The sequence below is a fragment of the Jaculus jaculus genome, chromosome 7 (genome assembly GCF_020740685.1).
Source record: "Jaculus jaculus isolate mJacJac1 chromosome 7, mJacJac1.mat.Y.cur, whole genome shotgun sequence".
In the NCBI taxonomy this organism is placed as follows: domain Eukaryota; kingdom Metazoa; phylum Chordata; class Mammalia; order Rodentia; family Dipodidae; genus Jaculus; species Jaculus jaculus.
Window position 1 is genome coordinate 80,998,228 of NC_059108.1, and position 288,358 is coordinate 81,286,585.

The window sequence follows — 288,358 nt, forward strand, 5'->3', positions numbered from 1 at the left end:
GTGATTTCCAGGTCAGCCTGAGCTAGAGTGAGACCCTATCTCAAAAAAAAAAAAAAAAAAAAAGGAAAAGAAACAAAAAGACTTTGGCTGAGGTGGTCATAAGCTCTAGGGGAAAACTATTGTTTTTTGTAAGTGAGTATATTATGCCCACCAAATATTAGTGCTACTCTCACTTTTGGGTAGAGAAGCTTCTCTTTTCAGATGGTGGTAACCACTGGAGAAACTCAAAACTCATTAAAGTGCAGAGAAGAAACAGTGGAGTGTTCAGCAGAGATATCTCTATCACACCCTCAAGGGCTCAGGGACTATTGAAGAGGCGGCAGAAGATGGGGAGGAGTGCTTTGTAATACTATCATCCAGACACAAAGTGGCTTTGTGATTCATGATTTCACAGTGTCTGATGACTTCACAGGTCTACACAAGACCTGCATAATAGGAGAAAAAAAAATGTCATCAAAATAGAACAAGAACTAGTTGGAAAGAAGGAATTCAGTGGTGGGGGGACAGAAAAGAGGGGGAAGGGAATGTGGTAGGAGTGAATTATGGTCATAATATATTGTATGGAGGTTGTCAATAATTACAATAAGAAGCCAGGCATGGTGGCACACACCTTTAATCTCAGCACTTGAGAGGCAGAGGTAGGAGGATTGCCATTAGTTCAAGGACATCCTGAGATTACATAGTGAATTCTAGGTCAGCTTGTCTAGAATGAGTGAGACCCTATCTCAAAACAGCAACAACAACAACAACAAAATTAAACAAGCAAGCATACAAACACAAAATGATTCCTGATAAAAACAAGCCTTTCTCAGTACCTACAAACTTTTCATCATTTGGGAAGAAAAGATGGGCAGGGATTGGTGCACCTTCAGACCTAAATGTGCCTGGCACACAGTAAGTGCCCAGAGGCCAGCCCTGGAGAGAGGCAGTGGCCCAAGCGCTGGGTGATTGAGATACACACAGGTCTGCTTCAGGCTTAGTTGGTCTTTTGATGTCACCTGACCCCTTGTCAGAAACTTAAGCCAGGTAGGATTTAAAGAAGTTAAATATTCTCTCTACCTCACCCAGCTCCACTCTCAAGGTGTTCACAAACTCAGAGGCCAGGGACAGGACGGGTAGCCCAATCCGGCCAATGATGTAGCTGCCAGTCTGGGCGTGCAGAGCAGATAGTTTTTAATATCACCCCAGCCCATTAGGTAACACAGCCTACCTTCAACTGGAAGAATTTAAAGCCGCATACCTGGAATGCTCTTATCTACCCTGTATTTCCCACGTTGAGTATAGTTTGTAGATACTTATGAAACTAGACCTTGGTTATGTGTAAACAGAAATTTTTATGAGTCATAATTGGTCTCCAGACAATTATCTTATGAACTTTGGTGGCTCAAAGTTTCCTTTGTTAACAGCCTTAGAGTCTAACCTTCAGCTCACAGAAAGGGTAGATGGATAAATTGGGTTGGGGAAAATATTACTGTCTGACATGCCTCTTAAGCCAGTTCAACTTGATTTTATGGTGTATTTGAACCAGATTGACTTGATTTTTAGTTTATTTTTGATTGGTCAAGAGTGGAAGAGACTTTAAATAGCTGTGTCTTAATTTTCTGAGTTCTTTGACTTGCTACTTGGTTCCTTAAATAGCTGGTGTTAATCTGGCTCTTTCAACTTTCCCCAAGAGTGTTCATCACTGCTCAATAATCGTCAGGGGTCGTGTCTTGGATCCGGCTGCTACAGAAGGAATGGCTGAGAAGGAGCCAATTGGGCCAAATTTATTCAGTGAGGTGAGATTGAAACAGGAGCTACTTCAGCATAAAGCCAAAGTGAAATCAGACACAAAGAAAATGAACAAGGTGTTTATGAAGTTTGTTTCTAAATTTAATATAAACCTGCCACAAGCTGCCTGTCTTTCAGAGTTGACTGGGGGCCAGCTGGCAGCCTCCGGAGCTCCCTGCGCATGGCAAATCTGTTCCAGGGCTGAGCCCGGCTGTCTTTCTCCTTGGCTCAAGTCACCCAAGATGTTTTTTGGTGTAAGTCGTGTTAATAGGACAGCAGCTCATACTGTCAACACTGTGGTGGCAGGTGCTGGCTCCAGTTGTCTGATTTGCTCAGTAAGGCTTTTGAAAGCTGACTTCATGTGCCATCATGCTGAAATCAAGCTTTATTAGGGGCTGCTAAAAAGTCTTGCTACCAGGTTTTTGGTTTTTTTTTTTTTTTTTTAAGATTTTTCTATTTTATTTATTTATTAGAGAGAGAGAGAACAGGCATGCCAGGGCCTCTAGCCACTGCAAACTCCAGATGTGTGTCTGTTTTACGTGAGACCTGGAGAATCGAACGTGGGTCTTTGGGCTTCGCAGGCAAGCGCCTTAATCACTAAGCCATCTCTCTGGCCCTTGCTGCCAGTTTTGAATCCAGTCTAAATTGAGGAAGGCGCCCTCCTTCATTGGGATGGCAGCTAAGAAGCCTGTCACTTGTAGATGGAGCTTTGAGGCCATTGTCTCACTTGCAAGAATGCTGGCAGCCTCGACATTGGTTTCACATTTGTTTCACCAGCCTGTCACTATGAATTTCTTTTCTGCTGGGAAACCCAAGAACATCTTTTGCTGGACTACTCCATTCTCAGCTGATTTCTTCCTGGAGATGTTAGGAATGGTGTGGGGAGGGCAGGTGAGTCAGAGGTCAGGAGGCAGTATGCCTTCCAAGTACTTTGTATACAGCCACCACCTCCCTCCCTGTGATTCAATCCACACTCTCCAGTGACATATACAGCATGTCTTTAACACCCTAGGCTTTGACCCCAAAGAACCTCATCCTGACCAACATCGGAACTTCCTTAGATGGAACTGAGGCGATCGCTGGAACACAGAACTGTCAGTGCTAAAGCTAGGAATCCTGGGTAAACTGAAATAATTGGTCCTATTGCACTGAACTCTTCTGAGGAGAAAAAACAAGGCCTGGAGACTCACTTGTTCAAACTGACACAGTTTTCCCAGGGCTGGCCTTGGGTTAGAACCCAGAACTAAGAGTGCTAGGGTATTTAATGCTCCCTTCAATCTGGGACGTTCTTTGATCCGCAGTACAGTGCAGAACGGGTGCTCACGTTTTCTGTTATGAGCTTTTTCTTTTTCTTTTTTTTTTTTAATTTAAGGGCTATGTTTTCAGACACACTGATTTCTAATTTGCAACGGGTGTCACTCAGGCAATCATGACTTAATGGTGAAATCAGGTCTGTTTGAACAAAATAGTGTGAACCAAAGAGCAAGAGACAGGATTGGGCAAAGATGAAAAGACTGAAGTGGCAAATGGACACAAAGAAATGTGATAGAGGGTGTAAACACCAAAGGGATGGAGGCATTATTTTCCTGTCTTCAGAGGAAATGCATGGGAGAAAGAAAAGCATTCTAGTTCTGACGGGAAGAAAGGTAACCATGGAGACACCACTCTGTGGTGATGACCATGTAATGATGTATCACTGGCATGCATTGGTCGTGTGTTTTTCTAAGGTCTTCAAAAGAGCCCCGCAGTACTCTTTGTCCTTTGAGATTTGAGATTTGCCCTTTTTCCCCGGCCAGTTTTCTGCCCTGGGTACTGAAGTGTTCCTACGGCAGCACACGGTTCCCGGGCTCGTGAGTCGCCATGTGCAGCTGTGTGCGACGCCTTCACTAAGCACTGCGGTCTGCTCACCTAAGGAGGCCCTGGGGTTACGTGCGTGCGGCAACAAGCATGAGGAATGGGACCTGCTGCGGATTGAAGCTATTAAAAATAGGGGTGTAGGAACCCACTGTTTATGGTGCTTTGTCACTTGGTTTCTTTGATTTGGGATGGAATCCAAAGAGGTATGTGGAAAGGGAGTGGCTTCAACAAAATGGAAATGACTAAGGTGTTTTGACACTCCTCATGATGGGTGTTACTCTCGAAATGGAAGTCAGGTATCGACTTTTCTGTTCCACCACACCTTTTCCTGCTGGTGACCAGAAACAGGTCACTTCTTCTTCTGACTAATCCCTAAAACAGCAGGTGAATGGAGGCTGAGGTGACCTACTTCAGCAATTAACACATTGGAGGCAGTAGCTTTTAGGCTTTGGGTAGACCCCTTGATGATGTGTTGACTTCAGGATGGCACTTAAAAGGATGGAGTTGTGAGCCAGGTGTGGTGGCAGATGCTTATAATCCCAACACTTGGGGGGGCTGACAGCAAGAGGATCAGAAGTTCAAGGTCATCCTTCAGCTGTATAGCAAGTTCAAGGCCAACCTGGGACAAAGGACATCTTCTCTCAAAACCGGGTGGTGGCACTGGTGAGATGGTTCAGCCATTAAAGGTGCTTGCTTGCACTGCCTGCCAGCCCTGATTCAGGTTCAGTTCCCCAAGACCCACAATGTAGGGCATGAATCTGGAGTTTGTTTACAGTGGCAAGAGGCCCTGGTGTGCCCATGCTTTTTCTTTCTTCTCAAAAAATAAATAGGGCTGGAGAGATGGCTTAGCGGTTAAGCGCTTGCCTGTGAAGCCTAAAGACCCCGGTTTGAGGCTCGGTTCCCCAGGTCCCATGTTAGCCAGATGCACAAGGGGGCACACGCGTCTGGAGTTCGTTTGCAGAGGCTGGAAGCCCTGGTGCGCCCATTCTCTCTCTCCCCCTCTATCTGTCTTTCTGTCTGTGTCTGTCGCTCTCAAATAAATAAATAAATAAATAAATAAATAAATAATAAGGGCTGGAGAGATGGCTTAGTGGTTAAGACACTTGCCCACAAAGACTAAGGAAACAAGTTCAATTCCTCAGGACTCACGTAAGCCAGATGCACAAGGTGTCACATGTTTCTGGAGTTTGCTGTGACTGGAGGCCCTGGTGCACCCATTCTCTATCTGCCTCTTTCTTTCTGTCTCTCTCAAAAATAAAATAATAATAAAACTGAATCTAGATAGGTAACTACAATTCATAGCATTGGGAGAATAATTATGGTTGGGGTTCCAAGTGTTTTCAAAGATAGTGGGCTCATTCAGGGTGGTATAGCCATAGACCCCAGTGTTTTCAAATGCACTATCTTAATGCCTCCTCCTTATTACAGTATGAAGCAGGGAAAGCATTGACAAGGAGAGTAAGGCCCCAAGGAAGGGGTCTTCCTAAGATCACAGTTGGGTCCACAGCCATGCTAAACACAGTAGGCATAGGAGGAAAGCAACACAGGTGCTCTAGAATTTTAGGACCGGAAAAAGCAGTATTGAGTAAAAAGACGATAGGAATCAGTATGCTGATAAGATGATTTTTTTTTTTCCTTTTGGTCTTTTGGAGGTCAGGTCTTACTCTAGCTCAGGTTGACCTGGAACTCATTCTGTAGTTCCAGGTTGACCTCGAACTCACAGCATTCTTATATCTGTCTTCAGAGTGCTGAAATTAAAGGCATGTGCCACTACACCCATCCTGACTCCTTAAAAAAAAATTTTTTTTTTTAATTTCAGAAAGAGAGAGAAAAAAAACCTGGCACATCAGGGCCTCAGCCACTTCAATCAAACTCCAGATGCTTGTGCCACCTAGTGGGCATGTACATCCTTGTGCTTGCCTCACCTTTGTGCATCTGAATAAAGTGGGATCTGCAGTTTAACATGGATCCTCAGGCATTGCAGGCAAGTTCCTTAATGGCTAAGCCATCTCTCCAGCCCCCTGACTCCTTTTTAATTAATTTTTTTGTTCTATTTATTTGAGAGCAACAAAGAGAGAGAGAAAGAGGCAGAGAGGGAGAGAGAGGGAGAGAGAGAAAGAGAGAATGGGCAGGCCAGGGCTTCCATCCCCTGCAAATGAACTCCAGACGTGTGCACCCCCTTGTGTATCTGGCTAACATGGGTCCTGGGGAATCAAGCCTCGAACTGTAGTCCTTAGGTTTTACAGGCAAGCGCTTAACTGCTAAACCATCTCTCCAGCCCCTGACTCCTTTTTGTAAAAAAAAATATATATTTTTTTATTTATTTGAAAGTGACAGAGAGAAAAAGAGGCAGAGGGAGAGATAGAGAGATAGAGAGAGAGAGAGAAAGAGAGAGAGAGAGAGAGAGAAAATGGGCACACCAGGGCCTCCAGCCACTGCAAATAAACTCCAGACGTGTGCGCCCCCTTGTGCATCTGGCTAACGTGGGTCCTGGGGAATTGAGCCTTGAACCAGGGTCCTTTGGCTTCACAGGCAAGCCCTTAACCGCTAAGCCATCTCTCCAGCCCCCCTTTTTATAACTCTGGCATGTATACAATCCTATAGCTTCCATAAATGAGTTTTTTAAACAACAGAATGGGGATGCAGCTCAGTCACTTGTCTAGTATGTGTGAGACCCTATATTCCATCCTACCACACAGCCAACAGAAAAACAAACCCAACAGAGATGTATTAGCACACTGTGTTGCAGGCAAGGTGTTGGTCCATAGGGCATCCTCCAGAGCCTCTAGGTGACCAACCTGTGGTGCTTCTCAATGTGGTGGCCCAGGTGCTTCCTGGTTTGTGGCAGCAAAACTATCACAGTCATCTTTACATGGCCATCTTCTGTGTGTCTGGGTCTCTCCATGACCTTATCGTTAGGAGGGCTCAAGTCTGATTAGATCAAGGACCACTCTTCTCCAGTGTGATTTGATCTCAGCCATATGCATCTGCACCAGTCCTAATAGGAAATATGATCACATTCTGAAGTATTCTGAGTAAGAACTTCAACTTATCTCCTTGAGAGACATAAGTGAGCTCCTAACACATTTATAAACCCATGCTTTTACTGTTTTAAAGTGTTCTATCCAGCTTTGTACAATTTAATGTGACAATTAAGACATTTCTTAGCAATCACAGTATTGACAGTCCAGAAAATGCTTATAGCTCTCTGAAGGGACATCTACATTCATGAAAGGTCCTGTGGTAGTTTGAATGGATGGCCCTTGTGGTGGTTTGATTCATGTGTCCTCAATAAACTTAGTTGTTCTTAATGCTAGGTTCCCAGCTGATGAAGATTTGGGAATTAGCACCTCCTGGAGGCAGTGTATTTTGGGGGGCAGGGTTATGGGCATTATAGCCAATGTTCCCTTGCCAGTGTTTGGCACACTCTCCCATTGCTATTGTCCATCTTATGTTGGCCAGGGGGTGATGTCCACTCTCTGCCTATGCCATCATTTCCCCCTGCTATTGTGAAGCTTCCTCTTGAGTCTGTAAACCAAAATAAACCTTTTCTCCCACAAGATGCTCTTGGTTGGGTGGCTTTTGCCAGCAATGTAAACCTGACTGCAACAGTAATGTTGGTACCGAGAGTGAGGTTGCTGCTGGACACCAGGCTGATTTGGAATTCACTATGCAGTCTCGGGCTGGCCTTAGACTCATATCTTTCTACCTCTGCCTCCCAAGTGCTGGGATTAAAGGCTTGCGCCACCACGCCTGGCTTTTTAAATTCATTTTGTAAGCTTATATCTTCTCAGTAGTCTTAATATTTAGACTTCACATAATAACTCCAACTCACTTCACAGATAGGACATTTGTAATTTCACTCCTACAAAGGTAAATTTTTTTCTTTGACCCCACAGTGTTGATAGCACATATTAATATGATCAGGGGTTCCCAAGGCACCTTTGGGTATAATGGCTTGCTGGGCTTCTCAGAGCTCAGAACAGCCATTACATGCAAGGTTACAGCTTATTACCTATGTGAATATAAATAAAGGTTAACAAAGGAGAAGCATCTGGGTGAAACCAAGGGAAACCAGGCTCAAGTTTCTCATTGTCCTTCAAAACACTTGCCTTGAGCCAGGCATGATGGCACATGCCTTTGTTTGCTTGTTTTTATTGACAACTTCCATAATTGTAAACAATATCCCATGGTAATTCCCTCCCTCCACCCATTTTCCCCTTTGAAACTCCACTCTCCATCATATCCCCTCCTCCTCTCAATCAGTCTCTCTTTTATTTTGATGTCATCATCTTTTCTTTCTATTATGATGGGCTTGTGTAGGTAGTAGACTGTGAGGTCAGGGATATCCAGACCATTTTCTGTCTGGAGGAGCACATTGTAAGGAGTCCTATCCTTCCTTTGGCTCTTTCATTATTTCTGCCACCTCCTCCTCAATGTACCCTGAGCCTTGGAAGGTGTGATAGAGATGTTTCAGTGGCTGAGCACTCCTCTGTCACTTCTTCTCAGCACCATGGTGTGTTCTGAGTTATCCCAAGGTCACTTCCATATGAAAAGAGAAGATTCTCTAACCAAAAGCGAGAGTAGCATTAATATATGGGTTTGAACACTAAGAGAAGTGCTTACTGGGCAGTTTGGTGAGCATAGTATAGATATTTAGCCAGACACCAGCAGATGTTATACCGCTAGGGCTCATGACTACCCCTGTTGTAGGTTTTTAGTATAGGGATGTATCCTCTCCCATAGAGCAGGTCTCCACCCAAATTAGGGGGCGGTTGGTTTCTCCCATAACAGACATGCCACTATTGCACTGTTGGCTCATTTGGCCTGGCTGGCCAAATATGAGGCTTGCAGTGTCCACTGTTGAGCATATTCACTGGTGATTTCTCTCTCTCCCATTGAACTGAATGCAGCATGGCTTTTTCCAGCTTTTTATCAGCTAGTCTAAATGGAGGAGGTTATCAGCTCAGTTCCAGCAGGATTTTTCAGTGGTCTTGCAGCCCAAGTATGTGGTGTCTTCAGCAATAGGGTCTTATCATCTATTCCTGGTAGGAAGTCAAGGGCTTTGGCAATGGCCTGTAAGGTTTGGGGGGCATCAGGGACTGCCCTGACCAACAACTCACTGGAAGGTATCCCATCCCTGGCATTGAAAACTTTTTAGTAACAATCTATGGCTCTTGAGTGTTCCATTGTCCAAAAAAGTAGGTTTCCATATGACTTATTTCCTTTATTTATTTATTTATTTATTTATTTTCAAGGTAGGGTCTCACTCTAGCCCAGGCTGACCTGGAATTCACTATGTATTCTCAGGGTGGCCTCGAACTCACGGCAATCCTCCTACCTCTGCCTCCCGAGTGCTGGGATTAAAGGCGTGCGCCACCATGCCCAGCTGACTTATTCCCTTTATATCTCCTTTCTAGCTTACTGGCCTATGCTACTTTTACTCCTACTTTTTACTCCTACTCACATAGACATCCAATCATTTGTAGCAAGGATGCACATATGAGAGAGAACATGTGACGTTTGTCTTTCTGGGCCTGGGTTATCTCACCAAGTATAATACTTTCCAGATCTATCCATTTTCTTGCAAATTTCATAACTTCATTTTTCTTTACTGCTGAGTAGAACTCCATTGTATATACGTGCCACATCTTCATTATCCATTCATTTGTTGAGGGACATCTAGGCTGGTTCCATTTCCTAGATATTGTGAATAGAGTGGCAGTAAACATGGTTGAGCAAGCATCTCTAAGGTAGTGAGATGAGTCCTTAGGATATGTGCCTAGGAGTGCTATCGCTGGGTCATATGGCAAATCTATTTTTAGCTATCTCAGGAACCTCCACACTGATATCGGCAATGGCTGCACCAGATTGCATTGTCATCAACAGTGTAGAAGGGTTCCTCTTTTTTTGCATCCTTGCCAGCATTTATGGTCATTTGTTTTCATCATTGTGGTGGTTTGATTCAGGTGTCCCCCATAAACTTGAATGTTCTGAATGCTAGGTTTCCAGCTGATGGAGATTTGGGAATTAACACCTCCAGGGGCAGTGTTATTGTTGGGGGGCAGGCTTATGGGTGTTATAGCCAGTGTCCCATTGCCAGTGTTTGGCACCCTCTCCTGTTGCTATATGTGTATGTTCTTATAGTATGTCCCTATGATCTTTTGAATTTCTCTGGTATCTGTTGTGATGGTGCCTTTTTCATCTCTAATTTTATTATTTTGTGTCTCTTCTCTCTTTTGGTCAGATTTGCTAAAGGTTTATCAATCTTGTTTATCCTTTCAAAGAACCAACTCTTTGTTTTATTGATTCTTTGGATTGATTTTTTTTTGTTTCCATTTCATTAATTTATGCCCTAATCTTTATTCTTTCTTTCCATCTACTGAATTTTGGTTTGCCTTGTTCTTCTTTTTCAAGGCTTTAAGGTGAAGCATTAAGTTGTTTACTTGTGACCTTTCTAATTTCTTAGTATAGGCACTTAAAGCTATAAATTTCCCTCTTAGGACTGCTTTATTGTGTCACAAAGGTTTTGGTATGTTGTGTTCTCATTATCATTTGACTCTATGAATTTTTTTCTTTCTTTCTTGATTTCTTCATTGACCCATTCATCATTTAGTAGTGTATTGTTTCAGCTCCATGATTTTTTTGTATGCTCTATAGCTTTTTGCTATTGATTTATAGTTTGATTCCATTGTGATCAGAGAGAATGCAAGAAATTATTTCAATTTTCCTGTATTTGTTATGATTTGCTTTGTGTCCTAATATATGGTCTATTTTAGAGCATGTCCCATGTGCTGCTGAAAAGAATGTATATTCTGCAGCATTTAGATGAAATGTCCTGTATATATGTTAGGCCCATTTTGTCTATGACCTCATATAATCCAGATGCCTCTCTGTATTTTCTGCCAGAATGACCTGTCAATTGATGAGAGTGGGATGTTGCAGTCACCCATTACAACTGTGTTTGGTTTTATCTGTCACCTTAGTTCTAATAGTGTTTGTTTGATGAAGTTGGGAACCCCATTATAGGTGCATATGTGTTTAGGACTGTAATGTCCTCCTGTTGGTGTGTTCCTTTAATCAATATAAAGTGACCTTCCTTATCTTTCCTAACTAATGTTGGACTGAAATCTACCTTGTCAGATAGTAGAATAGTGACCCCTGCTTGTTTTCTAGGCCCATTTGCTTGAAACAACGTTTTCCACACTTTCACCCTAAGATAGCATCCATCCTTTGTAGAAAGCTCAGTTTCTTGGTCTGCAGAGATCGGAAGGTAAAGCTGAAAGCTCTTGAATGGGGAGGGGTCGAGAGCAAGTCAATCGATCTGGTGGCTCTGATCTGAATTGTTTTGGGGATTTTAGTGGATGGAGGCTGAGCTGGTCAGTCCAGTTCCCAAGCTAGGTGTTGTCTAGGCACTTTGTCAGGTTTCTAGGGAAGTAAGTACTCTTATATTTCTAGGAAAGGGAAGTTCTTTAGGGAAAAAGAAATACAGAAAAGCCAGATTCCTCCTTTAGGCTCAAGTACATTTCTTCCTTTTAGGTACTTTCAATTCACTTTCTGAGGCCCTGGTAACCCTAAACTGCCTCATAATGGCCACGTCTGTGTCCAGAGACAGCATTCCACAGCGCTCCTCCCCTCCTCCTGCTCCTACATTCTTCCCACTCCCTCTACCATGAAGTTCCTTGAGTTTAAAGGAGACAATAGAGATGTCTCCTTTATAGCTGAGCATGCAATTGTCATGTATTCTCAACATTTTTTCCAGTTATCCTCTGCCTACCTCAAAAAGAAACTTCTGTGATTTAGGCTGAGTTTACAAAGCAACATGTCTGTTTAGCCCAGCAGCAGCAGTAGATTCTCCTCTAAGGCCTATGTTCTCCCCAGCCTCCAGGCTTTTGACCAGGTTTCTCATACCAGGCATGATTTTCCTCCTCTGCAGCAGGGCTCAAAGACAATCAGAAAGCAGTTAGCTACTCCTGTGGCTATTGCACCAGCAGACATATTTTGCATCACAGGTCAGTTGTGGAGCTCACAGGAACTACAGCTGGTTTTTGACTGTTGACTTCTCTCCAATAGCCTGCATAGCACTTTCTGGTACTAACTACCAAGGAGAAGGCTTCCAGTTCAGTTCCAACTTGATTTGTCTTGTGAATAAAGGATGTGGTGTGTTCAGCAAGAAATACTGACTCTCTTGTGCTGGTGGGCAACCACGAGCAATGGGAATGGCCTGTATTGTTTTATATCTCAAAGCTCTTTAGTCTCAGAAGCAAGTTACCTACTGGAAAACATTTGGGTTCACAGATAGAGCTCTCACTCTCAAAACGAATGAGTTTATTCTGGAACCAAATCTGTATAATCATGGCCCCAAAACATGGCTTTAGGTTGCCACAAATACCATGTTACAACATGGGAACCAGTTCTTGAAGATTTTGTAATTATGAACAAAACAAAGTCATAAATCAAGATTTTTTTTTTTTTTTAGGGTCTCACTTTAGCCCAGGCTGACCTGGAATTCACTATGTAGTCTCAGGGTGGCCTTGAACTCATAGCAACCCTCCTACCTCTGCCTCCTAAGTGCTGTGATTAAAGACATGTGCCACCACGCCTGGCACTTTTGTTTATTTATTTAATTTACTTATTTGAGGAGAGAGAGAGAGGGAGGGAGAAATATGGGTGTGCCAGGGCCTTATGTCACTGTAAATGAACTCCAAGACACATGTGCTACTTTGTGCATTTGACCTTATGTAGGCACTGGGAAATTGAACCGAGGCTGTCAGCCTTTGCAAAGCAAGCACCATTAGCTGCTGAGCCATCACCCCAGCCTACCAAGGTACTTTTCATCGAGGTAGGGGTCTCACTGTAGTTGAGGCAGCCCTAGAACTCTTTGTAGGCCCAGGAGGGCCTTGAATTCACAGTGATCCTCCTGAAGGAGTTGGCAAGCAGACCCTGGACAGATGGCAGGGCATTTGTCCGTAGACGGCAGATGAACTTGACCCCCAGGCCGCCCCGAGATAACCAGCTGCCCCTCTATCTTAGGCCACCAGAAGCCTCTTGCTGCTGCCTTGCCACCCAGGAAACTAAAATAACTGTTCAGATAGCTTACAGCTCCCATGTCCTCACTTCCCCCTTCCTCACTTTACAGCCAGAATAAATGTCTCTAACCCCCCCCACCCCCCTGGAATCCCAAGGCTAATGAAACCTCCCAGCCACACACCACCCAGTGCACAGTGGTTTCCAGGGTCATGGTGACTTTGGAATCTGAGGTGTCAACCTCTCAGGCCCTGTGCTTGAAATAAGACCTGCTCTTTGCTGTTGAGATTTCCAGCAATTTCTTTCAATTTCGCCTCATAACTTTTTACTTATGCCTCCTATCTCTGCCTCCCAAGTGATGGGATTAAAGGCAAAAGGTCCTTTTCAAATCTACTGGTGGGAATATCAAGTATTATATTATATAGTAGGTGGATTACAGCAAGGCAGGGAAATCTCTGCTTACAAGCTTAGGTGCTATCTGACAACAGTTCTAACTTTAGGTGATGTGAAAGCTAGTGGTCTGATAAATTAATTGCCTGTAAAAGATTTCACTACATAGTTGAAAGGATAGTAGGTCACACAATGGCTGCTGAGGGTTCTGGAGATAGTCCAAAATAATTTGGTTCTGGATTGGCAACATTCCAACTCTCCACAGTTAAGAACTTCTAATCAACAGCCTTGCAGGATCTTTACCATAGGTGTGCTTTTTTTCCTGGAACTACGTTCTCAGTAGAAAGCCTGTTTGGGTTCTCTACACTTTTTTCCTTACGCCAGCCACTTTTCCTGCAGTGCCACTGGCAGACTTTGAACTGCTTTAAAACTACCCTTGCTGGGCGTGGTGGCACACATCTTTAATCCCAGCACTTAGGAGGCAGAGGTAGGAGGATCGTTGTGAGTTCAAGGCAACCCTTAGACTACATAGTGAATTCCAGGTCAGCCTGGACCAGAATGAGACCTTACCTCGAAAAATAAAACAACAAAACAAACAAACAAACAAAATAAAAAAAACCGTTGTTCTGTTCCTTCTGAGACTACTGTACAAAGCAGTCTGTAATTTCTGATCAATGTGCTTGTGTCTCTCTGTATAAAATTTCTGCCCAACTTTCTGTCATTAGAATTTCTTTAGAAAAAGATTTTAAAAATCACATTGTTTAAGAGTATATGTGTGGACATGTGTTAAGTTGTCAACAGAATTTTTTCCATATAGCCTTGTGGAATGAATGAATCTTCCTCCTTCCCTTCCTTTTCTCCCCCTCCTTCCCCTTCCTTCCTTTCCCTCCTGCACTTCCCTCCCTCCCTTGGCAGGTTCTCACTGTAGCCCAGGCTGGCCTTGAACTCACAGTGATTCTCCTGCCTTAGCCCTGCTCCCCCACCCAGTGCAGGGATTATAGGCATGAGCCACCAACACCAGGCTAGAATACTTCTCTATAGTCTCTCAATGAAACAGTGCAGTAGTAAACAACAAAAACCACACTTAAAGGAAGATGGCATCTTTGAATTTATACAACCTGGGATTGCCTTTGTGGTCCTTACTGGAAATGCTCTAGCTTTTTTTTTTCCTTCGAAGTAGGGTCTTTCTCTAGCCCAGTCTGACCTGGAATTCACTATGTAGTCTCAGGGTGCCCTCAAACTCACAGCGATCCTTCCTCTGCCTCCTGAGTGACTAAAAGTGTGCACCACCATGCCAGGCCTGCCCTAGCTTTATGTCACAAGATTTTCCACTTCCTCAAAGTGCAGATACCAGCTAAACAGACTGGTGAAAGTCAAGAAGTATGCAACACATCTGTGTCAGCCAGCCTGTCCTTGACAGCTTATTTCTATGAAACAGGGAAATAAACTGAGGCCCAGCAAGGGTTAGCAAGTTGTTTGTAAAGCATATACAACTGATGCAGAAGACGCAGTGCATGCCCTGACTTCTCAGTCACGAGGGCGGATGGCTCTGGCATGGCAGTCAGGTGGACTGTGGCCAATGGCAGGTCATGTAATTATTAGTCAGACATGAGTCAGCATTTCAACATGACAGTTTTCTGGAGTCTCTAATTCACAGTTTTGTGTCATTTTTAGCTTATTAGTTTGAGAGTTTAGTTTCTTCTCTCATCATGGTAATCTAGTTTTACAATAAGAGGATACAGGGATTTCTCTTCAAAACTGTTATAAAAGGAAACCAGGCATGGTGGCACATACCTGTAATCCCAGCACTCAGGAGGCAGAGGTAGGAGGATCGCCATGAGTTTGAGGCCACCCTGAGACTATATAGTGAATTACAGGTCGGCCTGGGCTAGAATGAGACCTCACCTCAAAAACAAAACAAAACAAAACAACAACAACAAAAACTGCTACAAAAAGGAGCCGGGCCCGGTGGCACATGCCTTTAATCCCAGCACTTGGGACCCTGAGGTAGGAGCATCTCCATGAGTTCAAGGCCAGCCTGGGCTAGAGCAAGACCCTGCCTTGAAAAACCCAGTTACAAAAGACTCTTGGGTTATGCATCTGTTCCATCAAGTGAATGCTATTCTCTATGCTTGCATCAGGAATCCATTGAATGGAGTGTATTTTGAAAGCTCCATTTTTTTTTTTTTCAAGGTAGGGTCTTACTCTAGCCCAAGCTGACTTGGAATTCACTGTATATTCTCACACTGGCCTGGAACTCATGGCGATCCTTCTACCTCTGCTTCCCATGTGCTGGGACTAAAGGCATGTGCCACCAGGCCCAGCTTCCATTTTCTTTTTTGGCTTCTCAGAGCCCCATGGTACTATGCTTATGCCTCTTTTAAACCTTTCTTCTTTCTGTCCTACCTTTCCTTCCCTTCCTTCTCTCTCTCTCCTTATTTTTCCTTCCTTCCTTCTTTTCCTCCCTACTTCCCTCTCTCTCTTTCTGGAAAGGTCTCACTCTAGCCTAGGCTGATAAGCTCACAGGCGGGCCTGGAACTCATGGTAATCCTCCTACCTCAGCCTCTTCTTGAATGCGGAGATTATAGGCATAAGACACCACACCCAACTATAAGTAATTTTTTGAGATAGGGTGGGGTTGAACTCCCTCTGTAGTCAAAGATAACCTTGAACTTTTGATCCTCCTGCCTCTACCTCCCAAATGCTAGGACTAAAGGTGTATATAATCAAGTTTGGTTTTATGTGGTGTGGGGGATCAAACCAGGGCTTTGTGCATGTAAGGTAAACATTCTACCAATGTCATCCCTAGTCCTTAATACATTTTTGTTTTGAAGCAGGATTTTACTTCAGCCCAGGCTAACTCAAGCTCACTGGGATCCCTACCTCAGCCTTCTGAGTGCTGGGATTATAGGCATGAGCCACCACCACACCATTTTATAAAAAGTTACTTAGGTCTGGTCAGATGGCTTCAGTGGTTAAAGGTGCTTGCTTGCAAAGTCTAATGGCATGGGTTCAATTCCCAGTTCTGAAGTAAAGCTGGATGTACAAAGTGGCACATACATCTGGAGTTCATTTGCAGTGGCAAGAGGCCCTGGCATGCCCATTCTCATTCTGTCTCTCTGCTTGTAAATAAATAATAACAAATCTGAAATCACTTGTTTGGTGTTTGCATGTGTGCATGCAGGTGTGCATGTGTCACAGTGAATGTGTGGAGGTTAAGAAGACAACTTTGATGCTGGGTGTGGTGGTGTGCGCCTTTAATCACAGCACTCAGGAGGCAGAGGTAGGAGGATCATTCCGTGAGTTCAAAGCCAGCTGGGGACTACAGAATGAATTCCAGGTCTGGGTTAGAGTGAAACCCTACCTCGGAAAAACCAAACCAAACCAAACCAAAAAATGAAGACAACTTTGGCCATGCCTCCCATTTGAAGTGGATCTTGTTCACTGCTCCGTTTGCGAGTTTCTGGAGAATTCCATCTCCACCTCCCATTCCTACCAGCACCAGTGTGCTGGGGTTACAGAGACCCGCTACAGTTCTCAGCTTTTTACATGGGGTCTGCAGACTGAACTACTGAACTCCAGCTTGAGCTGCAAGGACTTTATCTAGAGCCATCTCCCCAGCATGCCAAAACAATCAGAAGAAAAAAGCCAAAGGCACCATACTTACAGATTTCAAAAGTATTTTACAAAGCCATGGTAATGGCACATTGATCAATGATTTTATATATATATATATATATATATATATATATATATATATATATATATATATATATACACACACACATACATACATACATACACACACACACACACACACACACACACACACAAATATACTCGTGTGTGGTCTCTTACCACTGCATATGAATGTCAGAAGCATGTGCCACTATTTTTGTGTCCAGCTTTACATGGGTAACTTAGAAACTGAACCTGGTCTGTGAGGCTTTGCAAGCAAGCTCCTTTAACTGCTGAGCCATCTACACAGAGCCCAAATGCATATATCTTAATCTTATTAAACTGTAATATTTGTCTAAGCCTGGCTTATTCTACCTTCTAATAGCTCATCCAACCATGAACTAAAGGGCCTAATCAACCAATGAGGTTACATTCCTCATAATTCAAGTGCTTCCCAATAGTGCCACTAACTGGGGACCAACCTTCTACACATGAGCCTTTTAGCATTTCATGTCTTCAACACAACTGGCTTCACACCCTAACAAAACAAATAATTATCTCTGATTATTTCATTACAGTTGCTAATTTATAGAAGTATCAAGCCAATTAACACACAAGTGTATCACAACTGTAGCTCACTGAAATAAAACTGCTATTAAGAACTTTTTGAACAGCCAGGCATGGTGGCGCATGCCTTTAATCCCAGCACTCGGAAGGCAGAGGTAGGAGGATCACAGTGAGTTCGAGGCCATCCTAAGACTACATAGTGAATTCCAGGTCAGCCTAAGCTAACGTGAGATCCTACCTCAAAAAAAAAAAAAAAAAGAACTTTTTGTTATTTTTTGTCTGACCAGGTCTCAAGTAGCCCAGGCTGGCCATCAACTTCCTATCCTCCTGCCACCACCTCTGGAATGCTGGGATGACAGGTGTGTATCGTCAAACTCTATTTAGGCAGTGCTGGGACTGGAACTCAGGGTTTCATGCATGCTAGACAAGCACCCTATCAAGTTACATTTCCAGTTTCCAGAAACTTTTACTAAAATTTTCAGTTTATTTTTACTTATTTACTTGAGAAAGAGGCAGGTCAAGAGATAGGGTACACCAGGGCCTCCAGTCACTGCAAACAAACTCTAGATGCATGCGCCATCTTGGGCATCCAGCTTATGTGGGTCCTAGAGAATAGAATCTGGGTCCTTTGGTTTTGCAGGCAAGTGTCTTAACCAGTAAGCCATCTCTCCAGCCTATTTTAAAATATTTATTTAAGAGAGAGAGAGGTAGATATATAGAGAGAATGAGGAACTTTTCAGTTTTTGACTATTTAGCCTTAAGATTCTTTTTTTTTATTTTTATTTTTCGAGGTAGGGTTTCACTGTTCACTGTAGCCCAGGATGACCTGGAATTCACTATGTAGTCTCAGGGTGGCCTTGAACTCATGGCGATCCTCCTACCTCTACCTCCCAGTGCTAGGATTAAAGGCATGTGCCACCATGCCCTGCAAAATCCCCCCCCCCCAATAGGGTTTCACTGTAGTCCAGGCTGACCTGGAATTCACTATGTAGTCTCAAGGTGGCCTTGAACTCCTGGCAATCCTTCTACCTCTAGTGCTGGGATTTATTTAAAGGCATGTGCCACCACTACTGACTTTTCTTTACCTTTTTAATATACACAAATAAAAATGTATTTATTTATTTGGGAGAGAGACAGACAGAGGGGGGAGAGGGAGAAACAGAATGGGTATGCCAGGGCCTCTAGCCACTGTAGACAAACTCCAGACACATGTGTCACTTTGTGCATCTAACTTTACATGGGTACTGGGAAATTGAACCCAGGCCATCAAGTAAGTGCCTTTAATTGCTGATCCATCTTTCCAGCCCAATAAATTTCCTTTCCATATGGAACTAAATAATTTGTCCTCATAAAAATTACAGAGGGGCTGGAAAGATGGCTTAGCTTAAGGTGCTTGCCTGCAAAGCCTCATGACTTGGGTTTTTTTTTTACTCATGTAAAGCCAGGTGGCACATGTGTCTGGAGTTTGTTTGCAATGGCTGGGGGCCCCAGCATGTCCATTCTCTATCTGTGTCTTTATCTCTCTTAAACAAGCAAACAAACAAAATGTAAAAGATATTTTTAAAACAATTGTAGGATACCCCTCTCCCATTTTACAGGTTCTACTGTATTGGTAGAACTCTTTTAGCTGCAATTTGGAGAAATACAACTGAAACATAACTTCAGCAAGGAATGAGGAAGGCCTCTGGGGACAGCTTCACCCTGATGAAGTCAGGGTTACAGGAGCATGTGATCATCTCCAACATGGGGTTAGAAAGACAGGTTCAAATCTTAGCTGTGAATGTTTTTCTTTCTTTTTTTTTAAAGATATATTTTATTTACTCATTTATTTGAGAGAGAGAGGAAGAGGTAAAGAGAGAGAGTGAGAGAGATAATGAGTGCTCCAGGGCCTCCAGCCACTGCAAACGAACTCCAGATGCATGGGCCTCCTTGTGTGTCTGGCTTACGTGGGTCCTGGGGAATCGAACCATGGTCCTTTGGTTTTGCAGGCAAATGCCTTAACCACTATGCCATCTTCTCCAGCCCTGTTTTTTTTTTTTTTTTTTTGAGGTAGGTCTTGCTTTAGCCCAGGCTGACCTGGGATTCGCTCTGTAGTCTCAGGGTGGCCTAATACTTGTGGCAATTCTACTTGTCCCTCCCAAGTGCTGGGGATTAAAGGTGTGCGCCACCATGTCTGGCAATACTTTTTTTTTAAAAAAGTAGGATAATAATAACTTAGTATTAAGTTAGATGAGAGATGCACTTTAAAAAGCTTGCATGATACTGTCTAACTCAAAGTTCCTAATTACAGGGCACTAGAAATAATATGTATGTAACTATCAATAGTCATATGTCATTTTTAGCCGAAACAATTCAGCTCATTATGCCACTAAATGATGAGCAGAAATCTTATGTCAACTAAATAAAACAATGAAAATGGATCAAACAAAAAATCCAGGAATTGAACAAATTTTATCAATTTTATCAGTTGAGCATTTTCCCTGGTAAAGGAGCAGGTTTCTAAGTTTAAATCCATCCCACACCAGAGCAACTCAAAAGACAAGAGTCTCTTTCTGAGAAAGCAGACTGAAAGCATGAGGCTAGATGACACTGACGTGCACTGTGGTACTGCGTGCACCAAAGAATGTACCCAGTGCTGCGTGAGCACAGGGGAGAAAGCTGTGAAATGTGTGTGGCGTGAGAGATGGTGCAAGTGTTAAGGAACTGCCAAAGGGAAGTGACAGTGGGACCATGACTCAGAGGACGGCAGTACAGCAGCAAGAACAGGGCATTTCGAGAGATTTGCACTCAAGTCCCAGAGACTTGAAAACAACTCTGAAACAATACAAAGACGGTTCCATGGCTCCCCTGAGGACAAAGGCAAGTCACAAAGGGATCTGTGAGACTACCTAGTCATCTTTTCTGGATAAAATTATTCAAAATGCAAGAAAGTTAAAGAAAATTAGCTTTATTTCCATAATTTAGAAAAATTGATTACAGCATTAGAATTTTTCAACTGTCTTCCATCCTGATATTTGACAAGAGTATTTACATATAACCTAATAAAATAGAGTACGTTACATTGCTCCTGCTTGGATCAGAATGATTTTCTCAGTTCTGAACATGCCTCTGTCACTTCGGTGTATAATTTCTAAAAGGGAAATGCTTCATTTTGACACAGAGCCTGCTTCACACACGTCACACTATGGTGGAAGGAAGACCAAAGATCATGAACAGAGCCACACACACTTTTCAACCAACATGACTTTATCATTAGACCCCGCCCACCCCATATTAAAATATAATCTGTGTTAAAAAAGCATTTGTAACCATTGAGGTTCTAAATTTGACATTCATATAATCTTATCGTTAATCCAAATACAATATAGATATGAATCTATGTTTATTCTCAATATATTTTTTACAAATAAAATGAACAAAATTGCTAGAACAGAGGCAACAGAAAATCCATTTGAGAAATAGTAAATCTATGCCATTATTCCATAAGCATAACTTTCTTTTTTTGTGAACTCAACAGATAATCACTCAAAAGATTGTGACAAGTCATGATAAATAAGAGAGCAAATCTTATGTCACACTGCAGGGCTGAGGCTAATCTGTACCATTTTATGTTGTATATTTCTAGACCATGTTTCCCAAATAGCTTTTCAATCATTAATTATCATTATTTTTGTTTTATTTTCTTGGGGCTGGAAAGATTGCTTAGTGGTTAAGGCACTTGCCTGCAAAGCTTAAGGACCCAGGTTCAACTTCCCAGTACCCACATAAGCCAGGTACACAAGGTAGTGCATGTGTCTGGAGCTCATTTGTCTTGGCTATAGGCCCTGGTGCACCCATTCTCTCTCTCTCTCTCAAAAATAATAATAATAAAAGGACGACAAGTATTTTATTTTCTTGAGACAAAGTCTCACTATGCACCCTTGGCTAGGCTAGAACTCTCTGTAGACTAAGCTGGCCTCAAACTTGTGGTTGTCCTTCTGCCTCCCAAGTGCTAGGGTTATAGGTTTGTACCACTATGCCTGGATCTAATCACTCGTGTAGCTTGAGAAATCCAAGAAAGCTTGATACTGCCAGAATAAGGCAGAAATTTCCATTAGCAACTAGAATCCATGAAAAGTGCAGATAATTCATACTACGGTGAAATCTACACTGGTCACAGAGTTAAGTATATCATAAGAATAGAAAGGAACCCATTTCATTTTCAAATGTTCAGTCAATTCAGTTCTTTAGTACTTTCTTTAAATTCCTGGTTAAGATTTCTGATAGCTCTATGGCCTTATTAAGTGCATGTGGGAAGGGGGTGGAAAAATGTGACAAAAACTTCCAAAAAATATTTGTTTTAACTTTGCAAATGACAGCAATCAACTAGATCTCCAAGGACACTTGTGTCTAAATTTCACCTTTGTCCCCAAAGAGAAAGAAATAATCAAGTATTATATTAAGGTGCTTATTGTTGCAAAGAAACAGTGTCAGAGAAAATTAGTCTTTAATTGGATGCTTGAGCTCTTTGCAGGGCTCTTAGTCTGCTTAGATGGTGATGGCTTGACTTTGACACTTTCCTGATTGCCCTTAACTGCAGCCTCAAGGCGGGCTTTCAGAGTTGGAGAAGAAGCCATTACACTTTTGAAAACCGATGAATGCTGAGGTCCAATCTGCATGAGATTTTGCAAAGCAAAGTCGTGTAGTCTTCTCATAATGGAGGTTGCTGATCCCAGAGCATTCTCATCCAGAAGGAAGGAAATGAGAATAGGCAGAAGACAGGCCACCAGCTGAGGGCCTGTGATGAGTAAGCAAAGGATGAAGGTTCAAGGACATGTTTATTCAAGACAGCAAAAGCACTTGATTTGCACACACTCTCCCCTTCTACTCTCCTCTCTTCTCTCAAAGTAAGACTAATATCAGTATCTGGGATTAACACAATACCTGCCTTTCTTTCTTTTTTTAAAGAAATTATTGGCTGGCGTGGTGCATGCTTTTAATCCCAGCACTTGGGAGGCTGAGGAGGTAGAAGAATTGCTGTGAGTTCAAAGCCACCCTGAGACTATATAGCGAATTCCAGGTCAGCCTGGGCAAGAGTGAGACCCTACCTTGAAAAAACAAACAACAAAAAAATTTGCGTGTGTGCACGCGTATGTGTGGAGGTCAGCAGTTTATGGTGTCTGTGCTCTACCTTCTTGGAGACAGGGTCCCCTGCAGCCTGCAAATGGTCAGACCAGCTGGTCTACAAGCCTCAGATACTCCTTCCTGGCTCTACCACCCCTTGTTGAAGGTGCCCTGGGATCACAGATGCATGGAGCTTTTGCATCTGGCTTTATACTCTTCCCCACTTGGGAACTGAACCCAGACCAGTAGGCTTTGCAAGCAGGCACCTTTTAATTGCTGAGCCATCTCCCTAATCCTTTTTTTAAACACTTGAACACTTATTTAACTTTCTGTGCTTGCTTATTACAATATTAATCCCCCCACAGACTGATAGGAACCAGCTGGGATACTTGCTCTACATCAAGTCTCCACACGGTAGGCTGGCTCAGTGTACAGTGATGGTCACACCTACAGAGCCACTGCTGAGGTGGGAGGCTCAGAGCTGGCAGTCAGTTCCCTGGGGCAGGATGGTCCTTATGTGCTTATCCTAATCTTCTTTGTTCAAAAAAATATTTTTACTGGAGCTGGAGAGATGGCTTAGCAGTTAAGGCACTTGCTGGCAAAAGCCAAAGGACCCAGGTTTGATTCCTCAGTACCCACATAAAGACAGATGCACCAGGTGGCACATGCATCTGGCGTTTGTTCACAGTGGCCTGTCCTCTCTCTTAAATAAGCAAGCATTTTTGCTTACTGTGTGTGTGTGTATATGTGTGTGCTCGCACATGGGTGTACTAGGGTCTCTTGATGCTGGTGCCATTTTTTGCATCTGACTTTTATGTGGTTGTTGGGAACTGAATTTGGGCCCAAAGGCTTTGCAAGCAAGTGCCTTTAAGTGCTGTGCCATCTCCCTAGTCATTCTTTAAAAAGTATTTATTTGCACATGTGTTTTGTATGTATGGCCATGTCAAGGTCTCATGCTGCTGCAAATGAACAGCAGATGCTAACACCAGTTTTAAAAATTTTAGCCATCTCTATATATTTATTAGTTATGGACATACTCAGCATGTAAACAGCACATGTTGGTACCATCCTTATCTTCATCCCTACCTCCCCTCCAAAGGGACCCTTCTCAGTGGGGATGTCAGTTATTCCCACGGGGACTGTGGGTCATGCACTGTGGGGGTAGTCACCAGTTACGGGGAAGAGGCAATGTCTCTGTGTGCAATGTCCCAACTTGAGCCTCTAGCAATCTTCCCGACCCCTTTACTGCAAAATTCCCTGAGCCATGTTGGGTTCATTTTAGGTCCACTTCAGTGACGGGCTCTTAGGAGCCTCTGTGTGTCTGGTTTGGTAGGAGCGGAGTGTCCTCAGGTCTGTCTCCCTCGCCCTGTGCTGGTGTCAGGTTCACCAAGAGAGCGGCCCTCTTGCTCTAGCAGCACTTTTGCAGTTAGCTTTATGCTGGGTGCTGGGAAATTGGTTTTGGAAGAAAATGTCCTTAACCTCTGAGCCATCTCCCCAGCCCCACTTTTTGTCTTTTTGAAGACAGAGTCTTACTTAACGTGTGGCCCAGGCTGGCTTCAAACACATGGTGATTTTTCTGCCTCAGCCTTCAGAGTGCTGGCATTACAGGAGTGTGCCGCCGTGCCTGTCTCTCTTTTCTTTTTTCTTTTCTTTTTTTGGTTTTTGGAGGTAGGGTCTCCCTTTAGCCCCAGACTGACCTGGAATTCACGACATTGCTCCAATTCTCCTACCTCTGTCTCCTGAGTGCTGGATTAAAGGCGTGTGCTATGTTTTCTAATTTTTTTGTTTGTTTTTTGGTTTTTCAAGGTAGGGTCTCACTCTAGCCCAGGCTGACCTGGAATTCACTCTGCAGTCTCAGGATGGCCTTGAACTCAGTGATCCTCCTACCTCTGCCTCTGGAGTACTGGGAATAAAGGCGTGTGCCACCATGCCTGGCTTTTGTTTTGAGGTTGGGTTTCGCTCTAGCCCAAGCTGAGCTGGAATTCACCATTAAGTCTCGGGCTGGCTTCAAGCTCGAGCTTACAGTGATCCTCTTACCTCTGCCTTCTGAGTGCTGGGATTAAGAGTTTAGTTTTTTTTTTTTGAGACGAGGTCTTGCTATGCTTCCCAGGCTGGCTGCGTATAGCTCAGGACATTGTGCTGCCTCAGCCTTCCAAGTGAGTGAGACTTGGCGTGCACCAGTGTGCCACCCAACACTGGCCTCACAAGGATGTGAGGTACAGATGTAAGGGACTAGCTGGTGCTTTTACAACTAAAATCACGCTGAAATGCTACCTCTGGAGGGACTCTGAGACAGTATAAGTTTAGGCCAACACTTACGATGTTGTTCTTCGGCAATGGTAACCAGTGCTTCTAAAACCTTTATGCTTTCTTGAAAGATATGCAGCTCATTAGTATCTTCAGGTTTTCTCTTGTCTATTTCCTGCAGTTTTTCCACAACAGAAGATGCTAAAGAGTAAATGTACGGGTAGGAAACAGCTGGATTTGGATACTGAAAAATGGAATGTAGGAGCTGATAGGTCTTGATTTGTATCTAATCAGGCAAGAGACAAGAGTAAACTGTAAATTAAAAGGCAACAAACAAACAACCCTGAAAACTGCAGTTAAAGTAGCAAAAGTATTTAAATTTATTTCCCGTTCATTTCCAATTCTGGAAGTACCAACATGTGGTAGCTGTTAGCCGTGGTTATAATGGTTGAAAGTGGGACAGAGGAATGAACACGAGGACACTGGGGAAGATAACTGAGTGTCAAACTAAATTTTCCTTCTCACTCGTTTTCTCCCTCATGTCCCTCTCTTATAATGAACAAAAATAGCAAAATCAAAAATCCACAAACAACAAAAGGATAAAATATGAACAATACAGAAAATGTTTTCTGGGCTGGAAAGATGGTTTAGCTGTTAAGGCACTTTCTGCAAAGCCAAAGAACTCAGTTTGATTGCCCAGGACCCACGTGCCCAAGGTAGCGCATGTGTCTGGAGTTTGTTCACGATGGCTAGAAGCCCTGGTGTGCCTATTCTATCTGCCTCTTTCTCTCATTCTCTCTCTTTCAAATAAATAAATAATAATAAATATTTTTTTAAAAAAGAGAAGAAAATGTTTTTCACAAAAATTCTCCACATCTGATTTCAACTGTCACAGTCTGAAGGTTTTTAAGGAACCATGTCTAGCCTACAATAAATCTGTGGTGTCACCACATACCAGAGTCACCACTTTGCCTGCCACATAAAACCCAAGCAATGGCAGATGACAAATGGGACAGAAGGACAAAAGAAAATAACTACACACCATATACATAAAACTATCTCTTATTAATTGTGAGAATATTGGTTTTTTAATTTTTTTTTTTGAGGTAAGGTCTCACTCTAGCCCAGGCTAACTAGGAATTTACTCTGTAGTTCCAGGCTGGCCTCGAACTTACAGTGATCCTCTTATCACTGCCTCCCAACTGCTGGGATTAGAGGCACGTGTCACTTTGCCTAGCTTGAGTATTTTGATTATTTTTGAGACATGTATTCTACTCTGTATCCCAGGTTGTCTTGAACTCATTATGTAGCCTAAGATGATCTTGAACTTGTATTTATGTACTTATGTGTGTGTTTGTATTCACACAAGCATACACCAGGGTCTCTTGCTGCTGCAAATGAATGCAATTCAAGCTCTATACAGGTGCTGGGGAATTGAACCTGGGTTGTTAGGCTTTGCAAGCATATGCCTCTAACTGTTGAGCAATCTCACCAGTCCCATGATTCTGAACATCTGATACTCCTGTCTCTACCTCCTGAGCTGAGATTATAGGCCTGTACCACCATATCCACTTTATGTGGTGTGGGGCACTCTACTGAGCTATGTATGTCCACAGCCCCTTAACACTTCTTGTTGGAGCAAACAAACATCACAGAGATAAGTTTTGTGATGGTCCAAATATATTTCTACTACAAGTATCTCTCTGCTAAAAGACACTTACCCCAGGATCTTTTATCTGAAGGGCAGTCTTAAATTTCTCAATGCAGCGCTTCTGAAGGCATGGGATGGTAGTCACTTCTGGACCCGTAGACAAAATAAATACTGTGATGGCAGTAAGCAGGCTGACTTCATCACGTTCTTGATGTGTTCCATCAACTAAAGAGAAACAGTCTATTAGAATGGATCATATTTACTGCTTTACATGTTTGAAGCTGACTTCTGTTCAGTTAGCAACATTTTTTCCCTGTATACAACAGATACGGATAATACTAAATGACAGGGGATATATAGCTCAGTGGTAGAGCGAGTACTTGCCTAGTATATGCAAGGCTCTGGGTTAGTCCCCTTGTGTGTGTATAAAGCCCTGAGAAATACGTACGATGTGTGTTGTTACACTTGCACATGTAAGTCTATCTTGAATTTCTCATTTTTAAATTGGGAGTAACAGTGCTCATGTGATTGGGTTATGAGGATTAAATGAGTTAACCTATGTAAAGCACTTAGACTTCATACATGCTACACATAGTTCTCAACATGTATCAAGCTACTTTTTTACTTATTCATTATGTTATTTTTTTGTTTTGGTGACAGAAACTGACTATGTAGCCCTTTGAACTTCTAGCCAAAGAACCCTCCTGTCTCATTTTTCTTGAGTAACTAGGCCATCAGGTCCTGGGGAACCAAACCTGTGTACTTTGGCTTTGCAGGCAAATGCCTTAACCGCTAAGCCATCCCTTCAACCCCCACCCCCACCAGTTTTTGGCACACTCTCTTGTTCCTGTTGTCCACCTGATATTGGCAAGGAGGTGATGTTCTCTATTCTCTGTTCATGCCATCATGGAGCTTCCCCTGAAGTCTGTTAGCCAAAATAAACTTTTTCCCTCACAAACTGCTCTTGGCTGGGTGATTTCTGCCAGTAATGTGAACCTGACTGCAGCAACAGGTAATAAAGTGAACATGATAGCACTGTTCTAAAAACTTGGAACATATTAAATATTTAACCTTCAAATAGGACCAGATGGTAGGTACTCTTATTTCTTCCTTTTTATGTACAAGAAACATAAATTTTATCATTTCCCCAACACATATAAAATTAGTAAGGCAGAGAGTTTGATCCCAGACAGTATACTGTTAACTGAGGCCACACTGTTTCCTGTACAGCAAAGTTACTCTTGGTTGTGGCAACTTGAAGCTGCGGTGCCCTCAGCTAGTTTAGGAAAAATGTCGATTTCACTTCATTAAGATCAACCCCTCCTGGGTTCCTGATCCCATTGTTTACTGCCTGTTTTTTTTTTTTTTTTTTTTTTTTTTTGAGGCAGGGTCTCGCTCTAGCCCGGCCTGACCTGGAATTCATTATGGAGTTTCAGACTGGCCTAGGACAACAATTCTCCTACTTTGGCTTCCTAAGTGCTGGGATTAAAGACATGCACCACCACACCTGGCCCAAATATCTTAACAGTAACCTCATGAGAGACTTGAGCTGCAACCACCAGGCTAGTTCTGGCTCTCAGAAACTGTCAGATAACAAATGTTTTCTGTTCAAAACCACTAAGTTTTGGGGTTTTCTTTTTGTTAGTTTTATTTTTTTGGAGATAAATTCTCATGCCTCACGTAGCTCAGTTTGGCTTCAAACAAGCTATGTGGCCAAGTGACCTTGTACTTCCGGTAACTCTTGCCTCTACCTCATCAGTACCAGGATCAGAGACATGTGCCACCAGGCCCAGCTGGGGAAGGGGATTTATTACACAGAAAACAGTTCACCTGTCATGTTCAGCTCTTCTATCTAAGTCCTGACCTGGTACAAAATGACAAGTTACCAAAACTATCTCTGTGTGAGAGAGAGCTGAAGAGGTGACCTCCTCACAATATTCCACAAAAAACTAGGACTCCATCCTTAAGTTCTCGTCCTCTTTCTTGGCAAAAGATTAATACTTTAAAATGTGCTGCAAAGTTTCTTTTTTTCTATTTAGATTTGCATGCTGCTTTCTTCATAATTGTAAATGTAGACAATTCTCCACCTTTCCCTCTTGTACAAACTTACATGAAGTCTTTCTTATCTTGGAAAATCAAATATGCCTGGATAGTTGTAATATCAGCATTTGGGAGGCTTAGGCAGGACAATGTGAGTTCAAGGTAATCCTGGCCCACCTACATACACAGTGAGACCTAGCCTCAGAAAAACAAACTTATACATTCCCTGACCCTACTCTTTTCCTCCTGCTACTTCTCTTCTCGCCACCAAGAGCCCATCTGTAACCTTCCCTCTTCCTTATCTCTCATTTGTACTTCAACACTCCCTGCTCCTCTCCCCGCATTAAAACTCTTTTCAGCCAGGGGCGGTGGCACATGCTTTTAATCCCAGCACTCAGGAGGCAGAGGTAGGAGGATCACCATGAGTTCAAGGCCACCCTGAGACAACAGTGAATTCTAGGTCAGCTTGGGCTAGAGTGATACTCTACCTTGAAAACAAGCAAAACAAAAACCACCACCACCAACAAAACCCTTTTCTTTGGCTTCTGTAAATGCAATATTTTTTAAATTTCTTCTTATCTGAATTTTTGGCTCTCTCCCTGTTCCATAAGCCCAAATTGGGTAAACTGTACTATTTATAACTAGGACAAGGAGGTAAGGATAAGGTATAATATATCTAAAGACTTTACAATCATTATAACCAACTTTTCTTTTCTTTTTTTTTTTTGGAGGTAGGGTTTCACTTTAGCCCAGGCTGACCTGGAATTCACTATGTAGTCTCAAGGTGGCCTTGAACTCATGGTGATACTCCTATCTCTGCCTCCCAAGAATGCTGGGATTAAAGGCATGACCCACCAGATATGACACATTTAAAAAAAATAAAAATGGCCTCTAGATTTTATTTCCAAAGAAAGAGAGAGAGAGGGAGAGAGAGGGAGAGAGGGAGGGAGGGAGGGAAGGAGGAGGAAGGGAGGGGAGGGGAGGGGCAAAGATTGGGTCTACCAGGGCTTCTAGCTGATGCAAATAAACCCCAGATGCATGTGCCTCTTTGTGCATCTGGGTTTAAGTGGGTACAGGGAGAATCAAACCAGCTTTGCAGGCAAGTGCCTAAACCGCTGAGCAATCTCTCTGGCTGGAATTTTTTTTTTTTTCTAAAATAGTGTCTCTAGCCTAGGTTGATTTGGAACTCATTCTGTAGTCCCAGGCTGACCTTGAACTCACAGCAATCTTCTTACTTCTACCTCCCAAGTGCTGGGCCAAACTTTCTTTTATTTTTTCTTTTTTGGCTTTTTGAGGCAGGGTCTCACTCTAGCTCAGGCTGACCTGGTATTCATGATGTATTCCCAGGGTGGCCTAGAACTCATGGTGATCCTCCTACCTTTCTCCTGAGTGCTGGGATTAAAGGTATGCGCCACCATGCCCAGATCTTTTTGTTTTTAATGAGGTAGGGCCTCATTCTAGCTCAGGCTGACTTGGAACTCACTCTGTAGTCCCAGACTAGCTCCGAACACACAATCCTACCTCAGCCTCCCAAGTGCTGGGACTAGTAGTGTGTGCCACCATACCCAGCTACTCCCACATTTTAAACAAGGAACACAGAGCCTTAAGTACCTGGATTCCAGCAGTCAAGAACTGTTGCTAAAGCACTTTGGAGAAGGACAGTCCAAGCAGCACGGCTCTTTTCTGCTCGGGCCATGGGGGAGGATAATATTCCTTTCAGAGCCTGCAGAGAAGCTGCAACTGTTGGAGATAACTGGCCTTCAGGTAATCTCACAGCAGTTTCTCGGAGGACTCCAATTGTGAGATACAATATAGTGGGGAGAATTGAGATGCTTCCTGCAAGACAAAACACACCCTGTTTCCTTAAGTCATTACTGAGTAAGACAGTGCCAGAGGTCCTAGTATTTACGATTCTTTTTCAGGGCACAGGGTGAAAGATGAATGACTGAGCATGCGCAAGGCCCCAGGTTCAATCATAAGCACCAACTCCTCCTTTCCAAACACACACACAAGAGGGGGGAAAGCCCCTTTCTCCACCTCCTCTCTCAAATAAACAATATTTTTTTAAAATCAACAAAACAAAAATATTTAAAGATTCTTTTTCCAAGTGTGTGTGTGTGTGAGAGAGAGAGAGAGAGAGTGTGTGTAGGCAGGTAGGCAGGTGAGTGCCACAGCTCATGTGTGGAAAGTGGAGGACAACCTCAGGTGTTGGTTCTAGCTTTCCACCTTACTTAAAGCAGGAACTCTTGTTCACTGCTGCGTGTACATGGCTCATGAGTTTGGGTGATTCTCCATTCTTCGCCTCTCACTCTGTCATAGAAGGGCTGGGATAATAGTTACTTGTTGCTGTGTCCATCTTTACGTGGGTTCTGGGGATGTAAACTCAGGCTGTTGGGCTTGAACACTGAACAGCAAGCACTCTTGCCCATTGAGGCATCTGCTTATCTTGTTGGCTTTACTTAAGATTTCTTTTTCAGCTGGGTGTGGTGGCACACACCTTTAATCGCAGGCAGAGGTAGGAGGATCACCATGAGTTCGAGGCCATCCTCGAACTCCAAGTCAGCCTGGGCTAGAGTGAGACCCTACCTCAAAATTTTTTTTTCTTTTTTTCTTTCTTTTTTATTTTTTATTTCAGAGAGAGAGAGAGAGAGAGAGGGTGGGAAGGACAGAATTGGCCTCAGCCATTGCAATAGAAATCCAGATGCTTGTGCCACCTAGTGGGCTTGTACGACCTTGTGCTTGCCTCACCTTTGTGCAGCTGACATATGGGATCTGGAGAGTTGAACATGGGTCCTCACGCTTCACAGACAAGTGACTTAACCGCTAAGCCATCTCTCTAGCCCTGTTTCTTTCTTTTTAAATTTTATTTATTTATTTGCAAGCAGAGAGAGAGAGATAGAAAGAAAATATGAATCAAGGGGCACGCCAAGGCCTCTAGCCACTGAAAACAACCTCCAAATGCATGCACCACCTTGTGCATCTGGCTTCACATGGGCACTGGGGAATCGAACTCAGGACATTAGGTTTTGTAGGCCATTTCTCCAGCTCAAGATTTTCTTTCTTTCTTACCTTTGTTTGTTTGTTTGTTTTTGGGTTTTCAAGGTAGGGTCTTGCTCTTTACACCAGGTGACCTGGAAAACACTATGTAGTCTCAGGCTAGCCTCAAACTCATGGCAATCCTCCTAGATCAGCCTCCTGAGTGCTAGGATGAAAGGCATGTGCCACCATGCCTGGTTCAATTAAAGTTCATGTCTGTAATCTCAGCACTCAGGAGGCTAAGGTAGAAGGAGCACCGTGAGTTCAAGGCCAAGATGGGCTACAGAGTCACTTCCAGGTCAGTCTGGGCTACAGTAAGACCCTTCCTCAAAAATATTTTTTTAAAGGTTGGATCAATTTTTAAAAACTTATTTTATTTATTTGAGAGACAGAGAGAAAGAGGCAGACATACAGAGAGAATGGGTGTGCCAAGGCCTTTAGCCACTGCAAAAGAACTCCAGATTCATGTGCCACCTTGTGCATCTGGTCCTGGGGAATCAAACCTTGGTCCTTTGGCTTTGTAGGCAAATGCCTTAACTGCTAAGCCATCTCTCCAGCCCTGGATCAAATTAAAAAAAAATTTTTTTTGTTTTATCTTTATTTATTTGAAAATGAGAGGGAGAGAGAGAGAGAGAATAGGCGTGCTAGGGCTTCTAGCCACTGCAACTCCAGACACATGCGCCCCCTTATGCATCTGGCTAACATGGGTCCTGGGGAATTGAGCCTTGAACTGGGGTCCTTAGGCTTCACAGGCAAGCGCTTAACCACTAAGCCATCTCTTCATCCCCAAATTCTGATGGTTATAATTGGAAATGTTAAATTGTATTACTGTCATTCTAGTTATTTATTTATTTAAAGCAGAGTTAGAATTTTTCTAAGGACATTTTATTATTTATTTATTTGCACATGTTAGTGTGTGTGGACACTCCAAGGTATCTTACCACTGCAAATGAATGCCTATCCAACTTTATGTGAGTGCTGCGGAATTGAACCTGGTTGGTAGACTTTCCAAACAAGAACCTTGAATTACTAAACTTCCGTCCCAGCCCCTCAATAAGGATATATTAATACAGACTTTAAGCCTGAAGGTTGAGACAGAGTCACTCACAAAAAGGTGAGACATACCCCTGATCATGGATGTGAACTTCTCCAAAAGGAGGTGCAACTTTTGCTATCATATTTGTTTTGTTTCTTTGCTTTCTTTCTGTTTTTGGACAGAATCTCAGGCTCTGACTCCTGATGCTACTGCCTCAGACTCAAGAGTACTGGGATCCCAGGCATCATGCCCCACTCTATCCAGTCCCATTTTCACTTTCTATGTTATATAATGCAGTGGCACTAAGTTTATTCACAAGATATATAAACATCACTACTATTCATTTGAATTATTATTATTTTTTGGGGGGGGGATGTGATTTTTTGAGCACAAAGCCTTTTTGGTGGAGGATATGCACAGAAGGAATCAGGAAAATGTGGTGAATTCAGCAGAGCCTAAAAGCCAAGAATCCATCGGGCAGGATCTCTTATCACCAAGTCAGGAAGTATCTGTCCATAGGATAGTGTATGGAGAAAATGCTAGAAGGGTCTGGGGAGAGAACTCAGTGGATAAAGTGAAGTCAAAATATGTGGTGGTTTGATTCAGGTGTCCCCCATAAACTTAGGTGTTCTGAATGCTAGGTTCCCAGCTGATGGATATTTGGGAATTAATGCCTCCTGGAGGGAGTATATTGTTGGGGGCGGGCTCATGGGCTTTATAGCCAGTTTCCCCATGCCAGTGTTTGGCACACCCTCCTGTTGCTGTGGTCTACCTTATGTTGGCCAGGGAGTGATGTCCACCCTCTGCTCATGCCATCGTTTTCCCCTGCCATCGTGGAGCTTCCCCTCAAGCCTGTAAGCCAAAATAAATCTCTTTTTCCCAGAAGCTACTCTTGTTGGGTGATTTCTACCAGCAATGCGAACCGGACTGCAACAGAATATGATGAGAGCTTGATCCCCAGACCTCACATAAGAAGCTGGAAGCTGTGGCAGGGTTCTGCAGTCCTGACCACTGACAGGAAGATGGGAAGTAAAGACAGGAGAACCTCCTAGAATGCTGTGGCAAACACAACAAATACAACAGAACTGAGAACCCAGAGAGAGAAATCTTGCTTCAAATGAGGTAAAGGGTGAGGGCTAAGTGAAAGTTGTCCTCTGACCTCTACATATGGCCATGGCACAGGTGTGCCCACACTCATAAACACACACACTTAAAAAAAATGTGTCCAAAAGCCAAAAGTTACCACTATTCAACTTAAAATGTCATGTTGGGATGTAACTCAGTGGCACAGCACATGTCTAGCATGCTGCTAGGCCTTGGGTTCAATGTCCTAGGAAAAAAGTCTGAGCCTTTGGTCCGAGCACCAAGAAGGCTGAGGTAGGATCAACAAGAGGCCAACCTGGAGTTACACAGTGAATCCCATGCCAGCCGAGGCTAGAGTGAGCCCCTAACCTAGAAAAGACACAGACATAAAAACAGCACCACGGAGGCACAAGCTGCCTGTGATAGCTGCTATCCTGTACCTTACCTCTGTCACATTTTCTGTTACAATGGAACACTACCCTTAGAGGGTTAGAAAGCAATACTCAAGTGTTTGGGTTCATATTCACTCCACTGTGTACCAGAGCCATTTCTCTTTTGGGCCAAACACGTACCTTCAGGAGAGCACAGGGCAGGAAGCTCAGCAAGGATAGCCAAGGCAGCTGAAACCAGTCTAGTCCCATCCTCGGACAGGCTCTGTGGGCTGGCATCTTTCACTCCTGGGCTACCCGTCAGTTCAGGGTTCAGCTCCGGGAGTTGCCTAACTAGGATGCACACACACAGTTCCAGCGCTGCCAAGACCAAAGACTTCCCTGGCACAAGTCCTCCTGTGTCCTTCCCTTCACCAAACTCCGGCAAGGTTTCCTTTTCAGCAGCCCCATCATCAACTACAAGACAGAAAGAATAGTGCTTGCTTTGCTTAAAGTAGATGGTGATTTAATTCATTTCTGGCACAGGTAATACATTTAGAGGTTAAAGTCTTGTGTGGGAATGGCTGAGGAAGAAAGCAGTTATGCAGGTAAAAGCTGTCTTTGGTTTGTGGCCGTACCACCCTGAGCGTGCTCAAAGAGATGGGATGGAAGACACTACTTTTACCATTACTTTAAAAAAAATTACTTATTTGCATGTGTTGTGTGTGTGTGTGTATGTTTGTGCACGTGTGCATGGCAGAGTCTCTCTGCAACTGAACACCAGATGCTTGTGACCCATTATGTGTCTGGCTTTAAGTGGATGTTTAAGAATTGAAACTGGCCAGGCATGGTGGTACATGGCTTTAATTCCAGCACTCAGGAGGCAGAGGTAGGAGGACCACTGTGAGTTTGAGGCCAGCCTGAGACTACATAGTGAACTGCAGGTCAGCCTGTGCTAGAGTGAAACCCTCAAAACCTTGAAAAAAAAAAAAAATTGAAACTGGGCTGGCAAGCTTTGCCAACAAGCACCTTCAATCACTAAACAATCTTTCTCAGCCCCTATTATGACTTTGGATTGCAATGACTTATAAAAATTCATATAATCCTGTTAGCCTTAAAATATGGCCTGCTTCACCTCTCTTTGCCCTTGAGAACATGAATTTGACAGGTGGAGGTAAACTGTCACCTTAGGTACTGGGTAGTTACTGGGCATGAAAGAAAGAATCTAGGAAGCTGCCAAACCTCCCCTGCCTACCTCTGGGCCCATTTAGAGTGGCAATGAATCCTTGAGCTTTAAGCTAATAGCTATACATGCAATTTGGAAGCTCGCCAGTAGTTCATGTCATGTACACTAGTAAACACAGTTAAACCACACTCTAGCAGAAGAATGGATTACTCCTTCCTCCTGCCAAAGTTTTTTTAAAAAATATTTTAATTATTTTACTTGACAGAGAAAGGGGGGGGGGGAGAGAATGGGCATGCCAGAGCCTCCAGCCACTGCAAACGGAACTCCAGAACTCCAGACGCATGTGACCCCTTGTGCATCTGACTTAAGTGGGTCCTGGGGAATTGAACCTGGGTCCTTTGACTTTGTAGACAAATGCTTTAACCATTAAGTCATCCCTCCAGGCCCCACCAAAGTTTTTTAAAACTTTGCAGGGGCTGGGGAGATGGCTAAACAGTTAATGGCACTTGCTTGCAAAGACTACCTGTCTTGGTTCAATTACAAGCCACCCATGTGAGCCACACACACACACAATTTTACAAATGTCTGGTGTCTGTTTGCAGTGGCAAGAGGCTCTGGTATACCCACCCCACCACACACATGCAAGTAACTTTAAAAAACTTCATTTGTTCCAGGTATGGTGTGCCTTTAATCCCAGCACTTGGGAGGCAGAGGTAGGAGGATCGCTGTGAGTTCAAGGCCACCCTGGGACTACAGAATGAATTCCAGGTCAGCCTAAGCTAGAGTGAGACCCTACCTCGAAAAACCAAAACAAACAAACAAATCCTTCATTTTCCCAAAGCATAGCAGTAGCTTAGCTACTGACAATACAAACTAATACGAGAAAGAGAGAAAGGAAAGCCATGCCTAGTAGTGTTCCATGTGCTCTATATACAATAAAAGTATTACTACATACTACTTTACAAACAGCGATGCAGGACTGGGAATGCAGTTCAGTGATTCCACTGTACATTGCTTGTCCAGTGTACACAAGGCCCTAGGTTTAATTTGATCACCAGAACTGGGCTGGTTGGGTGGGGAGATGCTGGCAGTGTTTGGCATGAAGGGTTAGCACCTACCTTCTGCACTTCGTCTTTTCTCCTTCACGTGCTCTTGAGCTGCACAGATGACCTGCCTTACCACGTCAAGAGAAGCCAGCTGAATGGAAGGCGATTCCCGGGTCAAAATTACTCGGTGTAGTACATTCAGCAACTCAATGCCCAAGTCCTATCACAGAAACACACAGTGGGTACTATGCTGGAAATCGTGTACTCTTTTTACTTTTTGTAAAAATAACAATGTCTCATTGTGCCAGTACAATAAAGTTATATAACTAACAACGCCCCCCCCCCCTTTTGTTGAGACTGTCTCACAAAGATTGGCTGGCTTTGAATTTGATATATAGCCAAGGATGACTTTGAACTCCTGATCTTCCTGCCTCCATCTCCCAAGTGCTGGGATTACAGGTGTGAACACCACACTTGGCTTATAACAACACTTTAGATCAATGGCAGGATTTACTCAGTTGGTTTCAAAGATGAAAGAGCAACCAGAGCGATAAAGAGATGGGAAAATGGAACTGTGACTCCCAGTTTTTTTTTTGGAATTCACTACGTAGTCTGAGGGTGGCCTTGAACTCACAATGATCCTCTTTGCCTTTGCCTCCTGAGTTCTGGGATTAAAGATGTGCCACAGTAGAAGGATCACTACAAGATCGAGGCCAGCCTGAGACTACATAGTGAATTCCAGGTCAGTGTGGGCCAGAGTGAGACCATACCTCGAAAAACCGAACCAAACCAAATGAAAGGTTGCATGAGCATGAGCTTTTGTCATGTCATCTTACACCAAAATGAACCTTCTGAAATCCTGCCATCAATTATACTCTTTCGGGGAAATGGAATGGAAACACAGATGACTGTCAAGACTGGGGTTCACAGAAACAGTGAGAAGGAATGAATGCCACACTAATGGTTACTGTGAGGACAGTGCAGTACATAACCTTCCCATCCCTGCAGAAAGTGGCAGTCAAAGGACGGGCTGCTCTTGGGTCATCACAAATGCTGATAGCAGCCTACTTCCAAGGCCTGGCTGGTGCAGTTGTTTTGTTCTCCCTTTACTACTTTGCTCAGTGTCTGGTCACTGAAGCAACCTCAACATGCTAGAGCCCACCAGGATACAGGAAATCACCTGGTCACTGCCAATTTGAGATCTGGGCCAAGGAATCTCGAGAAGGGCCTGCAGTGCGTGTAAACAAGCAGTAATGCTTTCCATGGTTGCGTCGGAGTGTAGCGAACACAGAAACTCCACGCTGATTCCTACAAAAAGCAAAAAGTGGGGTCTTCCTTGAGGCTTTAGTGCACAATGGATAAATAGTCTTTTAATATACAAATTAACAGCAAAAAAGGTAGTTTAAGTACAGTGAACTTTCAAGTTTTATTTTTATAATTTTTGGTAAAGAAAAGATTTATTGAGAAAAAGATAGTGGAAAATTCTCCAAGTGTTAGGCCAAGTATGCTTAGGATGTCAACTGACATCCAAGGAAGAGAAAGAAAGAAAAGAAAGGGAAAGTTACAGTTTTGATTAGAACTCAGAAAAGTGGGCAGGCTCCACAAGGGTCTACGAGCAGTAGACTAATTTTGAGTTGTGTGTGTTTTTTTTTTTTTTTTTGTTTTTTTAATGCGTGAGAGAGAATACGAATTGCTGTGCCAGGGCCTCCAGCCACTGTAAATGAACTCTAGACATGTGTGCCACCTTATGCGTATGTGCGACCTTGCATGCTTGTGTCACCTTGGGCTTATGTGGGACCCGGAGAGTCGAATATGGGTAATTAGGCTTCATAGGCAAGTGCCTTAACCACTAAGCCATCTCTCCAGCCCCCTCCCTTTTTTTTCCAAATGGCAGAATTTCACATTAGCCCAGACCAACCTGAAACTCTACAGCTCAGACTGGCCTTGAACTCATGGTGACCCTCATACTTCAGTCTTGGATGAAAAGCATGCACTTCAGCCGGGCATGGTGGTGCACACCTTTAATCCCAGCACTTGGGAGGCAGAGGTAGGAAGACTGCTCTGAGTTCAAGGCCACCCTGAGACTACAGAGTGATTTACAGATCAGCCTGAGCTAGAGTGAGACTCTCCCTCAAAAAAACAAAAACAAAAACAAACAAAAAAGCATGCACTGCCACACCGGGCTCTGCAGTCTATTTATTTGTGTATGTGTCAGTGTACGGCGGCCAGAGAGGACAACTTCAAGGTGTGTGTATTGCACCTTTGAGACAGGGTCTCTCAACACTGCAAATTAACATCAAGACCATCTTCCTTTTTTTTTTTTTTTTTGTTCATTATTTATTTATTTATTTGAGAGCGACAGACATTGAGAAAGACAGAGGGAGAGAGAGAGAACGGGCACACCGGGGTTCCAGCCACTGCAAACGAACTCCAGACGTGTGCGCCCCCTTGTGCATCTGGCTAACGTGGGACCTGGGGAACCGAGCCTCGAACCGGGGTCCTTAGGCTTCACAGGCAAGCGCTTAACCACTAAGCCATCTCTCCAGCCCCCATCTTCCTTTTTCATAGGCCCCAAAACTTTTTTCAAATTTTAAAAACGTTTTGGGGTTGGAGAGATGGCTTAGTGGTTAAGGTACTTGCCTGCAAAGCCTAATGACCCATGTTCAACTCCCCAGATCCTATGAAAGCCAGATGCACAAGGTGAAACATGCGCAAGGTCACACATGCACATGAGGCGGTACACACGTTTGAAGTTCGATTACAGTGGCTGGAGGACATGGCATGCCAATATTCTCTCACTCTCATTAAAAAAAAAAAAAAAAAAAAAAAAAAAAAAGAGGCTAGTCTGTTGAGCTTGCCTCAAAAAACCTCCCAAAAAACAAAAGAACACCTCAGCCCAGGCTGACCTGGACTCATTTGTAGTGCAGGGTGGCCTCAAACTCATGGTGATCTTCCTACAGTAGCCTATTATATCAGTGCTGAAATTAAAATCATGAGCCACTACGCCGGCAAAAATTTAAAAAAATTATTTGCACTGTTGGGGATCAAATCTAATGCCTTGTATGTGTTAAGTGAGTTCCTAGCTCTTTCAGCCATGCCTGTGTACCCTCATCCCAGCTGTAAAAAATGCTGCCCAGATACACGTGATCTTTGAAGGCGCTAGAGCATGCAAAGGGGAGAAAATCCGCTGAAAGGAAAACTACGGAACTATGGAAGTCATCGTCCATGCTGGTGTAAGACTTTTCAGTGACGTAGCTATTTTGGGGTTACTGTGGCTTCTGTAAGTAAGCCCTAGCAGAACTTGAGAAGAACTGTTACTTTGGTCTGTTGCTATCCTATCTCAGGCAAAAGACATATTTCATCAGGTAAAATAATGTAACAATCAAAAATCTTCATCAGGGCTGGATGGCTTGGTGGTTAAGCACATGCCTGTGAAGCCTAAGGACCCTGGTCCGAGGCTTGATTCCCCAGGACCTACGTTAGCCAGATGCACAAGGGGTCGCATGCATCTGGAGTTCGTTTGCAGTGGCTGGAGGCCCTGGCACACCCATTCTCTCTCTCTATATATATCTGCTTCTTTATCTCTCTGCCTGTCACTTTCAAATAAATAAATAAAAATAAAAATTTTTTTAAAAATATTAAAAAACTCTTAATCATTTGCCTTTATAACTATCATCTTTCATTTTACTCAGGAAGTTCTTCAGTAAGGCTTGGTGGGGGCATGCCTTTAATCCCAGCACTTGGGAGGCAGAGGTAGGAGGATCGCTTTGAGTTCAAGGCCACCCTGAGACTACATAGTGAATTCCAGTTCAGCCTGGGCTACAATGAGACCCTACATTGAAAAATCAAAAATAAATAAGTAAATTATTTTTTAAATTTTATTTATTTATATGAGAGAAAATTAGGGAGGGGGGAAAGAAAGAGAGAGAGAGAGAGAGAGAGAGAGAGAGAGAGAGAGAGAGAGAGAGGGAGGGAGAGGGGGAGAGGGAGGGAGGGACAGAGAGAGAGAGGGAGGGAGAGAGAGAGAGAATGGGTGCACCAGTGCCTCCAGCCACTGCAAATGAACTCCAGATGTATGTGCCCCCTTATTCATCTGGCTTATGTGGGTCCTGGGGAGTTGAATCTGGGTCCTTTGGCTTTGTAGGCAAGCACCTTAACTGCTAAGCCTTCAGCCCAGGAAGTTTTTTATTAGTAATGTTAAAGGGTGTGGTGGTTTGATTCAGGTGTCCCCATAAACTTGGGTGTTCTGGATGCTAGATTCCCAGCTGATGGAAGATAAGGGAATTAGCACCACCTGGAGGCAGTGTATTGTTGGGGGTGGGCTTATGCATATTATAGCCAGTTTCCTCTTGCCAGTGTTGGGCACACTCTCCTGTTTCAGTTGTCTACCTGATATTGCCCAGGAGGTGATGTCCACCCTCTGCTCATGCTGTCATTTTTCCTTCCATCATGGAGTTTCCCCTCAAGTCTATAAGCCAACATAAACCTCTTTTTTTTCCCACAAGCTGTTCTTGGTCAAGGGTTTTCTGAGTGCAGTGTGAACCTGACTGCAACAAAGGGTATTTGCTTGCAAAGCCTGCTGGCCTGGGTTTGATTTCCCAGTAACCACACAAAGCCAGATGTGCAAAGTGGGACATGCATCTGGAATTCGTTTGCGATGGCAAGAGACCCTGGCACACCCATTCTCTCTTCCTTCTCTCCCTCCCTTTCTCTTTTTCCCCCTTCTCTCTCTGCTTCCAAATAAGTAAATAAATAAATAATGAACTTATAGTTTGTTTCCTCAGAATTAGGTTACACACCACCCACTTTCATTTACTCTAGAAACGTAATGTATTGTCTTAGATGGACAACCCCCTCGCCCCCCAAAAAAGAGAGCAATGTTCTGCTGGGGAGATGGTTCCTTTGGTAAGAGTGCTTGCTGCACAAACCTGAGGACACGAGTCTGACTCCTGCTCCCATGTGAATGCTGCCTGGGCACAGCAGCCTGCCCCTATTCCCAGGCCTGGGAGGCAGAGATCCCGGGGGCAAGCCAGACAGCTGCTGAACATGCATACACGCTGGTAAGCACACACATACACATACACATGCAAAAGACCCTGTATGAGTGAAGTTCTGGTAGTGTAAGAGCAGTAGCATGAGTGAGGCCCTGGGTTTCAACCCCAGTAGCATTAACAAAAACCAAACAAATGAAAGAAAAAAGCTAAGTGGCTCATATCTGTAATCTTAGCACTAGGTTACTTTGTGAGTTCAGGGTTACAACAAACCCTGTCTTACAAAAAAAAAAAAAAAATCCAGCTGTGGTGGGTCACACCTTTAATTCCAGCACTTAGGAGGCCAGGTAGAAGGATTGTTATGAGTTTTAGGCTAGCCTGAACTAGAGTGAGTTCCAGGTGAGCCTGGGCTAGAATGAGACCCTGTCTTTAAAAAAAAAAAAAGACTGGGAGACTGGCTCAGTGGCTAGTGTATGTCTAGCATGCACAAAGGCCCAAGTGCAAGCACTGCATAAGCTGGCACACACCTGTAATCTCAGTCCACTGGAGAGGGAAAAAGGATCAAAGTCAAGATGATCATCCTCACCTACACTGCAAGTTTGAGGGCAGCCTGGGCTACAAGAGACCTTGTCTCAACAATAACATCATCAAAAAAGAGGTAGGAGGATCACAGTGAGTTTGAGGCCACCCTAAGACTACAAGTGAATTGTAGGTCAGCTTGGACCAAAATGAGACCTTACCTCAGAAAAACAAAACCAAAAAAAGGGTAGTGGTGGTTGAAAGGATGTGGTGGTTTGATTCAGGTGTCCCCCATAAACTGAGGCATTCTGAATGCTAGGTTTCCAGCTGATGGAGATTTGGGAATTAATGCCTCCTGGAGGGAGTGTGTTGCTGGGGGCAAGCTTATGGGTGTTACAGCCAGTTTCCCCTTGCCAGTGTTTGGCACACGCTCCTGTTGCTATTGTCCACCTTATGTTGGCCAGGGGGTGATGCCCACCCTCTGCTCATGCCATTGTTTTCCCTTGCCATCATGTAGCTTCCCCTCGAGCCTGTAAGCCAAAATAAATCTTTTTCCCACAAGCTGCGCAATGTGAACCTGACTACAACAGTAAAGTGGTACTGAGGAGTGGGGTTGCTGCTAGACACCTGACTGTGTGGCTTTGGCCTTTTGGAGCTGATTTTCAAGAGGAATGTGCAAGGATTTGAAACCTTGGCCTAAGAGGTGCCTTGCAGTGCTGTAAGTACAGCTTGATGGTTATTCTGGTCAGAGTTGAAAGACCTGAATGCACTAAGAACTATGGACTGTGAGGTTTGCCTTATAAAGGTGAGAAAGGCTTTGCTTGGATTGGGCTAGCAGTTTGTGTGAGAAGCTTGCTGTTATGCCCATGTCCTGGTAACTTGTGCAGGGTTGCTTGGTGTAGAAATGGACTGGTGTGAGCAGAGGGATATGACACAGAAAGAAAAATCTTTGGGGCTGGAGGGATGGCTTAGCCATTAAGGTGTTTTCCTGCAAAGCCAAAGGACACAGGTTTGATTCCCCAGGACCCATGTTACTCAGCTGCACAAGGGGACACACGTTTCTGGAGTTCATTTGCAATGGCTGGAGGCCCTGGCGCGCCAGTTCTCTCTCTTCCTCCCTCTTTCTATGTCAAATAAATAAATAAATAAAGTAAAATATAAAAAAAAAGAAAAATCTTTGGGTGAACTGTTGCCCGTTCAGCTGCAATTGAGAGATTACAACATTTGAGACTGGGCTAGCTGACCTGCACTGGGACAACAGGAAGAATGTAGACTCTCGAAGAGGCCTGAGTGCTCAAGGAGTGTTGTGTTCTTCAAAGTCTGCTTTTTATATATATATAAAATTTTATTAATTAGTTTTGTATTCAGCAAATACAGGCAGTTTGGTACCATTATTAGGCTCATCCATGACCTACCCCCTCCCCATTAGCCCCTCCTTGTTGAGGTATGTGGGTCATGCATTGTGGAGTTAGCCCACAGTTATGGGTAAGACAAATGTCTCTGTATATCATGACCCAACATGTGGCTCTGACATTCTTTCCGCTCCACCTGGATTAACAAATTGGAACCCTACCTGGTATTGTGGAGTATAAGAAATGCAGGGAAGAGAGGGTCATTGAGTTTGCAACACAGTCTTGTGTTTTGGAAATGGCTGTGGGCAGTATGAAGCATGTTTCCTGGCATGGAGACCCCTTGGGGCCATGAGGATGAACCCTGGATTACAGTGGAGACTCAGTGGAGATGACAGGACCACGAGACGGCTACTAAGGGAAGCTGTCGGTCCCGATGAAGTTTTCCAGGACTGTGAGTAGCCTAGGTGGAGGGGCGGAATTGGAATGCCAGAGACTTACTGCTGGTTAGAGTTATCAGGCTAGGAGATTTGTCACTAATTAGAGTTGCTGGACTTGGAGCTACAGAGTTTGGTGTTTGACCTATTTAAAATCATGTATTGCTTGAGTATTTCTTTGTTATGCCCAATGCCATCTTTTGCAGTGTGAATGTTTATTCTGTGCCATTATGGGTTTTTTGGTATTATGGCTCAGTTAAAAGACCTTGTATTAATTTTCAAGAATGTAAAAAAGTCAGCTGGAGACTAGAGAAATGGCTTAGTGGTTAAAGTGCTTGCCTTGCCTGAGAAATATAAAGGATCCAGGTTTGATTCCCCAGGACCCACATAAGTGAGATGCATAAGATGGCACATATGTCTGAAGTTCATTTGCACTAGCTAGAGGCTCTGGCATTCCCATTCTCTCCCCCACCCTAATAAATATTTTTAAAAGTAAATATAAATATAATGAATATAAATATATATATAACAAACACACACACATATACATATATGTACACACACACACATTTTTTTTGACGTCTACCTAATCTTTTTTTTTTAATTTTTATTAACATTTTCCATGATTATAAAAAAATATCCCATGGTAACCCCCCCACTTTCCCCTTTGAAATTCCATTCTCCATCATATTACCTCCCCATCTTAATCATTGTACTTACATATATACAATATCAACCTATTAAGAACCCTCCTCCCTTCCTTTCTCTTCCCTTTATATCTCCTTTTTAACTTACTGGCCTCTGCCACTAAGTATTTTCCTTCTCTCACACACACATTTTTTAAGCCAGCTGGGTGTAATGGTGCAGGCCTTTAATCCCAGCACTTGGGAGGCAGAGGTAGGAGGATCACTGTGAGTTTGAGGCCAGCCTGAGACTACATGGTGAATTCCAGTTTAGCCTGGGCTAGACTGAGACAATACTTCGGGGGGGAGGGGGGGAGAATGTAAAAAAAGTCCTGAATTAAAAAAAAAAAAGTTTGGGAACTTCTGACCTTACTAAATGTATGTTGATTTTTGTATTTTCGATACCAAATTTGTACTGAACTCTATTGTGAAATACAGAGGTGTCAACACTGTACAACTTGAAGGAGGAGTCAATAAACAATTGAAAAAGAAAAAAAGACCTTGGATTATGGGGATATCTGAACATCATTAAGGTTGATAACAACTATCGGAACTTTAAAGTTGGATTAATGCATTTCATTTTATTTTTTTTTAATTTTTTTATTTTTATTTATTTATTTGAGAATAAAAGAGAAAGAGGCAGAGAGAGAAAGAGAATGGGCATACCAGGGCCTCCAGCCACTGCAAACAAACTCCAGATGCATGCGCCCCCTTGTGCATCTGGCTAACGTGGGTCCTGGGGAATCGAGCCTCGAACCGGGTCCTCAGGCTTCACAGGCAAGTGCTTAACCGCTAAGCCATCTCTCCAGCCCCATGCATTTCATTTTAAATCATGTATGGTTATCAGTTTATGGGGAACAGAGGTGAAATGTGGTGGTTTGATTCAGGTGTCCCCCATAAACTTAGGTGTTCTGAATGCTAGGTTCCCAGCTGATGGGGATTTGGGAATTAATGCCTCCTTGAGGGAGTGTATTGTGGGAGTGGGCATATGGGTGATATAGCCAGTTTCCCCTTGCCAGTGTCTGGCATACTCTTCTGTTGCTATTGTCCACCTTATGTTGGCCAGGGGGTGATGTCCACCTTCTGCTCATGCCATTGTTTCCCCCTGCCATCATGGAGCTTCCCCTTGAGCCTGTAAGCCAAAATAAATCTCTTTTTCCCCCCTAAGCTGCTCTTTCTTGGGTGATTTCTACCAGCAATGCAAACCTGACTGCAACAGGCTATATGCTATAAATCTAAGAAATAACAGCATTCCAAGCTTGTCCTCTGATCTCCACACACATGCACATATACATGTGAAAAAACTAAAGTTATGGGTTGGAGAGATCGCTTAGTGGTTAAGGGCTTGCCTGTGAAGCCTAAGGACCCCGGTTCGAGGCTCGAATCCCCAGGACGCACGTTAGCCAGATGCACAAGGGGGCGCATGCATCTGGAGTTTGTTTGCAGTGGCTGGAGGCCCTGGTACGCCCATTCTCTTTCTCTCTCTGCCTCTTTCTCTCTCTTTCATTCTCAAATTCTCAAATTTCAAAATCTCAAAATTTCATTCTCAAATTCTCTCTCCCTTTCTCTCTGTTGCTCTCAAATAACTAACTAAAACAAAAAAAAAAAATTTTTAAAGTTCTGTTGGGTTTTGGTGGTTTATATTTTTAATCCTAGCACTCAGGAAGTAGAGGTAGGATTGTTGTGAGTTTGAAGCCACTTTGGACTATGGAAGGAGTTCCACGTCAGCCAGGGCTTGAGTGAGACCTTGCCTCAAAAAAACAAAAGGTTCTTGGAAAGCTCAAATATGGATTAAACTTCATGAATTTTAAAAACATGTTAACCTTTGACTTTTATTATTTTTTGTTGTTGTTGTTTTGAGGTAGGGTCTCACTCTAGCTCAGGCTGACTTGGAGTTCACTATGTAGTCTCAGGGTGGTCTGAAACTTACAGTGATCCTCCTACCTCTGCCTCTGGTGTGTTGGGACTAAAGATGTGTGCCAACACATCTGGCTAATCTTTGGCTTTTAATATTTGCTTGTATTCTTTCTTGAAAGTTGCAGTTGTTGGCAACAATATTTGTAACACCTCAGCATATCCTGTTTTTTTGCATATACTGAGAAATATAGGAATTTTAGTTTTAAAATTTTAATTTAAAACTGTGTGGTAAGAAGGGTATGACTGCTTACAACACAATACTCCAGACACAAAATGGCCTGGATATCCATGACTTCGCAGTGCCTGATACTGCCTTCACTAGACCTTCATAATAGGAGGAATAGATGATGACATCAAAATAAGAGACTAATTGAGAGGGGAGGTGACATGATTGAGTATGAATTTGTAAGGGGGAAGGTGGGGGCAGGGAGGGAATTATCATGATTTATTGTCTATAATTATGAAAGCTGTCAATAAACCACACAGACACTTAGTGTGGTGACACATAGTCACTAGTACTTCTGGGGCAGGAGGACTATGAGTTTCAGGCTTGAGATAAAGATCCTATCTTAAGTTAATAACTCACTCCCATCTCCAATAAGCCTAACACAAATTACTGGAAAGAAAAGAACTAAGCTTGCCCTGTAATTTCTATTATTTATTCAACTTGATACTGAAGCACATTTGTTATAAGATCTAGTCTTGCTATAAAAAAGTTTTATGAAATATGCACATTTATTCAATTCCATTAAAGTTACCACTAACGTGGCAAAGAATGACGTTAAAAGCACCAATGAGATAAATATTAAGGTACAACTCAAGGATAACCCCTACAGCGTGACAATCTTGAAAGCTCTCTTACTGACCTAAAATCAGATGGAATCTGTCAGTGTAGACATCCTCGGGGGACTTCACCAGGGCCCCAGCTGATGAGTCCTGACACATGGAAGTCGGTGTGACTGGCCTTGAGAGATTAGCCACTTCTTCATCTGGGTCAGCAACAACAAAGCCTGTGCTTGTAAGCCACAGAGCTGCAGCATGGAGGATGAGCGCCCAGGAGCTGTGATAATGCACTTTTGCATTTTCGCTCGTCTCTGCTGTGTAGAAAGCACCACCTGCCAATGACGGGAATGGGAAGCAATTACCTCCCAGTACATTTCTCTTTCTGCTGTGACAGGATAAAGTTCATTTAAAGTTCATTTCCAGTCAGTTCCAAGGCAAGTACTTTCTGATTTTATCAGCACAGATTCAATTCTCCCGCATCCATGTAAATCCAGGTGCAAAACTGGTGCATGAGTCTGGCATTCATTTGCAATAGCAAGAGACCCTTGTTCGCATCACCTGTGTGTGCACATGCACACACACAAATAATTTTTCCAAAGTTTTTAAAAAGTCAATTAGTAAAGGGCAAAAATAAAGTTTCTACTAGGTAAAGGTTATGATAAGGATGTTTATAGAAGAAGCAACTTAAACAGCCATAAACTCAAAAAAGAAATTAAAGAAATAAAAATTTTAAAATACTGTTTATGGGCTGGAGGATTGCTCAGTGGTTACGGTGTTTGCCTGTAAAGCCCCCAAGAACCCAGGTTCAGTTCCTCAGTGCTTATGTAAGCCAGAGGCACAGGGTGGCGCATGCATGTGGAGCTCACTTATAGCGGCTAGAGGCCCTGGTGCGCCCACTCTCTATCGCTAGCCACCTCTTTTTGTCTCTCCCCCAAATAAATAAACAAAAAAATTAAAAAATACCATTTATACCTGTCAGATTAGCACAAATTCAATGACTTTGGTACTACTTCTGATATCTACCCTAAAGCAACTCTTGGATGCTTATCCCGTGAATGAAGACTGTTCTGGGAAAAATGGTTTGGACAGACGTTATAAAACTAAAGCAGAAGTTCTGGAATATAAGCTACTGTCACTCTAGTCATACCCAATTCCTTTATTTCCTTACCTTCAACTGGAAGTTGGGAAGCAAACTCTGAAGGCAAAGTTAGGAGAGCAAAATCCTGAAGTGCAGCAAGCCAGAGCCTGCTCAGTGTGCCCACATCTGTGCGGACCAAGTCAAGGAGGCCTGCTGATGTACGAGACCCACTTCTGACACTGTCTTCTGAACAGGGGGTAGTCTTCGAAGTTTGTTTGTGGTTTTTATGTCTTTGTACAGCAATTATATAGACCTGTTAAAAGTTAATTTGAAAGTAAGACAATCTTGCATGTGATGCAAAGGTATATTTTTATTTTCTTGAAAAGAAATTTACCTTGGAGCATGTTGAACTTGAAATGTACTGTGACATCAAAGATGACATGTATGTATAACCACACACACAAAACTGGGATAGAAAGACAAAAACTGTTCATCTCTGGGCTGGAGAGATGGCTCAGCGGTTATAGTGCTTGCCAGCAAAGCCTAAGGACCCAGGTTAGATTCCCCAGTACCCGTATAAGCCAGACACGCAAGGTGGCACAGACATCTGGAGATTGTTTGCCATGGCTAGAGGCCCTGACATGCTTCTCTTTGCTTCTCTCTCAAATAAATAAATAAAAATATAAGCCAGGCGTGGTGGTATACACATTTAATCCCAGCACTTGGGAGGCAGAGATAGGAGGATCACTGTGAGTTCAAGGCCACCCTGAGAATACAGTGTGAATTCTAGGTCAGCCTGGGCTAGAGTGAGACCCTACCTCGAAAAACCAGCTGCACTGAAGATAGCAAATACCTGGAAAATATGCTGCCACCCTGCACTTGAGCAACCAAGATGGCTGTAGTCAGTCATAGCACTCTTCATTATGACCTAACAATCTTCTCACCATATGGCAACAGATGTTGTTTCTGAAATGAACTAAGTCATATTGAAAATGTGCTCACTTGATGCTCTGCCACTGAGCCTGGCATGCCTCTCCATGAGCACCAACCTGGCTGCCATACCAAAGCATGTGCTCACACATAACAGTATGCCTGCTCATCTCTGGCCCAGAGCTACATGTCTGTGTGACAGACAGACAGACACAAACATATGTACACACACCACTAAATCACTACAAAACCTTTACATTAATATATTTAAAGAATGTTAAAAGTTGGGGCTGGGGAGATGGCTCAGTGGTTAAGCTTGCTTGCAAAGCCTATGGGTCTGAGCTTGATTCTCCAGTGCCCATGTAAAGCCAGACACACAGTGGTACATGGTGCTTGCTTGCCAGGACATGCAAATAATAAAAAGAATGTTAAAGTATTAAATATAGTACTTAACATGCACTATCACTTTATATAGAATTCTAAAAATTTTAACAAAAAAATCTGTGAAATATATAAGTTGTAAAGTAATCTAGGTAGAAAACTGACCAAAGCTGATTTATAATTTCTATACAACACGGTATAAATATCCAAATGCTTTACTATAATGATGTGTTTGAGCCCATGCTCTTTCTTCAGACTTTTTACTCCCCCCCCCACCCCAGGTAGAGGCTCACTCTAGCCCAGGCTGATGTGGAACTTAGTTTGTAATCCCAGGCTGGCCTTGAACTCATGGCGATCCTCCTACTTCTGCCTCCCAAGTGCTGGGATTAAAGGCGTGCACCACCACATGTAGCTTTCCTCAGACTTCTTTTTTTTTTTAATGCTGATTTCACAAACTGTAAATATGTGAAAAGCCAATGAACTTTTATTTAAGAGATTTCCCATGTGCTTCCTTCATTGTCCATCATGGTCACCTTAGTTCTGCTGAAGCTCTGATCCTTGCAAAAACTGATCCAGTTGAGCAATTAATTGGACATATACCATTATTTCCTCAGACTTCTTATATGGATATGTTGAACAAGTATTCTATTACTTTCCTAAAATCCAGTGAGTGTGAATTCCTAATACATCTGGTTTTAAGAGTTTTAGATAAGGGATTCAAGATAAGGCTCAAGATTTAAAAGAATACCAGGTGGGCAGTGAGTTGTCTGTAAAATACATTATAGGATTGCTGCTTTCTTCTTCTTCCTTCTTCCTTCTTTCTACCTCCTTCTTTCTCCTCCTCCTTCCTCCTGGTAGGGTCTTGCTCTAGCCCAGGCTGCCCTGGAGTTTACTCTGTAGTCTCAGGCTGCCTCAAAATCACAGCCATCCTCCAACCTCTGCCTTCTGAGTGCTGGGATTTAAGGCATGCATCACCACTTTGTGTGTGTGTGTGTGTGTGAGGGAGAGAATTGGTGCGCCAAGGCCTCCAGCCACTGCAATCGAACTCCAGATGCTTGTGTCACCATGTGTGCATGTGTGGCCTTTGTGCTTGCATCATCTTGTAAGTTTGGCTTACGTGGGATCTGGGAAGTCGAACATGGGTTCTTACGCTTCGCAGGCAAGAGCCTTGACTGCTAAGCTGTCTCTCTAGCCCAAACCACTGCTTTCTCTTTCAAGTTATGCTTTAAAAATCATAGACAAGTGGATTCAGAACTACTAGGCAGAACTACTTCCTAATGAAGATTTGCTAACTTAAAAAATGTCAAAATAGAAATTTTGAGCCTGGCATGGTGGCACATACTTTTAATCCCAGCACTCAGCAAGCAGAGGCAGGAGGATCCCAGTGAGTTCAAAGTCACCCTGAGACTACACAGTGAATTCCAGGTTAGCTTAGGCTAGAGTGAGACCCTACCTAGAAAAAAGCAAAACAACAACAAAATAGAAATTTTGCAACATGCAGGTTTAAAATAGCTCAAAGAGTTGAGCAGAATGCCCATAATCTCAGCCCTTGGGAGTTAGATGGAAGGATTACTATAATATTAAGACTAGCCAGGGATATATAAGCAGACTTTATCAAAAACAAGCACAAACAAGGCTGGGGAGATGGCTCAGAGGTTAAAGATGTTTGCCTGCAAATCCTGATGGCCTGGGTTTGATTCCTCAGTACCCACATAAAGCCAGATGCAGAGTATCTGACATTTGCACTGCTGTGCAAATTCACTGTCTCTCTGCTTGCAAAGAAAAATATTTTTTTAAAAAGCTATATATGGGGGACTTGTGAGATGGCTCAGCAGTTAAAAGCATTTGCTTGCAAATGCCTGATAGTCTGGGTTTGATTCCCCAGTATCCACATAAAGCCATATGCACAAAGCAGTGCATGCATCTGGAGTCCATCATTTCACTTTCTAAGAGGCCCTGGCACACCCACACTTTCTCTCCTCTTACAAATAAATTAAAACTTTAGGGCTTAGTGGTTAGGGGATTTGCCTGCAGAGTCAAAGGACCCGGGTTCGATTCCCCAGGACCCACATTAGCCAGATGCACAATGTGGCGCTTGAATCTGGAGTTTGTTTGCAGTAGCTAGAGGCCCTGGTGTACCCATTCTCTCTGTCTCCCCCCTCCCGCCTCTTTCTCTCTCAAATAAATAAAAACATTAAAAAAAGAAAAAAATATATACATGTAAAACACTGGAATCCAGGTATGGTGGTGCATACCTTTAATCCCAGCACTTGGAAGCCAGAGGTTGGAGGATCCCCATGAGTTCAAGGCCACCCTGAGACTACATTGTGAATTTCAGGTCAGCCTGGGCTAGAGTGAGACCCTACCTTGAAAAACCAAAATAAAATAAAACACCAAAAACAATGGGCTGGGGAAATGCTCAGCAATTAAAGGTACTTGCTTGCAAAACCTGATGGCCTGGGTTCAATGTCCCAGTACCTAGGTATAGCCAGATGTAAAGTGGTGCATGTGTCTGAAGTTTGTTTGCAATGCAAACAGGCCCTTGAGAGCCTACTTCTTCTCTGGGTCTAAATAAATAATGTTTAAAAAGTTGAAGACATTTATTAATAAAAAGCAAACAGTGCTGGAGATATGCCTCAGCAGTTAAGGTGCTTGCCTTAAAAGCCTAAGGACCAGGTTTAATTCCCTAGTACCCATTTATAGTTGGATATATAGGTGGCACATGTGTCTGTAGTTTGTTTGTAGTGGCTTGAGGCCCTGGAATGCCTATTCTCTCTCCCAATCTTTCCCTCTCTTTCAAATAAATAAAATAAACAAATACAAAAAACTATAAACACATTTGGGCTGGAGAGATGGCTTAGCGATTAAGCACTTGCCTGTGACGCCTAAGGACCCCGGTTCGAGGCTTAATTCCCCAGGACCCACATTAGCCAGGTGCACAAGGGGGCGCATGTGTCTGGAGTTTGTTTGCAGTGGCTGGAAGCCCTAGCATGCCCATTCTTTCTCTCTCTGCCTCTTTCTCTCTCTGTTGCTCTCAAATAAATAAATAAAATAAACAAAAAAAATTTAAAAGAAACCTATAAACATTAGGCATGGTGGTGCACATCTTTAATTCCAGCACTTGGGAAGCAGGGTTAGGAGGATTACTGTGAGTATGAGGCTAGTCTGGGACTACCCAGGGAGTTCCAGGTCAGCCTGGGCTAGAGTGAAATCTTACCTTGAAAATACAAACAAGCCAGGCGTGGTGGTGCACACCTTTAATTCCAGCACTCGGGAGGCAGAGGCAGGAGGATCACTGTGAGTTCAAGGCCACCCTGAGACTACATAGTAAATTCCAGGTCAGCCTGGGCTAGAGTGAGACACTGCCTTGAAAACCTTGAAAAACCAAAACAAACACAGGAAAAAAAAAAAACCCCAAAACAAAACCACCCCTCACCTAAAAAGCAAAACTCTAATGAAAGCAACTTTTAAAAAACATATGGTTAGTTCTCTTAGTTGCAATCTGAGCCTATATGCTTATCTGTATATGTATATAATTTTTGAGATAGGGTGTCATGTATCCCAGGCTGGCATTGATGACCTTGAGCTTTTAAAAAAACTTTATTATTTATTTATTTGAGAGAGAAAGAAAGAGGCAGAGAGAGGGAAAGAATGGGCACGGCAAGGTCTTCAGTCTCTGCAGATGAACTCCAGACCCATGCGCCACCTTGTGCATCTGGCTAATGTGGGTCCTGGGGAATTGAACGTGGGCCCTTTGGCTTTGCAGGCAAACGCCTTAACTGCTAAGCCATCTCTCTCGCTCTGACCTTGAACTTTTGATCTCTTGCTTCCATTTCCTCAATACTGTGCTAGGATTATGGGCTTGTGCTACCATGTCTGTTTTTTGTAGTGCTGGGGACTGAACACAGGGCTTTGTGAATGCTAGGAAAACACTCCACCAACTGAGCTATATCTCCAGCCCTGAACTTTGTACTTTCATTAAAATGACTCATGTAAGGTCTGGGGAGATGGCTCAGAGGTTAAAGGGGTTTGCTTGTAAAGCCTGTTGGCACAGGTTAAATTCCCCAGACCCACATCATGCCAGATGTAAAAAGTAGACCACGTGTTTGGTATTAATTTGCAGTGGCAAGAGACACTGGTACGCCTATAGGCCTATACACATGTGCAAATTGAACACAATGATACATATATATAGCAGGACTGGTCATGTTTAGTAATGATGGAGTGATGGATATATGTGAATTCATTATACAGTCATAATTTATGTATGTGTGTGTGATTTGGACACGTGTGTACTACAGGCCTGAGAAGTCAGAGGATTTTAGTGGTAGTCCTCTGCATTTCCACCTCATTTCAGGGAGGGAGTCTTGCTCTGGATTCTGGCTCTGCTGTAGTTCTTTGCAGTGTTCACCACAAGCTTCTTGCAAGTTCTCCTGTCTCCACCTTTCATCTCACCATCAGTGTCAGCTTGCTGGGAATTACAGAAGCCTACTAGGGCTTCCAGCTTGTTATGTGGGGTCTGGGAATGAAACTTGGATACTCTAGCTTGAGTAGTAAGCACTTTATCCACTGAGCCCTCCCTCTCCCCAACCCCTCTTCTACTTTACATGCTGTGGTACTTTGAATGGATGTCCCCAACAGATTTGAGAGTTTTATTCAAGCTTGTAAGTTATTAGATTTCTAGCTAACTGGCTGGAGGAGGTGTCACTGTGGGAGGATCCTATGGTCCAGCCCTAAAATGTGTTTCGGGGTGGATCTGGATTTCCAGCCTAAGGTATGCAGAGAACAGTTGGGGTTCCTGGAGTGTACTTGCTGCTGGTGGTATTATTTCTCTCTCCGGGGACCTGTGAAAGGGGACCAGCTTCTTCTGCCACCATGGAACTTCTAAATCTGTATGCAGGGTTGAAAGTTCATCCCAGCAATGTGAAGCTGACTACAACACATGCTTAAACATTTCCATCATGAACTAAAGAATTTAACTTTTGGCTTAGAGATGGCTTAGTGGTTAAGGCACTTGCCTGTGAAGCCTAAGGACCCAGGTTTGATTCCCCAGAACCCACTTAAGCCAGATGCACATAGTGCCACATGCATCTGAAGTTTGTCTGTAATAGTTAAAGGCCCTGGTGCACACATTCTCTTTCTCTCTCATAAATAAATAAAACTAAAATGTTAAAAAAAAAAACAAAACAACAACTAAAAAGGGGCTGGAGAGATGGCTCAGCTATTAAGTGTTAAGTCTTAGGCACTTACCTGAGAAGCCTAATACCTGCCTGGGTTCAATTCCCCATTACCCACATAAAGCCCAATGCACAAAGTGGTACATGCATCTGAAGTTATTTGCAGTGGCTAAAGGCCCTTCTGACAAGCCCATTTTCTCTCTGTATCTCTTTTTTTTCTCCATGTAAATAAGTAAAATATTTAACTTTCTTTCTTTTTTCTTCTTTTTGGTTTTTTGAGGTAGGGTTTCACTCTAGCACAGGCTGACCTGGAATTCACTCTGTATTCTCAGGGTGGTCTCAAACTTATGGCAATCCTCCTATTCTGCCTCCTAAGTGCTGGGATTAAAGGTGTGTGCCACCACACACAGCTAAGATTTCTTTATTCTATAAAAATGACTGCTACTAAAACCAACAAGCAAACAGGCCTTGAGATACCTCCCAAGCCTGGAACTAGAGTGTGTTCTAGGTCAGCCCGAGGTAGACTGAGACCCTACCTCAAAAATAAATAAGTAAATAAATAAATAAATAAAATAAAAGGGCTGGAGAGATGGCTTAGCAGTTAAGGGGCTTGCCTGCCAAGCCTACAGCCTCATGTTCAATTTCTCTTCAGATCCCACGTTAAGCTAGATGCACAAAGGTGAGGCAAGTACAAGGTCGCACATGCACACTAGGTGGCACAAGCATCTGGAGTTTGATTTCAATGACTGAGGCCCTGGAGCACCAATTCTCTCTCTCTCTTTCTCTAAAGGAAATAAAAAATAAAAAGCAGCTCCCACCTCCCCCCAAAAGAGAAAGTCCCAAAACGGCTGGATGTGGTGGTGCATTCTTTTAATCCCAGGTCTTGGTCACCCTGAGACCACATAGTGAATTCCAGGCCAGCTTGGGTTAGAGCGAGCCCCTACCTTGAGAAACCAAAAATACCTTGTTGTTAAAGAGCATTAATATATTAAAATGCAAGCCAATGCATATATCAAAGAACTGATTTCAATAAGTTGATTTTTCAAGCCAGGCTTGGTGGCTCATGCCTTTGATTCCAGCCCTGGGGAGACTGAGGACAGAGAATTGATGTGTTTGGACTACGGCGAGTTCCAGGTTGGCCTGGGCAGGGTGAGGAGATGATAAAGAGCTTCTTGCATAAGCATGAATACTTGAGTTCACATTCCCAGAACCCACATAAAGCCAGATATGGTATCTCTGTTTGAAATCCTAGTATACCAGAGGTTAGATGGGAGGCAGAGACAGGAGAATTTTCTAGAAACTCACAGGTCAGCCAACGAGTGACTGCACCAGTGAACAACCAGAGATTGCCTCAAAACAAGGTGGAAGATGAGGACTGATACCCAGGTTGTCCCTGACTGCCACAAGTATGACATGATGCATAGGTACAACCCCCCCCACACACCCAAAACCAAATAAACAAAAAACATAAAGACTGGGGTACAGTCCAAGGTCCTGGTTCATGCCCCATTTCAACAGAAAAAAGAAAAAAACACAAGACTGTCTAAGTTTAGCTTATAGCCTAGAGTGTTTATTAGCAACTTCACAAATCCCATTATAAACTTAAAAGTACCAACCTCTGCCCAGGCTTTTAGCACAGCTAAAATCTCCATAGTAGAAGCACTTTCACTGTATAAGTGACTCAGAGCTTCTTTTCCAGCCTGTATTTTTGTAAGTGAGGAAACAAGCAGCTGATGAACTCTCCGGAGATCACTAAGATCACTTACAACTCCACTCGCTATCCAGGCACTGCAAACCTGGTGTCAAGAAAACCAAAAGATTTAAAAATTATAATTTTTTCTGGGTGAATTCAGCAGAGCCCACCCACATCTCAGAAACAATTTTGCTATCAAGAAACCCAACAAAGCTGGAAAGAAGTGACTGGAGTACTGAGTAACATCTCGATCACACCTTCCAAGGCTCAGGGTCTAATGTGGAACAGGTGGTGGAAAAAATGTAAGAGCCAAAGGAAGGGTAGGACTCCTTACAATGTGCTCCCTCCAGATATAAAATGGCCTGGATATCCATGACCTCATAGTGCCTGACACTACCTACACAAGACTATCATAAGAGGAGGGAAAGATCATGACATCAAAATAAAAGAGAGACTGATTGAGATGGGGAGGGGATATGATGGAGAATGGAATTTCAAAGGGGAAAGTGGTGGTGGGGAGGGAGGGTATTACCATGGGATATTTTTTATAATCGTGGAAAATGTTAATAAAAATTGAGGAAAAAAAAAAAAAAAGAAAAGAAACCCAACAGAGCCGGGTGTGTGGTAGAGCATGCCTTTATTCCCAGCCCTTGGGAGGCAGAGGTAGGAGGATCACCATGAGTTCGAGGCCACCCTGAGACTCCATAGTGAATTCCAGGTCAGACTGAGCTAAAGTGAGACCCTACCTCAAAACAACAAACAAGGGGGGGGGGTGGTAAACCCAGTAGAGGAGCTGGAGAGATGGCTTAGTGATGAAGGTACTTGCCTGCGAAGCCTAAGGACAGAGGTTTGATTCTCTAGTACCCACATAAGCCAGATGTACGAAGTAGCACATGTGTCTGGAGTTCTTCGCAATGGCTAGAGGCCTTGGAGCACCCATTCTTTCTCTCTCTCTCAAATAAACAAGTATTTTTTTTTTTTAAAGAAACCTAATAGAGGGGCTAGAGAGATGGCTTAGTGGTTAAAGGCACTTGCTTGCACATCCTATCACCTGGGCTCAGTTCCCTAGCATCCATGGAAAGCCTAATGCAAAAAGTGGTACAAAAGCAGGGCACAGAGGCACATGCCTCTAGGTCTAGCACTCAGGAGGTTGAGGTAGGTGGACTGATGTGATACCGCCTGGGGCTACAGAGTGAGTTCCAGGTCAGCCTGGGCTAGAGTGATATCCTGCCTAGAAAAAAAGTTAAAGTGGTACAAACATTAAAATTCACTTTCAGTGGCAAGAGACCCTGGTATGTGTGCCCACATATACATGTGTAAATAAAAAATATATTTAAAAAATTTCAGGTGTTAAATAACTTCGTGTGAATAGATACATACATAGAGGAAATTCAACAGAATGCAGGTGATATGAAATCAACCATAAATGTCTTTATTAACATCTTAATGAGTATTTCAACTCACTAAAAATTATTATCTATTTGATCCAGGTTAGCCTGAACTAGAGTGAGACCCTACCTCAGAAAGCAAACAAACAAAAATTATTATCTATTTGAGAGAGATAATAGAGAGAAAGGGTGTGCCAGGGCCTCCTGCCACTGCAAATGAACTCTAGACACATGTGCCATCTTGTGCATTTGGCTTTATGTGGGTACTGGAGCATAGAACTTGGGTTGGCAGGCTTTACAAGCAACAGCCTTAAACTTCGAAGCCATCTTTCCAGACCCTTATTTTAAAAATGTTTTTACTTTATTTTATTCTTTTTGTTTTGTTTTGTTTTGTTTCTTTGCTTGTTTTTGAGGTAGGGTCTCACTCTGCCCCAGGCTAACCTGGAATTCACTATGTAATCTCAGGGTGGCCTTGAACTCATGGTGATCCTCCTACCTCTGCCTCCTGAGTGCTGGGATTAAAGGCCTGCGCCACCACACCCAGCTATTTTTTATATTTATTCATTTGCAAGAAAAGAGAGAAAGGGGAGGGAAGAGAGTCTTGTCATTGCATAGGCACTCTAGACACATGCACCACTTGGTGCATCTGACTTCATGAAGGTACTGGGGAATCGAACCCAGGCTATCAGGCTTTGCAAGCACGCAAGTACCTTTAACCACTGAACCATCTCTCCAGCCCTACTTTTAATTTTTTGGTTTTTTGAAGTAGGGTATTGCTCTAGCCCAGATTGACTTGGAATTTACTATGTTGTCTCGGATGGTCTTTTCACAGTGATCCTCCTACCTTTGCCTCCCAAGTGTTGGGATTAAAGGTGTGTGCCACTACACCTGGCCCTACTTTTATTTTTTTAAGTATTTATATTTATTTATTAGATAGATAGATAGAGAATGGGCACACCACTGAGAACAAACTCCAGAGGCATGGGTGGCTTTGTACATCTGGCTTTCTGTGGGTGCTGGTGAGGGAGAAATCCCTTGCTTCGTGGGAATTGTACAGTCAAGAAACTTAGAAGTTTTTTACCTGACAAGCTTTGGCAGTGATATCAGGTGGTGTCTCTGAAGTGAAGGCTGGTCTAAGTGCTGCTCCTACCTGACAAGAAATGATATGACATATCAAACATTAATAAGAACGTATTATTTAAAAATTTAATTATTTTTACTTATTTATTCAATAGATACACACAGGGAGAGGGAGAATGAGAATGGACATGCCAGGGCCTTTGCCACTGTAGACAAATACCAAAGCCAGGCGTGGTGGCACACGCCTTTAATCCCAGCACTCAGGAGACAAGAGGTAGGACAATGGTCATGAGTTGGAGGCTACCATGAGACTAAATAGTAAATTCCAGGTCAGCCTGGGCTAGAGTGAGATCCTACCTCAAAAAACCAAAAAAGGGGGCTGGGGAAATGGTTTAGCAGTAAAGGTGTTTGCCTGCTAAGACTAAGGACTCTGGTTCGATTCCCCAGGAGTCAAGTAAGCCAGATGCACAAGGGGGCACATGTGTCTGGAGTTCAATTTCAGTGGCTAGAGGCTCTGGCGTGCCCACTCTCTCTCTCTATCTGCCTCTTTCTTTCTCTCTTAAAACAAAACAAAACAAAAAACTCCACACACATGTGCCACTTTGTGTATTTGGCTTTTACACAGATATTGGGGGAATTGAACCCAGGCTATCAGACTTTGCAAACAAACACCTTTAACTACTGAGCCATCTGTTCAGCACCTAGAACACATTTTTAATGTTGTTTAAAAATATTTTCCAGGTCAGCCTGGCCTAGAGTGATACCTTATCATTTTTTAAGATTTTATTATTAGTTTTGTACTCAGTGAATACAGTCAAGTTGGTACCATTGTTAGCCTCCTCCCTGACCACCCCCCTTCTGCAGGGACCCTCCTTGTTGTGGAATATGGGTTGTGCATCTTAAAAAAACGAGAGAGATTGATTGATTGATTGGCTGGGGGGATGTAGCTCAGTTGGTTGGTTACAGTGCTTGCCTAACATACACAAATCTCTAGGTTTTATCTCTGGCACTTAACCTGAGTGTGGTGGAGTCTGCATGTAATGCCAACACTCAGGAGGTGGAGGTAGGAGGATCAGGAGTTCCAGGTCATCCTCATCTACATGGCAAGTTTAAGACCAGCCTAGATCACAATGAGACCTTGTCTCAAAAAAAGAATTATTCATTAATAATAGGTTATTTTTGCCTGTCCTCTATCTCCACTATCTTTTTCTCTGAGGCAAGGTCTCATGGACCAGGCAGGTCGGAACTCATGGTGTTCTTTGTATATTCAAGGGTTGCAGTTACAGGCATGAAATACGCCTGGCTCCCCTCCCCCTTTAAAAGATACTGGGTAGTCTAGGGTACTTGGGAGGCTGAGGTAGGAAGAGCACCAAGAGCCTAGGACTTCAGTCCCAGCCTAACACAAATAGGGAAACATATGTAAAAAATTCCATCCTGGGCAGGGTGTGGGGGTCATGCCTTTAATCTCAGCACTCAGGAGGAAGAGGTAGGAGAATGATTGAGTTTGAAGCCATGCTGAGACCACACAGTTAGCCTGGGCTAGAGTGAGAATCTAACTCAAAAAACCACGAATAAATAAAAAACAAAATGGTAAACTTTTATGTTGGAGAGATGGCTCAGTGGTTAAGGCACTTGCCAGCAAAACCCTAACAACCTGGGTTCCATTCCCCTGTTCCCACATAAAGCCAGATGCCTAAGATGGCACATGCATCTGGAATTTTCAGTCACTGGATGTCCCAGCATGCCCATTCTCTCTGTTTCCCTTCTGTTTCTCGTTTTCTCTTTCAATGTAAATAAATAAATAAATTAAAAAAAAAAAAAAAGATACTGGCATCCCACTCTTGTCTTTTGGGGAATCATCTCTTCCCACCTTTCAGTGCATGGAGTTGTATTGGCAGTAAGAGCACTGCTAGGCTTCAGGGACCTACACTGGTCACGTTTTAACATTTTCTTTTCTCCCCCCCCTTTTTTTTCCCAGGGTAGGATCTCACTCTAGCTCAGGCTGACCTCGAACTCACTATGTAGTCTCAGGGTGGCCTCGAACTCACGGCAATCCTCCTACCTCTGCCTCCTGAGTGCTGGGATTAAAGGCATGTGACACTATGCCTGGAAACATTTTCATATTTTCTAAAATTTTTATTTATTTATTTGAGACACAAAGAGAAAGAGAGACAGAGAGAATGTGCCAGGGCCTCCAGCTGCTCCAATACCACACATATGCGCCACCTTTTGCATCTGGCTTATGTGGCTTCCGGAGAATCAAACCTGGGTCCTTTGGCTTTGCAGACAAATGCCTTCACTGCTAAGCCATCTCTCCAGCCATGAGGCAATTCTACCCCTTCCTTTTGCTTTCCCCTTAACCATACACTGGCTTTATGTGCTGGGAATAAGTGAAGGAGATTGGTAACCCACTGGTGAACTTCTCTAGAGGGGCTCCGTACCTGAAGGCAACCAGAAGCTGACACTCCATCTGGAGACAGCTTTGGCTGAATGGTGCTAGGGGGTTACAAGAAAGGCAACGATCCCTTATCCTAATTAACCAATGGACTAGCTAAACAGAATCAGCTAGAAAGCTATAAAACCAGCAATAGAAACCTGCATTGATTCTGAAATTTGGGGGGGGGGGGAGGAAGCTCTATATAATATTCTATTCTAGTGGTAATAAAGATAAGACATGCATGCTGGGCGTGGTGGCACACACCTTTAATCACAGCGCTTGGGAGGCAAAGGTAGGAGGAGCACTGTGAGTTCAAGGCCACCCTGAGAAAAAAGGTAAGACATGCATGCAGCCCAGAGTATTTACGTTACTTACTCAGACATTTTGCAAAGATTTTTACTACTAACGACCTAGAGTCCTACAAAATGGGGCTTACTATAAAAACTGAAACACTTGTTAGAGCTGGGCGGGGTGGGGCATGCTTTCAATCCCAGCACACAGGAAGCAGAGGACCAGGTCAGTCTGGGCTACCTTGAAAAAAAAACAAACACAAAAATCCTTAACACCTGTTTTATGTGCTATTTTGGCATTATTGAAGCTTTATCAAATACAAGCCATTAGATGCATTCTACAAGTGTGTGCATTTTCTACCTACTGGTGATATATTAGAAGAGACAGCCGTTAGTAATTAAGAGGTAATATGACAGTTTCATAGGCTTTGTATTTTTTTTTTTTTGTTTGCTTAATTATAAATGCTTACATTGGCTTGATACTGTTCCAGAATCACATGGCCTGGAAATTCTGGTTCTGGGATTTTTGCAAATTGTCGAATAACAACTAACAGTGTCTCAAGGCCAGAAAGACGGAGCTGGTCACTGTGGTCCGTGGCAGCCATAAAAGCCATGCGAATTAAGTCCGCAAGATGTAGCACCAAAAAGTCATCTGTAAGATTAAAAAAAACAAAAAACCTTATCACAAATAAGAATATGTTGAAACTAAGATTTACAGTAAGCAATGATTTTTTTTCCTTTTATTTCCCAGGTTAGATTTTCTTTTAGATACTTTTGTTTGCTTTCCCATATGGCTACATAATGTTAAATGCAGACTTTAAGGAGGGCTAGGGAGAGACAGTTCAGCCTGTCAGGCTGGGTTTAATTTCTGAGCACCTTCATATAGCCAAAATGTAAAGTGAGGGCTGGAGAGATGGCTAAGCAAGTTAAGACACATGCCTGCAAAGCCAAAGGACCCAGAATAAGTTCCCCAAGACCCACATTAAGCCAGATGTACAAGGTGGTGTGTATGTCTGGAGTTTGTTTGCAGTGGCTGAAGGTCCTGGAACACCCATTTTCTCTCTCTGCCTCTTTCTTTGTCTCTTAAAACAAATAAAAATAAATAAATACAAATAAAAAAGGAAAATAGCACATGTCTAGCACAATGACAAGAAACACAAACATACACATACCCTCACATGTGCAAATAAATAAAAATTTCTCTATATGTGTGTACATATATATGTGTGTATACACATACACACGCACACACTTTAGGGCTAAGTTTAGTGCATACTCAAATATAAAAAACATATGAAACTTCTGGGCATGGTGGTACACACCTTTAATCCCAGCACTGGAAAGGCAGAGGTAGGGGGATCGCTGTGAGTTTAAGGCCACCCTGAGACTACATAGTGAATTCCAGGTCACCTGGGGCTAAAGCAAGACCCTAACTCGAAAAACCAAGAAAAAAAGTGTCAAAGAAAGAATGCTAATCGTCTCCTCAATAAACATTTTGTCCAGGTGTTCTAAGTACATTTGATGGCATGTAGCAGACCTTGGACTTTGAGGCATTAGGCAGTAATTTATTCTCTGTCCATTTCATGTTAAGAGACTCAATGTTCCTTTTATTTATCTTGTTTTTCCCAAGATGGGGTCTCACTGTAGCCCAGGCGAACCTGGAACTCACTCTGTAGTTCCAGGTTGTTAAAAAAGTTCCACCCTAGAGCTAGGGAGACAGCTCACAACTGTTAAAGTGCTTGCTTGCTTGCAAAGCCTGCTGGTCTGGATTCAATTCTGCAGTACCCACGTAAAGCTAGATGCACAAAGTGGTAAATGTACCCCGAGTTTGTTTGTGGTAGCAAGAAGCACTAGCATGCTTATTTTCTAGCAAATAAATAAAAATCTTTTAAAGAAGTCCTACCCAGCTTAGGCTACAGGATGAGTTCCAGAATAACACACAAAAGACAAAAACAAAAATAAAGTTCAGGCTGGGAAAAATAATTTATGTATGTATGTATGTATGTATATGCATGCTTCAAGGCTGGTTGGGGTGGTACATGATTTTAATCACAGCACTTGAGAGGCAGAGGTAGGAGGATCACTGTGAGTTTGAGGTCACCCTGAGACTAGCTAGGTCAGTACAGAACAGGTCAACCTGGGCTAGAGCGCAATCTTACTCAAAAAACAAAAACAATGGTGAAGGAGATAGACACAGAGAACAACCAACCCTAACAAATCAGATATCCAGAGACACAGAGGCTCCTAAGATCTCAACACTGAAGCAGACCCAAAATGAACCCAACATGGCTCAGAGAAATTTGTGGAAGAGGGGGCAGAAAGAATGTCAGAGCCACACCTTGGGTCATGATATGCAGAGACATTTCCTCCTACCCATGATGGCTAACCCCACAATGCATGATCCATATTCTCTAATGAAGAGGGTCCCTGTGGAGGGGGAAGGACATGGAGGAGGGTAACAATGGTATCATTATTCACTGACTACAAAAACTAAAAAAAACAAAAAACAAAAAAATAAACTTCAGAAAATAATTTTTGTGAACTAGTTATTGCACACACAATTACCAAGGACATGATTATTCCTTTTTTCTTTTTGAGGTAGGGTTTCACCCTATCCCAGGCTGACCTGGAACTCACTTACGTAGTCTCAGGGCGGCCTTGAACTCACGGCAATCCTCCTGCCGTGGTCTCCCGAGTGATGGGACTAAAGGTGATGCCACCATGCCAGGCACCTTAGTTTTTTTTAAATTTATTTCAAAAAAATTTTTATTAACAACTTCCATGATTATAAACAATATCCCATGGTAATGCCCTCCCTCTCTCCACTTTCCCCTTTGAAACTCCATTCTCCCTCCCTCATATTCCCAACCCCTCTCAATCAGTCTCTCTCTTATTTTGATGTCATGATCTTTTCCTCCTCTTACAATGGTCTTGTGTAGGCAGTGTCAGGCACTGTGAGGTGATGGATATCCAGGTCATTTTGTGTCTGGGGGGAGCACGTTGTAAGGAGTCCTACCCTTCCTTTGGCTCTTACATTCTTTCAGACCCCTATTCTACAATAGACCCTGAGGCCTTGGAAGGTGTGAATAGAGACTTAGTTTTATTTTTAAGATTAAAACTATAAGCCAGAAGTGGGTGGAGAGACAGCTCAGAGGATAAAAGCACTTGCCACTTAAACACGAAGGCCTAAGGGAGCCTGAGTGAGATCCCCCAGCGCCCCTGTGAATAGCTGGGTATGGCCACACATGCCTGTCATCCCAGTCCTGTGGCGAGTGGAGACCTGAGAAGAGCTGGGGCTCAGAAACACAAGCAATGGAATCAGTGAGACTGTCTCAAGGAGCACTGGAGGGGGACACTCAATGTTCTCCTCTGGTCTGCATGGGGCAACTGTATGTGCATACAACCCCCACACAATATCCCATAAGTACTATAAGCACATACACAAAAATAAATAAAAACATGAAAAAACATTAAGCAGATGTACTCTAGTTCTATCATTTGGTATTTTCAGTTCTATGCCACTTACTTCTTGAATCACTTTTTTTCATTTCCTGTGCTAAAGCAACGTCAAAATGTGCACTGTGTGCATTCTCACACTGATTAATTATCCTACAGACACACTCAGCAGCAAAGACTCGTGTGGTCCACCGGGGATTGGTGAAAGGATGGGACCTTTCATCACTTCTGTTAGTCAGAACTGAGGCATCATCGCCCCGATCTCCCTCCTCCTCTTGCATTGTGTCCACACAAGCTGTGAAATCTTTTATCAAGAGAAAACACAAGTAATTATGATTAACTGCAAGATATGCTTATAAAGGAAACAAAAATTTACTTCAAATGCAATTGATCATACACATTTATTTATTATTATTATTTTTTTTTGGTAGAGTTTCATTCTAGTCCAGGGTGACCTGGAATTCACTATGTAGTCTCAGGGTATCCATAAATTCATGGTGATCCTCCTACTTCTGCCTCTTGAGTGCTGGTATTAAAGGCATGCACCACCATGCCAGGCTGATCATACACATTATTTTTTGTTTGAGAGTGACAGAGAGAGAGAGAATGGGCACATCAGGGCCTCCAGCCACTGCAAACAAACTCCAGATGCATGTGCAACCTTGTGTACCTTGGGTACTAGGGAACTAAGCCTTGAACCGGGGTCCTTAGGCTTTACAGGCAAGCACTTAACTGCTAAGCCATTTCTCCAGCCCTGATCATACACATTTATATCGAGTAGTTGGGTCTAATAAGCATAGATAGATAACAAATAGCATTAGGTCAAAATGACAAAGTTGTTGAGCTACATTTAAAGTAAGCCCAAATGTAACACCAAATATTGGGATAATTGTCAATACCTTGCATGTTGATAGCTATACTTAAGGAAGCTCAAAATTATTAACAAGGCATATGGATTTGGTATACTGGTTTATTTTTAAAAAGACTTGTTTTGGGCTGGAGAGATGGATTAGAGGTTGAGGCGCTTGCCTGTGAAGCTTAAGGAATCATTTTAGACTTGTCAGATCCCATATAAACCAGACATGCAAGGGCACAAGGTCACAATTATGCACAAGGTGGCACACATGTCTGGAGTTCAATTGCAATTCCCTCCCTCCCTCCTTCCCCCTTGCATTAAAAAAAAAAAAAAAAAAAGGCCAGTCTGTTGGGCTTGCCTCAAAAACAAAAACAAAACTGGTAGGCAAGGTGGTAAAAATCTTTAATCCCAGCACTTGGAGGCAGAGGTAGGAGGATCTCTGTGAGTTTGAGGCCACCTTGAGACTACAAAGTGAATTCCAGGTCAGCCTGGGCTAGAGTGAGACCCTACCTCAAACAAAACAAAACAAAAAAGAACAAGCATTTGTTTTAACACTGACTGGATTTGTTTCAAGCCTTAACTAGATTTGAGATGGTCCCTGAACCCACTGAAAAAAGTCTGAAAAATCGTTTTTTAGAAGACCCATTGTTGTCATTATAGTCAGTCTCAACACAGCAGCATCCACTGATTAGGAAATTATTTCTTCTTAACTGAAAGACTAAATATTGTAAGGTAAACTGCCCTGTTATACTTAAACTAGCTTGTATGTCAACATTTTAAAAATATTTATTTCTTTGAGAGACACAGAAAGAAAAAAGCTGACTATCTGTAAGTATGGGTGCACCAGGGCCTCCAGATGCATGTGCCACCTAGAGTATCTGGCTTTAGATGGGTACTGGGGAATTGAACCCAGGCCATCAGGCTTTGCAAGTAAGCTCCTTCAACTGCTGAGCCATCTCTCCAGCCTCAACATTTATTTTTGTGAATGTTAAAATAGAAAATAACTCACTAAATATATATAGTGTATACACACACACACACACACACACACACACACACACACACACACACATGTATGTATATATAAATATAAACTGGGGCTGGAGAGATGGCTTAGCAGTTAAGGTGCTTGCCTGTGAAGCCTAAGGACCCAGGTCCAACTGCCCAGGACCCACATAAGCCAGATGCACAAGGTAGTACATGAGCACAAGGTGGTATATATGTCTGGTGTTCAATTGCAGTGGATAAGGCCCTGGTATACCAAATCTTTCTGTCTTTCTCTCATAAATAAAAAAGACAAGCAAGTTTGATTCACCGGTACCCATGTAAAACCAGATGCACAAAGTGATGCTCTCGAAGCTGCAAAGGAATGCCAGAGGGAAACACACACACACATATTATATAATATATATATTTATAATATATATCTGGGTAAGGTATTATGCCTATGATACCAGCACTTGGGAGGTAGCCTTGGCTATATAATGAGTTCAAAGCCAGACTGTTCTACATGAGATCCTGTCTAAAGAATAAAGAAGTAAGCCAGGTGTGGTGGCACATGTCTTTAATCCCAGCACCTGGGAGGCAGAGGAAGGAGGATTGCTGTGAGTTTGAGGCCATCCATAGACTACATAGTGAGTTCCAGGTCAGCCTGGGCTATAGTGAGACCCTACCTCAAAAAGCCAAAAGAAGAAAAAAAAAAAAAAAAAAGAATAAAGAAGCAAAGAAATTGAAAATAAAATCAGCCTGTCTATGCACACATAAGGCCCCACCCTGTGTTGCAGACTGAACCCAGGGCCTGGCACATGTGAGGCAATATCCCCAACTTGATAAATGCTTTCTTTTAAGGGAGAAGTCCTCAGTAAATCTTAGGGAGCAGACAGTGGGAGGTAGGAGAGAACACTGAAGAAGGAAATCAAGCAGGGCCTGTGGTTCAAAGAGCAGGTGTAGGCCACTGGGAGTGTCAGGGGAGACAGACTGCAACATATAATTCTAGGAATTTCATGGCACTTTTTAACATATTTATTTATTTATTTGGGGGAGGGGAGGCAGATAGAGATAAAGAGAGAATGGGCATGCCTGGACCTCTAGTCACTGCAAACAAACTCCAAACGCATTGCCCCCTTGTGCATCTGGCTTACATGGGACCTGGGGAATTGAACCAGGGTCCTTAGTCTTCGCAGTCAAATGTCTTAATCACTAAGCCATTTCATCAGCCCTAATATTTATTTTTATTTATTTATTTTTTTTGTTTTTTGGGGCAGGGTCTCACTCTAGTTCAGGCTGACCAGGAATTCACTATGTAGTCTTAGGGTGGCCTCGAACTCACAGTGATCCTCCTACCTCTGCCTCCCGAGTGCTGGGATTAAAGGTGTATACTACCACATCTGGCTCCTAATTTTTATTTTTTATTATTGACAACTTCCATGATTATAGACAATAAACCATGATAATTTTCTCCCTCTCACTTTCCCCTTCACAACTCCTCTTCATTATATCCCCTCCCCTTCTCAATCAGTCCCTTTTTTTGTGTGTGTGTTTTTTGTTTTTTCGAGGTAGGGTCTCACTCTGATCCAGGCTGACCTGGAATTAACTCTGTCATCTCAGGGTGGCCTTGAACTCATGGCAATCCTCCTACCTCTGCCTCCCGAGTGCTGGGATTAAAGGCGTGTGCCACCACGCCCGGCTCCTTTTTTATTTTGATGTCATCATCTTTTCCTACTATTATGATGAAAAAATATATATATTTATTTGATTTTTCAAGGTAGGATCTCTAGCCCAAGCTGACCTGGAATTCACTAGATATTATCTATGAAATTAATGGTACTTTTTATAGCTCACAAACTCTGCTTTTTAATTTGTTTGATACAGGAGAGCTGGGTATGGTGGTGCACACCTGTCACCTTAGCATTTGGGAGGTGGAGGCAGAAGCCTGAGTTTTCAGGATCATCCTGAACTACATAGCCAGTTCAAAACCAGGTTGGGTTACATGAAGCCTTTTCTCAAAAAACCAATTGCCAGGCATGGTAGTGCATGCCTTTAATCCCAGCACTCAGGAGGCATAGGTAGGAACATTGCTGTGTGTTTGAGGCCAGCATGGGACTACAAAGTGAGTTCCAGGTCAGCCTGGGCTGAAGTGAGACCCTACTTCAAAAAAACAAAAATGGGGGGGGGGGAATAACATGCTTTATTGCCTTTAAGTATGGAAGTTGTCAATAATAACAGTAAGCCGGGCATGGTTGTGCATGCCTTTAATCCCAGCACTTGGAGGCAGAGGTAGGAGGATCACTATGAGTTCGAGGTCACCCTGAGACTACATAGTGAATTCCAGGTCAGCCTGGACCAAAGTGAAACCCTACATTGAAAAACTAAAACACACACACACACACACACACACACACACACACACGCACACACATAAATAAATAAGACCAAAATATCAAACAAAACAAACTTCCAGAAGAATTATTTAATACAAAAGAGGAAAAAAAACAGCCCAAGTATTAAAATTAACATTGTTCTTATTAAAAAGAATTCTAGGGGCTGGAGGGATGGCTTAGGGTTCAGGTGTTCACCTGCAAAGCCAAAGGATCCTGGTTCGATTCTCCAGGACCCATGTAAGCCAGATGCATAAGGGGGCACATGCATCTGGAGTTCATTTGCAGTGGCTGGAGGCCCTGGTGTGCCCATTCTCTCTCTCTCTCTCAAATACATAAATAAATATATTTAAAAAGAATTCTAGGATCCTAGAGGCAGAATCTTCATTTGAGATAGCAAAAGCCACATTTATAATTCAAATAGACAGACGGATGAATCTCAGTGGCAAACAATCTACAAGTTTTTACTTCCAAATCTGCTACTGTACCTTGAGATCAGCAGCACTTACCAGCTGACGCAGCCAGCACATCCTTACAGAGCTTTAACCAAAGAGAGAGCTTTCCCACAGCCATAGATGTAATCATATGACTTAAAGTCTCTCTGATATCATGGCATAAGCTCTGATCTGTCTCTCTGTCTAGTAAGGCCAGCAATGCCCCCTCTAGGCCCACTTCTCTGATGTTCACACCTGCAAGAGGAAAACTGATGTCAATCTTAGATCATATTGAAAACAAGACTGCCACGAGACAAACACATTCATGGCCACTAAATAGTGCATACTCATATGTGAAAGGACTAGCTGGAATATTGTACCTTAATATACTGACCTAAAAAATATTTTCATTATTTATTTGCAAGCAAGGACAGAAGGAGAGACAGACAGACAGACAAATACATATGCCATGGCCTCTTGCCACTGCAACCAAACTACAGATGCATGTGCCACTCTGTACATCTGGCTTCTGGCTTCATGTAGGTACTGTGGAATCAAACCTAGTCTGCCAGGCCTTGCAAATAAGTGATCTTAACTGCCTTTCCAGTTCAACCCGCTGATCTTAATTTACAGTTGGACCCTGGGATTAATTACACTACATAGCTATTTTTATTTATTTATTTATTTGAGAGACAGAGGGGAAGAAGTAGGGAGAGAGAGGGGGACAGAGAGAGAGAAAGAGAGAGAGGGAGAGAATGGGCACACCAGGACCTCTAGCCACTGCAAATGAACTCCAGATGCATGAGCCCCCTTGTGCAACTAGCTTACATGGGTCCTGGGGAATCGAACCTGGGTCCTTTGGCTTTGTAGGCAAGCACTTTAACCACTAAGCCATCTCTCCAGCCCCATAGCTATAGTTTTTATGTAATGTTATTTAAATAACTCCTTTTAGAAATATTTTTATTGGGCTGGAGAGATGGTTTAGCGGTTAAAGTGCTTGCCTGCAAAGCCTAAGGGCCCAGATTCAATTCTCGAGGTCCCACATAAGCCAAATGCACAAGGTGATGCATGCATCTGGAGTTTGTTTGCAGTGGCTAGAGGCCCTGGTATGCCCATTCTTTTTCTCTCTCTGTCTCAAATAACTAAATAAAAATTTAAACTTTTATTTATTTATTAGAGGGAGAGATAAGAGGCAGCTAGAAAGAGCAATTGTATGTATGTATAAAAAAACTAGTAAGTTTAAAAATAATTACATTGATGAGATGAAGTGGTCTAAATTTTTTTCACATTAAGAGTTCAGACTAAATAGAAAACCACCACCATAGGGTGCAAAGATGGCTTAGCGGTTAAGGCATTTGCCTGCAAAGCCAAAGGACTTTGGTTCAATTCCCCAGGACCCACATAAGTCAGATGCACAAAATGGCACATGTGTCTGGAGTTTGTGTGCACTGACTGGAGACCCTGGCATGCCCATTCTCTCTCTCTCATATAAATACATTAAATTAAAAAAAAAAACCCACCTCATGGAAAACAGTGCTTAATTACCTCAACTAAAGGTCTCATAGTAGCCCAGGCTGACCTGGAACTCACTCTGTGGTCCCAGACTTGCCTTGAACTCATAGCAATCCTCCTACCTATGCCTCCCAAGTGCTGGGATTCAAGTTGTGCACCGCCATGCCTGGTGCAATATTCTTACTGCAAAAGTAATGAAGTATCTCAAAGGAGCAATTCTGTCTTAATCTAGCATACACTTCTTTTAGCTCTGAAAATGTAAAAACCCAAGACTTCTTTTAAAGATCAAAAGGGGTATAAGGCTGGGTGTAGTGGCACACACTTTAAATCCCAGCACTGAGGAGGCCAAGGTAGGAGGATGTTATGAGTTCGAGACCAGCCTGGTACTACAGACTAAGTTTTAGGTTAGCTTTGGCTAGAGGGAGATGGGTGAGATGGGGAAGGAGGTGGTAGGAATATTTCATATTACTACACTAATTAATGCAAGCAATGATTGGACCCTAGATGTGGGTGAGGGCAAAGGGGCAGGTCATGAAACGTTTTTGAAATAATGGGAGAAATTTGTCTCAGGACTGTAAACTTCATGATGCTAAAAATCACTGTTGATTTTCTTAGGTGTGAGAATGGAGGAAAGTTTATTTTTGTGAAATGCACACTGAAGTTTTGTTTTTTCAAAGTAGGGTCTCACTCTGACCTGGAACTCACTATGTAGTCTCAGGATGGCCTCAAACTCACAGCAATCCTCCTACCTCTACCTCCCGAGTGCTGGGATTAAAGGCATGTACCAAAGCCAAACCAAAGTATTTAGGAATGAACTGGAGGTCTGTAGCCTGCTTTGAAATTACTTACCACCTATCATCCACCCATCCATCTGCCTATCTTTAGTAATTGTCATAAAGATATTAACTAAGGTTTATGTGTTCATTGCATGGGTCTTTCAACTTTGTTGCGAGTTTGGAAATTATAAAATTTTTAAAAAGCAATGCCCAATTCTATGTTTTTAAAAATGAAAGCTATGAGGCTGGAGAGATGGCTTATCAGTTAAGGTGTTTGCCTGCAAAGCCAAAGGACCCAGGTTTGATTCCCCAGGACCCATATAAGCCAGGTACATGTGTCTGGCCTTAGTTTGTAGTGGTGGGAGGCCCTGATGTGTCCAATTCTCCCTCTCCCTCTTTCTTTCTCCCTCGAATAACTAAATACAAAAAATATGCTAAAAAAATGAAAGCTATGTTACCAGCCCTAGACTATTTTATCAGTTGAGTCATATAGATTATTAGCCCAAGTCAGCACAGAAGCTTTTCTTTTTTGGAGGCAGGGTCATATTCTAGCTCAGGCTGATGTGAAATTAGTCTCAGGCTGGCCTTAAACTCACAGTGATCCTCCTAACAGTTTCCTGAGTACTGGGATTAAAGGCATATAGCACCACACCCGGCAGAGGTGGTAGGGGGAGAGGGAGTGAAAGAGACTAGGTACACCAGGGCCTCCAACTACTGAAACAAACTCCTGTTGCATGTGCCACTTCATGCATCTAGCTTTATGTGGGTATGGGAGAACTAAATTCAGGTTGTTAGACTTTCTGAGCAAGCAGTGAAAGGCCCAAGAATTCAGAAGCCCAGAAATACTATCACACTCCAAAGGGAGCTTAAGCGGGCCCCTGCATACCTCAAACTCCAGGCTTTACTCTCTGTTGGAAGCAAGTAAAGAATCCCTCTTCTCATTATATCAGAGCCCGCTCCTAATATAAAACTAGGTAAAAAGGGCATGAGATAGCCCTCAAGGATGGGAAATGAGTAATGAAGTGAACCACTTATTTGGTTTCTGTAAATAGCCTGCACCATAAGCCTTAATAGCCCACACTGTAAGCCTTAGTAGCTCGCACCATAAGCTGTAGCAGCCTGCCTCAGACCACCAAGGTCATAGGAGGCTGATACCACACTCTGCTACTCCCACCCAAGGACCTGCACAAATGCTGACCACCAAGGTCATAAGAGAATGATTGGTCCATGAGGGGCTTGAACAAATTAAACTAATTGGCTTAGAAACTATGGGGTGGCACAAACTGACTGGCTCACACCCTGCGGGCTACTGATATTAAAAAAATGATTGGTCTAATGCACAGGCTTTGTTAGAAACCCTATAAAAACTGTCCTGTTCCTGCATTCGATGCTCTGCATTCCTCTACCCCTGTGCGGTGTACGACTGTGGGCCCCAGAGCGCTTGGAATAAAATCCTCTTGCAGTTTGCATCAAGACCGCTTCTCGTGAGTGATTTGGGGTGTCGCCATATCCAGGCAGAGCGTGGGGTCCCCCTCCTGGGGTTCCTTCAGCAGCAAAGAAGCTTTAATGCACTGATAAAACATTCTAGGGCTAGAGAGATGGCTTGGTGGTTAAGGCACTTGCCTGCAAAGCCTAATAACCTGGGTTCAATTCCTCAGTAACCATGTAAAGCCAGATGCACAAAGTGGCACATGCATCTAGAGTTTGTTTTCAGTACTTAGAGGCTGTGGCATGTCCATTTTCTCTCTGTCTGTCTTCTCTGTCTCTGCTTGCAAATAAATTATGGATTGGAAAGCTTTGGCTTGGTGACTTTATCAAAGCATGGTAGTACTTTGGAAGTTTTATACTTACAAATATATTACTTTATTATTTATAGTTTTTTAACTTTACATGCAAATCCAAGCTAATCATATCAGATTTAAGATGAAGTGATTTGGGTCAGGGATTTGGCTCATTGTGTACTTGAGATTATGGGTTCAATTGCCAGCACTATCAAGAAACAAAATAAAATAAAATGGATACAAAAACAGGGATGGTGGCACATGCCTGTAATCCTAGCAGCTGGGAGGTGGAGGAAGGAGAATCAGAACTTCGTGGTCATACTCAGCCACACAAGAGTTTAAGGTCAGCCTGGGCTACAGACTCTCCCTCAAAAGTAAATACCTGGAGGCTGGATAGATGGCCAAGTGCAAAGCCAATGGACCCAGGTTAGATTCCTCAGCAACCATGTAATCCAGATGCACAAGGTGGTGCATGCGTGTGGAGTTTATTTGCAGCAGCTGGAGCCCTGGTGCACCCATCCTCCCTCTATTTCTCTCTCAAATAAACAAACAGAACATTAACAAAAAATAGGGCTGGAGAGATGGCATAGAAGTTAAGGCGCTTGCCTGCAAAGCCAAAGGACTCAGGTTTGATTCCCCAGGACCCACCTAAGCCAGATACATCTGGAGTTTGTTTGCAGCAGATGGAGGCCCTGGTGCACCCATTCTCTGTCTCTATCTTCTATCTGCCTCTCTCTTAAATGAATAAATAAATAAATAGGTCAGTGTGGTGATGCACCCCTTTAATTTCAGCAGTTGGGAGGCAGAGGTAGGAGGATCACCATGAGTTTGAGGCCACCCTGAGATGCCATAATGAATTCCAGGTCAGCCTGGGCTAGAGTGAAACCCTACTTGGAAAAACTTACTAACTAAATAAATAGCCAGGCGTGGTGGCATATGCCTTTAATTCTAGCACTTGGGCAGATGAGGCAGAGGATTGCTGTGAGTCCGAGGCCAGCCTAAGACTAATTCCAGGTCTATTTAGAGCAAGACCCTACCTCAAAACAACAAGAACAACAACAAAATAAAAAAAAAAAAAAACAAGCAGGCAATGAAATAAACAGGAAATATAGTTAAAAAAATCTTACAAAGAAATATTTAAACTCAGCTCTAAAACGTAAAAGGAACAGAAAAATTCCTTAACTTAATAGCAGAACTCACACACACACACACACACACACACACACACACACACACACACACTTTTAGGACTCATTCATGTTTTATTAAAATGTTATTACTTTTCTTACTGTTAGTGTGTGTAATGTGATGAGTACATACATGTTCATGTATGTGAAGCCACACACATGCCACAATGCATGTGGAGGTCAGAGGACAATTTTCAGGTCTCAGCCCTTGTCTCCCATCTCATTTGAGGCACAGCCTCGAATTGTTCACCAGACTGGCTGTTTAGTGAGCTTTTGAGAAGTTCTCATTTCCATCTCCCTTCTGGATGAGGGCATATTGGGTTTATAAAAGTCTGCCACAGTTCAAGTCTGTAGGTCTGGACTCAGGTATTCACGCTTGTGTGTTCTTTACCCACTAAGCCAACTCCCCAGCCTCTAAAATATTATTTTGAAGGAAAGAAAGCATGCATGATAAATTATTTACAGGCTAAGTCCAATTTCAGGTAGCTCCTATGAGAAAAATTTGCTGGAAACCAAGTTTAGTACCAAAAAGAGAGTTGCAAAGATACAAGATGCATAAACGCCATACAGAGCCTGGAGAGATGGCTCAGCTGTTACAGGTGCTTGCTTGCAAAGCCTACTGGCCTGGGTTTGATTCTCCACTATCCACGTAAAGACAGATGCACAAAGTGGTGTATACACCTTGAGCTTGTTTCCAGTGGCAAGAGGCCTGGCACACCCATACTCACCCTCTCTCTTTCAAATAAATGTTTAGAAAAGTAAAATAAAATACAAGCTATGTAGAAAACTACTATTATGTTTATTAATTAAGAAATATAATTTAGAGGCTGAAGAGATGGTTCAATGGTTAAAGGTGCTTGCTTGGAAAAGCCTGCAGGCCCAAGTTCAATTCCCCAGCAACCTACATAAAGTTGAATGGGCATTAGTTTGCAGATGCAAAAGATCCTGGTGCATCCATAAACAAACACACCTGTGTCCTCTCTCTCACATACATGCACATTCACAAATACAAAGAAATAATAAAAATTTAAAATACATACAATTGAAACAGCAAAAAAAAAAAAAAAATGTAGGTTGGCAGAATTGGAGGATCACTGTGAAGTTGAGGCCAGCCTGGGACTACAGAGAGTTCCACAACAGTCTGGGCTAAAACAGCAACAAAAACCCCATGGGCTGTGAAACACAGACCATTAGCACGGATTCCCACATCTCTAGTTGAGTAGGTCATGGATGGGACTAGTAATCTGCATTTCTAGCAAGTTCTCAGATGAGGTAGATGTTGCTGGTTGAGGGGTTCAGTTTGAGAACCATTGCTCTCAATCACTAATATCATCAGATAAAATGATCACTGTTATTTCTTTTTAAAATATTTAATTTTTTCTAAGAGAGAAAGAGGGACGGAGGGAGGGAGGGAGAGAGAGACAAAGAGAGGAGAGAATAGGCACAACCAGGGCCTCTAGCAGCTGCAAATGAACTCTAGACACATGTGCTACTTTGTGCATCTGGCTTACATGGGTCCTGGGGAATTGAACTGAGGTCCTTTGGCTTTGCATGCAAATGCCTTAACAGCTATGCCATCTCTACAGCCCTGTTACTTCTTTTTTTCTAAAAATATTTTATTTACTTATTTCCATGCGGGGGGGGGGGGAGAAAAGGAGGGAAAGGCAGCTATAATATAAATCTCAATAGATTTGGGAACAGGTTTACCTAAGGGAAATGATAAATGGAAAGAGGGAGGAAAGGAGGGAGAGAGGCAGGGGAAAGAATAGGCAGGCCAGGACCCTTAGCTGCTACAATCGAACTCTAGGCACATGTGCCACTTTGTGCATCTGCCTTACATGGGCACTGCGGAATCAAGCCTGTGTCCTTAGGCTTTGCAGGCAAACACCTTCACTGCTGAGCCATCCCTCCAGCCCCAATAACTATTATTTCTTGCAGCAGACTTAAGATTTACTTTGCATTAACTTTTAAACATTTAGAAAACTTAGGCACATATGGAAAATTCAGTATCAAAACAATCCCTTGAGCAGAACATAATGCTGGCCAAAGGACTTACCCAGAGTCCATTCTCCTCTGTAGTCCTTGGCCAGCGTGACAGCGTGCTCAGAGACTTCAGCTGCTCCCCTCTGCACGAGCTGACGCAGACATGCGAGAACTGCTCTTCTCAACAACAAGTAGGGACTGCAGAGATTCACCTGAAAGATATCGTTTGGAGAATGAAACTAAAATTCTTGGTGGCACATAGGAGGTCTACTAAGACTTTTACTAGACCTCTCCTGATTCTATTCAGTCCATCCATAGACAGGAGAAGTGATCAAAAACAGTGACACTTATTCCAACCATTCAAGTACATACTTACAATTGTATAACTGCAAAACAGCATAAAGAACAATATGTGTAAATTATGTACTATTTGTACCCAAGTCAAAGCAAGGCTTTGGCAGTGTTAGAAGACAAGAGAATTTGAATAAAAGCAGTTTTGGGAGAGAAACGCAGCACAACATAAAGATTTATACATTTGTGCTCATGAGACTCTAAAGCTTTACCACCTCGAAGAAATGTAAGCCAAGAGCGATTTTTGGCAGTGTAGCTCACTGCTTAAACTAGGGATTCTGGAGTCAAATAGCATGCTCACTTTGAGTCTGAAACTCCCCATAACTTATTAGCTATGTGACCTTAGGCAAATTATTTAACCTCTCTGTTTTCCTCCTCATAACATTATGAACCCATTTCATAGGGTTGCTGTAAAGTTAATATGTAAAGTGCTTACCACAGAACCTGGTCAACAATAATAATCTATTGTTAGTTACTATTAGTGTTGTTCCTAATAATAATATTTTATTCAGATGGTATATGGCATAAAAATGCATTTTCAAATAAATGAAATTTACTCCAAAAACATTCACTAAAATGTTCTCTAGAGACATAGAACATAAAAATTTACATACACACACACACACACACACACACACACACACACACATATATGATATATGTCATGTACAGACACAGCCACAATGTAAATCTCAATAGGTTTGGGCACAAGTTTACCTAAGGCAAATGATAAGTTTGGTGATACACCTCACATGATCCACTTTGGGTAAGAAGTCTCTGGATGTAAATTCCTAAATGTTATTTTTATCTTCAGAGTCAATATCTTGCCATGTAGCTCAGGGCAGTGTGGGACTTCCCACAGACCAGGCTGGCCTTGAACCTAGCCTCCTGAGTGCTAGGATTACAGGCACACAATCTCCATGTCTAGTTCTATGATACAACTTCTTACTCAGTGATTTCATAAGTGATAATAAATTTAGAGATGTCAAATTTATTTTCTCCTAATCAGGGGACTAAAGACCAACCTGGTATGGCCTATAACAATTGATATATTCTTTCTGTTGGTGGTGGTGCTGGGATTGAGCCCAAAAGCTCAGACATGGTAATGACCATGTAGTTTTTGCTGCTAGTGGTGCCAAGGACTGAACTCCAACACAAGAAGTAATTTTCAAAGTAAAAATGGAGAAGTAACAGCATGATTATAATAGAGATCGTATGGTGATTTGGTATATACGGGAAGGTCAGAAATGAGAAATGTAAGTTGGTTGTAAAGAACAGAGGCTAAATTCTAAGAAAAGAGAGATAGGTGGTAGCAGGGGCGACTCCATGTGTAAGAAGAAAGGCATGCAGAGAGAGCTGAATGTTAGGTCACCAGCGAAACACAAGGTATGATCTGCTCTGTAAGAATATCTTACACCCTCAAGTTTAAATTCAAACCTAGGTGGAGAACAATTCCATTCACAGAAGTCTCATGGTCATGTTATTCCAGTCATGTTTAGGAACTTTTGTTGTTAGAAGCTAGTATGCATGGTAACAGAGAAGTTAAAATATGAAAAGAGTAATAGGTTTATTCATGCCCAAGATTACTATTATATTTAATATCAATGGTTAAAAACAGCATTCTACATGATAATTTTAAAGAACAATTAATGAGTCTATTAATTATTTTAATTGGAGTTTTACAGGCATATAACACAAGGCAGGTGCAGCATTGATTCAGGCTTATCAATTTTTAAAAGAGCATGCTCAGTCTTTCTGCTTGCAAACAAATGAGTAAAAATGAAAACACAAAATTCAGCATGCTCAGAAGTAGTGCTGTTTGGAGGCTATCACACAAAGCGAAATGGAAGGTATACTACCTCCAGGTCATCACCAGCATTTCAACTGGAAAAGGAAGAGTGGCTTAAGGCAAATAGACAAAGCAAGCAAAAAGCAGAGGCTAAACCAAACTAACCAACTCTTTTCTGAAATGAATATATTAAATCAAAACAATGCAAATTTCAGTGCAAGGAGTGAGTGCGCCAGCTGGAGGTTAGGAAGGTTTCGTTCACACTAGGATTAATGATCATGTGACATGCTATGCATACTGGACTTGCATGAATGGTTACAGATGCAGAGGAAAACAAGAACATCTACAACCAAAATGACACAAAGAAACAGCACTGCAAATCTCAAAGAGAATTAGCAAACAAGGGTGAGGGACCTACCAACACAGAATTATCCAACAAGATCCCCTGCACAAAAACAAATGACAGCCCAGTCATGACAAAACCCAAGGATAAACACCAGGCTGACTACAACAGCAGTCAGCTAAGTGGAGAACATAAATGCCGGCAGTTATCACCCAATCAGCTTAGCTTCGGTCTAAAAATGTGGCCTAACTGATAAAACATAAACTGAATTGAGATCTTGAAAATCACCAAGGGTTCCAAAATGTAAAGATATAAAACACAGAGTAATTATAAAAGGTACAACTGAGTAACTGGGTTTTAAATTTGAATGTCTAGTTAAATCTCAGAATTAAAATCTGATGGAGCTGTCTGGGACAGGAGGAATTAGGACTGTGCTCAGATGAACAGATGGCCAGCTAGACACAGCTTATCTCACTGCAAGAATAGGTTTTTTAAATCATTTTTTTCAGTTTTTAAAAAAAATTATTTGTAATCCCAGCACTCAGGAGGCAGAAGTAGGAGGATCAATGAGAGTTCAAGGCCACGCTGAGCTAAAGTGAGACCCTACCTCGAAAAACCAAAAAAAAAAAAAATTTTTTTGCACTTGCATGAGTGAGCAAGTAAGAGAATGAATAAATGGATGAATAAATGAATGAATGAATGGGCATGCCAGGGCCTTTTGCCACTGCAAATCAACTCTAGATGCATGTGCCCCTTTGTACATCTGGCTTTAGAACTAAACCTGGAAGCAAGCACCTTTAACCACTGAGTCATGTCTCCAGCCCCATTTTTTTCCTTTAATTATTTTTGAAGACAAACACTAAAACCTAGGGCAGCTAAACAAGGCCAAGCTCAAATGGACATTAACAGCATGCACTCAGAAGGAAGCCTGTAGAGTCAGATTCTTGTTTAATGATGAAATAGATTTTCTTGCTTGGAAAAATAGTGAACTCAACATAAATAAGGTGTGTGGTTCTTAGGGCAGCCTTCAACTGTTCACTATATCAGAAAGTGAGCAATCACACAAGGGGCTTTACCCTTATGCTTTCTCATGGGCAGGAGCTCTTTATGCCTGCTTTGCTTTCCTTCTCTTAATCTAGTAAAATCTCTCTACAACTGTTTCAGGTGTGAATTTTTGGGGGAGGGAGTCTGGGGAAGTAGGGAGGATGTTCAGCTTGATCAGATGTTATTATTTATCATGAATTAGTCTTAGTCTTCATTTCCTTCTCCACTCCCCCAGGTAGGGTCTCTAGTCCAGGCTAACCTGGAATTCACTATGTAGACTCAGGGTGGCCTCCCAAGTGCCAGTGCTGGGATTAAAGATGTGTACCACCACAACTGGATCCTCAGTCAATTTTAACAAGTGAATTCACACATTAGTTAGGGAAGTTTTTAATATGTTATTTTTATTTATTTGAGAAAGAGGGAGAGAGAGAGAATGGGTACAATAGGGTCTCTAGCCACTGCAAACGAACTCCAGATGTATGTGCTACCTTGTGCATCTGGCTTACACATGGGTCCTGGGGAATTGAACCTGGGTCCTTTGGCTTTGCAGATAAGTACCTTAAGTGCTAAGCCATTTCTCCAGCCTGCTTATGGAGGTTTTTTTTAAAACTTAAATTAAAAAAAAATTTAAATATTTATCTGTGAGAGAAAGAGGCAGAGAGAGACGGGGGGGGGGTAGGGAGGGGGAGAGAGAGAGAGAGAGTGAGAGAGAGAGAATGGGTGCACCAGGGCCTCTAGCCCCTTGTGCATCTGGCTTATGTGGGTCCTGGAATCGAACTGGGATCCTTTGGCTTTGCAGGCAAATGCCTTAATAACTAAGCTATCTCTCCAGCCCAAATTTTAAAAAATTTAAGGCAAAGGAGTGTTGAGATAAAGGTAGAAAAGCCCCAAAGTTCCAGGGAAAGCATGCTTAAGATTTTGGCTAGCATCCAAAGAAGAGAAAGGAAGGGGGAAAAAAAGGACCAGTTATGATTCTTTTTTTTTTTGGTTTTTCAAGGTAGGGTTTCACTCTAGCTCAGGCTGACCTGGAATTCCCCATGTATTCTCAGGATGGCCTCGAACTCATGGTGATTCTCCTACCTCTGCCTCCCGAGTGCTGGGATTAAAGGTGTGTGCCACTATGCCCACCTCCCAGTTATGATTTTTGAGTTAAAACACAGAAAGTGGGCAGCACTCACAAGGATCTGTGAGTACCTGCCTAAGGATAAACTTTGAATGGCTCCTCATTAGTGAAAACTTTCTATACAATGCAAGATGAAAATAATGGCATGTCTGCTATATTTGAGTGGAAAGTAAAAGTCAGACCAACTTGCAATACAATGGAAAAGCTTTTAACAACTGGGTTTGGCAAATTCTTCAAATGACTACTCCCAGGGGAACATGTCCTTAAGTGGTGATGGCCATCTTCCTGTGCTTTTCTCCCTGCCACACGAATGGCCCACATCTAAACAATGAAGTAGCAGAAACTCTTGTCAGGAAAGTCACATCTTCTGTTTAAAGCTTGTATAACTTTCCTTACCTATAATTAACATGGTGAATTGTTGTAAGACAATAAAAGTAACCACCATCACTACTACTTTAGTGTGTGCTACACGTGTGATTACATGTAGTACCTGTGTATTCCACATGTCTGATAGATGAAGTGGTGAAGTTGGACGAGGTTACAAGGCTTCTTGACAACCAAACAGGTAGGAGATGAGAGTGTGAATGTGATCTGGCCAAATATTTACAGAGGCTGCAAAATAATGAAAGGATGACAAGGCGAGGAGTGTAGAAACCTAGAGACTAGGTTTGGAATGAGCCGTCACTGCCATCATGTGTTTCCTTTGACTTCATATAGTTTTAAAAGCATGTACTTATTTATATGTGCCTGTGTGTGCATGTATAGTGTACCGGGGTTTAACACTGCACATGAACACAAGATATATGTGCCACTTTGATGCATAAATTAATTTGGGCCTTCAGGTTTTGTAAGCAAATGCTTTTAATTGTTGAGCCACTTCCTAAGGCCCCTCATATTATCTTTTTTTTTTTTTTTTGGTTTTTCGAGGTAGGGTCTCACTCTAGCCTAGGCTGACCTGGAATTCACTATGGAGTCTCAGGGTGGCCTCGAACTCATGGCAACCCTCCTACCTCTGCCTCCTGAGTGCTGGGATTAAAGGCGTGCACCTATTATCTTTTTATTAAGACAAATTTACTCACTCTTTCCCTCGTTATGTATGAGTAGAGATATGCATGTGTAGGTCAGAGAACAATTTTTAAAGGTCCTGAACTTCCACCTTGCTTCTGTAGGTGTACTAGGATTATAGAAGTCCACCTGTTTCCAGCTTTTGCATGGGGTCCGGGGATTTGAACTCAGGTACTCAGTTGTATGGCAAGAACTTCGTTCATTTATTTATTTATTTTGGTTTTCTGGGGTAGGGTCTCACTCTAGCCCAGGCTGATCTAGAATTCACGATATAGTCTCAGGGTGGCCTTCAATTCAGTGATCCTCCTACCTCTGCCTCCCAAGTGCTGTGATTGAAGGCGTGCAATACCACCCCTGGCTATGGCAAAATGTTTATCCACTAAGCTATTTCCAGTCTAAAACTTGTTTTAAAGATGCAAACATCATTCTACAAAAGCAAAAATAAGGCTGAGCTCAGTGGTTAAGGCGCTTGACTGCAAAGCCTAACGACCTGGGTTCAATTCCCCAGTACCTACATAAAGCCAGATGTATACATCTTGAATTCATTTGCAGTGGTTGGAGGCCCTGGTATGCCCCATTCTCTGTCTGTCTCTCTCTGCTTGCAAATAAATATATGTTTTTTTAAGATAGGGTTGGAGAGATGGCTTTAGATAAGGTGTTTGCCTACGAACCTTAAAGACCTAGGTTTGATTCTCCAGAACTCACATAAGCCAGATGCACAAGGTGGCACACATGTCTGAAGTTTGTCTGCAGTGGCTGCAAGTCCTGGCGCACCTGTTCTCTCCCTCCCTCCTCTCCTTTCTCTCTGCCTCATTCTCTCCCTCTAAATAATTAAATATATTTTAAAAGAAGATAACCTATGTGACACACTCTTAGATGGGAGGTTCTTTCTAGCTCTGAACTGCAGTATACTTTGCCTCAAGTGTGACAATAAAGGACTATCTAAAGAAAAGCTTCTCAGGGCTGGGGAGATGGCTCAGTGATAAAAGGGACTTGCTTGCAAAGCCTACTGGCCTGGACTCAATTCTCTAGTACCCACGTAATGCTGGATGCACGTGGCACATGCATGTGTAATCTCAATACACCAGGAGAATCTGAAGCACACGGGCCAGCCACTGTGATATTTGTTTGCATTCTGGCAGTTAGTTTGCAATAGAAAGAGACCCGATTTCAGGGACGGTGGAGCCCAGACACTGCAAAGCTGTCCTCTGATGTAGCATGGGCAACCATACACACACATACAGGAAATAAATAAAATCTCAAGTAATGTGTGATGGTTTCATGTAATCTGTCCTACCCAGCCTCTTGTATTTGTGACTAAGCCTGATGCTTAGTGCCTAGATGGTAGAGCCTTTAGAAGGTGGAGTTTTACTTGGGGGTGAGTTCTTTGGGGGTGGGACTTGAAAGCTAGCTCACTCTTGCCTCTGTCCTTGCTGCTGTGACAAGAGAGACCCCTGCTGCCTGCTCTGCCATGTTCTCCCTGCCATGATGAAATGCCCCCTTAAAACTATGAGCTAAAATAACCCTTTTCCTCCCACCAGCTGCTTCTGGTCGCATGTTTTGATCCAACAATGAGAAGGTAGCTGCTGTGACAATGCTTCTCAACTGCCATGTTACTAAGAGGTGTATGGTATAAACTACCAGAGAGGAGGCAGAGAGAGGAGAAGCAATGGCATCATGTTATAAACTCAAATACAACTCAACTCAACTTTAAGGCAAGCCCAGGTAGAAACTAGCACTGCTCAAAGAAAATCTTATGAACAATGATTTTATGAACCACTTCAGAACTTTTGGTGGACTGTCTACCTTTTATATTTGTCAGATACTTCATAAGGTCCCAGGTACTGAGGCATGTGTTGCTAAAACATTAAGGAGAAGTGCTACTTCTCCATCTAAGACAGAAAGACATATATTTCTTTTTAAAAAGGTCAGAAAAGAGGAACAGAAAAAAAAAAGACAGGGTCCACATAAATATTTGCATGTCCTATAGCACTTACACAGTAACTGGTACATTACAAACACCTAATACATTTACTAACTGGAATAATTATTCCAAAATTTAAGTTTAATACTAATGGAAAAGAAAGTATCCATGTGAGAGGTTAAGAAGTAAACATACAAAAGTTGTCCTACTTCCAAAACCATTATGGATATAACTTAATTTTGTACAGTTTAAAAAATAAGTTGGTACAAGTCTATGTTTAAAATGAAAGCAACTAGGAAGTCACTTACAAGCTGATACTCACACAGAGGCAGCTCACCAGGCCAGATAAGTTGACATGCTGCGGAGCAAACATATGAAGCTGCTGAAGGCAGGAGATGGCCTGAGCTTGGACAAGGCAGTCTGGGTTATCCTGCATCACTGCACAACCCAACAGACAGGACGTCCTTAAGGTAGAAACTGAAGTATTGTTACCTAAAGCAAAAGGCCAAAAGCTTTTAATAACTGGACTATATAAAAATCAATGGTCTTGGGCTGGAGAGATGGCTTAGCGGTTAAGCGCTTGCCTGTGAAGCCTAAGGACCCCGGTTTGAGGCTCGGTTCCCCAGGACCCACGTTAGCCAGATGCACAAGGGGGCGCACGCGTCTGGAGTTCGTCTGCAGTAGGTGGAAGCTGCGGCATGCCCATTCTCTCTCTCTCCCTCTTTCTCTCTCTGTCACTCTCAAATAAATAAGAATGAACAACAACAACAACAAAATCAACAGTCTTTAAATACACATCAAAGTTTCCAGTTTTAAACTTAGGGTTACCTGTGGAGTAAAATTTCTAATACAAAAATAGGATATGGGCTGGGAGCAGAGCTCATTGCTTAGCCCTTAGTGAGACCCTGAATACAAATCCTGCTTGCACACACATCACAGAGGAAGGGAGGAAGGATAATTGAGAAGATAGACTAGCTTTTTTTCAGAGTCTTGTTCTAGCCCAGCCTGACCTGGAATTCGCTATGTAGTTTCCGGTTGGCCTTGAACTCACAGCAATCCTCTTATCTTCCTACCTCTGTGTCCTGAGTATTGGAATTCAAAGTGTATACCACTATGCCCAGCTTATACTTATTCTTTTTTAAAAAAGTATTTTATTTATTAATTTGAGAGAGAAAATAAAGGCAGCTAGAAAGAGAGAGAATGGATGTACCAAGGCCTCCAGCCACTGCAAACAAACTACAGATGCATGTGCCACCTTGTACATCTGGTATTATGTGGGTACTGGAGAATCCAACTTGGGTCCTTAGGCTTTGCAGGCAAGTGCCTTAACCACTGAGTAATCTCTCTAACCCAGATTAGCTTATTCTTAACATGTTAAGAATCAAAGAATATTTATAGGTTTTCACAAAATATTCATGAAAAGTAGGATTAGAAATTGCCAGTAAACTTAGCCCTGATAGTATCGCATAAGTTACTTTATATATTAAAATCATTTGTCATGTACTATAAACAGATCTGAGTATCTGAGCTGATTTGTTCTGGGAGAACAGAGTTCTTCATACTAACTTATTTCATTTCATGTCTCTTATCTTAATTATTCAGGGAAGCATCTTGGGGATATATCCTATCTATTTTTTTTTAAGGTAGGGTAACACTCTAGCCCAGGCTGACCTGGAATTCACTATGTAGTCTCAGGGTAGCCTTGAACTTTCAGTGATCCTTCTACCTCTGCCTCCTGAGTGCTGGGATTAAAGGCATGTGCCATCATGCCCAGCTCTTTTTTTGAGACAGGGGTTCTCACACTGTAGCCCAGGATGGCCTTGTGCTCATGGAGATCTGAGTGCTTCACCCTGCCAAGTACTAGGATTATAGGTGTGAGACACCATGCTTCACCTACCTCTCTTTAAGGGGTCTTTTTCTACTACTACACATGAGTCTGGCCCACCAGTGTTGGATTTTTTGTTTTGTTGTTTTTTGAGGTAAGATCTCACACTAGCTCAGGCTGATCTGGAATTCACTATGTAGTTTCAGGGTAGTCTTGAACTCATGGCGATCCTACCTCTGCCTCCCAAGTGCTGGGATTAAAGGTGTGCGCCGCTACACCCAGCCAGTGTTGGATTTTCCTGGCACTGCCTTCTATTGTTTAGGTGTGCTGGGATCACAGATGCATGAGCCACTTTCTGTCCAGCTTTTCTGTGGGTTGCTGGGGAACTGAACTCAGGCTGGCAGGCTTTGCAAACAGGTACTTTAACAACTGAGCCATCTCCCCAGCCCCATGACTGACCTATCTTTCTAGATATAGTACTCTTATCTTTTCAAGATAAAAGAAATCACTCTGAATGGTATTTAAGTCTTCATTTAACAAAACATGACTACTATTAAGCAACCATGAATTTATTCTTATATTTTTAATGTAAAACACTAAAAAAGCAGCCTCTATATATACCTTGTAGCTCTGGGCCTAATGTGGTAATAAGGGCATTCAAGCAGCGACCAAGACTCTGGTGAACTTCCGCGTGAGTAGGAGGCACGTTTAACAACAACCTGATGATGAGTGAAAGGGTAGGTTCCACATGCACGTGATAGAGTGCACCAGCAGAATCAATGATCAGTGACAGAGAATGGAGTGCCCAGGTCTGTAAAGTCAGAGAGAAACAATAAGAAATATTACAATAGCATTATGAAACATAAAAAGACGACGAATTGTCCTTTGTTGATACAAGCAAAAAAGTAATAGAAAAGCAAAGATCATCTGCACTGCTGAGAAACAGTGAACCCTAAGAATTTAAGAAAAAAAAGCCCAGTAGTTAGGTATCTATGAAGGTGATGGGAAGGGATTATGACCACAGTACATTGTGTATATATATGGAGCTGTCAACAAAAGTTAAAAATAAATATCTAATATAAAACTAACTCAAAGAAATCATAAAATTTCAAATGATGTATTAGATATAGTTCAACACTAAGAATCCCAAGACAGTCAGGTGTGGTGCTGCATGCCTTTGATCCCAGCACTTAGAAGGCAAAGGTGGTTAGAGCACCATGAGTTTGAGGCCAGCCTGAGACTATAGAGTGGATTCCAGGTCAGCCTGGGCCAGAGTGAGAACCTGCCTTGAAAACACAAACAAGAACAACAAAAAGAAAGAACCCCAGGACAATGGCTGGCAATTGAGCTAACAGCTTGAATAGCATCTAGTTTGTTGGTAAAAAATTTTTTTTGAGGTAGGGTCTCACTCTGGTTCAGGCTAACCCAGCACTCATTCTGTAGTCCCAGGCTGGCCTTGGACTCACAGCGATCTGCCTACCTCTACCTCCCAAGTGCTGGGATTGAAGGTGTATACACCATGCCTGGCTTGTAAACTCTTTATTGCTTATACAAATAATGAAAATGCAAATTTTTAAAACGATTTAATGACATCATGTTATGAAGCAATTTTCTCCAAATACATTCCCTCCTGGCAATCATGAGACTCAGGAGGTAAACAACTCTGAAAAAATGGAAACTTAGGAGGTGACAAGCCCTTCCTCAAGGTTACAGAAGCAGTTAACAATTGCTGGGGAGAGACTCTCTGACAAGCCCAGCTGCCTGCAGGCTGTGTAGAATTCCCCAAAGATGCAGCTTCTGTGGTGGGTGGGCTTGTGATGATGTAGGCCTTTGAGTCATCTAGGCTTCTGTAGGTAACCCCACATCTGTGCTCTGTAAGTAATAACAAAAACTTGGTTCATCAAAAAAAATTTTTTTTAATTTTAATTTCTTTATTTATTTGAGAGAGAGAGAGTAAAAGGCAGAGAGAAAAAGAGAATGGGCACACTGGGGGCCCCAGCCACTGCAAACGAACTCCAGATACATGCACCCCTTGTGCATCTGGCTTACATGGGTCCTGGGGAATTGAATGGAGGTCCTTAGGCTTCCCAGGAAAATGCCTTAATTGATAAGCCATTTCCCCAGCCTGGTTTTTTTTGGGGGGCATTCAAGGTAGGGCCTCACTCTGGCCTAGGCTCAGTTAAGGCACTTGCCTGCAAAACCCAATGACCTGAGTTCACTTTGCCAGTACCCATGTAAAGCCAGATACACAAAATGGTGCATGCATGTGGAGTTTGTTTGCAGTGGCTAGAAGTCCTGGTACACCTATATTCTTTCTCTTGTTCGAACAAACATAAAAATATTAATTAAAAGCAGACTCGGCTGTCATCTGTATGCACCACAGACTCACCCCAGGGCTTTAGTATATCTAAGCATGCACGTCATCACTGAGTGTATTACACCCCTAACCCCAGATGACAGTCAAAGTCATGGAAAGAGTGCTAGGATTAAATGCATACACCACCATGGCCAGCTTCTATTCTCTTTCTCTCTCAAATAAATATTCTTTTTAAAAATCATTTATTTAGGGCTGGAGAGATGGCTTAGCGGTTAAGCACGTGCCTGTGAAGCCTAAGGACCCCGGTTCGAGGCTCGGTTCCCCAGGTCCCATGTTAGCCAGATGCACAAGGGAGCGCACGCGTCTGGAGTTCATTTGCAGAGGCTGGAAGCCCTGGCACGCCCATTTTCTCTCTCTCTCTCTATCTGTCTTTCTCTCTGTGTCTGTCGCTCTCAAATAAATAAATAAAAAATTTAAAAAAAATTAGGAAAAGTTAACTGCATGAGTTACTTTAAAAAAAATAAAAAAAAATCATTTATTTACTTCAGAGAGAGAGAGAAAGAGAAAGAGAGAGAGAAAACACAGGTGAACCAGGGCCTCCAGCCACTGAAAATGAACTCTGGATGCATGTGCCACCTTGTGCATCTGGCTTGTATGGTTCCTGGGGAATTAAACCTGGGTTCTTAAGCTTTGCAGGTACACACCTTTACTGCTAAGCCATCTCTCCAGCCCTGAAATATTTTTTAGGAAAAAGCTATACTGCATGTAGTCCTATGGGATAGAGAGGTCATCAGCAGTGATAACAGTGGACATTTTAGGTACAAGCCTTAAGTTTGGCCAGCCAGGCCAAATGATCCAACAGGTGCAAAAATAGCTATAATAAAACCAACTGCTCTCTCTCTAATTGGACTGGAGACCCGCTCCACAGGAGGGAATACATGGCTGGTACTGAAACCTAGTCAAAAGCCTATGGCAGGGGAGGTTATGAGCCCTAGGAGAGCAACACCAGCTGTTGTCTGGCTAATGCATATATTATGCTCACCAAACTGCCCTATAAGAACCTTTCTTAATGCTTATACCCATATAGTAATGCTACTTTTACTTTTTGTTAAGAAGCTTCTTTGTTTTTCAGATGGCGGTGACCACTGGGATGACCGAAAAGGCACCATAGTGCTGAGAAGTTACAGAGTAGTGTTCAGCAATGAGAAATCTCTATTACACCTTCCAAAGCTCCGGGTCCATTGAGGAAGAGGTGACAGAAAAAATGTAAGAGCCAAAGGAAGGGCAATATTGCTTACAATGCAATCTTCCAGACACAAAATGGCCTGGATATCCGTGACTTCACAGTGCCTAACAGTACCTACACAAGACCCTCATAAAAGGAGGAAAAGATGACATCAAAATAAAAGAGAGACTAATTGAGAAGGGAAGGAGATATGATGGAGGGTGGGTTTGTGAAGCGGAAAGTGGGGCCAGGAAGGAAATTATCATGGCTCACTGTCTGTAGTTATGCCAGTTGTCAATAAAGAAGTTAAAAATATTTTTTAAAAATATGTACAATAGGGCTAGAGAGATGGCTTAGCGGTTAAGCGCTTGCCTGTCTGGCCTAAGGACCCCAGTTCGAGGCTCGATTCCCCAGGACCCATGTTAGCCAGATGCATGAGGGGCGCATGCATCTGGAGTTCCTTTGCAGTGGCTGGAGGTCCTGACATGCCCACTCTCTATCTATCTATCTGCCTCTTTCTCTCTCTGTCGCTCTCAAATAAATAAATAAATAAAAATATGTACGACAGATTTAATATTTTATTTACTAGAGAAAGGAGGGGGTAGGTATAGTGCGCCAGAGCCTGCAGCCACTGCAAACAAACTCCAAATGCATGCACCACTTTGTATATCTGGCCTGTGTGGGTACTGAGAAATTGAACAGGCAAGCATAATTTGATTTTTCACGGTAGGGTCTCACTCCAGCCAAGGCTGACCTAGAATTCACTATGTAGTCTCAGGGTGGCCTCGAACTCATGGCGACCCTCCTACCTCTGCCTCCCGAAGGCTGGGATTAAAGGGGTGCGCCACCATGCCAGACATTGCATCATAACTATTTTATTTATTTATTTATTTATTTGAGAGTGACAGACACAGAGAGAAAGACAGAGGGAGAGAGAGAGAATGGGCGCGCCAGGGCTTCCAGCCTCTGCAAACGAACTCCAGACGCGTGCGCCCCCTTGTGCATCTGGCTAACGTGGGACCTGGGGAACCGAGCCTTGAACCGGGGTCCTTAGGCTTCACAGGCAAGCGCTTAACCGCTAAGCCATCTCTCCAGCCCTGCATCATAACTATTAAGCCATCTCTCCATCCCATAGAACAGACTTTTTAAAAATTTATTTATTTATTTATTTATTTATTTGAGAGCAACAGACAGAGAAAGAGGTGGGGGGGGGGATGGGTGCACGAGGGCCTCCAGTCACTGCAAAGGAAATCCAGATGCGTGCCCCCCATTGTGCATCTGGCTAACATGGGTCCTGGGGAATTGGGCCTCGAACTGCGGTCTTTAGGCTTCACAGGCAAGTGCTTAACTGCTAAGCCATCTCTCCAGCCCTAGAACAAACCTCTTGAGAAGGGACAAGAATCTAACAGAAGCACACAGCACATTTTTGGTTTATTTAAATTTTTATTTATTTATTTAAATATATTTATTTCAGAGAAAGAATGGGCGTGGTAGGGCCTCTAGCCATAGCAAATCAACTCCAGATGCATGTGCCACCATGTGCATCTGGCCTACATGGGTTCTGGGGAATCAAACCTGAGTTTTTAGGTTTTGCAGGCAAATAGCATAAGTCATCTCTCCAACCTTTATTTATATATTTTTATGAGAGATAGATAGAGACAGAGTGAGAGACAGACACAGACAGAGAGAGTGAATGAGTGAGTATGGGTACACCAGGGGCTCCTGCCTCTACAAACGAAATCTAGATGCATGTGCCACTTTGTGCATCTGGCTGTATGTGGGCACTGGGAACTTGAACTTGGACCATCAGGCTTTGTTTAACTGCTCAACCATCTCCCTAGCCCTTGTTATTTTTTTAAATCTTCCAGTACTTGGGATTTAATCCAGGGCCTCACACATGCTAACATTCTACTGCTGGACTATTTTAACTTTTTAAATTTTGCATTTTGAAACAGGGTCTCACTAGTTTACTCAGGCTGGCCCTGAATTCATGGGCCTCCTGCCTCAGCCACCTGAGCAACTGGGTGTTGCCAACAGGCATCAGGCCTAGCTATTTTGATCTTTTTAAATTTTATTTTATTTACAAGGGAAGAGGTACGTGTGTGTGTGTGTGGGGGGGGGGAGGGTGGATAGGTATATCAGGGCTTCTAGCCACTGCAAACAAACTCCAGATGCATGCACCACTTTGTACATCTGGCTTTACGTGGATACTGGGGGAATTAAACCCTGGTCATTAGGCACTACAGGTGACTTAACGGCTGAGCCATCTCTCCAGTCCCCCTTCCCTTTTTTGAGACAGGGTCTTGCTGTGAAGGTCAAGCTGGCCTCATATTTGCTATGTAGCCCAAGCTAGACTCTAGCACATGATCTTTTTTTTTTTTTTTTTTTTTCTTTTTCTTTTTTAGTTTTTCGAGGTAAGGTCTCGCTCCAGTCCAGGCTGACCTGGAATTAATCTCAGGGTGGCCTCGAACTGTTGGTGATCTTCCTACCTCTGCCAACTGAGTGCTGGGATTAAAGGCGTGCGCCACCACTGCCTAGCTCAGCACATGATCTTCTTGTACCCACTTTCTAAGTGCCAAGATTATATGCATAAAACACTATGCCTGGAAAAGTACTATCATTAAAAATGGGTGAAGAGCCAGGCATGATTGTATATACCTGTAATACCTACACTGGGGAGGAGAAATCAGATACCTACACAGGGGAGGAGAAAGCAGAAGGATCAGGAGTTCAAGGCCAGCCTCAACTTCATGAAACTGTCTAAATATTAAGGGCTGAGAGTTGGAGAAATGGCTAAGTGGTTAAGGCACTTGCCTTTAAAGCCTAAGGACTGAGGTTTGATTCCCCAGGACCCATGTAAGCCAGATGCATAAGGTGGTACACGTGTCTGGAGTTCATCTGCAGTGGCTTGAGGCCCTGGCATGCCCATTCTATCTGACCATCCCCCAAATAAACAAATCATATTTAAAAAAATAAGGGCTGGAGAGATGGCTCAGCCTTTAAAGTGCTTGCCTACAAAGCCTAACCAACCCAGGTTTGATTCCCCAGTGCCCATGTAAAGTCAGATACACAAAAAGAAGGGTTTTAAAGGACTACACCCCTTAGATCACCATGAGAATTATGTGTACTAATACATTTAGAAGGATGTCATATGGTGTCTAGAGTCTATTAAGCCCAGATGCTACTGCTATGACAGACTGATATGGTTTTCAAAGACACTGAGTTTGACTTCAGAAACTAGGAGTATTGAGTAGAATGCAAATCTGAATTTTGTTTATTTATTTGAGAGGGGAGGAAGAGAGTATGAATATGGGCATACAAGGGTCTCCAGCCACTCCAGTGAACTCCAATCACACATACCATGTGGGTAGTGGGTAACTGAACCTAGTCCTTTGGCTTTGCTGGCAAGCTTAACTACTAAGCCATCTGTCCAGCCTATGTATCTGAATTCTTAACAAGTCCATCATAGTTAATAACATCTTTGACATTTGATAAGGGGGAAATGGTCTTTACAATTAGTGGTCATTAGTGGTCAGAAAAAGCACAGTGACAGCATCAGCTACAAACCACAAATGTCGAGGAACGAATCAGGCAAAGGACCCACCTGCACGTCAGGGGAGGTACTGTCTTGAGATAGGGTGCAAAGGACTCTGATGCAAGAATCCATGTGTTGAGAAGAACCTGTTCCTCCTAAGTACCGAGGTAGGGATCCCAAAGCCAGTGAATGGCCCGTTCGGGTAACTACATCTCTTGCTGACTTCAATCTGTAATTATGGAAATAAAAGTAAGTGACAAGCATCAAAAAGTCAAACTTCAACAAAAACTTATGTATGTTACTTTGTGGTATAGGTGAAACTTTTTGTAAGAATAGTTACAAAATTCAATATTTACTATGAAGTGATAAAACATTCTGAAATAAACTGTGTACACTATATAAACATATATACACTATATACACATAGGTACATATACACTATATGATATGTATACAGTATGTGACATATACATATACATATGCTACATAAATGTGTATATAAACACACTCTATACATAGTTTATGAGATAGGGATTATTATTACATTACCATTGTTAAATATTTTTATGGGCTGGAGAGATGGCTTAGAGGTTAAGGTGCTTGCCTGCAAAGCTTAAGGACCCATGTTTGACCCTCCAGGTCCCATATAAGCCAGATGCACAAGGCGACGCAAGCATGCAAGGCTGCACACAAGGTGGTGCATGCATCTGGAGTTCGACTGCAGTGGCTGGAAGCCCTGGCACACCAATTCTCTCTCTCTTACTCATAAAAAAAATACAACCGGGCTGGAGAGATGGCTTAGCGGTTAAGTGCTTGCCTGTGAAGCCTAAGGACCCCGGTTCAAGGCTCGGTTCCCCAGGTCCCACGTTAGCCAGATGCACAAGGGGGCGCACGCGTCTGGAGTTCATTTGCAGAGGCTGGAAGCCCTGGCGCGCCCATTCTCTCTCTCTCCCTCTATCTGTCTTTCTCCCTGTGTCTGTCGCTCTCAAATAAATACATAAATAATGAACAAAAAAATATTAAAAAAAAAATACAACCAAGAATATATTTTTTATTTGCAAGGAGTGGTGGGAGATAGAAGCACAAGTACGGGCACACCAGGGACTCTTGCCATTGCAAATGAACTCCAGATGTATGTGCCACTTTGTGCATCTGGCCCTACATGTGTACTGGGGAACTGAATCAGGGCTTTCAACCACTGAGTCATGTCAATAGCCCTAATTTTTTTTTAAATTTTTTATTCAGAGATCTTTAAGTATATTTAAGTGTTGAAGGCCTGTCTTTTTTAATATTTTATTTGTATTTACTAGAGAGAGAGAGAGAGGGAATGAATGAATATGAATTGGCATGCCACAGCCATCAGCCACTGCAAATGAACTCCAGACACAAGTGCCACCTTGTGCATCTGCCTTATGTGGATCCTGGGGAATCAAACCTGGGTCCTTTGTCTTCTTAGGCAAATGCCTTAACAGCTAAACCATTTCTCCAGTCCTGTCCTTTTGTTCTGTTTTGTTTTGAGGCAGGGTTTCACTCTAGCCCAAGCTGACCTAGAACTCATCCTGTAGTCCCACGCTGGCTTTGAACTCACAGCCATCCTCCTACCTCTGCCTCCCAAGTGCTGGGATTAAAGGTGTGCATCACCATGCCTGGCTTCCCCTTGTTTTTTAAACCTTAACGTTCTTAAATTAGTAGAACAGCATTACTGACCATCTATTTAGAATAGCTCAAGAAAACCGGCTGGCAGAATAAAGTACCCTGCTCCAAGCTTCAGCATTGGTAAAGTATGCTTGTTTCCAATCTGCAGCCCACATCTTCCCCATTTCTTTACATACCTTTTACTACCTACATCTACACTGTACATGATCAAATCATCCTACAGGATATTCTACTGATGGGCAGTTATAACATCCATATACCAGTGATGGCTTTTACATTATATGAAGACTAAGGTCAAAGTAGTTCTTTTATGCTTAAGATCAACAGAACAAGAAGGTGCCCCTTTGTTTTCAAGCCCTCATATTGTTAATCTTTCTTTTCTTACTTAAATCTCAGAATTAAGCTCTTAACTAGAACCGATAAACAGCAAACTACATCAACCTTTGACAACAGCCCATGAGTATTTAGAAGTGCACTTACTTGTCAAAGCTGACTTGAGCTAAGCCAGTAGTAAAAACTGCATCATCCACCACTTGGGCTAATCTAGCCCATGCCTCAGCAGCTGCACATCTCAAAAGGGTGTTGGGACTTTCGAGGGCTGCCAGCACTAATGTTAAGACAAGTCGTCTTATTTCTTCTGGACCTATACTTCCCTTGGAGGTAGCTGTGTACTAAAGCACACACACACACACAAACAAAAATTCAATTTATAGCAGTAGCAAATTCTCTTACCTGTTTTGGAATGTATATTCTGGTTAGTTAAGCATACTCATATAATAAAAAAAATCAGAACACAAAAATATACACTGATTATACAAATATTTAATTTTTTTCTATAAAGAATTTTGGAACCTTACCCCAAACATGGCAACCAATTATCACTAAATATAAATGTCCACAGGATGAATGCCTGCTGAAAACTATTATGTTGCACTGAGACAGTATGTCGTCAATGCAGGAGCAAGCTGGACCTAGCCCACAGACCACAGCCCATCAATCCCTGGTCTAGGATACCAGGTATGGTATGTGGCTGCATAGCGCTGAGCCAAGATCAATTCCTAACAATTTTTACATGGAGAAAAAGTAAAAGGAGAAACTTTTTCATTAAGACAACATGACAAGGAAAATAAATGTCTGTTAAAAAAAACCTCATCATATAGCCTACATACTATTTTTTTGCTACTTCTTTTTTTGAGGTGGGGTCTCACTCTAGCATAGGCTGACCTAGAACTCACTCTATAGTCCCAGGCTGGCCTCAAACTCACAGCCATCCACCTATTTCTGCCTCCGAGTGCAATGACTAAAGGCGTGTACCACTATGCCTTTAAAAAATTATTTTATTATTTTTCAATTAAGTAAACTTTTAAGTTGAAAAAAGTAGAATTACCTTCAAGAAACTAGAAATAGCAGAAACAATGTGTAACTGGACTGTCTGCTGACGAGCTCCTTTTGTGTGCTTCATACTGCTCAAAAGTTGTTCCAATACCAGAAGCCTAAAATCAAAGGCAAGAATGTATTTTTTGTTTTGGTCATGGGAATTATGTAAAGGATTTATTTATTTCCTGGGAGAACAAAATCTATAATTTCCATAAATTTATATTATTCAAACTGCCATCTGTATTTTTTTAAAATTTTCAATCATTTTTTTATTAACAACTTCCATGATTATAAACAATATCCCATGGTGATACCCTCCCTCCCCCCACTTTCCCCTTTGAAACTCCATTCTCCATCATATCCCCTCCCCCTCTCAATCAGTCTCTTTTATTTTGATGTCATCATCTTTTCCTCCTATTATGATGGTCTTGTGTAGGTAGTGTCAGGCACTGTGAGGTCATGGATATCCAGGACATTTTGTGTCTGCGGGGAGCATGTTGTAAAAGGCAACGATATTTAAAAGTAGGTAAGATTTGTAAAATAAAAATAGGGACAGAGCTGGAGAAGTGGCTTAGCGGTTAAGCACTTGCCTGTGAAGCCTAAGGACCCCGGTTCAAGGCTCGATTCCCCAGGAACCACGTTAGCCAGATGCACAAGGGAGCGCACGCATCTGGAGTTTGTTTGCAGTGGCCGGAGGCCCTGGCGCGCCCATTCTCTCTATCTGCCTTGCTCTCTCGGTCTCTCTCTCTGTCACTCTCAAATAAATAAAAATGAAAAAAAAAAGTAAAAAAAAATTAAAAAAAAATAGGGACAGCTGTATACCTACTGCTAATGTTTTGTTACATTATGTTATTAGAATTAATAAAATGAGAAGCTATTATTAAATACCTTGAAATACTTTAAGAAAGAAAATTACATTAAAATCAACAGAACAACATTTTGATTAAGGAACATTCAGGACTTGAGAAAGCATTACTTTGTGAAAAAAGTATAAATGCATCACTTAAAAGATTTTATCTGCTGGGCGTAGTGGCACACCCCTTTAATCCCAGCACTTAGAAGGCAGAGGTAGGAGGACCACTGTGAGTTTGAGGCCAGCTGAGGATTTGTAGAGTGAGTTCCAGGTCAGTTTGGGCTACAGTGAGACACTACCTCCGAAATACAAATACACACACACACACACACACACACACACACACACACACACACACAAAAGATTTACCCTGAGGGTTAGGGAAATGGCTCAGTGGTTAAAGATGCTTGTTTGAAAAGCCTGCAGGCCCAGGTTCCATTTCTCAGTACTCAAGTAAAGCCAGATGGACACAGTAAGTAGTGTATGCATCTGGAGTTTGCAGTGGCAGGAGACCCTGTCATACCCATTTTCATTCTCTTTCTCTAATAAACAAATAATTAAAAAGAAATTTTATCTGGGCAAATTCAATTACTTCAGTAATTAAATTGCACCTAGTTTTTTGCCCTACTCTCCCTAACATCTAGTACATTTTTTTTATGAAATATGGATAAAATAACTTTTGTTTTACTTTTTTTATAAACTCTTTTAAAAATATTTTTGTTTAAGCCAGGCATGGTGATGCACACCTTTAATCCCAGCACTTGGGAAGCAGAGGTAGGAGGATCACCATGAGTTCGAGGTCATCCTGAGACTACAGAAAGAATCCCAACGTTGGCCTGGGATAGAGAGACTGACCTTACCTCAAAACACCCCTCCAAATTATTTTTATTTATTTATATGAAAGACAGAGAAAAAGAAAATGGGCATGCCAGGGTCTCTAGCCACTATAAACTAACTCCAGACACATGTACCACCATATGCATCTGGCTAAGGTGGATTCTTAGAAATGAAACCTGGGTCCTTATGCTTTGCAGGCAAGTGCCTTAACCGCTAAACAACCTCTCCTGTCCCATAAAGAACTCTTTAAAAATCCCAGTACCAGCATGGGGCTACCATCCATGATGAGCTTTTGATCAGAGAAACCTACAAGGTTTCCTAAAAGAATGACAGATTTTTGTCAGAGTACTTGATGACCCACCAAAGGTTAGTGGTAAGACCCTATTGCTGAAGACACCAGATGCAGCTGACATGTAAAATGGAACGGCATGGCTGGAAGCCAGGAGAGAGTCAGCGTGTCTAGTGCCAGAAGGTGCTACATGGGCGACTGGGGGAAATGACCAATATCTGTCCAAGCAACTCATTGTCTAACCTATTTAGCAACAAATAACCTGTTGTGATGCCCACACAAGTGCAATAGTGGCACACAGCCATGGTGGGGAACCAACTGCTCTTGATTTGGCTAACTGATCTTCTCAGTGGTATAGGACCCATAGCTGGAGCTGGGAAACAAGTCAGAAGCATATCCAAACATATGCCCACTCTCCAATATCAAGCTACCATCAATCATGGGCTACAAGAGGGCCTACACCTATTAAATTCTCTATAAAAAAGGTAAGGGTTATCTCATTTGTCCTGGTGCTAACTTACTCTCTGTTGGAGAATCTGCTTCTCTTTTTCAAACAGATGCAGATCCTAAGGATAGAGCCACCCCATCATACTTCTAAAGGGCCCCAGCTAAACTAAGGAAAATTGGCAAAACAAGCAAGGGTGCTGTTTTCCTGATGAACCGGATACCAGCACAAGGGGGAAGGAGACCAACACAGAGAAAAATCAACTCCTGCAAATCAGAGAGCCAGAGCCTCAGAGGCCCCCAACACCTCATCACTGAAGCAGACCAAAAATGAACCCAACATGGCTCAGGGAAATTTTGCGGAAGAGGGGGCGGAAAGAATGTCAGAGCCACGTTAGGTCATGACATGCAGAGACATTTATCGTACCAATAACTGTGGGCTAACTCCACAATGCACAACCCATATACCTCCACAAGGAGGGGCCAGTGGGGAGGGGGTAGGTCACGGATAAGCCTAATAATGGTACCAAACTGCCTGTATTTGCTGAATAGAAAACAAACAAACAAAAAAAGAACTCTTTAAAAAAATTAAAAAGAGGGCTGAAGAGATTGCTTAGCGGTTAAGGCACTTGCCTGCAAAGCCAAAGGACCAGGTTCAATTTCCCAGGACCCACATAAGCCAGGTACACAAGGTGGCACATGCATCTGCAGTTCTTTTGCAGTGGCTGGAGGCCCTGGCTTGCCCATTTTCTTACTATCTGCATCTCTTCTCTTTCTCTCAAATAATAAATTAAAAAAAAAATCTTTCTGCTTGCAAATAAAAATTTTTAATTTTTAATTTTAATTTTAACTTATTTATTTGACAGAGGAAGAGGGGGAGAGTGACAGAGACAGAGAGAATGGGTGCACCAGGACCTCCAGCCACTGCAAATGAACTCCAGACATGTGTACCCCCTTGTGCATCTGGTTAATGTGGGTCCTGGGGAATTGAACCTGGGTCCTTTTTCTTTGCAGGCAAATGCCTTAACCACTAAGCCACCCCTCCAGGCCATTTTTTGTAATTTTTTTATTTCATTTATTAGAGAGAGAGCTTGAGAGAAAGAGAATGGGCATGCCAGGGCCTCTAGCCACTGCAAACAGACTCTAGTTGTATGTTTCACCTTGTGCATCTGGCATACATGGGTCCTGGGGAATCGAACCTTTGCCTTTCCAGGTAAGTGCCTTAACCATTAAGCCATCTCTCTAGCCCCTCCCTTTATTCCAGGGTAGGGTCTTGCTCAAGCCCAGGCTAACCTGAAATTCACTATGTGACACATACCTATAATCCCGGCACCTATGATGCTGAAGCAAGAGGATAGCTGAGGGTATGCAGACAGCTCAGGCTAATAGCAAGATTATCTCAAAAACAAGAAGAAAGGAAAAAAAAAAAACCACAAAGAGAACCTCTTTAAACACATTTAGTATTTTAATGTTTAACATTGCAGTGGTTTTTATTTTTTAGAATTCTATGGTCAGAATAGAGAAAGAGTTTAAAAGATAATTTCATCTCATAGGCTAGAGAGATGGTTAAAGGCACTTTCTTGCAAGGACTGGTGTCCCAGGTTAGACTCCCCAGAATCCACATAAAGCCAGATGCACAAAGAAGTACACGCATTTGGAGTTAAGTTTGCAGTGGCAGAAGGCCCTGACACAACCATACTCACTCACTCTTTCTCCCTTAAATAAATAAGTAAGTAAGTAACTTTTCAAAAGAGATTTGATTTCTAGCTACATAAACAATACATTTAAAAAACTCATTTCTGAGCCAGGTATGGTGGTGCACGCCTTTAATCCCAGCACTCGGGAGGCAGAGGTAGGAGAATCACCATGAGTTCCAGGCCACCGTGAGACTATACAGAGTGAATTCCAGGTCAGCATGGACTAGAGAAAAACCCTACCTCAAAAAACCAAAAAGAAAAAACAAAACAAAAACTCATTTCTAACCTTTGAGCAATTGACTAACAAGTTTCTTTTACACTGTTCTGACATGATGCTAATCACAATGACAGCAAAAGGCATTATTTTCTTTGAGGCAGGGTTTCCCTATGTAGCCTAGGCTGAACTTTGACTTGTGATGGTCCTGCCTACGTCTAAGTGCTGAGATTGCAGGCCTATACTACCACACTAGCTAAGTACAGATACTTTAAGACTTGTTCTTGTGCTGGGGAGATAGTTCAGCAGCTAAAGGCATTTGCTGGCATGGATTCAGTTCCCCAGTACTCAACATAAAGCCAGATTCACAAGTGATCCATGTACCTGGAGTTCATTTGCTGTGGCAAGAAGGCCAGGCATGCTGTCCTTCTCACAAGTAAATAAAAATATTTTTAAAAATACTTGTTCTTGGGGCTGAGGGATGGCTTAGTGGTTAAGGTATTTGCTTGCAAAGCCAAAGGACCCAGGTTCAATTCCCCGGGACCCATGTAAGCCAGTTGCACAAGGGGGCACATGCATCTGGAGCTTGTTTGCAGTGGCTGGAGGCCCTGGTGTGCCCATTCTCTCTCTTTTTCCCTCTGTCTCTCTCTCCTTGCCTATTTCTCTCCCTGTGTCTCTCAAATAAATAAATAAAATATTTTTTTAAAAATACTTGTTCTTGCTAGGCATAGTGACGCATGTCTTTAATCCTAGCACTCAGGAGGCAGAGGTAGGAAGATCACCATGAGTTTGAGGCTACTCTGAACCTACATAGTGAATTCTAGGTTAGTGTGGGCTAGAGTGAGACCCTACCTTGAAAAACCAAAAACCAAAAAAGCCTTTTCTTAGCTGGGCAAGGTGGTGCACACATCTTTAATCCCAGCACTTTGGAGGTGGAAGTAGGAGGATTACCATGAGTTTAAGGCCATCCTGAGACTCAAACCAAATCAGCTTGGGTCAGAGCAAGACACTACCTGGAAAAAAAAAAAAAAAAAAAAAAAAGACTTGTTCTTGGCCCTTTTGCGTAAAATGGTGGCTTAGTAGCCACACCAAAGCAGCCTAGGGGGAAAACAAGCAAAATACACTCTTCTACTGAAAAGTGAAGATGTGTAAGGAATTATCAACTTCGGCAGAGCAGTGGAGACCCAGAGCTTCTAGCGGCCACAGAAACAGGCAGAACAGGATCCCACAGTGGCACCAGTTTGTGTGGCCACCAGGCTCTGCCTGAGCCACAGAAGCCAGGTGAAGGGATCTTCCACTCACACCAGCCTCCTGCAAAGTCAAGAAACCTGAAGACAGCAGGGGTCAGCTGAGTGGATCCTGAGGAAGAGGATCACAGGGATCAACTATGCAGACATTTGGGACACTATAAAAAGATCAAGATCAAGATTTCAGGTTATAGTCAAAGGAGAAGAATTTCATCCCAAAGGCATGGTAGGTATTTTCAACAAAATCATAGAAGAAAACTTCCCCAAATTGGGAAAGAGGTGCTAATGCAGGTATAAGAAGACTTGAAGACAGCAACAACAACAAAAAAGACAAAACCTGCAAAGAACCTCTCCTCACCACATTATACTTAAACTAATAAACATGCAAACCAAAGAAAATACACTGAAAGCAGTTAGAAAAATCAAGTCACATAGAAAGACAAGCCCATCAGGATCACAGATTACACAACATAAGCTTTCAAAGCCAGAAGGGCTTCAAATGATGTATTCCACATTCTGAAAGACACCAACCAAGATTACTTTCTCCAGCAAAGCTATCCATCCAAACTGATGGAGAAGTGAGGACATCCACAACAAAAACAGACTAAAGGAGTAGAAGAGCTCTAAAGCGGCCCTATAGAAAGTGACTGAAGGATCCTCTACTCTGCAGAGAAAGCAAAGCACACATAGGAGGAAAAGAGGAAAAAACAAACCACACTCAAATAATAGTCAATATAAGAGAGTAAAGGAAAAACTTGAAGAACTACAAAACAAGAAGATTGGCAAGAATAAATGCACACCTTTCAATAATAACTCAGTATCAATGGCCTCAATGTCCCAACCAAAAGACACAGGTTTGCAGAATGGATTAAAAGGCAGGATCCTTCTATTTGTTGTCTCTGAGAAACTTACCTTTCTATAAAAGATAGACACTATCTTAGGGTGAAAGGATGGAAAATGGTATTTCAAGAAAAACAGGCCTAGAAAATAAGCAGGTGTTGCTATCCTAATATCTGATAGGGTAGACTTCAGACCAACATTAGTGAGCAAAGATTAAAAGAAGGTCATTTTACATTGATTAAAGGAACAATTCAAGAGAAAGACATTACAATTCTAAACATATATGCACCTAACATGGGTGCTCCCAATTTCATCAAACAAACACTATTAGACTTAAGGTCACAGATAACACCAAGCACAATAGTGGGTGGCTTCAATACCCCTCTCTCATAAATTGACAGATCCTCCTGGGAAAAAAAAAAAGAGAGAGAGAGACATCTGGATTAAATGATGTCATAGAACAAATGGACCTAAGTGATATCTACAGAACATTCCATCCAAGTGCTGTAGAATACACATTCTTTTCAGCAGCACACAGAACATTCTCTAAAATTGACCATATATTAGGACACAAAGCAAAATTAAAAAAAAATTATCTGAGGCCAGTAAGTTAAAAAGGAGATATAAAGGGAAAAGAAAGGAAGGGAGGAGGGTACTTAGTAGGTTGGTATTGTGTATATGTAAGTACAATGATTGAGATGGGGAGGCGATATAATGGAGAATGGAATTTCAAAGGGGTAAGTGGGGGGGGGGAGGGTATCACCATGGGACATTTTTTATAATCATGGAAAATGTTAATAAAAATTGGGAAAAAATTGTGAGAGAGAGAAAGAGAGAGGCATATAGAGATAGAGAGAGAGAGAAAGACAGAGAGGGAAAGAACGTGTGAGCTAGGGCCTCCAATCACTGCAAATGAACTCCAGACTCAGATGCCACCTTGTACATATGGCTGACATGGGTCCTGAGGAATAGAACGTGGGTCCTTTGACTTTGCAGGCAAGCTCCTTAACTGCTAAGCCATCTCTCAAGCCCCACAAAGCAAATTTTAACAAATACAAGAAAACTGAAATAATTCCTTGTACTCTATGTGATCACAAGGGAATTAAAGTACAAATCAACAAGAAAAACTATCGAGCATACACAGTCATGGAAATACAACAGTACACTACTGAATGAGGAATGGGTCATTGAAGAAACCAAAAAATTCACAGAATCAAATGATAATGAGAACACAACATACCAAAACCTTTGGGACACACTGAAGGCTGTCCTAAGAGGGAATTGTATAGCTTTATATACCTATATTAAGACATTAGAAAGGTTGCAAGTAAACAACTTAATGCTTAAGACCTTGGAAAAAGAAGAACAAGACAAATCAAAAATCAGTAGATGGGATGAAGTAATAAAAATTAGGACAGTTTCAGGTGTGGTGGTGCACGCCTTTAATACCAGCACTCAGGAGGCAGAGGTAGGAGGACTGCCGAGAGTTCAAGGCCACCCTGAGACTATGTAGTGAATTCCAGGTCTGCCTGGGCTAGAGCAAGACTTTACCTTGAAAAACAACAACAAAAAAAATTAGGACAGAAAACAGTGGACACTGCAAGCTTTAAGTTTGGCCAGTCAGGCCAAATGATCAAATGGGTAGAGGCATATCTTTTGTTGGGGAAACCAACCACTCTATGGGAGGGAATACATGCCTGGCACTGAAAATTTAATCAAAAGCCTATTGTGGAGAAGGCCATCAGCCCTAGGAGTGTAACGCCTGCTCTGGCCTGGCTAAATGCATATGTTATGCTCACCAAACTACCCTGTAAACACTTTTCTTAATGTTAACACCCATATATTAATGCTACTCTCACTTTTCATTAGAGAAGCTTCTCTTTTCAAATGGTGGTGACCTCTGAGATGATTCAAAAGGCACCATAGTGCTGAGAAGATGAGAAGGAGTGTTCAGCACTGAAACATCTCTATCACACCTTCCAAGGCTCAGGGTCCATTGCAGAAGAGGTGGCAGAAAGAATATAAGAGCCAAAGAAAGGGTACAACTGCTTAAAATGCAATCCTTCAGACACAAATTGGCCTTAATATACATGTCCTCATAGTATCTAGCAGTAACTCCACAAGTCCTTCATAATAGGAGGAAAAGATGATGACATCAAAATAAGACTAATTGAGAGACAGAGGGGATATGATGGAGAGTGGATTTGTGAAGGGGAAAGTGGGGAGGAGAAGGAATTTTATTGTTTTTAATTAAGGAAGTTGTCAATTAAAAAAAAGTTAAGAAAACACTTGTTCTTGCCTGGTGTGCTAGTGCACACCTTTAATCCCAGCACTTGGGAGGCCGAGGTAGGAGGACTGCTGTCAGTTCAAGGCTACCCTGAGACTACATAGTGAAATCCAGTTCTGCGTGGGCTAGAGTGAGACTTTACCTCACAAAAAACAAAAACAAAATTTATTTAGAAAAGCACTAGCACAGTATAAAGAAACGAGCCTGACATGCCAGATAGGGCTGGCTTACAGGACATTAGAAATGTAACTTTCATATTCATGTGGCATCTCTCTGGCTCTTTAACAACACCCATGGGAGGGTACTGAGTGACCATGACCTACTTTCTGGTTTTGGGTCCTTAAAAAGAAATTCTCAAATTACTGTCTATTTTTATTCAGTTAGAATCCAAATCAAAAAGTTCTCTAAGACAGTATTAAAGTCACTAAGTTTCAACAAGAAAGGTTGTGAAAAGCATGTACTTTTTCTTTTTACCAGAGTCCTACAAAAGATAACAGAGCTATTTATGAGCATGCTTAATTTATATCATTTGCCCAAAAGGCCATTTCTATTTCATCTATAGCAGTTATTGCTGTATCAGTTCACATTTATTGTACGTGCTACAAAATAGCAAATTCTAATCTCATCCTTAGCTGGGCGTGGTGGCACACACCTTTAATCCCAGCACTTGGGAGGCAGAGGTAGGAGGATTGCCATGAGTTCAAAGCTGCCCTGAGACTACATTGTGAATTCCAGGTCAGCCTGGACTACAGTGAGACCCTACTTCGAAAAACCAAAAACATAAAAAAATTAAGTAAATAAAAAGAAAGAAATCTCATCCTTTCTGAAAATTTTAAGGTTTTTTTTTTTTTTTTTTTGAGGCAGGGTCCCATTTTAACCCAGGCTGACCTCAAACTCACAGTGATCCTCCTTCAGTCAATGTTTGAGGGGTCTTCTTTGAGTATTCCAGACTACTATAATTTTTCTTTTATCTTAAGACTAATTTTCAGTTTTAATAAACACAGGGACCCAAAGGCAGCAAACAAACTTGGGGAAAACATTATCTTTGAAATTGAAGCTAATGAAAATCAGCATTAAAAACTTGATTAACTTTTCTATCCACTAAAAATAAAACTATCTCAAGACAGCTTCACAAATATCTGCATAACAAGATTAAACCAGTTTTTATGTGCTCACTGAACCACCAAGATAAATTCTCTATCTAATTGCTGTTCACTAGGAGACAACTAAAAGTTGCAGCACTACAGCTATCATACAACTCAAATGTATTCCTGTTCAAGCACGGAGGGTCAGGAGGGAACAAAGAGAAAGAGAAGGGAGGGAAGACATGAGTGAATGATGGAGGAGTCCAAGAATTTATAAACTAATCAGAATAGTCCATGGGATAGATGTACTTCCCATTTAGTTTCTCAAATAACAAAAACTATCTCCTAGGAACCGGAGATAGGGCACAGGTATGGCCATTCATACTTGTAATCCGAACACCAAGACTGGAGGATTGTGGGGCTTTGCTGGTCAGTCAGTGTAACTGAAAAAGGGAAACTGGGCTGGAGAGATGGCTTAGCAGTTAAGGCACTTACCTGTAAAGCCAAAGGACCCAGGTTTGATTCCCCAAGATCTATGTAAGCCATATGCATAAGGTGGTGCATGCATCTGGAGTACGTAATGGCTCCCTAACACTTCCTGAAAAAGTGCAAGGAAACCTAACCTATGCTAAAAAAAAAATTAGAGCTGGGCTGGGTGTGTTGGCGGACGCCTTTAATCCCAGCACTTAGGAGGCAGAGGTAGGAGAATCGCTGTGAGGGCAGCCTGAGACTACATAGTGAATTCCATGTCAGCCTGAGCTAGAGTGAGACCCTATTTCAAAAAACAAACAACAAACAAATTAGAGCTGGTGGGCATGTTGGCTCATTCCAATATACTCAGCACCTGGGAAGCAGAGGTAATGCTGGGAGTTCAAGGCCAGCCTGAAACTGCAGAGTGAGTTCCAGGTCAGCCTGGATTAGAGTGAGACCCTACCTCAAAAATAGACAAAAAAATAAAATAAAAAGATAAAGGCAGGCCAGGTGTGACAACATATGACTATAATTCCAGCACTAAGGAGGCTGAGGAAAGAGGATTGTGAATTTGAGGCCAGCCTAAGCTATACAGTGAGACTGTCTCGAAAGAAGAGGCAGGGGAGAAGAAACAACATTAAATGCCTCAAACCACTAGATACTGTTGTAAATAACACTTTACCCACAATAAGCTTGTTATGTAACTGAAGCTACAGATGAAATCAATTTTGACAAAAATAATGTTGATTTATGAGCAATTTTTACAAAGAAAAATAATGATTTTTTTGGTACTTTTTTTTGAGGGAGGGTCTTACTTAGCTCAGGCTGACCAGGAACTAATCCTATAGCTCCAGGCTGGCCTTGAACGCCAAGCAGTCCTCCTATCCTCCTATCTTGGCATGCTTTTAGTCCTTTCCCCTTTCCTTCCTCCATCCCTCCCTGTTTTTCTTTTCTTTTCTTTTCTTTTCTTTTCTCTCTTTCTTGTTTTTTTTTTAAACTATTTTTTTAAATATTTTTTGTTCAATTTTTATTTATTTATTTGAGAGCGACAGACACAGAGAGAAAGACAGATAGAGAGAGAATGGGCGCTCCAGGGCTTCCAGCCTCTGCAAACGAACTCCAGACGCATGCGCCCCCTTGTGCATCTGGCTAACGTGGGACCTGGGGAACCAAGCCTCGAACCGGGGTCCTTAGGCTTCACAGGCAAGCGCCTAACCACTAAGCCATCTCTCCAGCCCTCTCTTTCTTGTATTTTGAGGTAGGGTCTCGCTCTAGATCAGGCTGACCCAGAATTCACTATGTGGTCTCAGGGTGGCCTCAAACTCACAGCAATCCTCCTACCTCTGCCTCCCAAGTGCTGGGATTAAAGTGTGTCCCACCAAGCCTGGTGTAATTTCTATTTATTTATTTGTGGTGTAATTTCTTATTCAATATTGGCTACATGAATAAACACTCTACTATCATCTTCTCATTTATGAGACATCATCTGGTGACATTTCCTCTTATCCATCAGCACTCACAGAACCAAATATGCAATATACTTCAGATTTACCTCTGAGCTTCTCCTACATGAGCACAGACAACTCCAAAGAGCTTGGCTGCAGAGCTAATAATGGACAGTGCTGGTGGGAGGGGCTTAGGTACGGAATCCCCCTCTACATTCTTCTCATAAATAGAGTGAGGGTCATATTCTAGACTTCCACAAGCCATACCATTACCAAGCAGGAGCTAAAAAGGAAATAAAAACAAAACACACAAGGCTTCAAAAAATTACTTCTGAGGACTAGAGCTACCAAGGAGTTACTTTACAATGCCTGTACCTGCTCCTCAATAAATCTATGGTCTGTTTCCTGCAGCAGAGGACTTAGTATCAAGAGATCATCTTGGTGACAAAGGGCCGGAAGTAAGCATGTAGATGCCACCTGTGTATCCACAGCAGTCAAGTCAGCAGCCAACTCTTTGAGGACAGCACAGAAGTTCCCTGTGGATCACAAAGAGAGGAAAATGAGCAGTTTAGTACTAGCAGCTACTGATTAGAGTATGGAATTAAAGAAAAGCCCGGCTGAGCTTTAATCCACATTGGCCAACTTTAATATTTCAGAGCCAAAGACCAGATCTCTCATCTTTGAAAACTGCCCTACAAATAAATGTCTCCACTGACTCGGTCTCAAAAATAAATCAATCAGGCAGCACTGAATGTGATCGATGAAAGCATCCAGAAGCAACTTGAGGCTCTCAGATTTCCACATTAACTAAACCACTTTGCAAGCTTAGGCTGACAATATTACTAAATATTTCACTGAAATACTTCTAAAATGTTAGGCTTCCAATATTTATGAAAGTAATCTCTGAGAGAGACACTGGGCTCATTATGATGGGATTGTATAGTTTTCATAACAAGTCTTCAATTTGGGCATTTCAGAAATTCTGCTTGGTCCATTCTCTTAGATGGTATTCCATGTGACTAGAATCAAGTAGGGTAATGGCAACTGTGTTAGCACATTATATGACGGGTTAGTTAGGTACTTGCATACTGCTAATAGTTGAGATGTCACAGAACATGAAGTCTAAAAAATAAGGATGAAATATTTCTGTATTAAGCCTATTTTAAGACTGTCCTAGAAATAGGACTCATTCCCTTATATATGTGATTTGTCATAAGATAATGTATGCACAGTGTATTTCAAATCACCACATGGGTGGTCTGGGTAGCTACTCCTCATACAACAAAGCTGATTAAAAACTTAATTAAAGAGTGTGTTCTACATTTTCAAATGTTTTATGTACGTAACTCTATTACTGATATCCACTGACCAAATCCCACGAAAGACAGACTGTATATGAAGTTGAATATTTTTGGAAATATGTCATATTTTGCAGATCATCCTCTTCTTGTATGCTTATTTTATCCTTTAGAAGTCAATACAGTGGGTGAGTAATTATAAAATGTTTATGTTGGAAGAATGGCTCAGTGGTAGAGCACTTGTCTAGCATGCACAAGACCTTCAGTTTGATCCCCAGTACTGCAAAAAAAAGTGAATCCATCAGTATTCTGTCCTAATACCTTCATGTTTATAGATTATATGTCCTTTGTTTCCACTGTACCATGACAAATCCAGGAAGTTTTCTTTTTTAATGAAAACAATTTTTAAAATAATTTTTTTCTTATTTATTTGAGAGGGAGAAAGAAGCAGAGAGAGAGAACAAATGAGAATGGGCATGCTAGAACCTCCAGCCACTGTACACGAATTCCAGATGCATGCGCCCCCTCGTGCATCTGGCTTACATGGGTACCAGGGAATTGAACCAGGATCCTCTCTCTGGCTTTGCAGGCAAATGCCTTAACCACTCAGTCATCTCTCCAGCCCCACAAACAATTTTTTATTTGTAAAATGTTTGTAATAATATAAAAATATATCTTATACATGTCCAGTAAAAAATAGTATCTCAGAAGTGGTTGAGTGGATATGGGATAGAGGATAAAAGAAAGTAACAGGAAGGGATTATTATGATCAATGTACATTAAGTATATGTATGAAAATGGTCCATAAAAGATTTAAAAAACAAAAATAATATCTCAAAAAAAGAATGGATAGTGAATTGACATTTCAAAGCATGTGCCTTATATGCTGAGTAACGCTACTATCATTTCAAATAAAACTACATGAGTACATAAGCAGAGGAGTCTAATACTCTCATGCCTTAAACATGCAATAAATTGTGTTTTTTCTTGTTAACAAAACAAAGGGCTGGTGAGATGGCTCAGTAGATAAAGTGTTTGTCTTACAAGCTTGAGTACTGGAGTTTAGATTCCCTGCACCTACATAAAATGCTGAGAGGGTGTGACAGCCCCATTGTAATCCCAATGCTTGGGCGATGGGATCCCGGGGATGCTGGGTAGCTAGACTAGCTAAATCAGCAAGGTATGGCTTCAAGTGGGGATCCTGCCTCAGTGAACAGAGACCAATCATGGAAGAAACCTGGTGTCAATCTCTGAATTTTACACATACACACACAAACACCTACCCACCCACCCACAAAGATGTACACATGATTTAAACACCCTAGTTTCAATCCTCCACAAGTCTAGCAAGGTAATGTACACCCATAGTTTTGACTACTCTGGAGGCTGAGCGGAGGATTGTATCAGGCCAGGAGTTGGAAGTCAGAATGGATACCATACCACAACCCTATCCTAAAAGAAAGGAAAACAGGGAGGCAGAAAGGCAGGAAGAGATTGGCTTTTTAAAAATAGCAAAGCCTGAAAATATACATTCATTGTGGAACACTTCAAATACATCAAAAGGACACACCAGGGGCTCTTGCAGGAGATGCATGTGCCACTTAGTGCAAATGAATTCTAGATGCACTCATCACTTTGTGCATCTGGCTTTTCATGGGTACTTGGGAACATAACCCGGATTGCTAGGCTTTGCAGGTAAGTGTCTTAAATTCTGAGCCATCTCTCCAACCATTATTTTTTTCATATTGAAAAATCCTAAAGAAAAAAATATAAAAAGTTTACTTCTATTGCTATGGTTGTAATGACTTGTTTTTGTTTGTTTGTTTATTTTTCAAGGTAGGGTCTCACTCTAGCTCAGGCTGACCTGGAATTCACTGTGTAGTCTCAGGGTGACCTCGAACTCACAGTGATCCTCCTACCTCTGCCTCCTGAGTGCTGGGATTAAAGGTGTGCACCACCACTGTTTTTCTTAAGTCAGTTTTGTTTTACTTTATTGATGAGAGAGAGAGAGACAAGACAGAGAGAATGGACGCACCAGGGCCTTTAGCCACTGTATGCACTACCTTGTGCATCTGGCTTATGTGGGTCCTGGAGAAATCTAGGTCCTAAGATTTCGCAGGCAAATGCCTGAACCGCTAAGCAATCTCTCCAGCCCCAGTTTTCTTTTTATTTGAGAACACATGATCAGACAGATAACTAAGCTAGGCTGCATCCTAGGTCTCCAGTCACGTGAGACAGGGTTGTACTGTGTAGCTGAGGCTGGCCTGGGATTCACAATCCTCCTGACTCAGCCTCCAGAGTGCTAAAGTTAAATATTTGCACCACCAAACTTGGGCAAGAAGTAGGTTTCTAAAAATCTATACTTTATAGAGTATAAAATAGTGAACCTGTGGATTAAGACTGGGCTCTCTAAGCACATTTGAAACAAGGCATTAAATAAGCATCATACAATTATTTCATTCATTATTTAATGAGAAATTATTGATTTCTGGACACCAAACTAGTCACAAACAACTAAGCATTTTGGACTAAGGCACATACCTTTATAGGCCTCAGGAGGTAGTGAAATCAGTAGTTCATAAAGCCTTTGTCTATAAACTACTGATGGTGTTTTTAAAGGACTTCCATATATTTTCAGTATTGAAGAAAGCCTTAAAACAAAAGAAAAAATATATCTTAAGTGTGTCAATTAAATGAAAATGTACAAAGATGGAACAAGTTCAAATAAGACATAAGTTATCTAGACATGCTGATGAATAGTAGTAGCTAATAAAGGTTTTTAAGACAAGGTGTGATCATATGGCTAAATCGGATAACAGGGCTGGGGATATGCCTCAGTGGGGAGTACCTCCCCAGTATGCAGAAGGCCTGGGCTTGATCCTCAGCACCACCAGAAATAGAGAGGATTACAGTCATCACATGTGGAAGTCATATTCTGCCAATATTTCAATTATACCTCATAAAATGAAACTACTTAGTCAGTTTTTATTTCTAAGGTCACAACTAATACATCTGAAAGCCAAAACTCTTACTGTAAAAGTAACCCCCAAAATTTATATTAGGTATTTGCTCAAAAGTCTATTTAGGTAGAAAACTAGCCAAGGAAACATATCAATAGGAGATACAAATGGCCAGAGGAAACTCAAGCATTTGTTACAACTTCATCTAGGGGGCTCTAGGTTTCACTGTCAAAGAGATGAAAGCCATGCTCCAGTAGGTAACAGGGCACCTTGGAAAAATGACTGGTCCACAGTGATTGTTTGTTAAGTGAATGAGCATTGGTAAAGTGATGCCTTAACACCAGCAGTAAAAGCGAACAGAAGATGAAGAAGAGATGTAAGTAAATGAAAGAACAGAGGAGACAGGAAGTGAATAAAACATCCAGGATGTATGGCTCAGCTTGTATTATATTAAAACAGAATTTGTTTTATGATTTTTAGTGATCCATTTTTTTTTGGGGGGGGGAGTTTCAAGGTAGGGTCTCATGCTAGTCCAGGCTGACTTGGAATTTACTATGTAGTCTCAGGGTGGCCTCGAACTCATGGTGATCCTCCCATCTCTGCCTTCTGAGTGCTGGGATTAAAGGCATGTGCCACCATGCCTGCCTTTTGTTGTTTTGTTTTTTGAGTGTCTCACTCTAGCTCAGGCTTACCTGGAATTCACTATGTGGTCTCAGGGTGGCCTCAAACTCACAGCAATCCTTCTACCTCTGCCTCCCAAGTGCTGGAATTAGATGTGTGCACCACCATGCAGAGTTTTTTTTTTTTTTTTTTTTTTGGACAAAGGTGATTCATTCTTATTTGGTGGTAGCATAACAGATCACAATGTTTTGCAACAGAAGATAAAAAATATGTACAAAGACAGGGCTGGAGAGAGAGCTCAGCAGTTAAAGGTGCTTGCTTAGAAAACCTGATGGCCTGGGTTTAGTTCCCCAGTACACATGTAAAGCTAGATGCAGAAAGTGGGCACGCATGTGGAGTTTGTTTGTAATGGCAAGAGCCCTGGCATGCCCATTCTCTCTCTCTTCTTGCAAGGAAATAAAACTATTAAAAAATGCACAAAGAGCCAAAATATATTGGAAGAGTAGTAAGGTCAAAAAGCTTGTTCTCACAGTAAAACTTGCTATAGGGATGATGTGTTCGCATAGAATAGGCAAACACTAATGGACAAGAAAAAGCACAGAAACTGAACATGCACATGGCACACAGACAAGTACATTCAGATGTGACAGATCATGAGCACATAACGTGTGACTACCTACTGAAGACAATGTAGGTTTTTTAGTAAAGTGTTGGACATGTTGTTTTCCATATTAAAGAAGAAAATGAAAGTGGATCTTGTTTAAGTTTCAACATGTCCTCTAAAAGGCAAGTGCTGAAAATTCAATCCCTGCCTTTCTGATGGTGGTCATGCCATCCAGAATGAGGAAGGCTCAAAAACTTTGGGGCCATGTGAGCCATTGCTGGGGCCACATCCACAAGCCAGGATCAGCCCAGATAGGGGAAGGCTGAGGCACACATCACTGTAAGTCACCCTGGGAAAGCTGGTGTGAGGCATTACCACCTAAGGAAGAACCACAGTTTAGGCCCAACTGTCAATCTGGGGGTTCTGCAGCGATTTCCTCCACAACCAATCAGCAGCTAGTCTTATTAATGTACTTAAGGATATGCCATTATCCGAGGACAACAAATTGCTCTTACAAAACTTTTATCAATGTAAAGGTTGATCTTACTGAGTTAGCAAATCCACAGCACAAGGAAGTGGTGGCAGAAGATGCTGGGTTACTTCCTCCGTGAGGAGATCACCGCAGTGGGAAACAAAGCTTTTAATAGCTAAAAGAGAGCACAGACTTCTGTCAGGACAGTGTAACCAGACATGAAAAAGAGGGCATTCAATTATGACTAAGCTTGACCTTTGTTTTTTGTTTTTTCAAGGTAGGAATTCACTGCAGCCCAGACTGACCTGGAATTCACTATGTAGTCTCAAGGTGGCCTTGAACTCATGGTGATCCTCCTACCTTTGCCTCCCAAGTGCTGGGATTAAAGATGTGTGCCACCATGCTCGGCTAAGGCTTGACATTTTTATTAAGAAAAAAAGTGTCAAAAACAAAGTATCTTGGGCTGGAGAGATAGCTAAGTGGCTAAGGCGTTTGCTTGTGAAGCCAAAGGATCCAGGTTGGATTTCCTAGCCAGAGGCACAAGGCGGCGCAGGTGTCTGGAGTTTGTTTACAGTGGCTGAAGGCCTTGGTGTGTCCATTCTCTCTCTGCCTCTTTCTGTCTCTCAAATAAAAATAAATGAATTTTTTTTTTAAAAATATTAAAAATAAAATAGCTTCTTAAAAAAGATCTTGTGGGGCTGGAGAGGTGCTCAGCACATAAGGCACTTGCCTGCAAATCCTAGTGACCTGGGTTCAATTCCCCAGTATCCACATAAGCCAGATGCACAAAGTGGCACATGCATCTGGAGTTTGTTTATAGCAGGTGGAAGTCCCAGAGCACCATTCTCTCTCTCTTTCTCTGATTCTCTCTAACAAATAAATAAAAAATATATATTAAAAAATCTTCTAAAAATCTTGAAATTCAGGCTGGAGAGATGGCTTAGCGGTTAAGCGCTTGCCTGTGAAGCCTAAGGACCCCGGTTCAAGGCTTGGTTCCCCAGGCTCCACGTTAGCCAGATGCACAAGGGGGCGCACGCGTCTGGAGTTCGTTTGCAGAGGCTGGAAGCCCTGGCGCGCCCATTCTCTCTCTCTTCCTCTATCTGTCTTTCTCTCTGTGTCTGTCGCTCTCAAATAAATAAATAAAATTTAAAAAAAATCTTAAAATTCTTCTAGTAATAAAACGGAAGATTGTAGCAAGATATGGTGGCGTATGCCTTTAGTCCCAGCACTCGGGAGGCAGAGGTAGGAGGATCGCTGTAAGTTCAAGGCTACCCTGAGACTACATAGTGAATTCCAGGAAAGCCTGGGCTAGAGCCTTAAAAAAAAAAAAAAAAAAAAAAAAAAGGAAGATAGTGTTTTCTACTCCTAATTATATTTTTAAAGAATATCCTAGGATTAATATAAGAGAATAAATAAATTAGCACACAATGTTGCTTAGACATGAAAGTCTAAGTTAGTTTATGTCTGATTCAAGAACTGAGGAAAATCCCAGGACAGCAACAAAACGTTGACATTTAGGTATCTTCCCCTTTTTATTTATTTTGGTTTTTCGAGGTAGGGTCTCATTTTAGCCCAGACTGGCTTTGAACTCACAGCATTTCTCCTACATCTGTCTCCCACATGCTGGGATTAAAGGCATATGCCACCACACCTACCTCCACTTTATTTTTTGAGACAAAGTCATTAACTGAACCTGGAGCTTGCTTTTACAAGGGTGCTTGGATTTGAACTCAGGTCCTCGTGCCTGTGTAGTAAATATTTTACTTACTGAGTCACTTCCCCAGCCTCATGAGGTGTGTACAGTATTTGTGGTGTGTGTAAATGTACCATGTGGAAAAGCCAGAGGAAAACATGAGGTGTTCTCTATTGACCTTCTGCCTTAGTTCCCAGGGGCAGTGTCTCACTGAACCTGGAGCTCACTGTTTATTGGTGACACTGGCTGACCAGAAGCCTAATGATCTTCCTTTCTCCACTTCACTCAGTGCTGGGGTTACAAGCGTGTGTGACCATGGCCAGCGTTACATGAGTGCTAGGGATCAAACTCAGGTCCTCGTCCCGCAGCATGCACTCTTACCAGATGGGCCATTTCCCTTACCTTAAATTTTCTTTTTCTGTTTGTCAATCTTGGCAAGTTTCAAAATGGACTATATCTAATGAAATGTGCATTGATTAGCCTGAGAGATTAGAAATCTCATTTGTTTATTACTATACCCTTCAGTTATTACCATGGAACAATTACGTTCTATTCCAAAAACCACCAGCAAGATCCCTGCCCCTTACGCTGAATGAACATACAGACCATGTGCACAGTGTGGGGCAAAGAGAAGACTACAGCCAACCTACCACAGAGAGCCCCCGATCGGCCTTCCAGGGTGACTTGCCACGTAAATGAGTCTCCTCGACTTTTTTCTGTCTCCAGGTCACTAGGGGACACTGGAAAGACGCACTTCCACAACAGCAGAACTCGAGCAAGATGATGACTGACAACCGCAGGACCTGCAATTCATGCAGCTTGTCACTTGGCAAAGAATATAAGAAGTGAGCCTTTAAAATTCCACCGGTAAACAGGAATTTCTCTCGTAATGTAACTGTTTTTATTTATTACTGTAATATTTTGCCTCCACTTATCTTCTGGTTCAAATGAATCTACTATGGAATGAGTTTCTGTCAGAAGGTGTAGGAACATGGAGAAAACAAGCAACAAACAACACACAGCCTGGGCTCTGGTGTCAGCTCTGTTAATACTTACAGCGTCTCTCTGGTGTCAGCTCTTCTTCAATTTTTAAGTTTTGTTTATTTGAGAGAGGGAGAGAAAGAGGCAGAGAGGGAAAATGGGCACAAAGAGCTTCCAGCCACTGCAAACAAACTCCAGAAGCATGTGCCACCTTGTGCATCTGGCTTATGTGGGTCCTGGGGAATCAAACCTGGGTCCTTTGGCTTTGTAGGCAAACACCTTAAGCGATCCCTCCAGCCCTGGTATCAACTTTTCTAATACTTACAGTGTCCCCATTAAAATTCAACTGCTATGTCTAAAATCAATTCAGTACTACCCCACACTACTTGTCAGAACAGCTATCAGATCCAAATGATAGAATGAAGTCTGAGGTACTTGACAAACAAGTGATTTAAATACAACAGAAGGTGTAATTGCCATGGTAACAAATAACACCGTAACCCTAATCTTCAGAGCAACAACTTTTTTTAAAAATTTTTACTTATTTATTTATTTGAGAGTGTCAGACACAGAGGGAAAGACAGATAGAGGGAGAGAGAGAGAATGGGCGCGCCAGGGCTTCCAGCCTCTGCAAACGAACTCCAGACGCGTGCGCCCCCTTGTGCATCTGGCTAACGTGGGACCTGGGGAACTGAGCCTAGAACCGGGGTCCTTAGGCTTCACAGGCAAGCGCTTAACCGCTAAGCCATCTGTCCAGCCCAACAACTTCTTTTAATTTAATTTAATTTAATTTAATTTAATGTTTTTTGGTTTTTCAAGGTAGTGTCTCATTCTAGCCCAGGCTGACCTGGAAGTCACCATGTAGACTCAGGTGGCCTTGAACTTACAGCGATCCTCTTACCTCTGCCTCCCGAGTGCTGGGATTAAAGGCATGTGCCACCATGCCCAGCTACAACTTCCTTTTAGATTTTGGGTACTGAGATTGAATCCATGGTCTTATACAACCTAAACATGTGATCTACCATTGAGCTGCACCCCAGACCCCAAAGTTATCACCTCTGTTGTTGCTGTCATCTGTTTGAGACAAAGTCGCTAGTAATTCTCTTGCCTTAGCCTCCCATGTGCAGGGATTAGAGAGGTACATCAACACATATGGCTCCAAATATTAATATTTTTATTTTATATTTTATTTATTTCTTTGTACACATAGAGACAGAGAGGAGAAAGAGAGAAAGAGAGCATGGGCATACTAGGGCCTCCAACCACTTCAAATAAACTCCAGATGCATGCCCCACTTGGTGCATCTGACAGTATATGGGTACTAGGGAATTGAATCCAGGTTGTTAGGCTTTACAGGCAAGCTCCCTAACCACTAATCAATCTCCCCGGCCCTCCAAATATTAAGTTTAATGCCTTTCTTTTTTCGTTTTTGTCTGAGACCAAGTTTTACTACTACATAGCTTCTGTTTCCATGTGCTAAGATTACAGGTGTAAGCTGCCATGCCTAGCTTCCCAATGTTAACTCCTACTTCCTGGGATTTTGATTTTCTTTTTTGGTGGAGCTGGGATTTGAACCTATGGCTTAACATATGCAAGGCAAGTGTTCTACCACTGAGCAATATTCCTAGCTGGTTTGCTTTTGTTTTTGAAGCAGAGACTTACTTACTCTAGCCCAGGCTGGCCTTGAACTCAAACCATCTTCCTACCTACCATGTCCAATGCAGGGTTAACACTTCTGATAACCTATTCCAGGTCAAAATTCAGATGTAATAAAAAGCACTGTGTGATGATATTATGAATTTTAAAAAACAACAACTAACAAAGATGAAGAATAAAAACCAAAACCCACTGCTTTTCTCTACTAGTAGTTAAGCCATACATAAATAAAACCTAAATCAATGCTTCCTAATCCTTAAAATTCTGCGTCTACCTTACAATTTTCTCTTAAACATACACTCCTTCCCCACCCCCATATCCTGCTGTCTTTCTTATGCAGTACAGCAACAATGTTTTTCAGGACTGCATTGGGCTTTGGGGAGAGACTTGCCTAGGCTAATTCCTGTTCTACCCACTTCATGATAGGCATTTATATCAACTTTGAATGCATTATCATTCAAAACCTTGGCTTATTTCTATAGGAAATGGTAAGCTTAATAACAACATGAAACAGCAACTAAAAGTCAGTAAGTTTTTTGTATTTTTTTATGAGAGAGAGAGAGAGAGAGAGAGAGAGAGAGAGAGAGAGAGAGAGAGAGAGAGAGAGAGAGAGAGAGAGAGAGAGAGAGAGAATTGACAAACCAGGGCCTCCAAGTCATCACAATCCAACTTTTGAAAAAAAATTTGTTTTTATTTATTTGAGAGTGACAGAGGAAGAGGCAGACAGAGAAACAGAGAGAGACTAGGCACACCAGGGCTTACAGCCACTACAAAAAAACTCCAGACGCATGCGCCCCATTGTGCATCTGGCTAACGTGAGTCCTGGGGAATCGAGCCTTGAACCAGGGTCCTTACACGTCACAGGCAAGTGCTTAACCGCTAAGCAATCTCTCCAGCCCCACAATCCAACTTTTGATGCATGCACCATCTTGTACATATGTGTGAGCTTGCATGCTTGCATAACCTTGTGTGTCTGGTTTACATGGGATCTGGAAATCAAACTTGAGTCCTTAGCCTTTGCAGGCAAGTGCCTTAACTGCTAAGCCATTTCTCCAGCCCTCCCCGCCTTTATTTGAGGTTGGATCTCACTCAAGCCCAGAATGACCTGGAACTCACATTGTAGCTCTAGGTTGGCCTCAAACTAACAGGGATTCTCCTACCTCAGCTTCCCAAGTTCTGGGATTAAAGGCGTGCAACACCAAGCCCAGCCAAAAGTCATTATTTTTAAAAATGTGTTTATTTTCCAGGGAGAAATAGTCACAGAGACTGACAAAGAGAAAGAATGGGCATGTCAGGGCCTCCAGCCACTGCAAACGAACTCCAGATGCACGTGCCACCTTCTGCAACTGGCTTATGTGGATCCTGGGGAACTGAACTGGGGTCCTTAGGCTTCACAGGCAAGCGCTTAACAGCTAAGCCATCTATCCAGCCCCTGAAAGTCAGTATTTTTAATGCATACAGTTTACTGAATAGGGGACAGTGTCTTTTGAACTGCTTTTAAGAAGAGCTGGCACTTGCTGCCACTACTTTTTAAAAAAATATTTTACTTATTATTTGCAGAAGGTAGGGGGCAGAGAATGGGAGCACCAGGGCCACCTGCCACTTTGTGTATCCAGATTACATGGGAACTGGGGAATTGAACTTGGGCCACCAGGCTCTGCAAGCAAGCAAACACCTTTAACTACTGAGCCATTTTTCTAGCCCCTCTTTTTTTTGTGTGTGTGGGGACACTTTCAAAGTAGGGTTTCACTCTAGCCCAGGCTGGCCGGGAATTCACTTTGCAGTCTCATGCTGGCCTTGAACTAACAACGATACTCCTACCTTTGCCCCATGCCTGCCATGCCCCTACTTTCTTATTAAAAAAATATTTTATTTTTATTTATTTGTTTGAGAGAAAGAGAGAGAGAGAGAGAGAGAGAGAGAGAGGGAGAATATGAATATGAATGAGAGCACTAGGGCCTCTAGCCACTACAAACAAATGCATGTGCCACCTTGTGCATCTGGCTTACATGGGTCTTGGGGTACTTAAGCTGGTTCTTAGGCTTCATAGGGAGGCACTTTGACTGCTAAACCATTTTTCCAGCCCCAAATATTCTATTTTTAAGATATTTTTATTTATTTGAGAGAGAGAGAAAAGCAGACAGAGGGAATGGGCATGCCAGGCCCTCTAGCCATTGAAAATGAACTCCAGACACATGCACCACCACGTACATCTGGCTTATGTGGGTACTGGGGAAATGAACTTGGAATTCACTATATATTCTCAGAGTGGCCTTGAACTCACAGAGATCCTCCTACCTCTGCCTCTCGAGTGCTGGGGTTAAAGGCATGTGTCACCATGCCCAGTTTAGCCACTACTTTCCTAAGGAAGCAGTACTTAAACAAAAGTAGAAAAAGACTGGGAACGAGAAGGTAATGACTGTGTGGTCACAAGAGGTTTGTGTCTTAGGGCCTAGTATATGTGTTCATTCACAATCATTCTTAGTGCAAGACTTAGTTACACACCAAAATAAAATAGAAGAATCCAGGCATGGAGGTGCACACCTTTAATCTCAGCACTCAGGAGACAGAGGTAGGAGGACCACTGTACCTCTGAGGCCAGCCTGAGACTACTAGAGTGAGCACTAGGTCACCCTGTCTAGAACGACGCTCTACCTCGAGGGGGAAAAGAAAACTGAGAAAGACTGCATACATATTTGCTACTGTGCCTTAAAAAAATTACTGATTCTCTTTTGAGTCTTCATGCTGGTTAAGACTTCTCTCTTCCACCCAGCAACTATGCCAGGGTGGGAAGGGACACTTACCATTTTTTGTTGTTAATTTTTATTTATTTATTTGACAGTGACAGACAGACAAAGAGGCAGATACAGAATGGGAGCGCCAGAGCCTCCAGCCACTGCAATTGAACTCCAGACGCGTGCGCCCCTTGTGCATCTGGCTTACGTGGGTCCTGGGGAATAGAACCTCAAACCGGGGTCCTTAGGCTTCTCAGGCAAGCACTTAACCACTAAGCCATCTCTCCAGCCCTGGGACACTTATTTTTTTACTATCTTTAATTTTTTTAAAAGTGTACACTTTAAAAAAAAATCCCTTTTCAGGTTTTTTTTTTTAATCTAAGATCCATGTTTGTTTATATGGGTGCCCTTCCATCTACTTCATTTTTCCTTCTTCAGCACTTAGTCCTTTCCCTTCCCCTCATCTTTGTGATATCTGAATAAAGTGTGGTGTTTAAAAAATTCATTTTTTTTGTCAGGAGTGGTGGCACACCCCTTTAATCCCAGCACTTGTGAGGCAGAGGTAGGAGGATCACTGTGAGTTCAAGGCCACCCTGAGACTACAAAGTGAATTCCAGGTCTACTAGGTTACAGCAAGACTCTAATTTGAAAAACCAAAAGAGAGAAAAAAATTTATGTGTGTGTGTGTGTGTATACATACATACACACACATACACACACACACACACACACACACACACAATAAATAATATATGTATGCGGTAGTTTGAAGGCATGTCCTCAATAGAGTTCACTAAAGCTTGTAACTTAGACCTTCAGCTGCATGGCTGATCCTAGGGTCTACCCTAAGAAAGGCATGTTTGGGGAATTTCAGCCTAAAACATGCAAAATGCCTGAGTTCTGCCTGACGTTCCTAGAATCTGCTTGATTGTGTTTGTTTTTTTCTCTCTGCTTGGACCTGTAAAAGGGGTCAATTTCTTCCACCATTATGAAATTTTCCCTGGATCTGAAAGCATTGAATAAATTCCCTCTTCCCCTTACCCCCAAATTTATTTATTTGCATATTTTGTGTGCTCCAGGTCTTCTTGCTGCTGCAAACAAATGTGAGATATTTGTGTCACTTCTTGCATTTAGCTTATGTGGACAGATTGGAAATTGGACCTGGGCTGATGGGCTTTGTAAGCAAGTATCTTTAACCACTAAACCTTCTCCAGCCCCTTTTCAAAAAACAGAGTTGGGCTGGAGAGATGGTTCAGTGGTTAAGGTGCTTGCCTGCAAGGCCTAATGACCCAAGTTCTAGTACCCATGTAAAGCCAGAAGCACAAGGTGGCGCCTGCATCTGGAATTTGTTGTTGCAATAGCTGGAGGCCCTCTGTCTCTGCTTTCAAATAAATAAATAAAAATAATTAAAACAAAACATTAAAAACAATAACAACAGAACTAAGTCCCTGGGTATGGTGGTTCATGCCTTTAATCCCACCACTCAGGAGGCAGAGATAGGAAGATCACCATGAGTTCAAGGTCACCATGAGACCACATAATGAATCCTAGGTCAGCCTGGGCTAGAAAAAGACTCTACCTTGAAAGATAAAAGAAAAACTGAAAAACAAAAATCTTACTTAAAATGAGGTAGTATTAATTCCAAGGTTAAACGAAAGACAAGTTTTTTACAACTAATAATAATTCTGTATATTGCAAAGTAAACATACTTCATGAGCCATTCACTGATACGAAAAACTTAGATATGCCTGTAAGCAAATCCAAGTTATTTTATTAGTCTTAGATAACTTTGAATTTTAACAAGAAAGTTTAAGAACTATTGCAGTTCATATTTAAAAAGCGGATTAAAGGTAGTTAACTTAAGTTTCTGTTAATTGGGATGAAGAAAATTACAGTGTGTGAAAGAATGCTGAAAAACAAGAGGTATTAAATTGTAAGGCAAAAATTAATAATATACTCAGCTTTTGGCTCAAAACTATTTTCCATAGGCCCCTTGCCAAACTTAGTAGAAGGAGATGTGAATATAACACCAAAACGTGACAGCAAAGGCAAAGAACGTTAGATTTGTGTTAAGAGGACGAAAGAATCATCTTGAAGGTGCTTCCACTGAGCAAAGCTTAAGATCTAAAAGAGTGATGACTCCAGTTTACAGTGAGACTGAGAAACAGCGTCTGCTGCTGCTGGCACGAGGCGGCAGAAGCTAGGCTGTGTTCAAGATTCGGCATCACCTGTAACCCACAGCTAGGGCTGAAGAAGGCATTCTGCTGCAGGTGTAATGGACGTTGTACTGCTTCACAAGAGATGCTGAAGAGCACTTTTATTCACAAGGGCCTCACATGTGAAATATGCAACGCCTCAGATAAGCCATGCCCATCTACAGCGAAAGCCCTCTTGCTGAGCAACAAACCAATGTAAGTAAGGGTGATGACAAAATACTGGGGGACTGGGTAGATCCCTGCAAAATGGACTGACAGTGGAATCATGTCAAGTGGTTGGGAGGAGCTGTGTTGGCATTCAGGAGTATGGAAAAGATCCGTAGGCCAAGCATGTCACTAGAGAGTTCTTCAAATGCAAGAAGAGATAAACAAATAAAATATTTGGCTTGCCGGGCGTAGTGGTGCATGCTTTTAATCCCAGCACTTGGGAGGCAGAAGTAGGAGGATCACCGAGAATTAGAGGCCACCCTGAGACTACATAGTGAATTCCAGGTCAGCCTGGACTACAGTGAGACCCTACTTCAAAAAACAAAACAAAACAAACAAACAAACAAAGGCCCATTTTATTCACAAAATGAAGAGAGAAAATCAAAACCAAAACATTTCACTCATCTTTGAAAGCTGCCTCCCCCCAGAAAAGAAAGCTGCCTAGCTTTAATTTTAATTTTAATTATTTATTTATTTTTTTGGCTTTTCGAGGTAGGGTCTCCCTCTAGCCCAGGCTGACCTGAAATTAACTATGTGGCCTCAGACTAGCCTCAAACTCATGGCAGTCCTCCTACCTCTGCCTCCCTAGTGCTGGGATTAAAGGAACATACCACCACTCCTGGCTACATTTTATTTTTGTAGACTCAGTTTAGGATCTCATGTATGCTAGGCAAGCACTCTAACACTGAGATATGTCACAAGTTCTAGAATTTTAATATATTCCAAAAGTAAGGGGAGGAATAATCCATGGAATAAAGACTTCAAAGCACAGTAATTAAACATTTATCAAAAAGTTAATTCTCAGGCTGGAGAAAATGCTTAGCGGTTAAAGCGCTTGCCTGCAAAGCCTAAGGAACCATGCTCGACTCTCCAGATCCCATGGAAGACAGAAGCACAAAGGTGAGGCAAGGGCCAGGTGCCCACTAGCTGGCACAAGCATCTGGAGTTCAACTGCAGTGGTTGAGGCCCCACTGCGCCAATTCTCTGTCTCTCTCTCTCTCCAACTCCCTAAAAATAAAATAACTAAATTCTCACTCTCAAGAGGTGGCTCAGCACTTAGTCACTTGATTACAAAGCCTGAGGCCTGGGTTCAATTCCCCAGTACTCACACAAAGCTGGATGTACAAAGTGGTGCATGTATCTGGAGTTAATTTGCAGCATCACGAGGCCTTGGGGCACCAATGCTTTCTCTCTCTTGCAAACAGATAAATGAAGACATTTTTAGAAAGTCATTCTCAGGCCGCAGAGATGGCTTAGCGGTTAAGGTGTTTGCCTACAGAGCCTAAGAACTCTACGTTTGAATCTCTAAGTCCCACGTAGCCAAATGCACAATGATGCAAGCATGCAACGCTGCACATGTGCATAAGGGAGCACATGCTCTGGAGTTTGTTCCTAGTAGCTACAAGCCCTGGCATGCCCATTCTCTCTGCTTCTTTCTCTCCCTCTCTCTCAAAAAAATAAACAGTAATAAAAAGTCATTCTCTACCTTCCAATGAGTTGTTAGCCATGGAGTCCCTGATGTCCCCAAAACATTACAGGCCATTCCTGAGGCCCTTGGTTTCCCACCAGGAATAGATGGTAAGACCCTATTGCTGAAGACTCCACATACTTGGGCTGCAAGGCCACTGAGAAATCCTGCTGGAACTGAGCTGATAACCTCCTCCATGTAGACCAGCTGACAGAAAGCTGGAAGAAGCCATTCTGCATGCAGTTCAATGGGAGAGAGAGAAATAACCAGTGAAGATACTGAACAGAGGACATTGTAAGCCTTATATTTGGCCAGCCAGGCCAAATGAGTCAATGGGTGCAATAGTAGCACGTCTATCATGGTGGAAACCAACTGCCCTCAAATTGAACTGGAGGCCCACTCCATGGGAGGGAATACATCCCTGATACTGAAAACCAGAAACAGGGGTCGTCATGAGCCCTAGGGGTGTCACGTCTGCTGCTATCTGGCTAAATGTGTAACTATGCCCATTAAACTGCTCAGTAAGCACTTCTCTTAATGTTCCTACCTATATATTAATGCTACTCTCACTTTTGGTTGAGAACCTTCTCTTTTCAGAGGGCAGTGACCTTGGAATAACTCAGAAGGTATCATGGTGCTGGGAAGATGTGACCGCAGTGCTCAGCACTGCAGTATCTCTATCACACCTTCCAAGGCTCAGGGTCCATTGTGGAGGTGGCAGAAAGAATGTAAGAGCCAAAGGAAGGGTAGGACTCCTTACATCATGCTCCTCTAGTCACAAAATGACCTGGATATCCATGACCTCACAGTGCCTGACACTACCTACACAAGACCATTGTAATAGGAGGAAAAGATGATGACATCAAAATAAGAGAGACTGATTGAGAAGAGGAGGGGATATGATGGAGAATGGAGTTTCAAAGGGGAAAGCGGGGGGAGGGGAGGGCATTACCATGGGATATTGTTTATAATCATGGAAGTTGTTAATTAAAAAAATACCAGAAAAAGTCATTTTCATCAAGACGTGTAAAAATCTTCTTACTAAGAAAACAAAATCATTTCATAATTATAGAAACCTTCCACAGAAGTATTACCTAACGTCATTAGAGCAGCAATCAGCAACCACCCCGCTTGTGTGCGTTGAATGGACAGGTGACTGTTCTGAGCAGCAGAACACAGCAAGTCCTCTGCCAACATCATAATGATCTGTTAATGTAAAATTCAGTTTATAAATTAGTAGGTAAGTGAGAGTAATTACAATCTCTTGGAAAATTAACTTTTATGTATAACAAATGACACTGATGTATGAATGGAATGTAGACTGCATGATAGAAAATTATAAAAAACTTAAGTTTTAGGGCTAGAGAGATGACTTAGTGGCTAAGGTGCTTGCCTGTGAAGCCTAAGAACCCAGGTTCGATTCGCCAGTATCCATGTAAGCCAGGTGTACAAGGTAGCACATCTGGAGTTTGTTTGCAGTGAATGGAGGCCTTGGTACGACCATTCTCTATCTGCCTTTTTTTCCCTCTCTCTCTTTATTTTTAAATTTTTTTTGTTTCTTGGTTTTTTGAGGTAGGGTCCCACTCTAGTCCAGACTGACCTGGAATTCGCTATGTAGTCTCAGGGTGGCCTCGAACTCATGGCGATCCTCCTACTTCTGCCTCCTGAGTGTTGCGATTAAAGGCGTGCGCCACCACACCCAGCTTGTTTGTACTTTCAAGGTAGGACTTCATTCTAGCCCAGGCTGACCTGGTACTCACTGGGTAGTCTCAGGCTGCTCTCGAATTCACGATGATCCTCCTACCTCTGCCTCCTGAGTACTGGGATTAAAGGCGTGGGCCACCATACCTAGCTGAATGTTCTTTTTTTAAATCTTTCTTCTGTTCCTTTAAAATTCTCTGTACATTAAAACTAAGTTACTTATTCATTATGTTTTACATCATTTGTTTCAAAGTGCTATAGTAAAAAGCACTAAATTCCCCCTGAAAATTCTGTGTGTTGGGCTGGAGAGATGGTCTAACGGTTAAGGTACTTGCCTGCAAAGCCTAAGGACCCAGGTTCTATTCCTCAGTACTTACATAAACCAGATGAATGAGGTGTCACATGAGGCTGGAGTTCATTTCCAGTGGCTCGAGGCCCTGGCACGTCCACTCTATGTATCACTTTCTTTCTCTTAAGTAATTTTTTTCTAGCTCTGTTTTTTTTCTCAATAGCAATACAGTTTTAGAGGAGAATTTCTGAATCATTCTGAACTCATAAGGTTTTTCTATACTTTCTGAGTTGCAATTCACCAAAGTCATTATTATTTTTGAAGTACAAAATAACCCATTTTCCAGTGGAAGCCCTGCAAGTTACCTTCTTGTTATTTAGTGAATTCCTTGCTTTCTGCCATGAGAAGTTATCTCAGGCTTATATTATGCATTTTCTGCTCCAGACCTGAAAACATCTTAATAGAGCCCCAATTCCTATTGGTGGGAAAGGGTATTTTATTTTATTTTTTCGAGGTAGGGTCTCACTCTAGTTCAGACTGACCTGGAATTCACTCTGTAGTCTCAGGGTGGCCTTGAACTCATGGCAATCCTCCTACCTCTGCCTCCCAAGTGCTGGGATTAAAGGTGTGCGCTACCGTGCCCGGCCAGGAAAGGATATTTTAGAGGTATAATCTTAGATCTAGGGTATTCCTTACTACTGATTATCAGAGAGGATCACTGAGTCTTGTTGGAACAACTGTCAATTCTGAGTTCAGTGACAGACTGTCTCAAGGAAATAAGGTAGGAGAGGACACCCAATGCCCTCTTCTGGCCTCAACACACATCAGTACATATCCATGTACCAAACATACTATACCATACAACAAAATAAAATAAAATAATGAGCTCATGGAGAAAATTTTAATTGAAATTTAACAAATGGGCTTTTACTTATCTTTCTTGATTCTACAATTGTAGCTTTTTTTTTTGTCTTAGACAGAAAACTATCGTTCCTAAGAAAATTAATTATTTATCTACTTTTTCTTTCTTTTTTTTCAAGGGACTCTCACTCTAGCCCAGACTGGCCTTGAACTCAGCAGTCCTCCTACCTCTGCCGCCTCCTGGGTTCTGGGATTAGAGGCTTGTACCACCATGCCCAGCTTTTTTTTTTTCTTCTTACTACATGTAAACTAATTCTACAGTAATAGCACCAGTCAATAACTATAAATTTATTAAATGACATTTCAGACTTCCTTCATAGCTCTATTTGTCTATTACAACAGGAATTTCTTTTCCTTTTTAAGATCCGAGTTCTGCTAAAATAGTCCAGGCTGGCCTTAAGCTGAATCATCTCTCCAGCCCCCCCTTTTTTATTGAGGTAGGGTCTTACTGTAGCCCAGGCTGACCCAGAATTCACTGTTATTCTCAGGGTAGCCTAAAACTCACAGCAATCTTCCTACCTCGACCTCCTGAGTGCTATGCTAGGAATAAAGGCTTGTGCCACCACACCTGGCGTTAGTTTTCCTTTTATTTTCTTTTTGGCTTTTTGAGGTAGGCTCTCATTCTAGCTCAGGTGGACCTGAAATTTACTATGTAGTCTCAGGGTGGCCTCCAACTCACGACGTTCCTCCTACCTCTTCCCCCCAAGTGCTGGGATTAAAGGTATTTTTACTTTTAATTAAAAAAATTTTGGTGTGTGTATGTAAAGAATGTGTGTGTTGTACATGTGTGTGTGCATACATGCGCATGCAGATGCACATGCCCTGTGTGATGCATGCATAGGTCAGAAGAAAGTTGGGTGTCTTTCCTCTTTTTGCTCATCTGCTTTTTATGTGGGCGCTGGAGAATCAAATTCAGGTGGTCTCAGGCCCTCATGCTTGAACAGCAAACGCTTCTATCAATCTCCAATAAAGCCCTTATAGGACAATTGTAAAAGGCAAGAGACTGCTGGGCGTGGTGGTGCACGCCTTTAATCCCAGGACTCGGGAGGCAGAGGTAGGAGGATCATCATTAGTTCAAGGCCACCCTGTGACTACGTAGTGAATTCCAGGTCAGCCTCGGCCAGAATTAAACCCTACCTCAATAAAAAAAAAAAAAAAAAAAAAAAACAAGGCAAGAGATTTACATGAGGGCCATGGAAATGGTTTAATAGATAAAACACTTTCCTAAGAACCCATGAGCCGGGCCCTGTGGCAGGCACCTGTAATCTCGGTGCATGTAGAGTGAGGAGAGAAGCAGACAGGAGAATGGCTTGGATGCTCGTGGGCCAAGTAGCCTGCGGAATACGGCAGGGAACAAATGCCTGAAGCTGTCCTCTGACTTCCACACATTTGCCAAGGCACATTTACAAGAACATGTACCTGTGTGTATGCAAGTGCACACATACACACCAGAAAAAAATTAATGTGATATAAGCAGAGAGGCAAGAGTATACAGTAAGACTTTAAAATATGGCAAGGCTAGACAGATACGTAGACTGAGAGCCCTCAGGAACAAATCTTGTCAACATACGTTACTAGTTCTAACAAGGAGCGCACACTGAGCATGGTGGCTCCTGTCAATAATCCCAGCATTGACAAGGCTGAGGAAGGACGACTACCATGCGTTGAAGACCAGCCTGGGCTACGGCGTCTACAAACAAATGCAAACACTGTGTTCCCTTCCCCCTGTACAAGCCCAGGGCCTCATGCATACTAGGTGAGCACTGTATCTCTGAACTGCATCGTAGCCCAGGAAGTTATCCTTGAAAAAAGCATGGACAAATTTTTTGTTTGTTCATTGTTCAAGATAGGGTTTCACTCTAGCTCAGGCTAACCTAGAATTCACTATGTAGTCTCAGGGTGGTCTTGAACTCATGGCGATCCCCCCACCTCTGCCTTCCGAGTGCTCAAACATTTTTAAACACCCTTGGTTTTTCACAGCAACTGCATTGCTTGGATTTAACACTTAAGGCAAAATAAAGGTGACTGTTGATGACAGTTGACCTAATACTTAAGATGTTTTCAGGAAAAACTTGAAACATCATTATAAAAAGAGAATGAAATTACCTTGCCCTTTCCATGAGGAATTCCCAAAGGACAATGCTTTACGGCACCCAGCAAAGCTGCCACAGCGAAACTGAAGCCAGTCACCGCCTCGGGCGAAGACTTCAGCACACTGAGGCGCTCAAGGCAGCGGTCTAGGAGCGGGGTCAGGTAGGCGGGGAGGGCCACAGCAACGCAGTGCAAGCACCAGGCTGCCGCCAGCTGGACGGAGGTGCTGGGGTGCGGAAGTGCCGAAAGGACACCGTCAAGGAGGCCTGGAAAAGCAGAATGAACAAGGTACACAGACATCCATAAGACACTTGAAACAACAGCCATTTGGACATAAAATACTTTTATGAAAAGTCAAATCACAATAAAAAGTGAGATATAATTAATGCTTATTTAGAATCGCTTCTAATACTATCTCATGAAAACTGGCTTCAATTAAGTCAGTACACAAAAGACGACTTTTGCCGGGCATGGTGGCACCTTTAATCCCAACACTCAGGAGGCTGAGATAGGAGGATCTCTATGAGTTCAAGCCAATATGAGGCTACACAGTGAAGTCTTCAGCCTGGGCTAGAGTGAGACCCTACCTCAAAACAAACAAAAATGACAACTTTTATTTCTGAGTCAATGTTTTACATACTTTACTGTGAGATCATATTAATCAGGTACCAGGAACTAACACTTACCAATAAGTAACAAAACCACCTCTGCAAGGCTACACCTTGCCTTATCCTCCCTTCAAACCTCTCTAGCACATTAATTTACATAGCAATAGGATTCTTATCCATATGGCTCTTAGCTGAGAACAAAATGTTAAAATAAAGTTTTCCTATTTTTAAAATATTTATTAGAGATGGGGGGCAGATAGAGAGAAAATGGCCATGCCAGTCTCGAGCCATTGCAAACAAACTCCAGATGCTTGTACCAACTAATGCATCTGGCTTATGTGGGCACTGGGGAATTGAACCTGGTCCTCAGGCTTTGGAAGCAAGTGCTTAGCAATTAAGTGACATCCCATGCAAGCCTGAGGGCCCAAGGGTTCAAATCTCCAGGTCTCATGTAAACAGTGGATGTGGCCATGAATGTCTCTAACCCAGTCCCACAGGAGAGCAGAGACTGGAGAGTCAACAGAATTCCTCAAACATAGTGGGGGAAAAGACAGACTCTGGCTCGAAACAAGAACAGTTAGAAGTGCAATGGAGTGGGATACCCTGTATTCTATTCTGCCTACCACTGGTGAGTAACCCCTACAAGTGTGTGGGGCCCTGCAAGGGCACAAACACACGCATACGCCACACACCACATTACACACACAAATTAATCATATGGATAAACACTGTCTTAAAATGTTGGAAATGGTGGGGCCTGCTTGTAATCCCACTGAGGAGCCCCAGTGCTCATTGGCACCCGGTCTAGCCCAACTGGAGAGCTCCAGGCCAATGTCCTTTGCATGCACGCATGTGCATGTGCACACATACACATACACTAAAAAAAAAAAAAAAAAAACCCACAACATTATAAACTTTCCGTAAGACAACTTTAACCAATCCTCAGTAGAATGGAAATATGTAAGCTCTAGCTTACTTATGTAAAAGAAGTTTCCTTCCTTGAGTACAAGTAAAAACAAAGTTATTGAGATGAGTTATAAACCATAGATTTACCTGTACTGGAATCCTGCAGCAAAGGTGCGGCTGTCGTGCTGAGACTGTATATGAGATTTCCAAGTTCTTGTAAAGCACACACGAGCATATGCTGACTGGCTGCTACATCTGTGGAACTGAGCCGGGTTTCCAAATTACCATCACTCAATATAGCATCTGATAGAAACATAAGAATTTAATTATACATCATCCTTTATCTTATAAAACCATAATGGAGGGGCACTCTTGGTCGGAGAATCTGTTCAATTTTACAGATGGCAGAGAAAATGGAGGAGAACAAAGATCCATCAATAAGACAAAAAGCCAACTGCCCACCATGAGATGTGCCACCTCTACCACATCTTCCAGGGCCCAGGAAAAATTGCAGAGGCAGCTGCAACATAAATACTGCCCCCACTGCTAGCCTGACATCCAGCTCCAGGGTGGTGGTAACACATAGTGATCAATCAAAACCTATCAAGTCAGAAATCCAGAGGCTACCAAAAACTCAACACTAAATCAGACCATCAACAGGCCTTCCATGGCTCAGGAAACATTGTGGAAGAGGGAGCAGAAAAAAAAATTTTTTTTTTAATTAGGTATGCCAGGGCCTCTAGCCATTGCAAATGAACTCCACATACATGTGCCATCTTGTATATCTGGCTTATATGGGTACTGGGAAATTGACCTGGGTCCCTAAGCTTCTCAGGCAAGTGCCCTAACTACCAAGCCATCTCTCCAGCCCCAGAGCAGAAAAATACTTTTTTAATATTCTATTTTTATTTATTGAGAGATGGAGAAAAGCAGGGGGGGGAGAGGGAGGGAGGGAAGGAGAATATGGGCATGCCAGGGCTTCCAGCCACTGCAAACAAACTCCAGATACGTGTACTACCTTGTACATCTGGTTTAAGTGGGTACTGGGGAATCAAACCCAGGTCCTTTGGCTTTGCAGCCAAGTGCCTTAACCGCTAAGCCATCTCTCCAGGCCCCCAGAGCAGAAAAAATTTTAAGAGCCAAAAAGGGGGTAGGAATAGGCAGTCTTCCCAGTATCCCATTGGGACTGAGGCCTTCATGACCCCAGAGTGAATATCATAACCCCACTGAGGAGGGCCCCCAGGGTAGTGGGAGCCAGGAAAGGGGATAAAAGAGTACATATGTGTGTGTGTATGCATGTGCGCATGGAAACACGTGTGTGTATAAATTTAAAAATATTGGAAAGCCGGGCATGGTGGTGCATGCCTTTAATCCCAGCACTCGGGAGGCAGAGGTAGGAGGATCACCACAAGTCTGAGGCCACCCTGAGACTCCACAATGAATTCCAGGTCAGCCTGGGTTAGACTGAGACCCTACCTTGAAAAAAACCAAAAAAAAAAAAAGTGTGTGTGTGTGTGTGTGTGTTGGAGAATATATATATAGGAGAGGAAGCAGAAAGATAGCTCGTCACTAACGTACCTTGACAGCATGAGGACTTGAGTTCAATTCCTTAGAGCCAATGTACACAAATGTGTGGGCTGGGGGGATAGCACATGGGTAAGGTGCTTGCCATAAAGTGTGAGGACCAGGGTTTAGGTCTCCATAATATACAAGAAGCAGAATGTAGTAGCATGTGTCTGTAATCCCAGTGTTCCTACAGCCAGTGTGGTGGCTCAGGAGGCAGTGGTAGAACTGTCATAAGTTCAAGGCCACCCTGAGACTACACAGTGAGTTCCAGGTCAGCCTGAGCTATTTTAAGAACCTGCCTTAAAAAAACAAAAATGAATAAATAAATACATTTTTTAAAATGATGATGGGACTGGAGAGATGGCTTAGTGATTAAGGTGTTTGCCTGCAAAGCCGAAGTATCCAGGTTCTATTCCCCAGGGCCCACATTAGCCAGATGCACAAGGGGGCTCATGCATCTGGAGTTTGTTTGCAGTAGCTGGAAGCCCTGGTGTGCCCATTCTCTCTCTCTCTCTCCTTTTTTTGTCAAATAAATAAATAAATTATTATTTTAAAAAAATGATGATGGCCAAGTATAGTGGCACATGCCTTTAATCCCAATACCAAGGAGACAGAGGTAGGAGGGTCATTGTGAATTTCAAGGCCAGCCTGGGACTCCAGAGTGAATTCTGGGTCAGCCTGGGCTAGAGCAAGACCCCACCTCAAAAAAAAAAAAAAAGGCAAAAAAAAAAAAAAAAAGGTAGGTCATGGCTATACATGCCTGTAATCCCAGAGGGAGAGGAGTAGGAGAGACTAGAGTTGCTGGGGCTCACTGATGGACAGCAGTTCTGGGTTGAGGGAATGACTCTCATCTCAAGGACATGCAAGAATGAGTGATAAGAGAAGGGTACCTCATGCTCCCCTCTGGTCTCCACATCCATGTGCAAGGGGCATGGACATCTGTATGTACACACACACCACACATACACACACAGTCTTAACTTCTATAGCAAGTACAATAGGAATGCTAAAGAACCATTATCCCCAGCCTTCATGACTTTTCGTCATGAATATAGTAATACAGAGGTGGGGGAGCACATACCACTCCCTGCGTTTTGTCTTCAGCACCACATAAACTAAGGCTGATGGTGCACACCTATAATCCCAGTGCTCACAAACTGGAGGCAGGAGAACCCTACGTTCATGGTCATCCTCATTCCATAGCGGGTTCGAGGCTAGCTTGGATCTCAGAACACAACCCCAAGCCCTCAAAATTATACATATACATAGTAACATACAGCTTTTCTAAAGGAATAATTCCTTTAGCATTGTTAAAAGAGATGTCTTAGTAGATCCATACCCACATCTTTCTTTAGCTTCCAGATGGCCTGACAGATGTCCTTTGCAGCAGCGATCTGAGCCTTTTCTCCAAGAAGGCCACCGATAGTAGCTCGAAGAATAAATGAAATGCAACGGCGACAGCAGACAGCATCGATCTGAGTTTGGGTGGCTTTAGGATGTGACTGCGACACAAGGCTTAGGACGTGAGAAAGAAAGACAGCAAAGTTTTTCTCTAGCCAAACTCCTCCTAATGTTGAAACAAATACCACATAAGCCTAAAAAAAGAAAGGAGTTTTATCTTTAAAATTAAATCGTTTCACAGTTGTGAATCAATATGCTCTTTCCCACAAAACATGTAGAATTTCTCCTACAATTATTTTCTCATTTACAGTCACTTGTGAGGCGAATGTGATACCACAACACAAACACTAACAGTCACTGGTCACATAGACAGAAGTGTGACACTGATTTTTGCTTGTCTGTTTAGGGGCAAAAGCAAAGCACATAGTCTTTAGACTCTGGCTTCACTGAAGTTGCCTCTGTTTTAATTTGGTAGATTCTTCACGTTTTTAGTACAGTAGGTTTTGCCAGATAATTTATACAACATGTCCACGGCTTCTCTGAAAACAGGCTTTGAGCTATTTAACTTTCTGAAAGAGAAAACTCAATTCTAACATATGAACTTATTTTAAGAATTAACTATGGTTGCTGGAAATGTGGCTCAGTCGTTAAAGGTACTTGTCTGCAAGGCCATATGACCCAGAAGTTGATTCCCTAGTACCCACATAATATCAGACAATGCATGTATCTGGAATTTGTATGCAGTGATGAAAAGCCTTGGTGTGTCCATTCATTCTCATTCCCCCCCCCCCAGCTCCCTACAAATAAGTAAATAAAATAATTCTTAAAAAAAAAAAAAATTAGCCAGGGGTGGTGGCACATGCCTTTAATCCCAGCACCTGGGAAGCATAGTAGGAGGATTGCCGAGAGTTCAAGGCCACTTGAGACTACAGAGTGAATTCCAGGTCACCCTGGAGTAGAGTGAGATCCTACCTCGAAAAAAAAAAAAAGATTAACTGTCCTCTGACACTGTAACTCCTGAAGAATTCAGTGCCAGAAACCTAAGGAAAGTTCACAATGCTCCTTACAGTTACGCTGGGAAGCTCACATTTTCATGGACTTTACATACATATAAGCAATGAGGATGACTGAATTTTCTAATTTTACTTAAAATTTTATTATTTAAATTCATCATTCATCTTCCTTCACTTCATTTTTGGCTAAACTAAGTGTTCTTTTTTGGTGATACTAGAGATCAAACCAAGAGTTGTGCACCTGCTAGGCAAGTACATTAATTACTAAGCAACATCTCTAGCTTGAAAGTACAAGTTTGCTTTGAATCACAACAACATTTAGAAAAAGAAATGATTCAGGGTGAGAATACAATGATTTTGTATTGCTTTAAGAGGTTAGCTTTAACATTTTTGTTTAGGACCAGAAATGTAAGCAATGAAATAGATTACATGCTCCTCCTACATCTTTATGCAGCACATATAATCATGCAAAATGTTTCTTCTATCCATGCTAAATAATATGTACTAATACTTGAACTGGTACACAAACAGAAGAAGGCATGTTAAACCATAGGACACTAGGCAGGAAAGAATAAATGGTGATGACTTAAAAGAAATAAAACTCTTATATTATTAGGAATTTAAACCACATTGTAGGTGTAAGATCCTCTTATTTGTAACCTAGTTTTCACAAAAGGTCCTAGTCTTCCAAAACTCATTTATAAATGTAAGTGACCTCACACAGTATTGCTCTGGAATCAGATACTAAAACCTTCATTAGGGGCCAGCAGGAATTATATTTAGATACTGATTCTTAACTCCAACCTGAGTAACTCCAACTCGAACATCCCTACTGACTGAACTGGTTCCTTTCAGCATATCTCCACTGGCTCGAAGAAATCCAGAACTCCCACGTAGAAAGCCTGTTCCCAGTAATTCCAAAACTTCCTCCAGAGATACTCTGCGAATGTTTTGCCGAGAAGCTGTTATAAAAAAGCAAAACAAAAGTGTTTCATAGCATAAATTTTAATGCATGATCTTTCCATTTGGGGGGCATGCTTTCTATCTGCAAAAAGCATGCTGACAGAAAACATTTAAAACATCCAAATAAAAGTCAGGCATGATAGCATATGCCTTTAATGCCATCAATTCATAAGTGTGAGGTGGGAAGGTCATTGTGAGTTCAAGGCCAGCCTGGGTCACAGAGTGAGTTCTAGGTAAGTATGGGCTAGAGTAAGATCCTGACTTTAAAAAAAAAAAAAACAAAAAAACAGGTATGTCAAATTTATAGTCTACATGTTAACATTTTAAAAAGTCACACAGTGTTTCAAAGGTCAATCAGAATGAGTCCTAAAAGGGATGGGGATGTACCTCAGTGGTGTAAGGTTAACCTAGCATGTGGAAAGCTATGGGTTCAATCCCCAACCCTGTAGTGTGCATATATGGGGAGTGGGGAGTTCAGTACCATTTCAAGGACATTTTAAAAAATATTTTTATTAGGCTGGGCATGGTGGCACACACCTTGAAGCCTAGCACTCAGGAGGCAGAGGTAGGAGGATTGCCATGAGTTTGGGGTCACCCTGGGACTACACAGTGAATTCCTGGTCAGCCTGAGCTACCTCAAAATATGTATATATATTTGTAAGTAGAGAGAAAAAGAGAGGGGTAGGAGCGGAGGGGTATACCAGTGCCTCCCAACATGCAAATGAACCCCAGGTGCATGTGCTGCTTTGTGCATCTGACATTATATGGGTACTGGGGAAATGAACCTGGGCCATCAGGCTTTGTAAGCAAGAGCCTTTAACTGCTGAGCCATTTCTCCAGCCTTCAAGGACATTTTAAGTCTACATCATTGAAGAACCTGTTCCATGGCTCCCTTTCCTTAAAGAAATTAAAATCTAGCAGCCTTCCAAAATAAAGCAGTCTCCTCTGATCTGTCCATGGCAACAGGTGCCCACACACCCACAAATCTATTCCATAGTCACCTGCGGCAAATGAGTATGCAGATCAACATTTGGGGATATGTTAGTGAATCAAATTTTGTGGCCCATAAATTCTAGGGAGGCAAGACTACACAATAAACACAATAAATGATTAAATATATAGTGCATTAAACATGATTAAAAAATGTGCAGAAGCCTTAAGTTTGGCCAGGCAGGCCAAATGACCCAACAAGGGGCTGGAAGGATGGCTTAGTGGTTAAGGCATTTGCCTGCAAAACCAAATGATCCTGGTTCGACTCTCCAAGACGCATGTAAGCCAGATGTACAAGGGAGCACATGTATCTGGAGTTCGTTTGCAGTGGCTGGAGGCCCTGGTATACCCATTCTCTCTCTCTCTCTCCCTGCTTCTTTCGTTCTCCCCCGCCTCTCAAATAAATAAAAATTTTAAAAAATGACCCAACAGACTTGTTTTCCATATCCAGCTATGGGTCCCGTTCCACTGAGGGGATAAGTTAGCCAAATCAAGAGCAGTTGGTTTCCCACCATGGCTGTGTGCCACTATTGCACTTGTGTGAGCATCACAACAGGTTATTTGCTGCTAAGTAGGTTAGACCATGAGTTGCTTGGACAGATACTGGTCATTTTCCCTCAGTCGCCCATGTAGCACCTTCTGGCACTAGACACACTGACTGTCTGGGGACTGACTCTCTTCTAGCTTCCAGCCATGCCATTCCATTTTACGTGTCAACCACATGAGGTGTCTTCAGCAGTAGGGTCTTACCACTAACCTTTGATGGGTCATCCAGTACCCTGACAGAAATCTGTCTTTCTTTTAGGAAACATAAGCCTGCTCTTCATTATCAATCTACCACCAATCATAGGCTACAAGAGGGCCTATACCTATTAAATTCTCTATAAAAAAGGAAGGGTTATCTCATTTGTTTGGTGCTAATTTACTCTCCATTGGACAATCTGTTTCTCTGTTTCAGACAGATATAGATCCTAAGGAGAGAGCCAAAAGGGCCCTGGCTGAAACTAAGAACAATTGGTGAAAAAAGCAAGGGTGCTGTTTTCTTGGTGAACCGGGTACCAGCACAAGGGGGAAGGAGATCAACACAGAGTAAAATCAACTCCTACCAAATCAGATATCCAGAGACCCAGAGGCCCCCAACACCTCATCACTGAAGCAGACAAAAAATGAACCCAACCTGGCTCAGGGAAATTTTGCAGAAGAGGGGGCGGAAAGAATGTCAGAGCCACATGTTGGGTCATGATATGCAGAGACATTTATCCTACCCATAACTGAGGGCTAACTCCAGAATGCATGACCCATATACCTCAACAAGGAGGGGCCGGGGGGGGGGGACATGGATGAGCCTAACAATGGTACCAAATTGACCATATTCCCTGAGAACAACACTAATTAAAAAAAAAAAAAATGACCCAACAGGTGTAACAGTGGCAAGTCTGTTGTGGGGAAACCAATCATACTCTAATTGGACTGGAGGTCCAGTCCATAGGAGGGAATACATGCCTGGTACTGAAAACCTAGTCAAAAGCCTGCGGCAGGGGAGGTTATGAACCCTAAGGGCGTCACACCTGCTGTTACCTGGCTAAATACATATATTATGCCCAGCAAATTTCCCTGTAAGCACTTTTCTTTTTTTTTTTTTTAAATATTTTTTGTTCATTTTTTATTTATTTATTTGAGAGCGACAGACACAGGGAGAAAGACAGATAGAGGGAGAGAGAGAGAATGGGCGCGCCAGGGCTTCCAGCCTCTGCAAACGAACTCCAGACGCGTGCGCCCCCTTGTGCATCTGGCTAACGTGGGACCTGGGGAACCGAGCCTTGAACCGGGGTCCTTAGCTTCACAGGCAAGCGCTTAACCACTAAGCCATCTCTCCAGCCCGCACTTTTCTTAATGTTCATACCCATATATTAAAGCTACTCTCACTTTTGGTTACAGAAGCTTCTCTTTTCAGATGGTGGTGACAAATGGGATGACCCAAAAGGCACCATGGTGCTGAGAAGTGACAGAGGAGTGCCCAGCACTGAAGTATCTCTATCCCACCTTCCAAGGCTCAGGGTCCACTGTGGAAGAGGTGGCAGAAAGAATAAAAGAGCCCAAGCCAGACATGGTGGTTCACGCCTCTAATCCCAGCACTTGGGAGGCAGAGGTAGGAGGACAGCCATGAGCTAGAGGTCACTCTGAGACTACACAGGGAATTCCAGGTCAGCCTGTTCTATAGTGAAACCCTATTTCAAAAAGCCAAAAAAAAAATCATGTGTGTGTGTGTGTGTGTGTGTCTGTGTACATAAATATAAATATATATAAATATAATAAATAAAAGTACCAAAGTAAGGGTAGGACTGCTTACAATGCAATCTTCTAGACACAAAGTGGCCTCAATATCCATGACCTCTCAGTGCCTAGTACTATCTACATCAAAATAAAAGAGAGACTAATGGGGGGGGAGGGTATGATGGAAAGTGTAGCTGTGAAGGGGCAAGTGGGGGAGGGTAGGGAATCATCATGGTTTATTGTCTATAATTACAGAAGTTGTCAATTAATTTTTTTTTTTTTTTTGGTTTTTCGAGGTAGGGTCTCACTCTAGCTCAGGCTGTCAGGCTGACCTGTAATTCACTATGTAGTCTCGGAGTGGCCTTGAACTCATGGTGATCCTCCTACCTCTGCCTCCTGAGTGCTAGGATTAAAGGCATGCGCCACCACACCTGGCTAAAAAAAATTTAATTTTTTTTTATTTGAGAGAAAAAGGAAGAGAGAGACAGAGAGAGAGAGAGGGGGAGAGAGAGAGAGAGAGAGAGAGAGAATGAATATGAATGGGCACATTAGGGCCACCAGCCACTGGAATGAACTCCAGACACATGTGCCACCTTGTACATCTGGCTTATATGGGTACTGGGGAATCAGGCCTCAAACCAGGATCCTTAGGCTCCATAGACAAGCACTTAACCGCTAAGCCATCTCTCCAGTTTTTAAAAAACTGCAGAAAACAAAACAGGAAACTGGGCATAATGTTGCATGCTTTTAGTTCCAGCACTTGGGAGGATGAGGTAGGATACCAGTGGTTTGGCAGACAGCCTGGGGCTATGGAGTGAGATCCAGCTTTGAACAACAACAGTGAGACTATGGAAAGTGTGGTTCTCAACTGGGTTGCTTGAGCAGGTCATTGAAAGGACCACAGGAGAACAGTGAGTGTGTGGGAAGGGAACTGGAGGGCGTATCCATACTATCCATAGAACAAATTTCTACGCTTTTTCTTTTATGCCAAAAGACCATGAGGAGAGATACTAAGGCCCATCAAGTTCAAGCAGAGAAGTGTGGCTTAACAATCAAGGTAGTCAAGTCAAGGACTAGACAGACCAGAGGATAAAGATGGGAAAGGAACAGAAGGCAACACCTTGTACATCATTATAGTAATGAATGGACCCAAAAAGGTGTCAACAGGAGACTCTGGACAAAGGAATGATACTTTTTCAGTCTGCTACTATGCTGCTATAAACAGTAGAAGGAGCAAAGGCAGAAGGACTCATTAGGATCCATTAGAAGTAATTCATAAATTCAAGCTAGAGGTTCAAGATGGGTCAGGAAAGAGTAAGTGGAATCAGGAGATTTGACATATAGTTAGTTTGAAATTTTTTTTTTTTTTTTTTGGTTTATTGAGGGCAGAGTTTTACTCTAGCTCAGGCTGACCTGGAATTTACTATGTAGTCTCAGGGTGGCCTCAAACTCATGGAGATCCTCCTATCTCTGCCTTCCAAGTGCTAGGCCCGGCCTATAGTTTTTCCTTTTAAAAAAGCCCTCAAGTGGCTGGATACATGGCTCAACAGTTAGGCACTTGCCTGCAAAGCCTAATGGCCTAGGGTTCTATTTTCCCAAAACCTACTTAAAGTCAGATACAATACTTTTAAGATGGTGTAAATAATCTATAATTCATCAAACTTCCATCCAAGAAGCCATTGAAGATTCTTCCTTGTACAATTTATTTCTAAGATCACAAAAAGTTCATTTCCAACCAATATTCATTCTATAAGTATGCCACTAAGAACTTTCCTTTCTCCGAATCTCCATCCAGTGTGTACTGACACTTTCCTTTATTTACACAGGTTACAATCTGTTTGTCATCATTGGTTTTGATGCTAATACTGCCCTGGAACTAGCCCGTGTCTCTTCACAATACTGGTGGTATAAGCTCTTTATTTTTCTGGCACAGGATGTTCCAGGTTTATCTTGAATTGTCTTTGCCCCAGTCACCAAATTAACTATTCTCCAAGGAGCCTTAATTCTGGATGTATTTAAAATTAGCTTGGCTGAATAGATACTGAGTGTGAGAGGATGGGGCGACTTCATTACTTTTGGTTTAAATACCCAGGAGAAGCACACAGGGCTGTAGCTTGGCTTCTGGAGTGCACAAAGCCATGGGTTCACCCACACACCACATAAACTAAGTGTGGGGCTGCATACCCATAATTCTAGTACTAAGGAAGTGGATACAGGAAGATCAGAAGTTCAGGATCATCCTCAGTTACATAGCAAATTGGAGGCCAGCCTGGGCCTAAATAAAATTAGGCTGGAGAGATGGGTCAATGGTTAAGGTATTTGCTTGCAAAGCCTGATGGCTCAGGTTCAACTACCTAGTACCCACATAAAGTCATATGCACAAAGTGGCACATGTGTTTGGAGTTTGTTTGCAGTGGCTAGGGGTCCTGGCATACCAAGTCTCTCCCACCCCCCAACTTGCACCTTGCAAATAAATACCAATATCAAAACAATAAAATAAAATAAGGTAAAATTAAGTCCATTGTAGAAAGACAAATATATACGTGATTTCAACTGATATAAACCATTTTAAATAGTCAAGTTAAAAGAATCAAAGACCAGAAAAGTTAGTTATGGGGGTAAATCTCATAATAAATGTTCTTAATCTAAAAGGGAGGGGGAAGAAGGAGAGGGGAGGGGAAACAAGGGAAGAGGAGTGAGGAAGGAGGAAAGGAAAAGGAAGAGGGAGGGAAAAAGGGAGGGAGAGAAAGTGACCATCACTGGTAAACTTAATGAGAACAGTTTTGGTGGAGTGAATGGAGAAAACCCTATTGGAAGAGTGTGTGAAGGGAGAGGAAATAAGGCCAGTGAGTACCAGCACCTCTGCTAAGGAACTTTGTTGGAAATTAAAGAAGTTTAAAAAGGGGGCTCTTACTGGCTGGGGAAGTAGGGGCACAATATATATTTTTAAGATGGGAAAGCCAGAAGCCTGGTCTTGTAGGGAATAATCCTATAGAGGAAAAACATGATGCAGAAGGAAAAACGGTGACCCAGAACCATGTCAGTGAGCACACAAGAGCAAGACAGCAAAGCGTTAGTGAAAGTAGACAAGTCTTTGCTAATAGTTAAGACGTGATGGGACAATTTACTGAAAAAAGGCCATTAACCAAAACTAAGACTGGGGAGGTGGTTTGAGGCTAGTAGAAAATACAAAAGTACACAGAAACCATAGTTGCCCCAACTGCTAGGAGGGAATTTTCAAAGATTATATAAAACCACAACAATTTATCATAGCATCAAGAACACTTCCTTATTCATTCCTTTTTTATTTTCTTAAGAAAGAAAGAAAGAAAGAAAGAAAGAAAGAAAGAAAGAAAGAAAAGCAGGGCTGGAGAGATGGCTTAGTGGTTAAGCACTTGTCTGTGAAGCCTAAGGACCCCGGTTCTAGGCTTGATTCTCCAGGACCCATGTTAGCCCAGATGCACAAGGGGGCGCACGCGTTTGGAGTTCGTTTGCAACAGCTGGAGGCCCTGGCATACCCATTCTCTCTCTCTAAATGCCTTTCATCTCTATCTCTCTCAAACAAATAAAAATAAATAAATAAATAAAAGAAAAGTGACTTGGTATGTGAGGCCTTTTAAGTTTTACTGGTAAAATCACTTTAAAGCACACATAATGTTTTGGTTATTGAAACCATGATATTAGCTTCCCAAGTTATTAAGTATGTGGTTAATTTTTAGTTACCTACCTTTTTTTTTTTTTTTTTTTTTTTTTTTAAGGTAGTTCCACTCTAGCCCAGGCTGACCTGAAATTCACTATGTAGTCTCAGGGTGGCCTTGAACTCATGGCAATCCTCCTACCTCTATCTCCCGAGTGCTGGGATTAAAGGCGTGCACCACCACACCTGTAGTGTATTTGGTGGAATGTTTGCCTAGCTCGCATGAAGCCCCAGGTTTATCCCCAGCATGACACAAAAATGGACATGCCTGTATTCTTTTATTTTTTTTCCCTCGGAAGCCACTCAGACTGCATTCTCTCCCTCCAACTCTCCCAGGGAAGAGAAGAATGAGCATCAATAGCAATGGGCAGTTGCACAAAATAATCACCAGGGCCAGCTTCAGGAGAGAACACTGTGCCTCCTCCTCGTTGTTTCCGGTGCTCTCCACATCAGAGAAACCTCTCTACTAAGGAACTATAGAAATAATCCCTGAAAGTGTAGTCTTACGCCTGTACTCTAACACATGGGAGCTAAGAGGCAAGAGGGTCAGAAGGTTAAGGTCATCATCTCTGCTACATAATAAGCTCAAGGCCAGCCTAGGATATATGAGAAACTGTTTCAAAAAGAAGGGAGGGAAAATCCATGATATTTTTATTTTTTAGGTTTTTGGTTTTTTGGTTTTTTTGGGTCTCACTCTAGTTCAGGCTGACCTGGAATTCACTATGGAGTCTCAGGGTGGCCTCGAACTTGTGGTGATCCTCCTACTTCTGCCTCCTGAGTGCTGGGATTAAAGGCGTGTACCATCACGCCTGGCTTAGGTCACTTTTTAGTTGCAGAAAAAGTGTAAGTTCAGAAGCAAGAGGAAAGAACTGCCAAGTAAAGCATAGGCTAAAAGTTTGTGGTGGGAATGAAGTTAGCCCTCCCTTCGCTTACCCTTATTTTACTAGTACAAAAGAACAGAGATTTCAGTGCTTCAGTGTTACTCATTTTTTAAGTATTTTTAAATTTATTATTATTATTTATTTATTTGACAGAGAGAGAGAGAGAAAGAAATAGAGAGAAAGAGAGAGAATGAGTGAATATGGGCGCACCAGGGCCTACAGCAACTGCAAATGAACTCCAGACACATGTGCCCCTTGTGCATCTGGCTAACATGGGTCCTGGGGAATCAAACCTGGGTCCTTTGGCTTTGCAGGCAAATGCCTTAACTGCTAAGTCACCCCTCCAGATCTCAATATTACTCATTTTATGATGCAGTTCTGAATCTTGCTTGTTTTCATTCTGTGTGCTATGCTAATTATAGAAGTGAGCAATTACATTTTAGGAGGGTTTGAATAAACATAATTTCTAATTTCAACAACTTTTTTTTTTCTGTTGTTGTTTTTCAAGGTAGGGTCTCATTCTATCCCAGGCTGACCTCAAACTCACTTAATAGTTTCACGCTGACCTCAAACTCACAGTGATCCTCCTACCTCTGCCTCCCAAGTGCTAGGACTAAAGGTGTATAACACCATGCTGGCTCTAATTTCAATTTCATAAGTAGTTTAAAAGTTTACCTCATAAATGCAACTCCCTTAATCTGGTTTGGAATGTGTATTTTCCTCCTCAAAGCACTCCCACTAATAAGAGCATCTTAGGTGAGTTAAAAGAGTAGAAAAACACACTTATAAAAATTTCTCTTAAGAACTGTACAGTTGTAGGTCACCACTAGACAACGAGAAGGTTGTCTCAGTTGTTAATGTTTCTGCAGTGACGGTACTATGTTGTACTCTGTTCTAATTCATCTGTTTGAAGAACATGTTAGAAAAAAGTAGAATCTCCCTCTATATAACAATTATTTTAGGAATAACACATCAAAATTGTGTGGTGGTATACTCCTTTAATCCCAGGACTTAAGATGGGAGGCAGAGGTAGGCAGATCGCTATGAGTTGGAGGCCTGCCTGAGACTACATAAGTCCAGATTAGTATATATTTGTGCATATAGAGTTGAAGAAATGGCACAGTGGTTAAATGTGCTTCCTGAGCAAACATGATTTATATTCTGCTTTTTAAAAGTTAATAGCATGGTATGTATATATGTATATAATATAGTTGTAATGCTACATCTATGCGTTAAAACAACAGAAAAAATTAGAAAAGATGCTTTGAAAATAGTCACAAGATCTCACCTGCTCCTGGATGCTTAGAAATTATAGCTTTGGCCAGTACTGTCCCCAGTAGCTTTGAAACTGAAATCCGCACATCATAATTGGAACCTTCAAAGGACTTAAAACATAGTGTGACCACACTGTCCAGGTCTGTGCTCCACATAAAGACGGCCTCATTCTGAAGTTCAAGAAGACACTACTCCATTGGACAAACACATTAAAGATATGTCAGGTTCACATTTATGCAAGTTATAGAAACTAAAATGGACTATAAAAATTCATAGTATCTATATTTCTAGACAAACAACTATTTATAAAAAAAAATCACAAAGACTGTACTGTGTAAGTACATAAAAAGTGGATAAAAGGCTGGAGAGATGGCTTAGCGGTTAAGTGCTTGCCTGTGAAGCCTAAGGACCCTGGTTCAAGGCTTGATTCCCCAGGAACCACGTTAGTCAGATGCACAAGGGGGCGCATGTGTCTGGAGTTTGTTTGCAGTAGCTGGAAGCCCTGGCGTGCCCATTCTCTCTCTCTCTCTCTCTCTCTATCTGCCTCTTTCTCTCTCTCTATCATTCTTAAACAAATAAATAAAAATGAACAAAAAAATGGGTAGAAGACCCACTTCTCTCAGCAGCTTATGGAAAATACCTTGAGAATAGCCATGTGAAAAATCCCAACATGAAAAGCTTTACTGTACTATCTAATCAGCTACATCAAGGCCGGGACCATAGTCTTACGTAGAAATGTTAGTTCACACATGTACAGAGGGGAAGCACAGAACTACAGAACACACACGTTAAGTGTGTTGAAGGCTGAACTTCCTACCAACTGCCATTTGACAACTACCTGAACCTCAGGGCATCCGTAACCAATCCTATGGACACAAGCTAACATGAGACTGGCTGAGCGCATTACCCAGGCTGCCGTTCTAGGACCATGTGGCTGTTACTAATGCTTTCACAGAGATGAACTAACTGCACTGTCTGTGTACGCAGTTTTAGAAAGATGGCAGCCAGACTAATTTACCTTTGCAGCAGCACAACGAACTGCCATGGACCTATCCGTTAAGCAGGATCTGGCCGCTTTATAAACATCCCTGTGGCATGGCGCTGCAGCAGCTCCGAGGCCATTCAATATATTCTGCAGACTGAGCATAATCTCATATCGACCTTGAGACTGTCAAGAAAAAACCTTAAACAGGGAGAATTCCACTACAAAGAACTACATTAAGCACTGATATTGATTTTACATATGAGAAAAATATTCAGGTTTCTCTGCATACTAAGCAATCTATTTTGACATTAAGAAACATTAACCATACTATTTTCTATTGAAGTAGTATTACCTTTGCATATCCTATATTACATTTCAATACAACATGTCACTGGGTTAATAAGATTAAACAAAATTACAAAGAAATTCTAAGAAAAATAAGAAATTATAAGAAAAATCCTCATTAGCAATTGTTTTGTTATTTCTTGTCCTACATATGGACTTGTGCTTCTTTGAGCAAAACAAACAAATACCATTACACAAATACCAATATACAAACTCTGCATACTGCTAAGCATCCATAAATGAGTGCTATAACTGGAGGTAATAATGGTGTGCTGCCCATTTCTTTACATACAAAACAGAGATCCTCCCTCAAATCACACACAAAAAAAGTATACAACAGAAAAGATGGAGAGACTTCCGGTTAAGATGGCGGTGTAGGTACCACGCCAAAGCAGGCTGGGGGGGGGGGAGACCAAAAAAACTCAGCAAAATACACATTTTACTAAAAAGTGAGGTGTATAGGAAATTGAAGCAGCAGAGGAGAAGTAGGAGTGATCCAGAGCATCCAGAGCCCGCACAGGCCGGCAAAAGCGGCCCCGGCGGCGGCGGCAGCGCACCAGAAAGCCGCCAGACTCCGCGTCAGCCACAAGAAAAGCCAGGTGCGGGAGCTTCCCCTCACACATGCGCTCTCCGCAACTCAGGAAACGTGAAGGGAGAGCGACAGTGAGCAGCGGAGGAGCAGACCTCGAGGTAGAAGAACACGTGGAGCAGCGAGACAACCGGAGCAGCTGCGGCTCCCTCCCCTCCCCCACCGCCTGAGCCCAGCTCCAGCAAACAGAGCAGCGGTTCCGGGACGGCCACGCCAACCTGAGCTGACAGCGGGACCCAAGAAGGAGCAGAGTTCGGCAGCAACATCAGCAGCTCCGGCACCAGTAACAGTGGCCCAAGCAGCAGCAGACCCAGGAGCGGCAACAACAGCCGACCCAGCAGCAAGAGCTTCAGCTGCTGACAGACCCAGTGGGGGAGCTGATCTGCAGGGCCACAGTTGCCAGGCTTGGCTTGCCCAGCAGGAAAAGCCAGTGCCCAGCTCCAGAAATCACAACAGCAGCCCGACGACCCAGGCAGCAACTTGATTGAGACCAAACTTATCCAAGGTAACTGGGTTTGCATCAGGGAAGGGTCTCACGTGGTCACAAGCTGACTTGGATCCCTCAACAGACCAGAAATCTTAACCTCTATGTTGATAGAGGATCTCGTTGTTATAATAACTACTCTGGCATACATACTTGGGGCTGTTTTTGACTGAATGGGTACAGTGTTTAGTTAACTTTTAGAATCTACCTGTATTTTATTCCACTCAGCCTACTTGAATACCCCCATAGCAGGGAAACTCAACCCCTAGGAGCACCTTTGTAGATACTCTCAGAGTCTTAAGAGCCACATCTAACACCTCAAACTCCTACCCTGAAAATATATAACATCAAACCAATTGATACAGCTAAGAATACCCAGATAGCTAGAAAATCCAAGCATTAACTTAAACCAAGATGCAAAAATATATACATTATAAAACAAGAAACACTAAAAAGCAAGACGATATAAATCCACCTAAAAGTATTAATGCATCAGAAATGACCTCCTGTGAGAACGAGTTAGAGGAAATGCCTGAGAAAGATTTCAAAAGAGTGATTGTAAATATGTTCAAAGAAGTCAGAGAATGGGCTGGAGAGATGGCTTAGCGGTTAAGCGCTTGCCTGTGAAGCCTAAGGACCCTGGTTCGAGGCTCGGTTCCCCAGGTCCCACATTAGCCAGATGCACAAGGGGGCACACGCGTCTGGAGTTCGTTTGCAGAGGCTGGAAGCCCTGGCGCTCCCATTCTCTCTATCCCCCTCTATCTGTCTTTCTCTCTGTGTCTGTCGCTCTCAAATAATAAATAAATAAAAAATGGACCAAAAAAATCTTAAAAAAAAAAAAGAAGTCAGAGAACAAATCAAAGGAGTCAAAGAGGAACTTAAAGAGGAAATCAAAGGAATCAAAGAAGATGCAGGACACCAATTTCATGAAATAAAGAAGGCAATACAAGACATAAATAAGGAAATAGAAATAATAAAGAAAAACCAGTCAGAATTACTAGCAATGAAGAACACAGTTAATGAACTAAAAAACTCTGTAGAAAATCTCACCAGTAGAACGGAGGGAGATGACAGAATATCTAAGCTAGAAGACCAGGTGGCAGATCTAATACAGGCCAACAAAGAGAAAGACAAACTTATAGAAAAGTATGAGTGGGAATTTCAAGATATTCGGGACACTATGAAAAGATCAAATATTAGAATCTGGGGCATAGTAGAAGGAGAAGAATTCCACTCCAAAGGCATAGTAGGTGTCTTCAACAAAATCATAGAAGAAAATTTCTCCCAAATTGGGAAAGAGGTGCCAATACAGATACAGGAAGCCTTTAGAACCCCAGCCAGACAAAACCTGGAAAGAACCTCTCCTCGCCACATTATATTCAAACTTCCAAACACACACACCAAAGAAAAAATATTGAAAGCAATTAGAGAGAAGAATCAAGTTACCTACAAAAGCAAGCCCATCAGGATTACAGCAGATTATTCAACACAAACTTTTAAAGCCAGAAGGGCTTGGAGTGATATATTCCAAGTTCTGAAAGATAACAACTGTCAACCAAGGTTACTTTATCCTGCAAAGTTATCCATTCAAATAGACGGAGAAATAAGGATATTCCATGACAAAAGCAGGTTAAAGGAGTATTTGAAGACAAAACCAGCTCTACAGAAAATACTTGATAGAATCCTTCATGCTGAAGAAAAGGAAAAGCACACATACAAGGAACGTAGAAAAAACAAGCAATACTCAAATACTTGTTAAAAGAATACAGGTAGAACTGGAACAAAAACAACAAAAAAAAGGCAAATAAACATACACACCTTTCAATAATATCTCTTAATATCAACGGCCTCAATGCCCCAACAAAAAGACATAGGTTTGCAGACTGGGTTAAAAAGCAGGATCCTACAATTTGTTGTCTCCAAGAAACTCACCTTTCTACAAAGGATAGACAGCATCTGAGGGTGAAAGGTTGGAGATGGTGTTTCAAGCAAATGGGCCTAGAAAAAAAGCAGGGGTTGCTATCCTAATATCAGACAGGGTAGACTTCAGTCCAATGTTAGTCAAGAAAGATAAGGAAGGTCACTTTATATTGATTAAGGGCACACTCCAACAGGAGGACATTACAATCCTAAACATATATGTACCTAACATGGGGGCTCCCAAATTCATCAAACAAACACTATTAGAACTAAGGTCACAGATAACACCAAACACAGTGGTAGTGGGTGACTTTAACACCCCACTCTCATCAATTGACAGACCATCCCAGGAAAAAATAAACAGAGAGGCATCTGGACTAAATGAGGTCATAGAAGGAATGGACCTAACAGATATATACAGGACATTTCATCCAAAGGCTGCAGAATATACATTCTTTTCAGCAGCACATGGAACATTCTCTAAAACAGACCATATATTAGGACACAAAGCAAATCTTAACAAATTCAGGAAAATTGAAATAATTCCTTGCATTCTATCTGACCACAATGGAATTAAACTACAAATCAGTAGCAAGAAAGGCTACAGAGCATACACAAAATCATGGAAACTAGACAATACACTACTAAATGATGAATGGGTCAATGAAGAAATCAAGAAGGAAATCAAAAAACTGATAGAGTCAAATGATAATGAGAACACGACATATCAAAATCTCTGGGACACAATGAAGGCAGTTCTAAGAGGTAAATTTATAGCCTTAAGTGCCTATATTAAGAAATTAGAAAGGTCACAGGTAAACGACCTAATGCTTCACCTTAAAGCCTTGGAAAAAGAAGAACAAGGCAAACCTAAAATCAGTAGACGGGAAGAAATAATAAAGATTAGGGCAGAAATTAATGAAATAGAAACAAAAAGAACAATCCAAAGAATTAATGAAACAAAGAGTTGGTTCTTTGAAAGGATAAACAAGATTGATAAACCCTTAGCAAATCTGACCAAAAGAAAGAGAGAAGAGACACAAATTAATAAAATCAGAGATGAACAAGGCAACATCACAACAGATGCCAGAGAAATTCAAAAAATCATAGGGACATACTATAAAAGCATATACTCCACAAAGTATGAAAATCTGAAAGAAATGGATGATTTCCTTGATTTATATGACCTACCTAAATTAAATCAAAATGAGATTAATCACTTACATAGACCTATAACAAACATGGAGATCCGAACAGTTATCAATAATCTCCCAACTAAAAAAAGCCCAGGCCCAGATGGATTCACTGCTGAATTTCACCAGACCTTTAAGGAAGAGTTAACACCATTGCTTCTTAAGCTTTTCCAGGAAATAGAAAAAGAAGGAATTCTACCAAACTCCTTCTATGAGGCCAGCATCACCCTGATACCAAAACCAGGCAAAGATAGAACAAAAAAAGAAAATTACAGACCAATCTCCCTCATGAACATAGATGCAAAAATTCTCAATAAAATATTGGCAAACAGAATACAAGAGTATATCAAAAAGATCATTCATCCTGACCAAGCAGGCTTTATCCCAGAGATGCAGGGATGGTTCAATATATGCAAATCTATAAATGTAATACATTATATAAATGGGTTGAAGGACAAAAATCACTTGATCATCTCATTGGACGCAGGAAAGAATTTGACAAAATCCAACATCCCTTCATGATAAATGTCCTACAGAGACTGGGAATAGAAGGAACATATCTCAATATAATAAAAGCTATTTACAACAAGCCTACAGCCAACATATTACTAAACGGGGAAAAACTGGAAGCTTTTCCACTAAAATCAGGAATGAGACAAGGGTGTCCACTGTCCCCACTTTTATTTAATATAGTTCTGGAAGTCTTAGCGATAGCAATAAGGCAAGCGACACACATAAAAGGGATACAAATTGGAAAGGAAGAGATCAAGTTATCATCATTTGCAGATGACATGATTCTATACATAAAGGACCCTAAAGACTCTACTAGAAAACTGTTAGAGCTGATCAAAACCTAAAGCCATGTAGCAGGATACAAAATAAATACACAGAAATCAGTACCCTTCATATATGCTAACAACAGACACACAGCGGATGAAATCAGAGAATCACTCCCGTTCACAATTGTATCAAAAAAAATAAAGTACCTTGGAATTAACCTAACCAAGGAAATAAAGAATCTCTACAATAAGAACTTTAAAACACTCAAGCGAGAAATTGCAGAAGACACTAGAAAGTGGAAAAACATCCCCTGTTCCTGGATTGGAAGAATCAATATTGTGAAAATGGCAATCTTACCTAAAGCAATCTACACATTTAATGCAATCCCTATCAAAATTCCAAAAGCATTCTTCATGGAAATAGAAAAAACAATCCAAAAATTCATTTGGAATCACAAAAAACCTCGAATATCTAAAATATTACTGAGCTCAAAAGTAAGGCTGGTGGTATCACCACACCTGATTTTAACCTATATTACAGAGCCATAGTAACAAAAACAGCATGGTACTGGCACAAAAACAGACATGTAGATCAGTGGAACAGAACAGAGGACCCAGATGTAAGCCCAAGTAGCTATAGCCACCTGATATTCGATAAAAATGCCCAAAATACTCATTGGAGAAAAGACAGCCTCTTCAGCAAATGGTGTTGGGAAAACTGGATATATATCTGCAGAAGGATGAAAATAGATTCTTCTCTCTCGCCATGCATAAGAAGTAAGTCCAAATGGATTAAAGACCTAAACATCAGACCTGAAACTCTGAAACTGCTAGAGGAAAAAGTAGGGGAAACCCTTCAACATGTGAATACAACCCCAATTGCTCAGGCAATAAAACCACAGATTAATCACTGGGACCTCATGAAATTACAAAGATTTTGCACTGCAAAGCACACAGTGAAAAAAGCAAAGAGGCAACCTACACAATGGGAAAAAATCTTTGCCAGCTATATATCTGATACAGGATTAATATCTAGGATATACAAAGAACTCAAAAAGTTAAATAATAAGGAATCAAACAAGCCAATCAAAAAATGGGCTATGGAGCTAAATAGAGCATTCTCAAAGGAAGAAATACGAATGGCATATAAGCATCTAAAAAAATGTTCCACGTCACTAGCCATCAGGGAAATGCAGATTAAAACTACATTGAGATACCATCTCACTCCTGTCAGATTGGCCACCATCAGGAATACAAATGATCATAAATGTTGGCGGGGATGTGGAAAAACAGGAACCCTTCTACACTGCTGGTGGGAATGCAATCTGGTCCAGCCATTGTGGAAATCAGTGTGGAGGTTCCTCAAACAGCTAAAGATTGATCTACCATATGACCCAGTTATAGCACTCCTAGGCATATATCCAAAGGACTCATCTCATCTCCTTAGAAATACGTGTTCAACCATGTTTATTGCTGCTCAATTTATAATAGCTGGGAAATGGAACCAGCCTAAATGTCCCTCAACTGATGAGTGGATAATGAAGATGTGGCACATTTATACAATGGAGTTCTACTCAGCAGTAAAGAAAAATGAAGTTATGAAATTTGCAGAAAAATGGATGGACCTGGAAGGGATTATACTAAGTGAGGTAACCCAGGCCCAGAAAGCCAAGCACCACATGTTCTCCCTCATATGTGGATACTAGCTACAGATGACTAGGCTTCTGCATGAGAATGAAAATACTTAGTAGCAGAGGCCAGTAAGTTAAAAAGGAGACATAAAGGGAAGAGAAAGGAAGGGAGGAGGGTACTTAATAGGTTGATATTGTATATATGTAAGTACAATGATTGTGATGGGGAGGTAATATGGTGGAGAATGGAATTTCAAAGGGGAAAGTGTGGGGGGTGGGGAAGGAGGGAATCACCATGGGATTTTTTTAATAGTCATGGAAAACGCTAATAAAAAAAAAAAGAAAAGATGGAGAGTCTGGCATGGTGGTCCATGCCTATAATATACACCTTGCAATTTAGGGCAAAAGGATTGTGAGTTCAAAGCCAACTTAGGCTATAAAGTAAGGCTGCCTCCACTAATCAAAAAATAAAATAAAGAGATAGAATAGTTTTGCCCTCTGGAGTTATATGACTATACAAAATGCTGCTGTATTAAGACTTTTTAAATGTATTTATTTATTAGTTATTATCATTATTTGCAATCAGAGACAGTAAGGATGACTTTTCTAAAAAGGGTTTAGTATATATACTATATATTGGAGATCAAAATGTATTTATTTATTAATTATTATCATTATTTGCAATCAGAGACAGTAAGGATGACTTTTCTAAAAAGGGTTTAGTATATATACTATATATTGTACATCAAATAGATACATTTAATTTTACATATATATACACACAGACATCTTTGTGTGTTTGCAATATACAAAGTTCCGATTAACTCAAACACAAGCAAACAATACTATTATGTTATTCTTAGGTTGAACTTTAGCAACTTACCTCTGCACTCTTCATAGCTTTAAGAATATTCCCCACTGTATCAGTAAAAGTATTTCCCAGTATTCTACCCAACTTCTTGTACAAGGAACCCAGACATACCACAGCAGCACTGAAACAACAAACTTAAATTAGATATTAAGTCATGGATGAAAGAAAGAATATAAACAACTGAAAAATATGTAAAGGAGACTATTATATTTCTACTATTCTGTTGGCTGTACCCTTTCTTTCTTTGGAGTATCTTGTGTAAGACAAATGCATTTAACTGTGATACAATATCATTTAGCTATTTTTTTTCTTAGTTGTGCTTTTGGTATTATCTGAAAATATACCATTGCTTATTCCAAGATTACAAAAATCAGCATATATTTTTCTAAGTTGTAATTTTAACTGTGATATGATCCATTTTAAGTTTTTTGCTTGTTTGTTTTGTTTTGTTTTTTAAGGTAGGGTCTCACTCTGGCCCAGCTGACCTGGAATTCACTATGGAGTCTCAGGGTGGCCTCGAACTCACGTCGATCCTCCTACTTCTGCCTCCTGAGTGCTGGGATTAAAGGTGTGTGCCACACACCCGGCTCATTCTGAGTAAGCTTTAATATACGGTCATTTAGTAGCCCTGATGCCATTTGTTTCTGTCAGGGACTACTGAGTTTTACTTGGAAAGGTTAAAACTATGCAGAATAAAGTATTAAATGCTAAGGCACAATGTCTTAGATAAATATGAAATAATTAAACTTTTTATAACAAGAATTTTATTTTTAAAATATTTTTACATTATTTATTTAAGGAATGGGGGCACATCAGGGCCTCTAGCCACTGCAAGTGAACTCCAGATGCATATGCCCCTTGTGCATCTGGCTTACTTGGGTCCTGGGGAATTGAATCTGTGTCCTTTGGCTTTGCAGACAAGCACCTTTAACTGCTAAGCCATCTCTCCAGCCCTAAAATTTAGATTAATTGAACTATTCATTTAAAATTCTTGTTGTGGGGCTGGAGAGATGGCTTAGCGGTTAAGTGCTTGCCTGCGAAGCCTACGGACCCAGGTTCAAGGCTCGATTCCCCAGGACCCACATTAGCCAGATGCACAAGGGGGCGCACATGTCTGGAGTTCATCTGCAATGGCTGGAGGCCCTGGCACACCCACTCTCTCTCTCACACACACACTCTTTCTCTGTCGCTCTCAAATAAAAAAAAATAAACAAAAACAATTTTTTTAAATTCTTGTTGTGGAGCTGGAGAGATGACTTAGCAGTTAAAGGTGCTGGCTTGCAAAGCCTAATGGCCTGGGTTCAATTCTCAGTACCCACATAAAGCCAGATGCACAGTCACACATGCATCTAGTTTGTTTGCAGTGGCAAGAGGCCCTGGCATGCCCATTCTCTCTTTCTCTCTCTGCTTGCAAATAAATAATGATGATAGTAATAAAATATTTGAGCAGAAGTTTATGGGGGTTTTTGAAAATATTTTTATTTATTTACTTGAAAGAGAAAGAGGAAGATACAGAGTGGGTACAACAGGGCCTCCAGCCACTGCAAGTAAAATTCCAGACATATGTGCCATCTTGTGCACTTGACTTACATGGGTACTAGATAATTGAACCTGAGTCCTTAGGCTTTGCAGGTAAGTGCCTTAATTGCTAAGCTATAATGCTAGCCCCAGACTTTACATGTTAATCAAAGGTAGGCAAAGATGAAAGACATGAAGATAAGAAATAATGTTTTCAAGCCAGGCACAGTGGCACATGCCTTCAGTCCCAGCACTTGGGAGGTAGAGGTAGGAGGATCGCCATGAGTTTGAGGCCACCCTGAGACTAGGTAGTGAATTCCAGGACAGCTTGGACTAGAGCAAGACCCTACCTCAAAAAAAAAAAAAAAAAAGAAAAGAAAGAAAGAATGTTTTCAGGATGCAGAGATGGCTTAGCACTTAAGGCGCTTGCCTGTGAAGCCTAAGGACCCATGTGTGACACTCCAGATCCCACATAAGCCAGACAAAGGCAAGGCAAACACAAAGTCACACATGCCCAGAAGCATCTAGAGTTCAATTTCAGTGGCTGAGGCCCTGGTACACAAATTTTTTCTCACCCTACCTCTCTCTCTCTAAAAATTAAAAAAAAAAAAAAGGAAAAAAAAATAATGGGTTCCCCAAACTTGAAATCTAAACACTTTTAAGAGAACATTGTTACAACCTAAACATTAGATCAATAAAATCTTCATAGATTTATTGCTATAGAACCACAGATTGCCCGCAGACTTCTTAGACATAACAAAAATTGAACCAAATCCTATACACAGAGAAACTTAGGTTACTCTTGGGAGTTTAAAAACACATTTTCCTATTTATCATCAATTTCTACTATTATGAATTAAGAACTAAAAGAATATCCAAAATCTGAAAAATTTTAATGTATTCTTAAATATTCACCTGCTAAAATTTTTGGAAGATGTTTTGACTATCAGATCTAAAATTCACACATCTTACTTATTATCTGATATTCTGTTGTTTTGATTATTACTTATCGTCAGCAGTACTAGGTTGAATTCTGGGCTTTATGCATGCTAGGCAAGCTCTACCCGTGAGCTACATGCCCAGTTCTCATTACTATTATTTCTAGGATCTTCTGCACACTACGTATAAGTTCTGATGCCGAGCTTTATCCTGGCCTCTAACATACACACACACACACACACACACACACACACACACACACACACACACACATATATTTTGGGGGGGGTTGAGGTAGGATGTCACTGTGGTCCAGGCTGACCTGGAATTAACTATGTAGTCTCAGGGTGGCCTTGAACTCTCGGTGATCCTCCTACCTCTGCTGGGATTAAAGACATGTGCCACCACGCCCAGCTTCTAACGTATTTTCAAAAGGTCTTCTCAGTCAGTGGGAAAACATGTTTTTTTTTAAGATTAAAAGATGAGGTAAGACACTCTCCTGCTCCTGTTGTCCACCTTATGTGGGACAGTGAATGATGTCCACCCTCTGCTCATGCCATTGTTTTCCCCAGCCATCATGGAGCTTCCCCTCAAGCCTATAAGCCCAAATAAACCTCTTCCTCCCCACCACCAAAAAAAAAAAAAAAAAAAAAAAAATGATGAGACAAGCCAGGCCTGGCAATGCACACCTATAATCTTAGCATTCAGGAGGCTGAGTTTAGATTGCCTTGACTTCACGGACAGCCTGGTTAGAGTGAGTCTCAGCACAGCCTGAGCTAGAGTGAGACCTAATTCAACCCATCTAACAAAAAGAGTAAAAATCAAAAAAGGAAAGAACCGAATTTTTATTCAATTTCAAAATAATTATCAGGTAGGTTAGGTACTTTATAAAAAGCATGAAACAAGAGAGCAGTATTTTGTGTTGTTATGGTGCACTGTTTAACTTACAGTTTTGTGGGAAGGTAACTTGGAGAATCATCTTTGCTACGAATAAGATCATTACATTTATCGATTGTCTCATAAACAGAGAAAGTATCTCCAACACTATAAAGCACAGCGAGACTCTTAGCAAGGAGCTTGCGAGTAGGAGGCCCCGGGGAGCTGCTCAACAACGACAGGAGCTGATCAGCAAGCGTCTTCTGCTTCTCCTTCACGTCATTCTACAAAGAAAGGTGACACACACAACTCCACATCAACACGTATTATATGAATCCCTCTAACCTCATTTTCCCCTAGAAAAATTCAAACTTGTTTTTCTAATTATGAATTATTAAGTTTATTTAGGGGAAAATCACAAATTGTGGGATTTATTTAACATGTGGGCAGTAGGAAAAATGCCCTCACTGTATATGTTATAAGGTTTACTTAAGAGAAGCTGAAGTCTTTAGAAAAAGACTGGAGCAGAGCTGCAAGCACGTGGAAAGTAGAATCCAGGAGCTTGTGTAGGGACACTTAGGAGGAACCCACATTGAGTTTTCCCATGGAAGAAAGTTATAAAGGCAAATGGTGATGACTTAACGAAGAATAACAGAGGAGCCAGGCATGGTGGCACACACCTTTAATCCCAGCACTAGGGAGGCAGAGGTAGGAGGATTGCCATGAGTACAAGGCCAGCCTGAGAATACGTAGTGAATTCCAGGTCAGCCTGGGCTAGAGCAAGACCCTAGGTTGAAAAACCAAAAGAGAGAGAGAGAGTGAGAGAGAGAAAGGTTACCCCAAACTATAAAGCAGAGGTAAATAGAAAAACCATCCAGACCAAAAAACCAATATTCTGTTACCCGCCCCCATTGGGTGAAAGGGGAACCACTCACGTGTATCCAAGCAGAGATGAGAGGGAATCCAGACAGACAGACAGACAGACAGACAGACAGACAGGCGCACACACACACACACACACAGCTCAAACTTATTTATTTATTTATTTAGAGACACAGGGAGGAGACAGAGACAGACAGATTGGGCATGCCAGGGCCTCTAGCCATTGCAAACGAACTCAAGATGCCCACACCAGTTTGTGTATCTGGTTTACATGGTAGCTGGAGAATTGAACTTGGGACTTTAGGCTTTGCAGCCAAGTGCCTTAACCACTAAGCCACCTGTCCAGCCCTCAAAGTTAATTTGAATGAGAGTTACACAGAAGTTTTGACTGGTCACTGTGCTTATATACTAACAAGTGTTTTGTTGCCTTGTTGCTATTACCAAATAATAACTTCCTGATCAATACCATCCTACTCTTAGTTAACGAAAAAAGGGTTCCATTTCCTCCAAATCTTTCCTATTTAAAAGACAGGACAGGGCTGGGGAGATAGATGGCTTAGCAGTTAAGGCACTTGCCTACAAAGCCAAAGGACCTAGGTTCGATTCCCCAGGACCCACATAAGCCATATGCACAAGGTAGCATATTCATCTGGAGTTCACTTGCAGTGGCTGGAGGCCCTGGTGTGCCCATTCTCTCTTTCTCTCTCTCTCTCTCTCTCTGCTTCTCTCTCTCCAACAAACAAACAAACAAACAAACAAAGTATTTTAAAAGATAATACAAATTTATTTTTTCAAGGTAGGCTAATGTGGAACTCACTCTGTAGTCCCACACTGGTCTCGAACTCACAGCAACCCTCCTACCTCAGCCTCCCAAGTGCTATGATTAAAGGTGTGTGCCACCATGCCCAACCCATTTTTGTACTTTTAAAATTAAGCTTTCTTAGTTATTAAGCCAACCTTCATTATTTATATAGCATAAATAAAGCAATAGCCTAGAATCCACAAGTAGAGTTGACTTTGCAGTGCATTCTAGTTTGTTCTGGTCTTTTCTATATTTGGTACAATGCTCTCTTCACAAGCCCGTGTATCTAGATGCTAATAATGCCTCTTCATTTACTTGTGTGATCTCTGAAAAGTAACACAGAACATTGTCTCAAGGCTGATGACACTGGCTGCTCAAGGAGTCCTAAATCTCCAAGTTAGTATATGTTCATTTAGTGTACACAATTTTGTCTTCACTTACATGTAAGTGTGTGTGGTGCTGGATAAAGAACAACTGAGGCTCCAGGGTAAGTTTTCATAGCACTTGTGTATTAATGGGCCCTGGTGCACCCATTATCCCTCTATCACCCCCCCTCTCAAATAAATAAATATTAAAAATAAAAACAGGGGTGGAGAGATGGCTTAGCGGTTAAGGTGCTTGTCTGTGAAGCCTAAGGACCCATTTTCAACTCTCCAGGTCTCAGGTTAGCCGGATGCACAGTGGTGAGGCAAGCACAAGGTTGCACATGCCCAATAGGTGTCACAAGCATCTGGAGTTCGACTGCAGTGGCTGAGGCCCTGGCACGCCAATCCCACCCCCTCCCTCTCTCTCACTCACTCTCTCTAAAAAAAACAAGATAAATATAAAAATTAATTTAAAATTTCAGTTTGGGAGGGGGCAAAAAGTTTACCATATTTCATTACTAAGTCTTAACAAGGCCTATTTTCTTATTTGAAAATAAATTTTTGCTTCTGTGTGTGCATGGCATATGCACGTGTATGTGCCCTTGAGAATCTTCCATGCTCACCTGCAGCAGGTGTGCTGCCCATGGCAGCTGGGGTAGGAAGTTGGGTGTCCTACTCTATCCTTCTTCTGACCCTTCTTCCTTGAGCCAGAGTCTCTCACTAATCCTGGGGCTTGCCAGGTGTTTTGTGAGCTCCTGTGATTACTGGGTCTATGTTCCCCTACAGGACTGGGGTTCTAGCCATGAGTGGCCAGGCCTAGCTGTTTAACGTGGGTTCTAGAGATTCAAACCCAGGTAGTCCAGGCCCCCTCAAGCCCTCATGCTGGAGCAGCAGGAAGCATACCTGAACCCTGACCCATCTCTCCAGACCAAAGCCTATCTTTCTAAAGCTAACTTAGGCTACTCTAGATAAAGAAAAGCAACCCATGCCAGGCATACTGACACTCCTTTAGTCCCAGCACTTGGGAGGCTGACCAAAGCCAGCCTGGGCTCGTGTTCCAGATTAGCCTAGGCTCATGAGATTGTGCTTGGGGGTTGCAAGGACAGCAAACCAAAGGAACTAGACTTTTTAAACTATCATTATAATTTTACCTACCCGGCTGGTTGCCAGCAAGAACTTCTCCAAGTATCTCAACCACTCAAAAATAAATTCAGCCTTCTGCACTTCACCGAGTTGGTTATATGCGTCTTCGTTCAGCAGCAAGCTATGAGCTAATTCCATTCCTTGCAGCAAATTCTCCTAGCTAATGATGGTTCTTCTCCTTTGTAAACTTCAGTCAGTATACCTGAGAAGAAAAATCTGCAATTCAAAAACAACGCATTTTGAAAAGTAAGTGAAAGGAAGAAAATTCAAGTACTGGAAGTTTCCATTAATAAGTGAAACTGGAGCTAGAGAGGTGGCTCAACTGTTAAAGGATCTAGCTTGCAATGCCTGATGGCCCAGGTTTGATTTCCCCAGTACCCATGTAAAGCAAGATGGAAAATGGCATATGCGTCTGGAGTTTATTTACATCAGCAGGAGGCCCTGGAGCACCCATACTCTCTACACTTTCTCTTTGACTCATTCTCTCTGTCATAAATAAATATTTTTAAAAGTGGGCTTCTTGGTTTCCCACCTAGAATACATGGCAAAACCCTATTGCTGAAGACTCCACGTACTTGGGCTGCAAAGACACTGAGAAATCCTGCTGGAACTGAGCTGAGAACCTCCTCCATGTAGACCAGCTGGAAGAAGCCATTCTACATGCAGTTCAATGGGAGAAAAAAATCATCAGTGAAGATACTCAACAGTGGACACCACAGCAAGCCTTATTTTGCCAGGCAGGCCAAATGAGCCAACGGGTGCAATAGTGGCACATCTATCATGGTGCAAACCAACTGCCCTCTAATTAGACTGGAGGCCCACTCCATGGGAGGGAATACATCCCTGATACTGAAAACTTAAAACAGAGGTAGTCATGAGCCCTAGGGGTGTAACTGTCTGCTGCTGTCTGGCTAAATGTATATACTATGCTGCCCAATAAGCACTTCTCTTAATGTTCATACCCTTATATTAATGTTACTCTCACTTTTGGTAGAGAATCTTTTCTTTTCAGATGGCAGTGACCTTGGGATGACTCAGAAGGTATCATAGTGCTGAAAAGAAGTGACCCCAGTACTGAGTAACATCTCGATCATACCTTCCAAGGCTCAGGGTCTAATGGGGAAGAGGTGGTGGAAAGAATGTAAGAGCCAAAGGAAGGGTAGGACTCCATACAACATGCTCCCTCCAGATATAAAATAGCCTGGATATCCATGACCTCACAGTGCCTGACACTACCTACACAAAACCATCATAAGAAAAGGAAAAGATCATGACATCAAAATAAAAGAGAAGCTGGGCGTGGTGGTGGACGCCTTTAATCCCAGCACTCGGGAGGCAGAGGTAGGAGGATCGCCATGAGTTCGAGGCCACCCTGAGACTACACAGGAAATTCCAGGTCAGCCCGGGCTAGAGTGAAACCCTATCTTGAAAAATAAACAAACAAAAAATAAATTAAATTTAAAAAAGGAGAGACTGAATGAGATGGGGAAGGGATATGATGGAGAATGGAATTTCAAAAGGGCAAGTGTGTGGGGGGGGGAGGGAGGATATTACCATGGGATATTTTTTATAATCATGGAAGATGTTAATAAAAATTTGAAAAAAAAAAAAGTGGGCTAGAGCTGGATGTGGTAGCAAACACCTTTAATCCCAGCACTTGGGAGGCAGAGGTAGGAGGACTGCCTTGAGCTCAAGGCTACTCTGAGACTACATAGTGAATTCCAAGTCAGCCTAGGCTAGAGTGAGACCCTACATCAAAAAAAAAAAAAAAAAAGTGGGCTGAAACTATGGCTTAGCAGTTAAGATGCTTGCCTGAAACCTAAGGACCCATGTTCAACTCTCCAGGTCTCACATAAACCAGACGCATAAGTGAGGCAAGTGCAAGGTTGCACGTGCGCACAAGGTGGCACAAGAGTCTAGAGTTTGATTGCAGTGGCTGGAGGCCCTAGCATGCCAATTCTCTCTCTCTTGCATAATAAAAAGGCCAGTCTGTTGGGTTTACCTCAAAAAAAATTTTTTTAATAATATTCTAAAATTTTTAAAAAGTAAAACTGTTAGGGCTGGAGAGATGACTCACTGGTTAAGGTGCTTGCCTGCAAAGCCTAAGGATGCAGGTTCAATTCCCCAGTACCCATGTAAAGCCAGATGAACAAGGTGGCAAGTTTGTTCACAGTGATTGGAGGCCCTGGGGCTCCCATTCTCTCTATATATGTATCTGCCTCTTTCTCTCTTAAATAAATTAATTAATTAGATTTTAAAAAAAAATGAAACTGTTGGGCTGGAGAGATGGCTTAGCGGTTAAGCACTTGCCTGTGAAGCCTAAGGACCCCGGTTTGAGGTTCAACTCCCCAGGACCCATGTTAGCCAGATGCATAAGAGGGCGCACGCATCTGGAGTTCGTCTGCAGTGGCTGGAGGCCCTGGCGTGCCCATTCTCTGTCTCTCTACCTGCCTCTTTCTGTGTCTGTCACTCTCAAATAAATAAATAAAAATGAACAAAAATATTTTTTAAAAAATGAAACTGTTAAAAAGATATAACTTCCCTGGGTGAGTGTGGGAAAAGTCCCAATAGACATCCCAGTTAAACTGACCCAAAATTCACATTCCTATTCAGTATTTACTTTTAAAAAGAACAGACAGGGGGCTGGAGAAGATGGCTTAGTGGTTAAGGTGTTTGCCTGCAAAGCCAAAGGATCCCAGCTCAATTCCCCAGGACCCACGTAAGCCAGACGCACAAGGAGATACATGCATCTGGAGTTTGTTTGCAGTAGCTGGAGGCCCTGGCATGTCCATTCTTTCTTTTTCTCACTCTCTCTTTCTCTCAAACAAATAAATAAAAATAAAATACATTTTTAAAAAAAGGACAGACAGGCTACACAAGGTGGTATTATTGGCATCCATAGATGTGGTGGTGGTTTGAGTCAGGTGTTCCTCATAAATGTATGTGTGCTGAATGCTTGGTCCTCAGCTGATGGCAATTTAAGGACTAAAGCCTCCTGGAGGCAGTGTATTATTGGGAGTAGGCTTATGGGTGTTATAACCAGCTTCCTCTTGTGTTTGGCACACTCTCCTGCTGCTGTTGTCCACCTGATGCTGGCCAGAAGGTGATGTCCACCCTCTGTTCATGATGTTTCCCCCTGCCATCATGGAGCATCCCCTTAAGGCTATAAGCCAAAATAAACCCTTTCCTTCCACAAAATGCTTTTGGTTGGGTGCTTTGTGCCAGCAACATGAAGGTGATTGCAATAATAGGCAAAACCTTGCTAAGTGGAAGAGATTTTTTACTTAACTTGTGCAAGTTCTAAGGTCAGACTACTTAGTACTAGGTTTTCAGTATTCTTTTTTAAAAAAATATTTTTATTTTTATTTTATTTATTTGACAGAGAAAGAGGGAGAGAGAGAATGGGCGCACCAGGACCGCCAGCCACTGCAAACGAACTCCAGATGCATGGGCCCCCTTGTGCATCTGGCTTACATGGGTCCTGGGGGATCAAACCTGAGCCCTTTGGCTTTGCAGGCAAACATCTTAACCGCTAAGCTGTCCCTCCAGCCTGGTTTTCACTATTCTTTGTATCCTCAATCCCCTTTTACTGAAGTGGGTCACAAATGTCCAAATAGCCAGACCTCCGACTAAAACTCCTACTAGAACTATTAAAGTTTACCATGTCCCTAAGCCTCCACTGTCAATCACCTGGAGACATAAACCAGGAACAGATTTATATAAGCCCCTCAGCACCCATTTTCCAGTCTAACAGGCAGGACTACTAGTAGTCAACTAGTCTTATCTCAGAGTTTTGTGAGCACAGACACATTTCTGCCCTGAGGGCGTGGGAGGGTGTTCTCCAGTAATGGTAGTAACACTGATCCAAAGTGGTCATGACTCAGCTGTAGCAAACCATCAACACAAACAAGACACAGGAGGGTTTTCTGGGGGGGGGGGGAGAGGGTCCTGCTTTATTCTCCAGCATCTCTAGATACACTCTAAAGCCTTTCCAAAGTACACATGCATATAAATTAACACAATTATCAAATGGCAACCCGTATGGATTTATTTACATGCAGAGAGAGAGTGAGAGAGAATGTGCACACCAGGGCCTCTAGCCACGGGGGATGGCTTCCAGATGCATGTGCCACTTTATGCACCTGGCTTTACATGGATACTGGGGAAATTGAACTCAAGTAACCAGGCTTTTCAGGTAAGCACCTTAACCACCACTGACCCATCTTTCCAGTCCCCTGCATGGGAATTTTTTTTTTCTTTTTGGTTTTTCAAGGTAGGGTCTCTCTTTAGCCCATGCTGACCTGAAATTCACTATGTAGTCTCAAGGTGACCTCAAACTCACAGCGATTCTCCTACCTCTGCCTCCTGCGTGCTGGGATTAAAGATGTGCACAACCACGCCTAGCTCTAGCCTATATGGAAATTTTTTAGGAGATATATGCTCAAGTAAAAGTAAAGCATGTTTAAATGGTCAATTCAATCAATCATGAAATCCTGCAAAAATAATAGCAGCATTAAATATATAATATGTATATAATGCAGGGTTAGAGAGATGGCTCAGTAGTTAAGGTACTTGCCTACAAAGCCTAATGGCCAGGGTTCAATTCCTCAATACATATGTAAGTATGGAAGAGAGAATTATACTGCTCTTATATTTTTGTTGTTGCTGTTGTTTGTACTGGCCTTGTTTTGGAGGTTATATCTGTTTCTAGCTCAGGCTAACTTGGAATTCACTATGTAGTCTCAGGGCGGCCTTGAATTCAGAGCAATCCTCCTACCTCTGCCTCCAAAATGCTGGGATTAAAGGTGTGCGCCACTACAACCGGCCTTTTTTTGTTTTTTACTTTTAAAAACATCACAATAGGGCTTGGGAGAGGGGTTAGCTGTTAAGGCACTTGCCTGCAAAGCCAAAGGATCCAGGTTCGAATCCCTAGGACCAACATAAGACACAGGTACAAGGTTGTGCATGTGTTTGGAATCTGTTTGCAGTGTCTACATGTGCTGGCATGCCCAGTAAAACAAAAAGACCACAATAAAACAAAAAAAATTCAAGAAAGAAAAAAAACTGGCTTAAAAAATATTCATGTCATGGCTAGGCGTGGTGGCACATGCCTTTAATCCCAGCACACACAAGGCAGAGGTAGGAGGGTCACTTTGAGTTCAAGGTCAACCTGAGACTACATAGTAAATTCCAGGTTAGCCTGGGCTAGAGCAAAACCCTACCTTGAAAAAAATAACAAAAACATTACACACACACACACACACACGCACATATAAATAAATAAGTAAATAAAATTCAGGGCTGGCAAGATGGCTCAAAAGCCAAAGGCACCTGCCTGCAAAGCCTGACAACCCAGGTTCAATTCCACACATAAAAGCAGATGCAGGGAGGGAGGACTTCCGGTTAAGATGGCGGCGTAGGTACCACGCCAAAGCAGCCTAGGGGGGGAAAAAGACCAAAAAAACTCAGCAAAATACACGCTTTTACTAAAAAGTGAGGTGTATAGGAAATTGAGGCGGCAGCGGAGAAGTAGAAGAGTTATAGAGCAGCCAGAGCCCGCACAGGCGGGAAAAGCGGCTCCAGCGGCTCAGGCAGCTCGGCCAAACGCCGCAGCCGCGGCGCAGCAGAAAACCGCCAGACCAGCTCGAGCTGCAGGAAAAGCCAGGTGCGGGATTTTCCCCTCACACCGCGCTCTCCGCAACTCGGGAAACGTGAGGGGAGAGCAGCAGCGAGCAGCTGAGGAGCAGACCGCGAGGTAGAAGCACACGTGGAACAGCGAGAGAACCAGAGCAGCCGCGGCTCCCTCCCCTCCCCCACCGCCTGAACCCAGCTCCAGCGAACACAGCAGCGGCCCGGGACCCGGCCACGCCAACTTGGGCTGACAGCGGGACCCAAGCAGGAGCAGAGTTCGGCAGCAACTTCAGTGGCTCCAGCACCGGTACCAGCGGCCCCAGCAGCAGCGGACCCAGGAGCGGCAGCGGCGGCAGATCCCGCAGCAGCGGCTTCGGGGGGAGCAGCGGTGGTGGTCACGGCAGCGGCAGCTTCAGCAGCGGTGGTGGCTCCGGTGGTGGCAGCTATGGGAGCAGCAGAGGCAGCAGCAGCGGCTCGGTTTGCCCCGTAGGAAAAGCAAGTGCCCAGCTCCAGAAATCAGAACAGCAGCCCGACGACTCAGGCAGCAACTTGACTGAGACCAAAATCACCCAAGGTAACTGGGATTGCACCAGGGAAGGGTCTCACTTGGTCACAAGCTGACTTGGATCCCTCAACAGACCAGAAATCTAAACCTCTTTGTTGATAGAAGATCTGGTCATTATAATAACTACTCTTGCATACATACTCGGGGCTGTTTTTGACTGAATGTGTACAATGTTTAGTTAAATTTTAGAATCTACCTGTATTTTATTCCACTCAGCCTGCTTGAATACTCCTATAGCAGGGAATCTCAACCGCTAAGAACATGTTTATAGATACTCTGAGAGTCGTAAGAGGCACACCTAATACCTTAAGGTCCTACCCTGAAAATATATTACATCAAATCAATTGATACAGCTAAGAATACACAGCTAGCTAGAAAATCCAAGCATTAACTTAATCCAAGATGCAAAAATATATACATTATAACACAAGAAACACTAAAAAGCAAGATGATATAAATCCACCTAAAAGTATTAATGCATCAGAAATGTCCTCCAGAGAGAAAGAGTTAGAGGAAATGCCTGAGAAAGAGTTCAAAAGAATAATTATAAATATGTTCAAAGAGGTCAAAGAACACATGAAAACAATCAAGGAAGAAATCAAAGAGGAAATCAAAGAGGAAATCAAAGGAATCAAAGAAGAGGCAGGGCACCAATTTCATGAAATAAAGAAGGCAATACAAGACATAAATAGGGAAATAGAAATAATAAAGAAAAACCAGTCAGAATTACTAGCAATGAAGAACACAGTTAATGAAATAAAAAACTCTGTAGAAAATCTCACCAGCAGGATGGATGAGGGAGAGGACAGAATATCTAAGCTAGAAGACAAGGTGGCAGACCTAATGCAGTCCAACAAAGAGAAAGACAAACTTATAGAAAAGTATGAGTGGGAATTTCAAGATATTCGGGACACTATGAAAAGATCCAATATAAGAATTCAGGGCATAGTAGAAGGAGAAGAACTCCACTCCAGAGGCATAGTAGGCATCTTCAACAAAATCATAGAGGAAAATTTCCCCCAAATTGGGAAAGAGGTGCCAATACAGATACAGGAAGACTTTAGAACCCCAGCCAGACAAAACCCAGAAAGAACCTCCCCTCGCCATATTATAATCAAACGTCCAAACACACAAACCAAAGAAAAATTATTGAAAGCAGTTAGAGAGAAAAATCAAGTTACCTACAAAAGCAAGCCCATCAGGATTACAGCAGATTATTCAACACAAACTTTTAAAGCCAGAAGGGCTTGGAGTGATATATTCCAAGTTCTGAAAGATAACAACTGTCAACCAAGGTTACTTTATCCTGCAAAGTTATCCATTCAAACAGATGGAGAAATAAAGACATTCCATGACAAAAGCAGGTTAAAGGAGTATTTGAAGACAAAACCAGCTCTACAGAAAATACTTGATAGAATCCTCCATGCTGAACAAAAGGAAAAGCACACATATAAGGAACCTAGAAAAAACAAGCTATACTCAAATACCAGTTAACAGAAGAGAGCACAGGTAGAACCAATAACACACACACACACACACAAAAATGGCAAACATAAATACACACCTTTCAATAATATCTCTTAATATCAACGGTCTCAATGCTCCAACGAAAAGACATAGATTTGCAGACTGGGTTAAAAAGCAGGATCCTACAATTTGTTGTCTCCAAGAAACTCACTGTTCTACAAAGGATAGACATTATCTTAGGGTGAAAGGTTGGAAGACGGTGTTTCAAGCAAATGGGCCTAGAAAACAAGCAGGGGTTGCTATCCTAATATCAGACAGGGTAGACTTTAGTCCGACGTTAGTCAAGAAAGATAAGGAAGGTCACTTTATATTGATTAAGGGCACACTCCAACAGGAGGACATTACAATCCTAAACATATATGTACCTAACATGGGGGCTCCCAAATTCATCAAACAAACACTATTAGAACTAAGGTCACAGATAACACCAAACACAGTGGTAGTGGGTGACTTTAACACCCCACTCTCATCAATTGACAGACCATCCCAGGAAAAAATAAACAGAGAGGCATCTAGACTAAATGAGGTCATAGAAGGAATGGACCTAACAGATATATACAGGACATTTCATCCAAAGGCTGCAGAATATACATTCTTTTCAGCAGCACATGGAACATTCTCTAAAACAGACCATATATTAGGACACAAAGCAAATCTTAACAAATTCAGGAAAATTGAAATAATTCCTTGCATTCTATCTGACCACAATGGAATTAAACTAAAAATCAGTAGCAAGAAAGGCTATAGAACATACACAAAATCATGGAAACTAGACAATACACTACTAAATGATGAGTGGGTCAATGAAGAAATCAAAAAGGAAATCAAAAAATTTATAGAGTCAAATGATAATGAGAACACAACATACCAAAATCTCTGGGACGCAATGAAGGCAATTCTAAGAGATAAATTTATAGCCTTAAGTGCCTATATTAAGAAATTAGAAAGGTCGCAAGTAAACGACCTAATGCTTCGCCTTAAAGCCTTGGAAAAAGAAGAACAAGGCAAACCAAAAATTAGTAGACGGGAAGAAATAATAAAGATTAGGGCAGAAATTAATGAAATAGAAACAAAAAGAACAATCCAAAGAATTAATGAAACAAAGAGTTGGTTCTTTGAAAGGATAAACAAGATTGATAAACCCTTAGCAAATCTGACCAAAAGAAAGAGAGAAGAGACACAAATTAATATCAGAGATGAACAAGGCAACATCACAACAGATTCCAGAGAAATTCAAAAAATCATAGGGACATACTACAAAAGCATATACTCCACAAAGTATGAAAATCTGAAAGAAATGGATGATTTCCTTGATCTATATGACCTACCTAAATTAAATCAAAATGAGATTAATCACTTAAATAGACCTATAACAAACATGGAGATCCGAACAGTTATCAATAATCTCCCAACTAAAAAAAGCCCAGGCCCAGATGGATTCACTGCGGAATTTTACCAGACTTTTAAGGAAGAGCTAACACCATTGCTTCTTAAGCTTTTCCAGGAAATAGAAAAAGAAGGAATTCTACCAAACTCCTTCTATGAGGCCAGCATCACCCTGATACCAAAACCAGGCAAAGATAGAACAAAAAAAGAAAATTACAGACCAACCTCCCTCATGAACATAGATGCAAAAATTCTCAACAAAATATTGGCAAACAGAATACAAGAGTATATCAAAAAGATCATTCACCCTGACCAAGTAGGCTTTATCCCAGAGATGCAGGGATGGTTCAACATACGCAAATCTATAAATGTAATACATTACATAAACGGGTTGAAGGACAAAAACCACATGATCATCTCATTAGATGCAGAGAAAGCATTTGACAAAATCCAACATCCCTTCATGATAAATGTCCTACAGAGACTGGGAATAGAAGGAACATATCTCAATATAATAAAGGCTATTTATGACAAGCCTACAGCCAACATATTACTAAATGGGGAAAAACTGGAAGCTTTTCCACTAAAATCAGGAACAAGACAAGGGTGTCCACTGTCCTGAATTTTATTTAATATAGTAATGGAAGTCTTAGCCATAGCAATAAGGCAAGAGACACACATAAAAGGGATACAAATTGGAAAGGAAGAAATCAAGTTATCATTATTTGCAGATGACATGATTCTATACATAAAGGACCCTAGAGACTCTACTAGCAAGCTGTTAGAGCTGATCAAAACCTACAGCAATGTAGCAGGATACAAAATAAATACACAGAAATCAGTAGCCTTCATATATGCTAACAACAAACACACAGAGGATGAAATCAGAGAATCACTCCCATTCAAAATTGCATCAAAAAAAATAAAATACCTTGGAATAAACCTAACCAAGGAAGCAAAGAATCTATACAATGAGAACTTTAAAACACTCAAGCGAGAAATTGCAGAAGACACTAGAAAGTGGAGAAACATCCCTTGTTCCTGGATTGGAAGAATCAATATTGTGAAAATGGCAATCTTACCTAAAGCAATCTACACATTTAATGCAATCCCTATCAAAATTCCAAAGGCTTTCTTCATGGAAATAGAAAAAAGAATCCAAAAATTCATTTGGAATCACAAAAAACCTCGAATATCTAAAATAATACTGAGCAACAAAAAAGAGGCTGGTGGTATCACCATACCTGATTTTAACCTATACTACAGAGCCATAGTAACAAAAACAGCATGGTACTGGCACAAAAACAGACATGTAGATCAGTGGAACAGAATAGAGGACCCAGATGTAAGCCCAAGTAGCTATAGCCACCTGATATTCGATAAAAATGCCAAAAATACTCATTGGAGAAGAGACAGCCTCTTCAGCAAATGGTGTTTTGAAAACTGGATAAATATCTGCAGAAGGATGAAAATAGATTCTTCTCTCTCGCCATGCACAAGAATTAAGTCCAAATGGATTAAAGACCTTAACATCAGACCGGAAACTTTGAAACTGCTAGAGGAAAAAGTAGGGGAAACCCTTCAACATATTGGTCTTGGCAAAGACTTTCTGAATACAACCCCAATTGCTCAGGCAATAAAACCACAGATTAACCACTGGGACCTAATGAAATTACAAAGATTTTGCACCACAAAGGACACTGTGAAAAAAGCAAAGAGGCAATCTACAGAATGGGAAAAAATCTTCGCCAGCTATATATCTGATAGAGGATTAATATCTAGGATATACAAAGAACTCAAAAAGTTAAATAATAAGGAATCAAACAAGCCAATCAAAAAATGGGCTATGGAGCTAAATAGAGAGTTCTCAAAGGAAGAAATACGAATGGCATATAAGCATCTAAAAAAATGTTCTCCGTCACTAGTCATCAGGGAAATGCAGATTAAAACCACATTGAGATTCCATCTCACTCCTGTCAGATTGGCCACCATCATGAAAACAAATGATCATAAATGTTGGCGGGGATGTGGAAAAAAAGGAACCCTTCTTCACTGCTGGTGGGAATGCAATCTGGTCCAGCCATTGTGGAAAACAGTGTGCAGGTTCCTAAAACAGCTAGAGATTGATTTACCATATGACCCAGCTATAGCGCTCCTAGGCATATATCCAAAGGACTCATCTCATTTCCTTAGAAGTACATGCTCAACCATGTTTATTGCTGCTCAATTTATAATAGCTGGGAAATGGAACCAGCCTAGATGTCCCTCAACAGATGAGTGGATAATGAAGATGTGGTACATTTATACAATGGAGTTCTACTCAGCGGTAAAGAAAAATGAAGTTATGAAATTTGCAGAAAAATGGATGGACCTGGAAAGTATTATACTAAGTGAGGTAACCCAGGCCCAGAAAGCCAAGCGCCACATGTTCTCTCTCATATGTGGATCCTAGCTACAGATGACTGGGCTTCTGCGTGAGAATGAAAATACTTAGTACCAGAGGCCAGTAAGTTGAAAAAGAGACATAAAGGGTGGAGAAAGGAAGGGAGGAGGATACTTAATAGGTTGATATTGTATATATGTAATTACAATGATTGTAATGGGGAGGTAATATGATGGAGAATGGAATTTCAAACGGGAAAGTGTGGGAGTGGGGAGGGAGGGAATTACCATGGGATATATTTTATAATCATGGAAAATGTTAATAAAAATTAAAAAAAAAAAAAAAAAAAAAAAAAAGCAGATGCACAAAATGGCACGTGTGCACACACACTCTAATAAATAAAATAAAAAGACTACTCAGCATGATGGCACAACCTTGCAGTCCAACTACTTGAGAGGCTGAGGCTAGAAGATCACTTAAGTCCAGAAGTTTAGTTTGGGGCCTGCTTGAGCAACCTAATGAGATTCCTCTCTTTCATGGATGTGGTGGCACATGCCTTTACTCCTGGACTCAGGAGACAGAGATGGGAGGCCAGCCTGAAACTACATAGTGAATTCCAGGTCAGATCCTCATCATTATTGTGCATCTGCAAAGAAAAAAAATTCCTTGTATCTCACCAGTGTCCTCCCTGAAGCCAAAGAACCATTTTCAACCAGCTACTACTACTGACTTCTCAAAGCCATGCTTCCCCCCTGCGTGGTCCCTTGCCATCATCAGTCCTGCCAATCTGCCCAATACTGTGTCTACATGGCACCTAGAGCCACTTAGAAGCAACCAAATAAAAGCCTACTTTAGGTTATTTTCAGAAATGTCATTTTTGCAGGGCATAATGGCACACTCCTTTAATCCCACCACTTGGGAAGCAGATAGGAGGACTGCTGAGTTTGAGGCCAGTCTGGGACTAGAGTGAGTTCCAGGTCAGTCTGGGCTAGAGAGAGACCTTACTTTGAAAAAAAATAAACAAAAATGTCATTAAAAATTATTTACTTGAGAGAGAGGAAGAAGAAGAGAGAGAGAGAATGGGCATGCCAGGGCCGCCAGTCACTGCAAATGAACTACAGATGCATGTGCCACCTTGTGCAACTGGCTTACTTGGGTCCTGGGGAATCAAACTAAGGTCCTTTGGCTTTGTAGGCAAGCACCTTAACCGCTAAACCATCTCCTCAGCCCAAAAATGTCCTTTCTAAGGACAAAGAGCATGCAGGAATGGTGGTACACATCTGTCACTTCACCACTTGGGAAGTGAAGACAGGAGGATCAAAAGTGCAAGGTTATCCTCAGCTACATAAGAGCTCAAGATCAAAGTACCACCAAAACAATACTGTTAAGAAATTCATTTTTACAGAGACAATATGAATGGTAGCTTGTTTTAACAAGCCATTCCCTTTCTTTTCTAATAAAATTGTTTTTAAAAAGCCAGGCGTGGTGGCTCACACCTTTAATCCCAGCACTTGGGAGGCAGAGGTAGAAGAATTGCCATGAGTTCGAAGCCAAATATTCACAATTGAGGACAGAGTTTAGAAATGTTAGAGAAATATTTTTTTTTCAAATTTTTAATGTTTATTGGTGCTTTTTTGTTTGTTTTTTCTGTTTTTCAAGGTAGGGTCTCACTCTGGCTCAGGCTGACCTGGAATTAACTATGTAGTCTCAGGGTGGCCTTGAACTAACAGCGCTCCTCCTACTTCTGGGATTAGTTTAGAGTGCTGGGATTAAAGGCGTGCACCACCATGCCCAGCTATTGTTATTCACAAGATGTTTTGTTTTCATTTGAGGGGGTGGGCAGATACAGAGAATGGGTATGCCAGGGCCTTCAGCCACTGTAAATGAGCTCCAGATACATGTGCCACCTTGTACATCTGGCTTACATGCGTTCTTGGGAATCGAACCTGGGTACTTTGGCTTTGCAGACAAACACCTTAACCGCTAAGCCATTTCTCCAGCCTGGGAAATAATTTTTTAGAAAAAACAGTACACAGAGGTAACAAGCAACTTTTCCCTCAGTTTCTGCTTGTACAAGTGGAAAAAACACCTAAATATACAGAGAAAATTTCTTAAACTACCAGGGAAATCCCATCTTAATCAAATAACCCTTTCTGGAGGTCAACAGGGATGCTGAAGAGACAGTTTTTCTCTTACACAGCAGCAATATTGTGGTGTAAAATGATCTATCAAGAGGCAAAACAGCTAACACAATGTGATAATAAATAATTCAGCAAAAAGCTCAAGCTCATAAGCAGAGCAGAAAGCCATCACAAATGCCCTCCATACATTCCTCATGTAAATTATGCTTACAGGAAGCAGCCTTCTAAACCCTGAACTCAAACGCACCTGAGATCTTCATACACGCACCATCAATGTGAAAACCAAATGTATTTTGTAAACAGATGGTTTTGATGTTCGTCTCACTTTTAGGAAGAGGGATACTCTAATAACTTTTTATTTAACAGAGAAACAGAATGAGTGACTATAGGCACACCAGGGCTACCAGCCACTGCAAACAAACTCCAGATGCATGTGCCACTTTGTGCACCTGGTTTTATGTGGGTACTGAGGAATCAAACCCAGGCATGCTGGGCTTCTTGTAAGTTTTAATACAATCACGAACCCTACACACACGCAAGGAACCTTTACTTTTTTAAGTTCTCTTATATTCAACCCTTATTTCTGTTAAAATTAGAATGCCATTTATTTGCTGAAAGTGAACATATATGACAATATCTTTAAAAATCTAATCACCCTCCCTTTCTTCTCCCTCCTCCCTTCCTTTAGAAGTGTATGTTGCCCTGGCTTGAACTCATGATCCTGCCTCATATGCCTGAACAGTTGCATGCACCACTGTACCTGGCTTAAATTGTTATTTGCTACTCAAAAGCCAGATTTTGTGCCAGCTGTTTTTAACAGATGCTAACATTTACTGACCACTCATTGTGGTCTGGGATATTATGTCTTCCACTTTTGTAAAACTGTCCATGAGGTAACTTTTTTAAAAAATTACTTATTTATCTGAGAGAGAGATGGGGATAGAAAGAGGGGGGATGGGTACACCAGGTCCACCAGCCACTGCAGACCAACCCCAGACGCATGTACTACCACCCCGTGCATCTGGCTTGTGTGGGCACTGGGAATCAGAACATGAGTCCTTTGGCTTTGCCAACACCCCAACTACTAAACCATCTCTCCAGCCCCAAAGGTAACTGTTTTTATTAGCCTTTTTTTGTAGATGAGAAAAAGTTAGAGCTTAACACCTTTCCTGGTTTCACATTTGGAATTACATTTAAGCCATCTCACTGTAGATGTTTTAGTAAGCAGTAACATACTACGCTGCCACTTCCGTCCATTCAAAGCCTCACAAATATCACAAGGCCAGCCGCTTTGGAAAAACTAAGTAGGTACAGATATTGTGAAGATATTAAAGAAGATTAAACTGTTACACTATTTCCCAAGCATAGATCAGGCTTATCAATTATTCCACAAGAATATGAAATTTAAAACTTAAGTTTCTAAAGAGCTGGGCATGGTGGCAAACACCTTTAAGTCCAGCACTTGGAAGGCAGAGGTAGGTGGATTGCCATGAGTTCAAGGCCACCCTGACACTACATAGTGAATCACAGGTCAGCCTGAGCTAGAGTGAAACCCTACCTCGAAAAACCAAAAAATAAAAATTAAAAATTAAAAAATAGTTTTAGTTTATGGGGATGGAGAGATGGCTTAGTGGTTAAGGCACTTGCCTGCAAAGCCACAGAATCCAGATTCAATTCCCCAGGACCCATGTAAGCCAGATGTCCAAGGTGGCATATGCATCTGGAGTTTGTTTGCAGTGGATACTGGTCATGGAATGCCCATTCATGACCATTTTATCCCTCCCTCCCTCTCTCTCTACCTCTTTCTCAAATGATAAATTTTAAAAAATTAGTTCGGTTCTTTGTGAGACAGAATCTTATGTAGCTCAGGCAGGCTGGCTTCTATTTCCCTAAGTAGCTGATGATTACCTTGAACTTCTGACCTTCCTGCCTCTACCTCCTGAGTGCCTAGTTTTGCACCACCATGACAAGTTTTATGGGTTGCTGGGGAGAGAATCCAGGGCCTCACCCATACTAGCAGGCACTCTATCAGCTAAGCTATATCCCCAACCCAAGTGAGGGATTTTTACCTATAAGTTTTCTCGGGCTGTTCAATAAGGTGTATTGGAATGTACATGGCTGCAACACGAAGTATTAAGTCAAATACTGCAAGCACAGTAGCTTTCTAGAGTCTAGACCTAAGCTAGCTGCTCCAAGGAGAAAAAGCAGCACATTCTTGATACAATCATGTACCCCATGTTTTAATAATATGCACATGAGCCAGGCAGGCCTGGCAGCTCACATCTATAATCCTAGCATTCAGTAGGCTGAGGTATGAAGATTGCTGTTAGTTCAAGGCCAATGTAGGCTAGAGTTTGTTCCAGGTCATCTTGGGCTGCAGCAAGACCTTGCCCCAAACAGGTACACACCAATACAAATATTATTTCTATTCCTTTATAACCTAATCTTTTATGTGCCTACGCTAAAACCAGTAATTTTACTGCGTTTTAAAGGTTCCCTAGATACTTTGTAGAATACATGTTTCTCTGGGGTATAACTGACTTCTTTACTATTAACTGCCTATATTTTGTGCATGGATGATACTCTTAGTTACTCAGTCAGTCATCATTTTCATTCCCAAAGTCTTCCACGTTGAAAAATGTAAGCACTGTAAAATACAAAACTACTGTCCACATTGTGTTTCCAAATTGTGGTAACTCTAGTAATGTGTCAAAAGAATAAACATGGGCTGGAGAGATGGCTTAGCAGTTAAGTGCTTGCCTGTGAAGCCTAAGGACCGCAGTTTGAGGCTCAATTCCCCAGGAACCACGTTAACCAGATGCACAAGGGGGCGCACACATCTGGAGTTTGTTTGCAGTGGCTGGAGGCCCTGGAGTGCCCATTCTCTCTCTCTCTCTCTCTCTCTCTCTCTGCCTGTTACTCTCAAATAAACAAACAAACAAACAAACATGGGGTGGGGGCTGGAAATATTACCCAGTGGTTTAACGCACTTGCTTGTAAAGCCTAACAGCCAGGGTTTGATTCCCTAGTACCCACGTAAAGCCAGATGCACAAAGTAGTGCATGATCTGAAGTTCATTTGCAGGTACAAGAGGCCCTGGTATGCCAATTCATTCTCTTCCTCTCCTTCCAAATGAAAAATAAATAAATAAATAAGAAAGAAAGAAAGAAAGACAGACAGACAGACCTTTTTGCTAAACCACAACCCTGTAGCCTCAGCTATTTGGGAAACTGAGGAAGGAGGATTGCTTATCTCAAGAGCTGAAGCCATGCCTGGCAACACAGCAAGACCTTGTCTCAACAGTGAACAGAAAAAAAGAACCATTGTCTAAGATGAACTAGATAAAATGCCATTCTTATAAGATCAATATTGGCCTTACTGGTAATATTGAACCTCAGTCCCTCAGTCAGTCTTCGAAGGTCAAGTATAGTGTGTAAGAAGCTCAATCTGTCCATGGTAGCTCAGAGACCACCAGCTAAGAGTAATAACGTGCCAACATAGTTGATCACTAGAAAAAGAATGAGCAGAAAGCCAACTTTCCAGGGCCAGTGATTTCTGAAGTAATGTTTCCAAGGAGCAAGAGCAGTTCACACTGTGTGTCAACAAGGGCTCCTTTTCCACTGGGAAAGGTGTGAACATCAAAGTGATGTTGGTAAGGTAATGGAAGACATGCACACTGGCTGCTCCTTCAGCCCGTGCTGACAGAAAACGGCAACAGAACTTCCTCCCTGTTCATGATCTACTAAGTGGAGATGGGAACGACGGATTTACTCAGGAAGGGAGAATTCCTCATATTTTCAGTTATTTTAGTATCCTAAAATTGTTCTGAAGAGAGAATGAGAAAATCCTAAAGAGAGTATCTGACAAAAGAAAACAGTTTTTTCTGGTTGTGTTGCTAGTTTTTTCTTCCAAAGGACAAAACAGTAATTCAGAAAATGAAAAATTCATAGTCAGCATTATTCTTGTGCCTGAAGTTTTGTGTGGTTGAAGCTGAACCCTCCTCTTCTGACCCCAGATTCCCTTTTGTGAGTAGGCCTTTGCAAAGTTACAGGTTACAGGACAGGAGCTCCCAAGATGCACAGAGCATTAGCTCATGCTTGAGAGGTTGCTTAGGGAATGCTGGGTCCTACACCAGAAGCCCCACCACAGCCCAACACACATTGTCAACTTATTTAAAACAGGTTTGTTGTTGTTGTTTTTGGTAATTCGGCTGAACACTGCTCAAGCATGAACTTCGTAGATAACAGCCTTATGTCACAATGTCACACATGAAAAGTATGCATGTTCTTGCTGTATGTCAGCATGCATGGCTTCAGTTATACTGTATAGCTTCCAGAATGTTATCTTCTAAGCACAGACGGTTGGTTGGTTGACACCAGCAGATGTTACATGCGCTCAGGGTGACTTGGTGAGTGAAATGTGATGATTATTAATAATGTGCTGGCCTGCCATTGACTGCAAATGAGCAGCACTTGTTGTCATTTACAAGACAAGCAAGTGCTGGTATTTGACTGTGAGCGGTTGTTCCACATCCTGGGCACCAGCGCCTTTTGTGCTGTGTCCAACTAGCAGTCCACTCCTTCAAGTTCACTGTCAGCAGAAAGGTGAAAGGACCCAAACATTGCTTTCTATTTTCTTGTCAATTAATTTTTATGATAAAAGTAAATATAGCCCCTAAATTATTTTTAAGCCCCAGCATGGCTTCTGCTACATCTCTAAAGAAAACAGATCCCCACCCCTGAAAACAAAAAAGAAAAATTATGGGGGTTGGAGAAATGGCTCAGCAGTTAAGGCATTTGCATGCAAAGCCTAACAAGCAGGGTTCAATTCCCCAGTACCCACATAAAGCCAGATACACAAGGTGGTACATGCTTTTGGAGTTTATTTGCAGCAGCTAGAAGCTGGGAACACCTATTTTCATTCTCTCTCTACAGCAAATAAATAAAAATAAAAAATACTTTTAGGCTGGAGAGATAGCTTAGCGGTTAAGCACTTTGCCTATGAAGCCTGAGGACCCCGGTTCGAGACTCAATTCCCCAGGACCCAAGTTAGCCAGATGCACAAGAGGGCGCACGCATCTGGAGTTCATTTACAGTGGCTGGAGGCCTTGGCACACCCATTCTCTATCTGCCTCTTTCTCTCTGTTACTCTCAAATAAATAAATAAAAATAAACAAAAAAATTTTAAAAAATACTTTTTAAAAAAGAAAAATTATGGATGAAGGAAGATCGGTCAGAGAAAAGCAGACAGATTACCACTTTTATGCTTAGGCAAACAGTAAGGTAGTTGGCTTAATTTGTAGAGAAATTGCACAAGTTTTCAAAGGCTTTAATTTCAAAAGGCATTATATGCAAAACATGCTGCAAAAGTCAGTGCTTATCAAGGATTGTGTCCTAAAGACAAAAGAACTGAAAAACATTTTCTTCTCAACAAGAATTTGTTTGTTTGTTTGTTTGTTGTTTTTCAAGGTAGGGTCTCATTCTACTCCAGGCTGACCTGGAATTCACTATGTGTCTCATTCTAGTCCAGGCTGACCTGGAACTCACTATGTAGTCTCAGGGTGGCCTTGAACTCATGGTGACCCTACCTCTGCCTCCCAAGTGCTGGGATTAAAGGCATGCACCACCATGCCCAGCTTCAACAAGAACTTTTTAAAGTTATAACTCAGATGGGGTTTACTGTAAAATCTAGTCATGTTGTAGCACATTTAATAGGCAATGTATAGAGAAGATAACAGAAATAATATGCTTTGAAGAAAGGTAGGCTATTTCTAAAATCAGTCTGTCTCATCAGGTTATAGCCAGGTATATTAAGAAACTGGAAAATCTGGGCTGGAGAGATGGCTTAGCGGTTAAGCGCTCGCCTGTGAAGCCTAAGGACCCCGGTTCCCCAGGTCCCACGTTAGCCAGATGCACAAGGGGGCGCACGCGTCTGGAGTTCGTTTGCAGAGGCTGGAAGCCCTGGCACGCCCATTCTCTCTCTCTCCCCCTCCATCTGTCTTTCTCTCTATTTCTGTCGCTCTCAAATAAATAAATAAATAATGAACAAAAAAAAATTAAAAAAAAAAAAAAAGAAACTGGAAAATCTATTGAAAATGTTTGGAGAGTAGAGCCACTAATTTTAAACTCCACACTCTGGCAATGGACGACAGCACTAATACTAAAAGTATGGCTCCAACTGCCATTTATTTTTAAAATATTTTACTTTTGGGCTGGAGAGATGGCTTAGTGGTTAAGCGCTTGCCTGTGAAGCCTACGGACCCTGGTTCGAGGCTCCATTCCTCAGGACCCACGTTAGCCAGATGCACATGGGGGCGCAAGCGTCTGGAGTTCGTTTTCAGTGGCTAGAGGCCCTGGTGCATCCATTCTCTCTCTCTCTCTGCTTCTTTCTCTCTCTGTTGCTGTCCAATAAATAAAAATTTTAAAAAATATATTTTACTTTTGGGAGGGTAGAGAAAGAGAATGTGCACATCAGGGCCTCCAGCTGCTGCAACGAACTCCAGACACATGCACCACACCACACCACCTTGTGCATCCAGCTTACCTGGGTCCTTTGGCTTTGAAGGCAAGTGCCTTAATTGCTAAGCCATCTCTCACGCTCTCCGTCTACCACTTTTATTAGAGGTACCAATGGTGTGTATAATGTCACTGAAGATATGGCTTCTCTGGTGTCATTAAAAGACACTAATAAGTCAAGAGATTTATACAAAGCAATATACATTAAAGAGATTTTGTCTTTTGTTAGCCTACCTGGTATAATGACTGATGGTGCTCCAGCCATGGAAGGTAAATGTTAGGTCAGGACAAAATAGTCACCAAGGACAACAGAGACACAAGGAAGTGGGTCATGCACATTCCTCAAGGAACCACCCAGCCATTATCCCCTCCATGCCTAACAACACCCCAGGTCTAGGTTTCCTGCCCCTTATCTCCCACCTGGTCACTTCTGGTCTCACACCCTATGGCTAATGTAAAGAACAAACGAGTTCCTTCCCTTCCTCACCTTCCCCCAACTGAAGAGCTTTGCATAGAGCACTATCGGTAATCTCAAAGTTGACTGCTCTGCTCTTGAGAGTCAGTCCTGGCAATTCATGTTTTCCTGAATAAAAGCTTCCATTTTCGCCACAGAGTGGTCTCCATGGTCTTGGTCACTCCTGAACCTTACAGTAAAAATGAAGAGCTTAGGGCTAGAGAGATTCCAGTTTCTTAATATACCTGGCTATAACCTGACGAGACAGACTGATTTTAGCTTAGGGCTAGAGAGATTGCTTAGCAGTTAAGCGCTTGCCTGGGAAGCCTAGGGACCCTGATTCTACGCTCGATTCCCCAGGAACCATGTTAGCCAAACTCACAAGGGGATATCCACATCTGGAGTTGTTTTGCAGTAGCTGGAGGCCCTGGCACGCCCATTCTTTATCTCTGCCTCTTTCTCTCTCTCTCTGTCACTCTCAAATAAATAAATAAAAATAAATATTTAAGCCAGGCGTGGTGGCGCACGCCTTTAATCCCAGCACTCAGGAGGCAGAGGTAGGAGGATCACCGTGAGTTCGAGGCCTCCCTGAGACTCCATAGTGAATTCCAGGTCAGCCTGGGCTAGAGTGAAACCTTACCTCAAAAAAACAAAAAAAAAAAAAAAAAATTTATATATATATATATTTAAAAATAAATGAAAAGCTTAGAGGACAGAGATTTAGCTCACTGGAAAAGCACTTGCCTAGCAATGGCAAGGTTCTTGGTTCAGTCCTCAGCAGCAGACAAAAGGACCTGTAAAATTAACAGAAGATGGACTGGGGTAAGAGTTCAGGTGGTAAAGTGCTTGCTTTATAAGCATGGGAACCTGAGTATGATCCCTAAATCCCATGTAAAGATGTTATAGTGGGTACATGCCTGAATTCCAGTGCTGGAGAAGGGGGATCAAAAGGTTTGCTGGCCAGCCAGTCTAACCTAATTAGTAAGCTTAAGGCTCAAGAGACCCTATATCAAAAAGTGGTGGATGGCACACCTGAGGGACACCCAAAGGTATTCTCTATCCTACACACGTGCATGCACGCACGCACACACTCACGTGCACACACTCTTGCATTCGTATACATATGAATATGCATATACACATGCACAATATACTTGCAAAAAACTGATGTAATTTCCACCTCAAACTCATGGTTAATGAAGTATTACGGCATAGTTCATAAAGAAAATGTATGCAGTGTTGACAACAGATTATGTGATGCTAATTACCAAGACTGAACTTTAGAGAAGGGGAAGATAGCTCGCTAGGAAAGTGACCATCTTGCAAAGCATGAGGACCTACATATGATCCCCAGCACCCATGCAAAACTCCCAGGCACAGTGGTGCACCCTGGAGTCCAAGCACTGGGGCGGCGGAGATGGGAGGATCCACGGAGCTCACTGGCCAGCCGGTGTAGCCAAATTGGTGAGCTTCAGGCCAATGAGAGACCCTGTTTCAAAAAGACGTAGATGGTGTTCCTGAGGATGTCACCCCAAGTTGTCCTTTACCTTCAAACACATTCAAACACAAAACAAGTTATCAATACAGTGTTTCAAGTCACAGCACTGTTCCAAACCTAACGGAAATGACTGCAGGCTCATATTAAGGTAAACAATTTTATTTCCACACTTTGGCTAAACACATCCTATGTACTGGTTAAAGTAAGTAGCCTTGGGCTGGAGAGAGGGCTGAGGAGTTAAGGTACTTGCCTGCAAAGCCTACCAACCCAAGCTTGATTCCCCAGTACCCACATAAGCCAGATGCACAGTGGCCATCTGGAATTCACTTGCAGTGGCTAGAGGCCCTGGCATGTTCATTCTCTCTCTCTCTCTCTCTCTCTCAGCTAAGTAAACAAAATATTATTTTAAAGCAGCAGCAGCAAAGGAGAGAGCTGGCTGAGTGCTAGTATGCTGTAGCAGACAGCTTCAGGTCACTGATCTGAACTCCAGATCCAGGGGAAGTTCCATAATGGCAGAAGAAGCTGGCCCTGCTTTTACAGGTTCACGCAGAGAGAGAGAAGCCACAAGCCAAATCCCACAGCACACTGCAGGAACTCCAGGTACTTTGTGTATCTTTACACTGGAATTTCAAATTCACCACCTTAGGGTCCCAGTGACACCTCCAGAAAGGTGGCTGCAGATCTAAATTACCAACTGTAATAAAACACTGAATATATTGCAGGCCATCTATTCAAGCTACCACATTCCAACCCTGGGCCCCCAATAGATTCATAACCATCTCACATAGTAAACTGTATTCAGTCTAATTTCAAAGGTTCCCACAGTCTTTACCAACTTTGTATAATCCAACAGCCCCAAGTATCCTCTGAGACTTAAGGTTGTCTTTTTGCTGTGAATCCTGTAAAATCAAAAAAATCAAGGCACACAGTAAACATTTTCACCTGGGATAAGGCATAAGAGGGGGAGACTGGAACAATGCAAACTCAACCACCATAAAGCAAACACCAAACTTGGGCAGTTTAAGCCCAATGTAACCAGTGACTGACAAGTCTGGATTTTCTAGTTCAGCCCGGCCAGCTGGGCTTGCCTCCTCACTGTGCGCTGAGGGGCACCACTGAGTGGCCCCGCTCCTCTTCAAGCTCCTTGCCGTTAGCCTTCCCCGCCCTGGAACTGCAAGCTGAAATAAACCCTTCCTCCTTTAAACCTATTTCTGCCAGGGATTTTAGCCCAGCCATGAGAAGATAACCACTAACACACTTTACTTTTAGATTTGATACAAGAATTTGAATGCAGATTTCATTTGTTCAAACGTTATTTATAAGATTTAATAGGCTATATCTTCACAGAGGCAAAAAAAAAAAAAGAGCTATATTGTATTTATTTATATGCTACCTCTCCTGACTCTGGATTAAGAATTTTTCCTTGGCACAGCCAGGTGTAGTGGCACACACCTTTAATTCCAGCACTCAGGAGGCAGAGGTAGGAGGGTGGCTATGAGTTCAAGGCCACCCTGAGACTACCAGTGAATTACAGGTCACCCTAAGTTAGAGTGAGACTTTGCCTCAAGAATTTGCCCAGCTGGGTGTGGTGGCGCACGGCTTTAATCCCAGCACTCGGGAGGCAGAGGTAGGAGGATCGCCTTGAGTTCGAGGCCAACCTGAGACTCCTTAGTGAATTCCAGGTCAGCCTGGGCTAGAGTGAGACCCTACCTCAGGAAAAAAAAAAAAAAAAGAATTTGCCCACAGGACTAGAGAAATGGCTTAGCAGTTAAAGTGCTTGCCTGTGCAACCTAAGGACCCTGGCTCAATTCCCCAGAACCCACGTAAGCCAGATGCATATAATGATGTGTGTGTAATAAATATATAAATAAAATATAAAAAAATTTCCTCTTCAAAAAAAGAATTTGTTCATGGAAGCTGGGCACTGTGGTATACACCTTTAATCCCAGCACTCAGGAGGCAGAGGCAGGAAGGCTGCATTGAGTTTTCTGTTATGTAAGAAATGGGATGACCCCTGCCCCATCGCCTCTGTGCAGTGTACCATGACCTTCCCGTACCTGTTTCTAAATGCCTTTATGTTTCTTGCCTAACTTTGTATTTCAACTTCATTTGTGCTTTTACAATGAACAACTTTTGGTTTTCTCCAAGAAAAGCTGATATTCCCAGCAGTTCGGGCTGCATCCTGAGATCCCAAACTCTGGGATGCAGGACCCAGTGCACCAGCTTTCTTCTTTTCGTTTTATTTTACCCAATAAAACTTTGCCTCACATTCCATGAACCAATGGTTTTACTTGGGCAACACCAAGCCCTGTAACAAGCCAGCTGCACAAGGTGGCACATGCGTCTGGAGTTCATTTGCAGTGACTAGAGGCCCTCGTGCATCCCTTTCTCTCTCTGTCTAATAAACTAAAGAAGTAAGAAATATTTAAAGAGAGAATGAATGGGCGTGCTAGGACCTCTAGCCACTGCAAACAAATTCCAGATGCATGCACCATCTTGTACATCTGGCTTATGTGGGTAGTAGGAAATTGAACCTGGGTCCTTAGGCTTCACAGGCAAGCACCTTAACTGCTAAGCCAGTTCTCTAGTCCCCATCTTAATGTAACAAGCTTTTACTCTTCTGTATCTCCCACCACACTCACTTAAAAGTCACTATCCCAGCTGAGAATTTAGTACCAGGAAGTAAAAACAAATTGATCTATATAGCAATGTACTGTTTCAGAGTTCATGAATTTTAAAAAATATTTTTATTTATTTGTATAAGACAGAGAACATGGGCATGCTAGGCCTCAAATAAATTCCAAACAAATGCACCACTTTGAGCATCTGGCTTTACATGAGTGCTAAGGAACTGAACCTGGACCAGCAGTCTTTGAAAGCACGCACACTTAACCATTAAGCCATCTTCCCAGCTCTCATTTACTATTTTTAAAATTTTTTGCTGGGCATGGTGGCACATGCCTTTAATCCCAGCACTTGGGAGGCAGAGGTAGGAGGATTGCCAAGAGTTTGAGGCCACTCTGAGAATACAAAGTGAATTCCAGATCAGCCAGAGCTAGAGTGAGACCCTACCTCAAAATAAATAAATAAATAAAATAAAATAAACTTTTTTAAAAAATTTTTTATTTATTTATTTGAGAGTGACAGACACTGAGAGAAAGACAGATAGAGGGAGAGAGAGAATGGGCGCGCCAGGGCTTCCAGCCCCTGCAAACGAACTCCAGACACATGCGCCCCCTTGTGCATCTGGCTAACGTGGGACCTGGGGAACTGAGCCTCGAACCGGGGTCCTTAGGCTTCACAGGCAAGCACTTAACTGCTAAGCCATCTCTCCAGCCCAAAATAAACTTTTAAAAGTTATTTTATTTACATATATATTTGCTGCAAAAAAGAGTCAGAGGGAAAAAAGAAAGAATGGGCACACCAGAGCCTTCAAGACACTGCAAATGAACTCTAGATGCATGAGCCACTTTGTGCTTTACATGAGAAACTGGGTAATCGAACTCAGTTGTTAGGCTTTGCAGGCAATCACCTTAACCACTAAGCCATCTCTCCATACCTCACTGACATCTTTCTTTTCAAGGTAGGGTCTTGCTCTAGCCTAGACTGACCTAGAATTCACTAAGATATTCCAGGATGGCCTCAAACTCACAGCAATCCTCCTACCTCTGCCTCCCAAGTGCTGGGATTAAAAGCCTGTACCACCGTGGCCAGTCTCACTGACTTTTAAAACAAAATATTTTATTTATTTATTTGAGAGACAGAGAGAGAGAGAAAGAGAGAGAGAGAGAGGGAGGGAGGGAGAGAGAGAATGGGACACCAAGGTCTATATCCACTGCAAATGAACTCCAGATGCATGCACTACTATGTGCATCTGGCTTACATGGTTACTGGGGAAGTGAACCTGGGTCCTTAGACTTCACAGGCAAGCACCTTAACTGCTAAGCCTTTTCTCCAGCCCCTCACTAACTTTTGACATGACTGATACTGATAGATATTCTAGTTATCTAGACCTTAGCTACAGTGGAATAGAGGACCCCATTCAAACTGAAAGCACAAACCTTGAAGGCAGGAAGAATTCAGAGCAGGCAGTTAACAGTGATGGAAGAGTGTTTAATACAGGTAGGCTTTAAACCAGAGAAATACGGGGGCTTTAAGCACAGGAGTCAAGTATACAAGATACCATTATTCCCCAAGCACAGCAGGATGTACAAGTCAGGAAAGGAATTCTTGCCTACTTTGCAGAATAACTGTATCCTTGTATTTGCTGCTTGTACAACCTGCCACCTAGAATGTCCTTGTTTCATTATTAGACCCAGCTTGCTAAAGAGTCCTTTCCCCCTTACTCTATAGGACTCTCTCATTCCAATTAGCATTTGCAGGCTTGCCCTGGGTTCTACTCCTACACTTCATGGTCCCACCTTCTAATTCATGGTACAAAGTACACTGAGCACCTAGCATGTTTCCTTTTGGACTTCTTGGAGCCGCACCCTTCCTGAGGGCTTTCCTTGGCAGACACTGCTCCTTACTCGCTGCCAGATGTCCAAGGCTCTTCATTCTGCAAGTATATCCTTGGAATGACTCCATGTTACTCTGTCTCCTGGCAGCTGCCATCATGCCCACCCATGTAATAAGAGTAAATGCACTGTCCAGTACAGCAAATCCCCATGCTGACATGGGAAGCACTCTGTCATCAAAACCAACTGAGATTTTTGCAGCAAAAAACAAGCATATTCATGAAAGATAGGCTAAATAATAACTATAAATAGCAATGGTATCAGTTCAAGCCATGTTTTGCTGCCAAATGAATTTAAAAAAATTTCCAGAGCCTTTCATCTCTGGAAATAAGATAGAGGGAGTCTGTACCTATATAAGTTTTTATTTCAGAAAGTGAGGGTTGGAACACAGCTTTAATCCCAGCACTCACAGGCAAACATAGAAGGATTGTCGTGAGTTCGAGGCCAGCCTGAGACTACACAGTGAATTCCAGGTCAGCCTGGGCTAGATAAAACTCTACCTCAAAAAAACCACAAAAACAAAGGACTTGGAATAAAGCCAACATATTGTTATGAGAAACATCATGAATGACACATTAAAAAACGAGGGGCATAGGTCAATAGTTGTACATGCACAAGGTCCTAGGTTTACTCCCCAGCAGAGACAGAGACATTTCTAACTGAAACAATTACAGACAGGATCTAAATTAAAATTTAAAAGTCAGCCGGATGTGGTGGCACACACCTTTAATCCCAGCACTCGGGAGGCAGAGGTAGGAGGATCACTGTGAGTTCAAGGCCACCCAAAGACTACATAGTGAATTGCAGGTCAGCCTGAGCTAGAGCGAGACCCTACCTTGAAAAATCAAAAATAAATTAATTAAATTTAATTAAAAAAAAAAACTTAAATTCAGCTAGGCATGGTGGTGCACGCCTAATTGCCGGTACTCAGGCAAAGGTAGGGGGATCACCGTGAGTTTGAGGCCACCCTGAGACTACATAGTGAATTCCAGGTCAGCCTTGTAGCCTGGGCTAGAATGAGACCCTACCTCAGAAACAACCCCCACCCCCCCCAAAAGACAAAACTTTTTTTTTTTTTTAAATTTTTTATTTATTTATTTGAGAGTGACAGACACAGAGAGAAAGACAGATAGAGGGAGAGAGAGAGAATGGGCGCGCCAGGGCTTCCAGCCTCTGCAAACGAACTCCAGACGCGTGCGCCCCCTTGTGCATCTGGCTAATGTGGGACCTGGGGAACTGAGCCTCGAACCGGGGTCCTTAGGCTTCACAGGCAAGCGCTTAACCGCTAAGCCATCTCTCCAGCCCCCAAAAGACAAAACTTAAAGTCAGCAGTTGCTAGAAAAACTTAAGAACCCTCGCCACTTCTCCACCCTTCCTAGAGGACAAGCTAAGCAGCAGAGCCACACCCCTCTTGCATCATTACTAGTCGGAGATCTAGAGACATTTACTTGACAGAAACAGAATTTAATCTGTTTCCTCCGGTAAAACAGATAGAGTTCTACTACAGGGATCCACAGTTTTGATCTGTTTTTTTTTTTTTTTTTTTTTTTAAAAGAACCAAGGAGGGCTGAAGAGCTAAGCTTTAACGGTTAAGGCACATGCATGCAAAGCCAAATGACTCAGGTTCAATTCCCTTGGACCCATGTAAGCCAGATACACAAAGTGCTGCATGCATCTGGAGTTTGTTTGCAGTAGCTGAATGCCCTAGCGTGCCCCAACCCGACCCCCCTCCGTGCTGCCGCCTCTTTCTCTCTCAAATAAATGTATAAATAAGTAAGAACCAAGGAGGAATCAAGTGTGGTGGTTCATGCTTGTAAACCTAGAATTTGAGAGGCTGAGGCGGGCAGATTTCCATAAATTCCAAACCAGCTTGGGTGAAAGTAAGACCCTATCACCAAAAAAATAAAATGAAAAAATAAAGGCAAAAGGAGTGGATTTTGCAGGCAATATGGCAATAAGAACTCACAAAAAGCATATAAACAGTCACAGATTATACATTCGTAAGCACAGTTGTGTTCAAATAAAACTTTATCTACAAAAACTCCCAGCCAAACCAGGCATGGTGGTGTACGCCTCTAATCCCAGCACTCAGGAGGCAGAGGTAGGATCACTGTGAGATCCTACAGTAGTCTCCATCTTTCCTTAAAGCATTTTTTTTCCTTTTACCCTCTCTTCTACTCTCCCTCACAAGTGCTTGTTTTTTACCAAAAAGGAGAACTAAGGTCTCAATAAAGGATTGCACAGGTCCTTCAAAGATACTATAGGATTAATAAACCATACAAAATTCAGTATTTTTTGTTGTGTGTGTTTATACATGTTTGCATGTGGGGTCACACAGGTGCATATGGAGGCCAGAGACCGATGTTTGGTGCCTTCCTAATTTCTCTCCACTTTAATTATGGAGGCAGAGTCCCTCACTTGAACCCAGAACTCATGGAATCAGCTCATCTAGCTAGCCAACTGACCCTCAAGGATCTCCAGTCTCTGCCTCCTGAGCACAGAGATTACAGGTGAGCCACCATGTCTTTACATGGGCACTGGAGATCCGAACTCAGGTCCTCACACTGTTGAGCAGCACAGGCTTTACATACTGTCAGATACTTAAATAAAGAAAAAGTAAAAGTGACTGAATATAAGATCCATAAATACCACCAAAGAAGCTTAGCCCAGAATTAAGAACTCTTGTCTTTGAGTCAGGGGTCTTTTTCTCTTCTATAACTTTCTATATAAAATACCTGGATTCCAAGGCACAACAAATCCAATCTCCAGTATTCTTACATTAAATTCTGCCTTAGTAACTGCCTTTGTGTTTTGAGACACGGGTCTCACTCCTTAGACCAGACTGGCTTGGAACTCATTCATTTTGTTCGGCTTCCCAAGCACTAAGATTACAGGCTTGAGTCACTTGCTCTATTCATTTTGTTAAGAGTCCAGGGTTCTAAAACATTAGGCAAATGTCAATGCCAGTGTTTATCTAAAACCTTTCTCCGATTTGCTTCCTAAAGTTTGCAAAACAACATGAAACAATTCTCGTTGCATCCATCCAAAGCTCTAATGACACATCTGGCTTTCCTAACATAATCTCCCAGAGATAATTTTCTTTAAAGGCACTTAACTGTGCAGCAGGCATCTTTTTACTTCGTTATGCTTAATGTCACCTCTAAACTTGCTGTAGATTTCTTCAGGGTACCTAGTAAAAGCTCAAAAAAGTGCGAAGTATATATTGCATAAGTGAATGTGCATACAAACAATGCATACGGAAGAACCTGAAACCACTCGACTTCACAGTTCAAATGAACTTGCTTGTTGTGATTTTTAAGTAGCATGAAAAGCTTTACTAGCTGGTAGACAGTATAGTTTTAAAGAAAAACAAAAGTCACATCCTAAAAAAATTAAATTGAGCAATGCAAACCAAATGTCATCTCCTACTAGGCGAAGGTTTCCTTGAGAGAACTAGAAGCAGCTCTTCCCGGAGAAGGCAACATCCACTCTTGGCTGGAACTTCGCCTCCGGGACGGGCTGCGGAGACCGGCCGGGCCAAGGGAGAATCCGAGCGGGTCGCCGCTCCGGGAAGACCGGGCGCCGCAGGGCGGGTCCGGGCAGCGGCGCGGCGGGCAGGACCGGCTGCGCCCTCGGGACCCCCGCGCACGCCGCCCGCCGGAATCCACGCCTACCTGTTGTGCTCCGGCAAGCCGGTGCGGGAGCCCGCGGGAAGAGCGTCGCCGGCCGGCCTCTCCAGCCAGCCCCTTCCCGGTCCCCGCTAGGCGACCCCGTCACCCCTCGGCCCCGTCCCGCAGCCGGGGTCCCCGCGTCTCAGCGACCGCACGGCTGCCGCGACCACCCCGAGGTCCCCCGAGCCGCTCACCTCCCGGGCGCTAGCAGCCGACGCCGCCCCTGTCTCGGCTGCCCAGCTGCCCGCCTGCAGAGATGCTCTCGGCTCAGCCCGTGTCCCGGTCCCGCTGCATTCCCGGCGGCTCCGCACAGCTAGGAGGCACCAGCACCCGCCCGCTGCGGCGGCGGCGACGGCGGCGGCGGCCAGGGGAGCACGGGCGGGGCGCGCGGGGCGGGGCCGGGAAGGCGCGGCGGCGAGCGCGGCGGGAGCTAGCCAATGGGAGCGCGCCCTGTGACGCCGCCGGGCCCAGGCCCCACTAGCCGGACGCCGAGCCATCGAACGCCCACCCTGGCAGTCGAGACTGCTCCACCGCCGAGGGACAGATGGAGGACCCTGAGGCCGAAGTCTAGTCTTAGGGATAGCGGCTTTGCAGTCCCGAGATTCCGGCCACAACTATTTTTATCTGTCTTTATGGGCAGCCAGAATCCTGGGTTGTGGCACTGGGGACATTGAAGGCAGAGACACAATTGGAGCCTGGAAAATTTCAGGCAGGGCCAGGGCTTTGGGTGTAGATGGTGGAGTGTTGTCTGGGAAGAGACCCTAAAGGGCCTTGGCTGGGGGCTAAGTAGAAAGGCTAAGTCAAGGTCGCGTACGGAGGCGGTAGCCCAGGTAGGCCTTACAGCCTGTGAGCCCCAGTTAAGGGCGTTTTCCCACTATGATCAGGATTTGGAGTAGTTTTTTAGTTTTTTTTTTTTTTTTAATTTTCAAACAACCTCAAGCTTACAAAAAGGTGCAAAATACCTTTGCCCCTAAACCGTTTGAAATTTAAGTTGCTGGCACCATACCACATTGTCTCTAAGCACCTTTTACATTTTCACAATGTAACTGAACCAAAATATTTATGTGATACTATGTGTTTTGCCAGTTGTCTCAATACTTTATAATAAAAATCTTCTGTTCCAAAACAAACATGTTTACTTGCAGTCTATCTTCAGGTGCTATCAATCTGGAAAACTTGTAGTCTTTCTTTGACTTTTATATCTTTGACACTTTGGGGGGGCGGCGTGGAGGTAAGGTCTTAGGATGGGCTCCAACTCTCTGTGATCCTCCTACTGCAGCCTCCCAAGTGTTGAGATTTAAAAGGCATACACCACCACGCCCAGCTTCCTTGACACTTTTTTATTTTTTATTTTTTTAAATTTTATTCATTTATTTTATTTTTATTTATTTATTTATTTATTTGAGAGTGACAGACAGAGAGAGGAAAAGGCAGATTAGAGAGAGAATGGGCGCGCCAGGGTCTCCAGCCACTGCAAACGAACTCCAGACGCGTGCGCCCCCTTGTGCATCTGGCTAACATGGGTCCTGGGGAATCGAGCCTTGAACCAGGGGTCCTTAGGCTTCACAGGCAAGCACTTAACCGCTAAGCCATCTCTCCAGCCCCTTGACGCTTTTTTAAAAGGCACTTTATTTATTTATTTATTTGACAGAGAAAGAAGTAGATAGACAGAAGGGGTGCGCCATGCCTCTAGCTCTGTAAATGAACTCCAGATGCATACATCACTTTGGAACATCTGGCCCACTTGGGTCCTGGAGACTCAAACCTGGGTCCTTTGTGCACGGAAGTGCATTAATGGCTGAACCATCTCTCCAGCCCTTCCTTGACACTTTTGACTTATTTTGAGAGTGAGAGAAAGGAAGATACAGAGAATAGGCCTCCTGCCACTGAAAATAAATTCCAAACGCATGTGCCGCCTTGTGTATCTGGTTTACCTGGGTGAGTTGAATCTGGGTCCTTAGGCTACATAGGTAAGCGCCTTAACCTCTAAGCCATTTCCAGACCCCAATTACTATTATTAATACTAATATTATTATTTGGGGGGGGGTTCGAGGTAGGGTCTCACTCTAGCCCAGGCTGACCTGGGACTCACTATGGAGTCTCAGGGTGGCTTTGAACTCACAGTGATCCTCCTACCTCTGCCTCCCGTGTGCTGGGATTAAAGGCATGTGCCACCACGCCCGGCTCCCCAATTATTTTTATAAAATGGGCGTCACCTAAGGCTTGTCTGATAATTGACTCATGATTAGGTACAGACTAGGTATTTTTGAGGATCTTACAAGTGAGTCTGTTCTTTTCATTGCTTCCTATTGAAAGGCCCAAGAATTCAGAAGCTCAGAAATACTATCACGCTCTAAGGGGAGCTTAAGCGGGCTCCCTGCATACCTCAAACTCCAGGCTTTACTCTCTGTTGGAAGCAAGTAAAGAATCCCTCTTCTCATTATATCAGAGCCCGCTCCTAATATAAAACTAGGTAAAAGGGCATGAGATAGCCCTCGAGGATGGGAAATAAGTAATGAAGTGAACCACTTATTTGGTTTCTGTAAATAGCCTGCACTATAAGCCTTACACTATAAGCCTTAATAGCCCACACTGTTAGCCTTAGTAGCTCGCACCATAAGCTATAACAGCCTGCCTCAGACCACCAAGGTCACAGGAGGCTGATACCACACTCTGCTACTCCCACCCAAGGACCTGCGCAAATGCTGACCACCAAGGTCATAAACTAATTGGCTTAGAAACTATGGGGTGGCACAAACTGACTGGCTAACACCCTGTGGGGCTCCTAATATTAGAAAATGATTGGTCTAATGCACAGGCTTTGTTAGAAACCCTATAAAAACTGTCCTGTTCCTGCATTCGGGGCTCTGCAGTCCTCTACCCCTGTGAGGTGTACGACTGTGGGCCCCAGCGCGCTTGGAATAAAATCCTCTTGCAGTTTGCATCAAGACCGCTTCTCGTGAGTGATTTGGGGTGTCGCCTTATCCGGGCAGAGCGTGGGGGACCCCCTGCGGGGGTTTTTTCCTACACTATCAAGTGGCACTGTGAAGTTACTCTTTTCACCTTTGTAAGTAATGCATATTTTCTAGGGGAGTCTTTTTTTTTTTTTTTGAAGCTATCTTGTTTCAAGATATTTGTAAACATTCTTGTTTCTCATCAAACTTAAAATTAGTATATTTATATTGGCATGGATCCAGAGTTTCTTGTTTCATTAAATAGATTAAAATGTAGTTTCTTAGGCTGGAGAGATGGCTCAGCAATTAAAGGCGCTTGCTTGCAAAACCTGATGTCCCAGGTTCTATTCCTCAGTACTCACCTAAAGCTAGATGCAGAGTGGTGCATGCATCTGGAGTTTGTTTGCAGTGTAAGGAGGCCCTGGTGTGCCCATTTTCTCTGTCTACCACTATTTCTTTGTCTTTCTCAAATAAATAAATATTCAAAACTTTTACGTGTTTTTTTCATTAAGTCTCATTTTATTAAATAGATTATAATGTGTTTTTCACCATTTATTTTGATGTTCAAACTTTCCTAAATGTCATTAGTAGAAGCCCCATTCATTCTGGCTCCTGTGTCTCTCTCTGTATGGGTGTTTTAAATTCTTCCTCCACATTTTGCTGATATATTTTTAAAGAGGTACAGAATATTGGAAAGAGTTTTATATGTCATGTATCCATCATCTAGAGTCTACATTACCATTTTACTGTCCTGTGTCCGTTAGACATATCTCACCTTTCTTTGATCACTCCATTACTTCCTGGTACAGAAAGATGTTCTAAGCTCATGTTGCCTGGATATAGCCATTTCTTGAGGAGCCATGGGTCCTCACTCTGCTCCCTGCTCTTGCAGCATCAAGGCTTCCTCAGTCGATGCAGCTCAGATATATTTATATAGTCATACTCAGAGTGCCTCTATATATGGATACTCACACACATTCTTAGTTATATTGCTTTCCCTAACTATATGTATTGAAAAACGGTATGTTCACAGTAATGCCTCCAATCCAGCATCAACCACATAGTTCATTCCAGCTTCTACAGAGTAACCTGCTCCTAATATCCTTTTACATTTTTAACTTATTTGCACATGTGCATATATGTATACACCAGGGCCTCTTGCCACTACAAATGAATACCAGATAGTTGCATCGCTTTTTTTTTTTCCGAGATAGGGTCTCACTTGAGCCCAGGCTGACCTGGAATTCTCAGGATGGCCTCCAACTCACAGCAATCCTCCTACCTCTGCCTCCCAAGTGCTGGGACTAAAGGTATATGCCACCATGCCCAGCTTGCATCACTTTTTACATCCAACTTGGAAATTGAACCTGGTGAGTACGCTTTGCAAGCAAGTGCCTATCCTATAGCTGCTAAGCCATCTCCCCAGCCTTGCTCCTAATATTCTTAAGATGTTCACTTCTTCGAACACACTCTCCAGCGTGCGCGCGCGCGCACACACACACACACACGCCTCTATAGCTGCCCTGTGCTCCATGGAGGATGCTGCCCTTATCTCACTTAAGTTCTGAAACTGCCATATTGGCCACCTCAAGTCCCCAGCTTTCTTTTCCTTCCCTCCATTCCCCAACCCTGTGCTCATGTCCAGCCCACAAAACCTCTCCATCTTGCTCAGGTTCCAGTATCCCTTGTTAGGCATCTCTCCTATCATCGTGTTTGGTGGCCCTGGGGTGTAGCTCAGTGTGTCATGTATGAGGCCCTAGGTTCAACCCCAGCATTGCCAAGTAAGTAAGTTAACTATACTAAGAAGTAAAATTGTTGGTATTTAATGGTGCATATAAAGATTATGGGAGCTGAAGACATAGCTCAGTCAGGAAAGCTTGCCACACATGCACAAGGACCATAGTTTGTATCCCCCAGAATGCACAAAAATGCCAGGTATAGCTGGGCATAGTGGCACACCCCTTTAGTCCCAGCACTTGGGAACAGAGGTAGGAGGATCGCCGAGAGGTCAAGGCCACCCTGAGACTACATAGTGAATTCCAGGTCAGCCTGAGCCAGAATGAGACCCTACCTCGAAAAAACAAAAAACAAACAAACAAACACAACCATCCAGGTATGGTGGCATGTGCCTGTAATCCCAGCACTGGGGAAACAGAAACAGGAGAAACCTTGGGGTCTGCTGACTAGCCAGTCTTGCTGATTTGGTGAGTTCCGAGTTCAGTGTAAAAGACCCTGTTAAAAAATAAGGTGGGGGCTGGAGAGATGGCTTAGCCATTAAGGAGCTTGCCTAAGGACCCAGGTTCGAATTTCCAGGTCCCACATCAGCCAGCTGCACAAGGTGACACATGTATCTAGAGTTTGTTTGCAGTGGCTAGAGGCCCTGGCACACCCATTCTCTCTCTCTCTCTCTCTCTCTCTCTCTCTCTCTCTTTCTCTTTCTCCTCCCCCCCCCCACCATCTCAAATAAAAATAAGGTGGAAGCTGGTGTGGTGGGATACACCTTTAATCCCAGCACTAGGGAGACAGAGGTATGAGGATCACTATAAGTTCAAAGCCATTCTGGGACTATAGAGTGAGTTCCAGGTCAGTCTGGGATAGAGTGAAACCCTGTCTCGAAAAAACCCAAAATAAGTAAATAAGGTAGATAAGTTATCCAGGGGCTGGACTGATGGCTTAGCAGTTAAGGAAGCCTAAGGGAAGCCTGGGAAGCCTAAGGATCCATATTTTATTCCCCAGTACCCACATAAACCAGATGTACAAGGGGGTGCATGCATCTGGAGTTCATTTGCAGTGCCTGGGGGCTCTGATGCACCCATTCTCTCTCTATTTCTCTCATTATCAAATAAATAAAAAAACAATTTTAAAGAAAAGAAAAGCTATCCAGGAAGATATCTACATGCTTACACATACACATGCTTGTATACCATACATGCATATACACAAAAGTAGTAATCCATTTAACTTGCTATGTGATATCCTACTTTAATTTACATGTCATACAATGATGTTAGTTTCTAACCAGCATACATATAGGAAATTGAAAGCAATAGATTTCCTCAGCCTCTGAGATTATAAAATTTCATGATGTGGGTTGAGGATTTGCTCAATGGTAGAGTGCTTGCCTTACATGCATGAACCTCAAGGTAAAATCCCCAGTACCACAAAAACAATATTACCCAAACAAAAAGTTCTAGTGTAACATATAACATTGGGGTTCTTTAGTTGATTGTACCCCTCAAAAGGTTAATGAGAGTTTTGTTTTTTTTTCGAGGTAGAGTTTCACTCTAGCCCAGGCTGACCTGGAATTCACTCTGTAGTCTCAGGGTGGCCTCAAACTCACAGCAATCCTCCTACCTCTGCCTCCCGAGTGCTGGGATTAAAGGCATGCACCACCACGCCCGGCAAGAGGTTTTTTTTTTTGAGGTAAATTCTCACTCTAGCCCAGGCTGATCTGAAATTCACTATGTAGTCTCAGGGTGGCCTCAAACTCACAGCAATCTTCCTACCTCTGCCTCCTGAGTGCTGGGATTAAAGGTGTGCACCACCACACCCAGCTATAAAGGTATTTTTAAATAAGTTTGAACAATACTACATATTAACTTATTACAGCCACTTTATCTCTCCGTTTTTTTTTTTTTTAAGTTAGGATGTCATGTTGTCCAGCTGGTATTAAACTTCTTACATAGCTGAGGATGACCTTGAATTCCTGATCCTTCTGCCACTTCTCTAGTGATGAGATTACAGGCTTGTACCACCACATCTGATTTTATTATAGCCAAAAAATTCCTCACTGTAACTGTATTGAGCTACATTTAATGCAGTGTTTTTCAAAATTGTCTGACAATAGGATATAATATTATGCACGCACACATATATAATTATTTTTTAAAAAGAGGCAAGGCCTTGCTATTTTACCCTGGTGTTGCAGTTACCTTTTTGTTGATGAGGCAGAACATGTGACCACAAGCAGCTGATGGGAGGAAAGTTTTTATTTTGGCTTGCAGTTTCAAGGGGATGTTTCATGATGGCAGGAGAAAGCATGGCATGGGCAGAGGCTGGACATCACCTCCTTGAGGAGCAGGAGAGTAAGCCAAACCCTGGCAAGGAGAAGCAGGCTGTAACACCCCTGAGCCCACCCCCAACAACACACCTTCTTCATCAAGGGTTCTCCTCCCAAATGGCCATCAGCTGGGGACCAAGCATTCAAAACACATGAGTTTAGTGGGGAGTGAGGCATCTAATTCAAACTAACACACCTGGCTTATGTTAAACTCCCGAGCTCAAGAAATCAATCCTCCTTCAACCTGTTTGAGGAGCTGGGAGTATAGTCATGTGCCATCGTCATAGCTTTCAGAGTGCTATTGCCAGGAGTAGACTTGGGGAAGTGCAGTGCTGGAAGTTTGTGATTGGCGACGCATTTGCGACCTTGTTAGGCTGCTCCGTGTGGACAGAACCACCACAGAGCATGGGGTGCACACGTAGCAGGCTCACATCACAAACCCTAGGGTTGGGCTCAGCTTCCACTTTGTTCATTTCAATATGATCTGAACCCTGAAAGAACACCATATTTTACTCAAAAAAAAAAAAAAACCCCAACTATGTGAGCCCTATGTGAAGTCACTTTGCACCTGCTCTATTTGTCAATGTACTGCTGCTGAGCTTGCTGTCATCTATCACAGCTTTCAGCACCAAATTTCCAATGAGAACTTAAGGGAAGGGTGGAATTCCATCATGGAGTAGACTATCGCTGTAATTATTCAGAGAAGTGCTTAAACACAACAACATGGATTGTGACCCATGATGTAAGCAATAGCAGGCTGTTTAATCCTGAAGCAATTAAACTTACTATGGTACTCGTAAGCAGGAATGCAGAATTAAGGCACATACACCACTACATATTCAACACTTTACCAACACAGGACTACAAGTATGTTCATATCTGACTAGGACAATCCAGCACCCTTCCAACTTCTTATTTGCTAACCAAAGAAACAGTATTTTATATGTGCATAAACTTACTATGTTGTTTCAAAGTTGCTGTGTTATTCTTATAAGAAAGGCACTTAACCTCTTTGGACTGCATTTTCCTCCTATGGAAAATGAGCATATTGTGTTAGGAATGACTCTCACAAGTTTACAAATTCAAATATTCTATTGTCCTTAACCCCCACACACATACACAGAAAAACCTATTTAAATAGAGCAGCTACTGTTTTGAAGAGATAAGCCCAGAAAAGCTAAATGACTTGCATGTTTAAACAAGATTCCAGAAAGGAGGTGTGTAAATTTTTAAACCAGGATTTTTGAATCCTTGTTGGATATCTTTTCCGTATTACACAGTACATATGCTCTAAATTCTGGGAACCATGTTAAACTAATAAGACTCTAAAAAGTCTCTTATAGGCATATTTTATTTATTTATTTGACAGAGAGAGAGCAAGGAAAGAAAGTGTATGGGCATTCCAGGGCCTCCTGCCACTGCAAATGAACCCTGGAGGCATGAGCCACTTTGTGCATCTGGCTTTACATGGGTACTGGGGAACTGAACCCAGGCTATCAGGCTTTGCAAGCAGGTACCTATAACCACTTACCTATCTCTCTAGCCCAAATAGGCATATTTAAAAATATTAACATCAACTTGAACATATAGTTTTTAAAACTTATGGAAACAAAAACATAATCCTAGGGCTGGAAAGATGGCTTAGAGGTTAAGGTGTTTGCCTGCAAAGCCAAAGGACCTCAGTTCAATTCCCCAGGACCCATGTAAGCCATATAGATGCACAAGGTGGCACATGTGTCTGGAGTTCATTTGCAGTGACTGGAGGCCCTGGCGTGCCCATTCTCTCTCTCCCCATCTTTCTTTCTTGCTCTCTCAAATAAATTAATTAAATTTAAAAAAATTATAATCCACTGGGCATGGTGGCACACGCCTTTAATCCCAGCACTTGGGAAGCAGAGGTAGGAGGATTGCCTTGAGTTCAAGGCCACCCTGAGACTACATAGTGAATTCCAGGTCAGCCTGGGCTAGAGTGAGACCCTACCTCAAAAACAAAAACAAAAAAAGCAGCAGCAACAACAACAACAAAAAATCCTGCTACCTCTACCTTATTATTTCATTCACGTGAGTTTCTTTCAACTATTATGTGTCTATGCACAACTATGCATGAGCATGTAACTTTATAGTCATAGTTCCTGTTGTCATAGTTATAGTCATAGTCATTTGTTACTATTGCTCATATAAACACTAGTTTATGGGTATAATATTGCTAGAACTCAATTACATGAGCCTAACAAGAAGAAAATATTATTATGATCATCAACACTATGAGAAAAAAAAGCCTACAACTTTCTACATCTAGGTAAGTGCAGTTAGTGAATAGTAATGGGCTTCTGGTTAAGATGGAGGTGTAGGAACCATGCCAAAGCAGCCTAGGAGAGAAAGCACCAAAAAAAAAAAAAAAAAAAAAAAAACCAGCAAAATACACTCTTCTACTAGAAAGTGAGGTGTATAAGAAATTACCAGCTGCAGCAGAGAAGTAGGAGATCCAGAGCGCCCCGAGCCCGCCTAGGCAGGCAGAAGCGGCTCAGCACCAGGACTGTGGAGACACAGCTTCAAGCCTTCGCTTGAGCTGCAAGAAAAGCCAGCTGAGGGGATTCTCCACTCAGAGGAGCTCCTCACAAACTCAAGAAACGTGAAGGGAGGACTGCAAGTACAGGAAGAGCAGCTAATGAGGTAGAGGATCTCATGGACCAGCAATAGAACTAGAGCCGCCATCCACAGCTGCCCCTCCCCCACCACCAGTGCAAGCGCCAGCAAGCACCAGAGACCTGGGGAAGACAGCTCACAGCACCCAGCACTGGTGACCAGAGCAGTGATCCCGTGACCCAGTCAGCCTACTTGAGCCCACAGTGCACCAAAGAGGGACCCAAGCAGGAACACAGCATAACTGAGACCAAAATAATTCCAAAAGGTAACTGGGATTACACCAGGTCAGTACCCACCAAATAAGCCTGAACCAGAAGTGCTAACTGCACCTTCCATATCAGAATAAATTATAGCTTAAGTCTAATAGATGGTCAGATTTGCCATTCTTAAATAAGCTATATTTTTAGCTTGTTATTTGTTGCTTCTGGATTTATAGTGGCTTTGCTTCCTCTTCTGTTGCACATTAGGAAAGGGTCTCACAAATATATAAAAATAAATACATGTGTATATAGAGATACACACACATACACATATATGTATATTTCAAGGTTAGAACCATTTCTCTCTTTCTTTTTTTAGAGAAGACCAGGTAGAGCAGGACTTCAAGAAGTCAGTTGTGGTGCTGCTATAAGGTGGGGGTGGGGGTGGGAAAGGAAACTGAAAACTCTTTGTTTTAAAAGAGTTTGCACTGGAAGACGGGAGGGATGTGACCTTGGAAGGGCAAGCAGCAAGACAGAAAGTTCTGGCAGAGAAGGGAGGACCCAGCAGCAGCATACTTGGCGTAGGCTAGCAGTGGAGACTGGATAATGGGATCTGGAGTAGCCTGGGGTGAGGTGGGAGGAAGGTCTGTGGGCAATCACAAAGTGGAGCAGAAAGGAAGTAGAAAATAGTCTTTGGTCTGCCTGTCTGTTATTCCCTGCCGCAAAGTTCCTGATGGGAACCACAGGAAGCACCATCCCGTGCCAAATTCATCACAAAGTTCACATAGCAAGGTTAAGGAACAAAATGTAATGATATTAGGAAGTCAGTTCTAAACACAAGCCAAAACTCAAGGAATAGGGTAGGTCAAGCCCAAGCTAGAATTGAGGAGAGCCATGTTAATTAAATATCACACAAATCTTTAACTTCTGGTGCAAGCCACTTGTCTACCTATAGATAGGTAACATAAGTAAATTAGTGTGTTTCTTTGAGGGTGCTTCATTCTTTTTGAAAAATATTTTCATTTATTTATGTGAGAAACAGAGTGAAAGAGGCAGGCAGAGAGAGAGAGTGGGTGTAAGTAAGGCCTTCTGCCCTGCAAATGAACTCCAGACACATGTGCCGCTTTGTGCATCTGGCTTTACTGGGGAATCAAACCTAGGCTGTCAGGTTTTGCAAGCAAGCACATGTAACTGCTGAGACATCTCCCAGCCCCTATTCTGTTTTTGTTTTTGAGGTAGGGTCTCACAGTAGCCCAGGCTGACCTGGAATTCACTATGTGGTCTCAAACTCACTGCGTTCCTCCTACCTCTGAGTGCTGGAATTAAAGGCGTGTGCCACCACACTCGGCTCCCGATTCTTTTTTTTTTCTTTTTCTTTTTTTTGGTTTTTCGAGGTAGGGTCTCACTCTGGTCCAGGCTGACCTGGAATTAACTCTGTTATCTCAGGGTGGCCTTGAACTCATGGCAATCCTCCTACCTCTGCCTCCCAAGTGCTGGGATTAAAGGTGTGCGCCACCACACCCAGCTCCAGATTCTTTATAAGTAGCACATAAGGCATCTCAAAGAAATTTTATCAATCAATTAGAGATTTATTAGCATGTGAAACTGCAAGCAAGTACTTTTAACTGCTGAGGTTTCTCTCCAGCCCCCTGAATGTTAACTGATAATAGGTGATTGTTGCAGTCAGCTTTATGTTTCTGGCATAAAACATCCAACCAAGAGCAGTTTATGGGAGGAAAAGGTTTATTTTGGCTTCCAGACTCAAAGGGAAACTCCATGGTGTCAGAGGAAAACAATGGCATGAACAGAGGGTAGACATCACCTCCTGGCCAACATGAGGTGGATAATAGCAATAGGAGAGTGTGCCAAACACTGGCAAGGGGATACTGGCTATAACACTCATAAGCCCACCTTCAACAATACACTGCCTCCAGGAGGCTCCAATTCTCAAATTGACACCAGCTGGGGGCCTAGCATTCAGAACATATAAGTTTATGGGGGATTCCTAAATCAAACCAAAGACTGATTGAATTATATACAAGACAATATTAAGGCTCATGTATGTATGTATATGGTATGCGTGTGTGTGTGTGTGTGTGTGTGTGTGTGTGTGTGTGTGTGTGTATGTGTATATATATATATATATTGGTTTCTTGAGGTAGGGTCTCCCTCTAGCCCAGGATGATCTGGAATTCACTATGTAGTTTCAGGTCTCAGACTGGCCTTGAACCCACGATGATCCTCCTGCCTCTGCCTCCTGAGTGCTAGGATTAAAGGCATGTGCCACCATGCCCATTTTTTTCAAGGTAGGGTTTTGCTCTATCCCAGGCTAATGTGGAATTCACTATGTACTCTCAGGGTGGCCTCAAACTCACAGCCTACCTGCCTCTGCTCCCAAATGCTGGGATTAAAGGCATGTACCACCACACTTGGCAAGGCTCAATTAATTCATAATAAAAATCATGCTTTGAAGCTGGGTGTGGGTGTAGCTCTTGGGAGGAAGAGGTAGGATTGCCATGAGTTCAAGGCCACCCTGAGACTACATACTGAATACCAGGTCATTCTGGCCTACAGCAAAATCCTACCTCAAAAAAAAAAAAAAAAAAAAAAAAAGCCGGGTGCACATCTTTAATCCCAGTACTTGGGAAACAGAGGTAGGGGGATTGCTGTGAGTTTGAGGCCACCCCGAGACTCCACAGTGAATTCCAGGTCAGCCTGGGCTACAGCAAGACCCTACCTCAAAAAACAAACAAAAAAAAATCAAATCATGATTTGATTATTTGTGTAGCTTAAGAAATTGCCAATAATTTGTACTCATTTTAAAAATATTTTTATTTATTTCAAACAGAGAGAGAGAGAGGAGACAGACAGAGAAAATGGTCATGCCAGGGGCTCCGGCTGCTGCAAATTGACTCTAGATGCATGCACCACCATGTGCATCTGGCTTACATGGGTCCTGGGGAATCAAGCCTGGGTCCTTAGGCTTTGAAGGCAAGTGCCTTAACCACTGACCCATCTCTCCAGCTCATTTGCAGTCTTGCTGAATTATCATAGGTGAGTAAAAAGTATATAGAATATTATTTTTTTAAACTTATGATCTAGCTGGATATGGCATTGCATGCTTAATTTCAGCTCTTAGGAGACTGAAATGGGAGAATCACTATGAGTTTGAGACCAGCCTGAGCTACATAGTGAGTTTCAGGTCAGTCTGGGCTAGAGTGAGACTCTGCCTCAAGACAACAGGGCTGGGGAGATGACTCAATGATTAAAGGTGCTTGCTTGCAAAGCCTTCCAGCCTGGGTTCAGTTCCCTAGTATGCACATAAAGCCAGATGCACAAAGTGGCTCATGCCTCTGGAATTCATTTGCAGTGGTAGGATGCTCTGGTACACTCGTTCTCTGTGCCTCTTCATCTCTCTCTCTCTTTCTCTAGCTCTGCTCACAAATAAAAATATTAAAAAACAAAAAAATAACATCTATGGCCTAAAAGTTACAGCTTATGAATCTCTCTCTCAACTTCTCTGGAATGTGTTATTCTTTAGCTACAAAGTTAGAGGAAAGAACTTAATCCAGATGCAAGTATTTAACCACTTAATATGAACAATAGCTAGAAATTAAGTTACCCATGTAATATGGTTAAGATAGTTGGTAGAGCCTGAGTCATACATCAGGTAGAAAATGAAAAATGTTAATAATATGAAATAGAATTACATACTCTTGAACTCAATTTGCCAATTTACAGGCATTGGCAGACCAGAGCACAAATTCACTTATAGACCATACTTGCTCATCTTAATAATATGTTATTATCTTGTATAGTTTTTTTTTGTTTGCTTCCTCTCTCTTATATTCTCTGAGACCAAAATCAAGACCAACCAACATTCTTTTGTTTTTGGTTTTACCAGGTAAGGTCTCACTCTAGCATTCTTTTCTTGTAGTATTATTTTATTCATTTCTTAGAAAATATTTCTAATGAAAATTGTAATACATGAATATACTATAATTTGATTGCATTCCATCCTATTACCTTCTGTTGTCTCCTCTCCTCATCCTAGACATTCTTATTTATGACAAACATTAACTTTTTAGAAATATAAATTTGGCTGGAGAGATGGTTTAGCAGTTAAGGCACATGCCTGTGAAGTCTAAGGATCCAGGTTCGATTCTCCAGGTCCCACATAAGCCAGATGCACATGGTGGTACCTGTGTCTGGAGTTTGCAGTGGCTGGTAGCCTGGCACACCCATTTTTACTCTCTCTCCTTTTCTCTCTGTCTCTAATAAATAAATAAAAATAAATCATATATATATGTATATATATATATATATATATATATACATACATACATACATACATACACACACACATATTTGCAAGCAGAGAGGGAGAGAGAGCGAGAAGAGAGAGATTGATGAGAGAATGGGCCTCCAGCTGCTGCAAACTCCAGCTGCATTCACCACTTTGTGCATCTGGCTTTACATAGGTACTGGGGAATTGAACCCAGATTGTCCTAGGTCGGTTTGAGTGACCTCAAAAAAAAAAAAAAAACTGGGCTAGAGAGATGGTTTAGCAGTTCAAGTACTTGTCTGCAAAGCCAAAGGACCCAGGTTTGATGCCCCAGGACCCAGGTAGTCAGATTCACAAGGTGGCACATGCATCTGGAGATCATTTGCAGTGGCTGGATGTCTTGGTGTGCCTATTCTCTCTCCCTCTTTCTTCATTTTTCTCACTCTCAAATAAATAAATAAACATAAAAAACCAGGAAATTAAAAATTAAATTAGATTAAATCAAGTAAGATATCTAATTCCTTTATGCTAACTGAATTTAAAACAAAAAATTCTCGAGGTGGGGTCACAGGTTAGCCCAGGCTGAACTGGAACTCACTTTATAGGCCCAGGCTGGCCTCGAACTCATGGAAATACTCCTACCTTTGACTCCCAAGTGCTTTTTTTGTTTTGTTTTTGAGGTAGGGTCTTGCTCTAGCCCAGGCTGACCTGGAATTCACTATGCAGTCTCATGTTGGCCTGGAACTCACAGTGATCCTCTTACCTCAGCTTCCTGAGTGCTGGGATTAAAGGTGTGTACCCAGCCTAGCTTCTTTTTTTTTTTTTTAAATATTTTTATTGACAACTTCCATTATTATAGACAATAAACCATGGTAATTCCCTCTTCCCCCTCACTTTCCCCTTCAGAACTCCACTCGCCATCATATCCCCTCCCTTCTCAATCAGTTTCTTTTATTTTGATGTCACGGTCTTTTCCTCCTATTATGATGGTCTTATATAAATAATGTCAGGCACTATGAGGTCATGGATGTCCAAGCTACGTTGTGTCTGGAAGAGTGCATTGTAAGGAGTCCTACCCTTCCTTTGACTCTTACATTCTTTCTGCTACCTCTTCTGCAATGGGACCTGAGCCTTGGAAGGTGTGATAGAGATGTTTCAGTGCTGAGCACTCTTGTCACTTCTCAGCACTGTGGTGCCTTCTGAGTCATCCTAAGGTCACCACCATCTGAAAAGAGAAGCTTCTCTAACCAAAGTTAGAATAGCATTAATATATGGGTATGAACATTAAGAGCAGTGCTTACTGGGCAGTTTGGTGAGCATAGTATATACATTTAGCCAGGCACCAGAAGACGTTATACCTCTAGGGCGCATACTACCCCTGTTGTAGGTTTTCAGTATTAGGCATGTATTCTCTCCCATGGAATGGGCTGCCAGTGCAATTAGAAAGCAGTTGGTTTTCCCCATAACAGACATACCACTATTGTACCTTTTGGCTCATTTGGTCTTACTTCTTTTTGAAATAGATTTTATTTTGGAGGTAGGGTCTCACTCTAGCCCAGGCTGACCTGGAATTCACTCTGTAGTTTCAGGGTGGCCTTGAACTCACAGTGATCCTCCTACCTCTGCCTTCTGAGTGCTGGGATTAAAGGCATGTGCCATCACACTCAGCTTAAATAGATTTTTTACAAATTGCTGACAAGATGTGACAGTGGAGTGTTCAGTACTGAGTCATCTCTACCACATCCTCCAAGGCTGTCTTCCACACACTAAGTGGCTGTTGCATTCATGACTTCACAGTGGCTGACACTATCTACACAAGACCTGTATAATATGAAAGCAAAAATAAGTAAATAAATAAATAACATCAAGCTAGAGGAGGGACTTGTTGGAATGAAGGGGTTCAGTACAGCCAGTAGAGGGGGACTGGGGAGAGGGAGTCCAGAAGGGTGTTAGGAGAGGATTGTGATCAGAGGATTGTGTACATGAGTGGAGGTTGTCAATAGCAAGTTGAATAATATATTTTTAAGTTACCGTGCAAAGTAATGGGCTTCATTATAGCATTTTAAAAACGCTTAAAGTTGATAGCCTCTATATAGATAGACAATATATCATGACCATAATGTTATAGCATTTCATACATGTGTTTCATTATACTTTGTTCTAATTCATTCTCTTCAGCATTGCTCTCTTTTCAGGATTTCTTCATGCCCTTTCTTGCTGGACCTCTTCCTCCTAACAGTTCTTCCTTCTGCTTTTATATCCCATTCCATCACCTTTCTCCTCACTCCTCTAAGATCTCTTCCTCCTCCCTCATATTCTCTTTCTACTTTCATTGCATGGAGGCACACACATGTGAGCTAACATGTGCATACACACACACACACACACACACACACACATCTAAGTTCCACATATAAGAGAAAACATGGTGTTTGTCTGATTCTGGCTTATTTCACTTGAGATTACTTCAAGTTCCATTTAGTTTCCTGAAAATGTTATGATTTCATTTCTCCTTATGGCTGCATAAAAGTCCGTTTGTATTTATACCACATGCTCTTTATCCACTCACCTGTTTGTGGACATCTAAGATGCTTCCATTTCCTACCTATTGTGATTGGTGCACTAATAAACATGGGTGTTTTAAGTATCTCTGTGAAAGTTGACTTAGAGTCCTTCATGTATATACCCAGGAGTGGTATAACTATGTCATATGGTAGATCTATTTTTAGTTTTTTAAAAATATTTTATTTTTATTTATTTATTTATTTATCAGAGAAAGAGGGAGACAGTGAGAGAGAGAGAGAGAGAGAGAGAGAGAGAGAGAGAGAGAGAGAGGGAGGGAGAGAGAGAAGAAAGAATGGACGCACCAGGGCCTCCAGCCACTGCAAACAAAATCCAGATATATGTGCCCTCTTGTGCAGGTGGCTAACGTGGGTCCTGGGGAATCAACCTGGATCCTTTGGCTTTGCAGGCAAACGCCTTAACTGCTAAGCCATCCCTCCAGCCCTATTTTTAGATTTTGAAGGAAACTCTACATGAACTTTCATAGTGGCTGCACCAGTTTACATCTTTAGCAGCAGTACATACAGGTTCCTCTTTCCCTATATAAGGGAGAAGGTGGAAAAACTAGTATAGAATGTGCTGTGAGGTTAAAAATTATTTAGCGGGGACTGGAGAGATGGCTTAGCGGTTAAGCACTTGCCTGTGAAGCCTAAGGACCCTGGTTCGAGGCTCGGTTCCCCAGGTCCCACGTTAGCCAGATGCCCAAGGGGGCGCACGCGTCTGGAGTTCGTTTGCAGAGGCTGGAAGCCCTGGTGTGCCCATTCCCTCTCTCTCCCACTATCTGTCTTTCTCTCTGTGTCTGTCGCTCTCAAATAAATAAATAAATAAATAAATAAATAAATAAATAAATAATTTAAAAAAATTATTTAGCGGGCTAGAAGGATTGCTTAGTGGTTAAGGCACTTGCCTGTGAAGCTCAAGGACCCAGGTTCAATTCCCCAGGAGCTACATAGGTCAGATACACAAGGTGGCGCATGGATCTCGAGTTTGTTTACAGTGGCTAGAGGCCCTGGTGTGCCCAATCTTTCTCTTTCTATGTCTCTATCTGCCTCTTTCTCTCACTCCTTTTCTCAAATAAATAAATAAAATATTTTTAAAAATTACTTAGGGTAGATACGGAAATAATAGCAAAATAATAAGGTGAAGTAAACTAGAGGAATAAAAAATAAATGAATGAGAAAAGGATGAATGGAGAAGAATATCATGGAGGAGAAGAAAACAGCAAGAAATGAGAAAAAAAGAAAAAGAATAAATGGGTTTTGTAAGAATGAAAAAGTTCAAGAGCAAAATCAGAGAAATGTATGAAGAGGACTAAAAATAGAGTTTTTTTGTAAAAAATGAACAAAATGGGACTAAAGAGATAGCTTAGTGGTTAAAGCACTTGCCCGAGAAGCCTAAGGACCAATGTTCGATCTCTCTCCAGATCCCACATAAGCCAGATGCACAAAGGTGAAGCATCTGGAGCTGAATTTCAGTGGCTGAGGCCTTGGAGTGCCAATTCTCTCTCTGTCTTTCTCTTTCACTATCTCTGATAAAATAAAATAAATAAAATTTAAAAATGAACAAAATAAAGCCAAAATGCTACTAAAAAACACAGTAGATGAAAGAAAGAAAGAAAAAAAGGAAGGAAGAAGGAGGGGGGAAGGAAGAGAGATGATGGGGCAAAAAAGAAAAGGAGAAGAAAACAATCTAAAAGACAAAAAGTTACCCAATAATGAAAGCATGTAAGCATAATTAAAGTTTGAAGAAAAATGAAAAATAAAAACAAAGCCAGGGCTGAAGACATGGCTTAGCTGTTAAGGCACTTGTTGGCATAGCCAAAGGACCTGTGTTCAATTTCCCAGTACCCACATAAGCCCGACGTACAAGGTGGTGCATGCACCTGGGGTTTGTGTGCAGTGGCTGGAGGCCCTGGTGCACTCATTTTCTATCTACCTCTTTCTCTCTCCTCTCTCTTCTCTCTCAAATAAATAAAATATTTTTTAAAAAGCATAGCCAGATATGGTGGCACATACCTGTAATCTCAGTACTCAGGAGGCTGAGAGGAGGAGTGGCCCAAGTTCAAAGCTAGTCTGGGCTACAGAGTGAGTTCAGGAATAGCCTGAGTAAGTGGGAGACTCTGCCTCAAAAACAAAAGAAAAATAAAAACATATATATATTTATTTATTTATTTAAGAGCGACAGATAGAGAAAGAGGCAGAGAGAGAGAGAATGGGCGCTCCAGGGCCTCCAGCCACTGCAAACAAGCTCCAGATGCATGCGCCCCCTTGTGCATCTGGCTAATGTGGGTACTGGGGAATTGAGCCTTGAACCAGGGTCCTTAGGCTTCACAGGCAAGCGTTTAACCGCTAAGCAGTCTCTCCAGCCCCATATTTTTAATTTTTATTAACAACTTCCATGATTATAAAAAATATCCCATGGTAATAACCTCCTCCCCCCCCCCACTTTCCCCTTTGAAACTCCATTCTCCATCATATACCCTCCCCTCTCAATCAGTCTCTCTCTTATTTTGATATCATGATTTTTTCCCTCCTACTATGATGGTCTTGTGTAGGTAGTATCAGGCACTGTGAGGTCATGGATATCCAGGCCATTTTGTGTCTGGGGGGAGCACATGGTAAGGAGTCCTAAAAACATAATTTTAAAAGGCAAGGCAGGCTGGGCTTGGTGGCTTATACCTTTAATCCCAGCACTTGGGAGTGAGGCTGAGGTAGGAGGATCACTGTGAGTTCCAGGTCAACCTGATAGTGTGTCTCCCAAGTGCACTGGGGTTGTGGGGAGCAACCACAGCACTGAGGTCTGTGCAGACCAAGGATCTCTCCTTAGTCTCTCAAGAGCCTAAGTTTTATTTTTCTAATTTATTCAAAATATTTCATTTTATTTATTCATTTGAGAGAGGGAGAAGGAGGGAGAGAGAGAGAGAGAAAGAGAATGAATGGGCACACCAGGACCTCTAGCCACTGAAAATGAACTCTAGACTCATGAGCTACCTTGTGTATCTGGCTTATGTGGGTCCTGGGAATCAAACCCAGATCCTTTGGCTTTGCAGGCAAATACTTTAACCTCTAAGCCATATCTCCAGCCCTAAATTTTAATTTATTATATATTTTCAAGTATATATATAGAGAGAGGGAGACGGAGAGGGAGAGGGAGAGAGAATAGAGCACCAGGGACTCTTGCAAATACAAACTCCAAATGCATTCACCTCTTTGTGCATCTGACTTTTATGTGTGTACTGGGGAATCAAACCCTGGACCATTAAGCTTTTCAAGCAAGTATTTTTAACCACTGAGCCATCTCTTCAGCCCCAAGGCTCCTACGTTTTAATCTCATTGTGGGAGCTCTGATGTGAGCCTTGCAACCCCTACAAAAATAAAAGTCCTGCATTTGAATTATGTCAATGAATTTTGGCCCAATCATCATTTCAGCACACAGATACAACTTCACAGCTGAAAAAGTCTCCTCCCTGGTCTAACTTTTCTATTATTTACCTGAGACAGACAGACAGAGAGAGAGTGAGAGAGAGAGTGAATGGGAACGCTAGGTCCTCTAGCCACTGCATCTGGCTTACGTGGGTACTATAGAGTTGAACTGGTGTCCTTAGGCTTCTCAGGCAAGTGCCTTAACCACTAACCCATCTCTCCAGCTCTGGTCTGACTCTCTCTCTCTCTCGCTTTTTAAATTTTATTTATTTATTTATTTGAGAGCGACAGACACAGAGAGAAAGACAGATAGAGGGAGAGAGAGAGAATGGGCGTGCCAGGGCTTCCAGCCACTGCAAACGAACTCCTGATGCGTGCGCCCCCTGGTGCATCTGGCTAATGTGGGACCTGGGGAACCGAGGCTCGAACTGGAGTCCTTAGACTTCACAGGCAAGCGCTTAACCGCTAAACCATCTCTCCATCCCTCTTTTTTTTTTTTTTTTTTTTTTGAGGTAGGGTCTCACTCTAGTCCAGGCTGACTTGGAATTAACTCTGTAGTCACAGGCTGGCCTTCAACTCACAGGGATCTTCCCACCTCTGCCTCCCTAGTGCTGGGATTAAAGGCATGTGCCACCATGCCCAGCTTGGTCTAACTTTTTAAAATCAGTGGTCTTCTTTGCTCTCTTCTTTTAGTCTGTTACCTCCTGGCTGATTTTGTCTTTGTCCAGTTGGTTTTTACCAGTATTCAGTTCCTTCCACTCCAGGACCTTAACATATTTTATTTCCACTGTCAATCCCTGAATGCGGCCCAGCACCACCATCTGCTTTTCCAAACTGTTCTTGTACTTCCAAGAAAATTGCCTAACTGTGTTTTCTAATTTACTGTATTATTTACAATTTAACTCCTGCTAGCTGGTTCATTTACTCCTATCTCTCAGTGGCTATCTTACATATTCACTACTTAGCCCATCCCAACTTCCTCTCTTCCACATGATGGCACAATGTCTAAACTTACTCTGACTTCTCTTTTCATCTGTAACTGGTCATCTTTTCTCCCCATCTCAGAGGATACTTAAAGTTTTTCAAAAACACCCCTCCCCCCCCAAATAAAACAAGCCAAGCATGGTGGCACACGCCTTTAATCCCAGCAGTTGCGAGGCCAAGGTAGGAGGATGGTCATGAGTTTGAGGTCATCCTGGGCCTACAGAGTTAGTTCTAGGTCAGCCTGGGCTAGAGTGAGACCCTACATTGAAGAAACCAAAATATCACCCCCCCAAAAAAAAAATTCCTTCACTTGTTTATTTTTGTTTGTTTTTTAAAAAATTTTAGCGGGTCGTGGTGGCACACGCCTTTAATCCCAGCACTTGGGAGGCAGAGGTGGGAGGATGGCAGTGAGTTACAGACCGCCCTGAGACTGCATAGTGAATTTCAGGTCAGCCTGGGCTACAGTGAGACCCTACCTTGAAAAACCAAAAACCAAAAACCACAAAAAAGAAAAAAAAGAAAAGAAAAAATGTGTGTATAATGTGTGGTGTGTGTATGCAGCATGTGTGTGCCCTTACAATGCAATCTGCTCTCCTGTGGCAGGGGATGAGGAGGGAGGGGAGGCTGTTGTGTGGCGGCCAGATCAAAATGTCTGGTGACCCTCTCCATCACTCTTCTGCCCATTCTCATTTTGAGCAGAGTCTCTTTCTGATGCCAAAGCTTGCTGATTTTTGAAGCTTGTTATTTTCTGAGTGTGGGCATTTCCCTGGCCTCTGCTCCTCTTTGCGGGACTGGGGTTACAGGGGCACGTGGCCACACCCAGTTTGTGGATTCTGGAGATTCAAACTCAGGCAGTTTCAGGCCCTCTCAGGCCAAAGGCATCCCTCCTGCTCCATCTATGGTTTTGATACGGCATTTTGATTCATATTGCCTTGACTTTCTTCAATTTCTCTACTCTTAACCTTCCAAAAATATACTCACATTTTCTGAATCTTAAAAAGTTGCCCTTTAGGCGGGCATGGTGGTGCACTCCTTTAACCCCAGCGCTTGGCGGCCAGAGGTAGGAGGATCGCCATGTGCTTGAGGCCAGCCTGAGACTACATAGTGAATTTCAGGTCAGCCTAAGCTACAGTGAGACCCTATCTCGAAACCAACTAATGATTTTTTAAAAAATAAATGTAATTTGAGTTGCCTAAAAATAAATAAATAAATAAATAAATAAATATGAAAAGGTAAAATGTTACTTGCCGTGGAACTAGGTGGGACCAAAGATGTAGCTCCAAACTGCTGCCTGCAAAAGCTTAAGAAGTGATTTTCATATACATCTACTCAAGTAAATGTTCAGTAGTTTTTATTAATTAGTTAATTTATTTATTGACAATCCATATATTGCATAATATATTTTGATATCATTTACCCAGATTTATTGTCCATATCCCACTCATATTAAAGTCCTTCTTCTTCCTAAAAAAAAAAAAAAAAGAAAGAAAGAAAGAAAGAAAAACCAAAAAGAAAAAAAAAAGTTGCCCTTTAATACTGCCCTTCAGTAAAGCTACTCTGGTCCTCATGCTTGCTAGGCAAGCACTCAGCTACCTTCCCTGTCCCTTTCCTACACTTAGTAAAAAGCTTCAAATTTCCATTATGTTCTCAAGATATTTGGTTTACCTAATTCTAAGAGATTTCCACTTAGTAATATCTATAGTGACTACCTAATTGTTAAACCCAATATTTTCCTTCCTCCGTCCTCCCTCCCTGTCTCCCTTCCTTACTTCCTCCCTTCCCTTTTCTGCAATGCTAGGAATTGAACCCAACTTTATACATGTTAGGCAGTGCTGTACCACTGAGCGAGGCTCTGAGGCCTTTTTTTTTTTCTTTTTCAAGGTAGGGTTTCACTGTAGCCCAGGCTGACCTGGAATTCACTATGTAGTCTCAGGGTGGCCTCGAACTCATGGTGATCCTCCTACCTCTGCCTCCCGAGTGCTGGAGTTGAAGGTGTGTGCCACCATGCCCAGCTCTCAGGCCTTTTTATAATTCTTTCTTATTTGGTCTCTCTCGTGGGTTGAATATTGTTCACCACAAGCTATGTAGATAGACTTTCTTCTCTTGGGTTCCATGACATCACTGTCTTCTAATTTTTTCCCTATCTTTCTATCTCGTGTAAGTCTCTTGACACTATCTTTTTTATGCTGTCTTTAAATCTTTTCTTAAATACTCACCTACTTTTTTCTTTTGTGTGTGTGTTCATGTGTGCAGGTGCATGTGTGGGGCTATATGTACATAGGTGCATGTGTATATGGAGGCCATTGCTCAAGAATGTCAGCCACCATTTTTTTTTTCGAGACAGGGTCTTTCATTTGCCTGAAGCTCATGAAGGAGGCTAGACTGGCTAGTCATTGAGTTCTGCAGATCCACCTGTCTCTACCTCCCCAGCATGGGAGCTACAGGCAAACGTACCACACCATGTTTGCAAGGCAGCACTTTACCAGTTGAGCTATCTCCTTAGCCTTTCCCTGTTTCTCTGTTTTTCGAGGTAGGGTCCCACTCTAGCCCAGGCTGACCTGGAATTCACTATGGAGTCTCAGGGTGGCCTCAAACACATGGTGATCCTCCTACCTCTGCCTCCCTAGTGCTGGGATTAAAGGCGTGCACCACCATGCCCAGATCAACTCTATAGTTTTTGAGACAGGGTCTCATATATTCTAGGCTGACCTCATATTCACTATGTAGCTGAGGATGACCTTGGACTTGTGATTCTCCTGCCTCTACCTTTAGTATTGGGATTAGAGGAATGCACCACCATGCCTAGTTTATGCAATGCTAGGAATTGAATTCAGGATTTCATGCATACTACTTAAACACTCTACCAATGGAGCCATGTCCCTAACCTTTTCCCACTCGGTCTTTGATGGGATATTTAGGATGCTCCCATTTCTTGAATATTGTGACTAATGCTCTTTAGGAACATGAGTGGGGGAATATGAGACTCTGCTTTCAATTCTTTTGGAAATTTTATCAAATTACTTTCTCATTGCAGGGACAAAATACCAACTAGAATCAGTTTAGGGAAGAGTTTCTATTTGGCTTAGAGTTTTGAGGGGATGTCTATTGTGGCAGGGAAAGCAAGGCAGGAGCAGGAGGCCAGTGTCACATCATCACACCATCAGGGAGGAACTAGCAAAGGAGATGAATGCTGGTGTGCAGCTGGCTTTCTTCTCTGTTATAGGACCCAATCCATGGAATGGCACTGCCCATAGTTAGGGTGGACCCTAATCTAGAAATTCTTAAGCAACTGGCCAATACATTTGTTTTGACAGTAATTCTATGGCTGGAAAGAGAGATGGCTCAGTGGTTAAGGCATTTGCTTGCAAGGACTGATGGCCTGATGGCCCAGGTTTGACTCCCCAGTACTCACAGAAAGCCAGATGTGCAAAGTGGCACGTGCATGTGGAGTTCATTTGCAGTGGCAAGAGGCTCTGATGTGCCTATTCTCCCCTCCCTGTCTCACTCACTCTCTCTGCTTGCAAATAAATAAATAAAAATATTTTTTAAAATAGTGATTCTAAATTCTGTTAAGTTGAAAATCAGGGATTAACTATTACAGATATGTATACCTAGATGTGACATGAGATTGTTAGATCATTTGGTAATTCTACTATTAATTATTATTATTTTTTCTTTGTGGTGCTGGGAATTGAAACCAGAGCCTTGCACATGCTAGGTAAATTTTGCTTTACCACTGAGCTACATTCCCAGCCCCATTAGTATTAATTTTTAAAGGAACTTTCATACTATTAACACTACATGATACATATATCTGGAGATCATTTGCAGTGGCCGGAAGCCCTGTTGCACCCATACTCTCTCATTTTTAACATTTTTAAAAAGTTAAAAATAAAAAGAAGCCGGGTGTAGTGGTGCACGCCTTTAATCCCAGCACTCAGGAGGCACGAGTTCAAGGCTACCCTGAGACTTCATAGTGAATTCCAGGTCAGCCTGGGCTAGAGTGAGACCCTACCTCGAAATAAATAAATAAATAAATAAACAAAAATAATAATAAATGTCCTTGAGCATGTAGGGGAGAATCTATTCCCGACCCCCCCACATACACCCTTTGTCTCTTTCTACCTAAGGAGTCCTTACATCTTGCATTTTGTTCAAGGCCAGAAATGCCATAAGGGTCTGGCTTTTCCTTGTCTTTTCTTCCCTAAAAGAGTTCCCTTTTCCTTGCAGATACCCATCTCCTTTCAAGGATAGCTCCCTTTCCTGGAAGATTGCCTCCTTTCCCAGAAAACCTAACTCCCAACCTAGAAACCTGGTGTTGGGGCTGGACTGACTAATTCGTCCCCAACAAGTCCCATAAAAAACCCCAATCTAGGTATCTAGATGGGCTTTCCCATTTTCAGAAACCCATTCTGCCTCATCTTGGGCAGTAGTCTATATTTTTTCTTTCTCTTAAACTCTATAATCTATATACTAAAATACTTCTAAACTGTCCTCTTGTCTGTGGGTTTCATTTGTTTAAATTCATAAGACAAGAACTCATGGGCTGGAGTGATATCTTAAAGACACTTGTGTGTGAAGCCTAAGGACACAGGTTTGATTTCCCAGTACCCATGTATGCCAGATGCACAAGGTGGTGCATGTATCTAGAGTTCATTTACAGTGGCTGGAAGCCCTGGAGCACCTATTCTCTCTATCTACCTCTTACTCACTCTCTCACTCTCAAATAAATAAAATATTTAAAAAAGAACTCACAAGACAGATGCTACTGACCCCCTAAAGCTTTGTATGACTATGAGTGTCCAGTACTATGGTGGTTTATGTAAATGTATGTCTTTCATAGCCTCAGACTTTAAAAAGACTATGTATTTTATTTATTTATTTGAGAGAGAAATAGAGGGAGAAGCAGATATAGAGAAAGAATGGGAGTGCCAGGGCCTGCAGCCACTCCAAATGAACTCCAAATGCATACACCACCTTGTACATCTGGCTTACATGGGTCTTAGGGAATTGAACCTAGGTCCTTTGGCTTTGCAGTCAAGCACATTATCCCCTACGTCATCTCTCCAATCTGCATGAGCCATTTTATTATTATTATTAAGATTGGGGCTGGATTTATACCCAGCCATCAACTTTGTTATGTGTTGAATTGCCATTGGAACTATACTTTCTTGCTATATTGCTGTGATTTTGATCTTTTGGAAAGGGGAGCAGACTTAATTAGATTTACATGAATTCGGGATGGAGAGATGGCTTAAATAAGGGGCTTGCCTGCAAAGCCAGAGGACCCAGGCTTGATTTCCTAGTACCCACGTAAGCCAGATGCACATGGTGACACATGTCTGGAGCTTGTTGGCAGACTCTAGAGGCCCTAGCATGCCCATTTTTTTTCTCTCTCTCTCTCAAATAAATGAATAAAAATAAAACAAGCAAAAAAAAAAAAAAAAGATTGGGGCTGGAGAGATAGCTTAGCAGTTAGGCATTTGCCTGTGAAGCCTAAGGATCCCGGTTGGAGGCTCGATTCCCCAGGTCCCACGTTAGCCAGATGCACAAGGGGGCGCAGGCATCTGGAGTTTATTTGCAGTGGCTGGAGGCCCTGGAGTGCCCATTCTCTCTCTCTCTCTCTATCTGCCTCTTTCTCTCTGTCTGTTGCTCTCAAATAAATAAATAAAAATAAATGAAAAAAAGATTAAAAAAAGAAAGATTGAGTTTGCATGTTGGAGAGGTGGCTAAAAAGTTAAAGTGCTCATTTGCAAAGACTGATGACCCAGGTTCAATTCCCCAGTACTCATGTAAAGCCAGATTCACAAGGTGGTGCATGTATCTGGAGTTTGTTTACAGTAGCAAGAAGCCCTGGAGCACCTGTTTTTTTTCCTCTCTCTCCCCCTCTCTCTCTGCTTGCAAATGAATAATGAAATAAAAAGATAAAAGATTGAGCTTGCTACTTAAATCTCTAGCAGGCAGAGCTCTGCTAGGAAGAGGTATGTTACTGGGGGCAGATCTTGAGTCCAGCCTGCTAGGTGTGTAAGAGCCGGCTGGAGTTCTGGCTCTTCCTGCTCGCTGGTGCTGGTAGGGTTTTTTTTTTTTTTTTTTTTTTTTTTTTTTTTTTTTTTTTTTTTTTCTAGGTAGGCTCTTGCTCTAGCCCAGGCTGACCTGCAATTCACAATGTAGTCTCAGGCTGGCCTCAAACTCACAGTGATCCTCCTACACCTGCCTCCTGAGTAAGGGCTGGGATTAAGGAGGTGCACCAGCACAGCTGTCGGCTGGTAGGTTTTCTCTCTATTATGGATGTATGATGGAGTGAGCCAACGTCTTCCACCACTGTGAAACTTCCCCTGGAGTTTGTGAGCCTGAAATAAAGCCTTTACTCTCATAAGCTCCTTCTGATTGGATGTTTGTCCCAAAAAGTAACTACAAGAAGCACCCAAGCAGCCAAGAAAGGCTCCATCACTCTCGATTCCTGTATCATAGTATTACTACAATCCTATATTATTTTAAAATAAACACAAATATGGGGGCCATACACTAGATGAACTTTATCTTCATCAGAACTCACTAAACCATAATATGCCAATAAAATATGTAGCAAATAGTAAGTTTGTAACAGTTCTTCTGGGAGTGGATTTTAAAGTCTTGGAAGATGTGGACAGTTTATTAATATTTATGAGATGACAGCAAGGGCACTGAGTAACAGTTTAAACAATATTCTGAAATCACCTTGAAACTAAAATTAAGTCCTGAAGCTATCTAACATCAAGTGATTGAGGACATAAAATTTAATAATTGGTGAAAGACTACCTGGCATTATTTTCCTGCCTCTTGTAAATAGAGCTTAAAATGTGCCAGGACTTCTCCTCTGGGAAAAGAAACTTTTTGTCTTTTTTTTGAATAGGATAATGAAGAAGAAAGGGATATCATTAACAATGGAAGAGGAATGTGGAGTGGCAACAGCTCAAAGCGGATCTGGCTGAGTATGAGAGCCAAATCACCAAGGAAACATGGAGCTATGAAACGGCAAGAGGCTATGTGAAATGTCTGAGGCTCATTCTATGGTTCAGCTTTTAAAAGCAAAATGAACATTCAAGACACATAACAAGTACAGAGTTATTTTGATGAACAACTCACATACTAGTTTAATTAAAGGAGCATGTGAACTAAAGCTCCCAGAAAACAGCTACACCTGCCTCACCTGCCTCCAGCGAGGCTGAATGGACTGATGAAGCTTCTGGGACCACAGTGACGTGGGATGCTGCAAGTCTGAGCCACGTTACCTTGGACCACCTCAGCCCCATAATAGCCATTTGTTGCCCACATCTGTTTCTGACCTAATACCCACGTGACTACCAGTTGATCAGCTGAAACTTTTTTGGAAGGTACTAGAAGACCACCAGCTTCCACCAGCCCAAGGTCTCAATGCCATCAGACAACATCTGAGGCTTATGGTGGAGATGCCCCTGCTTTGCTGCAACCCGCCTACCTGAGGTCAGCCAGTGTATTTGAAAAGTGCCTTGATTTGTGACTTTATTTTGTTCTCACATTGGAACATGGAATTTGGGGCAACCTAAATCTGTGTTCCCAGGCCATGGTCACTAATATTGGCTCCAGGATAAATTATCTCCTATCCCCTTTGAGATGACAGCTGTGTCTTTTGTGCTGATAAGCACAAATCTAAACATTTTTTTTTTCTAGTTCATTGATAAAGTTCAACTAACTCTCTTTTTGTTTGTTTTTTTGCAGTAGGGTCTCACTATAGATCAGGCTGACCTGGAATTCACTGTTGTATCAGGGTGGCCTCGAACTCACAGCCGTCCTCCTACCTCTGCTTCCCAAGTGCTGGGATTAAAGGTGTGTGCCATTACACCTGGCTTCTAACTTTTTTTTTTTTGTACTTTATTTTGAGAGTGAGATACAAAGGGCAGATAGATGGAGACAGGGAGAGAATGGGCACACCAGCCACCATAAGTGAGTTCCAGTCGCATGTGCCACTTTGTCCATCTGGCTTATGTGGGTCCTGGAGAATTGAAACTGGGTCCTTTGGCTTTGCAAGAAAATGTCTTAACCTCTAAGCCATCTCTCCAGCCCAAAGTTCAACTAACTCTTAATAGGAAAAAGAGTCAGTCTTCATGATCCCACAAATTGTAAAACTGTAGACCTGAAAGGGACTATAGAGTATAATCAAGTATAATTCCTTCCTTTTTTTTTTTTTTTTTTGTTTCCAGGTAGGGTCTCACTCTAGCCCAGGCTGAGGGGGAGAGGGGGAGAGGGGGAAAGGGAGAAAGGGGGAGGGAGAAGGAGAGGGAGAGGGAGGGAGAGGGAGGGAGAGAGACAGAGAGAGAGAGAGGAGGGAGAGGGAGAGGGAGGGGGAGAATGTGTGCGCCAAGACCTCAAGCCACTGGAAATGAACTCCAGATGCAAGTGTCACCTGTGCATCTGGCTGACGTGGGTCCTGGAGAATCAAACCTGGGTCCTTTGGCTTTGCAGGCAAATGTCTTAACTGTTAAGCCATTTTTCCAGCCCAGCCATAGGCTTTTGACTACATTTTCAGTACTAGGTATGAATTCCATAGGAGGGAATTGGCCTCAAAAGGCTTTAAATTCAATCAGACAGCAATTACTTTTCTCCATAACAGACATGTCACCATTGCACCTGTTGGCACATTTTAAAAAACTTTTTATTAAAAGCTTCCATAAGTATAGACAATAAACCATGATAATTCCCTCCCTCCACTCTCATTCTCTTCCTTTCACATGAAACCCTTCCCCCTTCCAATTAGTCTCTGTTTTGTTTTGATGTCATCATCTTTTCCTCCTATTATGAAGGTCTTGTGTAGGTAGTATCAGACACTAAGAGGTCATGAGTATCAAGGCCATGTTGTATCTGGAAGATTGCATTGTAAGCAGTCTTACCCTTCCTTTGGCTCTTACATTCTTTCCACCACCTTTCCCACAATGGACCCTGAGCTTTGGATGGTGTGATAGATATGTCTTACTTAGTGCTGAATACTCCACTGTCATTTCTTCTCAACACTATGGGGACTTTTTTTGTTTGTTTGTTTGTTTGAGGTAGGGTCTCACTCTAGCCCAAGCTGGCCTGGAATTCACTATGTAGTCTCAGGCTGGCCTCAAACTCACGCACGATGCTCCTCCTACCTCTGCCTCCTGAATGCCAGGAATAAAGGCATGCATCACCACACCCAGGCTATGGGGACTTTTGAGCTACCTCAGTGGTCACTGTCATCTGAAAAGACAAGTTTCTCTAACCAAAAATGCGAGTAGCATCAATGTATGGGCATAAGTATTTTAAAGAGTGCTGACAGTGCAGTTTGGTGAGCATAATAAATGCATTTAGCCAGACAACAGCAGATGCTACTCCAGTAGGGCTCATAGCCTCCCCAGCCATAGGCTTTTGATTAGGTTTTCAGTACCAGGCATGTATTTCCTCCTGTGGAGTGGGCCTTCCAGTCCAACTAGAGAGCAGTTGGTTTCCCCCATAACAGACATGCCACTATTGCATTAATTGGCACATTTGGCTTGGCTGGCCAGTCTTTTTTTTGTGTGACTAATGTTTTCTACAGAATAATTTTCAATTGAAAGTTGAATTTTATTATTGGTAACAAGTTTTCCTGGTTATTCCTCCATGTAGACCAGCTGACAGAAAGCTGGAAGAAGCCATTCTGCATACAGTTCAATGGGAGCAAGAGAAATCACCAGTGAAGATACTCAACAGTGGACCCTGCAAGCCTTATATTTGGCCAGCCAGGCCAAATGAGCCAACGGGTGCAATAGTGGTATGTCTATCATGGTGGAAACCAACTGCCCTCTAATTGGACTGTAGGCCTGCTCCATGGGAGGGAATACATCCCTGATACTGAAAACTTAAAACAGGGGTAGTCATGAACCCTAGGGGTGTACCGTCCGCTGCTATCTGGCTAAATGTATATACTGTATTTATCAAACTGCCCAGTAAGCACTTCTCTTAATGTTCATACCTTTATATTAATGCTACTCTCACTTTGGATAGAGAATCTTCTTTTTTCAGATGGCAGTGACCTTGGGATGACTGACTCAGAAGGCATCATGGTAATGGAAAGAAATGACCGCAGTGCTCAGTACTGCAATATCTCTATCACACCTTCCAAGGCTCAGGGTCTATTGCGGAAGAGGTGGCAGAAAGAATGTAAGAGCCAAAGGAAGGGTAGGACTCCTTACCACGTGTTCCCCCAGACACAAAATGGCCTGGATATCCATGATCTCACAGTGCCTGACACTACTTACACAAGACCATCATAATAGGAGGAAAAGATCATGACATCAAAATAAAAGAGACTGAAAGGGAGAGGGGATATGATGGAGAGTCATTTCAAAGGGGAAAGTGTGGGGGGGAGCATTACCATGGGATATTGTTTATAATCATGGAAGTTGTTAATAAAAAACAAAATTTGCAAAGAAAAAAAATTCCCCGGTTATACTTGTCTTTCTTTTTACTTTACTTTTCTTCTTTTCTTTTTTGAGGTAGGGTCTCACTCTAGCCCAGCCTGACCTGGAATTCACTATGTCATCTCAGGGTGGCCTTGAACTCACGGCAATCCTCTTACCTCTGCCTCCCGAGTGCTGGGATTAAAGGTGTGAGCCACCACACCTGGCAACCTGGCTGGCCAGTCTTAAGGCTTACAGGATCCACTGCTGTTTACCATCACTGATGACTTCTCTCTCCCAAAGGGCCACATGTAGCGTAGCTCCTTCCAACTTTCTGACAGCTAGTTAACAGGATGGAGGTTTCCAGCTCAGCTACAGCTTGATTTCTCAGTGACCTGCAGCCAAGCACGTGTAGCAGTTGGCACATTTTGCTTGGCTGGCTAGCCATGTAGCTTTCAGGGCCCTTGAATATTGCTCTTACTTCACCCGACCTATTTAGCATTATAGCTGAAGCCACAGAATACTGAAGAGTGGGTTGTGACGTGGTAGTGTGGCTGACATGGTGTTGTGGTCCTCTGCCTCTGCCCACTGAACTGCATATTACTAAGTCAAGAAAAGATCAAAATTTAAAGTAGTTTCTTCTGAATGTCAGTACTTTGGCACCACTGCAAGATGAGACTCTCATTAACCCACTGTACTTGTCTTTTCATTGCTGGAGCAGCCAACCAAGAGCAGCTGATGGGACAAAAGTTTTTATTTGGGTTCATAGTCTTCAGGGACTGCTCTAGGATGGCAGGAGAAAGTAGAGCAGAGGCTGGATATCACCTGTCATAGCTGATGGAAAGCAGCAGCAAGAGACCGAGCCCAACTCTGGCAATGGGGAGTTGGCTATAACGCTCCTAAGCCTGCTCCCAACAGCAGACCTTCAGCACGATTCCTCCTCTCAAATTGCCATTAGCTTGCAGCCAAGCATTCAAAACACATGAGTTTGTGGGGAACATATGATTCAAACCACCACACCCCTTATAAATTGGGACCATGGGTACATATCCCTGTGCATGCATGTGTGTGTTTATTTCTCTGCCATTTTGTAATGTATATAGATTCTGTCCACCACCACTCTCAGGATTCTGACTGGTTCTATGAGCACATATGTTGCTATTCTGTAACCACACCTACCTCCTGTCTGTACCACCCTTTCAGGTCCTAAACATAGGCTACTACTCATCTCCTCTCCATTTCTATAATTTCATATATATATATTTGGAAGAGAGAGAGAGAGAAAAATAGGCATACCAGGGCCTCTAGCTACTGCAAATGAACTCCAGATGTGATCACCACTTTGTGCATCTGGCTTTGTGTGGGTATGGGGAATCAAGCCCAGGTTCTCTGGCTTTGCCAGCAAGTGCATTAACTGATAAGCCATCTTTCAAGCCCAATTTTATCACTTTAAAAATGTGACAGAAGGGGCTGGAGAGATGGCTCATTGGTTAAGGTGCTTGCCTGCAAAGCCTAATGACCTGGGTTCAATTCCCCAGTACCCACATAAAGCCAGATGCACAAAGTGACACATGCATCTGGAGTTTGTTTGCAGTGGCTCGGGCCCTAGTGTGCCCATTCTCTCTCTTTTCGTCTCTCTGCTTGCAAATAAATAAAAAAAATTTAATACCAGTCAAAGGAATGATGATATATGTAGCCTTTTGGAATTGGCTTTTTTCACTTGGTATAATTCCTTAGAAATTCATTAAATTATTTCATACTAAGTTTGTTCTCTTTTATTGAGTTATGTTCTATGATACAGATGTTTACTCACTCATTGGGACATGTAGGTTGTTTCCATTTTTTTTTTTTTCGAGGTAGGTTCTTGTTCTAGCCCAGGCTGACTTGGAATTCACTATGTAGTCTCAGACTGGACTCAAATTTACAGCGATCCTTCTATCTCTGCCTTCCAAGTGCTGGGATTAAAGATGTGCTCCACAACATGGGACTACAAATTGAAACTAGGTGAGATGGCTCATGCATATAATCTCAGAACTCAGGAGGCTGAGGTAAGAGGGTTGCCCTGAGTTCAAAACCAACCCAAGTTACAGAGTGAGTTCCAGGTCAGCATGGACTAGAGTTAGACTCTACCTCAACAAAGAGAACAAACTGCCAAATTGAGCTGGGTGTGGTGGCATATGCCTACAATCCTAGCACTCAGAATATAAGGGGCAGGAGGATCAGGAGTTCAAGGTCAGACTAGGGTACAGAAGACACTATTGTAGTCAGCTCCACATTGCTGGGATGAACAACCAACCAGACAGTCTATGGGAGGAAAGGATTTGTTTCAGGCTTACAGAATCCAGGGGAAGTTCAACAGCCAGCATGAACCCCTAGAGCACAAACTGCTCTGAACTCACCTAGCAGGGCTGGACTCAGGTCTACCCCCAGTGACACGCCCCTGCTAGCAGGAATTGGCCTGCTAGAGGCTCAAGTACTAAGTTTAATAAAAATGACTGAGTTGGGGCTGGAGAGATGGCTTAGCGGTTAAGCGCTTGCCTGTGAAGCCTAAGGACCCTGGTTCGAGGCTCGGTTCTCCAGGTCCCACGTTAGCCAGATGCACAAGGGGGTGCACGCGTCTGGAGTTCGTTTGCAGAGGCTGGAAGCCCTGGCGCGCCCATTCTCTCTCTCTCTCCCGCTATGTGTCTTTCTCTCTATGTCTGTCACTCTCAAATAAATAAAAAATGAACAAAAAAAAAATTAAAAAAAAAACAAACCTAATGATCCAAGTTCAAGTGTCCAGGACCCACTTAAGCCAGACTCACACAGTGGAGCATGCATCTGGAGTCTGCAGTGGCTAAAGGCTCTGGCACAGCTGTTTTCTCTGTCTCTGTCTCTCTTCTTGCAAATAAATAAAAATATTTTTTAAAAATGACTGAGTCTATGGGGCCAAATATTCAAACTGCCACAGACACTATCTCAAAGCAAACAAACAAAACAAACAACAATAGTGCCATTGTTACTGCTGGGGTAGGCAGTACATGTGTGTAATCTCAACTACTCAGGAGGCTGAGTCAGGTGGATCACAAGTTTAAGACCTGCCTAGGCTACAAGTCAGTTCAAAGCCAGCCTTAGTGAGATAATATCTCAAAAGCAAAGAGAGCTGGGGATGTAGGTCAGTGGAAGAGTATTTGCCTAGTATGTACAAGGTCCTAGGTTCAATCCCCAGTGCAACAGAACATTAAAATGCAAACAGCAGCAAACAAATCAATTACAAAACTGCTTTACATTGAGGGTGATCTGCTTTACACCAGCAGTATGAATTGTCGTTACTCCATGTCCTTTGCAGCATTTGGTGCTATAATTCTTACCTTTGCCATTCGGATGGGTGTGTAGTGACTTCTTCAAACTCTCAGTGATCCTCTTACCTCTGTCTCCTGAGTGCTGGGACTGAAGGTGTGCACTATCCCCTGGATTGTCAGTTTTTGTGTGTGTAGAGATCACTTTTTTGCTAATATGACCAGACATTTCCTTAAATTTTATTTTCTATCTTCACCTCAAAGTTCATGAGTACTTTCCTAACCCAAAATGCACCAATAGCTAATGGCTCTCCACTACTATTAAACAGGATGTGATGCATGCTTTACAAGGTTTCTTTTTGTGTTTAGGTAAGTCTTATATAATTGGTCAAATTTCACTAAACCTCTTTAGAGAAAAATGCTGGTGAACCAGTGCAGATAATTCATGCATATTGAAAAGACCATAAAAATAGTCACATTTATCTCTAAATTAGCTCCTTGTGTTGCATCCCACAGAACTGTTTAATAAAGCTTGTTTCAACAAAAATTCAATTAGAGGGCTGGAGAGATGGCTTAGCGGTTAAGCACTTGCCTGTGAAGCCTAAAGACCCCGGTTCAAGGCTTGATTCCCCAGGACCCACGTTAGCCAGATGCACAAGGGGGCGCACGCATCTGGAGTTCATTTGCAGTGGCTGGAGGCCCTGGTGTGCCCATCCTTTCTCTTTATCTGCCTCTTTCTCTCTGTGTCTGTCACTCTCAAATAAATAAATAAAATTAAGCAAAAAATTAAACAAAAATTCAGTTAGAGATGCTCGCTTGCAAAGCCTGCTGGCCTAATGTTTGACTCCCCAGTACCCACATATAGCCAGATGCACAAAGTGGCACATTTGTTTGGAGTTTGTTTGCAGCAACAAAGAGGTCCTGGCAAGCCCATTCCCTTCCTTCCTTTCTCTCACACAGAATTAGATACATAAATAATTTTTAAACATTCATACTTGTAAACAAAATTAATTCAGACATTTTTGTTTCACAAGAAGTTTATTTTATGAAAGACTCAAATACTGGTTTTACAAATAAAATACTATTTCACGTCTGTGAATCAGATGCTTTTTGAAAACCTTCTCAGGTACAGAGGTTTTACCCAAGTACAGTTGTATTTGTATAAGATAATTTAGAGTGAGCCTTAAGAAAATGTAAAGTGAGGGTTGGAGAGATGGCTTAGCAGTTAAGGCACTTGCCTGCAAAGCTAAAGGACCTTGGTTCGATTCCCCAGGACCCACGTGAGCCAGATGCACAAGGTGGTGCATGTGTCTGGAGTTTGTTTGCAATGGCTTGAGGCCGTGGCACGCTCATTCTCTTTCTCTCTTTCTTGCTCTCTTTCCCTCTCTCAAATAAATAAATAAAAATAAAATAACAAAAAAGAAAAAAAAATGTAAAGTGAGCCGGACGTGATGGCATACCCCTTTAATCCCACCACTCCAGAGGCAGAGGTGGGAGGATCGCTGTGAGTTCAAGGCCATCCTGAGACTACATAGTGAATTCCAGGTCAGCCTGGGCTACAGTGAGACCCTACCTCAAAACAACAACACTAACTAGATAGATAGATACAGATATATAGATAGAGGAGAGTGACCATTATGATACCGTAGTAAAATGGATTCAAGGCCGTGGATTTGTGATGAAACCCAAAAGACCCTTTACTTTGGTTTGTATACAACATTTCTAGTGCTATCAATTATACTAAAGTAAGGTGCAGCTGTAATAAACTTTACTTTTGTGATCCAACCTCTCTTCATTCCTTAACAACTAATACACTCATGTTTAAAGGGATTACTGGTATAACTAAAATCCAAATCCATCATGACTCCACATCAATTCAGATGGCATTCACAGAGAACTACTAAGTGTGGACAACAGGCACAGCACTCTGAAAATCCTGTGAGTGAGAAAATATCTCCACTGTACTATCTGCATACTATTATTCTGTCTCTTCACATTATTTCTTATGGTCTTACAGTAAAGATACAGAAGTATAAGTAATAAGTACTCAACTCACAACATACATCACAAGTGAAAAGAACAGAAAATAGGAATGTCAAGGAAGTTGGCAGCAGAAGAAATGACTGGTATCAAGAGATTGACTTGAGGGCTGGAAAGATGGCTTAGTGGTTAAGGTGCTTGGCTGCAAAGCCTAAGAACCCAGGTTTGATTCTCCAGGGCCCATGTAAGCCAGATGCACAGGTAGCGCATGCATCTAGAGTTCATTTTCAGTGGTTAGAGGCCCTGGCATGCCCATTCTTTCCTTCTCTCGGTTTGTGTTTAATAAATTAAAAAAAAAAATAAGCTGGGCATGGTGGTGTACTCCTTTAATCCCAGCACTCAGGAGGCAGAGGTAGGAGGATCACCATGAGTTCAAGGCCACCCTGAGTTACATAGTGAATTCAAGGTCAGCTTGAGCTAGAGTGAGACCTTACCTTGAAAAACCAAAAACAAAACAAAACAAAAAACTTTAAAAAAGACATTGATTTAATTAGGTAAAGGTGTTACCTAAAGAAATTATGCTTGGGGACTTCCGGCCAACATGGCAACTGCCTAGCTGCGCTGCAAATCCCGTGGAAAGAAAGATAGATGCAGATCCTAAGGAGAGAGCCACCCCATCATACCTCAAAAGGGCCCTGGCTGAAACTAAGGAAAATTGGCGATACAAGCAAGGGTGCTGTTTGCCTGATGAACTGGATACCAGCACAAGGGGGAAGGAGATCAACACAGAGAAAAATCAAGTCCTACCAAATCAGAGAGCCAGAGCCTCAGAGGTCCCCAACACCTCAGCACTGAAGCAGACCAAAAATGAACCCAACATGGCTCAGGGAAATTTCACAGAAGAGGGGGCGGAAAGAATGTCAGAGCCACATGTTGGGTCATGATATGCAGAGACATTTATCATACCAATAACTGTGGGCTAACTCCACAATGCACGACCGGTACACCTCAACAAGGAGAGGCCAATGGGGAGGGGGTAGCTCACGGATGAGCCTAATAATGGTACCAAAGTGCCTGTATTTGCTGAATAGAAAACTAATTAAAAAAAAAAAAAGAAATTATGCTTGCAGCCATACTGAAGAGGTTGGGTTCCACAAGGAAGTTGTGGAAGAACAGGTTAGAACTGAAGCCAATGTTTGAGCCAGGCTTAAGAGCGTGGCTTCATTCTAAGTAGCAGTGATTCTGATACTGCTGTGTGCAAGAACGACAGGATGACAGTTGACTACAGAGATTTTGGTTCCCAAGACCGATTTAGAATGGTGCCAGAGAACAGCACTTTTTTTTGAGGGTCTCACTAAGGCTGGCCTTGAATTTACAGCAGTCTCTTAGTCTGCCTCCCAAGTATGCTGGGATTAAAGGCACGTGCCAGTGCATCTGACAGAAAACAGCATTATTTTTCTTTTCTTTTTGTTTTGTTTTATGAGTAGGGTCTTCATCTAGCCCAGGCTGACCTGGAGTTCACTATGTAGTCTCAGGTTGGCCTCGAACTCACAGCAATTCTCCTACCTCTGCTGGAATTCCATGGTGCTAGAATTAAAGGCGTGTGCCACCACACCCAGCAGAAAATTGCATTTTAACAGGCTTGTTGGCAAGTCTAGTGCAGGTGGTCCACCGGCAAACTTTGAGACACTCTATGCTACTCAAAAAAAAAAAAAAAAATCTGGTGCTAACTACTATAAATATTGCAAAGCCTGATGGCCTGGGTTCAATTCCCTAGTACCCACATAAGACAGATGCACAAAATGGCACATACATTTGGAGTTTGTTTGCAGGGCAAGAGACCCTGGCGTGTACTCATTCTCTCTCCTTGCAAATGAATGAATGAATAAATAAAATACTAAAAAAAAAAAAAAGTTAGCTGGGCATGGTTGGCACATGCCTTTAATCCCAGCACTCTGGAGGCAGAGGTAGGAAGATAGCTTTGAGTTTGACGCCAGTCTGGCACTATAGAGTGAGACCCTGCTTTCGAAAACAAACAACAAAATATTTAAAGTTGGGCTGGAGCAATGGCTTAGCGGTTGAGCACTTGCCTGTGGGAGTCTAAGAACCCCGATTCAAGGCTCGATTCCCTAAGACCCACGTTAGCCAGATGCACGGGGCACATGCATCTGGAGTTCGTTTGCAGTGGCTGGAGGCCCTGGCGCGCTCATTCCCTGTCTCTCTCTCAAATAAATAAATAAATAAAATTAAAAAAAATATTTAAAGTCATTACCAAGGTAGGACTTCAGAATGAAAGTTACTTTTCTAGTAGCTTTTCCTTCTTAGAAATTAGCTTTATTTTATTAATACGCAAGATGCTTTTAGATACATTGAAATTTAGTTATCACTTTTTTGTTACATAAATTTAGCTATGGTATGTCAGGTATTCTGCAATATTAATCACTGGTAGTAAAATCCTGCCATAATATTGTTCTCATTTAAGACCATTGTAGTTCTAATTCTCCTAAACAGTAGCCCAGAATTCTAGTGTTTTAATCTCACCTCTGGTAAATGTAATTCTTGTACCATGGAGTCAACAAACCATTAACATAGGTATTATTCATAAATGGAATGACTCCTTTTTAAAGAAATATTTTTATTTATTTATTTGCAAGCGAGGGGAGGGAGACGCAGAGGGGGGGGGGCAGGAGTGGTGGTACACACCTTTAATCCCAGCACTCGGGAGACAGAGGTAGGTAGATTGATCTAAATTCAAGGCTACCCTGAGACTACATAGTGAATTCCAGGTCAGCCTGGGCTAGAGCGAGAACCTACCTTGAAAAACTAAAAAAAACCAAAAACACAAAAGTGCTCCAGGGCCTCCTACCACTGCAAATGAACTCCAGATGCACGTGCCTCCCTGTGCATCTGGCTTTATGTGAGTACTGCAGAATTGAACCTGGGTTGTTAGGCTTTGCAGGCAAGCACCTTGACTGTTGAGCCATCTCTCCAGCCCTGGAATGCCTTCTTTTATACTTTAAACTAATGAAGGAACTATAAAGGTGTGCCTCACTTCATTTTGTCTGCATGTGTCTAAGACATTAAAACCACATTCTATCTTACAATATTTTCTGTAATTGGGTCTAGGTTTCCAAACTGGCAGATAAAAATATTCAGGCACCATGTTCTTTTTAAATTTTATTTATTTATTTATTTGAGAGCGACAGAGAAAGAGGCAGAGAGTGAGAATGGGTGCGCCAGCCACTGCAAACGAACTCCAGACTGGTGCGCCCCCTTGTGCATCTGGCTAACGTGGGTCTTGGGGAATCAAGCCGTGAATGGGGTCCTTAGGCTTCACAGGCAAGTGCTTAACCGCTAAACTATCTCTCCAGTCTACCATATTCTTTTTAAAATGTCCTAGCACACGTTGTTAAAATCCCTTCTCATATTTCCCCGTCCCCCACCAGGATACATGGGCTTTTGGGCTACATCTGGTGCACTTCTCCCCACTTTATCTCCCCTTAACTCCCAACTTTCTCCCTCCCCCCCCTCCTTCATAAGATTTGAATAAAACATGGCATTTTAAAAATCAAAAATAGGGCCGGAGAGATGGCTTAGCGGCTAAGCGCTTACCTGTGAAGCCTAAGGACCCCAGTTCGAGGCTCCATTCCCCAGGACCCATGTTAGCCAGATGCACAAAGGGGCGCACGCGTCTGGAGTTCATTTGCAGTGGCTGGAAGCCCTGGAGCGCTCATTCTCTCTATCTCCCTCTTTCTCTCTGTCTGTTGCTCTCAAATAAATAAAAATAAACAAAAAAAATCTCTTTTAAATCAAAAATAAAATAAAACAAAATGTCCTAAAGGGCTGAAAAGATGGCTCAGTGATTAAGGTGCTTGCCTGCAAAGCCTAATGACTGGGGTTTGGATCCCCACTACCCACATAAAGACAGATACACAAAGTGGCATATGCATCTGGAGTTGGTTCCTAGTGGCTTGAGGCCTTATGCAACCAGTCTCTCTTTTTCTCTCTCCTTGCAAATAAATAATTTTTTTGAGGTTGGGTCTCGCTCTAGCCCAGACTGACCTGGAATTCACTACGTAGTCTCAGGGTGACCTTGAACTCATGGCAATCCTCCTACCTCTGCCTCCCAAGTGGTGGGATTAAAGGTGTATGCCACCATGCCTGGCTAAATATTTTTTAAAAGTCCTAAAATATTAGAAAAACTGAGGCATAAGGCACACAAGTTAGGTCAATCCCACTTGCACCCAATCTAGTAAATAAAACAACTCATCAGCTATTTTTTTTTTTCTGAAATGATTTATGGTGAGATGATGATAAACCTTTACAAGATGACTATAATAATTTTTTTTTTTATTAGAGAGAGAAAGAGAATGGGTGCACCAAAGCCTCCAGCCACTGCAAACTTCAAATGCATGCCCCACCTTGTGCATCTGGTCTTACATGGGTATTGGGTAACTGAACCTGGGTCCCTAGGCTTCACAAGCAAGCACCTTAATTGCTGAGCCATCTCTCCAGTCCTATCAAGATCACTTTTAATTTCAATGAGTTTCTCTACAGGAGGATGGAATTCATTTCTTTTTACTGTATGTCCTTGGGAACATTATTTAAATACTCTTTCTGTAGTACCATCTTTATTAAATACACGTGGAGAGAAAATAAGATGTATATTGAAGGTTCTTCTAAGTCCGCTGGGCAAAAAGAACTACCAAAATCTAACGGGAAGCTATATTCACATCCACTCTCTTGCTTTTTTCCCTTTGTAGCTTCTCTGCAAAAATAAGTTAGCCATCATTTTGTAATTAAAAACCCTTCACATACATGTAACTGCTATTCTGCCCAAGTACCTGAGGCAAATTTTTTTGAGACTTGCTTGAACTATAAAACAGCAATCTAGAGTTGTGAATCAGCATTTTACCAAAGCATAAAATCAAAATGATTTAGGATAGGTAATACAATCTTTTTGAAAGACAGATACGTCTCCTTGGAGAAGCTTTGAGAAATTTGCAGCACCCAAGTTTATGAATAGTTTATTACATCTCAATAAGTGTAGATGAATCAATAAAGCAAAAGTTAAGGACAATGAGCTCATTATCAAGACAGCTATTGATTCTCAAGTTCCAAAATAGAGTAGCACAGTTCAGAATATAGAAAATAGGTGTAAAAAGAACTTACAGGATGTTAGAACACAGAGCTAAAGAGATTATGAGATACAAGGAAAACCCAGCAGTTCTGTTTGATTTCTTCATCTTTTAAAATATTTTATTTATTTACTTGAGAGAAGGGGAGCAGATATAGAATGGGTGCACCAGGGCTTCTAGCCACTACAAACTCATGTGTCAAATTGTGCATCAGCTTTACGTAGGTACTGGGGAATTGAACCTGGGTCCTTTGGCTGTGCTGGAAAGCACCTTAACTGCTCAGTCACAGCTCAGCCCTCTTCAGCTTTTTGGTAATTAGAAATATTAGGTTTTGCCCTGTGTACGTGTGTACATGTGTGTGAGTATGTGGAGGTCAGAGGACAGATTTGGGGCAGACCTCTCCTTTCCACCTCACTCGAGGCAGGGTTTCTCTCTGATCTTACATTGCTATGGTTCCTGAGAGGTTCTGGGAAATGTTCCCATCTCAACAGTATACTGGGATTACAGAAGCCTGCTATGACTTCTGGCTTTTTACATGGGGTCTCAGAGGTCGAACTTGGGTACTCAGGCTTGAGTGGCAAGTGCTTTATCCACTGGGCAACCTCCACAGCTCTAGTTTTCATTCTTAAAAAAAAAAAAAGTACCTTCTTGGGCTGGAAAGAGATGGCTTCACAGCTAAAGGCACTTGTTTACAGAGCCTGAAGGCTTAGGTTCAATTCCCCAGTGCCCGTGTAAAGCCATATGCACAAAGTGGTGTGTGTCTGGAGTTTGTTTGTAGTGGCAGGAGGCCCTTGAGCACCCATCCTCAACCTCTCTACTTGCAAATAAATGAATAAATAAATTAGGAATAAAATAAATACCTTCAAGTCAATGGGATTTCAAAAACTAATGTTGCTTTTTACAACTCATTCATTCTTCCAGTTTCTTGATTATTTTCCTCTCTTGGCTTTTTCTGTTTGTTTGTTTACCCTGTTAGCCAGCTTTCACTATTGTCTTAGCCAGTGCAAGGTGTCACAACAAAATACCATAGACATGATGCATGATGGCTTAAACAACAGAACAGAGGCTGGAAGTCCAAGATCAAGGTGTCAGCTTGGTGGTTTCTTACAGGGGTGCTCTTCCTGCTTGTAAAGGCCCCTGCACAGTCCTCACAGTGTGGAAAGAGCACTAGTTCTCAGTATCTCCTCTTCAAAAGCTCTACTCATGACAGTCCCTCATTTGTTAGTTCATGTCTAACTGCAATTACATCCCAAAGGCTTCATCCCTAACACTAACACACTGAGGACTAGGGCTTCTACCCAGGGCACAGCATTCAATAACAGAAAAACAAACAAGTCAGGCATGGTGGCACACATTTGCTAATCCCAGCACTTGGGAGGCTGAGGCAGGAGAATCAGTTGAAAGTTATCCTTGAGTTTGAAGCTAGCCTGGGCTACAATGGGACCGTCTCAAAACAAAAAAGGCTCTGAATCATCAAGTAGTAAATTCCAATTAAAAAAACAACTAATATGAGCCAGTAAGAAAATAAAAATTCCTGTAGAAAGCTGAAGTGTTTCTTCCTTTTGTAATCTAATCCAATAGGAACTTTCTATAATTTTTATTTTATTTTTTTCAAGGAAGCATCCCTCTCTTACCCAGGCTGACCTGCAACTTACGTCTAGCCCTAGGCTGGCCTGGAATTCAGTGATCTTTCTACCCCTGTCTTCCCAGTGCTGGGATTAAAGGTGTATGCCACAACACCTGGTCCCTAAAAATTTTGTAAACACTAGTTTCATGTAGTTTTTTAAAAAACAAAGTTAGAAATTGAGGCATACATGGTTGTGTTGAAAACTAATAGGACATTAATGTGTCTTTGTGGGTTTTATAAAAATAATTACTATACTTTATTCTTGTAATTACTGAAGATACATGTCCTAGTTTAAAAAGTCTTAAAATAGTAATTATATTTAAGAAGCACTAGAGAATCTTAAAATCATGTGAAGTTAGTGATGAATGTAGGCTAATATAAAACTTTAAATTTATCTATGACATTTGAGATTTTTTTTTTACTAATTTGTGCTTCAGGCTGCTGATTGCCCTGTCATCTTGCCTCTACCTCCGAAGTGCTATGATTAAAAGCTTGTACACTCAGCTTTCTATAGATACTGCTAAAAGCCATAAAGGTCATATATACTTTTGTTCAAAAGCATGGAAAACAGGACTGGGGCTGCGGCTCAGTGGTAGAGTACCTGACTAGCAAGCAAAAGACCCTTGCATCACGGGCTCTTGAAAACAAAACAAAACTGACAGAGTTACGTTTGGTTAGTGCTGAGTTTTAGCTAATTTCAATACAAATAATTATTTTTATTTCACACTACATAAATTTGAGAGTGTTTTATATGATTACAAATTTCCTTATGACAAGGTGTTTTAAATGTATGCAATCTTTCAAATACATTTGTGGTTTTTTAACAACTATGAAAAGGTCGTATTTTTCCAACTTACAAGTAGAAGAGTAGAGGAAAGCAGGACACAGCGTGACAGATCCAGAGCTTAGGTGACCAGGCAAGGCTACCTGATTCACAGATTGCAATGACTTAAGGGATCCAGGATTTTCTTGTCTAAAAATGTTGCAAACGAGTGTACTCAAGACAGGGAAGAAAATCTAATTACAGTTAAAGTCATTTCATACCAGAAAACAGCTGTGTAATTTAGGAATTAAAAAATATATGTATTTTATTTATTTATTTGAGAGAAATACAGAAATAGGCAGAGAGAGAGAATATGAGAACGGGTGTGCCAGGGCCTTTAGCCACTGCAAACGAACTCCAGATGTGTGCACCTCTTGCGCATCTGGCTTACATGGGTCCTGGGGAATTGAACTGAACCTGGGTCCTTTGGCTTTGCAGTCAAGTGTCGTAACTGCTAAGCCATCTCTCTAGTCCTGAATTTAGGAATTTTTAAAACTCAATTAGGTGTGTGTATGGTCCATTGGTATCCAGCTTTAATACCTGCCTGTTCCCGTAAGTACCATGTTCCACCACAACCCCAGCTGCAGCACACTTGCTGTTAGCAGCCACTTCTTTTTCACATAGGTGCACAAACTGAGAATAAAGTTCTAACCCTTCTTCTTTTCCACAGTTAGAGTGATACTGCATGCTTTTTCCTTTGACTCTGCCCCCGAGGGTGGCTTGAGGGATGATAAGAATGTCACCAGGTAGATCCAATATAGAGGTGTGCTTGCCATTTTCTGTCTCGCTTAACTTCACATTTAACAGTGTATTAACTGGAAGAAAAGGTAAAACATTTTGAAGTCAAAACAAGCATGGAGAAACCACCATTGATCTATTTTATTGGCTAGCAAATCTCTGTTTTTTGAGTTTTTAATTAGGTTCTCACACTAGCCCAGGCTGACTGGGAAATCACTCTGTCGCCCCAGGACGGCCTCAAACTTACATTAGTCCTCCTACTTCAGTCTCCCGAGTGCTGGGATTATGAACACAAGTCACCATGCCTGGCAACAAAGCTCACATTTAAAACCCAGTTTGAACTTGCTGCTCCTGATCAAGTCTCTAGGTTAATTTTGTCTTAAAAGCAAACAAAACAATCCAAGCATGAAAAATAAGGCAAATTCAAATTTCATGAAGAATACAGCATGGTGCTTTCAATCTGATGTGGCAATGAAGATCAATAAAAATTCACCTAGAAAGGTCTAAAAAATGTACTGCATATTAGAACCTCCAATATTGTTGCCTCAGAGAAAAATAAGAACATTTTTTTTTTGTGGTAGGGTCTTGTTCTAGCCCACGCTAACCTGGAATTCACTATGTAGTCTCAGACTGGCTTCAAATGGCATCAAACTCACAGTGATCCTCCTACCACTGCCTTTCAAGTGCTGGGATTAAAGGCATGCACCACCATGCCTGGCATGAAATGATTTTTTTTTCTATTTTCTATGTATTTATTTGACAGAGAAAGGGGGGCAGGGAGAAAGAATGGGTGTACCAGGGCCTCCAGCCACTGCAAATGAACTCCAGACATGTGTGTCCCCTTTTGCATCTGGCTAACGTGGGTCCTGGGGAATCAAACCTAGGTCCTTTGGCTTTTCAGGCAAACGTCTTAACTGCTAAGCAATCCCTACAACCCCATGAAATGACTTTTAAAAAAATATTCTTATTTATTTATTTGGGAACGACAGAGGGAAAGAGGCAGAGAAAGAGAGAGAGAATGGGCACGTCAGGGCCTCCAGCCACTGCAAACGAACTCCATATGCGTGCGCCCCCTTGTGCATCTGGCTAATGTGGGTCCTGGGGAATCAAGCCTCGAACCAGGGTCCTTAGGCTTCACAGGCAAGTGCTTAACCGCTAAGCCATCTCTCCAGCCCCCATGAAATGATTTTTGATAGCTCATGCCCTTCACTTCATAAGCAAATCCCACTGGAGCATACCATGCTAAGTTCTCACACTATATTCTGCTATATAAAAGAGAATATTAAATAAAAATTTTAGTGTGTTTACTATTTTAAAACTGAGGTACCTAAAGTTTTAAATTGTGACAAAGCTTCCAGGCTCAATTCCATAACAAACTAGTTGATTTTCTAATTTTATAACCAACAAGGCACCATTAAGATGGGCTAATCATTTTTATAAATAAACCTTATGGGGGAACTTTAAAGGTGGAATTCAGTGTTACAAATGAAAAAGTAAACCAAAGATAAAGAGCTACTCTGGGTGTTGGAGCAATGGCTTAGAAGTTAAGGTGCTTGCCTGCAAAACTTACGGACCGAGGTTTGATTCCCCAGTACCCATGTAAAGCCAGATGCACAAGGTGGCACATGCATTTGGAGTTCGTTTGCAGTGGCTGGAAGCCCTGGTATGCCCAACTCTCTTTCTCTCTATCTGCCTCTCTTAAAAAAAAAAAAAAGAAAGAAAGAAAGAAAAACTTAAAAAAAGGTAAAGAGCTACTCACACTACTATAAATAGAAAAAAAACCCACCATGGTGATATTTTTATAGCATTTATGAGACTATAGCTAATAAATGTCAAAATCACCATAAATAGATATGAGTAGCTAAAAACCTAAGTCTTAGAAACCTTTATGCCTCAACTTTACTCAGTCCAAAGCAATAAACACAAGAAGTATCTAATACATATATACTCATCAGTTCACTACCTCTATAATGGTATCAGTGAATTCTGTTTGTAAAGAACAGTCCTGGACAAATGATAAAAGAAATTTCATTAGCCTCATGGCCCTGCTCTAACATTAGGTTTCAAAAGACATGCTTCCTACTGGGTAGGCAACAGTTTCAATTACTGAAGGAGCTCTAGCAAATATGACTAAGGATGCAGTATGATAACAAATCATTAAGTTAATCTGGTAAATCCTGCCAAGGCAAACATCCAAATCAATTTCTAGCTATACTTCAAGAATAATCAGGCTCGGGAGATGGCTCAATGGTTAAAGGCACTTGCTTGCAAAGCCTACCAGCCAGGGTTTGAATCCCTAGCACCCTTCCAAAGCCAGATGCATTATGAGTTTGCAGTGGCAAGAGGCCCTGGCACACCCATACTACCTCTCTCTGCTCACAAATTAATAAAAAATATTAAATTATACAACATAAAATAAAAAAAATTTAAAAATAGAATTAATCCCCTCTGTGATGGTTTGATTCAGGTGTCCCACATAAACTTAGGTGATCTGAATACTAGGTTCCCAGCTGTTGGGAGATTTGGGAATTAACGTCTCCTGGAAGGAGTGTATTGTTGGGGGTGGGTTTATGGGTGTTACAGCTAGTTTCCTCATGCCAGTGTTTGGCATATTCTCCCGTTCCTGTTGTCCACCTTACCTGGGCCAGGGGGTGATGCCCACCCTCTGCTCATGCCATCGTTTTCCCCTGCCATCGTGGAGCTTATCCTTGAGTCTGTAAGCCAAAATAAATCTCTTTTTCCCAGAAGCTGCTCTTGGTTAGGTGATTTCTACCAGCAAAGCGAACCGGACTGCAACCCACCCCCCAACCCACCACAGACTAATGCAGTCACAAATCCATAGTGAATACCAATAATCCCACTGAGAAGGGCCTTAAGTGAATGGGGCAAGGGAAAAGAAACGTAAGAGCATAACCTGATGAGAAATGATAAATACGTAATATGTTCATACAATCAAGTTCTCAAAAAAAGGTATTAAAAACAAATCAAGCAGGGCGTGGTGGTGAGTTAGAGGCCACTCTGAGACTAATGTCAAGTCAGCTTGGGCTAGAAAGAGACCCTACCTTGAAGGAAAAAAAAGCATTTGTCACACTACCATCTATTTTTGTTTGTTTTCCGAGGTAGGGTCTCACTCTAGCCCAGGCTAACCTTGAAATCACTATGTATTCTTAGGGTGGCCTTGAACTCACGGTGATCCTCCTACCTCTGCCTCCTGAATGTTGGGATTAAAGGTGTGTGCCACCATGCCTGGCTACTACTGTCTATTTTTAAATGTCTTTGTACTTTTCTCTATTATAAGTAGGGCTTTGCCATATATAGTCAGTAGCTCTACTGACTGCTTTTGGGGAAACTGGAACTTCATGCCATAGAAATCACTATCCAGATACCCAGGACTCAACTGAGTGACAGTCTAAGTTGACAATTTTGGAGTAACAGTTTGGTGTAATACAATTATTATACTTCTGCATACCTCCCTCTTCTGGTTATAACTAAGAACTTAATGCTGTTGACACACATGGGTTATCAGTATGTGGAAGAAAACACAATCAGTAAGCTGAATTAAAATGAGAAGATGACTAATAGCATGTTGGAAGCTTAAGGAATGTAAGACAGGCTATCTTTCAAACATCTCCAGTGATAGAGACAAGAAGTTAAGCTTTGATAGATCCTGGATCTCATTTCAATTATAGTGAGGACAAACTGAGCAAGATTCTGTTAATTTCTGCATTGGTTTTGCTATTTCAGACTTCATGTCTGTAAGTGATTATGTTCCCAAAGCCTCTAAGACTTGTCTGGGTCAGATGTGGTGGTGCACATCTTTAGTCCCAGCACTCTGGAAGCTGAGGAAGGGGATTTGCTGTGAGTTTCAGCCCCGGGATAAAGTGAGACCTTGCCTTCACCCCTCCCCCCTAAAACAACAAAAACAAACAAACAAACTCAAGACTTGACTGGAAAAGTCTGAATCCTTGAAGGGGGTATGAGGTGGGTTTAAAAGAACCCCATCACACTGGTTTACTTTTTTTCCTGGAACACATAAATGTACAAACTAAGCTATCAATAACGGATAGGATAGACTTATTTTGCTAGGAACTCAAACCAGCAGAATATAATTCTCAGACATACAGTCCTTTATTAGGAATCAGGATATAGAAAACTTTCTGATAGGCTGTCTACTGAAAGACTCAAGACAGACCTCCTCAGCATTTAAAAAAAAAAATTTATTGGGCTGGAGAGATGGCTTAGTAGTTAAGCGCTTGCCTGTGAAGCCTAAGGACCCTGGTTCAAGGCTCGAATCCCCAGGATCCATGTTAGCCAGATGCACAAGGGGGCGCACGCACCTGGAGTTTGTTTGCAGTGGCTGGAGGCTCTGGTGCACCCATTCTCTCCCTCTCCCTCTCCTTCTCCCTCTCTCTCTCTCTCTCGATCTGCCTCTCTTTGTCTGTCGCTCTCAAATAACTAAATAAAAATGAACAATAAAATTTTTTTAAATTTTTATTTATTTATTTGCAAAGAGAGAGAGAGAGAGACAGAGATAAGGGACATAGCAGGACCTCCTGCCACACTGCAAACAAACTGCAGATGTATGTGCATCTGTGCATCTGGCTTTATGTGGGTACTGGACAATTGAACCTAGGCCTTTAGGCTTTGCAAGGAAGTGCCTAAACTGCTAAGCCATCTCTCCAGCCCTTTCTCAGCATTTTTTAATTCAGCACAATCTTATACATGTATTTAAAGTAAATTCACAAATACACAGAAGTATATAGGATTTAATCACTATAAAACAAAATGTGTGTTTATTTTATCTCATGATTAAGACCCACTCAAGACTCCATGAGACAAATTTGGAAAGTCAATCTTTAGTCAGAATGATTAAAATTTTCTCCTTGTATTTGAAGAATCCTACTTTTTTTTTTTTTTTCTTTTAGCCAGTAAAGATCTAATCCAGGGCAAAATATTAACCTGGGAAAACAAACAGACTGTCTGCTACCTTAGCATGAGACCTCACAGATTAGTCTTTAGGCAGAGATCTTCATTTCTTCTTAAGCATCAAAGCATTGATATATTAGCCTTTGTATTCAAATCCCAAACTATTACAGTTACAGGCTTCTATTCTCACCTGCCACAGCCCTTTCCAGGTGCAGTATCCAGGCTTTGATAAAGCCGCCAAGCCTGTTATGTATGGATGTTAAGGCTCCCTCCGTTAGGTCTGGCTTTTTGTACAAAGTACTCTTCTGTGGGGGATTTGTGAGCTTCACTATTTGAACCTTGGCTAGGAAAACTTCTGTGAGCTTCAACTACTCATCCATGTAACATACTTCTCTTTTTTTTCTGCAACCGGGTGGAAGGTGAGGACTGAGGTTGTCCTCTTCCTCTGACCTCCACATGCATGCCTTGGCCTGTTATACCCACACTCAAACACACACGTAGACTTGTGTGTGTGTGTGTGTGTTTTAAATCATGCCTTTTGGACCTTCTTGTTCATTTGTCTATTGACATTCTCACTTTTTTATATTTATTCACATATATTATTGTACAAAATAGTGGGCTTTTAAAGAATGCTATTTCCATACCTTTCTCACACTTCAAAAAGGAAAACTATCGAGCACTTACCCATTTTGGGAAGAAGTTCTTTATCAGCCCCCTTGAAGAAACACACATAGATCACTAGTCCTCTCTGAACCTGTGAGAGATGACCACGGAGACTCAAGTTAGGAAGAGACACTAAGCTAAATGAATAAAATTTCGCAACCTAAGTTAGAAACACAGAGGTTAAAAGCAAAGGAAGAGAAATAAGGCAATTAAAAAATTATTTATTTATGGGCTGGAGAGATGGCTTAGCGGTTAAGCGCTTGCCTGTGAAGCCAAAGGACCCTGGTTCGAGGCTCGATTCCCCAGGACCCATGTTAGCCAGATGCACAAGGGGGTGCACGCGTCTGGAGTTCGTTTGCAATGGCTGGAGGCCCTGGCGCGCCCATTCTCTCTGTTTCTCTGCCTCTTCCTCTCTCTGTCTGTTGCTCTCAAATAAACAAATAAAAATTAAAAAAAATTTAATTATTTATTTATTTGAGACAGACAGAGAGAGGGAGAGAGAGAATGGTGTGCCAGGGCCTTGGGTCATTGCAAATGAACTCCAGATGCATGTGCCACCTTGTGCCCCTGGCTTACATGGGTCCTGGGGAATCGAACCTGGGTCCTTTGGTTTTGCAGGCAAGCACCTTAATTGTGCTAAGCCATTTCTCCAGCCCAATAATTTTGATTTCTAAATGAATATATGGGAAAACAAAATATTTTTCAGGTTTTAATCAATAGTATTATTTATTTCAAAAACTAAGTTTAAAAAAGATTAAGTTTAAAATATAGCTGAGGGCTGGGGAGATGGCTTAGTGGTTTAGCGCTTGCCTGTGAAGCCTAAGGACCCTGGTTTGAGGCTTGATTCCCCAGGACCCACGTTAGCCAGTTGCACAAGGAGGCACAGGCATCTGGAGTTCATTTGCAGTGGCTGGAGGCCCTGGCGCGCCCATTCTCTCTATCTGCCTCTCTCTCTCTGTCTGTAGCTCTCAAGTAAATAAATAAAAATAAGCAAAAAATTTTAAAATATAGCTGAGAGCAGTGAAGATTACAAATTACACCTTCATTTATTTTTACTCAAAAACCAGGGCAGCGCTCACTTCAGCAGCACATATACTAAAACTGGAATTATACAGAGATTAGCATGGCCCTTGCACAAGGATGACACGCAAATTCGTGAAGCATTCCATATTTAAAAAAAAAGAAACCCCCAAAAAGAGTGGAAGTGCTGGATATGATGGTACACGCCTTTAATCCCAGCACAGGTAGGAGGATTGCTGTGAGTTTGAGGCCAGCCTGGGATGACCTAGTGAATTCCAAGCCAGCCTGGGCTAGAGCAAGACCCTACCTTGGGGGAAAAAAATAGCGAAACTTCCAACCTCCTTTCCACAAAGAAAGGCTGACCAGCTTTGAAACATTTACTTTACAGTGCATATTTATTCAACACCAGGTGAATTTATATTACACAAGATAGGACTCTTAAATAAGCAAGTGTGACATGGTTGTCATCTGACATCATCACTCTTTATTCCCCCAATCCATTTATCTTCCAGACTCTGTGACCTCAGTGACCTTCTATATGAATACAGCTGTGCACTCACACCTGACTTACCTGCCAACAAGGCTCAGATCCTAATTCTAGCGACTCCAGGAAACCCTACAGTTACTTTTATTTGTTAAAAAAATATTTTGTTTGAGAGAGAGAGAAAAAAGGAGCAGAAGAGTGAGTATAGGTATGTCAGGGCCTTCTGTCACTGCAAATGAATGCCAGATATGTGCACCACTTTACATGGGTACCGGGGATTCAAACCCAGGCCATTACGCTTTGCAAACAAGCAACTACTGAGCAATCTCCTGAGCCTTGCAATTATTATTATTGTTTTGTTTTCTGAGGTAGGGTCTCGCTCTAGCTCAGAGCTGACCTGGAATTCACTAGGTAGTCTCAGGGTGGTCTCAAACTCATGGTGATCCTCCTACCTCTGCTTTCCAAGTGCTGGGATTAAAGGCATATGCCACTATGCCTGGATCAATTATTATTATTATTTTTTTTTTAAATTTTATTTATTTTGAGAGCGACAGACAGAGAGAAGGACAGAGAGAGGGAGAGAGAGAGAATGGGCGCGCCAGGGCTTCCAGCCTCTGCAAACGAACTCCAGACGCGTGCGCCCCCTTGTGCATCTGGCTAACGTGGGACCTGGGGAACCGAGCCTCGAACCGGGGTCCTTAGGCTTCACAGGCAAGCGCTTAACCGCTAAGCCATCTCTCCAGCCCAATTATTATTTTTTTTATGTTATCATTAATGCTTTAAACACAATCATAAGGCTGTGATATATTTATTTACTTATCTTTTTATTTGAGACAGGGTCGTACTTTAGCCTAGGTGACCTGGAACTCATTCTGCAGCCCAAGCTGGACTGGATCTCACAGTGATCCTCCTACTTCAGCCTACAGAACCCTGGATTGTTGGGATTGTAGATGTGAGCAATTATGCCTAGCTTGAAAATTGTACATATGATAAGCTTTACATGATAAGCTGATTATCAAGAATTTAAACTTATTTTACATGGCTTAGACATTTCTTTTTATTCTTTCAAGGTAGGGTCTTGCTATAGCCCAGGCTGACCTGGAATTCCCTATGTAGTCATCTCAGGCTGGCCTTGAACTCCTCTAATCTTGGGATTAAAGGTGAGCACCACCACACCTGGTAGATATTTATTAGCTCTTGTAAGAGAGAGTACAAGGAAACAACCACCTGATAAATGACTCTGATTCTGCTGAATCATTGAGTTTGTGTTTCTATGTATTAACCTCATTGACACTAGAAGCCTTACTAAGGGGCTATTAGAAAGATGTAAAGAGGTAATAATTGTAAGTACTTAAAACAGTGTTAAGTTCACGTCAATTGCTTCATATGTTTATCAAATAGAATATAAAAATAAATTTAAGGGGCTGGAGAGATGGCTCAGTGGTTAAGGCACTTGCCTGCAAAGCCTAACAGCCCTGGTTTGATCCCTTGTACCCACAAAAAGCCAGATGCATAATGACACATACATCTGAAGTTTGTCTACACTGGCAGGAGGCCCTAGCGTGCCCATTATGTCTCTCTCTGTGTGCAAATAAATAAATATAAAAGTCACTTTTTAAAGTAATTTGAAAATAAACTTAGGGGTTGGCTGGAGAAATGGCTCGGTGGTTGAAGGTACTTGCTTGCAAAGTCTGCTGGTCTGGGTTTTATTCCCCAGGAAACACATCAAAGCCAGACACAGAAAGTGGCACATGCATTTGGGATTCATGTGCAGTGGCAAGAGGCCCTTTGCTCTCTCAAATAAGAACATTAATAATAATAATAATAAAAAAGAGCTGGAGAGATTACTCAGTGGTTAAAGGCATTTGCCTGCAAAGTCTAAGGACCCAGGTTCAATTCCCCGATACCCTCGTAAAGTCAGATGCACCAGGTGACACGTGTCTGGAGTTCATTTGCAGTGGCTTGCGGCCCTGGCTTGCCCATTCTCTCTCTCACTCTCATTTATAAATAAATAAATAAATAAATAAGTAGATAGATAGATAGACAAAATATTTTAAAAATTTTAAAGCAGAGGCATAATTAATTTTGCATTTTAACTTGCGAAATTTTTGCATGGTTTAATACATGATAGGAATTGATTTATCTGCTAATTGTATCTTTCAGGCTCTATGTTACCTAAATAGTTTTTTGGGTAAATACAGCTCTGCCCTTGCAACTGGTTTACTTGGCAAAGGACTCACCTTGATAAAGTGCAGTTGTGCCTATGGAACAATAGGTAAGTGCCTCAGATCATACCTGGAAGGGCTGATACACTGGGTGAGATACACCTGCCACAGTCACAGGACTCTCCACTCATCCCACTGTGAGGATGAGCCCAAATCTCTCATATACTTACTGTTGGCATTTGTGTTGTCAGAATTAAATACCTAGTTATTTCCAAAATATATATGTCCATACTTTCCACTCATGGCATTACTACCTCAATTTACTTTTTTGGTTTACTTCAACAATAGATCTTAACTTGTGAACTCCAAATCCCTCTATGCAAAATCATTTTCCTTGTAGCTTATTTGGTAGAAAACATTTCAAATCTATAGGAAAATACAGATAATTCTCATTATATCTTTAAAAAATGTAACACAGTCTGTAACAACATTTTAAATGAATGTAACTAAGCAGCAAAGTAAGTGTCAAACAAGACACTGTTTGTATGAAACTTTCTATGAAAGTAACTTTGATAACAGAACAGAGCAAAGGATGTGTGAGAAAGAGGAATTGAGACTTTCTCACTATCTAATTACTTGTCAGCTCTTTAATTTAGTCATGTGTGGGAGGAAAGGAAAAGCCTTTAAAGATAGCTTTTAAAGTTTATAAACACAAACTGATAGTTTGGAAGACTACAGTAAAATACATGATTTAGCATCAGGAAAGTGGATGAAAAACATAAAAACTAATGAAGCATGGAAAGATTCTAAATGATTAATAGTTTGGAATTTACAGTGCCAGAAGGCAACAATGGTGATGTGAGTCTTCAGATATAAAGAAAAAACATTTCAAAATGTCAATGCAAGGTCCTAACAAAAATAAGAAAAAAGAATCTGAGAAAAGGGGAGAGGTGAGAATAGCAGGTTTGTTTTTTAAGATTTAAAGAGACTTTATAAGATTAAAAGAAAAGGAGGGCTGGAGAGATAGCTTAGTGGTTAAAGTGCTTGCCTGCTAAGCCTCAGGACCCATGTTCAACTCTCCAGGTTGCACGTAAGCCAGATACAAGGTGACACAAGTGTGCAAGGTTGCACAGGTGCACTAGCTGGTGCATGCATCTAGAATTCAGTAACAGTGGCTGGAGGCCTTGGTGTGCTGATTCACTTTCTCTCTCTCTCTCTCCCACTCTTGCATAAAAAGCCTCAAAAAAAAAAAAAGAAGAAGAAAAAGAAAAGGAAGAGAAGAAAACTACAGAGAGCTTCTGCCATGTGGAAGGCAAGAGGGGTAGAGAGCACACTGGGAAGAGGAGTCCTTCACTCCATCTCAGCCCTGCAGAGCCTAGAAGGGAAAGAGCTTACCAGAGCAGGGACCTGTAAATTGAAGAAAGGGGAAAAGCCAGAAAGAGCAAGAATAGCAGATCTTTAAATACTTATAAATTATTTACAAATTAATACAGGTAGTAGAATATTATTTAAAAACAACCACCATGAGTATTAAGACTGTGTTAAGAAATGCTAGATATGGGCTCCAATTTAGCAGAGATTAGTGAATGGGATCCTCTTAGAATAGATTCTGAGGAGCAGGGTAATCCCAGAAGTAGGAGTGGCTGAGGTAGGATTGCTGTGAGTTGGAGGCTAGGCTGAAGTTACAGTGAGTTTCCAGGTCAACCTGGGCTACAGTGTGATTGTGATCCTACTTGAATAAAAAATAAAAACAGGGCTGGACAGATGGCTTAATGGTTAAGGAGCTTGCTTGCAAGGCCTAAGGTCCCAGGATCGACTCCCCAGATCCCATGTAAGCCAGAGGCACAAAGTGCCACATGTGCAAGGTTGCACATGTACACAAGGTGGTACACACGTCTGAAATCCACAACTGCAGTGACTGGAGGCCCTGGCCACCAGTTCTCTCTCTCATGAAAATAAAAACAAACAGGGCATGGTGACTCTTCCCTGTACTCTTTGGCTCATAAGGCTGAAGCAGGAGGGTCACCATGGGTTTGAGGCCAGCATGGGCAACGTATTGAGTAACTCCAATGAACTGATTTCATTTTATGTATTTCAATTTCAAAAAAAAATACATTAAATTAGTTGGAGAGATAGCTCAGTGGTTAAGGCGCTTGCCTGTAAAGTTTAACTACAAGGGTTCAATTTCCCAGTACCCACATAAAGCCTGATCACCAAGTGGCGATCTGGAGTTCGTATGCAATAGCAGGAAGCCCTGGCATGCTCATTCTATTCTGCCTGTCTCTTCTCTCTCTCTGCTTGCAAATATATTTAAAAGAAAATTTTATTTGGTCACACTGAAAGTAGAAGGAACTTGCATTAAGGTAAATTCTTTGCATTAAGGTAAATGTGTTTCATATCAGTGCAAAATGACTATAAGAAGTGGTGTTCTTAGTTTCTTGGAAGAGAAGTGAGGGAAGAGTCAAGTTACTATTATTTCTTGGGAAATCCCATTTGCTTTTTGGGGGAGGGGCGAGGTCGTAGTGATGGGGTTTGAGACAGGCTCTCTGTATCTCCGGCTAGTCTCCAACTCGGGGCAATCCTCCGGCTACAGTTTTCCAGGAGCCGGGATTTCAGGCATGAGCCACCACCCCTGTCTGGGAAGATTTCATTTCTTTGGCAAGAGCAAGCTAGCGCGCAGTGAGGGGCTCAAGCTTATAGCTCAGAGCTGCTGGACGGTCCAAGATGAGCTGTCTGGTGCCGAGCCCGAGCAGCAGACGGCCCGGCATCCCCAGCGCGCCCAGGGAAGCCGACCGAGGGAATGCGACGAGCCCGCGGCGCCGGGGCGGGGAGGCCCGCCTTCCTCGGCCGACGTCCGTGCGGCGAACCACAGAGCGGGACCGAGAGCAGCCAGAGGACCGCGGCGGGCAGCGGGTCCACGCCGGGAGGAGCTCCGAGGCCGCGGGGAAATTTCGCACGAGAGCCGCCCAACCCACGTTACCTCCACCCACTGGGCTGCGGCGTCCCCCTCGGCGGGCCGGACCTGCAGTCGCGCGTGCAGGGACTGCTGCAGGAGCACCCGGGCCTGAGGCGGCCGGTCAGCCATGCCGGAGCCCGCGTCCGCGCCTCGGCCGCGCTCGCCTCCCTCGCCCAGGCGGGAAGGAGGGAGGGGCGCGCCGCGGCCCCGCCCCCCGCCGCGGCCCCGCCCCCCGCCGCGGCCCCGCCCCCCACCGCGGCCCCGCCCCCCACCGCGGCCCCGCCCCCCGCGGCCCCGCCCCCGCCGCGGCCCCGCCCCGAGCCTCGGCCTGGCCCTCGCGAGTTCCGGCGGGCGGTCTTCCGCGGCCATGGTGGGCAGATAGGCGGGTCAGAGACCCCACCGCTCCGAAGGCGCCCAGGACAGTGTTTTGAGAGAAAAGGCATCTGGCGTGCTTTTGCCGCAGCAGGAGGCCCTGGCATGTCCATTCTTTCGGCCTGCCTCTTCTCTTTTCCTGCTTGCAAATAAATTTCCTGTTATGTATTTTTATGTATTCATTTACTTTGCTTTTCGAGATGGGGTCTCTAGCTCAGGCTGACCTGGAATTCACTATGTATTCTCAGGGAGGCCTCGAACTCACGGTGATCCTTTCTACCTCTGCCTCGCGCCACATGCCCAGTACATGTTATCTTTGAAGAAGCATTTTCATCTCAGAAGCCTTAGTCTTCCAGGTGTTGAAGATTTAATTCTACTTGATTTAAATCCATTTATGCTCATCATGAAAGTAAATAATGGGAATAAGTCAAATGAATCTCAAGGCAAGCAGAGATGGAACTAAAATCTTTAAAAAAAAAACAAATCTCTCAATCAATAGATCAGTGCTGCTTCCTCTATCAGGAATGCTACACATTCCCTTCTGATTCCATAGTTACAGAAAAATTTTGTAATGATGTGTGAATATACATTTGGAAAGCGCTTCTTTAGGAAACATTCTTGAGAAAATCCAAGAGTGTGATTGTCAGCAAGTTATTTAACCTGCCATTAATAGAAGCCTAAAATAATATATTCTGTTGACCACAACGACATTAAATTCTGTGATGTATTTTAGAGTGCATATTAGAATGTAAATAAAAGTAAACAGGGCTTGATTTTCTTTCCCACGCAGTGCATGCTTTGGACATGCATAGGATTAGCATTTATTTTCCTACTGGCTTGGAGGGTTTAGAAAAGGAAGAATAGTGTTTCCCTGGAGGAAGAATAGTGTTTCCCTGATTGCATTTCCCAGGTCATTGGTTTGGGCTCAGTTGGCACAATATGCCTGTATATTCAGGTCTGTTGTTTTAGAAGATGACGTCATCGACAGTGTAGCTATCCATGCAAAGTAGTGTGGCTGAAGAAATTATTCCATGCATAATTAGTGGTCCTTTGTACACAGACTGAAGCTGCTAGTTGGCTGGCTATCTCACAGCCTCCCTTACACACTGAATAAAAAGGAAAAAAAACTCACATTATCTCCGAGTGCTGCGTTATATGGGTTCCAACATTGGTTGACATTTGTCTGCACAGCACACCCAAGTTGAATTGCCTAACTTTGCACCTTTATGTCATTATAACTATTGAAGTCTGTGTTCCTTCTCTCATACAGGCACAAATTTTAACAATCTAGAAGAAACTTTGATTCAAAGACCCTACCTAGCCACGACCTGGGATAAGTGAAGACTTTGATGTCTATTAGCATGAGTGAAGGAGATACAGAGATCTGTTGAAAATAGTGAATATGATTCCCAGAGATCTTTCCACAGCGAGGGGCATTAGAACATTATAAAATTGGAAAATCCTTCCTGTGATTCGATGGTGCTTGGTTGGTAATGGTTAGGTTCTCAAAAATCACTAGTTAGTTTAAATTTCCCTGCTGGATGATAATCTCTTGGGCTAGCTGCAGGTCCTGGTAACAGCTTTTGTCTCATTTATTCTTTCCTTCTACCTGCAGATGGCAGTAGCTAGTAGGCACCCAAGAAAGCATTTCCTTTTAATATTTTATTTTATTTTATGAAACTTACTCTTACAAAGACTTTAAGAAAGTATGTATGTGGGAAAAAAGACAAAAAAAATATGAGTAAAGAAAGCACTATTCTGTCAGTACGTCATGGTGGTTTTTTTTTTTTTTTTTTTTTCTTTTTGTCTTGCTCCAGGCTGGCCTGGAATTCACTATGTAGTTATGTAGTCTCAGGGTGGCCTAGAATTCACAGTGATCCTCCTACCTCTGCCTCTTGAGTGACGGGGTTAAAGGCATGCACCACCACCTCCAGCCTCTGTCTCTCTCTCTCTTTTAGTTTACAGGTTTTATTAGATTATAAATAGAATTTAGGAGAATGAAGGAAGAACAGATCTAATGTCCAAGAGGTGGCAAGAGCTAGTTCTCATAAATAGGGAAGCCCAGAATTTAAGTGAAGGAAGAAATGCAGAGCTCTTGCCCAAGGAGCCAATAAGAGGGTTGAGAAGCCCAGAATTTAAGAGAAGGGAGAGAGAGAGAGAGAACAGAGGGCTACTGTCCACGAGGAGGCAGAAGTGGGGGAAATCCCCTCTTATTTTTATGTACAAATTTATTGATAATTTTCATACATGTACATACTGCATATATATATTTTTACTTATTTATGAGAGGCAAACTATGGGTGCACCAGGGCCTCCCACTGTTGCACATGAACTGCAGACATATGTGCCACTTTGTGCATATGGCTTTATGTGGGTACTGGGAATTCTAACTTAGGCCCTCAGACATTGCAAGTAAGTGCCTTTAACCATTGAGCCATCTCTCTAGCTCTGATCATAATCTCTTCCCATTATTTTCTTTTGTCCCCCTTCCTCATACCCCTTCCATTGACTCCTTCTTTCCCAATTAGTTCTTCAAGTTTCTTTTTTTTTTTTTTCTTTCTTTTCTTCTTTTTTTGAGGTAGGGTCTTGCTCTAGCCCACACTGACCTTGAATTCACTATGTAGCCTCAGGCTGGCCTTGAACTCAACAGCATTCCTCCTACCTCTGCCTCCTGAGTACTGGGATTTAAGGCGTGTGCCAGCATGCCTGACTCTTTTCCCTTTCTTTTCTTCCTTCCTTCCTTTTTTTGCCTTCCTCCATCATCCATGACCACATGTTGATGACTCAGTATTGGACATCTAGCAACAGCTGCTGTGAGGCCACTGTGTGTACAGAAGACAGTGTTTGAAAGCTCTTCGCCCCATCCTCTGGCTTTCACATTCTTTCTGACACCTCTGCTGCAATATTCCCTGAGCCTTGGTGGGTGTGATAAATATGTCTTACTTGGTGTTGAGCATTTAACTGTCACTTCTTAGCACTTTGATGAGTTTTGGGTCTCCCTACTAGTTAAGATGGTGGTTCTTTTTTTGTATGAATATTTTATTTGTAAGCACAGAGAAGAAAAAGAAAGAGTGGACACACCAGGGCCTCTTGCCACTGTGAATAAACTCCAGACACATGTGCCACTTTGTGCATTTGGCTTTATGGGGGCACTGAGGAATCAAACTCAGCCCATCAGGCTTTGCAAGCAGGTGCCTTTAACCACTGAGCTATCTCCCCTGCTCAAGATGGTGCTTCTTGACTAAACTTCTGATACAGAATGTAGCAAAGTTTTCACAGATGCTGAATTTTAATTTTTGTAGTAAAACAGTTATGCCTATATGTAATGTTGGGGTGAATTGTACAATTCATTTTAACAGTCTTTTTTGTTTGTTTGTTTCTACCCAGCTCAGAGTTAAACTGGTATCTTTCTTATGGGAGGGAGAAAGTGAGCAAGAGAGAGAAGAAGAGAGAGAGGGAGGAGAGAGAGAGAGAGAGAGAGAGAGAGAGAGAGAGAGAGAGAGAGAGAGAGAGAGAGAATTGGCATGCCAGGTCCTGCAGCCACCACAGTTGAACTCCAGAAGTGTGTGCCATCTTGTGCACATGTGCAACTTTGTACATGTGTCACCTTGTGCCTCTGGTTTACGTGGGATCTGGGGAGTCAAACCTGGGTCTTTAGGCTTCACAGGCAAGTGTCTTAACTGCTAAGCCATCTGTCCAGCCCACACAAGTCATTTTAAATTAGAGATAAAAAGAAAGCATAGAAGTAAGTGGGCTTTAGAGGAAGATGGTGGCTCACAAGAGCTTTGCCTCATGAGAAATTAGTTTCTGGGCAATAATCATTGTCAAGCATGGGTTACTATAACATATTCAGAAGTCACTTTATTAGTTTTCTATGAGAAATAGTCTGTATGAACTGCATATTCATCTTATATAGGCTGAACAACACAGAAATCAGGGTGATGTGTGGTAAGAAAAAAAGAGGCAGAACAAAGAAGGTGAAAAAAAAAAAACTAAATTTCTGTGGGTGACACTTAACTATGACTCCAATTAATAACCACAAGAAACAGTGAGAAATAACAAACCATGTCTTTATAGCAAAGGTAGTATCAGATTTTATATTTTTCTAGTATCAAACTTTTTAAAGCAATTTTGTAAATTGTTTCTTGATTAGAATGCCTTTCTATAGCCCTCAAAAAATGAAAGCTAGTTCTTAGAGGTAATAGAGTTCCTATCTACTGAGCTGACATTTGTACCCTACTAAAGATTTATGTATGACCTTTGTATATTTTGTCCAATCCTACTCAATTTTCTTACCTGGGCCTTTGAAAAGTTTTTTATTTTATTTTATTTTATTTTTTTAAGTAAGGTCTTGCTCTAGCCCAGATGGACCTGGAATTCACTATGTAATCTCAGGGTGGCCTTGAACTCATGGTGAGCCTCCTAACCTCTTCCTCCCAAGTGCTGGGGTTAAAGGTGTGTGCCATTATGCCAGCTTTGAAAAGTATGGAATACTGGATAATTCAAGGTTTAGTCTGTTAATGGATTGCAGAGTGGGGCATTATATATTTTTGACTCAAGACACTATGGATTTAGAGATCAAAGAACATATGAGGATATTGCATTAAAATTTTTATTTATTTACTTGAGAAAGGGTAAAGAGGGGGGGTGGAAGGGAGGGAGAGAGAGAGAAGGAAGGAAAGAGAGAGAAGGAAGGAAGGAGGAAGGGAGAGAAAGAGAGAGAAAGCAAGTAAGTATGGGCATACCAGGGCTTTTTCTACTGCAAACAACTTCCAGACACATGCACCACTGTGTGGATCTGGCTTTAAGTGGATACTAGGGAGTTCAACCCAGGCCAGCAGTTTTTACAAGCAAGTACCTTTAGCCCCTGAGCTGTCTCCCAGCCCTGATGTTATATGTTTCATTGAACAGTGAAAGGACAAATTAAGACTTTTGTTGGATGTGCAGTTAGGGCTAGTGCTACATATGTGAATGTGGATTCATTTCAAGGATTCCTGAAGAAGCAGCTCTATGCTGACTATAAAATATGAATGAAAAATTAAGTTCCTAAAGTTCTGACAGAAATAATTTTGGCTTGGAAAAATGTCAAAGCAGCTGTCTTGACAGGAAATAGTACACTTTAAAGGGGTGCTGGAGAGAGCTGAATGATGGAACCATTAGGCAAGTATGTGAAAGATTAAGCTAAATCAGCAGGGGCTGGTGACATACCTGGGCTAGCAATAGGACTGCACAGTCACCATTCTGATGGGCTAAGAGGTAGACATGATTTTATTTAAGTTCTAGAAAAAGTTGTTAGTGGAGGAAAAAAAATTGACAGGACTGTGACCTTCCACAAAAAATGCAGTCCTTGTCAAACTGTGGCCCTTATTCCTTCTCCTCCTTTCTTTTGATTTCTTGCCATTTCTCCCACTGACTGGAAATCAGAGAGCAACAGTTGAATTAGGATATAACAACCAGCCTCCCAGAGCTAGGGAAAGGTTCAGTGGGTAAAGGGTTTGCCGTGTGTGGTAGTTTGAGTGTACATGATGCAAGTGTAAGGACTGGGATTGGGTCCCCAGAGCCCATTAAATGCAGAGCATGGTGGTACAGACTGTAATTTCAACTCTGGGAATGCAAGGACAGGGAATCCATGGACTCACTGCTATCTAGTCTAGATGAGGTGAGCTCTAGGTTCAGCAAGAGATCCATTCTCAAAAAATAAAGTGGACGAGCCGGGCGTGGTGGCGCACGCCTTTAATCCCAGCACTTGGGAGGCAGAGGTAGGAGGATTGCCGAGAGTTCGAGGCCACCCTGAGACTACATAGTGAAGTCCAGGTCAGCCTGAGCCAGAGTGAGACCCTACCTCAAAAAAAAATAAAAAAATAAAAAATAAAGTGGAAAAAGCTGGGCATGGTGGCATACACCTTTAATCTCAGCACTCAGGAGGCACAGGTAGGAGGGTTACTGTGAGTTTGAAGCCACCCTGAGACTACATAGTGAATTCCAGATCGGCCTAGGTTAGAGTAAAACCCTACATTGAAAAAAATAGAAACAAACCAAATAAAGTGGAGGGTGGTTGAGGAAGACTCCCAACACTGACTTCTAGTCTTCATAGGCATATTTACACACACACACACACACACACACGTACAAATATGTATACATATACATGTATCTACACATAAGAAACAAAGGGGTTCTGGGATACAGAACAGGATGCGTGGATCCAAAAGGGCATATGGGTAATATCCAGTGAGGCAGCTGCTCCTGGCATCTTTCCATGACTTGAGAAAAATATCACTGTAGGGCTATTTAGTTAAAAATATATCACTATAACATTTACTCCTAAATACTCAGTTCTCCAATTATAAGAGGTTATTTGTGAATTGGGATTGCATCTATAAATAATATTTTAGTTTAAGAACATAGAACAATTATCTCTTGATGCCAATCAGATAATGGTGACAAAAGTATATTTATAAAAATCAAAATAACTTTCTGTTATTGTATTACACCAACATCCGAGAGAATGTTCTGGATAATCTGATTTGGTTCATGCAAATTTCACTTTGAGAGATGACACAGTCACCAAAAGATAGTTGTCCACCATGGCATCTGAAACTGAGATAGGCAACACCCTCATGAATTCTGACTTCTAGTCACATGTCACATGCATTAAGACTCTGAGGAGGAGTGCGGCTGGAGAGATGTTAGATGTTAGAGAGAGTGGTTAAGGCTGTTGCCTGTGAAGCTTAAGGACCCGGGTTTGATTTCCCAGGACCCATGTAAGCCAGATGCACAAGGTGGCTCATGTATCTGGAGTTAGCAGTGGCTGGAGGCCCTAGTGCACCCTTTTTCACTCTGTCTGACTCTTTCTCTCTGTCTCCCTTCCTTCTGTCTTTCAAATAAATAAAATATTAAAAGCGAGTCTCTGAGGAAGAATAAACTATTTGTATATGTTTATATTTCATTATTAAGAATCTGATGTAGGGCTTCTCACAGGCTAGGACAGTACTTTACCACAGAGCCACAACCCTGGCCTGAAACTGATTTAAATAAGAGGCAATGCAAAAGTCCAAGAGAAATGACCCTGTTCTGTCATTTGTTCCTCATGGAGGCACTTTTGTAGGCAGAGTGGAGGGCCAGGAACTAGTCCAACTAAAGCCCCTTCATGTGAAAACATAAGGTTCAGAGAAATGACACTTCCCACCTAAGGGTCTTTGACAGAAATAGATCATAAGACCAGGTAGGAGATGGAGTTCAGTTTAAAACTTGATGTTGAGTTTTTGTGTTTAAGTTTTTTTTTTTTTTTCTAACTTCTGTTTTATCCTTGTGTTTATTTGTTGGTATGTTACCCAGGTGAAAATATAACAAGTGCTTTTAACTCTAAGGCAATGATATATAATCTCTGGCTATCTTGCAGGGTCCTGTAGGATAGAATGATAAATTATCTTGATCTTTGAGTTTTTGGTTTATAGTGTTGTGATAACTTGGCAAAGCATGGCAATACCTTTAGAATATTTGTATATTTCTATTAGTTCAAGTCAGACTAGCCTGTTTTATAAGTTTGGCAACGTTTTCAGAATAAAGTTATGAGTGTAAATGGGCAAAAAGATTTCTAAATATCATTTAAAAATATTTTATTTATTTATTATGAGAGAGAGAGAGAGAGAGAGAGAGAGAGAGAGAGAGAGAGAGAGAATATGGGTGCACCAAGGCCTCTAGCTGCTGTAAACAAGCTGCAGATGCATGTGCTACCTTGTGTATCTGGCTCACGTGGGTACTGGGGAATCAAACCTGTGTACTTAGACTTTGGAGGCAAGTTCCCTAACTGATAATCATCTTTCCAGTTCTAGATATTTTTTTAATGGAATGCTAGAGGCTCTAGGTAGTTCTTGGTTCTTTATTTATATTTATTTTTGAGGTAGGGTCTCTAGTCCAGGCTGACCTGGAATTCACTATGCAGTGTCGGGGTGATCTCGAAACTCATGGTCATCCTCCTATCTCTGCCTCCCAAGTGCTGGGATTAAAACCATGTACCACCATGCCTGGCTTTATTTTTATTTTTATGAGAATGAGACACAGAGAAGGAAAGAGACAGAACTGGCACACCAGGCCCTCTAGCCACTGCAGTTGATCTCCAGATATGTGTGCCACCTTGTACACGTGTGTGACCTTGTGCACACGTGTCACCTTGTGTGTCTAGAGTACATGGGTCCTGGGCAGTTGAACCTGGGTCCTTAGCCTTTACAGGCAAATGTCCTAACTGCTAAGCAATCTCTCCAGCCCAGTGTTTGTTTCCTTTATTATTATTTTTTTTTTGATATTCAAGGTAGGGTCTCACTCTAATCCAGGCTGACCTAGAATTCACTATGCATTCTCAGGGTGGCCTTGAACTAACAGTGATCCTCCTACCTTTGCCTTTCAAATGCTGGGATTAAAGGAATGTACCACCATGCCTGGCTTAGTTCTTGGTTCTTTAAGGCTATGTAGAATTAGTTTGTCTTTGACTAGACCATCTTACAACTCTGTAGAAATAGAAGTTACCTTCTTTCTTCAAATCATTCCTATATGTAAAAATGTATAATTACCTCCAGTGGAATGCAACAGACTGTGACACTGTGGATATTCACTGGTTTTACAATAGCAGTTTTATATCTGTCAATTTACTTCAGCATTCTTTCCTGACTATAGATTGCAAATGTTTTGAATGTTTTCTCTCTCTTTAAAGCTTTTTATGTTCTTTTTTCTTTTTTGTTTTTTCGAGGTAGAGCCTCACTCTAGCCCAGGCTGACCTGGGATTCACTATGTAGTCTCAGGGTGGCCTTGAACTCACGGTGATCCTTCTACCTCTGCCTCCCGAGTGCTGGGATTAAAGGTGGGTGCCACCACACCCAGCACTTCTTATGTTCTTAAGGAATAAATATTATATTTAGATTTACATGACAGGAGTATCTTTTTGTAGAATTGTAATAATTGCATTGGCTTTTACAAAGAAACCACAGAAGTGAAGTACATTGTGACTGCATTTTTGGGTAGCTTTCTTTTGAATTGCTTGTATTCTATTATTGGTTCCTTTCCTACTAAATTAGATGCCAATGAGCCACTTTATCACATGTTAGTTTTATATTTTTATGAGAGTTGTGATTTTATTTAATCTCTATTTATTATTTATTTATTTATGAGAGAGTGGGGAGAATGAGTGTTCCAGGGCCTCCTGCCACTACATAGGAAATCCAGATAGATATATATGCCACTTTGTATGTCTGTCTTATATGGGTACTAGGGAATTGAACTCAGGCTTTGCAAGAAAGTGCCTTTAACCACTGAGCAATCTCCCCAGCCCTGATTTTATTTAATCTTTTAATATTTATTCTTTCAGCTAGAAAATGTGAGAATATGTTTATATAAAGTCTTTGAAATCCATGGGTAAATGTCATAGACATGTGCATTCTTTTGCAAAAGAAAAAAAAAGAATTTAAGTACCACATGCTTCAGTTGCAGGATACTGCTAAATTAAGCTGAAACTAAACTGGAAGTCCCTTCCCTGCTGGCTATCTGTCATTGTGGCTGCTGGAGGAGAAATGTCATTGACAGTTTTAACTAGTGGTAAACCCTGTAAACTACACAACTGACCAACTGGGCAAGATGTGCCCATTGATGCAATAGTGGCATCACTGTTATGAGGGCGACTAATTGCTTATTGATTGCATTTGAGACCTGCTTCATTGGAGGGAATTTATTTCTGGTACTATTGCTGGGAAGTTTATAGGCCCTAGAAAGGAAACTATTACTGTTGTTTGGCTAAATAGATATGTTGTTCCCATCAAATTGCCCTCTAAATATGTGTTTTTGCTGATAGATTAACTACTGAGAAGACTCAAAACTCATCCAAGTACTGAGAATAAGTGATTGTTGAGTACTCGGCACTAACTGAGACATCTTCATCAGCCTCTGTGAGACTCAGGGACTTGTAACAATAAAGTGAGTTCCTGCTTCGACAAGACTCCCGACTCAGTGTGGTTTTTCTCCAGTGACTAGGAGAGGTTCTGAGTCATCCAACATTCATCCTTTCTTCCTTAACCCCTTGGGAGGAACCAGTGGGCCTGGTCCTTCCTCAGCACTACCTACCCACCGGGGAGGAGCCTGGCATCTGGCACCTAACGTGGGGCTCCGGGAACCCAGCAGACTAGTGCCCCGTGAGAGGCATTCCTTGAGGAGGTCAATTGGTGTACATGTGCAGGTGAGCATACCCTCATGAGTTATGAGGCAATCTTCATATTTAATGTGCTAAACTTTGCTTCTATAACCTGTACTTGCTTGTCAACATCTCTTCATTTTCTTTCTCTTTCCTTTCACTTTTGGTTCCCTGGCAAGCTTCATCTGAGGGTTTTGTATTTCTGAACAGGTCATATGTCCCTGGTGGACACATTGTGTGGCTTTTGACCTTTAGGCTTGTGCTTCTTTCTCTCTCTCTGCTTGGGCCTGTGAAGGTAGGCCAGATTTTTCTGTCATTATGGAACTTCCCCTGGATCTGTAAGCTTCAATAAATATACCTTCCTCCATAACTGTACCTGGTCTGGAAGTTCATCTCAGTAAACCTGAAGCTGTCTGATACAGAACTTGGTACCAAGGAGTGGACTGAGATGAACCTGACCATGTGGATGTTGGTCTTTTGGAACCTTTATTCTAGAGGAATAGGCATGGACTTGGTGCTTACAACTGAAGGTGTCTTCTGGAGTGGTAAGCCAAATTTTATGGACTATTCTAATGAGAGTCTAAAAATGCTAAGTGCAATTGAACTTTGAGGCTTGCTTTATGAGCTTTCTAAGGGAAAGGAAAGACTACAGAGGACTTTGTTGGAACTGAGCTACTGGCATAAAGGCTGGCTGCATCCTGCTGCCCAGGCCCAGAGAGTTTAATCAAGGTTAAACTTATAATGGACTGATGTGCGTATATAGGAAAGAATCTTCAGGTTAAACCTAAACACCATGACTAAAGTTAGAGATTTTTCAACTGTTTAGACTCTTTTTTTAAAAAAATTTTTATTTTTTTATTTATTTGAGAGCAGCAGACACAGAGAGAAAGACAGATAGAGGGAGAGAGAGAATGGGCGCGCCAGGGCTTCCAGCCTCTGCAAACGAACTCCAGACGCGTGCGCCCCCTTGTGCATGTGGCTAACGTGGGACCTGGGGAACCGAGCCTCGAACCGGGGTCCTTAGGCTTCACAGGCGAGCGCTTAACCACTAAGCCATCTCTCCAGCCTTGTTTAGACTCTTAAGGATACTATAAAAGTTTTATATAGGGACATAGTCTTAATCTAAACTCATCTTACATTAGACACAGGTGATGCCTATGCTAGGTGGGTCACAAAGTCATAAGTACAGATGTAATTGGAGGTTTAACTAGGTTAAACATAAACAAAAGTCTATCTCCTTGTGTTTTGCAAATGGGTAAATTTGCTATGTAAAAACAAATAACTTCAGAATAGGATAAGAAATGTCAGGAATACTTATCTTTCTGCTCTGTAATTTCATTTTGCTCTTGCTTTCCAACATATGCTACTTAAATTCATGGAAAGCTGGACTCTAAAAAAATGGATAAAACCCCATTTTATCTCAGATCCCATACAAGTTTAAGCCACGTGTCCTCCAGACTCTGACTAGAGACAAAATGGCCAACTGTCTGAGACAAAGGAAAAGGAGTGCAACATATAACTGTGGTTCTCTTTAGTTCTTCTCTTTTAAACACCCAAAGTCACATCTGTTAGATAAAATTTCCCACTAGACAAAATGTTAAATAGGTCAACTGAGTCAAGATATTTAACCAGGTTACAAATTCCTTATATAAGATAAGCATCAGACTTACCTAATGTGTATATCAGGGAAAGGGCCCCTTCATTAAAACATTTAGTTGAGCCAGGCATGGTGACACACACCTTTAACCCCAGCACTTGGGAGGCAGAGGTAGGAGGATTGCTGTGAGTTCGAGGCCACCCTGAGACTCCTTAGTGAATTCCAGGTCAGCCTGGGCTAGAGTGAGACCCTACCTTGAAAAACCAAAAAACAAAACAACAACAACAAAAAAACCCATTTAATTGGATTAAATCTAATGTTTACCTGATGCCAAGGTTTTAATCAATGGAGAAACTGAGTCTTATGATAAGACCTCACTCATTAACAGACCACTGATGCTAATTTGTTATGATTTAAGGGTTATAAAACTGGCTTTAAGACTCAGTAAAGTAGATTAGGTTCCTCTTTTCATCAAGGTTTTAACTATTCTTAAGATAAAGGCTCACATAGAAGTGGTTATTTTCCAAAGGTAAAATACTCATACCTAAAGACGTTGTAACTTTAAAAATAGCTTCTGTCTTATTTATACTAATTCTATTAAATGGTCATAACTAGATTTAATCACTTAGGTTTAAATGATTTAATTTCAATTATGATAACTTTCATCTTCCTGGGATATGTTAGGATAGCTTACTTAACCTTTATCAAATTTAAGTCATGGGTAAAACATAAAATTGTTTTATGTTAACCAAAGTTTCCGTGGTACATAAAATCAATAACTATCAAGCTTAAGCCAAAATCATGGGTTGTCAAATAATGTTTTTTCTTTCAAAAAGATTTTTCAAGAGTTATATTAAAATTTAGCTAGCTGTTTTGGTTTAAAAAAATTATTAAACTCTATGGTTCTGTTTCCAATGTTCTCTGGGTAATTTGTACCAACACAGGTATCTAAACTAATCAGAGATATTTTCAAACACAGGTGCTAAAAATTTCTAGGTTAAATGAGTTAGTCTATAAACCAACTGGTACTGTTTTCAAGACTGGTGACAGGTTCTGCCTGTGTTTATAAATGTTAAGTATTTAAAACATAAAATATTTATAAGTATTAGATATCTAAAATATGAGATATGTCTACTATACCTCAGATATAAGGCTTATACTACCATAGTACAACTAAAATTTTAAAGATAGGATAATCAGACTCAATTACAAAAACAAAAGGGCGAATCCTTACCGCCACACGACCAACTAAAAAAGGCATTATTTACCCTAAATATTTTAAATTTTTCTAAAGAAGATAAACAATTATCCCCTTTCCAAAAACACTGGTCCTCATCCATTACCTATAGTTCTATCTGGGTAAGATGGAGGGACCCATTGTCTGGGGCCTGGAGAGGACCAGAGCCGCTCCTCACAGCAGGGAGAGGGTTTGGATGTGTCTTCCCTTAAGACGAAAAAAGACCCATTTGGGTACCAGCGAGAGACCTAAAATATTTGTCCCAACAAGGGGACACTGACAATCACTTCTCCAGGGAGTGTCCCGCTCCTGAGGACTGTTCCTACAATGGTCTTCACTCCGCTGTGGCTTTGCCTCCGATCTGGGCCTCCCTGGCTGCTTGTAGTACAATTGCTCATACGACCTTAAAAAATTGCTCAACCACCTTCCCCATCCCCGTCCAGCTTTTCCCAATGTTTCCTCTGGAACTTGCATTTGGGCCCCGCCTTCCCCTAATAATTCCAGTATAGATGTGGGATACATTCATCCTTCCTTCTGTGCTTTTAACACAAACTGAGCCCAGTGCTCAATGCTGCCCACCTTCTGGAATGGCTTATGTTTGTGGAGGCGGGATGGCCTATGACTTTCTGCCCACCAATTGGACAGGCCTTTGGGCCCCAGCCACCTTAATCCCAGATGTAGATATCATTCCTGGAAATGAGGCCCTCCCTATGCCCTCTTTTGATTATATCGGAGGGAGACCTATCTCCAAAAACAGCTAGATTCCCTGGCTGAGGTAGTCCTACAACAGGAGGGGACTAGACCTACTAACAGCCGAAAGGGAAGCATATGCTTGTTTTTACAGGAAAAATGCTGCTTTTATGCCAATAAATCAGGAATCATCCAGGACAAGGTTAAGAGGCTCCAGGAAGACTTGGAGAGGAGGCAGCGGGACCTCCAGGACAGCCCACTGTGGACAGGCTTACATGGCTTCTTACCTCCCTCCTCCCTCTACTTAGGCCCCCTTCTCCTTCTCCTCCTCCTCACTGTTGGGCCTTGTGTAATTAACAAAATTACACAATTCATTCACCAGCATCTAGAGGCAATAAAACTCCATCAGGTTGAGATGCATTACCAAAGGCTGGCAACTCAGAAATTAAGCTCCTCAGACGACCCACTGCCACCTCCTCTACCCTCCATGTGACCAATGATGGGTAAGATCTCAGACTGACTGAGACAACCTAAGACAGGCCATGGAATGGGTTCTCAGCGAGCTAAACACATGGTACCCAGTGATGGGTAAGATCCCCAGAGGGGGACAACCTAAGACAGGTGCCATGGTGACTAATGCTCTTATAAAAACAAAAGGGGGAGATATTGGGCCTTGAGAGGCCCAGGCATGATGCCTAGTGGAACATCCTGAGCCTAGCTAAAGTTTGGCGACCTGTCTCTGGCCAGCTAGGACTCAGCAAGACCCCTAATGGCTTCTGGCCTGCTACTTCCACACAGGAGTTGGAATTATCATTGCAATAGTCACAGCTTACTATTGGCCCTTACCTCTCCCCATCCTGAAATCCCAGCCTTTGTTCCCAACATGATATAGGCAACTGCTTGTAGCAATAAAGCGAGTTCCTGTGAGTTTCTGCTTCGACAAGACTCCCAACTCAGTGTGGTTTTTCTCTGGTGACTAGGAAAGGTTCTGAGTCGTCCGACACTCATCCTTCTCCTCAGCCCCTTGGGAGGAAGCAGCGGGCCTGGTCCCTCCTCAGCACTACCTGCCTGCCAGGGAGGAGCCCGGCAATGTGTGATGGTGGATGGCAAAATAAGTAAATAGATGAATAAAGATATCAAAATAGACAAGAGACTAGGTGGAAAGAAGGTCTTCAGTGGAAGAGGGGTGGGAAGTTGGGACAAAGAAGGTAATAGCAGGGGACTATAATCACAATGCATTATGTACATGTATGAAAATTATCAATAAAATATTTAACAAAGACACCAAACACCATTAATAGTCAAAGGAAGACTGTGGTATTTCATCATAGCATATTGTTAAAAGACACAATTACAATAAATTTAAAGCCAAGAGTGGTAGTTCACACCTTTAATCCCAGAACCTAGGAGGCTGGGGTACAAGGACCACTGTGAGTTTGAGGCCAGCCTGAGCTATGTAATGAGTTCTATAACAGGCTGGGCTACAGTGAAACTATGACAAAAAAAAAAAAATCCACCAAATTATAGCAATCTAGGTTTTTAGATCTTGTAATTCTAGCATTAATCAGGACTTTGGTCTAAAGCTAGTTTACAGTGCCTTGCCCTATTATGTGGGTAGGTTGTACTTATAGCTAGAGATTGGGTTTAATTCCTGTTTGTCATATTTGCACATTGTTTGAGCAGTCAGTCACTTCTGCTTGGCTGAGACTCAGCTACTATTTATTTATTGATTTACTTATTTGAGAGAGAGAGAAATAGAGAAGCAGAGAACGAGATATATATATAGAGAGAATGGGTACACCAGGGACTCCAGCTGCTGCAAAGAAACTCCAGATGCATATGCCACCTTGTGCATCAGGATTACATAGGTCCTAGGAAATCAAACCTAGGTCCTTTGGCTTGGCAGGTAAATGCCTTAACCAGTAAGCCATCTCCCCAGCCTCTAAAATATTAAATTTAATTTATTATTAATTTATTATTCAATTTATTTAAATATGTTTTAATTTTTTTTTCTAAGGTAGGGTTTCACTCTAGCTGACCTGGAATTCACTCTGTAGTCTGAGGATGTCCTGGAACACACAATGATCCTCCTACCTCAGCCTCCCAAGTGCTGGGATTAAAGATGTGTGCCACCATGCCTGGCACAGCTCCTACTTTTTTTTTTTTCAAGGTAGGCTTTCACTATAGCCCAGCTCAGGCTGACCTTGAATTCATTATGTATCCTCAGGGTGGCCTCTAACTCATGGTGAGCTCCCTACCTCTGATTCCTGAGTGCTGGTACTACAGGCATGTGTCAGTACAGCCGGCCATCAGCTACTACTTTAAAGACTAGTTTACTGACTGTTTCTATATCTGTCAGGCTAGATTGTACTTAAGCATGCACTGAACAAAGCTGACCAGCTGTAAAGCATGCATAAAGGCAGCTCTAGACCAAACTTAACAGTATCATTCAGGGCTCCATCAACAGTCAAATAATATATATAAATAAATCTGAGGTTTGTTTACAAAAGGACTGTTTTGAAGGTATAGGGGAGCTCAAGAGGGTAGCATTGTAGCCCAGGGCATATTGGCAGCAGAGATATTGCGACTGCTTTAGCTCACGGGGAAATGGGAACAAGTCTGAAATCCAGAGGCAGAGACTTGGGTCAGCCCTGGAGAAAAGCACTTGATCTTCCATCACAAAGCACAGGCAGCTTCAGGTGATTGTTCAAGGAGAGAGCACAAAACATGCACCTAACTCTTCATCTGTCTTCCTTTCATTTTCTGCCCCAATTCCCTATCCGCAAAACACTTGAAAACCAGAAAGCTTGGGGATTCTCTGGTGTGATAATCTGAAGAGGTCAGCCAGTCAGGACCGCGAGGACAAGGTGGACAATGCTTGAGTATGGGTCTGGAATGCAAGTGCAACATATCTGGCACACTTATTTAAGAAATCTCTAAGGTTACCAAGGGAATCCTTGATTTAATTTTAATTTTATTTATTTGTGTGTGTGTGAGAGAGAGAGAGAGAAAGAGAATGGGGTTTACCAAGGCCTCGAGCAAATAAAGTCCAGATCTGTGCACCACCTTGTGCATCTGCCCTTATGAGGGTACTGGGAAATTGAACTCAGGTCTTTAGGCTTTGCAGGCAAGGGCCTTAACCTCTGAGTCATTTCTCCAGCCCTTGATTTGATTTTGTTGGAAGATGACAGCTGGGATCAGAGATAATTCTTACTGCTATTTTCTTAGCTTCTCTGAGTTGAGAGAATTGGATTTGACTTAGTGAGTTACCAGTGTAAGACAAATCAGAGCCATGATCTTCCTTCTTGCTTAGCATTGGGGATATGGCAAAACAGCAGAGGAGGATGGCTGCTGGAAGCTAAGACCTGGTCAACATGTCCTCTACATAGCCTAATGTGGCATGACAGGAGGGGACAGAGCTTCTGTCTTCCAGAGATCTTGAAGGCTTGGATGGGTATATAGGGGGGCGCACTAAGCACCTAAGTCTTTAGGGCTCTCCTGGAATCCTCCAGGAGCCATCATCTGGAAAGCCAAAAGGAAACTGTGGGAACTATCCCTAATTAAAGGGGACACAGGGCGGCAGGCCCCACCAAAATTAGGCACTGAATGTAATTTCAGTTATAGCTCTGGGAATCTTTTTGTTTTCTGAACCAATAAGTTTCTCTTTAGAATCCTTTTCTACCTTCCTTTTTTTGGTCATAGTGCTTCTCTAGATATGCACTGTGCTGCCTCTGGAGTCTGTAAAATTCATTTCCGGCTTGATCTCTATCCAACTATAGTTACTTAATAATAACTATATAAAGTTTACTTTATAGTTTCCTTGAGATCACACAAAAGTCTAATAGTTTTAAGTAATAATGCATTTAGTCACATTCTGCTGGGTGTGAAGCTGACTAAAGTCATTTCTGTTATCCTGTGAATGACACTTCTTAAAAGGTAAGCTTGGATTTCTATAGCAACCCTTTAGCACAAATTAATTTCTAATTGATAGAATGTGTGAGTTCTCTCTCTTCCTCTCTCACTCCCTTTCCCTCTCTCTCTGCATGAAGAACTAGGGGAGTCATTCCCTAATTCTACACATCTAGAGATGTTCCTTTCAGAACGCTGGCGGTCTCGCCTCCTAGTCACTCCTCAGCATGATGCCCCTTTTGCTTCTCTTCTTGAAGGATTCAAGATACTGAAATTCTATTGTGGGTTCCTTGGAATTATTCAAGCAACTTTCTATCTTTTTTTTTTTTTTTTGAGGGAGGGTCTTGAAACAAGGTTCAGGAAAATCCTTGAACCCCAAACCCTAGGTTTGTGTCTAATTTTTTTATTTACTTATTTTGGTGTTCTGAAGTAGGGTCTCATGCTAGTTCAGGCTGATCTGGAATTCACTATGTAGTCTCAGGGTGGCCTTGAACTCACGGTGATCCTCCTACCTCAGCCTTCCAAGTGCTGGGCCTGGCCCTTGTGTCTAATTTTAATCAAAAAAATGAGTAAAATAAGACTGAGAAGGATAATTATCAAATTATTATACTTATTTAGGGACGTATAGAACCAAGGGAACAAAAATGAATACCTCCAAGGGGCCTGAGATCCCAAATAGTGGGTCTGGAAAAACTGTGGAGAGGACAGAAAAGAAAGTTCCGAGAACTCCTGCCACATGGAGAGCAGGAGGGGTAAAGAGCCCATGTGGAAAGTAGGGCTGGGGGGTCTCCCTTCACCCATGCCCCGTTGGGCTGACATGAAGAGAAGCTCATCAGGAGCTGAAGGTTCACCAGTGGTCAGGCACCTCAGAGAGAGCTTTCCCTCTTCCCACAAATGTGCTTATAACTTTATGGTGCTGGGCCCTACTTTCTGAGCTCAGGTGAGCCAGAGGGACAGCGACTGGTCTGGGCTAGGGACTATCTCAGGAAGAGGCTAGCCATGATGCCAAGTTCTGGGGGTCTAAGCTTGACCAACCACAATGTTGGGATTCTAGAAGAAGGCCTCCCTCCCAAGGAGGGGCTCAGGTATGGTAAAAACCAGTCTAGGGAACTAGATAAGAGATAAGAAGTCAACCTTTGCTCCCCAGCATGTGCAGATTTTCCTGCTTTTTATTTTCAGGGACCACCCTAACTGCCTAACAAAGCTACCTCACTCCATCTCAGTCTCACTCTAGCCCAGGCTGACCTGGAACTCACTGTGGTTCCAGGCTGGCCTCAACCTCACAGCAGCCCTCCTACCTCTGCCTCCTGAGTTCTGGGATTAAAGACATGTACCACCATACCTGGCTCTTAAGCATCTTTCTTTTTATTTAATGAAATTAATTTAGTTATTTAAGAGAGAGAAAGAGGCAGAGAGAGACAGACAGAGGGAGAGAATGGGCATACCAGGGCCTCTAGCCACTGCAAATGAACTGCAGAAGTATGCGCCACCTTGTGCATCTGGCTTACGTGGGTACTGAGGAATTGAACCTGGATCCTTTTGGCTTTACAGGCAAGTGCCTTGATCATTAAGCCATCTCTCTGGCCCCTTCAGCATCTTCCTTGACCAATCAGCATACCCTATGCTTTGAAATGCTGTCTTTCCTGACAGGACACTTGGTTTACCTACCTTCTCTCAGTTCTAGATACTCATTCTGAAGTTTCCTGAATGGGACCACTGCTGCTTCTCTAAAGGCACCATTTCAGTTTTGGTCTTGGTTGTTTACTGCGCACACCCACTGAAAGTTATCTCTCCAGTCCTGTAATTTTAGTTACCTTCCATCCATTGCATAGTTTTGTTTTGCTATATATTTAAAAAAATATTTTTTTATTTATGAGAGAGAGAGAGAGAGAGAGAGAGAGAGAGAGAATGTGTATACCAGGGCCTCTAATCACTGCAAACAAACTCCGAACTCCAGACGCACGTGCCACCTTGTACAGCTGGCTTATGTGGGTACTGGGGAATTAAACCTAGGTCCTTAGGCTTCTCAGGCAAGTGTCTTAACTACTAGGCCATCTCTCTAGCCCTATTTATTTATTTTTTAGGTAGAGTTTCACTATATCCCAGGCTGACTTCAAACTCACCCCAGACTGGCCTCAAACTCATGTTGATCCTCCTACTGTAGCCTTCCCAGTGCTGGAAGTAAGGGGTGATCCACCACACCTGGCCATTAAATGCATAGTTACTGGGCATCAGCAATGTGCTAAATGTAGCTCTAAGCAACATGTGCATTGGTGTGAACAAACCACAAACCTCGCTGGGTGTGGAGCAATATTTGCAATAATGACATTTGGTAGATTGAAATAGAAAGATTATGAGTTCAAAGCCAGCCTGGATTACATAGATAGACCATGTCTCAAAAAACAAAACAAGACACCAAACCAAAACAAACTTGCCCTCCCCTGCAAGACCTGTGTACATAAAACTGATTTTAATTTTAAAAAATATATTTATTTGAGAAAGAGAAAGTGAGAGAGAAAGAGAGAGACAGACAGACAGATAGACAGAAGACAGACAGATTAGGAAGCCAGGCCCTCCTGCCACTGAAAATGAACTCCAAATACATAGGCTACTTTGTTCATCTGGCTTTATGTGGGCACTGGGGAATTGAACCTGGGCCATCAGGCTCTGCAACCCCACAAAACTGATTTTATATACAATGGGAAAGACAAATGCATAAATAAATGCTATTGTTGTATCAGGCAGCAATGGAGAGAGCAACAGTTGAATAAAGGTGTCAGTTCCCACGGGTTTCCTGGGGAGATGATCTTGAGCAGTCTGAATGAGGTAAGGGATCTGAACTTTAGATTTCTTTCTTGAACTTTAGATCCTGCTATGTTTTGGATTTATGCTTCCTGTGGCCTGTGTTAAAGGCTTGGTCTCCAATTCATCGTGCTACTGGGAGGTGCTAGAACCTTTAAGAAGTAAGGCCTGGACTTCCTTCCACAGTGTCTTGGGACCCTGGCCCTTCTTTTCTGTCTATAGTTGCTCCCCAGCTGTCACCAGGTGAGCAACTTCTTCCTGCACACATTCCTGCCACGAAGCGCTGCCTCCACAGCCCCAGAAGTAATGGGGCCAGCAAACAAGCACTGGAATTCACCAAACTGTGAAGCAAAACAAGCCTTGAACTCACAGTGATTCTCTTACCTCAGCCTCTCTAGTACTGGGATTGAAGGTGTGTACCACCATGCCTGGCTGTTCAAAAAGCTTTTATTTTTAGGGAAATGCACATATTATGAGTAACCCCTGTTCATGTAGGAATCAGAACTCAAATTCCCAGCCTCCTTTGCATCTATGATGACTGTATGCCAATTAGATACCCTCATGAAAAACAGGTTCCTTTAAAAAGGTTTTTTTTTTTTTAACTTATTTGAGAGAGGAGAGAGAGAATGGGTATCCCAAGGCCTCTAGCCACTGCAAACATATTCCAGACTCATGCACCACTTGTACGTCTGGTTTATGGTGGTCCTGGGAAATTGAACCTGATTCCTTAGGCTTTCCTGGCAAGTGCCTTAACCACCAAGCAATCTTTGTAGACCTCCTCAGTCTTTGAGTCCTCTAATCAATCAGGTGTCTCTTTTGTACACTTCAGTCTGATGATGGGGAAATTTCTTTTGGCTTTCCTGCTTGCCTTTCCTCTGAATCCTAACTCTCCTTAAAAATCTCACAGAGCCGGGTGTGGTGGCGCACGCCTTTAATCCCAGCACTCGGGAGGCAGAGGTAGGAGGATCGCTGTGAGTTCAAGGCCACCCTGAGACTACAGAGTGAATTCCAGGTCAGCCTGGGCTAGAGTGAGACCCTACCTGGGCTTGGGAGATGGCTTAACAGTTTAGGTGCTTGCCTGCAAAGCCAAAGGACCTATGTTTGATTCCCCAGGACCCATGTAAGCCAGATGCACAAGGTGGCACATGCATCTGGAGTTTGCAGCAGTTGGAGGCCCTGGTGTGCCCATTCCCTCTCTATTTGCCAATCTCTCTCTCTCTCTCTCTCTCAATTCTTTGAGAACTTGGGCAAAGACTCAAAGTTGGGGTTCATGGGCCTGAATGTTTCCTGCATTGTTATTGAGACCTAAGCCCCTCCAGGATTCCACCCCAATATCAATCTTTTAAAAGTTCAGATCTCAAGGGAGAAGGCTCAGTGGTTAAAGGCACTTGCTTGCAAAGTCTGCCAGTGCAGGTTCAATCCTTAGCACCCACGTGAAGCCAGATGCAAGGTGGCATTTGCATCTGTGATTCCAAGGCACCCACAATGGGAGGCAGAGCAAGGAGAATGTGAAGTTTGTGGGCCAGGTAGCCTGACAGTCATTTGCAGTCTAGCCCTTTGCAGTAAGAAGGGACACTGTCTTAAAGAGGGTGGAGCACACACACCTTGATACTGCCCTCTGACCTCCACGCAGATACCAGGGCATGTCTCCCCAACCCCACCAATGAATAAAATCCATTAAAAGATCCAAATTTGGGGCCGGAGAGATGGCTCAGTGATTAAAGACCCTTGCTTGCCAAGCCTGCCAACCTGGGTTTGATTTCCCAGTCCCCTCTTAAAGCCCGATGCAAGAAGTAGCATGTGAGTCTGGAGTTCATTTACAGTGACAAGAGGCCCTCTGGGGCACCCGTGCTCTCCCCCACAACATATAAATGAAAAATGTTTAAGGGCTGGGGAGATGGCTTAGCGGTTAAGGTGTTTGCCTGTGAAGCCTAAGGACACAAGTTTGATTCCCCAGTGCCCATGTGAGCCAGATGCGCAGTATAGCACAAGTGTCTGGAGTTCCTTTGTGGTAGCTAGAGGCCCTGGCATGCCCATTCTTTCTTTCTCTCTGTCTCTTTCACACACAAATATAGAAATAAAATATTTTAAAACTTCCAAATATGATTTTATCAGTTTAAGAGCCTTCAGTGGACATGGGCGGGTAGAGTTAGGGTGACTGGACCCCTGAAGGTGAAAAGTACAGGAAAGTTTGCACTTTCTAGAAGTCCAAGATGCTATGACTTCTTATCCCATTTTTATTTTATTTTATTTGTATTTATTTATGAGAGAAAGATAGAGGGGGGGAGGGAGGGAGAGAAAGAGGGAGAGAATGAACACAGCAGGGCCTCCAGCTACTGCAAAGGAACTCCAGATGCATGTGCCACATTGTGCTTCTGGCTTATGTGGGTCCTGGGGATTTTAACCTTGGTGCTTTGGCTTTGCAGGCAAGTACTTTAACTGCTAAGCCATTCAACAGCCCCCTGACTTCTTATCTCTTGCTTAGTGCCCCAGACCTATTTTTCCACAAATAGTCAGGACCCCTTCTGGGAGGGAGGTCTTTCATAGGATTTAAACATTATGGTTGGTCAAGTTCAGCCTCCAGAACTTGGTGCCATAGCTAATCTCTTCCTGAGACAGCCTCTAGCCCTAATGAACCAACTGGCCCTCTGATTAACCTGGGTCAAAAGGCAGCCCACCACCCTAAGGTTATAAATATGTTTGCAAGGGGAGGACAGGCTCTCTGATCACTTGGGAACTTCCAGCTGTGGGTGAATTTTTCCCTTGGCTGGGCTTGGGCTGAACTCCAGCTGGAGGGCCCCCTCGCCCTTACTCTCTGCATGGGTTCTTTATACCCTCCAGCTCCCCACATGGCAGGAGCTCCTTGAACTTGCTTTTCTCTTTCCTTTCTATGCTTTTCTTCCCCACGCCTTACATGTGGGAACTCTAGCCACATGGGTGCCTTTCCTTGGCTCTACTTCCCTCAATAAATATAATAATTTAATAATTATCCTTCTAGGTTTTCTTTTTTATTCAATTCTTTGACTAAAATTAGAAATGAACCTAGGGTTTGGGGTGCAAGAACTTTCCTGATCCCTTAGAATCCTGTTCCAGAGACTTCTGTGTAGGATGGTGACTAGGGACAGCCTCTGTGTAAGCTGGTAGAAGAGTCAGAATTTAAAACAAAAGACTGTATTTCTAAGAAAGAAATAGAAGAAAAGCTTCAGAAATCCATGCAGAAAGTGAAAGAATATTAAAAAGAAGAAAGAAGAGCAGTAAGGTGAACACAGCTGAAGCCGGGCGGGTGTCCTGGAGCAGAAGGGAAACTAGAAAGGACTTCCAAAAGGTCAGCCAGATGTAAGCCAGGCAGTCCTACCCTCAGGGCACGTCCACAGGCCTCACCAGCCTCAAGTCCAGTCGTGGGGTTTGGTGAGACACTAATTACTTGGCCATGGGTCAGTGGCAGGGAGAAACTCCATTATGCTGTGCTATGTCTTGAAGGACACCGTCTTGAGACATTCTATTGTTAAAAAATCAGCTACTCTCCCTCCCCGGGCCCAGAGATCAACAAGCAACCACAGTTCAGGGAACCTCAGTTGGGCCTACTACAGCCCCAGGGAAAGGGAAGGCCCAGAGAGGCAGCTGTGGGAAACAGGAGGGTCAGACCCTGATGGGCTTGAGGCAGGATAAAAAGATGAGGGGATGGGTGCCAGGGCCTCTAGCCACTGAAAATGAACTCTAGACACATTAAATAAAAATATTAAAGCACTTGGGCTGGAGAGATGGCTTAGTGGTTAAGTGCTTGCCTGTGAAACCTAAGGACCCAGGTTCAAGGCTCGATTCCCCAGAAACCAAGTTAGCCAGATGCACAAGGGGCGCACTTGGAGTTCATTTGCAGTGGCTGGAGGCCCTGGCATGCCCATTCTCTCTCTCTCTCTCTCTGCCTCTTTCTCTCTCTGTCTGTCACTCTGAAATAAATAAGTAAAATAAACAAAAAAATTAAATATTAAAGCACTGGAGAGATGGCTTAGTGGTTAAGGTGCTTGCAAAGCCAAAGGATCCAGGTTTGATTTCCTGAGATCCATGTAAGCCACATGTACATGATGGCACATGTGCCTGGAGTTCATTTTCAGTGGCTGGAGGCCCTAACATGCTCCATTCTCTCTCTGTCAAATAAATAAAATAAAATAAAAATAAAAAGGTGGGAAAATTTTGGGAACCTGAAAAAGGAGAAGGCACCCTCCACCCACCAGTCTGGCTGAAGCCTCTCTCCACCAGTGAAACAAGAATTGCAGCACAATTGACGACTGTGTCCGGACTTTCTTCTCCCAGCTATCAATCGATAATTTTCCAGGACTCTCATTTGAAACCTCATTTACAGTAAAAGCCATGTCCTAAATTCCTTGTGCTCTGGCCTTGGCACCTCCAGAGCCATCCTATAATCTCAACCATCATGAGGGGACCAGAGATAGAGAAGGGGGGGGTCTCCTACAAGCTCAGTAAACAATGGAATTCTAAAAGTTTTCTAAATACTATATGAAGTCACCTGCAGAACGCTTACATAGGACTCTCTTAGGGGAGCCTATGCCCATGGGTGTGCTTTCTTTTTGTTTCTGACCGCTTCCCCCATTTTTCCTAATGAAGGTGCAGGAGGAGAAAGCTAGGTTCTTTTAGACAGTTTTGGTTAGGAACAGAAGTCCAAAGGGCCGTACCACATGCCAACCTGCCTTGGCAGAAATGAAACTCAGGAATGGAACTTGTGTCTGATCCAGCTACAGTTGCCCACAGGCTAACATGCTACCTAGGTGAGCTGCCCTATGGGATCCACCCTTTAAATCTACAAACCAACTGGGTCTTTCTTTTTACATATCTAAATTGGATCAAATAGTCCATTTTATTTTTCTCTTTTTAAAGATTTGTTTATTTCATTTATTTATTTATTAGAGACAGAGGGGGGGAGAGAGAGAATGAGCACACCAGGGCCTCCAGCCACTGCAAATGAACTCCAGATGCATGCGCCACCATGGGCACCTGGCTTACATGGGACCTAGAGAATCAAACCTGGGTTCTCAGGCTTTGCAGACAAGTTCCTTAACTGCTAAGCCATCTCTCCATCCCCAAATAATCCATTTTCTTTTCTTTTCTTTTCTTTTTTTTTTTTTAGAAGAGATGTTCTTTTTTTTTTTTTTAAAATTATTTATTTATTTATTTATTTGTTTGAGAGCGATAGACACAGAAAGAAAGACAGATGGGGGAGAGAGAGAGAATGGGCGCGCCAGGGCTTCCAGCCTCTGCAAACGAACTCCAGACGCGTGCGCCCCCTTGTGCATCTGGCTAACGTGGGTCCTGGGGAACCCAGCCTCGAACCGGGGTCCTTAGGCTTCACAGGCAAGCGCTTAACCACTAAGCCATCTCTCCAGCCCACCAAATAATCCATTTTCAATCAATCGACTATAAAGGCTATTTTTTCCCTTTCCCTTTCTCTGCTTTTCCTCACTTTGGTCACAGGGATACATGTGAATCTGGCTCCCTCCCTACTTATACATACCCTCCTTGGCTGGGTGTGGGGAGAACAGAGTACTGCTTCTAGGTCTGAGTAGTTTTTCTGCTTCGTACTTGGGGGTAACTTTTCACTTTAATTTCATGTATGATTTTCCTCTGGTCTCTGAATCTATCTACGACATATATGTTTCCTTTATGTGGAAGTGGGTGCTTCCTCTAAACTCTAGGTCTGCTACCTGTGTGATTTCTCTAAAATGTGGGGTAACCTTGGGTAGAACTCTCTTAACTATTCATTTCTCACCTGATTTTCTTATCTCTGCCTTGATTTTGTCCCTCTGCTATTCTTCCTTAAGTCACCACCATTTGCCCTCTTAACTTTCTCCCCTGAGGAAGCTCAAGATGGATGTGGTGCCCTCCGCCCGTGATTCTTCTAACTCTCTTGCCATAGGTCTTACCTTCCACATGTTTATGGCTTTGCCCCAGCCATTTCTCTTAAATGAATCCCATGGACTGTGCTGTGTTTTCCACATGAGTGAATGTTTCCTACTTTCCTCGTGCTTATGACTCTGTATAAACCTTCGTCCTGGATCCCAATTTCCTTTAAATAAACTCCACAATTTGTGATTCCTCCCTAAATAAACTTAATAATTCATAATTTATCCTTCTTGAGTCTGTTTTTATCAATTCTTAGTTGAAAATAGGACAGGTGGGCTGTAGAGATGGCTTAGTGTTTAAAGCACTTGCCTGCAAAGCCTAAGGACCCATGTTCAGTTCTCAAGGATCCATGTAAACCAGATGCACAAAGCAGCATGAGTGTCTGGAGTTCATTTGCAGTTGCTGGAGGCCCTGGTGCACCCATTCTCTCTATATGACTCTTCCTCTGTCTTTCTCTCTCTCTTAAATAAATAAATAATTAGAATATGGTAAAAAAGACAGGACCCAAAATTGGGTTCATAAATTTGGGCACCCTCTCCTAAGCCCCAAAATTCTGCAGCACTAACCCTGAAGCTTAAGCCTATATTAAAATATCTTTATTTTTATTTATTTATTTCAAAGAGAGGCAGAGAGAAACAGAGTATGGGTATACCAGGGCCTCCTGCCACTGCAAACTCCAGTCACATGCGCCACTTTCTGCACCTGGCTTTGTGTGGGTATTGAGGACTTTAACCTGGGCTGCCAGGCTTTCAGGCTTTGCAAGCAAGCACCTTTATCTGCTGAGTCGTTTCGCCAGCCCATCCAACTCTGCTTTAAATTGGCTCTTTCTGGAATTCTTTCCCATGTTAAAGCCACAAATTCTAGTTCCCCCCAATTTGAGGTCCCCAAAAGTAGGGGAATGCCTCAGGCTGCTGTTGGTGACAGTGAGGAGCCCTGTCTCAGTCCCTTCTTTACTCACAGGCTGCAGGGTGCTGTGGCAGGATGCTGGTCCGGGCTGGAAAGTACATAAGGAGAGAGTGCTTCCTCTCCTTCACCGTGGCTGGAAACGTCTTACCACCTGAGAATTGCCCTGGAATTTGCTAGCTCTGAGTCAGTGGATGGACAGATGGACGGGTGGATAATTCTAGAGCCATTTATCTGTGGGGCCTGAGGACTCTGAAGTTCTGTGGCAGTATCGGACACCCATAGCTGCGTCAGTGGGTGCAGCACGGTGGTTAATACTCAGAAGGTCTTGAGAGTGTGAAGACAGATCCTCTGCCTATACTGTTTTCAGTGCTGTGGTTTTGTCCCCATTTCCAGTGCACTTGGGAGACATCCCTCAGCTAAAACAGTCACCTCCGGAGGTATGATCTGGGGAGTCTTAGAAAAGTAAGAATATGTCCATCCCTCAGACCACACTGCTAACACAAAGAAGGAAAACTGCTACTATGAAGACAGTCATAAGCCACTTGTCCCATGCAGACACAGCAGCAGCATAAACCATAGGAAAGACGAGTCCATGAATTCAACTAACCCTCCTCCATCCTCCGTGCATATCACAGGCTGACTAGTTTGTTAGGACACACAAAAACTCCTCCCACACCTAGTCTTTTCCCATGTGAATCCTTTGTTTAAGCTACACACTTAGCAGGGTTTTATTCCCTAATTTTTTTATGCTGTATTTTTATTACTTTTTCTATATTCATCTGATTTTGTATATGCATCTCCCCCATTTTAGGCAATATTTTTTCTTCATTTTTTTCTTTGTGTCCTCTGTGTTCCCCTTCCACCTACATTTCATAGTATTTTGACTTTTTGCATTTTAACTTTTTGGCTTTTGAGAAAAAACACTCTTGGATTGGGGAAATGGCTCAGAGGTTAAAGGCACTTGCTTGAAAAGCCTGCCAGCCCGGGTTTGACTCCCCAGTACCCATGTGAAGCCAGATGCACAAAATGGCGCATGTGTTTGGAGTTTGTTGGCAGAGCAAGAGGCCCTGGTGCCCCCTTATCCTCTCTCTCTCTTTCTTTTTTCACACACACATAAATAAGTGAAGATGTTTGAAAATAAAAATAAAAACAATAAATAAATAACTCTTGCACCCCAACATGCCACATGATTTTCCTTATCCTACTGATATGAGACTATAGATGTGAGTCCTGGCACCCTACAATTGGGAAGCTTCCAGCACAAGTCTGCTTAATTTTCAGCTCAAAGATTACCACTATGCCTCTAAACCCATGAGGTTTCTTCCTTCCCCACTCTCCCTTTCAAAAACTTGTTTCTCTTAGATGGGGAGATAGATCAGAAATTAAATATGCTTGCTTGCACAGCCTGCTCACCTGGTTTGATTTTCCAGTACCCATGAAAAGCCAGATGCACAGTGGCATGCCCATTCTCATTCTCTTTCCCCAATAATAAATAAAAATATTAAAAATTATTTGTTCTTTTTTAATCTTTTAAGAATATTTATATTTGATTGCTTGCAAGCAGAGTGAGACAGAGAGAAAGAGACACAGAGAGACAGAGAAGGGGTACTCCATGGCCTCTAGCCACTGCAAATGAACTCCAGATGCATGCACCACTTTGTGCATCTATCCCTATTTACTTGGGTACTGGTGAATTGAACCATGGGTTGATAGGCTTTGTAGGCAAGCACCTTAACTGCTGAGACATCTCCCCAGCCCAGTATTTTTATTTACTTATTTGTAAGCAGAGAGAGATAGAGAGACAGAACGGGTGGCCTCCGGCCACTACAGACAAATTCCAGATGCATGTGTCACTTTGTGCATTCTGCTTTATGTGTGCACTGGAGGACTGAACCTGGGTTGTAGGCTTTGCAGGTAAGCTGCTTAACTGCTGAGCCATCTCTCCAGCCCATGTTCTTTAAAATTTTTTTTAACCTTCAGCTTTTCTTTTTTTAAATTTAGTAATTTTTTTAATTAATTAGTTTTGTACTCAGTGAATACAGTCAAGTGGGTACCATAGTTAGGCTCATCCATGTCCTACCCCCTCCCTTTGGCCCCTCCTTGTTGAGGTATATGGGTCATGCATTCTGAAGTTAGCTCACAGTTATGGATAGGAGAAATATCTCTGCATATCATGACCCAACGTGTGGCTCTGACATTCTTTCTGCCCCCTCTTCTGCAAAATTTCCCTGAACCATGTTGGGTTCATTTTTGGTCTGCTTCAGTGATGAGGGGTTGGGGGCCTCTGGGTCTCTGGATATCTGATATGATAGGAATTGATTGTTCTCTGTGTTGATCTCCTTCCCCCTTGTGCTGGTACCCGGTTCACCAAGAAAACAGCACCCTTGCTTTTTTGCCAATTGTTTTTAGTTTCAGCCAGGGCCCTTTTGAGGAGGTATGATAGGGTAGTTCTCTCCTTAGGGTCTGTGTCTATCTGAAAAAGAGAAGCAGATTTTCCAATGGAGAGTAAAGTTAGCACCAGAAAAATGGGATAATCCTTATTTTTTTTTATAGAGAATTTAATAAGTGTAGGCCCTCTTGTAGCCCATGATTGGTGGTAGCTTGATAATGGAGAGTAGGCTCATGTTTGGATATGGTTCTGACTTGTTTCCCAGCTATGGGTTGCATTCCACTGAGAGGATCAGTTAGCCAAGTCAAGAGCAGTTGGTTTCCCACCATGGCTGTGCACCACTATTGCACTTGTGTGAGCATCACAACAGGTTATTTGCTGCTAAGTAAGTTAGACCATGGGTTGCTTGGACAGATATTGGTCATTTTTCCCCAGTCGCCTATGCAGCACCTTCTGGCACTAGACACGCTGACTGTCTGGGGACTGACTCTCTTCCAGCTTCCAGCCATGCCATTCCATTTTACATGTCAACTGCATATGCTATCTTCAGCAGTAGGGTCATACCACTAACCTTTGGTGCGTCATCAAGTACTCTGATAGAAATCTTTCTTTCTTTTAGGAAACCTTGTAGGTTTCTCTGATCAAAAGCTCATTATGGATGATAGCCACATGCTGGTACTGGGAGTTACAGATCAGTGCTGACTAAGAAAAGGAAGAAAAAGATAACTAATATAAAAAGTCTATATATATAATATAAATATAAATATAAATAAATACACACACACACACACACACACAATGATGCTGGGCTGTAAGGGCCTCAAAACCTTGCCCATCTCCTTCACTTTCTCCCCTACCACCTGGTCAAAACTCAACAGGAGATCTAGCCAACCTAGTTCCTTCCCTGTGTACCAGCTCACACCTCCACAAGGCTTGCTGGGCAGTCACTCTTCCCCAAAGGGGATGGACACAAAAAACACCCCAGGTGCCCTCATACCCTTCCCCCACTTTCTCATTCAAGGTACTGTGCATCTCCCTTTTCCTATCCCTCCTCTTCTCTCCCCCTCTCTGGCACATGCATCCCTTTCTCCTCTCTCTTTCACCCTCATATCTCTCTTTTCTCTCTCTCACCCCCTGCACTGTTTCAGAGATCCCCTTCTTACCTGGTTCTAAGGGGTCTGACTTTGCTTGCCCAGGTCAGGAGCAGCTGTCTGTGGGTCCAGAAATCCAGTTCTTTGCCACCACACTCAGGTTTTGCTAACACCTGAGCCAGCCATCTTCAAGCATCCCAGTGGCTCCTGGCATCTCTGCAACTTCTCCAGTCTCCAGGTTTTTTTTTTTTTTTTCCTCTTTCCCTCTCTGGTGCAGGATCTATCCTCTGAAAGCCTACTCTCTCCCTCCTAACAACCTCCCAGTCTCTAATAAATAAACTCCCTATTCCAAGAAATGACATGGCCTCCATCCTATAAATTCAAACACTAACAGTAGCAACTCCTATGTTTTAATTTTTATTTCCTTTCTTACATTTCCTTAACTTATTTTTAAATTCTTTCACTATTGGAAAAAAAAATTTTTTTTTTGAGGTAGGGTTTCACCCTAGCCTAGGCTGACCTGGAATTCACTATGGAGTTTCAGGGTGACCTCAAACTCATGGTGATCCTCCTACCTATGCTTCCCGAGTGCTGGAATTAAAGGCATGCACCACGATGCCCAGCTGGGAAATCTTTTTTGTTGTTGTTTTCCCTTTAAAAATTTTTAACAAATCTTTTGTTCTTTTCCTCTCTGTAATATTTTCTCTACTGTCTTTCATCTTTCTCCTTTCATATATTCAACCTTACTTCTTTCTCACTTTCCCTATCTCCCTTTTTCACATTCATTTATTATAGCCACATTTACTAAAAAAAAATCAAACTCCATAGCACATTATGCTGTCATTTTGCCATTTGCAGTTCTATGGTCATGTGTGATGTTTTAGTTGAGGTAACAGATATTGGCTGCATTTCTGTATCTTACATGTTTTGTTGCTTACAGCAGTATGACTGTATGATGAACATCTGATTCAAACTACCACCCCCCGCAACTAAAGACATTTCAAGACAAGCACAAATTAAGGCCAAATTAAGACCACCAAACCAGCACAACAGAGACATTTGAAGGAATACTACACACAGCGAAGGAACAAAACCGTCTCCAATGTGGCAGTACAGAGAAGAGAACACCTCATGGGAGGAATGAAGGAGACCTAGGAAGGAATCCTTCAGCCCTGCAAACCAGAAAAGCACTGATGCTAGAAGAGAGCCAATGAGAATCTAATCAACCAGAGAAACGACCAGCAACATTGCAGGAATTAGCAAATATTTCTCAATAATAGGAGTAAATAGCTTTAACTGACTAAAAAAAAGATGCAGAATGGCTGATTGGATTAACAAAACCAAATCCAACTATCTTGTCTATTGTATCTCCAAGAAACACACCTTCCCGGTAAGAATACCTAGCAGACTGAAAAACACACCTTCCTGGTAAAGATCTCCCAGGCTGAGAGTCAAAGGATGGAAAACAATCTGTCAAGTGAAAAGAAGCTGGCATGGTTACTCTGATATGTGATAAAGTTGACTACAAAATTAGCCAGAAGAGATAAAGAAGGTAATATTGATTAATTAACATATTAATTAAAGAAACAAATACTAGTGGACATAAAAAGTCAGATAGGTTCTAATAACAGTGGGTTATTTGACTATCTCACACTCATCTCAAGATAAGTCATCCAAACTAAAACTCAACAAAGAAACATCAGAGTTAAACTACACCATAGATAAATAAACTTAAATATCTACAGACTATACCATCCAACAACTGTGGGATATACATAGTTATCAGGAGCCCATGGAACATTCTCACAAATGGACCCCTTTTGGGCTGGAGAGATGGCGCAGTCATTACGTGAGGGCATGGGAGACTGATGTAGTTCAGTTCCCTGAGCCCATATAAACTGCTATAGCCCCAGCTGTGTGGGGCAGAGAGAGCCGAGAACCACTTCAGCTTGCAATAAAGATGGCTCAGTAAGGTTCTGGCTGAAATACGAGCCTCAAGGCAAGATTAAAACCTTTAAAACTGTTAGACATAAACAGAGAGCACTTCAAGAGAGGATTTTCTGAAGAAGACTCCAGTAGCACAGGAAATAATCACAGGAATTGACCAGCGGGATCATATGAAATTAAAAAGCTTCTTTAGAGCAAAAGGAATAGACATCAGAATGAGTTGACAGTCTACAGAATGAGAAAAAAATTTCACCAAATGTCAGATGGGATTAATATTGAAGATTTATAAAGATCTGGAAATATTAAACACCATGCTGGGCACAGTGATGCTCGCCTTTAATCCCAGCATTTGGGAGGAAGAGGTAGGAGGATCCCGGGGAGTTCGAGGCCACCCTGAGGCTACATGGTGAATTCCAAGGTTAGCCTGGGCTAGAGTGAGACCCTACCTCGAAAAACCAAAAACCAAAAGAGAAAAAAAATTAAACACAGAAAATCTAAACAATCCAACCAATAAATGGGCTAATGAGCTGAATAGATACTGTCTTTCTTTCTTTCTTTCTTTCTTTCTTTCTTTCTTTCTTTCTTTCTTTCTTTCTTTCTTTCTTTCTTTCTTTCTTTTTTCACAGACAGAAGTTTCCTTTAATTGTCCTTGTCAGTGTTTTTCTGATATGAATAACGATCTAAGAAATGAGTTTTAGTCTCTTCACACCTGATTATCTTTGATGAAGCTTGAAAAAGCTGTTCAAGTTTGTAAGCATTTCAAGACCTCATCAGCCCCTTGCTGCCCTAAGCTGAATCGGTGGTAAATACATCACCAAGAAGCTTGTTAGAAATGCAGTGCCTTGGGGCTGCATCCAGACATACTAACTCAGACTTGCATTAAAGCTGATTCATGGGGGGGGGGGGAGGGCTGGAAAAATGGCTTAGCCATTAAGGCATATGCCTGCAAAGCCTTAAAGATCCAGGTTTGATTCTCCAGGTCCCACATAAGCCAGATGCATGTGGTGGCGCCTGCATCTGGAGTTCATTTGCAGTGGCTAGAACCCTGACACACCCATTTTCTCTCTCTCTCCCTCAATCTCTGTCTCTAATAAGAAAAAAAAAATCTTAAAAAAAATTGATTCATGTGGGCTGGAGAAATAGCTCACTGGTTAAAGGCATTTAATTGCAAAGTCTGTCAGCCTAGGTTCAATTCCCCAGTACCCATGTAGAGCCAGGTGCACAAAGTGGCTCATGCATCTGGAGTTTGTTTGCACTGGGTAGAGGCCCTGACAGGCCCACACTCTCTCTTATGTCTGTCGCTGCTCACTATAACTGCTCAGATAGGCTTGAATAAATAATTAATTCATGTGTACATTAGAGGTTGAGACGCTCTGATGGAGAAGGAGGAAGCAGGCAGTGGGGTGGACAAGCCCTCTTCTCTTTAGCTCTTCTGCAATTCAGCTTCCACCTTAGCATTTGACTAAAATTACTCTTCTCGAGGTATTTACTACCTTCATAGTGCTAAATCCCAAGACTTTATCTTAGTCTGCAGCTTTTTACAGTGTTTCCCTGTGTTTTTCCTTGTGGTGCTTGGGAATTGAACACAGAGCTTCACATTCGTTATGCTTGATAACGAGTGGGATAGGGTCTCACTGTCTAGGCTGTCCTTGAACTTGTGATCCTTCAGCCTGAGTCTCCCAAGTGCTGGGAACACAGGTGTCAGTTGTCATGCCTGTCTATGATCCTTCCTTTTTTCTTTTTTAAGAGAGAGAGAGAGAATTGGCAAGCCAGGGTCTCAGCCATTGCTATCAAACTCCAGATGCTTGCACCACCTAGTGGGTATGTGTGACCTTGTACTTGACTCACCTTTGTGTTTGGCTTATGTGGGATCTGGAGAGTTGAACATGGGTCCTTAGGCATTGCAGGCAAGCTCCTTAACAGCTAAGCCATCTCTCCAGCCATGATCCCTACTTCTTTTTTTTTTCCACAATTTTTACTAACATTTTCCATGATTATAAAAAAAATATCCCATGGTAATACCCTCCCTCTCCCCCCCACTTTCCCCTTTGAAATTCCATTCTCCATCATATCCCCTCCCCATCTCAATCATTGTACTTACATATATACAATATCAGCCTATTAAGTACCCTCCTCCCTTCCTTTCTCTTCCCTTTATGTCTCCTTTTTACCTTACTGGCCTCTGCTACTAAGTATTTTCCTTCTCACGCAGAAGCCCAATCATCTGTAGCTAGGATCCACATATGAGAGAGAACATGTGGCGCTTGGCTTTCTGGGCCTGGGTTACCTCACTTAGTATAATCCTTTCCAGATCCATCCATTTTTCTGCAAGTTTCATAACTTCATTTTTCTTTACCGCTGAGTAGAACTCCATTGTATAAATGTGCCACATTTTCATTATCCACTCATCAGTTGAGGGACATCTAGGCTGGTTCCATTTCCTGGCTATTGTAAATAGAGCATCAGTAAACATGGTTGAGCAAGTATATCTAAGGTAAGGAGATGAGTCCTTAGGATATATGCCTAGGAGCACTATAGCTGGGTCATATGGTAGATCTATTTTTAGCTGACTTAGGAACCTCCACACTGATTTCCACAACGGCTGGACCAGATTGCATTCCCACCAGCAGTGTAGGAGGGTTGCTCTATTTCTGCATCCTCATCAGCATTTATGGTCATTTGTTTTCATGATGGTGGCCAATCTGACAGGAGTGAGATGGAATTTCAATGTGGGTTTAATCTGCATTTCCCTGATGACTAGGGATGTTGAATATTTTTTTGATGTTGATATGCCAATTTTTATTTATTTACTCTCTCCCTCTCTCTGTGTATGTATGGGGGTGCCAGACTCTCTTGCCATTCAAATGAACCACATGCTTACTCTACTGTAGGCTTTATGCCGGTTCTGGGAAGTTGGATGCTAACTGGCAGGCTTTGCAAACAGGCAGCTTTAACTATTGAGCCATCTCCTCAGCTCCAAAACTCTATTTCTTTAAAAGAAGAAATACAAAGACCAAAAAATACTTGAAAAGTATTGAACATCTTTAGACATTGGTTGGTTGTAACTTAAGACAGCTTTGAGACTCCAGAATGGCTGCCATCATGCAAATAAATGACAAGGAATGCTGGAAACGATATGGGGAAAAATGACTACTGGTGGGAATGTAAACTTGTATAGCCACTGTGGAAATCAGAATAGGGTTCCTTAAAAATCTGGAAACAAGCACGCCTTTAATCCCAGCACTGGGGAGGCAGAGGTAGTAGGATTGCCATGACTTTAGGGCTACCCTGAGACTACATAGTGAATTCCAGGTCAGCCTGAGCTAGAGTGAGATCCTACTTCGAAAAAAACAAAAAAAACAAAAAAAACAAAAAAAAATCTGGAAACAGAAGCTGGGTATGGTGGCACACACCTTTAATCTCAGCACTTGGGAGGCAGAGGTAGGAGGATTGCTGTGAGTTTGAAGGCAACCTGAAACTACATAGTTAATTCCAGGTCAGCCTGGACCAGAGTGAGACACTGCCTTGAAAAGCAAGCAAGCAAACAAACAACAACAACAACAACAACAAAAAAAAAAAAAACAAAGAAAAATCTCCCCCCCACAAATAATCTGGAAACAGAAGTGCCTATAGGTGTTGGGGAATTTAGTTTAGTTGGCAGAGAGCTTCCCTAGTATGCTTGAGGTAGGTCCTGGGCTCCATCCCTAGCTCCTCATAAACCTGGTATGGGGATGCATACCTATAGTCCCAACACTCAGGAGGTAGATGCAGGAGAATGAAAAGTTCAAGGTCATTCTTGGCTACAAAGTAAGCTTGAGGCTAACCTGGGCTACATGAACCTTATCTTAAAAATAATAGTAAGCCTGGAGAGGTGGCTCAGTAGTTAAGGGTATTTGCTTGCAAAGTCTGTTGGCCCAGATTTGATTCCCCAGTTCCCACATAAAGCCAGATGCACAAAGTGGTGCATGCATCTGGAATTTTTTTTGCGGTGACTGGAGGCCCTGCACCCATACTCATTCTCTGTATGTTTCTTTGTCTCTCTCTAAAATAAATAAATAAGGGAGAGAGCAGTGGAGAGAGAGGAACAATGAGAACAAAGTATGACAACACATTTACCTGGAGTTGTCATAGTGAAACCATTACTTTGTATGCTAACTTCAAAAATCACCCTTCAGTGGCTTCCTAAAGCTCTCAAGATAAGGCCTAGGATCAAGTCCAAAGTCCTTCTCATAAGCCCTCAAGATCAAGGCTTTGTGAGCCTTTCCAGCTTATTTGCACCAGCCTGCTTCTCAAGCCTGTATCTTCTATACACCTTTTTCTGGAGCTGGATCAAGAGCAGTGGAAGCCCTTGAGATCCTGATAAAAATGCAGACTCTCAGGCTTACTGTAGATCTAAGTCAGAACCAGCACTAAAAAAAAACTTAAAAAATTTTATTTGCAAACAAGGGGTGGGGGTTGAGTATATCAGGGCCTCCTGTCACTGTATATGAACTCCAGAAAAATGTGCCACTCTGTACATCTGGCTTTCATGTAGGTATTGGGGATTCAAACCTGGGCTGATAGGCTTAACAAGCAAGCACCTTTAACCACTGAGCCATCTCTACAGCCCTCCTTTTAAAAAAAACTTAATTTTTTTAAAATTTATTTGCAAGGAGAGAAAGAGAGAGAGAGAGAGAGAGAGAGAGAGAGAGAGAGAGAGAGAGAGGTGAGACAGAGAGAATGGAGCATTCCAGGGCCTCTAGCCACTGCAAACACATTTCAGATGCATTCACAAAAGGTCCACTGCTGGTTAATACAGTTGATGACTTTTCTCCCCCAGCAGACTGCATCCTGACAGCTAGTCAACAGGGAGCTATAGCTCCAGATTGATTTCTCAGTGACTTGCTGCCCAATCATGTGGAGTCTTCAGCAATAGGGTCTTACCATCTAGTTCTGGTGGGCAAACAAGAGCCTTGGCAATATGCTATATTTTGGGGTTATCACAGGCCTCGCTGGCCAACAACTCATTGGAAGGTATCCCACCCCTGGCACTGAAATTGTTCTAATAACAATTTATGGCTTCTGGGCACAATGTTATCCATCCCCACAAGACACATCTGCCTAATCTCTCTCTCTTTCTCTTTAGTATATATTATTAGCTATCAAAGAAGTAGATTTCCATACAGCTTATTCATGAATCTTAAATTTTGATTAATCACTCTCCAGCTCTCTTCTCTCCATCCCCTCCTCTAGACCATTTTACCCCTAGTATTCGTTCCCTCCACTTACATGTCTGCTATACGCTCCCCTTAAGACCTCCCCTCTCCTCCCTTTCTTATCACCGCTTTCTAGCTTCCTGGCCTCTACTACTAACTTTTACTCCAATTCACATACAAATGTAAACATTTGTAGCTAGGAGCCACATATGAGAGAGAACATGCAGCATTTGACTTTCTGAGCCTTCATTATCTCAGGTACTATAGTCTTTTCCAGATATACCATTTCCCTGAGAATCTCATAATTTCATTTTTCTTTACAGCTGAATAAAACTCTATTCTGTCAATATACCACATCATCAGTATCCATCAGTTTAAAGCTATCTAGGCTGGAAACCAGCATTAAAAATTATTTTATTTTATATATAATAGGTTATTACTCTTATCCCCTCACCCTTGCTCCTGCTTCTCTATGGGCCCTCCTCAGTGGGGTAGCAAGGGTGGGGGGAGAGCCAGCATTTTTATTTGTTTATTTATTTATTTTGTTTTGTTTTGTTTTTTGAGGTAGGGTCTCACTCTAGCTCAGGTTGACCTGGAATTCACTATGTAGTCTCAGGGTGGCCTTGAACTCATGGCGATCCTCCTACCTCTGCCTCCCAAGTGCTGTGATTAAAGGTGTGTGCCACCATGCCCAGCTTTATTATTTATTTTTTGGAAGTTAAAAAGAGAATACATTATGGGTGTATACTGATTCTGTAAAATCTATATAGCAGGGTAAGTGATGGATTTTCTCATAGCTTATACTAATAAAGAAAATTTCACGTTAGCAGTGGTGATACATGCCTATAATTCCAGGAAAATCACAAGGTCATACATTTAAAAATTTTATTATTTGATATGGATATATTTTGTATGCAAACATCACATGTTAGTACCATCCTTTCCCTCCTCCTTGCCCCTTTTCTGAAGAGGCCTTCCTCATTGGGGATGCAGGTCAACTCCATGGGGGTTGTGGGTCATGCATTGGGGGAAAGGGGAAGAGACAATGTCTCTGTGCAAAACAGCCCAACTTGTGGCTCTAACCATCTTTCTGCTTCCCTGAGCCATGCTGGAAGCATTTTAAGTCTACTTCTGTGATAGGCACGTAGGAGGATCTGGATCTCTGGTTTGGTAGGTGTAGAGTGTCCTTAGTATCTTTTTCCATCACCCTTGTGCTGATGTCAGCTTAACTAAGAAAGCAGCACTCTTGCTCATTTCCCCAGTTCCTCTGTGGTTTCAGCTGGGGCTGGGGTGGAATGTGCTGGGTCATTATCTCCTCAGGTCCAGTTCCCATCTGAAAAAGAGAAGCAGATTCTCCAACAGACAGTGAAGTCAGTGCCAGTTAAATGAGATAACTATTATTAATTTAGAGAGAATTAAAAGGGTTTAGACACTCTTATAGTCTAAGGTTAGTGAGAGCTTGACAATGGAAAGCAGAATAATTATCTGGATATGATTCTGACTTGTTTCCCAGTTCTAGATATGGTTTCCTTTTCACTGAGTTGATCTTTTAGCCAATCCAAGAGCAGCTGGTTACACACCATGGCTGTGTGCCATTATTGCACTTGTGTGAGCATCACTGAGGTTGTTTGCTTCTGAGTTGCTTAGATTTTGAGTTGCTTGGACAGATGTTGGCCACTTTCCCCTGGTTGCTCATGTAGTGCCTTCCAGCACTAGATGGGCTATAATTGTCTGGGGACTGGCTCTTCTCTGGATTACAACCAGGTCTCTCCATGGTCCGTTCCAACAGCATTTGGTGTCTTCAGCAGTAGGGTCTTACCATTAGCCTCTGGTGGCTAATCAAG

At 42.3% G+C, this 288,358-nt stretch overlaps 2 protein-coding genes and 2 non-coding genes across 6 annotated transcripts; 1 reads left to right on the forward strand and 3 right to left on the reverse strand.

The window, feature by feature from the left end:
• Positions 1-21,086: 21,086 nt before the first annotated feature.
• On the reverse strand, positions 21,087-191,285 carry Heatr5a (HEAT repeat containing 5A). 3 transcript variants are annotated; one of them, XM_045154098.1, is made up of 36 exons: positions 191,155-191,285; positions 160,685-160,874; positions 157,553-157,764; positions 154,160-154,268; positions 146,369-146,518; positions 145,364-145,538; positions 136,075-136,232; positions 134,196-134,451; positions 131,438-131,593; positions 129,792-130,042; positions 125,869-125,980; positions 116,162-116,314; positions 113,894-113,993; positions 111,703-111,812; positions 108,239-108,399; positions 107,971-108,146; positions 96,165-96,270; positions 95,258-95,448; positions 93,191-93,350; positions 86,666-86,855; positions 84,542-84,711; positions 76,654-76,792; positions 69,417-69,596; positions 64,745-64,978; positions 61,689-61,870; positions 58,493-58,561; positions 55,947-56,126; positions 47,933-48,155; positions 46,848-47,096; positions 37,266-37,393; positions 36,158-36,305; positions 34,058-34,330; positions 29,942-30,166; positions 26,361-26,515; positions 24,712-24,925; positions 21,087-22,066 (listed from the first exon to the last, which is right to left on the reverse strand). In XM_045154098.1, the coding sequence occupies exons 2-36, from the start codon at positions 160,808-160,810 to the stop codon at positions 21,759-21,761; spliced, it is 6,129 nt and encodes a 2,042-aa protein (XP_045010033.1). In that variant the 5' UTR covers positions 160,811-160,874; positions 191,155-191,285; the 3' UTR covers positions 21,087-21,758. The 3 variants fall into 3 exon arrangements, with proteins under 3 accessions (XP_045010033.1, XP_045010032.1, XP_045010034.1); XM_045154097.1 differs by having other exon boundaries at positions 136,069-136,232; XM_045154099.1 differs by lacking the exons at positions 145,364-145,538; positions 146,369-146,518; positions 154,160-154,268; ... (1 more) ...; positions 160,685-160,874; positions 191,155-191,285 and having other exon boundaries at positions 134,196-134,371; positions 136,075-136,226.
• Positions 143,493-143,699, reverse strand: LOC123462400. Its single transcript, XR_006638224.1, has one exon. It is a non-coding gene; the product is annotated as a small nucleolar RNA U3 (small nucleolar RNA).
• A 44,423-nt stretch (positions 191,286-235,708) lies between the features above and the next one.
• Dtd2 (D-aminoacyl-tRNA deacylase 2) lies at positions 235,709-248,428 on the reverse strand. The gene is made up of 3 exons (XM_004661856.3): positions 248,311-248,428; positions 241,683-241,752; positions 235,709-236,149 (listed from the first exon to the last, which is right to left on the reverse strand). The coding sequence occupies exons 1-3, from the start codon at positions 248,413-248,415 to the stop codon at positions 235,824-235,826; spliced, it is 501 nt and encodes a 166-aa protein (XP_004661913.1). The 5' UTR covers positions 248,416-248,428; the 3' UTR covers positions 235,709-235,823.
• LOC123462486 lies at positions 242,733-242,836 on the forward strand. The gene has a single exon (XR_006638305.1). It is a non-coding gene; the product is annotated as a U6 spliceosomal RNA (small nuclear RNA).
• Positions 248,429-288,358: the final 39,930 nt, after the last annotated feature.

Bases quoted from the DNA above. Each gene is read 5' to 3' on its own strand.
- Heatr5a (XM_045154097.1), bottom strand. From the start codon at position 160,810: ATGGAATTAGCTCATAGCTTGCTGCTGAACGAAGACGCATATAACCAA. The intron at 116,315-125,868 runs GTAATACTTCTG...CATGAATTGCAG, and splicing joins TGCTGCTCTAATGACGTTAG to GTCCTGCGGTTGTCAGTCAT. The intron at 61,871-64,744 runs GTAAGTGGCATA...TTAATCTTACAG, and splicing joins GAAAAAAAGTGATTCAAGAA to ATGACTTTTTGGTGCTACAT.
- Dtd2 (XM_004661856.3), bottom strand. From the start codon at position 248,415: ATGGCTGACCGGCCGCCTCAGGCCCGGGTGCTCCTGCAGCAGTCCCTG. The intron at 241,753-248,310 runs GTAACGTGGGTT...CATCTCTCACAG, and splicing joins CCGCAGCCCAGTGGGTGGAG to GTTCAGAGAGGACTAGTGAT. The intron at 236,150-241,682 runs GTAAGTGCTCGA...CTTTTCTTCCAG, and splicing joins AGAACTTCTTCCCAAAATGG to TTAATACACTGTTAAATGTG.